This window comes from Macaca fascicularis, chromosome 6 (assembly GCF_037993035.2).
Source record: "Macaca fascicularis isolate 582-1 chromosome 6, T2T-MFA8v1.1".
NCBI lineage: Eukaryota > Metazoa > Chordata > Mammalia > Primates > Cercopithecidae > Macaca > Macaca fascicularis.
The window spans coordinates 58,406,882-58,695,239 of record NC_088380.1 but is presented as its reverse complement, the minus strand read 5'-3'; the positions used below and the strand labels follow the sequence as shown (position 1 = coordinate 58,695,239).

Here is a 288,358-nt window from a genome sequence, read left to right as displayed (position 1 = left end):
TTAACAAACTCACAGCCAATGCTGATTCTGCTGGTCTGTGGGTCACATGCTGCATAGCAAAGATCTTCTGCATCCACATACGCAAATCAACATATGCAGAGGTTTAATGTGTGTGTTTGTTGCTGTTGGTTTTGGTAGAATTGACAGGAAGGGACTAAGGGACACAGCTGGATGACATAATGTGGACTAGGGAGTAACCTGCACAGGATGAACAGAAAAATCCCTAAACTCAGCTAGTTTAAAAGAAAGAGGAGCTCAGATTCAAACATCCATAATACTATTACTCTTGGAAATTGAAAGTAGGGCACTAGACTTCTACATGATGTGGGCTGAGGTGTTGAATTTATTTTATCTAAAGGGGTGAGAAGACCTAGATAACATCTGGGTTACAGAGGTTTTTTTTTTTTTTTTTGGTTTTGTTATTTGTTTTTTGAGACAGAGTTTTACTCTTGTTGCCCAGGCTGGAGTGCAATGGCGTGATCTCGGCTCACTGCAACCTCCGCCTCCCGGGTTCAAGCGATTCTCCTGCCTCAGCCTCCCAAGTAGCTGGGATTACAGGTGCCTGCCACCATGCCTGGCTATTTTTTTATTTTTATTTTTTTTAGTAGAGACAGTGTTTCACCATGTTGGCCAGGCTGGTCTCGAACTCCTGACCTCAGGTTATCCACCCACCTCAGCCTCCCAAAGTGCTGGGATTACAGGCGTGAGCTACTACACCTGGCCCCAGAGATGTTTTTGAACATTATATATGCTCTATGCTTCTCCTTCTCTATCTTGATGACCATGGCATTTTTTTTTCAGTCTGGAATACCATCCTTAGCATCTTTCCTGACTCCTGGCATCGTCCACATGCATGGAGACCCAGCTCAAATGTTCACTTTGCTCTCTCCGCACTTAGAGAAACAAACAACAGTTGTAGGACTCCAGAAGGCATCTCTAAATCTTCCTCATCGTGGTATAGCATGATTCTTTGATTAAAAAAAAAAGAAAGCACTAGATGTAGGAGAAGTTGAAATGGTAAGTAGGCAGGTCATTTTAGTTACTGGTTCTACTTAAAAATAAATTTTTAAGTAGATTTTACTGGTTCTACTTAAAAATAAATTTGCTGAGGGGATTTAAATAGATAAGCCTTAAATATTGAAGTGAAGTCAGGGACTGATTGACATTTACATCCTTACTTCACTCTTAAACAAGATGGTCAGCCCATTAACTTAAAACACTCTTTTGTCGAGAAAGAACTTCTCTTTAACTTATTTCTCTGATGTTAATTTGCTCAATTATTTATAGATATCATGATACACAGTCAGGGACAACATTTGGGTGAATGACTTTGACCTTCTTTGTATTCCTATCAAGGTAACAAGTAAGACTAGGTTCCATACACAATTAGTCCAGCGGTGAATAAAGGCTAGTCACATGTTCAAGGATGTGGGAAAATGGAGTGGGGGTAGGTAGAAGGAATCCTCAACACACAGTAAGAAAGCTAAAAACTTAGCACTGGCTTCAGCAGTGAGACTGTTTGGAAATTTTACTTTGTCTCATGTCCTCCTTCTAAGTCTCCTTTGTGATCAACCATACGACCAAAGAATTTCTCAAATCAGCAAGAGCCCTCATGATTACTTACCCTGGGACCTGATGGAACCCCCCAGAACTGCTACAGCTTCTCTGAGTTTATATAATCTTGAATCCAACACATTTTTGTAACTTCAAGACAGTACCTTTGGTTCCCAGTGATTTTTCTCAACTTGCCATTTTCTTGAAACTTTCCCTGGTGTACCTACAACACTTTACTCTTGTCTGGGCTCAGTTTTATCAGCGTCGCTATTTTTGTTCCATTTATTGCAATAAAGTGAATGTGTCAGTTCCCTGTATTTAAAACAAATTCTACCAAAAGACATCTCTCATTTTCTTAGTGGTCCTATAAGCTAGAATAACCTGCCTTTTCTCTGGGTAATACTATTACGGGAAAACTAAGAATAATTTATTAAAGATCAGAAATAGTTCTTACCCTTCAGAATAAACTGAGGTTCCTCTTGAGTCCAGCCTACCAAAATCAAGCCCAAATGAATTATAGTGTTTTGTTTTTACTCCTTTCTACCTTCCCACAAAGATGCATTTAATTATCAGTCTTTATCAAAGATGTAGTTTCCTTATGCTATCTTTTGCTTTTATAGGTCTTCCTCAAGGACCTGACATGCTAAGGTTACTGTCTGTGCCTCAGATTTCTCTCCTTCTTTTCCATTTCTCCCAAACACCTGCTCTAACACTGATCCAATCTAAAGATCTAGTAAAACAATTCACAATAAGGCATTGATGACTTTGGTCCGGTCAAGAAAGTTTACACCTTCAGGGGTCTTTCATTCATGAAAAACAAATGAACCCATATTAGAATTATCAAGAGACTGGTTACCATTCCTAAAGTCCAAACCAAACCTTCATTCCTCCCATAGCTAAGGGTGGACCTTGGTCCAAATGGCAAGTAAGGATAGCCAGTGTTCATTAGGACACAGAATCTGAAAGGTGTGCATCGGGGCCCCAAGGAGACTGCTCTTCAAAGCAACCAGCATTATTTCTTTAGTTTCAGGTATATAGTAGACTCTCCTGGTTCCCATCCAGATCCCATTTACGTGGTTGCATACCCATTCCTCAGCTATGAAGACTGCTAGCCCCTAATGACTCACAGCAGCCTCCTTCTCTAGAGTTACTCTCAACCTAATGGGAGCTGCTTTACCTTGGACACATTATACCCCCTGAGAATAGGAGGAGGGTCAGGACAAACTCCCTCCATTGAGGAAGTAACAAACCTGTGATTCATCTAGATTCATCTATACTCCAGAATTCCTTATAAATCAAATGAAGCTGGTCTCCAGAGGAGACTATCTTTGTTTGGTTTTACTAAGGCCTTTACTGCTTTTTTTACTCCCTTTCTCCTGAAAGTAATATCTCAATAAATCATTCATAGAAGAATTTCTGTCTCAGGCTCTGCTTCTAGGACACTGGTACTGGGAGCGGTCCTAAGAAAGAAACCCTATAGATGGGATTCTGGAGTTGAATTATTCACTGGCCGTATGGTAGTGCATCCTGGGTTGGTGGAGCCATGATAGTTCCTGGCTAAGATGTTCACCCATGGTGAGCTGGCAGGGGGACACCGACTAATCAAATGTCTCTGGCATTTCAAAGATGTATGGAAAAGAGTGTATGGAAAAGATGTATGGGCCATGGAATTGTTTTGCTTTTCCTAAATGTTGTAGATTTAGAGATCATGATAATCTCAGATCTATTAATTCATAGTTTGATGTAAATATGAGTCAGAGGGCTTTCTTAGGAGCAATTAAAGAAATCCTAATTTCTGTAAATGGAGGGCAGACAAAACTGATGGCTTGAAACAGAACTTAATTGGAAGAGGCAGAAAATTTTGGAGAAACTTGAATTCCCAACCTAGGGAAGTTTCATAAGCCAAAGTTGGAGCTCTGATATGGGAGTGAAAGCCCAAGGTGGGACTATCTGGGTAGATTCACTTGAGCATCTTGAAACCCCAGATTTCCCTGACCTCTCCAGGTCTTTAGAATTGATCACTTTTATTGGAAGATAAAATTCCCTCTTCCCCGTAGAACTCTACATGAAGACCATGTAGAGTTCTCAGAGCAGACAGGAACTTTTTAGGAAAATGCTTGCTTTCCTCAAGAACTGTTCCTACTTCTCCTTTTGCTCACCAGGCCCATAACATGGGTCAAATTTCAGTAAAATTAAACTGGAAAGTGCTAGACTGCTAAAGGAGAAGCAGTTATTAAATACCAAAACAGTGGCTGGACCTAGTTAACACGTACTGACAGGACAAAGGACATAGTGCCTGGGACTCCTGAAGATGCCAGCTGAATGAGGGAGTAAAACTGCAGAAGGAATACAGTACTGAAATGGGGGCACCATTCTGTGACCCAGGATTTAACACTTTGGTAAAGTGCCAACGGGCAGTTTTAATGCTTTACCAGGATGGTGGGAAAGCAATGATGGGAAAGGTTGGGAAAAGTAATGCCCTCCATCAAATGTCAGCAAACTTTCTCTGTAACGGGTCAGGTAACAAATATTTTAGGCTTTGAAGGTCATATGGCCAATATGTAGACAAATGGGTGTGGCCAGTAAATTGTTTCAATAAAACTTTCCTTACCGAAAAAGGAAACCAGCTGGATCTGGCTTAAAGGCTACGGTTTTCCAAACACTGTTCTTCATTAAATGAAGTAAAGCTGCCAAAACTTCTGGGGCAGACTGTGAAGAAAGGTATTAAAAATTTGGAGAAGGGACCATGCTAATTTGGGCTACTAAATAAGGCTGGAAAAGCCACCATTTGAGTCTATTCCTTGAAAGGTCTTGGGGAAAAATCTATCAAAGCAATAAGAAATGTGCTGGTGAAGAAGAACTAGTATCTTTGAGAAGTTTAGAGGTGGCTGTCCTCTGTACACTGGGCCTCAATAGGAGATGCTGTTACAGACATGGGGGTTAGGATCCAGAAATAGCCAGGTAGCTGCACTTAACTAAGAGAAGCAAGGCAATTTTAAGTATCATAATGAGCAGAAGCTTGGAATGGAAGCCAAGAAATGTTCCTAGGGGCAAGATAGATGGGCAGCCAACAATGATGTTACTTAATATGTGTGCACAATCGAATTAGATCATAAATGTATGAGTAGAAAGCAGAGGGCAGCTACCACAATGGAAAGCCACACTTTATTGTCAAGTCTGCATACTGAGGCAATGCTTAGACATAGAATCTGTCAACTGAAAGAGTGGCCAGATATCTACAAAAAACACTCAGCAGCCCCACAAGTCATACAGTAGGGATATACTCAGTCCTTCCCTCTGGGGAAAACTAGGCCCTTTGGAGAGGGACATGCCTTAACAGTTTAAAGACTGATGGATCGGGGTCTGAGCTGATCCTCATACCAAGAGAACAAAAGTCCCTCAATCATCCCCTATTTGACTAGAGGCATATGGGGGCCAGGTAAAAAGATAAAGTCTTGGACCATGTCTATTTCAGTGTGTTTATTGAGGTTAAAGGCTTACCTCCTGGTCATTTCCTCTGTTTTTGAACACATAAACCAAATGAACATACTTGGTAGTAAGCAGAAGTTTCGCATTAGCTCCTCAACCTTTAAATAAAAGTTATTGTAGTCAGAGAAGCCAGGTAGAAGCACCTGAAATGGCTTCCACCTTGGCCAAAAACGTAAGTGAAAACAACATCACTTTTGAAGAGGTTGGAAGACTAAAAATGTATGAGATGCAGGGGGTTGTCATCTTTGTCATATACCCAATTAATTCACTAGTCCTGTTCCTGAAAAAAAACAAAAAAAAACCTGATGGCTATGGCAGGATGATATTGGGCTAAAGAAAACTAATTGCAGTTGTTGTGTCAAACTGGCATCTTCATGAGAGCACAGCAACACTGCCTCCTTATGTAGTATGAAGTGATGAAGCTGACAAATGCATTCTTTTCAATACTCATCAGAAATTATGATCACAACAATTCACACTCACATGAGATAGACAACTGTACATATGTACAGTCTTACCCAAGGGCTATGTTTATTCTCCTATCTGTCACATTATAAACTGAAGATCGCTGAATCATCTGGACTTTCTGTAGAACATTGCACTACTGATCCATGTTATTGATATCTTGTTCATTAGACCTGATGTGCAAGAAGTGGTAAATGTAATGCTCCTGAGGGAAAGAGATAAGTTCTAAAAAAGTTCAAGGGCCTGTCACATTAGTGACCTTTTTGTGTGTTCCAGTCTTATAAGGCATGCTGGAATATCTTCATCCAACGTGAAGAACAGATTGTTGTGCCTTATACTTCCTAACACTAAGAAAGAAGTACATTCCTTGGTAGGCCTCTCTGGGTTATGGAGGAAACATATTCTGTACTTGGGAATACTTCTGTGACCCATTTATTACAAGGTGAAAAGCTGCTAGTTCTGAGTGGATCTCAGAGCAAGAAAGGACTCTGCAGCAAGTCTAGGCTATGGAGCAACCAGTGCTGCCTCTTGGGCAGATCCTATGGTTGTAGAGGTATATCTAGTAGAAAAGTAATGCCTGTTCAACCTGAGAAAGCTGACTGAAAATAAAATTAAAAATATAGAAAGATAAAACACTGCGTGGAGCCCCTGGAAAGTCACAGTAAGAGAACTGTGGCACAGGATTCTGGAGCAAGTTTATGCCGTCTGCCACAGAGTATTACACATCATTTGAAAAACACCCTGGCATGCTATTAGACCCTGGTAGAAGCTGAGCATCTATTCATGTGTTAACAAGCACCCATTCAGCCATGTCTTTCCATTATGAGTTGGATACTATCAGCACTCCAAGTAATAAGTTTGGGCCCAGATAAAATGCTAGTAGTAGATCCAGGATGGGGCTTGAGATAGTTCAGAGAGTGAAAGTAGGCTGCATGAGACTTATTTCCATGTCACATGCTAGTGTTTCACCTTTGCCTCTCTCTCAGCTCATAGCTATGTTCTCTGGGGCTTTCTTTTCAGTGGCTAATGGAAGAGGCAAGAGCCTGAGCTTTGTTCATGAATCCGTCATGTTGGTATGTGGGTATAAGCTAATAATGCACTGCTGCTCTACTACAGTCACATGCAAAGTGACAGTGGTGAGAGAGAACTCTTCAAATGGGCAGCTCTTCAGTGAGTGATCTCTTTTAGTTCCTTTGTTGGAATGGGAAGTGGACTAAGATTAAGATATCCCTAAACCCGTAGGCAATGGTGAATGGCTTAGCTAGTTGAATATACATAAACTCATGGACAGTGGTAAATGGTTTAGTTGGTTGGTCAGGAGCTTGGAAGGAACCAGACTGGAAGGTCAATGATAAGGATGTCTGAGGAAGAGGCATGGGGTTGGACCTATAGAAATATAGAGCACAAAGTATGAGTAACTTGGTGTAACAAAATGTAAGTAACTTTGTCCAGAAGGGGTGCTAAAAAAAAAAAAAAATTGGGCAAGATAGATGTCAGTTTGCCTCTGTTCTCAGCCGTGTCAGGGATTGTGCAATGGGCTTTTGAATGGAGTGGACCTAGTGGCAGAGAGTGAGGCTGTGGGTTCTCTCTTTGTCATGAAGGCTGATCAAATTACTGCTGTTACTAATATCCAGTCTATTGACACCAAGACCAAAGGTGAGTCCCTACTAAGACATCATTTCTCAAGGAGACCAAGCAGCTACCTGGGGGCAAGTTTTTACTTTGGATCCCCTTCTGCCCTAAAGGAACAGTGATTCATTCTGACAAGATTATCTTGTATTCCAGTGAGGGGTCACCTTTTATGCCTTGGCCAGCATCACAATTCAAGGATTCATGAAGTATCTCATATACTAACATGGGAGCTCACATGATGCTTCCTTGAAAAAAGGAGACAGCTTTAGTGGCAGAAGGGTGATGGTGACCACATGACCATGGGATCCACTATTTCTAACACACACTACATCATCCCAAAACCAATGGGATCACCTCTTCTCAGCTGAGATACCAACTTGGAGATGACACTCTGCAAGGATGGGGTGCTATCCTGCAATATGTGGTATGCACATTAAGCCAAAGGTCCTTGGCTGTTCTGTCCCTAATAGGTAGTATATAAAATTTGGAGACCCAAAGGGTGTAAGTAGAAGTGGCTCTACTCGACATCATTCCCATTGACCGCTTGGAGACTTTGTGCTTCTCATTCCCGCAACCATAAGCTTTATTGTTGTGGAAGTCCTGGTTCCTGGGGTGGGAGGGACTCTTCCCCTAGAAGGCACATTAAGAATCTGAATAAACACTTGTTGTGTGGTCATTTTGGGGCTTCTCATGGTAGTAGACCAGCATGCTAAGAAAATAGTTACCTATTAGAGGGTAATTTACCCCAGTCATCAACAGGTTTGGCTGCTGCTATATAATAGAGGTATGGAGAATATTTTTGTCATTAAGTTGATTGTGGCATCTTTTGGTTTTCTCATGTCCACTTTTAGGTGTAAATGCAACCATAGTAAGCCCAGTCTGATAAGGACATAGTCACTAGGGATTCAGACTCCACAGGGATGAGGGCCTACAAAGCAAACCACCTAGACCAACACAAATGCTGGCTGAAGGAAAGGAAATATGCCCTGAGTGGCGGAGGAGGAGACAATGAGTATCAGGTACAACCTTGGAATCAACTGTAGCCCTTGGGACTGTAGTCTAATCTATCAACCTTCATTTTGGAATTCTCCCAGAATGTTTCAGTGGTATAAATCTTGGAGAAGTTGTACCTGGAAGAATGGGAGGTAATGTGAGAATCAAGTGGATCTGAGCAGCATGCAGTGCTGCTCAGTCTACAGTGGTGTTGCTGGTGTCCTCCTCAGATCCACATCAAAGAAAGGTACACTTAACTCCCAGCTGCTGTGAATGCTGGTCACTTGTCTCCTCTGGAGATTGGCTCCCAGCCAAATGGGAGCCCTCTTCCCTGCGAGATGACTCCCTTCCTTGGAAAGCTAATATTGGATACAAAAATATGGCTTCCTTGCCTCAAGATGGTACCAATTCTATGGCACAATTCTTGCTCTGGAGCTCCTCATGGGATCAGGCTGAAGCGAGTCACCAGCTGCAATTATATCTTTGCTTAGCTTCGCCTCTCAACCTGGACTTTTGCAATTAGAGCTACAGGCATTCCATGACACAATATCTTGTTAATAGCCAAAATAAAAGAGAGAGATCATTTGCCTTACTTTGCATTTCTTATACTCCTTCTTCTGATGTCATTTTCTCTGTAAATTCTTGCACAATAATCCTAATCAGTAGCTCTGTTTCCAGGGAAACTGACTTAGGAAAAGGTATTATACAAAGAAAATGTCCATGACTCTTGATGGTTAGTAATTACAAACACAACCAATTACAAAGGATTTTCTAGTAAGGGAAGATGCACACACATACTCACAGACATACATATAAATATACACGTAATATACATTATACATGTGTATATATACATAAACATATAAATATATACCATATATAAATATATATCTGTAATTTATACACATATATCCATCTGTGTGAATATATATATATTTTGTTTTTAAAATTTTAAACATATATTTTATATTATATTCAGAGGGTACATGTGCTTGTTTGTTACATGGGTATATTGCATACTGGTGGGGACTAGGCTTCTAGCGTACCCATTACCCAAATGCAAACATCGTATCTGATAAGTAATTTTTCAACCCTCACTCCCCCCTCACTTTTCCCACTTTTGGTATCCCCAGTGTTTATTATGTCCATGTGCACCTATTATTTAGCCCCACTTACAAATAAGAACAGTGGCACTCAGTTTTCTGTTTATTTCTGAATTAGTTCGCTTAGGATAATGACCTCCAGCTCCATCTATGTTGCTGCAAAGAACATAATTTCATTCTGTTTGTGGCTGCATAGTATTCCACGTTGTATCTGTGCCACATTTTCTTTATCCAGTAAAACATTGATGGACACATAGGTTGGGTCCATGACTTTGCTATTGTGAATAGTGCTGCAATAAGCATACAAGTACATGTATCTTTGTGATATAATGATTTCTTTTCCTTTGGGTAGATACATGGTAGTGAGATTGCTGGGTTGAATGATAGTTCTATTTTTAGTTCTTTGAGAAATTTCCATGTTGTTTTCCACAGAAGTTGAACTAATTTACATTCCCACCAACAATGTATAAGTGTTCCCTTTTCTTCACATCCATGCCAACATCTGTCATTTTTCTGACCTTTTAATAATAGCCATTCTGACTGGTGTAAGATGATGCCTCATTGTGGATTTACTTTGCAGTTCTCTGATGTAAATCACAGATACATTGTATGTTTCAATGAGCAAGTCAACTTCTACCTTTCCGAAATGGTCTACGAATGTCTGCCTTTTAGCAACGAGGAAAAGCCAAAGTTTGAATACTGAGTGATGGGCATGTCTGTTTCAGTGACTTGTAGGCACATGTATCTTCTCTGCGGAAAGGAATGTAGTTGCATGCATGCATGGGAGTGCCTGGCATGAATGCATGACTCAATCACATGTCTTGGAAAAGAACTGGTACATGGCCTACTGAGAAGAGCACAGGTGAAGCAGTTTTTAATTATAAATGTACTTTAGAAAGATCTTATATTAGGCAATATAACACCTTCAAACTAGGCTTGGGTCTAATTTTTTGGACTTGGATGTAAGTGTACTTTTACAATTAGAGATATAGCATTACTAAGAGAATTTATAAATAGCAAAAAGGAGAGAGAGAAGATCATCTGTCCTGTAGATAGAGATGCATGTATACTTTTAAGGTTATGATGACAAGAGAATATACTTAATGACTTGCGAAAAGCAACACTTAAGCAGGAGTAAACAAGATTTATTAGAAGATCACAATATGAAAATTGTCCAGAATAAAAAAAAAAAAAAACACTTTATTTGCATGCTAGAAGCTCTACTGAGGTCACATGTGCAGTTATTGAAATATTCAATAAATGTCAAAGTGAATTTGGTCCAATGTTTTAGTACATTTGGTTTAGTTTCATTAACTATTTATTTTTGAAGTTGGCCTTATCAGCAGTCTCTCGTACACCAAAAATACCAACAGAAAACTTAGAAAATTGATTTTATCTCACTATAAATAATAGTTGTTCAGGCCCTTTTCTATGAATGTGAAGATGTTTTATGTCCCTTGGGGAGATATACCCATCAAGTTACCCAGAGTGAGGAGGACAGTTAAAAATAATGTCTAAAAAAGGGCTAATATGGAGTGGAAATAAGACTAGACTTCAAAGGAGAGAAGGGGCCATGACAGCAGTGTCTGAACATTTGCTCGGGATGGGTGAAAATGTGTGGCATAAATAAGGGGGCTATAGGTTGCGATTTTTACAGATTCTACTCACTAAATAATGCCCTATGAAATTTCTTTCAAGTCTTTGAAATCCTGTTTCTAACAGCGTTCCCTCCAAGTTCAGCTGTATGTAATCACCCTGATATTCCTTCCTACTTGATTATTTCTCACAGACTTAACCAAGAAAATATCATTCTGGAAGACTGCTGTGCCAGGTTTTTCTGTTGCATTGCAGGACAACTCAGATAACCCAGGTCCAGTCCTCTGAGTCATCCAGTATGGGTTGGAGGTTTGGAACCTGGAAAGGTCTGATCTAGGCAAGTAATAAGCTCAAATCAAAAGACTTGCCACACAGGTCTATTGAAGTATCTAAGAGGAAACACACTTCTTCAAACCCCAAATGCTCTTTACATCCAGCAAATCTGTACTGGAAATCTTTCAGTAAGATGATTTCCCATGAAATGTCTGGTACTCTATGTTTCCCATCAGGTCATAAATACCACGAGAACAGCTTTTCCTGCTCCATTTAAGTTTGCCCAGTGCCAGTTTTGGTCTTGTCCCAAAGCCAAAAACATTGGAGACATTGACAGAAAAGAAAGTAATGGACCATATTGGAAGGGCCCAGACAGTTCTGTGCAGATTCTGCTCTAGATGCTGGTGAGTATTCTTACATTTGTAAGCTGATCCTCTCATTCCTCTAGCAAATGAAGAGTTGTATATAGGTGGTGGCTCTGATGGGCATCTAACTGACAGCTGCTACCAGAGTCATCCCTCTGCTGAGAAGCAGCTTTTTCAAGTCAACAAGGTTGGAACACTAATAGAAGAATCCCAATTGGCACATGGAGGTTAGACTTGCAAATCCTTAGTCAAATGTCAATAGACAGCCAAAAAACATACTCGCTGAAAATTTCATTATCTTCTGGAATGTGAGCAACCATTGGGATTGCAGTGTGGGACTTACAGGGATAAAAAGACAAGGCAAGATTGTGAAGGTGGAGCATTGTTCTCAAAGGGGCAAGGATGGTGGGTCTGGGAATGTGGTGGCTGCATACCTCCTCATACTGTGAGGAGGGCTCTGAGTATGGAAAGAGATACATCATTGCTGTGAATCCCCTGCTTTCTAACAAAGTATCCAAATCCAGTTTTGTGGAGATTGGCAACTGTTGGAATTCTTTTTTATTACTTTTATCTTTTTAAGAGTCTTTGAAGTAAATAGAAATGAACTTAGGTGCAAAGGCAGCAAATGTCCTTTAATTGATTAAATTTACCCCTTGTTCATCCACCAGGAATTCCAAGTAAAATGTAAAGTGAGGGCACTTTCTTATTTTTCATATCAAATGAATTCTACTTTTCTCTGTAGCATGTCGGAATTTATTTATTGGTTCAACATTCATTGACTAAGGGCTTACTCTCAGATTCTGTGTGCAACACTTTCTGGGATTACAAATATGAATAATAAATAGATTGTTGCCCTTAGAGCAGGGTTGGCTTCATGGGCATGCAACCTGTGCAGTCACACAGAGCCTATTGCTTAGGGAGTCTGATGCTTGGCTTAATGCTCAGATGTTACTGTCTTGAAATTCTTAGATTTTTGAACAAGGGGCTCTGTATTTTCTTCTTCACCGGGCCTTGCAGATGATGCAGCTGGTCCTACCTCAGTAACGTGTTTGAGAAAAATACATTCCATGAACAATACAATAACGTGTCATACAATGTAATAATTTTTTAAAAATACAGAAAGAAACTGGCAACAAGTGTACAGCAAGCACCATGTTATGAATCCCAGAGAAAGATGTATCTATCTGTGCTTGTGGGAGTTCAAATGTTTTAATTTAGGGTGTGTTATTTTAGTGAGAATTTTAGTAGAAATTTATACTTTATAACTGTTTCCATCTTGCCAAGACAATGCAAAGTTGTATTAGTTCATACTGATTGGGTTAATCTAGCAAAGCCTATAACACGAAAAGACAGAGATTATGATTTGTTGACTAACTTGACTTCTAATTTGTCACAAAATCTTCTTACTTCCCATCGCCTGTCCCACAGAACAAGCTTTTGTATTGGGTAGTGGGGAAAGAATATGATGCAAAGAAGCGTGTGTGTGTGTGTGTGAGCATATGTGTGTGTAAATGTGCACACAAGCATTTCAACTGGGGACATGAAGACATTTGTTCATTAATGGTTTTGCTTTGAGTTGTTAGTGGATTGAGTTGGTAATAAAATAAGTATATCTTAATCATCTCAGGTGACTGGATTATTGATGGGGAAGTACTAGGGGTTAAAAAAAGGTTGAGATTTGGTGCTGATAGAGACAAAACTTTAGGACAGGTAGGGATGAAGATAATGAAAAACTAAAAATAAAATTACTATATAAGCAGTAATACAATAATCCATGTTTTGCATTCTAGTAAGTTTCTTTGGTAAGTTAACAACAATAGTCCTTTGTCTTTTCATCAAATGGGTGGATTTTTTAAAGGAAATAATTGAAATGTCAAAGTTGAGCTTTGGAACACCAAAAGTTTCCATTCTCCTCTAAGATACTTTTTGAAGATGCAGGCATATATGCGGTCTATAAAGAATGTTTTAGTGTATTACACAGGCAATTCTCAAAAATTTTTTTATCATAGGAGTTTCCTTTTCATTTTGCCCAACATCACCCAATGATTCCTTTTTAAAAGTTCAATCCCCTTGTTCTTTATTCCTTCCAAAAAAGAAAAAAAAAAAAAAGAAGAAGAAAAGGAAAATAAAAAAGCAACCAACCCAAATGGAAGGACTTCTATGTCACTTATGAAGGAAGAGTAATACTGCCTTTTATTTTGTTTTCAACTATTTTAAGAAGATAGAGTTTTCACCTGAGCCGTTGTCTACACATCTAGAATTATGTCTGATAAAATAAGGATAGATTGGATTCTGAAAGAATGGCTAGCTGAGAAGGAAAGGCAGAGGCCTTCCTCGATAATAATTTAATGTAATAAAAATGGCGAAGGGGATATTTCAAACCTAGAGACTCAGACGGGAGAAAAGAGATAAAGTCAGACACGTTGAAACAATTCAGTTTGCCTAATGCACATTGAGCTACTCAGTTTAGGTATCATCAAATGCCAAATCCATATTTGCAGGTCCAAGTTAAGTGAGATGTTTGCAGAGATAAAGTTTTGAGGAAGAAATACATTGAAAAAAATGTTTCTGAAAATTCAATATAGATAAATCCTACAGAACATTGTTATCTAACACTAGAGCATGTCAGCATGGATAAATTCTTGGAAAATAAAGCAACATGAATAACTCTTACAGTTTTGCATATCAGAAAGATGACTGATTAAAGTATGTGTTTATTTGAATAGGCCAGGAGCATCTGTCTCAGTTTCATAGATAAGTGTGTGCGTGTTTGCGGTTTTTTTAGAACCAAGATGCCCAGAGGGTGGAGCACACAGCTGTGGCTCTGCTACCTTCATCATTATCACGATCACCACGATAGACAAACAGGCACTGTACATTCTGGGATGCTGAGCCCCACAGTGGGAACCTAATTATCAGCTGCCTGAATGTTTACAATATTTTCAGATGACTGAGGTCGCCCTGTCCAGCCCCAATGCCAACCAAGAAATGAACATTCTTTACCACATTCCTTATCTCCAAAATCTCTAAGGATTCATGGGGTGGTTGTTTCTTCTCATTACTCCCTGTCTCTGCTCTGAATCTTGGCTTATGTGACTGCTGTTCTCCCCGTTCTCCACACCACTTTGCTTCCTTCTGGACACTCACTGCCTGGATTATTTCAACTCCCCAAAGTGCCAACGACATGAGGCTGGGTGTGTAGCAGACTTTTACTTTGAGGATAATTGCTTTGAATTGAATGTTTTTTATCTCCCCCAAACTTATATATAGAAAACCCTAATCTCCAATGTGATGGTTTTTGAAAGTGGAATCTTTGGGAGGTAATAGGTCATGAAGGTGGGGCTCTCAGGCTGGGATTAGTAATGTCCTTATGAGAAGAGACACGAGAGAGCTCACTTCTTCTCTGCTTGTAAGCACCAAGGAAAGACCACGTGAGGACATAACCAGGAAGAAGGTCTTCACCAAAATCCCAACCATCTGGCACCCTAATTTGTACTTTCAGCCTCCAGAACCATGAGAAATAAGTTGTTGTTTGAGCCACCAACTCGTTTGAGCCACTATGGTAATTAGTTACAGCAGCCCAAACTGAGACAGTAGTGGAGTGATTACAGGGTGTCACTGAAGAGACAAAATGCGAAATAGAATGTTAATCATCATGCTCTAACATTCATTAACAAATTTCTATCCTCCCACATTTTTACCATCTATATGCCCTCCTTAAGTTTTGTCTGGCCTTCATCTTCTTGTCTCTGGTCCCAGTCTACCTGCTAGACTCCAGCCCCAAAATTATTGTTATTTTTTTATGCAATATAATTTTGCTTTCTGTACCCTACTCTTAACCTGGCATATTGTTGAGCAAATTTTAAGATAAAAGACTTTTTAATGTGGGTGACTACCATTTTACAGCACAAAATGTTTAAGAATATTTGTTAACCTAAAACAAAAACACATGCCAAAAAAGTAGCAGAAGTTCTGAAATTTTATTTTTTTCTCTTAACTTGATCAAAACCTTAAACAAGATTCCAGATCCATTGTTAGAGCATAAGACACAGAGTATTTTTTCTTCCTTTAGAAGCAGAAATTAAACCCAAATGATCCTTGTAGTCTTAATGATCACACATTCAAACAAATGCAAATTGGGTAAACAAGAAAATCTATTATATGAAAACTTGAAGCAACTGTATATGTCAGACTTTGTTCTTGAGACTTTCACATATATTATCTCCTTAATTTTTACAGCAACCTAGTAGTTAGCTTTTAGTCATCCAGGTTTGCATATTGCTAAGGTATCAGGTGGAATTCAGTTAGAAATATTGAGTAGTGAGTCACTACATTTCAAGTTCGTACTCGGTTTATCAAGTTAATAACTTATAGAATTGTATATACTCTGAAATGATCAGGATTTCAGCAATGGTCTCACACTACCTAAATTCACACAAGGCTGATAAAAAGTCATGTGCCACACGACCTTTTGGTCAATGACAGGGCACATATACGAAGGTGGTCCTATAAGATTATAATAAAGCTGAAAAATTCCTATCACCCAGTGATGTCCTAGCCGTTATTGTAATGTCATAGGGCAATGCATTACCCATGTGTTTGTGATGATGCTGGTGTAAACAAACCCACTGTGCTTCCAGTCCTATAAAACTATAACACATACAGTAACATACAGTATGTAATACTTGGTAATGATAATAAAAAAAATATACCATTGGTTTATGTATTTTCTTTTCTTTTTTTTTTTTTTTGAGACAGAATCTGGCTCTGTCACCCAGACTTGAGTGCAGTGGCACAATCTTGGCTCACTGCAACCTCGGCCTCCCAGGTTCAAGTGATTCTCCCGACTCAGCCTCCCAAGTAGCTGGAGTTACAGGTGTGCACGACTATGCCCGGCTAACTTTTGTATTTTTAGTAGAGATGGGGTTTTACCACTTTTGGCCAGGCTGGTCTTGAACTCCTGACCTCAGGTGGTCCGCCTGCCTCGGCCTCCCAAAATGCGGGGGTTATAGGCAGGACCTACTGCGCCCGGCCTAAACTATACTTTTGATTGTTATTTTAGAGTATACTTTGTCCACTTACTGAAAAAAGAAAAAACAAAGTGAACTGTAAAACAGCCTTAAGCAAGTCCTTCAGGAGGTATCCAGAAGAAGGCATTGTCATAGGAGATGACAGCTCCATGCATGTTATTGCTCCTGAAGACCTTCCAGTGGGGCAAGATGTGGAGGTGGAAGACAGGCATACTGATGACCTGACCCTGTGTAGGCCTTGGCTAATGTGTGTGTTTGTGTCTTTGTTTTTAACAAAGAAGTTTTTTTAAAAAAAGAAAAAAAAAAAAGAAGAAAGATTATAGAGTAAGGATATAAAGAAAGAAAATATTTTTGTACAGTTTTACAACATGAGTTTTAAGCTAAGTATTACTACAAAAGAGTCAAAAAATTTAAAAACTAAAAAGCTTATAAAGTAAAAAAGTTACAATAAGCTAAAAACTTATTATTAAAAAAAGATTTTTGGGGGTAAATTCTGAATTTGTGTAAGTACACTCTATGATGTACACACAATCACGAAATCACCTAACAACATATTTCTCACAATGTATACCCTTTGTTAGGGGACAAATGAATTCAGAATGCCAGCATTTTAATTTATAATATGACACATCAATTCTCGTCGGTGTGCTTGGGCGTTATGTCCTGTCTCCTGGAATCAAGGTATTTGGGAGTCAGACTATTAATCGGAAAGTTTGAGAGTCAAACCATTAATCAGAAATATGTAACTGGAAAATAGAAAATAGGAAGTGGTGTTTGGAGATATTCTATTTAAGTTCAGAAAGCCTTGATAAACTATTACTACCCCAGTGTCTCTTCCAAAAAGACATTTTTTTCTTTAATTCAGGCCCCCCTCTTTTCCTTGAAACACATTTGCTTAAGATCAATTGCTATTACTTATTAATATATAAATTAATGTATGGGACTGAGAAAGAGTCCATTCCTTAGGCTTCCTGGATTACCCCCAAATACTGGTTTATACGCACCACAGAGGAAATGAAAGGCTCAGATTAAATGACCCATCCAGTGTCACATAGTTAGCAGGTGCCATACCTGAGCCCTTAGGTTTTCTTTAAACTTAGTGCTTGTGGCTTCTACTATTCATTGAGAGACAGAGCTGCTGTTTAGAGGCTACAGCATCAAGAGCTCTTCTAGGGGATAAATGAAGTCAACATGTGTGATGGAATTATTAATATGTACTTGGGACACATATCATTGCCGAAAGTGTAAGTGCAGTCTGTGCCCTGCTCCCACTCTTGTCAGAGGGAAAGATTTTTGTCCTTTGCATCAGTTTCTGGGCTCCCCTTTGGGTCAGAGAACCTTAGTAACAGTGAAAGCAGAGGAAAAAGTGAAAGAAAACCAAGTGGCTGAGTTGATTTCCACAACAGCTGAGAGAGTGTGTAGAAGGGAAGGAAGAGAGCAAAAGCTTTATGGGGTTGGTGTCAGGTGCATATTTTGCTGCAAAGAGGAAAATGAGGAGAAGAATAAATGACTATAGAGAAACTTGAATGAGAGATAATTGTAAAGTAGAAGACTAGGAGTTGAAAAATTGTTGCTTTGAGTTGTTAGTTAAATTCTCTTTGCATAACACAAGCAAATAATGGAATTATTTTTCATTACTCATGGTTATTTTACAGGACTGTTTCTTTGAGTGAGGCTCCTTGGCAAGGCTGGTTCACGTGGAGTCTCAGGGCTTATTTACATCCTGGCTGGAGGAAAGACACATCGTTCCTCAAGACTGATTCATTTGAAGTAGAGGTCGGGCTGGCTTCACGGGACTTGCGGCCAGCAGGACTGTGCAAGGCCCATGCTCCAAAGGACCTCATGTTTGTCTATTGCAGTCCTGAAATTCTTAATTATCTTATTTCTGAATTTGCGTTTTATAGGTGAAATATGACATGGAGTTGGGGTGGAGGAACCAGGGAGGCTTGGGCTGGACATACGGGAGGACTGGGTGGGAGGCTGGTGGCAACTGGAGGCAGCTCTGGTGGCCGCTGTTCCAGCACTGGTGAACTCTGGTGCATTCAGCCTGTTGCCTACCCTGATCTAGGGACTGAGCGATTCTGGGTGGAAAGGTTTAAAGATTCTTGAACTCACCTGCCTGCCCTGAGCTAGGCCAGTGGGAAGGGGAGATACGTAACTTGACTTCTCCAAGGGTGGCTGGTGGGACCTGAGATAGCACAGCACATTGTGCCCCATGTCTCAGGACCGGGAGCCCAGCCAGGGCTTGGAAGTGAGGGGTGGGAGTAGGGTGGAGGACGTCTACTCTCTCTAGCAAGTATACCCGTGGCTTAGACTGCTCCAGGCATTGGTTCTGTGTTTTGGGGAGTTCTGTGTTTTGGGGAGTCTCTCTTCTGGCTTCCAACCTTCCTGAGTTTGATATGCATTTTCCCTTTTTGGTCAGCTCAAAGGGCCTGCAGGGTTGAGCCAGTAAATATGAACTGGGTGATTTTGGAGATCTCCTACCAGTTAAATGCTCTTATATTTACGCTTAAAATTGGCATACGACGCAATGTGAAGGTGAATGGTAAAATTTATGCTAATAAGTTAAAATTTTAATTTTTCTTGACTTAGGATAGCATTAGACAGCAAACAAAAAACATGCCAAAGAGAGAGTGATCACTGGGAGAAAGGAAAAAACTAGATATTTTAGTACTTTTAATGGCACCTTTTTCCTGTTTTTTGACTAAGGGGCCTTGGGTCTTCATTTTGCACTGGAACCAACAGATTATGCAGCCAGCCTTAAGCAAGGAAGTTTGTAAGACATAATTGCTGGAAGACTGGAGAGAGCTGGCTGAAATGGTTTCAGGTTTAAGATGGAAATAGAGTCAATGTGCCTTACTACTGGAAATGGTAGGACTCTTTTGGATGGATGAAATGCTGCAGAGCACACGATCCCTGTCAGACTCTGTAGCAGGGCAGATATTAGCTCAAATTCTGACTTTCTACAGTGTATTAGTAAAACTTCGTATTTCCTGAAACTATTCCATCAGCTGTGCCTTGGGGTGTTGCTAGAATACAGGAGCCATTTGAGTATGTTGGTACTCACGGAATTTTCCCAACACCATTACTTCTTTTCCCACCATTACATATTACATAGAATCATGGGCTCTAATTAGGATGGTGTTTGTGGGGTTGTCTGCCAAAACTTGTGTTCCACCTTCCATAATGTAGCATTGTCACTGAAAAGTGGCAGCACAGCTAGGAACTACATCTCTCAGTCCCCTTTGCAGCTAGGTGGGATAATGTAATCTACTATAATTAAGTAAACATAAGGTGTGCTATTTCTATGAAAGGTTTTTTACTAAGTGATTGTCCTTCTTTGCTTTGTCTTTTTTCTTTTGTGAATCGGATGCAGAGGAATTCAAGGTTTAGCGAATGAAAGAGCCACAAGATGTGAGAAACCTCAGTTCCTCAATATATACACGGAAGAAAGCTTCCAGGAGCAGGCTCACTGGGTTTGGTCACATAGTGATCACAGAATAAACTCTTGTGGTAAGCCTCTGAATTTGGGATGTTTTGTTATAACAACTAGATGACCCTCACAGTTTTCACCAAGATCAGTAATCGACTGATTTAAGTGTTTCAAAACATCTTTAAACAAATTCAGTTGACGCTTTTAATTTTATAGATAAGGAAATCAAAGTTTTGGAAGCTCAATTACTGTCTCAGATAAATGCAAACAGCTGGTAGCAGAGCCAAAGATGTATACCTGGGCTCCTGCCTTCTATTCCAGGTCACTTTCTTCTTTGTTGGTGATAAATTTTAAAGGACAAACTTGCTGTGAATATTATTTATGCCATGCTTTTGGAAGTACTATTAGGCAGAGAACTACACAAGCATTTCATTCTTAAAAATCCTAATAGAACTAAGCTGGTCAATATATATTTTTTCATGATGTTATATTGAGTGCTAATTATGTTAATCACAAAATTAACCCCTTTCTTTTAAATGTAACTTTAAAGGGTTTATGAAATTTTAATCCTTTGTTAGGCACATTTAATTTTAAATGGAAATCAGAAGAGAGCTTGTTTCACTTGCCAGCAATTTTCTTTATAGCAAACTTTCTTAGAATGTATTTTTTAAATTCTCCTGAATGAAAAAAATGTTAGTTATGAATGCTATAGTTTAATATTGAATAGAATTTTTTGAGAATGTCAGGAAACGTCTATGAATTCCATCACCAAAGACCCTGCTTCTTCAAACAATAGAATTAGATCAAGGAAGAGAAAAAAAAAAAAAAAAAAGCACAAGAAAAGGAATGTGGAAGTTTTCTTTTTCCATTTGAAAATCAAATGGGAAAGGGTGAAAATAGTCTTGTCCTTGTGGATTTTTGCTAGAAATCGTGATCAAAGAATAACTTTGTAAAAAGAGGATGTAATAACATATTCTAGTACTTGTATAGAAAAAATATTTTGCTTGGGAAATGACGATATGCAGTGAATATTGAGAGTGGTTCTCTTTCTGGAGGAAGGATTAGAAGGTTTTCATCTTATATATTAAGTACTTCTGTAAGAATAGAATCTTAAAAGTTCATAATTGCTTCTACAAACACACAACATTTGATTTAGGCATAGTGACCTGAACTGTACCACACATCATGTCATTTCTGAAAAGTGTTGAAAGAATTCTGAAACTCTCTTTCATCCTGTAGCTAAGGAAATGATAAGACAAAGTTTTAAGGTATAAATGTGTCCATGGGAGAGAATTTAAAAAGTAGTCACATATGGAAGCTTCTGAAAAAACAAAACAAAATGAAACAAAACAAAAAAAATTTGTTAGGATCTCGTTTGTGACATGGGCATATCATTATCCCGTTTATTCAAATCTTCTGGTAATTCAAACTTCCTCATAACTATTTTTATAGTGAACACTGGTTTCACTACAGTTTTAGAATATGGGTGGAAACAGAGACAGGAAGGAGGAGCATGAATAGGGAGAAAAAGTATTCCTCAAAGCAGGGTATAGTCCGTAGAGGAATTTCAGGAGTGTCTCTCTAAGGCACTCCTGTTCTTAATTTTGGTTGAAACCATGCACACCCTTTGATGTATTTCGTCTAGTAATACACACCTTCTTCCTTTCCAACCAGCCATATGAACTTATTTACATCACAAGCTTCTGCCAGAGGCCAGGAAAAAGATGTGTACAGTAATTCCAAACACGGTCAGGAAAGGAAGTGGCTCAGTGGTTTTCTTAAAAGTCAGTGACACCTATCAAATGGCATTAGAAATATTTAGTAAGGACTATTCACAATTGCTTCAAATTGACATGATAGTGCCTGCCTCAAATGAGATTGCACATTACTGGATGATTTTTTAAACATTCATCTGCAGTCATGCAGTCAGCAAGATAGTTTCAACCGCCCAGAAAAAAACAGATGTTAAGTGGTGATTGTGCTTTGAAATAGAAATGAAGTCAAGGATCTTCTATTGCTTTTGAGTAAGTCAAGCTGTCTAAAAGCAAAACAATTTAAATGAAAAACATTCTTTTTATACGGTGGGTTTTTCCTCGTAACTCACACTGTTGTCTGTGCATGCAGTGCTATCTATCTTACATAATTAGGAGAAAATCTTAAAAGCAAACACTGTACACAGAATTGCTAATAAGATCAGTTGTATGATGTTGGGCTCCAACCACTTTGTTATATTATATTGGAAGTAAACTATTGATTATAAAAATAACTATCGTCAGGCACAATGGTGTAAACCTGTAGGCCCAGCTTCTTGGGAGACCAAAGCAGTAAGATCCCTTGAGCCCAGGAGTTCAAGCCCAGCTTGGGCAACATAGCAAGACTCTGTCCCCCTAAAAACAACCTGATTTTAGTTTTAATGTCGCTTCTGATCAATGGCGATTATAAAAAGAAAACTGTATACTGTTAGGCAAGCATAAAGTTATTACCTGTTCAATTTATTCATTAAACAACCATAAACATGCCATTATACCTGAAACATTTCTGGCTCCATATTTTAAAAACAGTCTTTTTAAAATTTATAAAAAGACAATGAGAACACATGGACACAGGGAGGGAAACAACTTACACACTGGGGCCTGTCGCAGGGTTTGCGGGCGACCCAAGCGAGAGCATCAGGACAAATAACTAATGCATGCTGGGCTTAAAACCTAGATGATGGGTTGATAGGTGTAGCAAACGTGTAAACCTATGTAACAAACCTACATGTTCTGCACATGTATCTTGGAACGTCAAGTAAAAAGAAAAATTAATTAAAAGAAAATTTTGGATTCTTAAAATAGTATTGCCCTTTTAAATTTCATCAGTAATGCCTATGTGCTAAATTGAGACATGCTTAGTAGCACTAGGAAGCATTTTGCTGTGAAAGCATTTATTTTTGTCCCATTGTGCTGCATTCTTTTAATAACTCTTAGGGTATAAGACACCAAAAAGCAGGTTGCTCTTGTAACCTGTCCCCTTCAGTATTTCAATCCAGCAGCTTCAAGCGTCTTCATTCACTCTCTCTAGGTGTAGAAATCACCATCAGGCTTTCCTAAGTTTCACTCGGCATTCTTTTCCCAGATGGGGGTTATGATGACATTTCCTTATTGTTTAAGGGCAGCCCAATATCATGATTAATTTGAAAACTAACTACCAAGAATGTAATACTAATGTCTTGTTCTAGCACTGACTATCCAAGAGAGTATGGCCTACTCCTGTATATATGTGTGTGTATGTTTGTATGTATGTATGCATACATCTTGTATGTGTGTATTTGTATCCTTAGAAGAGAAATATAGGTTTACCAAACATACTCATTTTAAAGGACTAGTTAATTTTTAAGTATTAATTAATATATTCCCCACAAATATACAATCTCTGAGATGTAATTTAGTCCAATACTGTTTGGACTAAATTAAATAGCACTGACAGCCAAAATCTTGTTTACAAGTCTGAGACTGTTGCTCAGATGTTTCAAACAATATTGCATATTTTAAAAAATGAATTAGGACACTTTCTTAGAGAATGTATTAATAAGACTTTCTAAAATCTCAAAGCCCAAAACTTAAAATAATCAGCTGAACTTTTCCAAATTCCAGGATTTTTTTGGCATTATGCAGCTAAAATGCTTACCTAGATGTTTTTGTAGAGAACCCATCATCCTATTGTTTGAAGTCAGGTAGGTATGGTCTATATCAACCATGAAAACAAGCATTGGAGGGACCAGAACTTTGCCCAAAGCTCCTAAGTGATCACTGTGTGCTCAAAGGAATCAGGCGATGTGCTTAATGGAAATCAGATGCCTTAGAGACATGAGTTAGACTCTCTTCATCTCCAAAACACGGGAGTTTATGTTTGGAGAAAGCACAAACTACTGTTACCCATAGATACAAGTGTTTTCTTGAATTAGATTCCATTAAAAGGCAAATATATGGTGACATGTATTACCTTTTTCTACCACAGCCTTCCCCTCTTTCTGTCTCTCCATCATCAGATTTCACAGAATATTTTTGCTTCGTTCAGTCTTCCAGATTTCGACAACCAAACATGGTCTGTTTCCTCAAGGCCCAACTCTAGGCTCTTTCAAAGAATGTTAAGTGGACTATTTTATCCATATTATTATATTACCACTTCAGTTAAGGTTGCTGTAGTTTTGTTGAGAATTCTCTCTGTGTCAGCTTCCAGGGAGGTTAAGTAGTAGAACTAAAAAAATACAAAATTTATAGTAAAAATATTTGGGTAGATTTCTGATTTTTCTACCTCATCCTAGGATTCAACCTTTTATTTAGTGTTCTCATCTATAAAGCAGAAACACTTATAATTCCCTCAAAAATAGTGGACACATTTTTGAGTTATCTGCTTAACTTATTACATCCTCATTGTTCTGGAGTTGCCCCCTTACCCACAGGTGAGCCATGGCAATCATTTTTGTGATAGATGGCTCCACACTGCTGGCCAAATACAACAGAACTAGGAAAAGATACCTTTTCAAATTGGGGTGATCAGAGCTACATTCTCCTGGTAATTTGGAATTGAAACTGAGTAACGATAATTCAGCTGGGCTGGTCACTTGATGAGAGGAGAAGTAAATTAGGAAAGTTTGATGGCAAAGTTGGGTACAATGAATCAGGTGCACACAGAAAAGTAGAGTAAAAAACAAGAATACTGACCTTTGTTCTTCCTGGCCTTCCAGGTCCCTGTTCCAGCCTTTCTGGAGGCTGGTTGCCCTTTGGATTTCATGAGATGCTGATGTTGATGATAATGAAATGTCCTCTTTTTCTTAAAGTTTGACATAGGTTTCTGTTATTTGCAGCTGAAATGCTTGACTAAAGCATCATAGATGTGCTGTGAGGATCAATTCATGTAATATTAGGGAGACTTTGAAAATAATATAGAACTATATAATATTACCTATGGTTATTATTAGAAAATGTCCTAATCTAAGTGGGTAAATGTTCAATAGGACAACGCAGTATGTACTCAAAGGTTGATCAGATTCTCAGAAGCTCTTCAGTGTGTCATGGAGATAGGTGTTACTCTATTACCTTAGGTCATTGTTGTTCATCTAGTAATAAAATGAGGAATGAAATTAAATTTAGCCTACAGGTAGAGGAAAGTAGCCGTGGAAAATTGGGGAATGGCCTAATTTAATATTTTTAAGACAAATAATTTGTGTCATCTAAATATTTTTGAAAGTGATTTACAAAAACCCAAGCAATAATAATCTAAGAAAATTAGTAGAGATCCTAAATATTCATATATAAAAATGAATCAATTAACAGAACTGAAATTAGTGGTGCAGAAGGGGAAGCATAATAGTAATTTGTCACACACTCTTTTTATTATTTTGTTTATCTGTGGCATATAAATATGTTTTGAGTCAATGGTTTCCAACCTCAGGGGCACAGATGCCTGGCCTAAAGTCATGGGAGGGCAGAATAGATTTTTTTAAAGGATGCTTAAATCTCTGTATACAGGACACATTACCTATGGATGCAATAAATACTTTATATTATATAAAATAACTAAAATTTATAAATTATTTATATGTGTTACGTAATTTAATTTTTACAACCAGCCTATATATTATCCTCTTGTTATAAGTAAAGTATTTGGGACCTAGAGCGAATTAATAACTTGTTCAATGTCAGACAGGTAGTTAGTGACAGAACAGATTTGCACTCAGTCAACATGACTCCTAAGCTCTTAACCACCATATTGCATTGCTTCCAGCATAAATATTATTAGGTTAGACCACATGATATGGTCATTTTTGTAGGTCAAGAACACTCAAATATTAGCAATTTCTTGATTCCATTTCATTGTGTTTTGACTATTACCTTATTTTAAAATATAATTGAATGTAATGTATTTTAGCAACATGTAATTTCTCATAATTCAGAAATTTAAAATACAACTACTGTCTTATTGATGGTGTTTTAGTCTGGGTTTCCTAAAAATTAGAGCTGGCAACAAAGATGCAGTGCGTCAGCTTCATTGGAAGGTGGAATCCCTCAACAACAATAACAGGGGATAAGGATGAATAAAGCAGGAAGAAAGGCGAGCAAATACTAGATGGCAAATTTCTGAATTGGCTACAGCCTAAAACACACACACACACACGCACACATGCACGCGCACACACACACACACACACACAGCAGGTTCTTCAGGCATACAGGACATCTTCTTGTACATATCATGCCAGAACAGTCCATCAGGAAAATGAAAGCAAAGGAGTTCATCTGCTGGTCTGGTTCCTTCCATTTCCTGGCTCTCACTGATCAAAATCCACCCTTTCCAAGTTGATTTATCTGCATTCTATGGGCAAATTTCACTCTTGTCATCTGAGTCTGGAAGTCGTAGAGAAGCCAGAGCCACCCAAAAGTTCAGTCTGACTGGATCACATCTGTTGTGGGCTCTGAAACAGCAGGTTTGCTGAAGTTAGGCTAAAGCCCAATTCTCACCCCAGAGGATCCTGAGACAACCTGCAGCGTTTGTACATGAGGCCAAGACAGCAACTGCTGGGATACTCCACTGAGCAAGCAGTTGAAGCCCCAGGGCAGGGAAAACCCAGCAAATCTGGGCAAGGTCATAAACTAGACGTGGTACAGGAGAACCTCAATTTCATCTGGAGGTGTAAAGAGTTCCTGATAATTAAAGAAACTGAAAATGAGGAAAACATGGGCTTTTTCTCTTGCTGATAGGTTGACAATTATTATCTGCTTCTTTTCTTGGGTCGATCTTATTATCGGTCATTCACAGGAGGTTCTAATGTCATGCTTAAAAATATCTAAGGGGAAAACCCAAAATACCGGCTAACAAAAATAACCTTAGCCTGCAATCCAGGAAAGATTGATTAAAAATCTTATCTAGTACAAAAAAAAAAAAAAAAAGAAATAAATAAAATCATTTATTTGAGAAAACAAATGATGCTGTGCCTTTTCTTTTCTTTTTCTTTTTTTGTACTAGATAAGATTCTTAATGTCCAGGGTTTATCTCCATTTGAGAAAAGATATTTTCTGTTTTTAAACCCCTCCAGTGATTTTGCCTTTCTCTCTGTTTGGAAAGGCTACATCTTCCACGACACAGTGCCCCAAGCAATGCTGGATGGAATAGATCTGGAGAAGCACTAAACTCCCGGGACAGTATTTGACCACATTTATATTGCTGTTGGATGAGTCTCATTGTAGTATTGGCCAGAAATGACCTTTCATAGTTAATCCTTTTTGAACAGCCCATGGCTCAAGGTGTTAGGATGTCAGCCAACATGAAAGAAATATAATCCTAGAACACAGTGTATTGTTAATTTTTTTCTCTCTTTAGCTAGGTTTTCAGAGGAGGCTAGGGATAAAAAAGTTGAATAGGAGAGGAGGAGACAAAGAGAAGGTGAATAAAAGGCATTTTCCATAATTGCTCATTCTGAGGTTGCCATAGTGAGCAGCCAGCATGACAGCTGCCAATGGCCTGGTCCTGACTGCCCAACCCAACAATATTAGAACAATCCCTGCAGGTGGAGAACAAATGACAAGATGATGTGTTTTTTCTGTCCGGGTAAGGAACTTGCATGTAAATTCAACAGAGCTACTCCCTTTCAGAAACTGCTGCTTGTTCTTTTCTTTTGTAAACAAAACTTTTCCCAGCTGAGACCTGCCCCAGAACGCAGTCATGATGAAAAATGTTTCCATACCTGGAGGCAAGGGGCACTTGGAAACCTCGTTTACTTGGCATGTGCCTTTCAAAACTTGACCAGGCTTCCTAATTTTAAGACTGTCTGTTAACTTTAATTGTAATTCACTGTGGAGCTGGCTATAATTCAATATCTAAAGGGGGCAAAATTCAATAACTAGAAGGTCAAAATACAGTTCCATAAAGAATGGGCAAGTTTGATCAGTTTGGAATCGGCTGAAAATTTTTATCCTATTCTTTCATGACGCTAGATTAGGGTATGTCTTAAAGTTTAGAGCAGTATTTTTTGAGAAGCAATAGGGAAGAAAATGAAATTAATTTCCAATATTTTCTGAAGTGATATGACAAGGTACGGCATGATTTTTTAAGTCTATAATAAAAACTTGGACAATATATTGTCCTTTCCGTAATTTTCTCCTCAGAATTACACTGCTTTTCAGTTCCTCTGTGCCCATTCATTTTGAAACATTAAGAACACGGAAGCAGTAAAAATGTACACAGTTGGAAGAAAAACACTGAAACATCTCGCCACAGTTTATCCACTTGCTCCTGACAAAAACTTAAGTCCTAGACACATCCTGGGTCAAAGACCTAGAGTTTTTCTATAAACCACTAAATCCTATTTCACTCGATTCATTTCTTTTTAATCTTTGGTGCCTGGCCCATGATGGGCAATCTGAAAGAGAAGAGAAAGTACCCTACTCTGTCATGGACCTTGAATCAAGCAGTACACAGACCATTAGTGCCCCTTCCACAGCACATTGTGCCACTCCTCCACCTCTTCAAAGCACTTCACACTTTCCCAGGACTCACTTTATTACAACCCTCTGACATAGTTGGCTTAAGCATTATTTTCCCCATTTTACAGACAAGAAAACTGAAATTCCAAGGGAATACTTGGCTTGCCTAAAGTATACAAGACGTAAGTGGTATGCTGGGACTTAAATATGTAAAAGGTAACACATTTCGGAGTGGGACTCCAGCGATAACAGACACAGATGCTGTTATGAGTCACGGAGGAGGACACAACCACTTAGACAGAGCTGCACACATAAAAACTGGGGGGGGAGGTTAATGGCAGCTGTTTATGAATCCTCCTGAGTGAGCTGTCCCCTTTCCTGAAGCTGGAGCTGCTCAGCTGGTGCTCCAAAGTTCTGGCATATCCATTGCTAAAATGAGTCATGAAAATAAGAACAGAAAATTCAAGTACAGTGTGTGTATGTGCAAGTGTGTGTGTGTGTGTAAGCACACATACATATGCATGTATACATGTATATACACATATATTCAATGTCTATACATTTTTTCCCTTTCAACCATCTACTTTGTGCCAGATATTATGCTAGGTGCTGGGAGTGCAGTGCTGAGCAGTGATAGAATAAATAATAAAAGAAATACGTATATTAAATTCACAATAACATACAATTTTTTTGTCTCTGACAAAAAAGTTTCAAATTTTAATTTTAAAAAATCAAAATGGACAGTCATATACACTGATGAGAATATAAAATGGTAAACTTCCTGAAAAGCATTTTGGTAATCAAAATGCACTGAACACAAAATGTATGTACCAGCAGTTCAACTTTTAGGAGTCTATACTAAAGACATAAGGATGTGCTCAAGGTTTAACTACTAGAAAGTTTAATATAGCATTACTTATGAGAAGACAACTGTGAACCTGAATGTCCAACAATAATAAGAATATGCCTATGTATTGGCTGGGTGTGGTGGCTCATGCCTGTAATCCCAGCACTTTGGAAGGCCAAGGTGGGTGGATCATGAGGTCAGGAGATCGAGACCATCCTGGCTAACACAGTGAAATCCCATCTCTACTAAAAATACAAAAAAAATTAGCCGGGCGTGGTGGCAGGCACCCGTAGTCCCAGCTACTCGGGAGGCTGAGGCAGGAGAATGGCATGAGCCTGGGAGGCGGAGCTTGCAGTGAGCCGAGATCGCATCACTGCACTCTGGCCTGGGCAACAGAGTGAGATTCTGTCTCAAAAAGAAAAAAAAAGAAAGAATATGCCTCTCTTTATATGTATATGTGTGTATATGAGTAATGAAAATGAGAGTTATTACATACGTGCTATGTGTTGGCATGTTCTAAGTACTTTACCTGTATTAATGCACTTAATACTTGCAGCAATTCTATGCAGTAAGAACTATTATTAACCTTACTTTATGGCTGAGTAAACTGCAGCATAGAAAAGTGAAATAATTTGCCCAGAGATAACACAGTAAAGAAGAAGACCAAGATCTGATCCAAACAGCCTGCCTCCATATTGACTCACTTCTCAGTCAATATGCTTACTTCTGATGTGTTCCTAACATGGAATTCTATTCAGCCATGCAATATGATGTCAGAAAAGGATCCAGAAGAACATATTTTAAAGTATTTATTATTGTTCTCTTGATGCGTGAAATTGTGAGAATTCTTCAATTCTCACTTACATTTTCTATTAATTGTTTGACATGTATACAATATTTTTCAAATTATAAATAACATTACATAAAGAAGAAAAGGAGCCAAGAAAAGATTTTGTATTGAAAGAACACCACCACCACCAGCTGGACTGCCGTCTCTGGCTTTCACAGTGACACCCCGCCTTTGGGTATCCACAAGCCAAGAGTAAGACGAGCTTCCTCTTACAAAGCTTGAAGCCTCGTCTAAAATACCCTACATGCTCATATACTTTTGCCAATGCAGACCACACATTTTGTTACAACGTGCACAATAGCATATAAGTGTCCTAAGTAAAACTGAGAGGACAAATGAAAACACTTAATAGTACCCTGCGGAGACAGAGAGAAAGGAGTGTAATTAAAACTTTGGAGATTCACCAGAAGTCCTTATTTTATTGTAATGGACACTAAAGCGGTTCGCTATAGGCCATTGTAACTGAGGTTCCAGCCACAGCACACTGAGAACACGACTGCGAAGCTTTGCTTGTTCCTGTATTTACTGCTTCATTCAACATTGAGAGTGGTAGTAAATATTAATCTCCTTCAGGGTGTCCATGTCATATGGGAATATGGGAATAATAGACAATCTCAAGCAGACACAGGTGAGAGCTCCCGGCCACAAATACACTCAGTCCCTTCAAGACTAGAACCCTCTTAATATGGCTTATTCACCCAATTACCACTTAACTTTAACGTCAGAAAGCAACCTCATGGATTCTAGTGGGTAGAGGCTCCCAAGACTCCAGAGTTCCTTTTTGCCTTTGAAACAGCATATCCAGAATGAGCAAAGCACCAGGGAAATAGAAAAGCTGGATGCCCCCTTGCAAGAGAAATGTGCAAGTCTGAAAAAACAACTGTGTGTACATGGAGCACAAATGTAAACAATTGGGATTGCTTAAAGAGCGCACCAACGTTGGAGCCAGTGTTGTCCATTTTGAGTTTTATTTCATGGTTCATATTATTTTACAATTTTGATGTGAAAAATAAAGTTCAGAGATGATAAGTTGGTTTATTAACAAAATAATGAGTACATGGTAATGTATTTAACATTTTGGTAAGGTGTTAAAAAGTAGGCAAGGGTTCATTTTTACTACTATCTACCCCAACCACTCTCCAATAAAAAATAATAATAATAAAAAAAACTAAAAGGGGAAAATTGGGTTCATCCTGAAGGAATTGGAGCAGAGCTGGTTTGGGCTAAGTGCTACCTTCTGAACCTAATCGCTAGTGAGACCAGGTCTCATTACACAGACATGTGCCAGACAGCTCAAAGTGTGGGTCTGACACTCACTATGTTGCCAATGAAGATTGCCAGTTCTCTATTGATCTCAAAACTAAAAATAGCCAAGCATGACCCTTTCCTAAACTTCTGTGTTTGTTCTATGCCCAAACTTCTGCTTGCAGGATCACAACAATGGTCACTGTGTCAATGCAGAGTTTGACGATTGGCAATCAGTGCTCACTGAAGAATCACTCACTGAGTCTGCCAGCTTTTGTTTTGTCTGCACTGGGGCCACCTCCATGAGCAGGTTCTTCTGTTCATAAGTAGATACATGCTGCAGTTTCATTTGGTTCAGTGGAACAGCAAACATGGAAATTTGGGCAATGCTGTGAAACATTCTGATACACAGGTTGTCTTGCTATTTTTTGAAGATTCAAAATGTTCAACCAAACCTTGAGAAAACCATTACTGTACTGAAGTTTATTAAACAAGTGGTGACAACCCTGAATTAACCAACTTAGAGGCTCATGAAATCTTTGGATGTTAGGCATACTTAGGACTTGCTGAATTCTTTGGGTGTTAGACATACTTTGGCCTTCCTGAAACCTTTGGGTATTAGACATACTTAGGCCTTCCTGAAACCTTTGGGTGTTAGACATACTTAGGCCCATTTTCCTGGAACATGTGACCCAGATTGTGTCCAATAAGTCCATTAATGTAAGGAACAAATGGGTGTCCCAAATCAACTTCAGCAAGGAACGTGAACTTAAGGGACTACCAGAAAGCAACTGGGGCCCCACTTAGTGAAAAAGAGGCAATTAAAGTGACCTTTAAATAAGATAATCCCAAAGCTGGCATGCATATCTTAATACTTCATGGGAGTTGCACTCTAGCAAAGTGCAAATCAGCCTTGGTAATTGCACTGGCCGTATTTCATCTTGTTTTCTACTCTCTTTATCCATACACGTAACATACTTACCAGTGAAGTGTGAAAGGCTGTAGGCTGTAGACAAAGTACAGCTTTCTTGTGATTGATAAAATTGTAACGATTGGTGCTTTGACTTTTCCCTATAACAGATATTATAATGAAAGGCAGAGGAACGTGAGAGTTACGAGCAGTGACACTCCTTTCCTAGGATGTAGGGTACCTGAATACTTTCAACTGAAGGCGTTCACTTAAATGCTATTTTTAAACCACAGGAAAATGAAATGTTTGAGAGTAATCTCATTTGTTAAATAAATTGTGTTATGCAAGGGAGATTAGGTAAAATTAATAGTCATGATCAGGAGACCAGGGAAATTGAAATATAAACTTTAAGTTCTTATAAATTTTAGCAATGTAAATTTAATTAAGAGTTATACTATAAAATTCAGTAACTTTTGAATTTCAGAGATATAAGTAAAAGATTTCCAGTAAAAAGGTATTATAATTTGATATATTGACTATTTCCTTTTAGTAATAAATGTTTTGGATAAAGTCTTTAATAAGAATGTAATAAAAAAAAAGAGAAATTAATCCAAATGAGGTAAAGCTTGATGAATCATATATAAGTATTTTACATTGAGAAATACACATTAAAAACAGATCATTAGGATATGTGTGCTTTTAGATTAATTGACCTAAATTGCTTTGAACTGCTCAAAGGTTAGCAAAATGGAAAGTTTCCTATAAATGCAAACATTTTATAGACATTATATTGCATAGGAACTACTGTAAATATGACAAATATTTTTTAAGATATGAGGCTGGGTGTGGTGGCTCACATCTGTAATCCCAGCACTTTGGGAGGCCAAGGCATTTAGAAATAAGAGAAACTGGCTTCCTGCTCAAAAGGCGAATGACTGTGCATTTAATTGTACCCGAGTGTGTGGATCAGATCATGTTAGTTACAAACACACAGATGCCAAATTCATATATATATATATATACACACACACATTTTGAGACAGAGTTTCACTCTTGTCACCAAGGCTGGAGTGCGATGGTGTGATCTCGGGAGGATCACCTGAGGTCAGGAGTTCGAGACCAGCCTGGCCAATGTGGTGATACCCCATCTCTACTAAAAACACAAAAATTAATTGGGTATGGTAGCGGGTTCCTGTAATCCCAGCTACTCAGGAGGCTAAGGCATGAGCATCACTTGAACTCAGGAGGCAGATGTTGCAGTGAGCCAAGATCACACCATCGCACTCCAGCCTAGGTGACAAGAGTGAAACTCTGTCTCTCTCTCTCTCTCTCTCTCTCTCTCTCTCTCTCTCTATATATATATATATATATATATATATATATATATATATATGAATTTGGCATCTGTGTGTTTGTAACTAACATGATCTGATCCACACACTCGGATACAATTAAGTGCGCAAATAGTCATTTGCCTTTTGAGCAGGAAGCCAGTTTCTCCTATTTCTAAATGCCAGTTGAATAACTGCCATTGGTCCTCACCTCCACGTGCTGTCATTGTTAGGGACTGTTTCTTCATTGATCACCAGAAGCCTGTCCTTTTGTGGTGATGTCACAAGGATGAAGTGCTGTGGGGACCAACATCTCCAGAAGTATCCCAGACTAGCAGGGGCATCACTGCAAGAGGACAAGATTTTTCCTATGGTCTGGTAAATTATAAATGCCACTCCTTTCCTATTTAAAGGTGTCATAGTTTGGGGAAAGAAATTACATAGTTACCTTAGGTTTAAGGTCATTGTACTACTAATTCACATTGAAGTTGTTCCCCCCACCCCCAGTCATACACACTTAAGTAGAGTAGTTTTTCCAGAAAGCTGAAATTAGCTTTTGCTAGTGAATCCCCAGACATAAGGTTTAGCCTGAATCACAAGCTAGATGCCTGCCTTCCTCAGGACAATATTATTTTGGAGACCTCATTGTTGTTCTAGTTCTTACTAATTCTTATGGTCTTAATCCACTCCAATGGGTTTCCCTAACTTAAAGAATCACATTTGGAGACTACATCCTGGAAACCTCTGGATGCATTATGGAAGTGGATCTACTGTTTTCCCCATGATTAACTTCTCATACTAGCTCTCTAACAAGACATAGCAGTTTAGATAAAGTCCCCAAAATTGAGTAATAGCTAATTCCAGGGCAATGGCCATCTTCTTGCTCTATATAGCAGTAACCAAGAGGGTCATCCACTCATGTGATCTTCACAAGACAACAAAATAGCAATTTTTCTCATATAAGACAATATATTCCTCAACAATAAAAAGACAAAACAACCCAATTAAAAATTGGCAAAAGATTTGAACAAACATTTCTCCAAAGAAGATGTACAAAAGGCCAATGAACACATAAAAAGATGCTCTACATCATTGGGTGTTAGGGAAATTCAAATTAAAACCACCATGAGCTAACCTTCACACCCTAACAGTAAGATAGCTATAATCAGACTGGGCATGGTGGCTCATGTCTGTAATCCCAGCACTTTGAGAGGCTGAGGTAGGAAGTTTTCTTGAGCCCAAGAGTACCAGAGCAGTCAGGGCAACATAGTGAGACCTCGTCTCTACAAAATAATAGCCAGGGATGGTGATGTGGTTCCAGTTACCCAGGAGGCTGAGGTGGGAGGATTGCTTAAGCCCAGTGAGTCAAGGCTGTGGTGAGTTGTGATCACACCACTGCACTACAGTCTGGGTGACAGAATGAGACCTTGTCAAAAAATAAAAAATATAAAAGGATAGCTATAATAAAAAAGACAGACAGTACAAGTGTTGATGAAGACATTAAGTAATTGGAATCTCCATACGTTAATAGTGTTGTAAAATGGTGCAACCAGTTTGAAAAATAGTCTGGAAGTTTCTCAAAAAGTTGAAGATAGAGTTACCATATTGAGGGGTGTAGTTGGAGGGACTTCCTGAGCCATTTCAGGGACTTTTGCAAAAGATCCCTGTGACTCAGGGTTTTGAGTTCTTAATCAATCGTGTGAGGGATTCAAAATTAACCATTCCAAGGGAGGATTGAAAAAATAACCACTCTCAATGAACAAAAAGAAAGAAAGGGGAGGGGGTAACACAGGGATATAAGCCCTAGCCACCTGAGCCAGCAATGGCAACCCTTCCAGGTCCCATTCCACCATGTGGAAACTTTCCTTTCATTTTGTTCAATAAACTGCAGTGCGGTTCACTCTCCTGGTCTGTGGACTCTTTTTGAGCTGTAACACTCACCACCAATGTCCGCAGCTTCATTCTTCAAAGTTAGCAAGACCAGGAGCCCATCAAAAAAAACTCCTGACTTATTGTGAGGGCTTGTCCAGGATTTCCAAAGTGGTGAGTAACATTGGACCTCTTTCTTTCTTTCTTTCTTTTTTATTATACTTTAAGTTCTAGGGTACATGTGCACAACGTGAAGGTTTGTTACCTATGTATACATGTGCCATGTTGGTGTGATGCACCCATTAACTTGTCATTTACATTAGGTATTTTATTAGGTATTTTATTCTCTTTGAAACAATTGTGAATGAGAGTTCACTTACGGTTTAGCTCTCTGTTTGTCTGTTATTGGTGTGTAGGAATATTTGTGATTCTTGCACACTGATTTTGTATCCTGAGACTTTGCTGAAGTTGCTATCAGCTTAAGGAGATTTGGGGCTGAGATGATGGGGTTTTCTAAAAATGGATGGAATGATACCATCTCCTCTTTGAATCTCTGGTAGTATTCGGCTGTGAATCCATCTGGTCCTGGACTTTTTTTGGTTGGCAGGCTATTAATTATTGCCTCAGTTTCAGAATTTGTTATTGGTCTATTCAGGGATTCAACTTCCTCCTGGTTTAGTCTTGGGAGGATGTATGTGTCCAGGAATTTATCCATTTCTTCTACATTTTCTAGTTTATTTGCATAGAGGTGTTTATAGTATTCTCTGATGGTAGTTTGTATTTCTGTGGGATCAGTGGTGATATCCCCTTTATCGTTTTTTAATGTGTCTATTTGATTCTTCTCTCTTTTCTTCTTTATTAGTCTTCCTAGCAGTCTATAAATTTTCTTGACCTTTTAAAAAAAAACCAGCTCCTGAATTCATTGTTTTTTTTGTGTCTCTATCTCCTTCAGATGTGCTCTGATCTCAGTTATTTCTTACCTTCTGCTAGCTTTTGAATGTGTTTGCTCTTGCTTCTCTAGTTCTTTTAATTGTGATGTTAGGGTGTCAATTTTAGATCTTTCCTGCTTTCTCTTGTGGGCATTTAGTGCTATAAATTTCCCCCTACACATTGCTTTAAATGTGTCCCAGAGATTCTGGTATGTTGTATCTTTGTTCTCATTGGTTTCAAAGAACATCTTTATTTCTGCCTTCATTTCGTTTTGTCCCCAGTAGTCATTCAGGAGCAGGTTGTTCAGTTTTCATGTAGTTGGGTGGTTTTGAGTGAGTTTCTTAATCCTCAGTTCTAGTTTGATTGCACTGTGATTGGAGAGACAGTTAGTTACAATTTCTGTTCTTTTACATTTGCTGAGAAGTGCTTTACTTCCAACTATGTGGTCAATTTTGGAATAAGTGCGATGTGGTGCTGAGAAGAATGTACATTCAGTTTATTTCGGGGGGAGAGTTCTGTAGATATCTATTAGGTCCACTTGGTGCAGAGCTGAGTTCAAGTCCTGGATATTCTTGTTAACTTTCTGTCTCATTGATCTGTCAAATGTTGACAGTGGAGTGTTAAAATCTCCCATTATTACTGTGTGGGAGTCTAAGTCTCTTTGTAAGTCTCTAAGGGCTTGCTTTTTGAAACTGAGTGCTCCTGTATTGGGTGCATATATATTTAAGATAGTGAGCTCTTCTGGTTGAATTGATCCCTTTACCATTATATAATAGCCTTCTTTGTCTTTTTTGATCTTTTTTGGTTTAAAATCTGTTTTATCAGAAGCTAGGATTGCAACCCCTGCATTTTTTGTTTTCCATTTGCTTGGTAGATCTTCCTCCATCCCTTTATTTTGAGCCTATGTGTGTCTCTTCACGTGAGATGGGTCTCCCGAATACAGCACACTGATGGGTCTTGACTCTGTATCCAATTTGCCAGTCTGTGTCTTTTAATTGGAGCATTTAGCCCATTTACATTTAAGGTTAATATTGTTATGTGTGAATTTGATCCTGTCATTACGATGTTAGCTGGTTATTTTGCTCACTACTTGATGCAGTTTCTTCCTAGCATCGATGGTCTTTACAATTTGGCATGTTTTTGCAGTGGCTGGTACCAGTTGTTCCTTTCCATGTTTAGTGCTTCCTTCAAGAGCTCTTGTAAGGCAAGCCTGGTGGTGACAAAATCTCTCAGCATTTGTTTGTTTGTAAAAGATTTTATTTCTCCTTCACTTATGAAGCTTAGTTTGGCTGGATATGAAATCTGGGTTGAAAATTATTTTCTTTAAGAATGTTGAACATTGGCCCCCACTCTCTTCTAGCTTGTAGAGTTTCTGCCAAGAGATCCGCTCTTAGTCTGATGGGCTTCCCTTTGTGGGTAACCCGACCTTTCCCTCTGGCTGCCATTAACATTTTTTCCTTCATTTCAACTTTGGTGAATCTGACAATTATGTGTCTTGGGTTTGCTCTTCTCGAGGAGTATCTTTGTGGTGTTCTCTGTATTTCCTGAATTTGAATGTTGGCCTGCCTCGCTAGGTTGGGGAAGTTCTCCTGGATAATATCCTGCAGAGTGTTTTCCAACTTGGTTCCATTCTCCCCATCACTTTCAGGTACACTAATCAGATGTAGATTTGGTCTTTTCACATAGTCCCATATATCTTGAAGGGTTTGTTCATTTCTTTTTACACTTTTTTTTCTCCAAACTTCTCTTCTCACTTCATTTCATTCATTTGATCTTCAATCACTGACACTCTTTCTTCCACTTGATCAAATTGGCTACTGAAGCTTGTGCATGCATCACGTAGTTCTCGTGCCATGGTTTTCAGCTGCATCCGGTCATTTAAGGAATTCTCTACACTGTTTATTCTAGCTAGCCATTCTTCCAATCTTTTTTCAAGGTTTTTGGCTTCTTTGCAATGGGTTTCAACATCCTTCTTTAGCTTGGAGAAGTTTGTTAGTACCGATAATCTGAAACCTTCTTCTTTCAACTCGTCAAAGTCATTCTGCGTCCAGCTTTGTTCCATTGCTGGTGAGGAGCTGCATTCCTTTGGAGGAGAAGAGGCTTTCTGATTTTTAGAATTTTCAGCTTTTCTGCTCTGGCTTTTCCCCATCTTTGTGGTTTTATCTACATTTGATCTTTGATGTTGATGATGTACAGATGGGGTTTTGGTGTGGTTGTCCTGTTTGTTGGTTTTCCTTCTAACAGTCAGGACCTTCACCTGCAGGTCTGCTGGAGTTTGCTGGAGGTCTACTCCAAACCCTGTTTGCCTGGGTATCACCAGCAGAGGTTGCAGAACAGCAAATATTGCAGAATGGCAAATGTTACTGTCTGATCCTTCTCTGGAAGCTTTGTCTCAGAGGGGCACCCAGCTGTATGAGGTGTCAGTTGGTCCCCAGTGGGAGGTGTCTCCCACTTAGGCTGCTTGGGGGTCAGGGACCCACTTGAGGAGGCAGTCTGTGCATTCTCAGGTCTCAAACTCCATGCTGGGAGAAGCACTACTCTCTTCAAAGCTGTCAAACAGGGACATTTAAGTGGGCAGAAGTTTCTGCTGCCTTTGTTCAGCTATGCCCTGCCCCCAGAGGTGGAGTCTACAGTGGCAGGCAGGCCTCCTTGAGCTGCAGTGGGCTCCATCCAGTTCAAGCTTCCTGGTCACTTTGTTTACTTACTCAAGCCTTAGCAATGGTGGACGCCCCTCCCCCAGCCTCACTACCACCTTGCAGTTAGATCTCAGACTGCTGTGCTAGCAGTAAGTGAGGTTCCGTGGGCATGGGGACCTCAGATCCAGGCACGGGGTATAATCTCCTGGTGTACCATCTGCTAAGGCCATTGGAAAAGTGCAGTATTAGGGTGGGAGTGTCCTGATTTTCCAGGTACCATCTGTCATGGCTTCCCTTTGCTAGGAAAGGGAATTCCCTGACCCCTTGCACTTCCCAGGTGAGGCGATACCCCACCCTTCTCTGTGGGCTGCACCCACTGTCTGACAAGCCCCAGTGAAATGAACCTGGTACCTCAGTTGGAAATGCAGAAATCACCTGTCTTCTGCATTGCTCACTCTGGGAGCTACAGACTGGAGCTGTTCCTATTTGGCCATCTTGGAACCTCGACATTGGACCTCTTTCACTTGCTACTCTGCTCTATTTTTCTTTAGAATCAGGGGCAAACACTGGACACCTGTTGGCCATTTGAAAGCGACAAGCACATCTGCCAGACTAAAGACACGGGTGTAAGTCTTTCTGGGAAATGGGTCTGTAACAACCCCTGACCCTTCTGAGTTGGGAGTGTTGATTTGCCTGGAACCAGTTCCCACTTTCTCTGCATTTTCTGGATTGAACTGAGGGCCAGCCAAGGGTGGAAAACAGTAGTGCTGAGCTCCCAGTACTACCCAGTCAAGATCATGGTGCTGTGTGAAACCTTTGTTAAGCATCTGCCCAAATGCACTTTACCCACCCTTCTAGACCCATGCCTCCTGGGTCCAAACGTCTGTAGGGAAGACTTTCTTAAGACCCTCTCTTCCAGTATTTTCTCTACCCCGGGACAAAAACCCTCTGGATTAGGAATCTAAAACAATTAGGATGGCAACCCTCAGATCCATATTCCTGGTGTCACATGGCTTATTCTTATGTAGATGGGCAACAATACAAATGTGCAGGGCGTGTTCCCCATATTCAGCAACCAAGACAACACCCAGGACAATATAGTGTGTGCCAATGGTTACTGGAAGGCTTAGGCCATTTATCTTTCTGTCATCCCCACTTCACTGGGAACCATTTCACCTATCGTCTCTCTTGTTTGGGATCAGCAATCCTAACTGTGGAGTTCTTCCACTCGGGGTACTGCTCACACTGTGGGAGTTAAGTAATATAATAGACCATTGACTGGGAGACCAAAAGTCATATTCTTATGATGGAAAGTGGGGACAAAGGCTAGTACATGAGATGCTATTTCAGCCTTGGCCCAACACCCCATTGCCCCCCACCTTAAAATTGCTATGTCTGTGTACAATCTTTAAGTAGTTTATCTTATTGGGGCAGTTTCGTGCTCAGAAATATGCTAACTAGAGCCTCATTAACCACCTAAGAATATGCCTCAGACTTAGAATCCACTCACAGGAACAAAACTGTTTCAGGCACGCTAGTAAGAGGCCAATAAACCCAGCAGCCTGCCCTCATTTTTTGTGGCTAAGAAGGGAGGGGAAAGAGTGCAGTTGAAACTGCTATGTCAGTAAGCACAATTAAAGCTGATAAGCAGGGTTCCATGGGTGATTGTGCACCCTGGAGAAAGGACACTAAAACAGTAGGGGACACCTAGTACCAGTGTCCACGGGGAATGACTAGGAGTGCAGGCATCCCTATGCTCTCCTTTAATATGGGAGACGTTCCCTCCAAAGCAAAGTCACCCCTGAGGTATATTCTGAGTAACTGGAACCAATTTGATCCCAGACATTGAAGAAGAAGTGGTTCATATTTTTCTGCAGCACTACCTGGCCACAATATCCTCTTCCAGGAGGAGAACAATGGCCACCTGAGGGGAGTAGAAGCTATAATATCATCCTGCAACTAGATCTATATTGTAAATGAGAAGGCAAGTGGAGCGAGGTACCATATGTTCAGACATTCTTCTTATTAACAGATAACAAACGATTGTGTAAGACATATAACCTGCACCCGACAGGGAGCCCTCAAAGTCTACTCCCATATCCATGCCACCCGACTTCTCTTTCTCCTACTAATGCTGATCCCTCTCTGGCCTCTATGGCCAAAAAGGGAACAAATAAAAGAGCCTCCAAAGAGCCAAGAGACCCCACTGGCCCTTGGCTCTGTCCTCTTCAGGCTATAGGAGGGGAATTTGGCCCAGCCTGAGTACATGTTCCCTTTTCCTTCTCTGATCTAAAGCAAATTAATGCAGACTTACAAAAGTTCTCAGATGACCCTGATAGATACACAGATGTCCTACAGGATCTGGGATAATCTTTTGAACTTTACAGGAGAGATTTCATGTTATTGCTCGATCAGACCCTAACCTTTAATGAGAACAATTCTGCTTTAACAGCAGCCTGAGAGTTTGGGGTTACCTGGTGCCTCAGTCAAGTAAGTGATAGAAGGGTACCAGAGGAGAGAGAGTGGTTTCTTATGGGACAGCAAGCAGTTCCTAGTATGGATTCCCACTGGGACCCTAACTTGGATCATGGGGACTGGAGCTGCAAGCATTTACTGACCTGTATCCTAGAAGGGTTAAGAACTAGGAAAAAGCCTAATCAATGATGTCTACTATGACTCAAGGGAAGGAAGAAAACCCTCCTGCCTTCCTCAAAAGGCTGAGGGAGGCTTTGAGAAATTATACTCCCCTGTCACCAAATTCCCTTGAAGGCCAGTTAATTTTAAAGGACACATTTATTACTCAGTCAGCTGTAGACATTAGGAAAAACTCCAAAAGTTAGCCTTGTGCCCCAAGCAAAATTTTGAGGCATTATTAAACCTGGCAACTTTGTGTTCTATAATAGGTACCAAGAGGAACAGACCAAAAAGAAAAAGCAGGATAAGAGAAAGGCCGTGACCTTCATCATGGCCTTCAGTCAAACAAACCTTGGTGGTTCAGAAAGGAGAAAAAATGGAACAGGCCAATCACCCACCAAGGCTTGTTATCAGTGCAGTTTACAAGGACACTTTAAAAAAGATTGTCCAATGAGAAACAAGCCACCCCCTCATCCATGTTCACTATGTCAAGGTGATCACTGGAAGCCACACTGCCCCAGAGGATGAAGGTTCTCTGGGCCAGAATCCCCCAACCAGATGATCCAGCAACAGGACTGAGGGTGCCTGGGGCAAGTGCCAGCTCATGTCATCACCCTCACAGAGTCCTGGGTAAGTTTGGCCATCAAGGGCCAGGAAATTGACTTTCTCCTGGACACTGGCATGGCCTTCTCGGTTCTACCCTTCTGCCCTGGATGGTTGTCCTCAAGGTCTGTTACCATCCAAGGGATCCTGGGACAACTTGTAACCAGGTGTTTCTCCCACCCCCTTAGCTGCAACTTGGAAAACTTATTTTCTCTCATGTCGTTCTCGTCATGCCCAAGAATCCCACACCCTTACTGGGGAGGGACATGTTAGTCAAAGCAGGAGCTATCATCTATATGAATACAGGGAACAAAACACCTATCTGTTGTCCCCTACTTGAGGAATAAATCAATCCTGAGGTTTGGGCATTAGAAGAACAATTCGATGGGCAAAGAATGCCTGTCCAGTCCAAATCAAACTAAAAGACCCCATCTCTTTCCCTTACCAAAGACAATACCCCCAAGACCCAAAGCTCAAAAGGGATTACAAGGTATCGTTAAACATTTAAAAGCCAAAGGCCTAGTAAGATGTTGTAACAGCCCCTGTAACACCTCAATTCTAGGGGTACGAAAACCAAATGGTCAATGCAGGTTAGTGCAGGACCTCAGGCTCATTAATGAGGCCATAATTTCTTTACACCCAGCTGTACCTAACCCGTATACATTACTCTCTCAAACACCAGAAGAAGCAGAGTGGTTTACAGTCCTGGATCTTAAAGATTCCTTTTTCTGTATCCCTCTACACCCTGACTCTCAATTCCTGTTTGCCTTTGAGGATCCCTCAGATCAAACAACTCAGCTCACCTGAACAGTCTTGCCCCAAGTATTTAGAGATAGTCCTCACCTGTTTGGCTAAGCATTGGCCCAAGATTTAAGTCACTTCTTGCACCCAGGTACCCTAATTCTTCAATATGTGGATAACTTACTTCTAGCTACCTGTTCAGAGACCCTGTGTCATCAGGCTACCCAAGACCTTTTAAACTTTCTAGCTGACCGAAGTTACAAAGTATCTAAATCAAAGGCCCAACTTTGTTTACAGCAGGTCAAATACCTGGGGCTGTTTTTGGCTAAAGAAACCAGGGCCCTCAGCAAAGAATGTATCCAACCTATACTGGCTTATCCTTGCCCTAAGACATTAAAACAGTTGCGAGATTTCTTGGAATAACCGGTTTTTGCTGACTGTGGATCCCCAGATATGGTGAAATGGCCAGGCCACTTTACATTCTAATTAGGGAGACCCAAAAAGCTAACACCCATTTGATAGAATGGGGATTAGAGGCAGAGGCAGCCTTCAGAACCCTAAAACAGGCCCTAACACAAGCCCCAGTTTTGCATATACGTATGGGACAAAATTTCTCTCTATATGTCACAGAAAGAACGGGACTAGCCATTGGAGTCCTTACCCAGACTAAAGGGACTACCATACAGCCTGTAGCTTATTTGAGTAAAGAAATTGATGTGGTCACAAAGGGTTGGCCTCATTGTCTATGGGTGGGCATTTTAGTATCAGAGGTCATCAAAATAATACAGGAAGAGACCTCACTGTATGGACTACTCACGATGTAAACAGCATGCTAACTGCTAAAGGAGGTTTGTGGCTGTCAGACAATCACGTACTTAGGCACCAGGCCTTATTATTTGAGGGACCAGTGCTTCAGATGTGCACTTGTGCACCTCTTTACTCGGCTACCTTTCTCCCAGAAAACGAAGGACCAATAGAACACGACGGTCAACAGATCATAGCCCAAACTTATGCCGTCCAGGAGGATCTTTTAGAGGTCCCCTTAACCAACCCTGACCTCAACCTATATACTGAGGGAAATTCATTTGTAGAAAGGGGATTATGAAGGGCAGGATATGCCGTAGTTAGTGATAAAGCAGTTACTTGAAAGTGAGCCCCTTCCCCCAAGGACCAGCACCCAGTTAGCAGAACTAGTGAAAGTTACCCAAGCTTTAGAGCTGGGAAAGGGAAAAAGAATAAATGTGTATATAGACAGCAAATATGCTTATCTAGTTACACATGCCCATGCTGCCATATGGAAAGAAAGAGAGTTCCTAATTTCTGGAGGAACACCCAATAAATACCATAAATAAATCATGAAATTATTACAGGCAGTGAAAAAACCCAAGGAAGTGGCAGTCTTACACTGCCAAGGCCATCAAAAAGGAGAAGGAAAGGAAGGAGAAGGAAAGGAAGCAGAAGGAAATTACCAGGCAGAAGCTGAGGCCAAAGTCACCACAAGACAGGATCTTCCATTAGAAACACCTATGGAGGGACCCCTGGTATGGGATAATCTCCTTTGGGAGACCAGGTCCCAGTATCCCGTGCAGAAACAGAATGAGGACTTTCATGGGGACATAGTTTTCTCCCCTTGGGATGGCTAGCTACAGAGGAGGGAAAGGTGCTCATACCCTCAGCTAATCAATGGAAAAATGCTTCATCAAACATTCCATATGGATATTAAGAATAACCATCAAAAGGCCAAATCTCTGTTCACTGGACAAGACCTCCTTAAAGCTCTCCAGCAGATAGTCAAAGCCTGCGAAGTGTACCAAAGGAATAACCCCTTGGTCCATCCTGAAGCCCCTCAGGGAGAACAAAGGACAGGGCACTACCCTGGAGAGGGCTGGCAGTTAGATTTCACTCATATGCCTAAGTCATGGGGACTTCAATACTTATTAGTCTGTGTCGATACCTTCACAAATTGGATTGAAGCCTTCCCCTGTGAGATAGAAAAGTCCCAGAAGGTAATCAAAGCCCTGGTTCCTGAAATAATTCCTAGGTTTGGACTTCCCCTTAGTTTACAAAGTGATAATGGCCCGGCTTTCAGAGATACAGTGACTCAGGGAATTTCCAAGACACTAGGGATAAAATATCACCTTCATCACGTCTGGAGACCACAATCCTCAGGGAAAGTCGAGAAGATGAATGAAACACTCAAAATGCACTTAAGGAAATTAACACAAGAAACTCGCCTCCCATGGACTACCATCTTACCCGTAGAATTATTAAGGGTCTGAAATTCTCCCCACAAGATAGGACTCAGTCCTTATGAAATGCTATATGAACAACATTTTCTCACAAACAACCTCTTCCTTGATCAAGAAACTGCCAACTTAGTCAAGGATATAACTTCTTTGGCTAAGTACCAACAAATCCTTAAGACATTACCTGAGAGACGCCACTGAGAAAAGGGAAAATAATTGTTCCATCTTGGGGATCTAGTATTAGTCAAGTCCTTCCCTTCCGACTCCCCATCCCTAGATCCACTGTGGGAAGGACCATATTCGGTTATCTTCTCCTCTGCAACTGCAGTCAAGGTGGTTGGAGTAGAGTCTTGGATCCATCACACCCGAATCAAACCTTGGATGGCAACCTGAAAAACCTGCGCAATCATCAGCTCAGGAATCTAAGAGTCAGCCAGACAAACCTTCTTACACCTGTGAGCCATTGGAAGACCTACGTATCTTCTTTTGGAAGGAAAAAGCACAGGAAAGTAATTAGTGCTCATAAGCTCTACCTCAGTTCTTGTTTTAAAAACAGAACGTATTCTAATATCCTAAATTTCTCTGCGTTTGCCTAAGTCTTAACCTTTTCCCACTCAATATTTTCCCCTAACTTTGAGGGAATTATAAACATGTCCTCCTGGTTTTCATTTGAAGCACATCCCAGCTGGAGTAACTCATCCTGATGGGTTTGCATGAACCATAATTCCCCCTTATGTACAGCAGTTCCAGCCTCTCAACATAAGGGTGGAAACCTCTGTGACCTTATACATAGGTAACACTTAAAAAGGCCCAGGATTTTTTCATCCTAGTGGTAGGTCCAATTTTCCTGAAATGGCTCAAGCAGCCTTAAAAGCAGCCACCACCATTCTCTGACAATTCACCATATCAGTCATCCCAATCATAGGTTTTATGGGCACAGTAACCTCCTTCTCTTCACCTGCACTCCTTCGTATCTCCTGTCAAGTGTTCCCAGGATCACAAGATGTGGGACATGTGGCTGGCTGCAACTATACACTTGCCTTGGGTTTAGAGTCCAAATATTCTAATTCCTACAGTACCACTACTGGTACTCCCACATTTTGTGGAAATAAACAAGAGCTCCTTGGAGATCCCATTTCAGTCACCTATCCCTTAACATTTACCAACCCGAGCCAAATAATTCCCCCAGCAGAGGCCAAGACAACAAGCAATTACTGATGAGGCAGACTTCCCTTTGTCCAGGATATTCTCCTCCTGGGACTTTGTCCCTCTCTTACAGGTGAAGGGTTAAAACTCCATTGCTCCCTGCTTCCTGTCCCTAGAGCATGAGTTTTTCTTAATGTATTTAGCCCTCGGTTTGCCTTAGAGGAACCCCATAATATATCCTTGTCAAATTCGATTCAGCTCCAACCACTAGGAGTGGCCCATTTGTCCTGAACCGTCAAATCATGGGAATGAGAAATTAATGCAGACCAAGCTCAGCCCTTATTAGATTTTCAGCTCTGGGGTATATAGAACCCTGGCAAGGAGTTTTCTTTGAGTGTGGAAATCCTTCTATGTTTGCCTCCCCACCAACTGGATGGGAACTTGTACTTTAGCCTACACAGTACCTCCTGTGACTTACTCCTTTTCAGAAGAGGCAGTAACTGTGCCCATTCATGCTAAGCTTCAGCCAAGAGCAATCTCGATCCTTCCTCTATTGGCTGGTTTAGGATTTACTACCACCCTATGAACCAGAATCACTGGACTCACAGTGTCCTTAACATCCTCTAAAGAACTAAGAGAAAGTCTAGATGAAATCTCTGTCCAACTTACTCAAATCCAGGACCAAATAGACTCATTAGCAGCTGTGGTTCTCCAGAACCAACAAGCACTAGATCTCCTCACTACTGAAAGGGGAGGGACATACCTTTTTCTGAATGAGGAGAGTTATTTTTATGTCAATAAATCAGGCATAGTCAGATATGGTATTAAACCACTTCAGGATAGAGGCAGCAGACTACATGGTGGGATAACCGAAGCTATCTCATGGTTCTCACAGTGTGTTCTCCCCTGGTTTCTTCCATTTTTAGGTCCCCTCCTTATGATTATTCTAGGAGTAACTTTTGGCCCATGTCTTTTCAATTCCCTCATCTGTTTCATTTCTTCATGAATAGAATCAATGAAACTACAAATGGTACTGCAGATGGAACCTCGGATGCCTTCAACCAGCACCTATTATCAAGGACCCCTAGACTGGCCTGCCAGCCCATACCCAGATGTTGACACCAAAACCACCTCTCATGAGGAAACCTCAGCTGCAGGGTCTCTTCTATGCCCCTATTCAGCAGGAAGCAGTTATAGTGGTCATTGTCCCACACCCCAACAGCAGTTGGGCTCTCCTATTGAGAGGGGGGACTGAGGGGTGGAGTTGGCAGGACTTCCTGGGCTGGTTTGAGGACTTTTGCAAAAGACCCTTGTGACTCAGGGTTTGAGTTCTTAACCATTCAAGTGAAGGATTCAAAATTAACCACTCCGACGGAGGATTGAAAAAAGAACCACTCTCAATGGACAAAAAGAAAGGAAGAAGAGAGGGTAACACAGGAATATAAGCCCTAGCCACCCGAACCAGCAACAGCAACCCTTCTGGGTCCCCTTCCACCATATGGAAGCTTTCCTTTCACTTTGTTCAATAAACTGCACTGCTGCTCACTATCCTGGTCCATGGACTCTTTTTGGACTTTGAACACTCACCACGAAGTGCAGCTTCGTTCTTTGAAGTTAGCAAGACCAGAAACGCATCAGCAGAAAAAACTCCTGACTGAATATGACCCAGCAATTCCATACCTAAGTATATAGCCAAGAGAAATGAATTCATATATCTTCATGGAAACATGTATACAAATGTTCTCAGGTTATTAATAATAGCCACAAAGCAGAAACCATCCAAATGTCCATCAACAATTGAGTGGATAAATAAAATGTGGTATGGCCATACAGCAGAATATTATTCAGCCATAAAAAAAGAATGAAGTACACTTTGCCCTCAAACAACACATGTTTGAACTGTGAGGGTCCACCTGTACACAAATTTTCTTCCACCTCTGACACTCCTGAAATGAGACCAATCCCTCCTCTTGCCCCTTCTCCTCAGACAATATGAAGACAGTAAGGATGAAGAACTTTATGATGACCCATTTCCACTTAATGAATAGTAAATACATTTTCTCTTCCTTGTGATTTTCTTAATAACATTTTCCTTCTTCTAGCTTATTTTATTGTAAGATAAATATATTTTACCAATTGTATTGTGTAATACATTTAACATGCAGTATATTGTTTTTATTGTTTATGATATCAGAAAGACATCTGGTCAACAGCAGGCTATTAGTAATTAAGTTTGGAGAAGTCAAAAGATATACTCAAATTTTTGACAGTGCCAAAGCTCAGTGCCCCTAACTCCTATATTGTTCAAAGGTCAACTGGTCTGATTAATGCCACAATCAGATAAGCCTTGAAAACATTTTGCTAAGTGAAAGAAGACAGACACAAAAGGACAAATATATAATTCCATTTATATGAAATGTTCAGAATACTCAAATCTGTAGAGACAGAAAGTAGATTAGTTGTTTCCAGGGGCTGGGAGCAAAGGAAAAGGGGAGTGACTGCTAATAAGCCTAGTTTTTTTTTTCTTTTTCAGGGTAGTGGGGGCAGGTGATGAAAATGTTCTGAAATTAGTTAGTGGTGATGGCTATGCAGCTTTGCGAATATACTAAAAACCACTGAATTGTACACTGTAACAGGATGTATCTTATGGTTACGTGAATAATATCTCAATTTAAAAATAGATTATGCTGTTTCAAGACATTGAATAGTTTGGTTTTAGCTCGACTAATGAGTTATTGTTAATGATGTTTTGGAAGTGATATTACATCTAGAAATAGAAAATGAGAGAAATATTCTGCATAAGGTAATCTCTTTGGTTTATTGAATGCCCCTTCAATCTGCCCCTCTCCACACCAGATGGATTTTGCATTATATGTCATTACATTAGAAATGTGACTACTTCTTTTCTGATTGGTCTATCCAAGGGATCCGCAAGTAATCCCACTACAGCATGAAGACATTTTACTTTAAAAAATAAAAATAAAAATAAACTTACCAAACAGGTACATCTTTAAGGAGTTTATATTGAATAGTGAAATTCTTGTGATTTAAAATATGATAACATTCACAAAGATTGATTTGCATATGCCTTAAGAAACTTGTGATCAAAAGGTCACCAGTATATTATAATCAGTATTCTGAAAGGATTTGCAAACTACAGCTCTGGGGCAACATCTGGCCTGTAAAGGCACTTTTTGTGGATTTCAGGATATTTTGTAAGCCAAAAAACCTTATAAAAATTCTGAGTTGATGTCTTCTTTAACAAAATTGAAAGACCTGGCAACGCTTCCTCTATTTTATTCCAAGAAAGCAGTGGGCTGGAGGTAAAAAGTGGCTGCTCCTTTTGGATGGGGCTGTCAATTTCTACTTTGCCACAGTCCCTGACATTCTGTGCTGATCACATACTTAGCCCATGTCATACATTTACACCAATTCCTTGATTGTTTAGGCATTTGGGGTTATGACTTCTTTTGAAATTTTGAGGGTGTTAGAACTTTTGGTGTTTTCTAATTCCCCCCACCCATTTTTCTTTTCTTCTTTCCCTCCCTTCCTTCTTTCTTCTGTCCTTTTTTTCTTCCTTCCTTCTTTTCTCTCTTTGTTCCCCTCTCTCTGATTCTCTCTCTTTCTCTTGGTGCATACAAACTTGTGTTTGTCACCCAATTAGCTCAGATTCACAGAACAGTTGGATTTAGGCTCATTAACACCTTTATTCTTTTTTTTTTTTTTTTTTTTAATCAGTATAGCCTGACTTGGAGAATGTGGCCATATAAAAACTCTCCAGCACAGCTTTTCATGCAGATCAGAGAGATTACTTTCTTTCTCTATTATGTTAAAATACTTAAAAGACTTTTATTATACTGGTAGTTCCAAAGACATCTCCATTTCCTGTCCCACTTTAACTAAATTAATCACAGTAATGACTTTGCCTGCCACAATATTCAAGCAGAAGCACGAAGTAGAGACACTGAGAGCTTGGGTGGCCAATAAATTTAGGAAAGTTGGATAATTTTCATAGGGAAGGATGAACTGCCCCTTACTAAGGGCATGCATTTTTTCACGTTGTCTGCTTCTGTAAGACAAAGGAAAGCCCCATAAATGTGAATCTATTATGAGTACATGTTCAGTTCTCCTGGAAGGAGACTCTGGGACTGAGTTTAGTGTGCAGGATATTTACTAAGGACTATGCTGGAATCAACACTTATCCAAGGGACAAGTCAAGTTGTGATGAAGGCCTGAGGAACTTTAAAGCCAGAAAGGTCCTTGAGAGGTATTCCTCATCAGGCCAAAATAGCCAAGCCTTTATGCTCCTGTATCAAGAAGTTGTTATTAGCTGTCAACTGCTCCGGGAATGACATGACCTTGAGTGAGGAGACTTTTTGCAAATGAGACAGTCCTTGAAGAGAATGACAGTTCTAATTGTCTTCTGACAAACCTCAGCTGAGGCTTTGGTTCCTTCATTGAAGGAATCAAACCGTAGCTGAGGCAATGATTTCTTCATTGAAGAGGCATCCAGGTGGTAAATTTTAGTCACCACCACAAATGACATAGAACATAGCTGTCAGTTTCAAGCAATCAATTGATGAATCCATTTGTAGGTGGTTTATAAATGTATTAGTTATTCTCATGCTGTGATAAAGAACTGCCTGAGACTAGGTAGTTTATAAAGGAAAGAGGTTTAATTGACTCATAGTTCCAGACTGCTAGGGAAGCCTCATGAAACTTACAATCATGAAGGCACCTCTTCACAGGGCAGCAGGAGAGAGAATGAGTGCAAGCCGGGGAAATGCCAGATGGTTATAAAGCCACCAGGTCTCGTGAGACTCACTCATTATCACAAAAACAGCATGGGAAAACAGTCTCTATGATCCAATTACCTCCACCTGGTCCTGCCCCTGACATGCGGAGATTATCACGGTGACATTTGGGTGTGAACACAGAGCCAAACCATATCTGTGAATATAGTAGGTATTTAGGTGAAATGGACTTCATTTTATTTTCAATCACTTGATGACTGAATTTTAAGTCTCTTTCTTTCTCTCTTGCTTTTAAACTGGGAATAAAATGTGCAAACCAGTACAAACTGGGATGCCAACAACATACATGTCAACTGTAGGAATCCTATCACCTAAATACCAATACTTATATTAAGGCTGGTGAGAAAAGCAAAATAAAGTCAATAAAAGCTACTTTGGAGGCTGGGTGCAGTGGCACATGCCTGTAATCCCAGCACTTTGGGAGGCTGAGGTGGACGAACTTGAGGTCAAGAGTTTGAGATTAGTCTGGCCAACATGGTAAAACCCCATCTCTACTAAAAATAGAAGAATTAGCTGGACTGGGCACGGTGGCTCATGCCTGTAATCCCAACACTTTGGGAGGCTGAGGCGGGTGGATCACTTGAGCCCAGGAGTTCCACGCCAGCCTGAGCAACATGGCAAAATCCTGTCTCTACGCAAAGTACAAAAATTAGCCTAGCGTGGTGCCTGTAATCCTAGCTACTCAGGATGCTGAGGCAGGAGGATCGCTTGAACTCGGAAGGCAGAGGTTGCAGTGAGCTGAGATCGTGCCACTGCACTCCAGCCTGGATGACAGAGAGAAACCGTGTCTCAAAAAAAAAAAAAAAAAAAAAAAAATTAGTTGGACACGGCAGCAGGTGCCTATAATCCCAGCTACTTGGGAGGCTGAGGCAGGAGAATTGCTTATACCTGGGAGGCAGAGGTTGCAGTGAGCCAAGATCACACCACTGCACTCCAGCCAGGGTGACAGAGCCAGACTCCATCTCAAAAAACAAACCAACAAACAAAAAGCTACTCTGGAAACATTCCTGATCCCCCTCTCAGGAAGCACAAGCTATTCAGGATCTGTCACAAGTATGATACATCTGCTTTAGGTCTTTAGGAACTGAGCCTTTGTGAGTTTGAGTGATAGGACAGGCAATAGCTTTCTTGGATCTGGACTCACTGAAGCACAAAGACTCCATGAGCTGGCTGAGTGATGACTACTCATTTCTTTACTCTTTTTTATCTCTTTCTTCCTCTTTTCGTTCTCTGAGATCCTTCCAACAACATGTCCCAGTATTGCTGTTGCATTTGGATAACTCAAACAATAATTCACAAATTCTGATTTGTATAATTTCCAGTATATATTTTTTAACTTCCTTAGAGAATCCCAAACTAAATAATGTTTTTCCTTTCTGTGCTTCGTTTGAAATGATCTGCATAGAAACGTCTTCAATAGTGATCTTTATGTTTCGAAAATCAAGACATTGTTTTGACTTCAAAATAATCTCAATCTTTGCTTCACAATTACACTTAGTATCTTTGCAAATGTAGAATCTTTTATTAAGGCTTTTCCTTATTTTATTAACCCTAAATATGTATTCATGAATAAACATTACTTTATGTTACACTTTGAAGTACTATTAAACTTTCTAAAATTTTATTTCAAGCATATTTTGAACAGTAGTATGTTCAAAATATATGTAGTCACTTAAAATAGCCCCCAACACAGATTTATAATCAAATTCAAGACTAGCTGAAGCAAAATAAGAACTTGGAATACAAACTTAAGTCAGATTATCTGATTTCATGATTTCTCTGCAGCAAGTTTGCCTCTGAATTATTTTCTTCACTTTGAGGAGTAAGCTCTGATTTTTCTTTATGTTGGCCAAATTATTATCTAAGGGGTCTGGGGAGTGATGCCCTAAAAACCATAAATTCTCATCAGATGGGCTGACCCTGCATATCATGACTTACTTTCCAACCTAACTCTGGCATAACAAGAAACAAAATCAAAATGTTTTACCCCAAAATATATTTCCTTACCATACCTTGAATTTGCCCCACAAAGCCTCTTGTGGGAAAAATCCACATTCTATAGAGAATCCCATTTCCTCCTTGATTTCCTTCCTTCCTTTCCAGACCCAGGGGATAATCATTTTAGAGCCAGGTACCCTTTTAAGTCAGATAAGAAATATTTTACAACCTTCTCTCTCTGAAGTCTACTGTCTGAGAGCTTCCTTGGCACAATAAAATGTATTCCCCACAATCCTTGATCTTAACCTGAACCCTTCCTTTCTATTGATTTCAGGTCTTCAGATAAATCAACCAATTGTCAACCAGAAAATGTTTAAATTTACCTATAGCCTGGAAGCCCTTGATTTGAGTTGTCCCACCTTTCTAAACCAAACCAATGTATTCCTTAAATGTATTTGATTGATGTCTCATGCCTCCCTAAAATGTATAAAACCAAGTTCTACCCCAATCACCTTGGACACATGTTCTCAGGACCTCCTGAGGGTTTGGCTCAGAATAAATCCCTTAAAATGTCTTACAGAATTCGACTCTTTACATCAACAATAATTTGGTGCCCAAACACATGGGGCCTCAGAGAAGACTAAGGACTCACAAGGAGTTGCCCAAACTCGGAGCTAAGGTACCAGCGGGGCCCACTGAAGCCTGTCCAACTTCGAGTTTCTCCTCTGGTGGAACTGGTAAGCCCTCCTGAGCCCTGGACCCCCCTAGTTGATAGTCTTTGATTTATTCTGAGCTGGTTTTCTCCTAGGAAAATGTTTAAGGATCATAATTGAGTTTGGAGATGCATTCTAAAGGGAATTCTCTATTGCTTTTTCTCCTAAAATTTATCTTGATTTGGTTTTTCTGTGTGCATTTGCATGAGGAATGGAACTGTTGCTTTCACAGATAAATGAGAGACTAAGTTTTTCATCTCCAAAGAGAAAGGACATTTGCTCCTCCTGGCTGAAAGGCGCCCCTGGGTGACCAGGAGCCTCGTGGGAGTGTCTGGGGGGTTGATCCCCCACGATGTGCAGCGGCCCTGCAGGGAAATCCCCAACAAGAATTAATTTAAAAACTACTCGTCCAGGAAACGCATATAAGGGCTGATCACCCAGCGTTCTGAGCCCTCTCATAGGTCATAGACCTCTGGAGAGAGAAACTGAGACATGTCAGAGGGTGGAAATGACTCAGTAGTGACACACTGTGGAGTCCTGTCCACAAGGAGCACGCATCCATCCACTCAGAATAACCCCAGGCAACAGCTCAGTTTCTCCTTTTAAGAAAACAAACAAACAAACAAAAAAAGCGGGAAACGATTTAAGAATAAGTACAAAACAAGGAGAATGATCCCCTTTCGGGCACTTCATAGGTTTTATGGCACCTCTACTTGACAAAGTTTATGTAAAATGGAACTAATACAGTCTCTGTGCACGTTTACATTAGGGAAAAAGAGTCCTAGGGTAGACCTGCAAACTATAGAATACCTAGGTTCTATTTTCTCTTCTGCCTGCTGTAAATCTGCTGTAGCTTTTCTACTGAGATAAAAACCACTGTTCGGATCTAACAGTGTTTTTGCAAGTTGGCAAAATTGTATTTATCTCATGGCTAAAGTACTGAAGTAATAGCTATGGGAACTTTGTATTTGTGTGTGTATATGTGTGTATATATTTAAAGGTCTTTATAATAATAGACTTATTTTATGTTCAATTGACAATTGAATCCGTTTTAATATCCCTCTAGCACACTAGACTAATTTTGCTATCTGATGTTTACCTGAGTTGCCTTTAATATGCAAATTAAGACCATTTAGCTGACAACTGCTTAGGGTTAGATTTTTTAAAATAAGAAAAAAAGGTCTTTCAGGGATGCCCTCTCTCACCACTCCTATTCAACATAGTGTTGGAAGTTCTGGCTAGGGCAATCAGGCAAGAGAAAGAAATCAAGGGTATTCAGTTAGGAAAAGAAGAAGTCAAATTGTCCCTGTTTGCAGATGACATGATTGTATATTTAGAAAACCCCATTGCCTCAGCCCAAAATCTCCTTAAGCTGATAAGAAACTCCAGCAAAGTCTCAGGATACAAAATCAATGTGCAAAAATCACAAGATTCTTATACACCAGTAACAGACAAACAGAGAGCCAAATCAGGAATGAACTTCCATTCACAATTGCTTCAAAGAGAATAAAATACCTAGGAATCCAACTTACAAGGGATGTAAAGGACCTCTTCAAGGAGAACTACAAACCACTGCTCAGTGAAATAAAAGAGGACATAAACAAATGGAAGAACATACCATGCGCATGGATAGGAAGAATCAATATTGTGAAAATAGCCATACTGCCCAAAGTAATTAATAGATTCAATGCCATCCCCTTTAAGCTACCAATGACTTTCTTCACAGAATTGGAAAAAACTACTTTAAAGTTCATATGGAGCCAAAAAAGAGCCCGCATCTCCAAGACAATCCTAAGTCAAAAGAACAAAGCTGGAGGCATCACACTACCTGACTTCAAACTATACTACAAGGCTACAGTAACCAAAACAGTATGGTACTGGTACCAAAACAGAGATATAGACCAATGGAACAGAACAGAGTCCTCAGAAATAATACCACACATCTACAGCCATCTGATCTTTGATAAACCTGAGAAAAACAAGAAATGGGGAAAGGATTCCCTATTTAATAAATGGTGCTGGGAAAATTGGCTAGCCATAAGTAGAAAGCTGAAACTGGATCCTTTCCTTACTCCTTATATGAAAATTAATTCAAGATGGATTAGAGACTTAAATGTTAGACCTAATACCCCAAAAACCCTAGAAGAAAATCTAGGTAATACCATTCAGGACGTAGGCATGGGCAAGGACTTCATGTCTAAAACACCAAAAGCAATGGCAACAAAAGCCAAAATTGACAAATGGGATCTAATTAAACTAAAGAGCTTCTGCACAGCAAAAGAAACTACCATCAGAGTGAACAGGCAACCTACAGAATGGGAGAAAATTTTTGCAATCTACTCATCTGACAAAGGGCTAATAGCCAGAACCTACAAAGAACTCAAACAAATTTACAAGAAAAAAACCAAACAACCCCATCAAAAAGTGGGCAAAGGATATGAACAGACATTTCTCAAAAGAGGACATTCATATAGCCAACAGACACATGAAAAAATGCTCATCATCACTGGGCATCAGAGAAATGCAAATCAAAACCACAATGAGATACCATCTCACACCAGTTAGAATGGCAATCATTAAAAAGTCAGGAAACAACAGGTGCTGGAGAGGATGTGGAGAAATAGGAACACTTTTACACTGTTGGTGGGATTATAAACTAGTTCAACCATTATGGAAAACAGTATGGCAATTCCTCAAGGATCTAGAACTAGAAGTACCATATGACCCGCCCATCCCATTACTGGGTATATACCCAAAGGATTATAAGTCATGCTGCTATAAAGACACATGCACACATATGTTTATTGTGGCACTATTCACAATAGCAAAGACTTGGAATCAACCCAAATGTCCATCAGTGACAGACTGGATTAAGAAAATGTGGCACATATACATCATGGAATACTATGCAGCCATCAAAAAGGATGAGTTTGTGTCCTTTGAAGGGACATGGAAGCAGCTGGAAACCATCATTCTCAGCAAACTATCGCAAGAAAAGAAAACCGAACACCGCATGTTCTCACTCATAGGTGGGAACTGAACAATGAGATCACTTGGACTCAGGAAGGGGAACATCACACACCGGGGCCTATCACGGGGAATGGGGGGGAGGGATTGCATTGGGAGTTATACCTGATGTAAATGACGAGTTGATGGGTGCTGACAAGTTGATGGGTGCAGCACACCAACATGGCACAAGTATACATATGTAACAAACCTGCACGTTATGCACATGTACCCTAGAACTTAAAGGATAATAACAATAAGAAATAAATATTAAAAAATGCACAAATACAAAACTAAATAATTGCTTAAAACAAAATTTTATGACAAATAGAGTTATTTTTAATACAAGATATTTAAAAATTTTTAAATGCCATAATCTGTTTTTTTAACATTCTTCAGGTTGGTATCTTAAAAGTGACAAGCTTTCTCTTTTGAAAAGGTCTTGAATGATGACTCTCTCCTTCACCTTTTTTTTTGGCTCCTGTAACTTTACTGATTATCTGCAGTAAGGGAGAAAAATTGTTTCTAAAATCAGGCAAATAAGGTATGTTTTGAACATGTCTTTTATTGTGCATGCCTGTTATATCTCTAACTTTATATGTGTCATGTAGAGGTGATATTTCAATACCTAACTGCATGAAAAACCTCTAATCAATTAACTTACAAAAATGTAAATGCTTTTCAGATTAGTAAAAGCTAGCTCAGATGTTTTTTAATTTACATTACTTTGGTAATCTTTGGTAAAAATTAGTTTGCTAAATTTAATCTCAAAATTGTCCAGTAATTTAAAAACCTTAAAGTCATGTTTAAATGCTTGTTTTCTTTTTCCCACAGAAATTTGGGTTACTAAAAAGTTAAAATAGTAAAAGCATGAAATGTGCCTTTATTAGAATTTTATAAACACAAGGATGTTAATTCTCAAAAATATGTTACTTTTTTTGTTAAGAAACTATTTAAGAGTTGCTTTATAATGAAGAAAATTATACAGATAAAATGAAATAAATTAGAAAAACACAAGCCAGGGCATCAAAAGTTAACTCTGAGCCCTGTGGTTACCAAGAAAATAGTTGATATGGGAGAACAGTAAAACCAAGTAACTATTAAAAACCAAAGGGTGTAATGCAAGGAATTGTTCCATTTTTAGATTGGTATCATTCAGTTTCTTTAAAAATGGTGGATTGTAAAAATAACCACTTTAAGGACCAAATTCTTAATTTTAAATGCCAGAGAACTTAGGAGCTTGCCTGGATTACTGCAGGACCCACAGTTCATTACTGAATGATTACTGAGTATGTGTGATCCAAATGCACAGGGGGTTATTCCTGAGAAAGCTATCAGCCTAGTAGACCAGATAATGCCATTACAAGGTCCACTTGCCTTGAGAAGGGGACTGCCCAACTCTCCCTATAAAATACCAAGTGAAATACCCCAGATGAAGCAGTTAATAAGTTTCATATGCAAGCCATGTTGGACTAGCTTTATGATAACTGGACTATCCTCCCACCAAATAGGTCTATTACCTGGGTCATGGCAAATTTGGGGATTAAGAGGGCCCCTTTTGCATGGGTACCCCTCCCACAGAATCATAGATCTGTTTAAGAAGCCTTATCAATTCTGCTGCCCCTCATGAGTCTTACAGATGCAACTCCCTGATGAGAACCCAAACCCTTTTCACAAGAAAAGGTAAAATTGTCTAGGGCAAAAACAAAAAGGGCTTCCTGGGACCAGAACATAAAAACGTATAGGTTAATAGAAGTATAAAATGTTTAGACACACTTTATGTAAGGTAGCTGTAACCCCCTTTACCTAAATGTCTTATGAAAATGATTACTATATCTAACTGAGGGATGTTTTCCCCTTTCTATTACTATAAAACTGAAGACCTGTCAGTCTGCTCATGTAAATCCTCCACTGCATAGCCTTTTGTGTAACACATTTATCGGGGCTGATGGCAAAAACTATGAGTACTTTTCAATAACACCAACTGAGCTAGATAAGTTCTACTTGATGAGGCATTTACTACCTTGCTATGAAATGTTAACTGAAGCTACCCCTATACTAATGGAAAAAATGTTTCCCAAAGAGTTCCATGATCAAATAAAAAATAGTTTACATAAATCTTGCTACCTAATAAGTAGAGAGCCTTTTTCCTAGGACTAATTGTGAAAAGCTGCTAAATTCTATATGTCTATCTGGTTTGTAAATAACATTTCCAAGGTAAACAAACATCTTGTCTTAAAAGCTGCTGCCGTGGTCAAAGGAGGGTCAGGAAAATCTTTTTTTTTTTTTTTTTAAGTTATTTGGGTAAAGTATGTTTTTGTAAGCGAATTTACCTTTCTGAATTCTCCAAAATTTAGATTGTAATTTTATAACAGTATAGTTGTCTGCATGAGTTCAGTAATAGTTAAAAAAAAAATTGTTTTAAGGGAAAAGCGTGACATTCAATACTAGATTTCAGCCTTAACTTTTTAGGTGCAGATTAATTCATTCTTTCTTGGCTACAATAATCCTCTAGAAGGTACCAGATTATAATTTTTCTGTATATTTGTCATTGGTGCTCTAATGAAATAGGTTTCTTTTTCTGTTCTAACATCTGAATTACTCTTATAACTGTCAAACTATAAATGTTATTTATCTCTCCTTGTTTTACTTCCAAGGAAACCAAAATCACGGTATTCTGAAAACCAGAAATATGAATCTCCCTCATTTGGCATCCCGCTGACCCCAGACCTGTTTCACTGCTAATGCTCTGCAGCCAAAACTCTACAAGCTGCCTCCCTCTAGGCCCAGGTACTATCGTGGAAGAGGTGGGTACATAAGATTGTAAGAGACCGTTTTGAGGGATAAAATTGGGTCAAGATCAAACCCTCCAAATCAAAAAGATGGTAAAAAAAAAAAAAAAAAATGCCTAAACAGCTGGTAAAACAATTTTAGTTGCCTTCTAAACTATTATGTGTCACTTTTGCATCCACCCTAACCATAAATTTTTCTGCTTACTATAAAATTAAAGGGAAATATTTCCTAACAGGATAAAATACCTTGTAACAAAGCCTCCTGGGTATAACACTCCCAATTATGAGTTGTGGAGATAAATCTTTCTATCTATATTTTTTATTTTTCAGAACAATGTTTATGTTGTGTATAGCTAATTGCTGTTAAGTCTAACACAAATGAAGCTTACAGTAGCTCAACACATAAAAGTTAAAAATAAGTTGATCTTGCAACTTCGCCTTTTGGTTTTATTGTCGGCTTTATTGATTGAATTATTTACTTTTTGAGGAATAAACAGTCTTTATTGGACTCAGAGCAAGAGTCCGTGGGTCTTGAGGACCTCTGTATATTTGTCAGTTTTCTTCTCCACGTTCTTTTCGGCTGTTTCCATAGCCTCATGAGCTGTTTCTTTTTCCAGTAGTGGATCTTGGTCTTCTCCTTCCTCTTCTCCTCCAGGGTGGCTGTGACTGTCTGGCACTTCTAACTTGAGGGCAGCAGGAACCACCACCTGTTTTTTCTTGTCATAGGGTGTTGGGATGCTGTCAAACACCTTGAAGGGTCCAGGGAGGCCTGGCCTCCTTGGTCTTGTGAGGCAGCATGCCTCGCAGTCTGCTGGAAGATGAAGCTGGGGACCAGGAAGTGGTGGGGACCAGGAAGTGGTGGGGCCAGGAAGTGGTAGATGTCTCAGGAAGGGTTGCTGTTCATCCCCTTGCAGAGGAAGGCCAGGTACTTCAACTTGTTTCTGTAGACATTGCCAGAAATGTTAATGCCCCTGCAGCATATGACTACCACCTTCCAGCCAGCTTAGCCACCATGGCAGTCAGGAAGCCCAGGAGATGGCTTCAACCACAAAGCTCCAGGCCTTGCCCCTACACCATCTTCAGCAGCCACCTGGGAAAAGAGTTCCCTGTTTTTAGATGAAACAGGGAAGGGTATGGGGCCCCCTCACCCCTGAGGTACCTCTGCCAGATTTCCCTGGAACCCTGTTTGAAAACCACAGATCAATTTCAATCCTCATTGTCCGTATGAGGAAACAGAAGCCAAAATAATAGAAAGAACCAAGATGACCTTGTGCAGAGGGAACAGCAGGATTAGGACTTCCCCCTCCTAATTCTTGGAGTTCTGATATTTCCTGCTCCCTACTCTGCTATGAAGAACAAAGCCAAGGTGTGAAGTTACAGGGGCTGTGCAGGGTCTGACCTCCAGGGCTGTAGGGGACCATTTACCACAAGAAGCCAGTAGCCAGATACGGTGGCTCACACCTGTAATCCCAGCACTTTGGGAGGCCAAAGAAAGTGGAGGACTTGAGCCCAGGAGTTCCAGACCTACTTGAACAACGTGACAAAACCCTCTCCCTACAAAACATACAAAAACAATTAGCTGAGGGTGGTGGCACTTGCCTGCAGTCCCAGCCACTTGGGAGGCTGAGGTAGGAGGCTATAGTGGGCCTTGATTGCACCACTGCACTACAGTCTGGGCAACACAGTGCGATCCCATCTCAAGAAAGAAAAAGAAAAAAAAAAGCCACTAGCCTGGCATTACTCAGCTCAGTCAACAAAACAAAACATTTGTTTGTTTGTTTGTTTTTCTGGAAAAGGAATTACAAACATTTTTCCAAGGGCACATCTAGCATGTCTCCCAGAAATGTACCTGCCTTAGTATCCCTTCCATACCCAGGAACTAGCTGCAGGGCTCTTGTATCGGGTTGAAGCCCAAGAGTGCACCAACAAGCAACGCAAGGTGGTGTGGAGCAACATGCTGTTTTAATGAGGATCTGGGTGCAGGCGGGCTGAGGCCTAAAATGGCATCACCCTCAAATGAGGATGGGGCAGGGGTTTTATAGTCTCCTGTAAACAGGAAGTGTCTCAGTCTGATGTAACTGCTACGCAGTACCCAAATGGAGTCTCTCTTGATCTTCAGGAGTACGTGTCTTCTGGCTAGCTCTCTTCTTGCTTTTGCTATCTTGCTGATGCTTGCTGCTGGCACAAGTGGTCTTACACCTTGGAACTGGGCCTGAGAAGGGAGGAGTTATTCATTCCCTTAAGCTTTCAGGCCCCGGGGAGAATCTTTCATTCCTGTCTATTTGGTTATCGAAAAGGGAAAAGGGATGGCTTTGTCATTACTTTAAATGTGACATAGGAGTGGCGTGGGCACCTTGGAAAAAGATAAACTTAACTTTGGGGTATTCCTGAGAGATAGGTTGGTTTCCATTGTGTCGCTGTAGCAGGAACATCATTTAGATTGTCTGGCAGCTAACTGCAGTTTCAACAAGAATTTTAATGGCTTTTATTATTAGTGGGATAACATAGGTGAGAAACAGGAAGAACCCAGTGATGAAGACTACTGTCCCTACCAGCGTTTTAAATCTTCCTAAATTAGAGAACCACCTTCCTGGAAGATTTGTTGGGTCCAATGCCTTCCAGGTTTGGACTGGTACAGGGGCTACTTTTCTGATGTTTAAAGCAATTTCTAGTACTGCTTTTCTGTTATCGTCTATGTTAAGACAACAATTGGAGATATGAAACTTACCACAGGCCCCACCTTCTTCTGCTAATAAGTAGTCTAGTACCAGCCTGTTTTGATAAATTGTCACATGCATTTGGCTTTGTTATTACACGAGCATTTCCAGGGCTGAGGCGGTTTGGTTGGTGATTATCTCTAGAATCACCGTTAGTCTAATTCTTCTATTTAGCGTATATATGGCAGTTGCAATAACCCCATGAATCATCCTCAGCCCAAGTGGCAACACTGTAATATTCGATGATCTGCTGTGGAGGCCATTCTTCCTATTGCCATCTTTGGCTTCTTTCTGCCTTTAAGGATCCTTTTGTTGTTGTTGTTTAGGTTATTATATACAGGGACTCTGAGGGTGTTGCCTGCTGTTAATGTTTCGGAGGAAGGAGTAACCTTGGGCATGAGCTTGACTCATGTGCGATGGACCCAGTGGGGGAGTTCTTGGACTCTCACTGCAGTTGGCATGCTGAGTATTAGTGTAGGGGCCTGTCCACTTCAGTTGTAGCTTTTTGTGAGGGTCAGGTTGGAAGATAAACACGTCTGTCCTACAAGACAGTTATGTTGAGAGGACAAGGAGGTGTTGACAGGGAGGGGCACAGCCTCATTTGCTGCTTCATGAATGAAAGACCATGTCTGGATTAAGGAGAGGAGGTAACTCCCGAGTGGCTCAGAGTCTGCCAAGGGTGGAGGCCCTAAGACAAAAGTCTGACCATACATGATTTCAAAGGGACTTTAAAAAGAGGGTGATTTTGGTGTTGAGTGGAGTCTCATGAGGGTGAAAGGGAGATTTTTTTTTTTTTGTCCACAACTGGCAGTTTTCTAGAGTGAACTTGCTGAGTTGGGCTTTAAGGACAGTTATTTTTTTCAATTTGCCTGAAGATTGAGGCCTATAGGGTATGTGGAGAACCCATTTTATACCTTAGGATGTAGAGACGCCTTGGGTAATTTGGCTGATGAAGGTGGGCCTGTTATCAGACTGGATGGATGTTGGGAGACCAAAATGGGGAATTATATGCATGATGAGAGATTGTGTGATGACATTTGCACCTTCTGAAGTTGTTGGGAATGCTTCTACCTATCCAGAGAAAGTACAGACAAAGACTAGAAGATAGTGGAGCCATTTATCAGGCCACATGTGAGTGAAGTATACTTGCCAATCTTGCTAGGTACCTGGCCCCAGGCTTGGTGGGTAGGAAAAGGCAGTGGCCGGAGGGAGCCCTTGTGTGAGTGCCAGATAGAGCAGGACTGGGTAATTTCTCAAACACGGCTGGAAAAGTAAGGACAAGTGAGAATATGGTGGAGAAGTTGCAAGAGAGGTTTGTAACCAACATGGAAAGAGTTGAAGCTTTGGAAGTGAGGAAGGCTTTGAGAGTGAGGAAGAATGAAGCACCCTTCCTTGACATGCCATGGTCCTTGCTTTTGAATGTTTTGGGCTTGGAAGTCTTCCTTTTCTTCTGAGGAATAAAGAGGAAAGAACAAGGAAAGGGACAGAAACTGGGCTTGCATGCATTGTAGGACTACTTGTTTGGCTACATGATCTGCTAGCACATTTCCAGCTAATATAGTATTGTCTGGGGTTTGGTGACCCCTGCAATGAATGAAGGCAACTTTCTGTGGGAGCCTGGCAGCTTGAAGTAGTTTGCTGACAAGAGAGCCATTTATGACAGGAGTGTTTTTTGCAGTTAGAAAACCCTGTTCTTTCCAGATGGACAAGTGTGAGTGTACTATGTGGAACACATAACAAGAATTTGAATATATGTTGATCTGTTGTCTGGCTGCTAGAGTTTGAGTGAGGGTGATGAGTTCAGCTTTTTGGGAGGTGGTGCCTAGGAGGAGCAGCTTGGCTTCAATAGTGTTGGGGTGACACTACAGAATAGCCGGCATGCTGGCATCCTTTATGTAGGAAGGAACTGCCATCTACAAACCAAGTAAAGGAGGCACCTGGAAGGGATTGGTCTGTTAGGTTTGGAAAAGGTATGAGAAAGGTTTGAACATTGTTCACACAGAAGCATGTAGGGTCTTTGGCTGTTGTAGCTTCAGGTAAGATTATGGCCGGGTTTAGATGGGAACTGGTTAGCACGGTGATGTGGGGAGTTTCTATGAATAGAGCATATAGTTGGAGGAGCCGTGGGGCAGATGAGACTTAGTACACTGCGGTGAGCTAGCATGTCTTTGATGTTAAGGGTTGACTAAACTGTTAGGTTGGCATGAAGAGATAGTTTTAGGCTTTCAAGGGTGAGGACAGTAGCTGCCGCCAATGCTTGGAGGCAGGCAGGCCATCTGAAGACTGTGACTTTGAATTGTTTGGAGAGGTAGGCAACAACTTGAAGGGTGGATCCCTTAGACTGAGTTAGAACACCTAGTGCATCTCCATGCTGTTCATCAGTATAAAGGGAGGAACGTTTGGCGAGGTCTGGGAGAGTGAGGACAGGCGCTGAGGTGAGAGCCTTCTGCAGTAGATGGAAAGGTTGGGTAATAGTCTGTGCAGGGTTTAAAGGCTCCTGGAGAGGGCCTTTAGTGGCTTGGTATAATGGTTTGGCAAATAGAGCAAAGGAGGGAACCTAGAGTCTAAAATATCCCGCTAGTCCTAGAAAAGAGAGAATTTCTTGTTTAGTCTGTGGAGGCAGGAAGGATTGGAGGAGGGATATGCGGTCAGTTGTGAGCCCTCAGGTTCATGGAGTAAGTGCTAGGCCTAGATAGGTGACTAAAGTGGTGCATATTTGTGCCTTTTAAGGGGAGACCCAGTACCCCCGCTCTGTCAGGAAATTTAAAAGAGAGATAGTATGGGCATTGCAGTCCTTTTGAGAGAGCTACATAGGAGCAGATCATCAACATATTGAAGGAGAGTGGACAGTTTTAGGGATAAGGTACAGAGGTCATGAACAAGGGCCTGTCCAAAAAGGTGGGGGCAGTTTCTAAAACCTTAAGGTAGTATGCACCAGGTGAGCTGACACAAAATGTTGGTGTGGGGTTTTCCCACGTAAAGGCAAAGAGGTTTTGGGAAGCAAGGTGTAAAGGAATTGTGAAAAAAGCATCCTTTAGTTTTAGAACAGAAAAATGGGTGGTGTTAGAGGGAATTGCAGAAAGTAAAGTATATGGGTTAGGATCTCTGGGACATACTGGGAGTATAGCCTGGTTAATGAGCCTGAGGTCCTGGACTAAGGGAGAAGTTCCATCGGGCTTTTTAACAGGTAGAACTGGTGTGTTAAAAGGGGAGCTTGTTGGGCGGAGTAAGTCATTGATGAGGAGGCGAGAAATGATAGACTTTAGGCCTAGAGGAGCTGCTTGGGGGATTGGATACTGCTTCTGTGATAGGAACTGGGTGGGCTCTTTAAGGGTAATGTGGACGGGGGTGTCATGTTCTGTGACTGAGAGTGTAGAAGTATCCCAAACAGTGGGGTGAAGTACAGATAGGGGATGAGGAAAGGTTGCGTGTTTTAGGGTGGGAGGTTGGAGTAGAAGAAAGCTGTAAGTACCAGAGGTGTCTAGGTGGATGCATTGAGTACTATGGGGAATGTGGAAGTAGAGAGTAGTCTGGAGTTTTGAAAGGATGTCTCTGTCTAGGAGTGGAGTTGGGCATGAGGACAGGACTTAAAAGAGTGAGTGAAAGAAAAGGTGTGCAGGGAGTAGAAAAGTGGAGAGGACCTCGGGGTTTGGAGACTGGTCCTTAATTCCCACAACAGAGACTTGGGAGGACTGGGTGGGTCCTGAAAAATTAGATAAAATAGATTAGGTTGCCCCGGTATTAATTCAAAAAACATACGGGCCTACCTGCCACCATCAGGGTTACCCTTGGCTCAAATTAAGAGATGGTAGTTGCTGGGGCATCCATTCCAGGGCACCATCAGTCTTCAGTGGCAAGGCCACTGAGATCTGAGTAGGTTTCGGCCAGCTCAGGAAGGGATGGGTGTGGTCCTTGTGGGGGCTGCTTACAGTCTGACTTCCAGTGGGGTCCTCTGCAGAGGGGGCACAGGCTGGTGGGCTTACCTGGGTTTCAACATTGTTTGGACCAGTGGCCTTCACTGCCACACTTGAAACAGGTGTCAGGTGGAGATGGATTGCTAGGAGGCTTCCGTGTGGAGCTGTGGCCCCATGGCCCTGTGGGGCTCCTGATGACAGAGGCAAGCATTTGAAAATCTGCCTGTTTTTGCCTTTTACTTTCCTCATCATGATTGTTAAAGAATTTGAAGGCTAAATTCAGAAGGTCTCGTTGTGGGATTTGAGGGCCGTCGTGAAGCTTCTGAAGCTGGCATCAAATATCGGATATGGATTGGGAGATGAACCAAAGTTTTAAAAGTGGTTCCTTCTGGGCTAGCTGGGTCTAGGTTGGTGTACTTTCTTATGGCTTCAGTTAAATGAGAGAGAAAAAGGGCTGGGTTTTTGACAGGACATTGGGTGATTTCTGAAAGTTTTTCATAGTTGACTGCTTTATGGGCACCCTTTTTGAGTCCTGCAAGGAGACACACAATCATGTGGCCTCGATGGTGGCATCCAGGGGCTCCATCTTGATAAACTCAGTGGTGGTACTGGTTGGAGACTGCCTCTGCACCAGTAGGTAGGGCAGGAGCTTGGTGATGTATCAGCATGTGCCTGAGCTAGGGTCCAGATAAGGTCCAGGTCTTCTGGGGTGAGGGTGGAAGAGAGCATAACATAGAGATCATGCCAGGTTAGTTCATAAGACTGGGTAAGGTACTGAAACTTTCTAATGTAAGAGGTAGGGTCTTCTGGTAATGAACCAAGTCCTTCGTTAATTTGAGAGCAAGCAGTGAGGGAGAAGGGAACATGAACTCTAACAACACTTTCTGTTTCTGCTACTTCCCAAAGGGGGCACTGCAGCACAGGCACTGAAGTAAGGGTAGAGCATGGGCCAAAGATGGCGCCTGAGTATGGGTGGGAGAGAAGGAAGAACCTGGAAGTCCTTCTTGCTGAGGGTTTGAAGGGGGAAGTAGGGTTGAATGAACAGGCAGTAGAGGATAGATAGAGGGGAAAGGTGGCAGGATGGGTTTATAAGCCTCATGAGAGGGCGGTGTGGGAGAAGAATGGGTACAGGCAATCCTAGAATTGTCCTGAGGAGGGGATGGTGTAGAAAAAAGAAGTGGATACTCCTGCCTGGGAAGATGGCGGCTGGGAAAATGGCTACCAGGAAGACAGCGGCTGAGAAGATAAAGAGGAGGCTGGGGGGTTAAAGAAGATGGTTGAGAAGGAGAGGTAGGGGTTGGGAGGGGTAGGCAGCAGTCTGCTGGATCAATGGAGGAAAAAGAGGTGTGGTCGGGAGGAGGAAGGGGATCTGGGTGGCAAGAATGGAGAAGGATTTGAACAGGTGAGCAAGAATTGCAGAGGTCACATTGTGATCTGAGTGCAAAAAGGCCTGGACAAAAAGGCCTCCCCATTTCTCCAATGATCAGCAATAATTGCTTAAAGCAGTTAAAATTGTAAAGTCGAATGTTCCATTTGCAGGCCATTTGGACCCATTATCCAATTTGTTTTGTGTCCTGACTGAATTGCAAAAAAAGACAAGGCATTTAGGGCAGATATCTTGCCTGAGGCCTAAGGTTTGTAGGTTTTTTTTACCAGGCAGCCTAGAGGGCTGGCCTTTGGAATGGAAGACTGGGAATTTCCCATAACAGAGGGTCAGCTTGGGAGAACAGGGAAAAGGAGACCATCCTGGACAGCCAGAGGGAGACAATAAAAGGAGCAATTGTCACCGCTGCCTTTTTCATTCCCAGAATGGGATCAAATGACTTAGAGGCCTCTCCCTAAAACCAGATGATCAGCGAGTGCCTGGCACCTGCTGGGAGCGTTCTTGGACCAACACTGGATTTTCAAACCAGAGAAACCAAAAGAGGCCATGCGGATTTTTTCCTGTTAACCGGGCTCCCGGGGAAACTTACCAGTAGGCGAGATCAATGACTGATGTGCATGCACAGAGAGACGACTGAGGAGCTTCCTTTGTCTGGCTGCTGTGACCTTCTCTCTGGGGTGGAGGGGTAGGTCCACCGGGGACATGGACTGGAGCCCCTCCTGGGTTTCGGCACCAGACACAAGGCTCTTGTATTGGTTCGAACCCCAAAAGTGCACCAACAAAAACACAAGGCGGTGTAGAGCAACACGCTGTTTTAGTGAGTGCCTGGGTGCAGGCTGGCTGAGGCCTAAAATGGTGTCACCCCCAAATGAGGACGGGGCAGGGGTTTTACAGTCTCCTATAAACAGGAGGTGTCTCAGTCTGATGTAACTGCTATGCCTCTCTCTTGATCTTCAGGGGGTACAAGTCTTCTTGCCAGCTCTCTTCCTGCTTTTGCTATCTTGCTGACACTCACTGCTTGCGCAAGTCGTCTTGCACCTTGGGACTGGGGCTGAAAAGGGGGACTTATTCATTATCTTAAGCTTTCAGGCCCCAGGGAGAACATTTCACTAGCTAGAAGGAGCCTGAAGGAAACCTGGTTTCAGCATAAATATGATGATGGATTTCACAGTGCCACAGTATTGTCAGTTTTTTAAAACTTTACTTAAAATAATAATTTTCAGAAGTAATGAATACCTGTCTACATCCATTCTTATCTGGCCTAGAACAATTAATTGGCTATAAATCTTTTGACCCTTAAGGCCCTCAGTCATACGGAGTCCTGCCAAGAAAAAAAAATGACACCGTAGAATTATATGACCTTTCATGTGACAAAACCTTTTGTCTCCCAAATACCAGTATATGATGCAATACAAAAGTGGGGGTGGGGGAATAGATTTGTCTGCTGTTAACAAGTCTATAATAATTTAGATACCAAGGACCAGGCGTTTCTTGCATTTAATTTACATCTTCCTCAGGATGCTCTACTTATGGAGATAAACTAGCCAGAAAAGAGATTAAATTTATTAAATTATAATTCAATGTTGGTCCCACAATTTCCAAATCAGATTTATCGTAGGGTTCAAATAACCCTTAATAAGGAAGGTAAACACATTTTGGATCTGATCAAAGAATATGATGATGCATTCAGGGTTTTCTTTCTGGCGATGGGGTTGTTAATTGCCCTCTGAGTCCACCTATAACCTTGGATGCCCAAATCTTCACTGTCTTTATGATAGACATTTTCTTGTAAATGTTATGCCAAATACAGCAGAAGGAAAGGCACAATTAAAGACCCAGGTAATGATAGCTCAGAAAATAGATGTGATCCGGCTTTTTTTTTTTTTTTTTTTTTTTTTTTTTTTGGCTAAACCATAAGCCTGACCATTTCACCCCTTAAAGAATTGGCTATTACATCAGGTCAGGCCGTGTCCTTCCCCTAATTTCAAATCGCTAATGCTTCAAACTATTACCGTCAAATCAGAGGACTCCAGGAACAAGGCTTCCTAGCACTGTGGGACCCTGCTAGATGGCCAAATTAGACAACTCTCGGAATGAGCCTTCCTAGCGCTGTAGGATCTGCTGCTGTTTGCTGGCCTGCATGTGCATTCTATGGAATGCCTTTTAACCAAGAGCGGGAACTGAGGACTAAGCTCTGATTTTTTTTTTTTTTTTTTTAAATCTTGCCCAAATTCCTATCTAAGGGGTCTGGGAAGTCATGCCCTACAGGACATAAATTCTTGTCAGATGGGTTTTATTTAACCCTGTATGTGGTGACTTACTTTCCAGTCTGACTCTGGCATAACAAGAAAGAAAATCAAATGTTTTACCCCAAAATATATTTCCTTGCCCTACTTTGAAATTGCCCCTCAAAGTCTCTTGTGGGAAAAAAACACATTCTATAGAGAATCCCTTTCCCCTTTGTTTTCCTTCTTCCTTTCCAGATCCAGCAGATAATCAACTAAGAGACAGGGACCCTTTTAGGTCAGATAAGGAATATTTTACAACCTGCTTTCTCTAAAGCCTGCTATCTGAGAGTTTCCTCTGCACAATAAAACTTATTCCCCACAATCCTGGATCTTAACCTGAACACTTCCTTTCTATTGATTTCAGGTCTTCAGATAAGCTCAACCAATTGTCAACCAGAACATGTTTAAACTTGCCTATAGCCTAGAAGCCCCCACTTAGAATTGTCCCACCTTTCTGAACCAAATCAATGTATTTCTTAGATGTATTTGATTGATATCTTATGTCTCCCTAAAATATAGAAAATCAAGCTGTATGTTGATCACCTTGGGCACATGTTCGCAAGACCTGAGAACTGTGTCATGGGCCATGGTCACTTATATTTGGCTCAGAATCAATCTCTTAAAATATCTTACAGAGTTTGACTCTTTTCATTGACAACTTCAAGTGTGGACTTCATGCGTCTGGTTTTAGTCCCAGTGCCTTCGATATTCAAGAAGAAATTGTCCTCAACATGATAAAGAGTATTTCCTTAAAATACACAGTTTGCATCAACTGACTTATTTGTATTTTTTTACCTCTGCAGTTTAGACTACTTACAAACATTCATTAATCAGCAATCTGTCCTTAGTTCAAGTATTTCATAACTTAAAAACCATAAATTGCTTTGGAGTGTACACTCATCTCTGTGCTTAGAACATTTTGAAATATTGACAACGTATACTTAAAGACGGTTTTGATCGTTATAAACTTAGTTCCATTCATCTAGTTACAATGCATACAGCTATGATAGCCATAAACATATCAATACAAAGAGACTGAAAGGCAATATTGGTTAAATACAGATAAAAATGCCAATGAAGACTTGCACACCAGGAGGACATTTGAGGGTGATTTTTACATGAATCTTTGGCTTGGGCTTCTTAGTGGGCTGGGTTGTAATGGAAGCATGTTGCCCAAGTGGTATGGAAAGCTCTTGAGAGAAGAGCTTAGGAATGGAGACATTAAATGACAAATAGAAATCCTTCACCTATTGAGTTTTATCATGTACAAAAGGCAGCACTTTAAAATGTATGACTTTTATTACATCTACTAAGTAGGAATAACTTATTTATCCACTATATTGCATGACTATATCTGCATCATTCCTCTTTTTTGCATGCAGGGAAATGCCAGAGAAGTAGCAGGAAAGAGGCCTTGGCGTCCATAATCACTCTTCATGGAAGGGAGAAAAGGAGAAAGAGAGGGAAGAGAAAATTCCCAGACAACCATAATTTCTCTACCGTATCACTGAGAAAATACTTTATTTCTAGGAACATTGACATAAAAAGAGAATAAACTCATATGTTGCTGATGACTTGGACTTGGCAAGAAAGCTTACACAGGCTTTTTCTAATCATGTGGTAATATCATGTTAGGTGGCAGATCCTTTAATTGCCTTAATACTTTGTGATCCCAGTGGTTAGATATACTTTGTAGATGTGAGATGCATAAAAACATATTTTGTTATCACACAGCATTTTGAGTTTGCTTTTTCCATAGAACCTGAATGCTTTTATGTCTTCTGTGTCTTAGAGATGAGTAAAAACAAACAAAAAAATCCACTATTTTTATAGTACTTTGTCCTCTGTTCTCTGTTTTACATCTACTTTTTAATAGGTTTTTTTTTTTAACTCTTCAGAAGAGATTTCAAACTTTTCTTCACAAGAGATTTAAAATTAAGACTGCTATTATTTTTTTGAGGCACTTTCTGAAGACCCTTCTCTCCCCACCAGTTTGTGTTTGGTATACTGTAGATGCTGTGAGGATTTAATCAAATTAAAATATGTGCTTCCTGCCAGGGTCAACCACAGCCTCTGAAGATTCTTTGTGCAAATTTGACAAAGGCACCCCTTCCCTGGCAGTTAGAGCTCTGCACAAGAGTATGTAGCCTGGAGAGCAGAGTACAGACTAGATTTCTGGCCCTGCTTAGACATCAGCTGGGTGCTTAACTGGAGGAAAAAAAAAAAGATTTGTAACACTATATGTTTGACATGAGACAGTGGGAAGATCTGATCCAGGTACTCAGGATTCCAGGTGGTAGAGGCTTTCTCACTGTGGCATGATCCCATCTAAAATAGCCTTAGTGAGTGTCAAGCAAGGGGAGAAGAGACAGAGGGGTAAAGAGCCAGCCATGCTTTGGCCTTATACCCACAGATCATTGGCAGGACTAGCCACACAGCCTTGCCTAACTACAAAGGGGCTGACAAATTCAGGAGAGCAAACAGAACATTTTGTGGGCACTATTATCTCTATCAAAGCTACAATCTTTGAAGGATATATTTTTAGATGTTTTTATCCCTAGAGTACTTAAGATAGTGCTCTATACACAGAAACCACTCGAAACATTCATCATATTGAATTCATTAAATTGTTTGACTCGACCCATTTTGCTTTTCTTTTGCATGTTGTTTGCCAACTTTAAAAGGAAACCTGGCTTTTTGAAAGCCTCTTACTTCCCTATTGGATCTATTGTAGAAAGGTGACACATAAAGGGATGTGCATTGATAAATTTCCCTTTGGGACTGTCTAGAAGCTGTGACAGAAAAGAATAAAGTAGAAAAAGAGAAATAAGACCTCTTACCTACCTCGCTGTATCAGAAACAAATGCTTTAAAATAAAACTGAAAACAGAGATGAGGGAAGAGTCAGAACTGGTTCTCACCATGAGATACTGTTACTTATAAACATAGTGAGAGTCTTCTCTTTGCCAAAACATCTGTTTGTTGTTGTGTAGACATGGCCTCTCCGATGTGATCTACATTTAAAAGTATGTTATTACATATTGATCTATGACTAAAGGTTACATGTGGAATCTTGTGAAATTTACTGATGGCTTTATCTCTGGGAGGTAGAGCTTAAAATATTCAAGTAACTCTCAAGCTAAATCTTTGAAGCTGTGGGAAAGGAGCTGAAGTTGGAAACACACATGTGCTGTATCCACATCAGCAGAGATATTTTATGTAAAGTGCAAGAGTATTCACACCTCTAACTGTGAGATAACTCATCTATGCCCACTCTGGATGGCACTGACATGGGAAGTGGAAGGAAATTAGGGAAGAAACAATCTTTGATACTGTTGACAGTCCTTTACCCCTTGGTCTTTGAGTTTCTTTTTTTTTTCTGTGACTTTAGTTCCTTCCTGCTTCTACTCTTCCCTCTCTAACCATTCTATTCCTCTTTTCCTGCCCTGGCTGCTAGACAGTCCTCAAGGAAATGTATCAACATGCATAGCTTTATGTGTCACCTTTGTGCAATAGGTGCAATCTATATTTGCAAGCAATAAATGTAGGACTTCAGTTTCCCAGTGCATAGCATCTAGGAAATTATCAACATAAATTTCAAAAGTTATAGGTCTGGTCTGGCTTTGACATTATCTCTCCTTGGGGTTTGGGGGCAAATTATTTAACCTCCCTGAGCTTTGGTTTCCTTTTATATGAAATAAAAATAATAAATGCATCTTGCTTATACTTGCAGAGCTGTTGTGTGAGTAAAGAGTGAAAATGGTGAGAAAAGACTATTTAATGTATGGCCAGTCCTATAAAAAATACTCGAAATATTACTGAGAAAAAAATCTGAAGCCATAGCCCTGACCACTCTTTCCAGCATCAGTTCTGAATTTCCACCTATTTACTTGGTATCTTAAGTACCTTAACTTCAACATCTTCAGAAGCAAATTCTATCTCCCTATTTCCCATGATATTTACCTTCCCCTCACCCATCTCTCGAGCTTCCTTTATTTGTCCATGTCATCACCACCTATCCATTTTTTTTCTCACCTGGGAGCCTGTCATCTATAACTCATCTCTCTCTACTGAACCCTCATACTTGCCTTATCCAATCAGTTTACAAATCTTGTCGATATTTCCTCTAAAATGCTGCTGAGTCTATACACTATTACGTTCAGATTGCTACCACTCTTCTGTCCTGTTCAGATCCTAACCATTTGTCTTCTTCCTTCAGCCTGTCATCAGCATCTTACCTCCTTCAGCCTGTCAGCAGCATCTTACCTCTATATCAGTGATGATTCATTATGGGAAGAGATCAGTGGCTGTTCCTGGTCCCTTCCCTTTGGCAATGACTGTGGAGAAAAACTGTATATTAGATAGACCCGATACTTTAGTCCCTTCTGATCTGAACATGTGCCTCAGAGTCTATAGTCATAATATATTTCAGTCGACCAAAAAAACAAAAACTCTTAAATAAAAATACAAAGGTATTTTTAAGCTCCTGATACAGGAATTTGGTGCACAATAAGCCTATTCGAAGAGGAAATGGACTAGTATTTTCCCTTTAGTGAAACTAACATTTTATCTGAAACCAAAGAGGGAATAGCTGCAAAACTACAAGACTATATGTGTGTCACTTGCTTCCAAGTTAGTAATGTCAATGAATTACAATGGGATTTTTGTTTACCTAAGTTCAGGCAATGGTCTCTTCATCCTAGATCTTAAGCTGTACCTCCTTGTGCCCTGACATATGTGTTCACTGTGAAAAAATCTTGTGTTTACTTTGTGAGACCAGAAATGAAGATAAAACAAAAAAGTCTCAAAACTCTCTAGTGTGTTTATTATTTCATCTGTGTATCTCCTGAAAAGCCTTGTTTTTCACTCATGATATAAAAACTTTCTAACCAATTAAAGACAACTTCAGGTCTCACACATGCAAACTGAAGAGCTGTGCTTTCTTCACATGTTTCACATTAGATCAATTTTTTTCATCAGTGAGAAACAAAGTGGTAGATTGAGTTCCTAGCAGGGGCTAATCTAGAAATATCAAAGTATTGAGAGATTAATGCAACATCAAGACTCAGAGTCAACAGGGTTTCTTTCACTTCAGAAACACTAATATACCACGATGGAAAATCCCCAGTGACATTCCAAGGAGTGGTGTATCTTTGTATTTCCAAAATGCTAGTTTATCTGCTTTCATTTTGAGTGAATGACTACATAGGCACTGACCTTTTGAGTTTTATCTTACAATACTGATGCTGAGCTAAATAGCCGTTTCAGGGTTAAATTTGTCTTCTTCTTGAGATTGATTCTGTTTTCTGCCAAATAATATTATAAAAATTGGTTGCAGCTTCAAAACTTCCTAGACCATTTATTCATTTACTTTCAAGAAAAGCCTTTCCCCTTCATGAGCAATAAAGAGGTGATAAAAATTAAAAGTAGAGGATATTTGCATAGCTCTTATCCCATGCTAGTCATTGTTCTAAGCCCATTACATATGTTAACTTATTTAATTGTCACATTAACTCTACAAAGTAGATATCATTATTATACCCATTTACCTATGAAGAAAGCAAGGCAGCATAGAGAAATAAAAAGGCATGGCTCCCCATCTTGCATCTCATCTTGTTCAAGCATGAGACTCCAAAGTCCCTCACTCTCACAACTGTTAACTTATTTATTCCTGTTTTTATTAGGAGTTGTCACAGCACACATCATTCATTCAAAAAATATTCTTTTAGCACATACTGTGTACCACACACCAAGTAAACTTAGAGAGCAAAGATAAAGGCATGGTCCCTGAGGAAGAAGATCTCCTAGCCTAGTGAGGGAGACACCAGCCAAAGGACAATTGTATGTGTGAGACCATAGCAAAGGAGCATGCTAATGAGACTCCCAAGCCAGGGATGGAAGCTAGGAAAGAAGGTGGAGTGACCCATGTCCTGAAGGTCAAGTATGAGAAGGCATGTGGCTCAGGGAGCAGAACATGGGGAGTAGGAAGATGTGAAAAGACATCTGAGTAGATTGGTGTGACCGGAGTACAGGCTAAAAAAGAAATTGGGCTTTGGAGTTTCCTTCAGCTTCACTTTTCTACTAATTTGTCAGGTGACTTAGGACACTTACTCTGACCATTCATTTCCTCATCTTTAAATGAGAAATGATAGTTACCCCAAACACTTGTCATGAGGATTAAATGAAATAACGTATGTGTATTAGTTTCCTGTGACTGCTATAAAAATTAACACAAACTCGGTGACTTAATGCAACAGAAATTTATTCTCTTATAGTTCTGAAGACTGGAAGTCTGAAATCAGTATCAGTGGGTTGAATTCAAGATTCCAGGAGAGCTGCACTCCTCTAGACGGTCTGGAGGAGAATCGGTTTCTTGTCTCTTTTGGCTCTTGGTAGCTTCTGGCAGTCCTTGGCTTGTGACTGCATCACTGCAATTTCTGCTTCCATGGCCACATAATCTTCTCATCTTCTTCAGTGTAACACCCTCTGCCTCTCTCTTATGAGGACACCTGTGATTACATCTAGGGCCCACCTGGATAATCTAGGATAGTCTCACCCTCTCCAGATCCATCTACAAGGATCCCTTTTCCATATAAGGAAACATTTTAAGGTTCCAGGAATTAGAACATTTCAGGGTGGTGGGCAATTATTCTGCCTACTACACTACGTAGAGGATCTACGCATATCAGAGGTCCTCAATACATGCTAATTTGCACCTCTCTGTGTTACAGTTGTGCTGGGGCATCAAAGAGCCTTAATCTGAATGGTTAGACTTTATTTCTGCTGGCCTCCCTTCCTATTCCAAAGAAAGGGTTAGACAGCTTTGGTCTTCCAGACAAGCTTGTCAATATAAAAATAAAAAGAACACAAAGATGAATAGCTTTGTGACAATGCAGGAAATAATTTTTGTTTATTTTGCTAATGCAGTCTAAACCATTAAGATTACTGTGTTGAGGTCACAATGGTGGTATATTTCAGAAAGGGTTTCTTTTCCACGATTTATATTCCAGGCATGGCAATGGGCTTTGTGTGCAATTTAGAGTAGTTATCTATTGATCTCATTTTCTCTAAGTGTTACTCATTCTCCTTTGCCCATCAGCATATGGGAAGAATGATCATTGCAAAGGTCAAGTAGCACTTAGGAGCAATTTAAGAGTCAAAGCACGAGGCTATGAGCTTGGGGATATTGCTCAACCTTATACAGACTCATCAACTCTTACATTTATTTTGACAAAGAGACAAATATTTTCATAACTCACTGACCCTAAGTCAAGAGACAAAGTCTCAAGGATTTGAGATAAAATATTTATTGCTCTGAAAAAGTAAAAATTTAAATTCACTTAGAAAATGACTGTTAATGGGCTCTGGTCTACAGCTCTCACTGAGATCAATGCAAAAGGCAGGTGATTTCTGCATTCCCAACTGAGGTACCCAGCTCATCTCACTGGGACTGGTTAGACAGTGGGTGCAGCCCTTGGATGGCGAGCAAAAGCAGAGTGGGGCATTGCCTCACCCAGGAAGCACAAGGGGTTAGGGAACTGTCTCCCCTAGCCAAGGGAAGCCATGAGGGACTGTGCCATGAGGAAACAGTGCACTCCAGCCCAGATACTATGATATTCCCATGGTCTTTGCAACCCACAGAGTGGGAGATTCCCTCAGATGTCTATACCACAAGGGCCCTGGATTTCAAGCACAAAACTAGGTGGCCATTTAGGCAGACATTGAGCTAGCTGCAGGAGGGTTTTTTTCATACCCCAGTGGTGCCTGGAATGCGAGCGAGACAGAGCCATTCACTCCCCTGGAAAGGGGGCTGAACCCAGGGTGCCAAGTCATCTAGCTCAGAGGATCCCAGCCACATGGAGCCCAGCAAGCTAAGATCCACTGGCTTGAAATTCTCGCTGCTAGCACAGCAGTCTGAAGTAGACCTGAGACACTTGAGCTTGGTGGGGGGAGGGGTGTCCACTATTACTGAGGCCTCAATAGGCAGTTTTTCCCTCACAGTGTAAACAAAGCCAATAGGAAGTTTGAACTGGCCAGAGCCCAACATGGCTCCAAAAAACTGCTATAGCCAAACTGCCTCTCTAGATTCCTCCTCTCTGGGTAGGGCATCTCTGAAAGAAAGAAAGAAGCCTCAGTGAGGGGTTTATAGATCAAAACTCTCATCTCCCTGGGAAAAAACACCTAGTAGAAGTGGTGGCTGTGGGTGCAGCTTCAGCAGACTTAAACGTTCCTTCCTGCTGGCTCTGAAGAGAGCAGTGGATCTCCAAGTACAATGCTGAAGCTCTGCTAAGCCTCCACAAGTGGGTCCCTGAACTCCATGCCTCCTGACTGGGAGACACCTCCCAGCAGCGGGGGACAGACACCTGATACAGGAGAGCTCTGGCTGGCATCTGGTGGGTGACCCTCTGGGATGAAGTTTCCAGAGGAAGGAACAGGCAGCAATTTTGGCTGTTCTGCAGCCTCCACTGCAGGGTCTGGAGTGGACCTGTAGCAAACTCCAGCAGACCTGCAGTAGAGGGGCCTGACTATTAGAAAGAAAACTAACAAAGGGAAAGGAACAGCATCAACATCAACAAAAAGAACAACCACACAGAAACCGCATCTGAAGGTCACCAACATCAAAGACCAAAGGTAGATCAATCCACAAAGATGAGGAAAAACTGAAAATTCCAAATACCAGAAGGCCTCTTCTCCTTGAAAGGATCACAACTCCTTGCCAGCAAGGGAATGAAACTGGACAGAGAATGAGTTTGATGAATTGACAGAAGTATGCTTCAGAAGATGGGTAATAACAAACTCCTTTGAGCTAAAAGAGTATGTTCTATCCCAATGCAAGGAAGCTAACAACCTTGAAAAAAAGTTAGAGGAATTGCTAGTTAGAATAACCAGTTTAGAGAGGAGCATAAGTGACCTGATGGAGCTCAAAAGCACAGCACTAGAACTTCATGAAGCATAAACAAGTATCAATAGCCAAATTGACCAAGCAGAAAAAAGAATATTAGAGACCAAAGATCAACTTAATGAAATAAAAGGTGAAGACAAGATTAGAGAAAAATGAATAGAAAGAATGAACAAACCTTAAAATATGGGGCTATGTGAAAAGACCAAATCTGTGTTTGATTGGTGTACCTGAAAGTGACAGAAGAATGGAACCAAGTTGGAAAACAATCTTGAGGATATTATCTAGGAGAACTTTCCCACCTCACAAGACAGGCCATTCAAATTCAGGAAATACAGAGAATACCACAAAGATACTCTTCAAGAAGAGCAACTCCAAGACACATACTCGTCAGATTCACCAAGGTTGAAATGAAAGAACAACTGTTAAGGACAGTTAGAGAGAAAGGTCTGGTTACCCACAAAGGGAAGCCCATCAGACTAACAGTGGATCTCTCTCCAGAAACCCTGCAAGCCGGAAGAGAGTGGGGGTCAATATTCAACATTCTTAAAGAAAAAAATTCTCAACCCAGAATTTCATATCCAACCAAACTAGGCTTCATAAGTGAAAGAGAAATAAAATCCTTTACAGACAAGCAAATGCTGAGAGATTTTGTCACCACCAGTCCTGCCTTGCAAGAGCTTCCGAAGGAAGCACTAAATATAAAAGGGAAAAACTGGTACCAGTCACTGCAAAAACATACCAAACTATAAAGATCATTCACACTATGAAGAAACTGCATCAACTAACAGGTAAAATAACAAGCTAGCATCATGACAGGATCAAATTCACACATAACAATATTAACCTTAAATGTAAATGGACTAAATGTCCCAATTAAAAGACACAGACTGGCAAATTGGAAAAAGAGTCAAGACATATTGGTGTGCTGTATTCAGGAGACCCATCTCACATGCAAAGATGCACACAGGCTCAAAATAAAGGGATGGAAGAATACTTACCAAGTAAATGGAAAACAAAACAAAAACAAGAACAAAGAAAAAATAGGGGTTGCAATCCTAGTCTCTAATAAAACAGACTTTAAACCAACAAAGATCAAAAGAGACAAAGAAGGGCATTACATAATGGTAAAAGGATCAAGGCAACAAGAAGAGCTAATTATCCTAAATATATATACACCCAATACAGCAGTAGCCAGATTTATAAAGCAAGTTCTTAGAGACCTACAAAGAGACTTAGACTTCCACACAATCATAGTGGGAGACTTTAGCACCCCACCATCAATATTAGACAGATCAATGAGACAGAAAATTAACAAGGATGTTCAGGACTTGAACTCAGCTCTGGACCCAGTGAACCTAATAGACATCTACAGAACTCTCCACACCAAATCAACAGAATACACATTTTTCTCAGCACTACATCACACTTATTCTAAAACTGATGATGTAATTGGAAGTAAAACACTCCTTAGCAAATGCAAAAGAATGGAAATCAGAGCAGTCTTTCACAACACAGTGCAATCATATTAGAACTCAGGATTTAAAAACCCACTCAAAACTGCACAACTACATGGAAACTGAACAACCTGCTCCTGAATGACTACTGGGTAAATAACAAAATTAAGGCAGAAATAAAATAAGTTATTTGAAACCAATGAGAACAAAGACTCAACATACCAGAATCTCTGGGACACAGCTAAAGCAGTGTTTAGAGAGAAATTGATGGCCTAAATGCCCACAGGAGAAAGTGGGAAAGATCTAAAATCGACACCCTAACATCACAATTAAAAGAATTAGAGAAGCAAGAACAAGTAAATCCAAAAGCTAGCAGAAGACAAGAAATAACTAAGATCAGAAGTTACTGAGATCAGAAATAACTAAGACAAGAAATAACTAACTGAAGGAGATAGAGACGTGAAAAGCCCTTCAATAAATCAATGAATCCAGGAGCTGGATTTTTGAAAAGAATAACAAAATTAGTAGACCACTAGCCAGACTAATAAAGAAGAAAAGAGAGAAGAATCAAATAGACACATTAAAAAACAATAAAGGGGATATCACCACTGATCCCACAGAAATACAAACTACCATCAGAGAATACTATAAACACCTTTACACAAATAAACTAGAAAATGTAGAAGAAATGGATAAATTCTTGGACACATACATCCTCCCAAGACTAAACTATGAGGAAGTTGAATCCCTGAATAGACCAATAACCAGTTTTGAAATTGAGGCAATAATTAATAGTCTACCAACCAAAAAAAGTCCAGGACCAGATGGATTCACAGCCGAATACTACCAGAGATACAAAGAGGAGCCAGTACCATTTCTTCAGAAACTACTCCAAACAACAGAAAACGAGGGACTCCTCCCTAGCTCATTTTATAAGACCAGCATCATCCTGACACCAAAACCTCACAGAAACACAATGATAACAAACAAATTTCAGGCAAATATCCCTGATGAACAATGATGTGCAAATCCTCAATAAAATACTTGCAAAGCAAATCCAGCAGCACATCAAAAAGCTTAGCCACCATGATCAAGTTGGCTTCTTCCCTGGGCTGCAAGACTGGTTCGATATACACAAATCAATAAATGTAATCCACTATATAAACAGAACCAATGACAAACACCACATGATTATCTTAATAGATGCAGAAAAGGCCTTTGATAAAATTTAACACTGCTTCGTGCTAAAAATTCTCAATAAACTAGGTATTGATGGAACGTATCTCAAAATAATAAGAACTATTTATGACAAACCCACAGCTGGAAAAATTCCCTTTGAAAATTGGCACAAGACAAGGATGACCTCTCTCATAACTCCTATTCAACAGAATATTGAAAGTTCTGGCCAGGGCAATCAGGCAAGAGAAAGAAATAAAGCATATTCAAATAGGAAGAGAGAAAGTCAAATTTTCCCTGTTTGCAGATGACATGATTGTCTATTTAGAAAGCCCCATCATCTCAGCTCAAAATCTCCTTAAGCTGATAAGCAACTTCAGCAAAGTCTCAGGATACAAAATCAATGTGCAAAAATCACAAGCATTCCTCTACACCAATAACAGACAAACAGCTAAATCATGAGTGAATTCCCATTCACAATTGCTACAAAGAGAATAAAATACCTAGGAATCCAACTTATAAGGAATATGAAGGACCTCTTCAAGAACTACAAACCACTGCTCAAGGAAATAAGAGAGGACAGAAAGAAATGAAAAAAACATTCCATGATCATGGATAGGAAGAATCAATGTTATAAAAATGGCCATACTGCCCAAAGTAATTTGTAGATTTAATGCTATACCCATCAAGCTACCATTGACTTTTTTTCACTGAATTAGAAAAAAATACTTTAAATTTCATATGGAACCAAAACAGAGCCTGTATAGCCAAGACAATCCTAAACCAAAAAAAAAAAACAACAAAAAAAAAAACAAAAAACAAACAAACAAACAAAAAACCCAAAAAACCAAAACAAAGCTTGAGGCATCATGCTACCTGATTGCAAACTACACTATAAGGCTGCAATAACCAGAACAGCATGGTACTTGTACCAAAACAGAGATATAGACCAATGGAACAGAACAGAGGCCTCAGATGCCACACATCTACAATCATCCCATCTTTGACACACCTGACAAAAACAACAAATGGGGAAATGATTTCCTATTTAACAAATGGTGTTGGGAAAACTGGCTAGCCATGTGCAGAAAACTGAAACTGGACCCATTCCTCAAACCTTATAGAAAAGTTAACTCAAGATGGATTAAAGACTTAAAAGTAAGATCTAATACCATAAAAACACTAGAAGAAAACCTAGGCAATACCATTCAGGACACAGCCATGGGCAAAGACTTCATGACTAAAACACCAAAAGCAATGGCAATGAAAGTCAAAATAGGCAAATGGGATCTAATTAAACTAAAGAGCTTCTGCACAGCATAAGAAACTATCATCAGAGTGAACAGGCAACCTACAGAATGGGAGAAAACTTTTGCAATCTACCCATCTGACAAGGGGCTAATATCCAGAATCTACAAATAACTTAAACAAATTTACAAGAAAGAAAACAAACAACCCCATCAAAAAGTAGGTGAAGGATATGATCAGACACTTCTCAAAAGAAGACATTTATGCAGCCAACAAACCTGTGAAAACAAGCTCATCATCACTGGCCATTAGAAAAATGCAAATTAAAACCACAATGAGATACCATCTCACACCAGTTAGAATGGTGACCATTAAAAAGTCAGGAAACAACAGATACTGGAGAGGATGTGGAGAAATAGGAACACTTTCACACTGTTTGTGGGAGCGTAAATTAGTTCAACCATTGTGGAAGAAAGTGTGGTGATTCCTCAAGGATCTAGAACAAGAAATACCATTTGACCCAGTAATCTCATTACTGGGTATATACCCAAAGGCTTATAAATCATTCTACTATAAAGACACATGCACACATATGCTTATTGCAGCACTGTTCACAATAGCAAAGACTTGGAACCAGCCCAAATGTCCATCAATGATAGACTGGATAAAGAAATTGTGGCACATGTATACCATGGAATACTATGCAGCCATAAAAAAAGGATGAGTTCATGTCCTTTGCAGGGACAAGGATGAAGCTAGAAACCATTGTTATCAGCAAACTAACACAGGAACAGAAAACCAAGCACCACATGTTGTCACTCATAAGTGGGAGTTGAACAATGAGAACACATCAACACAGGGAGGGGAAAATCACACACCGGAGCCTATCAGGGGTGAGGGGCTAGGGGTGGATAGAGAAATACCTAATATAGATGACGGGTTGATGGGTGCAGCAAACCATCATGGCATGTATATACCTGTGTAACAAACTTGCACATTCTGCACATGTATCCCAGAACTTAAAGTATAATTTAAAAAAGAAAGAAAGAAAGAAATTGGACAAGGGGGCTAATTTCTCACTGCACAAGTGTTCATCCCCTGACTTTATTTAGTCATTTTTCCCCTCAGTGTATGTTATGTTGACTTTGGACTTTATCTGGTAGGCAGGTACCTAGGAGCTATTTAGCTATTTAGCACTTTTCTTTGTTTCTTTGTTTCTTTCTTTCTTTGTTTGTTTGTTTCTTTCTTTCTTTCTCTCTTTTTTTTTTTTTTTTTTTTTTTTAGAAGGAGTCTCTCTCTGTCGCCAGGCTGTAGTGGCGTGACCTCGGCTCACTACAATCTCCACCTCCTGGATTCAAGTGATTCCTCTGCCTCAGCCTCCCTCGCCTGGCTAATTTTTTTATTTTAGTAGAGACGGGGTTTCACCATGTTGACCCTGGATGATCTTGACTTCCTGACCTCATGATCCGTCTGCCTCAGTCTCCCAAAGTGCTAGGATTACAGGCGTGAGCCAAAGGGAACAGTAACACAATCTGGTTTATATCAGAGATGGATCTCTTTGGTGGCAGCATGAAGGAGGGATTCAAGGAAGTAGAGCTTTTAGACATGCAAAGCAACTCAATTCAAGATCAACTACTGCTGAAAATTGCATTGTAGCATGATGGCTAAAGATGTTGGCTCTTTACTTAGATATACGTCCATTCAAATTCTACTTCTGCCATTTATGCAGAATATAAACTTGAGCTAGTCACTTGTCTTCTCTAAGTTTCAGTTTCTTATCTACTAAAACAAAGTAATGACAACAGGGTTCTTATGAAATTTGATTGCAAAGAGATACATGAAGAACTTAGCACAGTGCCTGGTTCATTAACTATAGCTATGATTATTATTATCACGTGGGATGGGTTATTTGTTTCCCTTCCCAGCTCCATGATTATGCCCTTTCTAAAACCACTGTGCTTCCAACATAAGGAAAGAGGGACACATGGATGACCACCCCATCAATTGGTTTGTCTCCCTCTGCAACCCACAATGCTATAAAAGCAGAAGGAATGGCTATGTATTCCTTCCCCTACTTTAATCTTATTCTTCTATATAAAGGCAGTAGACTTGTGATCTAGCTGTCAGATATGGAGTAGCAGCTTACCCACTTTACAGAAGAAACTTCCGACAGAGTCCAGGATATGTGAAAACAATTTAGAAAAATCCACTTTCTGTCCATAGCTTAATTTTAAATGTATTTTCTTGCTAAAGAAATAATCTCAGTCACTTATTCTTTCCTTCACTCATTCATCCTCTCTTGCCCTGGGCCAAAAATCCTAGGTAAAGGAAGAACTGAAGGATGATCATTTAAAAGAGAAATAAAAATACATTCTTAATAAAAAGAAAATGACTGTTAATGGAATAATGAGCAATTGAGTATCTAGAAAGAATAAATGACTAAAGGCATATAGAATGCTGAGGATGTGACCTACTCCTAGTTCCACTGTCTGGCTGACTTGAAATACTTTTACTTTGGCTACTGGGCCTAACTTCCCATGTTTGCGCTTTAACAGTCATGTGTCTTCTTGAAACTGTGCCTTCTAGTATATTTGTCCACTAATATACATGTTGCACTTTGGTAGTCATTTTTATTGCTGCCTTTTTAAGTTTAATCAAATTAGGTCAACAAATATATCCTGGGTACCTTCACCATACTAGAGACAGTAAGGTTGCCTACAAGCAACTTTTAGTCTATCTTAACCTAAGTATCCCTCTGAAAACAGACGCTGAGGGAAGGGCTTGAGAACAGGTGGTTTATTTGGGTAATGGATTTCAAAGAGCAGGAGTGGGGTTTAGGAAGTTAAAACAGGAACTGAAGAAGAGCCAGTCCAGTTAGGAAGTTAAAACAGGAACTGAAGAAGAGCCAATCCAAACTAGCTGGTTTCTGCTGTGGCAACTGGGGCTCTATCTTCCTGGGTATCCACTGAGAAGATGCAGAATATGTCTTGGAATTTCTGGTTCAAGAGACAGTGAAGAGAAATATTTATTCAGTGGCTCCTGCGCCACCTTGGTCAAGGATCTCTCATACTTCAGGATTGGCCCAGGAATCAGAATGGCTGAGTGGGATCCCCAGTGTCAGCAGAAGAGCCCCTGGGGCAGGAAGTGAGAGTTAGTTCATGTTACTGAGGCAAAGCGCTGCCTGTTTATCCCTACACAGGGCCGACTGCTGCACCAGTATCTAGACTGGAAAGATTGGCCATGAGCATGTGAGGTTGGGTACAACACCCAGAATCCACATGGAAAGCTAAGAGCACAAATATAACCAGTAATTTATGACAACTTGGGGCACAATATCACAGGCTGTACAGAAGTTATTGCCAAAGGAGTGAGAGAGACAATGATTATATTTGGGAGTTCAGTGTAGGGTGCTTCAAGACTGGCTATTCAGAAATGCTTAACTGGAAAGGGTGGATTCCAATATTGGACTTGAAGGATGGGTATTGTTGCAGATACCACTTGTGTTTGCTGCTCAGAATTCATTTGCCTTTCTTCTGATAACCAAATCAAGATTAGCCCTAAAGAATGACTCCTCCTCTCAGCCCACAGGTTTTGTCTTCGTTTAGCTTAAGGGTCAAGAACCCATGCAAATTGGGAGTATTGGTGCTGTATTGCATGCTGGGATCAGCATGTGACCCAGTCTCATTAATAAAATGAGACTTTTGTTGAAATGTCTGGGCAAGAGACTTGCTCTTAGCTCCTGGATTTAAAACAAAGAGGATGCAAAGTATAGACTTGCTGAAGTTATCCTGCTTCTTTGAAGTGTAAAGTTGCCCTAGGAGGCGGAGTCAAGAAATGGAAAGAGAGAAGCTAACGCCCAGAGGTGTTTGAGTCTCTGCATCAAACAATATCTGAAGCCAGCAGCTCACTGGACTTTTCAAATATACGAGCCAATAATTTCCTTTTTATGTTTAAGCCCGTTTTGGATGGGTTTTCAGTTGCCTCTGACAGGAAAAACAGCAACAAATCTTGTAACTTATGTAACTTTTAGGCATTTTTTTGTCTCCTGTATAATTTATTCTATTTTTCTTATTTTACTTTTAATGATCTCTGTATTTCTTTCCTTAACTTTTTCACTTAAAAATGAACAAAGACGGAGATAATGACTGTTAACATAAAGAATCAAAATAGGGTAGGATTTGTAAAATCTAACTCAGAAGTTTGTGTGATTATGGTAGACAAATTTTTGTGCATGTCATATATGTAAGATATCATCTTATAGCTTGATTATGTAGCTGAAAAGTATAGTAAAACTATGTATTGCCTTCCCCCAAATGCCCGTACTGGCCTCATTAATTTGTTGTTGACTTTATGTAAAAGCTCTGAAGGTTACAATATAGACCTAGGGTCTAAACCAAACTGTCTCTGAAGGATCTATAGTTCCAAGCAGGACACGAAATAAGTAAATATGAATTTGTAGAAAAGAAAATTTAGCCTAATCGCCAGGAAAATCTTTTAGACAGTGAAGTGGTTACTTACTTATCGTATTTATTGGATTTGCTCAACACTTATTACCTCCTAGGCATAGTTGTGTATCACAAATCTAAAAGGTTGAAAGGCCACATCTGGTAGCAAAGCTCACAGTCTATAGTAAACACAACAAGCAAACTATGGAAGCAAATCGCATTTCAAGCAAAGCCAAGCAGAGAACCAAAGACCTCAGGAAGGAAACTGATAATGGCAATGCTGATAAATGAGCATTAGGACTCTGAGTGGAGGGCAACACATCAACCTCACTTTCACTGTAATTTCAGATTCAGATTATGGGAGAGATGCAGTTACTTTTGTGTTCAGACATTATATTTTCATTAGAGTTATCTAAACATTGTATAAACCCTGGCCTGTTCTACATAATCCTGGCCTTTCGAGTCTGTAACAGACTTTGTTTTTTAATGTGTGATGAGTTATTGGAACCACATGAGCAGCCATTTATGCTGATCACATTTTTAGCCACTGTCTCATGGAAAACATATATTGGGTGGTCATTATTTCTGCCTGAGGTCATAGCAGAAGCAGGGATATTACATTTATTCATTTACAGACTGAAAGTCAAATTGGAAGAAGGGGCTATTATTATCTTGGATCTACAATCTTTGAACAATCTAGTTTGGAAGTTTAAACTGTTTAAACCAATCTCTAGCCATTATTTCCTTACTCATCATAGGTCTTTGCACATACTTAGAGCTCAGTGCATATTTCTCAAGTAAATTAATATCTAAAATGTGATTCTTCTTTCTTTTTTTTTTTTTTTTTTTTGAGACAGAGTCTTGCTCTGTCGCCCAGGCTGGGGTATAGTGGCCGGATCTCAGCTCACTGCAAGCTCCGCCTCCCGGGTTTAGACCATTCTCCTGCCTCAGCCTCCCGAGTAGCTGGGACTACAGGCGCCCGCCACCTCGCCCAGCTAGTTTTTTGTATTTTTTAGTAGAGACGGGGTTTCACCGTGTTAGCCAGGATGGTCTCGATCTCCTGACCTCGTGATCCGCCCGTCTCGGCCTCCCAAAGTGCTGGGATTACAGGCTTGAGCCACCGTGCCTGGCCAGATTCTTCTTTCAATAGTAGAAACTGACATTGTGTCCAAACGTTGAATAACACACTTGTGTTAGTTTGTTCTCGCACTGTTATAAAGAAATATCTGACATTGGGTAATTTGTAAAGAAAAGAGGTTTAATTGGCTAATGGTTTTGCAGGCTATACAGGCTTCTGCTTCTGGGGAGGCCTCAGGAAACTTAAAATCATGATGGAAGGTAAAGAGGAAGCAGGAACATCTTTACTGCCAGATGTGGCCAGAGCAGGAGGAAGGGGTAGGGGTGGCATACACTTTTAAACAACCAGATCTCGTTATAATTCATTCACTATCACAAGAGCAGCATCAAAGAGGAAATTCGCCTCCATGATCCAATCACCTCCCACCAGGCCCCCACCTCCAACACTGGGGATTACAATTTGACATGAAATTTGAATGAGGCCACAAACTCAAACCATATCAACACTTAACTTTTATTTTTTTTAATTAGATGGAAAAGAATCTATTTTAGAGACAATATTTTTAAATTTTCTTCTTCAAACCTGATATAAAGGCACCCAGCACATCTGTAATTATTCCAAAATGAACCAAAAAGTTTTGAGAAAAGATTTCAAAGGGAGAGTAACATCTTTTAAAATAGGAATGGCATACAACATTTGGGATAGAAGTAGAACAAAGTCAGGGAATCAAATAGAATGCCTCCTTCTAACAAAGCAGAGTCATTGCTCTGAACTAATGAGGAGGTGGCTTGGTTAAACAAAAATATTTGGGTTTATTTTAGATTGGTTTAGATTTTCAGAAATACCTTGTTAATGTAGGGAATCATTTTGAAGATAATTTGGATATTTAAAATTGCTCACTGAATGACTTTAAACATTTCTAATGGGAGATTTCACTACATCTGAGACAGGCTTGATTTTGTTAAAACTCCCAAGTTCCATGTTTGGCCACATCAACCTGAGACCATGATTAGAGTTAGAAAAGAGACTCTGTAAAAGATGTCATCTTCCTAATGAACCATAGCTGCAGCTCCCTATGTGTCTCTGGATCACATCTGTTTGCTGACAGAGGTCCAACTGATGTCCTCATTCACTCACACGCAACACCAGTGAGGGTTGCGTGTATTTCTGACAGTACGTGTTGGCCCCAAACACAAGTTGTTCTACTGTCAACCTTGAAGTCCTTATTGTTATGAAAGTGACCTGGCTTCTAGCTACTCAACCCTGTGCATCATCCAATAACTTTCATGTAAATTCCTACCCCTGAAGCTTTACCTTTCACGGTAGTAGAAAAAACAAATACTGTACTACAATTTGATTTGCAGATGTCATGTAAGACTATTTTTTAAGCTGGCTGAAATAATAAAGGTTATCTTTCCAACAAAGCAAGCTAATTTTTTAGAGAGGTTAAAAATCTACTGGTTAAAATTAAAAGTATTTCTTTCTCCAACACACACACACACACACACACACACACACATATATATATATACACACACACACATATATATATATATCTCCACCCTTTCTTTCCCCCCACCACTCCTCACCACTCCTTCATACCTACAAATAGGAATTTTTTTTTTTTTTTATGAGAGGGGTTTCTGGGAAAAAGTGAGATATGGCCTCAGATAATCTGAGCATATTTTATAGAGAAAGGATATAGGAGTGTTTGAATGATGATAAATATAGAATCCTATTCTTATCTTTAAATAAATAGTTGTTTAATGTGTTTTCTTTGTGATCACTGAAAATAAGATTATGCCTTTTCATTTTATGACCAGCATAGATATTTTTCTGCTTCGGTAGCTTTTGTAGTTTTAAAAGTTAGGTTTTTAAAAAGGCTATCAATTCATGACTATACAACTTCAGTTTTATTTAAAGTATATTGCTCCAGAGAAGGAGTGAACACATAATTATTAATTTTTGGTGACCAGTTTGAGCCAAATTTTTCCTTTTCACTCATGAGGAAGAGAATTATCAAGGAATTATCACAGAACTATGCATAGCAAATGTAAACAGAAGTCAAATGGCAGTTTGTGACTGCGGCCAGGTACACTGGTCACACACCAACCTTTGCAAACACATTTATTTATATGGGGAGTAGGGTAGATGGAAGCAACTTTCTTCAACACAGAGTTTTTAAGACAGAAATGATATGCTTCATGACTGGAAAATACATGGAAAAGTAAATTCAGGGCTTAAATTTTGTTAGATGATTGAATACTTTTACTATTTTTGGGATTTCTCTAAAATTGTGAATTTCTTAAGACTACATACCATTTGACTCATCCCTGGAGTATGCAGATTACTTAAGGAATTACAACCCAGGCATTCATTTGGTGTATATTTTTTGAGTACCTATTATGTTCCAGGCACTATGTTAGATGATGGGAATAGAATAGTGAATGAGAGAGGGGGGAAGAGAGACCTCTACCCCAGGTGATGAGGTTGTAATCTGATTCATAAATTTAGAAGGAGGAATCAAGCATATACAACTCAATACCTTCTTCTATTTGGGATCAGGTGACTGTAGAGACCATGTTTTGTGGTCTACCTTTTGTCATGAGGTAATAGGGGTTTTACCTAGAAAGAGACACCTGAAGTTGCTTACCTAATGCCTGGGTAAGTAAGATTCCTAATTCAAGAATGAATATTAGTATGCCCACTTGGTGTCATGCCTAAGATTTCTTTTTCTCCAATCATTTTCATCACCAGGAAAGTTAACACTTTATCTCCCTGACTCCTAAGTCTGTCCCTTACTTGGTGTAAACTTGGGTGAATACGATATAGCCTATTGTTCCTAGGCTACAAACCTGCTACTGTACTGAATACAGTATGTTATTTGTATAGTATGTTACTGCACTGAATACTATAGGCAATTGTAACACAGAAGTATTTGTGCATCTAAATATAGCTGAATATAGAAAAGGTACAGTAAAAATAAGGTAGTAATACTGATTCCTCAAAACACCAAGATCTGCCACTAACTAGCAGGATGACCTGTGGCAAATTACTTAACCTCTGAGTTTCTTTTTGGAAAATAAGGCTAGGAAGTGAGTCCTAAAATCCTGGGCTGCTCAAATATTCTGTGATTTTATGACTGTTTCTAACAGGAACTTTTTAAAATTTTAATTTATTTAAATTATTTTTCACTATAACTTGTTATTGGTTATGCTTAGGATTGTGGTCAAATTTGGGAAAATATTTATCAAGTTTATTTCACCTACAAACTGTTATATATATATACTTGCTTTTTTATTGTATTGCCACAGGCTCTGCCTACAAACAGAAATTCTGACAAATTTCATTTTACATACATTTTCATAAATTCCTTGTGATTTCCTATATAAATAATCAGGTCATTTTGGTATAAAGAAAAGTATTTCCTTTCCTTCCAACCAGTATTCCTTTGCAGACATCCTTGCCTCATTTCCTATCTTAAAAGAAAGCATTTGTTTTTTCATGATTGAGTATGATTTTACAAAGATATTTTGTAGATGTAATTTATCAGCTTGAGGAAGCTTTCTTGTGTTCCTAGTTTGCAGAGAGTCTATCACTGATGTATATTCAATTTAGTCAAATGTTTTCTCTGCATCTAGGGAGATCAATATATGGTTTTCATTGTATATAGTATTGGTAAATGGATATGGTGAATTATGTTGATTGATTTTTAAAAAATTAAACCAACTATATTCCTGGGATAAACCCCACTTTATCACGATGATATAACAGGATTTGGCTTGCTAATATTTTGTTAAAGATTTTCTTGATATACATGAGAGATATTGGTCTGTGGTTTTGGTATCAGAGTAATGATGGCTTCATAAAATGTATTGGAAGGGTTCCCACATCTATGTTCTGAAATATTTTGTGTAAAATTTGTATTGTTTCTTCCTTAAAAGTTTAATGAAATTCATCAATAAGAACGTTTTAAAATATAAATTCAGTTTATTTAAAAGGTATAGGGCTTTTCAGATTATCATCTTTTCTGGAGCAAGCTCTGGAATTTTGTGCCTTCTAGTTAGTTTATCCATTTCATCTAAAGTGTCAAAATTTATTTATATGAAGTGGTAGAAATGTAGAAGGGGGAAAATAGTTTTGCATTATTCTCATAAAGTTTGTAGGATCCATACAAATGACTTCTCTTTCATTCCTGATATTTGTAATTTATAATTTCTGTCTTCTCTGGCTTGAGAGTTTTTTCTTTCTTCCTTTTCAATACAGTTATGCATTGCTTAATGTTGGGGATATGTTCTGAGAAGCATGCTGTTAGGCAATTTTGTCACTGCATGAACATCAGAGAGTGTGAACATCACACAAACCTAGATGGTACAGCCTACTATACACCTAGGCTATGTGGTATAGCCTATTGTTCCTAGGCTACAAATCTGTTACTGTACTGAATACAGTATATTACTGTACAGTACATTATGGTACTGAATACTGTAGGCAATTGTAACACTGTAGTATTTGTGTGTCTAAACATAGCTACATGTAGAAAAGGTACAGTAAAAATAAGGTATAAAGGATTAAAAAGTGATATAGCTGTATAGGGCACTTGCCATGAATGGAGCTTGCAGGACTGGAAGTTGCTCTGGAGGAGTGAGTGAGAGTAGTGAGTGAATGTGATGGCCTGGGACATTACTGTACACTACCACAGATTTCATAAACATTGTACACTTATGCTACACTAAATTTATTTTTTAAATTTCTTCAATAATAAATTAACTTATTGTAAACTTTTGATTTTATAAACTTTTTAATTTTTAAAAATTTTTTGGCTCTTTTTTAATATCATTTAGCTTAAAACACAAACACGTTGTACAGATGTCCACAAGCATTTTCTTTCTTTATATCCCTATTCTATAAGCTTTTCTCTATTTTTTTTTATTATTATACTTTAAGTTCTAGGGTACATGTACACAACATGCAGGTTTGTTACATATGTATACATGTGCCATCTTGGTGTGCTGCACCCATTAACTCGTCATTTACATTAGGTACATCTCCTAATGCTATCCTTCCCCCCTCCCCCCTCACCACAATAGGCCCCGGTGTGTGATGTTCCCCTTCCTGTGTCCAAGTGATCTCATTGTTCAACTCTCACCTATGAGTGAGAACATGTGGTGTTTGGTTTACTATTCTTGTGAAAATTGGTTGAGAATTATGGTTTCCAGCTGCATCCATGTCCCTACAAAGGACACAAACAAACTCATCCTTTTTTATGGTTACATAGTATTCCATGGTATATATGTGCCACATTTTCTTAATCCAGTCTGTCACTTATGGATATTTGGGTTGATTCCAAGTCTTTGCTACTGCGAATAGTACCACAATAAACATACGTGTGCATGTGTCTTCATAGCAGCATGATTTATAACTCTTTGGGTATATACCCAGTAATGGGATGGCTGGATCAAATGGTATTTCTAGTTTTAGATCCTTGAGGAAATGTCAAACTGTTTTACACAATGGTTGAACTAGTTTACAGTCCCACCAACAGTGTAAAAGTGTTCCTATTTCTCTACATCCTCTCTAGCACCTGTTGTTTCCTGACTTTTTAAAGATTGCCATTCTAACTGGTATGAGATGGTATCTCACTGTGGTTTTGATTTGCATTTCTCTGATGGCGAGTGGTGATGAGCATTTTTTCATGTGTCTGTTGGCTGTATGAATGTCTTCTTTTGAGACATGTCTGTTCATATCCTTTGCCCACTTTTTGATGGGGTTGTTTGTTTTTTTCTTGTAAACTTGTTTGGGTTCTTTATAGGTTCTGGATATTCACCCTTTGTCAGATGAGTAGATTGCAAAAATTTTCTCCCATTCTGTAAGTTTCCTGTTCACTCTGATGGTAGTTTCTTTTGTTGTGCAGAAGTGCTTTAGTTTAATTAGATACCATTTGTCAATTTTGGCTTTTGTTGCCATTGCTTTTGATGTTTTAGTGATGAAATCCTTGTCCATGCTTATGTCCTGAATGGTATTACCTAGATTTTCTTCTAGGGTTTTTATGGTATTAGCTCTAACATTTAAGTCTCTAATCCATCTTGAATTAATTTTCGTATAAGGAGCAAGGAAAGGATCCAGTTTCAGCTTTCTACTTATGGCTAGCCAATTTTCCCAGCACCATTTATTAAATAGGGAATCCTTTCCCCATTTCTTGTTTTTGTCAGGTTTGTCAAAGATCAGATGGCTGTAGATGTGTAGTATTATTTCTGAGGACTCTGTTCTGTTCCATTGGTCTATATCTCTGTTTTGGTACCAGTACCATGCTGTTTTGGTTACTGTAGCTTTGTAGTATAGTTTGAAGTCAGGTAACCTGAAGCCTCCAGCTTTGTTCTTTTGACTTAGGATTGTCTTGGCAATGCAGGCTCTTTTTTGGTTCCATATGAAATTTAAAGTCGCTTTTTTCCAATTCTGAGAAGAAAGTCATTGGTAGCTTAAAGGGGATGGCATTGAATCTACAAATTACCTTGGGCAACATGGCCATTTTCACAATATTGATTCTTCCTATCCATGAGCATGGTATGTTCTCCCATTTGTTTGTGTCCTCTTTTATTTCACTGAGCAGTAGTTTGTAGTTCTCCTTGAAGAGGTCCTTCACATCCTTTGTAATTTGAATTTCCAGGTACTTTATTCTCTTTGAAGCAATTGTGAATGGGAGTTCATTCATGATTTGGCTCTCTGTTTGTCTGCTATTGGTGTATAAGAATGCCTGTGATTTTCGCATATTGATTTTGTATCCAGACACTTTGCTGAAGTTGCTTATCAGCTTAAGGAGATTTTGGACTGAGATGATGGGGTTTTCTAAATATACAATCATGTCATCTGCAAACAAGGACAATTTGACTTCTTATTTTCCTAATTGAATGCCCTTTCTTTCTTTCTCTTGCCTGATTGCCCTAGCCAGAACTTCCAACACTATGTTGAATAGGAGTGGTGAGAGAGGGCATCCCTGTCTTGTGCCAGTTTTCAAAGGAAATTTTTCCAGTTTTTGCCCATTCAGTATGATATTGGCTGTGGGTTTGTAATAAATAGCTCTTATTTTGAGATATGATCCATGAATATTGAATTTATTGAGAGTATTTAGCATGAAGGGCTCTTGAATTTTGTCAAAGGCTTTTCTGCATCTGTTGAGATAATCACGTGGTTTTTGTCTTTGGTTCTGTTTATATGCTGGATTATGTTTATTGATTTGCATATGCTGAACCAGCCTTGCATCCCAGGGATGAAGCCCACTTGATTATGGTGGATAAGCTTTTTGATGTGCTGCTGGATCCAGTTTGCCAGTATTTTATTGAGGATTTTGGCATCGATGTTCATCAGGGATATTGGTCTAAAATTTTCTTTTTTTGTTGTGTCTCTGCCAGGCTTTGGTATCAGGATGATGTTGGCCTCATAAAATGAGTTAGGGAGGAGTCCCTCTTTTTCTATTGATTGGAATAATTTCAGAAGGAATAGTACCAACTCCTCCTTGTACCTCTGGTAGAATTCGCCTGTGAATCCATCTGGTAATGGACTTTTTTTGGCTGGTAGGTTATTAATTATTGCCTCAATTTTAGAGCCTGCTATTGGTGTATTTGGGGATTCAACTTCTTCCTGGTTTAGTCTTGGGAGAGTGTTTGTGTCCAAAAATTTATCCATTTCTTCTAGGTTTTCTAGTTTATTTGCATAGAGGTGTTTATAGTATTCTCCGTTGGTAGTTTGTATTTCTGTGGGGTCAGTGGTGATATCCCCTTTATCATTTTTTATTGTGTCTATTTGATTCTTCTCTCTTTTCTTCTTTATTAGTCTTGCTAGCGGTCTGTCGATTTTGTTGATCTTTTCAAAAAACCAGCTCCTGGATTCATTGATTTTTTGAAGGTTTTTTTGTGTCTCTATCTCTTTCAGTTCTGCCCTGATCTTAGTTATTTCTTGCCTTCTGCTAGCTTTTGAACGTGTTTGCTCTTGCTTCTCTAGTTCTTTTAATTGTGATATTAGGGTATCAATTTTAGATCTTTCCTGCTTTCTCTTGTGGGCATTTAGTGCTATAAATTTCCCTCTACACACTGCTTTAAATGTGTCCCAGAGATTCTGGTATGTTGTATATTTGTTCTTATTGGTTTCAAAGAACATCTTTATTTCTGCCTTCATTTTGTTATGTACCCAGTAGTCATTCAGGAGCAGGTTGTTCAGTTTCCATGTAGTTGAGCAGTTTTGATTGAGTTTCTTAGTCCTGAGTTCTAGTTTGATTGCACTGTGGTCTGAGAGACAGTTTGTTATAATTTCTGTTCTGCTGAGGAGTGCTTTACTTCCAACTATGTGGTCAATTTTGGAATAAGTGTGATGTTTTGCAGAAGAATGTATATTCTGTTGATTTGGGACGGAGAGTTCCATAGATGTCTATTAGATTTGCTTGTTGCAGTATGGAGTTCATTACTGGATATCCTTGTTAACTTTCTGTCTCTTTGATCCGTCTAATGTTGACAGTGGGGTGTTAAAGTCTCCCATTGTTATTGTATAGAAGTCTAAGTCTCTTTGTAAGTCTCTAAGGACTTGCTTGATGAATCTGGGTGCTCCTGTATTGGGTGCATATATATTTAGGATAGTTAGCTCTTCTTGTTGAATTGAATCCTTTACATATTGATCCCTTTAACATAATGATGTTTTGGCTTTCTTCGTCTCTTTTGATCTTTGTTGGTTTAAAGTCTGTTTTATCAGAGACTAGGATTGCAACCCCTGGCTTTTTTTTTGTTTTCTGTTTGCTTGGTAGATCTTCCTCCATCCCTTTATTTTGAGTCTATGTGTGTCTCTGCAAGTGAGATGTGTCTCTTGAATACAGCAAACTGATGGGTCTTGACTCTTTATCCAATTCGCCAGTCTGTGTCTTTTAATTGGACTATTTAGTCCATTTACATTTAAGTTTAATATTGCTATGTGTGAAATTGTTTCTATGATATTAGTTGGTTATTTTGCTCATTAGTTGATGCAATTTCTTCCTAGCATTGATGGTCTTTACATTTTGGCATGTTTTTGCAATGGTTGGTACCAGTTGTTCCTTTCCATGTTTAGTGCTTCCTTCAGGATCTCTTTTAGGGTAGGCCTGGTGGTGACAAAATCTCTAAGCATTTGCTTGCCTGTAAAGGATTTTATTTCTCCTTTACTTATGAAGCCTAGTTTGGCTGGATATGAAATTCTAGGTTGAAAATTATTTTCTTTAAGAATGTTGAAAATTGGCCCCCACTCTCTGCTGGCTTGTAGAGTTTCTGGAGAGAGATCCACTGTTAGTCTGATGGGCTTCCCTTTGTGGAAAACCAGACCTTTCTCTCTGGCTGCCCTTAACATTTTTCCTTCATTTCAACTTTGATGAATCTGACAATTATGTGTCTTGGAATTGCTCTTCTCAAGGAGTATCTTTGTGGTGTTCCCTGTATTACCTGAATTTGAAAGTTGGCCTGCCTTACTAGGTTGGGGAAGTTCTCCTGGATAATATCCTGCAGAGTGTTTTCCAACTTGGTTCCATTCTCCCTGTCACTTTCAGGCACATCAATCAGATGTAGATTTGGTCTTATCCCATAATCCCATATTTCTTGGAGGCTTTGTTCATTTCTTTTTATTCTTTTTTCTCTAAACTTCTCTTCTTGCTTCATTTCATTCATTTGATCTTCAATGACTGATACTCTTTCTTCCAGTTGATCGAGTCAGTTACTGAAGCTTGTGCATTTGTCATGTAGTTCTCATGTCATGGTTTTCGTCTCTATCAGTTCGCTTGTGGACTTCTCTGCATTGGTTATTCTAATTATCCATTCTTCCTTTCTTTTTCAAGATTTTTAGTTTCTTTGCTCTGGTTATGTAGTTCCTCCTTTAGCTCTGAGAAGTTGGATTGACTGAAGCCTTCTTCTCTCAACTTGTCAAAGTCATTCTCCGTCCAGCTTTGATCCGTTGCTGGTGATGAGCTGCGTTCCTTTGGAGGGGGAGATGTGCTCTGACTTTTTGAATTTCCAGCTTTTCTGCCCTGCTTTTTCCCCATCTTTGTGGTTTTATCTGCCTTTGGTCTTTGATGATGGTGACGTACTGATGGGGTTTTGGTGTGGGTGTCCTTTCTGTTTGTTAGTTTTCCTTCTAACAGTCAGGACCCTCAGCTGCAGGTCTTTTGGAGTTTGCTTGGGGTCCACTCCAGACCTGTTTGCCTGGGTATCAGCAGCAGAGGCTGCACAAGCTAGAATATTGCTGAACAGCAAGTGTTGCTGTCTGATTCTTGCTCTGGAAGCTTCGTCTCAGAGGTGTACCGAGCTGTGTGTTGTGAGGTGTCAGTCTGCACCTAGTGGGTGATATCTCCCAGTTAGGTTCTCAGGGTCAGGGACCCACTTGAGGAGGCAGTCTGTCCATTCTCAGATCTCAAACTCCGTGCTGGGAGATCCACTGCTCTCTTCAAAGTTGTCAGATAGGGACATTTACATCTGCAGAGGTTTCTGCTGCTTTTTGTTTAGCTATGCCCTGTCCCCAGAGGTGGAGTCTGCAGAGGCAGGCAGGCCTTCTTGAGCTGCAGTGGGATCCACCCAGTTCGAGCTTCCAAGCAACTTTGTTTACCTTCTTAAGCCTCAGCAATGGCAGGCGCCCCTCCCCCAGCCTCACTGCCACCTTGCAGTTAGATCTCAGACTGCTGTGTTAGCAATGAGGGAGGCTCTGTGGGTGTGGGACCCTCCAGGACAGACCTGGGATATAATCTCCTGGTGTGCTGTTTGCTAGGACCCTTGGTAAAGCACAGTATTAGGGTGGGAGTTACCTGATTTTCCAGGTGTTGTGTGTCTCAGTTTCCCTTGGGTAGGAAAAGGAATTCCCTTCCCCCTTGTGCTTCCCAGGTGAGGTGATGCTTCGCCCTGCTTCAGTTCTCGCTGGTTGGCTGCACCTGCTGACCAGCACTGACTATCTGACATGCCCCAGCGAGATGAACCCAGTACCTCAGTTGAAAATGCAGAAATCACCCGTCTTCTGTGTCACTCATGCTGGGAGCTGGAGGCTGGAGCTGTTCCTATTCGACCATCTTGGGTGGCCCCCTGCTTTTCTCTATTTTTTAAATTTTTATTTTTTTATTTATTTTTACTTTTTAAACATTTTTGCTAAAAATGAAGACAAAAACACATTATTTTAACCCTATGTAGGTTCACGATTATCAAGATGTCAGTAGGCAATGGTAATTTTTCAGCTCCATTGTAATCTTATGGGATCACTATCATATATGTCATCTGTCATTGACCAAAATGTCTTTATTCAGCACATGACTGCATTTTAAAGATAATACTCCACTGTCTTTTAGTTTGCATAGTTACTGACAAGAAGTCTGCTGTCATTCTCATTTTGTTTCACTGTATGGAGTGAGTCCTATTTTGGCTGCCTTTAAGGTGCTTTCTTTATTTTTGATTTACAGCAATTTGAGTAAGATGTGTTTAGTTTTATTTTCCTTTGTATGTGTCATCCATGGATTTCCCTTTGTATGTATCATCCACGGATTTCTTTGGGATTCTTGGATCTGTGGTTTGTTTTCTTTCATTAATTTGAGAAAATTCTTCTCTAGAACTAATAAGTGAGTTTAGCAAAGTTAAGACACGATGTTGAAAAGGAAGAGTAAAGTTGGAGGAATCATACTTCCTGGTTTTAAGATATATACAAACCTACAGTAATAAAGCAGTATATTAGAGGAAGAATAGACATATAGATCAATTGAACATAATGGAGTGTCCAGATGCTAAATCAGAATCTGCATTTTAACAAGATTCCCAGGTAATTCCTATTTACATTTCTCTTCTGAGGAGCACTAGGATAGAACAAGAAGAATCAATGGTGTTAATAATGATAGAAATGATCTTATATTAGCTCACATCTCTTAAAATAACCCCACCATTCTCTACCTCCTCGTCCCAAACTTAGGTATTATTATAGATTATTCTCTTTCCTTCACCGCTGCCTCCAATATCACATCACTGGCAAGTCCTGTTGCTTCATACCACTCAAATAAGTCTCAATTCATCCATGTTCCTCTCCCATGGCCACTTTATTGTAAGCTGCCATTTTCTCTTCCCTGAACTACCATGGCCTCTTAATGTCCTTACTTCCTCTCTTCTCCCATAGACAATTTATGAAATTTTCAGAGTGATCTTAATGGAGTTTATGCTCTAGGAAGGAAGACAGAAAGTAAACACATAAGTAAATACATTAAAATCATTATTAATTATGATAAATGAGATGAAGGAAATCAGCACAATGATGTTATAAGCAGAGATGAAGCCATGAGTCTCCTGTAGATGGTAAGTATCTTAATCTGCTCAGGCCATCATAACAAAGCACCATAGAGTCATGGCTTAAACAGCAGATGTCTATTTTCTGCAGGATAGAAGTCCAAGATCAAGGTGCTATCAGGGTAGGTGTCTAGTGAGGCCTCTTTTCTTGGTTTGTAGATGGCCACCTTCTTGCTGTGCTCACACATGGCCTTTCGTCTGTGCTTGTGTGGGAAGGGAGGGAGGGAGGGGAAGACATTTCTCTGATGTCTTCTCCTCCTCCTCCTCCTCCTCTTCTTCTTCCTCTTCCTCCTCCTCTTTCTCCTTCTTCCCCTTCCCCTTCTTTTTCCTCCTCCTCCTCCTTTTTCCTTCCTTCCTTCTTTCCCTCCTTCTTTCCTTCCTTTTCTTTCCTTTTCTCTTTTCTTTCTTTTCTTGTCTTTCTTGTCTTTCTTGTCTGTCTGTCTTTCTTTCTTTCTTTCTCTTTCTTTCTTTCTCTTTCTCTTTCTCTTTCTTCTTCTTTTCTTACTCTGTCTCCCAGGATGCAGTGGTGTGAACACACTTCACTGCAGTCTCACCTTTGTAGACTCAAGGAATCCTCCTACTTTATTCTCCCAAGTAGCTGGGACTATAGGCATGCTTCACCATGTATGCCTAATTTCTTGATTTTTTGATAGAGATGAGGTCTTACCATGTTCATCCCAGGCTGTTATCAAATTCCTGGGTTCAAGCAATCCTTGCACCTTGGCCTCCCAAAGTGCTAGGATTACAGGCATCAGCCACCACACCTGGCCTCTTCATCTTCTTATAAGAAACACCACTCTTATTGGATTGGGGCCCCACCCTTATGACCTCATTCAACTTTAATTATCTTCCTGAAGACCCTACGTCCAAATGCCATCACATTAAGGGTTAGAACCTCAACATAAGAGTTGGGAGTGGGTGGTGGGGAGATACAAGTCAATGTCTAACAAGAAGGTTGGGAAAGCCCCTCTGTCGAGACGGCATCTGAAGTTTGAGGTGGAAACCTTCATGTAAAGAACTAGAAAAAGAGAAACACAGGCAGAGGGAACCCATGGACCAGAGGCAACTTTAACTACTGGAGTTTTGGGTTATCAGGAAAAAAAAAAGAAAAGAAAAAAACAAACAATAAAAAAATTATAAGTCATTCCAGCTATTTTTAGCTTGATCAGAGGTGAGACTTTAATGTCAGACCTATCCTCTTCAGATTTCTACTCAAACACTGCATTTGAAAGTGGCATTCAGACAAGGTCAGAAAGAATACAAAGAGACTAATTACTAACAGGTTGGAATTGCAGCTTTACTTCCAATCCAAAGCTAACACTTCTCACTGAAACCAGTTTGTTTAAAAGCTGCCTGTGCAAGGATGAATTCTTGGGAAGTCTCATCAAGTATTTAGTGGATATATGTCTGCTCCATTGATGGTGATTTGAAAGCATTATCCAATTATAATGAAGAAAACATTTCTCAGAATGTTCTAAAGGTCTCATTGGCTGATGTACAAGGAGATTCTTACTCTCAGTCTTTCTTTCTAAGTCAACTGAAAAATATTTGACATCACGTGTCGGCAAAGTCCTCTTAGGGGTTGCCAATTGCTTTCTGCGGCAGCTTTCCGCTGTTTACCCAAGCAACAAGACCGGCAGATTATTGTTTGAGACATGCTCCAAGGCAGGAGTGGGGAATGTGAAACATTGAAATCCTTCCACTTGTATTCAACCACACCCCGTTTTCATTACCTCCAAGTAGGGAGGTGAACAGAGAACTATTAAATAGAACAATAGGCATGATTTGTGCTTGATTCACTCTTTCCCACCTCAGACAGTGTAATTATCACATGCATCAGAAAGCCCTAGACAAGCACCTTCCCAGTTCAGATGCAAGAAACCGTCCCTTTCATGACAGGCCTTTAGGGACTGAAGTCTTAGCCCAATCTGTTTAGTACTTTTGTGTAAACATCCTTTATAGCAATCATCTGACTGATAATATTTTTAAAAATTATATTAAATCTTTTTATTGTGCATAGTTTGAGAAAAAGAAATGTAAAAAATACATATGTTCTATTACCAACGGATGGGTTATATTCTTGTCTGATGGATTGTATATGTCACACTCCTTTGGTACACTGTATCGTTGGTTGGTTTCCTCAAGTAATGGCCAAGGAAAACTAAAATTTAACTGTCTTTACATTGTATTCAATGTTGATTGTACTTCTATAAATGAAAAATAGGGCCAGGCACAGTGGCTCACGCTTGTAATCCCAACACTTTGGGAGGCCGAGGCGGGTGGATCACCTGAGGTCAGGAGTTCGAGACGAGACTGACCAACATGGTGAAACCCTGTTTCTACTGAAAATACAAAAGTAGCGAGGCATGGTGGTGCATGCCTGTAATCCCAGCTACTCAGAGGCTGAGACAGAAGAATCACTTGAACCTGGGAGGTGGAGGTTGCAGTGAGCCAAGATCATGCCATTGCACTGCACCCTGGGCAACAAGAGTGAAACTCAAAAGGAGAGAGAGAGAGAGAGAAGAACGAAAGAACGAAAGAAAGAAAGAAAGAAAGAAGAAAGAAAAGAAAAAGAGAAGAAAGAGAAGAGAGAAAGAGAGAGAAAGAAAGAAAAAAGAGAAAGAAAAGAAAGAGAAGAAAGAGAGAAAGAAAGAAAAGAAAGAGAAAGAAAGAAAGAAAAAGAAAGAAAGAAAGGAAAGAAAGAAAGAAAGAAAAGAAGAAAGAAAATAAAGAAACTAGATGTGTTGCTCATCTAGTGTTCCGTTATTTAATTTGTACTTGTGGTTTAATTTGCCTTTAACTGGCAAAATTGAAAGAAGCTTTTTAAAAAATCTCTGAAAATCTATTTGATTATAGCTTTTACAATTATAGCAGAGAGATAATCTTATATTTTCCTTCATGTGATATGTAAAAACGCCTACTTACACATGAATGTAAACTTTTAAAATATGAGTATGTATGTTAAAATAATATATATGTTTATTTCCACTCAGCTTCTTTTTAATGAACTGTATTTTTCTATTAAAATCCTTAAGAATCACTTAAGTAATAGTGCGGCAAGTTATCTTAAAACTACCACTGTGGAATAATAGATTTTAAATGATTATTTAGTTGAAATATCTACTTGCTGTAAATGTTTTCAACAAACCTGTATATTCTTCTTGGCTTTCTCCAAGGACTCATTTTGGGATCTTTTTCTGCTTTTGGTTTGTACTAATAATCTTTTTTCTTACAAATAATTCCAAGTTTACTTTAATACAGATGGTATTTGTCTATAGCCAAAAATCCTTTCCAAAATGCACCCTAGCTCAATAAACTAGTTTAAAAAGCATCTTCAATAAAAATAAACAATCAAAACAGAGATTAACAAGAATCAAAACCCCTAAGATCATCATAACTGGCTGTTTTCACTTCACTAGTTCTAGTTTTCTTTTTCTTTATTCTGCAATACAAATGCTATAAGAAACAGAAAATTGATTGCATGACTATATACATGATTTAATGGGACATGGTAACTTGAACGGCTGCCACCTATATTGTATTAAAAACAAGATTTTGCACATGTCTCTAAACTATGCCAGACAAAAATGATGACTGAGTTTAATACAGTTTAGATTACCAAGTATGGGATAGTTTATGCTGAAACCCTAGTCAGTAGGTTGAATAGAGAAGAAAAATTATTTTTCTGAATTCAGAATTTGTCTTTAGATTTTATATTGGCATAAAGTTATTTTTTAAATGCTATCATTGATGCTTGCTATTTGGCAAGGACTGAACTAGATATCAGTGATATAATAGTGAACAAAAAATATATAGACTCTACAAGCATTAATTAAAATAAACACTGGAAAATACTTTAATTTATATTCATTTTTTATCAATTACATGGTCACTGAATTACCTTGATAAGGAAGATTGTTATTAGAATTTAAGAAAATAAAGAGCAAATTTTATTTCAGAAATAATGTGCTGAAGTAACCATGTTAGGTTGTTCTGAACATGTACTGCCACCCAATGGAGATGTGCCCAAATGACACCAGTCATTTGGAGGTTTGGAGACTGCACATTCTTTGGGGGCAGTATTCTTGTGGCAAATCACTCAGCATAGCAGAGTTTTGTCCAGATTGAGCTGGATTGCCCTAGGTGAGGGGGAGGAGATGGGAAGCTTCGGCTAAAAGTATTTCTTTCTCTAATATCAGCAAAAAAGAAAGGCTCATTCAATATCTGATCTGAGATGATTATAGTGAAAAAGTAAAATTGCCTGTGAATAGCTTGTATGACATCAAATAATGCTACTATCTAATAGACTATCAACATGCTAACGATAATTTTTCCACATTACACAGAAATTGCAGTGTGAGGAATTGAGGTTGGGAAACACCACTGAAGTAGACCACAGGTTTTCTGGTCTGCAGGTCTCTAAATTTCAGCTCGAATCCTATGGAGAGTAGTTTGTAAGGCTCTGGACTGCTCCAAAGGAGAAATAGACTAGAGAGTTCCTTGGGGTTCCTTCCTCCCTAATTATTGCACCGTCAGTGTCATCGTTCAAACCTCTGACAAAAATATTTTATACAGAATAATGTAATTCACCTCCAAAGTTCTTAAAATCACTGATATGTTTGATGCAAGTGAGGCTGGCTATAGCCAAAAAGACGTTGAAATGGCCCAGACTTTTTCACATTTTTCTTGACCCAGACCCTGAGGTAGCCGGCATATTGTCCCATGGCAAGTTTTGAAATAAGAAGGTGCCCCAAGGTCAAAGACTTTCTTTGTTTAAGAAATCTAGCATTCAGGAAGAGTTAATTTCCAGCTTAATGAAAATGTGTTACGAAGGCTCTTTATGTTCCAAAGGCCACTTCTGCTTTTCACATAGGCAACATTTACAGAGGGTTTGGGACATTGTATGGCACCCTAGCACATAGGAACCAGTGGAACTTTAGCTGTTAAGAAGGCCTAATTTTAGTAATATCCTCCTGAAATGCTGAAAATTTGTCTAAGGCAGCAATCGCCTTACTGAATTGATCATTTGATAATCCTAACACTCAGGCCTTTAAAGGAAATAATTACCTAGTAATACATCATATAACAATTCAAGTTATATTATGAAATGTGGCAAAAGAAATTAAACTGGTTTAATGAAAAACAACATGGTAAAATTTTTGTATATATTTTTCTAAACAAGTGATTTAAAGCCATGCTTTGTGTAGGCTTTGCAGAGTATTTCCATGTATTGAGTGTCAGAAATGATAAACATCATTTAGTCACTCAACAAATACCTACTCCATATTTACCCTCTTCTCTGTGTTGATGCCTTGCATGTACTGTGTATATAAAGATAAATAAAAAGAGGATCTCTGCCCAGTGAGGGGGAAACACTGCTATGGCTTGGCCAGTATGCTCTGACTTGGGGTGTAGGACAGAAGGCAGTTCAAAATATGAAATCCATCTTACTGGATGGAGGAGTGATGGGTCATTACATCAGTTGATCATCAAGTGAACTAATACGCTGTGGCTATAATGAGAAACCAGTCTTTTCCATTGAAAAATAAGTACTAAATTTTTAACAAAAATTGTGCCAGGGACAGCATCTTCTAGCCAGAATAAAATTGACACAATCAAATCAGATTATTTTAATTACAATACTCTACTAAAATGTTATAAATGTTGCACTATGAAAGATACACAGTGATACTCTAATGACAAATTAAACACATGGGAATGCAATTTCTCTGCTGAATCCTCAATAATAAGTTTGTCTCAAAGGAATTTGCTAGAGGGCTACAGAGGAATGAAGACACTAATCAAGATAAGGATTCTTCTGTCTCTCTTGCAATTTACTGGGATTGAGAATCACTGAAGAAGCGTATGTAAATCTCAACTCTCCTTTTGACTTGCCTGAATCACAAAAGGATCTATCCCATTTCCTATGTATTTTATTCTTGGCCAAATTCTCCAAGTGCAGAAGTCACTTCTGTCTCTCTTAATTCTTACAAGCTCCTTAGGGTACCAGTTAGCAAATTCACTTTTACGTTAATAGCTCTCAAATGACCTGGGAGTTGAAAACCTTCCAAAATTGCCCAACTAACTCCCAAGCACTAATTTATGAGTAGGAAGTCACTGGTTTTGATCTATAGATCAGAAGATGAATGGATTAATAAATATCTTCATAAACTGTTCATATTTTGGATCTTTATTTTCAGGACTAAGGTTAACTTCAATTTGCCTCCTTTTATTCCATTATTCCTAACTTTATCATCCATCATGAATAACATCAACCATACATCCACGGTTTGCAGAACGCTAAGTCTTCCTTCTAGTTTTCTAATCCCTTTTAAGGGAGACATTTTGTTTTCTTTTGACATAATTTATATCTGTTCCTCTCCACTGCAGTAGACTGAGAAAACAAAGTGTTCTGTGGGGGAGAAATATTTAATGTGAAAAGTTTCTATTCTGTGACCTCATCTGGACTTTGTAATTAAGACTGTGTACAATAAAACTTGATTATTTTAGAGGATTAAAAGGAATGATGCTTAGAATTAATTCATTTATGATAAATCAGTGCTTTTGAATGAACAAAAAACACAACTAAGTAATGAAGGTATAGCAGTGGTTCAAAAACCATGTCATATTTCATATGGCTCTTAGTAATATAACAAAAACAGACATTTTGAGCATCTGAGATTTCTTCAGAGTCATCCTCCTTCTCCGCTTCCCACAGGCCTGCTCACATAAATCATCTTCCTCTTTATTTCAATCTTGAGGCTTTTCCTGTATCTTTAAGACCATGCAATGTTTCTTGTTTATCTATTCCTTCCTATGGTCATTGCCCAATGACACCAGGTCCAGCCAACTTTCATCCGCAAGGATCTAGATTTGCCCACAGCTATGTCTCCCAACTGTCCCTGGTTTCGGTTCTCAGTTCTGTTCTCTGTGTCCTCAGCTGCAACTTGTTCCTGGAACTGTTCCCAGTTTTAGGAACTAGCCAGGAGAAGCTGACCCACAAGACAGAGACTTCCTTAACTTTCGACAACTCTCTCTGGACCTGTGGGGCTGTCGTGGTAGGCAGCAGGGGCTTGTCAATCCCCAGCAGTGTTCTTTCATGCTCACATGGGCGTTAGACTTTTTATTCTTCACAATTACCCCATGAAGTAGGTAATCCTTTTATATTAAAGGAAACTGAGGCTTCCAGAAGTGAAATCACATGTCCACAGCAGCACAGCTAGTGAGAGTCAGAGCCAGGATTTGTACTTATATATACCTGACTCCAGCAATCATGCTGCTAATCACTATAGGCCACTGCATCCTAGCCACCCTAACATTGAAACAGTAGCTGTGACATTCAGGATTCCCAGCTAAGACAAGTGAAATGCAATCCAAATGACTATTCCATTATATTTTATTTATTTGAAATTTAAAACTTCCTGAGTTTAACATATGTAAGTACAGTTGAGGGCCAGGTGCTGGTTCAAGTACTTTACACATATTTTCTCATTTAAGTCTCACAATCACTATATAAAAAAGGCAGGCACTGTTATTCTTTGCATTGAAAAAACTTGAAAATAGAGGTGCAGCATTGGAGTTAAATAATTCACCCCAATTTAAGAGATCTGAGAAGAGCTGAGAGTTGAACTAGGTATCTCTTATCCACTGTACTTTCCCAGTTTTGCTAGAATTTCCCTGCTTCCCTTATAAGTGCTTTCTATGAATAGGCATTGCACAAGTGTTACTTATGCATTATGTGCAAGTCTTTATATGTTCCCTGAGAGGTAGTACTATTATCCGCTTTTTACAGCTGAAGAAATCAAGCATAAGAAACTTTCAGTAATAGCTGGGTAGAAAGGAGTAGAACTAGGATTTGAACCTAGATCTGACTGATTTCAAAGTTGATGTTTATAGAAAAATTCAACAAAATAAATAATAGCCCCCAAGTAACTTTGAAAATGACTAGAGAGGAGATTTTTTAACAAAAAATTCCTCCATTTCTCTGGCAAGCTCATTCATTGTATGTTTTGCTTGAGGCCTCTATATTACTTTTGTTCATGAGCAGCATTCTTTGGAAGATACAGTATTTGAATCATAAAAAAATATTTATTGGACTGGATTCTACCAATTGGTCATAGTTAAATAGTTGTGGCATTAGAATTTTATTTTTAACTTCTATTTGAGGGATTAAATTATCCATTTTAATGCTTTGACTCTTAATTGCACATAGATTGACTGTCACAGGCAGACCATTAAAATGTCTGTCACCCACCACCTCCTCCATCTTCCTGGAGTCCAGAAAGCTTTCTATTGTGACTAGCTTCCAATCACCTGAGGCTATCTAATAGTTTTGGCTAATGCAATTCTCCTGGCTTTTCTGGAAGTGCCATCAGTTCATTTTCTGGTGTTAATAGAGTGGTCTCGCACGGTCATTGACCTGATATGCCCCTTGGTCATCTTGTTACAACCTTCTCAGTTTCAAACTCTGCCTTGAAGAATATTTGTAAATATGTAAAGTTCGAATCTCCATACTTGGAAGTGGCAGATCCTGTTTGGGAATGAACAGTACTGTGATTTTTGTTACTTGCTTTTTTTTTCTTTTCTCCCTTAAGGCCAGATTTTGGACAATTTCCCTGTTTCATATTATAATTCCCAGTTGTATCGGCATTCGTGTTTCCAAGTTGAATCTCATTTCATGATTTTCTGCCATATTTCTAGCTTCTCTTTTCCAGGGTGCAATACATCCTCTATCATTACAATTTTTAAACTGCTGCCAATTTAGCACATTTATACTAGCAGGGGACACTATTTACCCCTTACCCTCTAACAGACCACGAATAAAGATATTAAATTAACCTGGTTTAATTCCAATACCATAGAGAACTTATTGGACACTTTCCCCTGTCTGGGGATGGCCATTCATCACTGCATTTGGATGTGGTACTCTGGCGTGCTTTCAGCTCATGTGAGCACTTCCATAAGAATAAATCTTATGGAAGATTCAAGAGAGATTTTTGTTTTGCAGTGTATTAGCTGTGCTATTCAAGGTTGGTTCTATTAGACCTACTGAATATTTCCTTCACACTAATTTTGATAATTCCTTCAAAAGAGGGATTAAGTGTGCCTGGCATTATGCACACTGTATTTTGTTTAGAGTTGCATTATCCCAGATGTTCAGAATCAACAGCTGTGGGCATGTTGAAGGAGAAAAGTAAGATATTCCCCAGCACCCCATTATGTGCATAAATGCTGGAAGTTGATGACTGTGAATATATACATACACACATACATATAAATCTGTCTATATACATTCATAGATATGCTTTGTTGGAATGAGCATATGGTGGTGTGTGATACTGAACTATTCAAGAGAGAAAGCACTAGCCAGACTGTCTAGAGAGACGGCTTCTACTCCAGGCTCTGAGTCTGTATAGCTGCTTGACCCACTTTAATAAAATCCATCTTGTGAAGCCTTATATGTGAAATTTCTAGGTGGGCCAAAATTATCTCTAACGTCTAATGCAGCATCTAAACGTATGACTGCATATCTTTGCTCTTTTAATTTTCAATTTTTTGTATCAGAATAAGCAATATTTTTTTGAGGTCGACAGGGTAAAGTCATGTGTTACATATAACTGTCTTTTTTGCAGCACTAGATTAGGGGATTCAGGCTTCTTTTGTACACACTCAGAAAATGTTCGATTTTGGAACTAAACTATAGAGTAGGAAGAAGGAAGGAGTTGCCAATACAGAACAGAGGACCTGCATCACATACCCTGGGCTGGAAAATTCATCCTTAATTGTGTCTAGAGTTTCTGAATAAAAAAGAAACAGCAACATTCTTGCCTCTGCAGAGCTCCTGCCTTAGAGACTCACAGAGTCGTGGACATTGAAGGAAATCCAAAGGTCATTTAGCTCAGTCTCTCATTTTAGGAGGCCTCAGTTTCTTTAACTTCCAATGCGGGATTCTTTCCTCTGCATGCAATGGTGGAAAGGTCAAGAGTTCATAGCATAGGTGTGGCCCTACCTTCAAATTCCGCTCAGAGGCCAGGAACCTGCCTCACATAGCTAGGTAAGTAAAAGGCACAAAGAGGGGTCTCAGAGACCCTCCACGGCTTGGGGGAGTGGGGAAAAATGACAAGGCCAACCAACTTTTCTCTCCCTACACCCTCTCCAAAACCACAGTCAGGGATTTTGCCCCCTGCCTTTGTCCTTTGTCCTTCTGTTTTTACCAGTTATTAATTCACAATTTAAAGGTAGACAAATGGCCATGACCACCCCTCCTGGTACTGCTTGCAGAGTTTAGAGTTCAGTGCAAACAAAGGTGAGGCAACATGAGAAACTGAGAGGACGTGTTCCCCCAAAGCACAAGAGAGTTGCAAAGTTGTTTATTCACAGAAGCACTAAAACCAAAGAAAAGTATGTGTTTTATTTAATCAAAGGCATGTCATTTGAAAGCCAAGTTTCCCAGGGTAAATTATGTCCATTCCTATTACCAATAAAATGTATCTACCCTTTAATTAAGTCATCTGCAGCACATGAAGTAATGAGACACTGAATATTCCAAAAACATTACAAATGTTTTGTAATCACTGGATCCTAAAAACAGCTCCATAAGCAATCAAATGCACTAAAAAAGAGAAATAATCTTCCATTTTCATAAAAATTTATAACTGCATAGAAAGGTGACTGGGAGAAGAATATTTGTCAAAAGAGTTTACCTCAGGGTTGTATAATTTTGGCTGAGTTTTATTTTCTCTTTAAGCTTTCTGGGTATGGCTTACATAGTCTAAGTAAAATTTATCATTGTAATTTAAAAAAGAAAAAGGTAGTTTTGTTCAGACATATTAATACAGAGCTACCTTTCAAGTATCCATAGAATCTTTAGGCTGGTGGTTTATGGCAAGTGCCTCCATCTCCCCGTCTATTTCAATCTTTCCTTAAACCTCCATTATCTGGTTCCTCTTCAATCCCACTTTGATGGGACTTTCTTATGGATACTACCAATAATTTTCCTTTTTAAATACCCGATGTTATTTTATGTTCCTAAACTTCTGAATTCCTATAGTTCAGAAACCAGCTGGCCATGTATTCCTTGAATATTTCTTCCCATGATTTTCAATTACACTACCATTTCTCTTTCTCCATCCTATGTGAACATTCCTTCTCTGTGCTATCACTGCATGGTAGCTGTATTTTTTTCCTTTCTCTTCACTCTCTTCTTTGGCGAGCCGATTGGCTTCACTGATTCTAACTACTCCAAATGCTACCACATGGAAATTGAGAGTCTGCTGGGTGCCAGACGTTGTGTTCAGATGTGGATTCATCACAGATAAGATACAGCATCCTCAGGGAACTCATAAAATGAAGAGAATATTAAATTATGCAACTCACTAAGTTTAAAGGTAGAATCAAACAGAGAGACGCAATGAAAGAGTATCATTCAGCCTAGAAAGCGGGAAAAGACTTCCTCAAAGCAATGTTCAGTGGTTTCAGACACAGTACAGTGCGAGCCTAGGCACAAAGACATGAGACAGCACAAGGTGCATGGGGACCTGTGAGCAGCCTGATGTCCATGGACAAGCCTGCAAAGAAGGAATGCTGTAATGGTTAATATTGAGTGTCAACTTGATTGGATTGAAGGATGCAAAGTATTGATCCTGGGTGTGTCTGTGAGGGTGTTGCCCAAGGAGATTAACATTTCAGTCAGTGGGCTGGGAGAGGCAGACCCACCCTCAGCCTGGATGGGCACCATCTAATTAGCTGCCAGCATAAAAGCAGGCATGGAAAGAGCAAACTGGCTGAGTCTTCTGTCCTCCATCTTTCTCCCATGCTGATGCTTCCTGCCCTTGAGCCTCAGACTCCAAGTTCTTCAGCTTTTGAACTTTTGGCCTTACATTTGGTTTGCCAGGGTCTCTCGAGCCTTCAGCCACAGACTGAAGGCTGCACTGCTTTTGAGGTTTTGGGACTCGGACTGGCTTCCTGGCTCCTCAGCTTCCAGACAGCCTATTGTGATACTTCATCTTGTGATTGTGTGAGTCAATTCTCCTAACAAACTCCCCTTCACATATTCATCTATTCTATTAGTTCTGTCCCTTTAGAGAACCCTAATACAAATGCCCATAAAGGGCAAACAATGGAGGGCCTTGTAGAATGTGCCAGTGCTATGGACTGAATTGTGTCCCATTCATATGTTGGGGCCCTAAGCCACTAAGTGACGGTGTTTGGAGATGAGACCTTAAAGAAAGCAATTAAGGTTAAATAAATGAGGATAAGGGTAGGGCCCTGATCTGATGGGATTTGTATCCTTAGAAGAAGAGATAGTAGAGAGCTTGCTTGCTCCTGTGCGCTCTCTCTCTCTCTCGCACACGCTCTCTCTCTGCCATGTGAGGACACAAGGAGGAGGTGGCCATCTGCAAGTCAGGAAGACAGTCCTCATCAGAACATGACCATATTGGCATCTGATCTTGTATTTCCAGCCTCCAGAACTGTGAGAAAATTAATTTATGTTGCTTAAGGCACCCAGTCTGTGGTATTTTGTTCTGACAGCCTGAGCTGACTAATCAAGCCAGGCAGTCTGGACTTGATCTTGCAGACCAGGAATTCTCCACAGGCGAAGTACTGCTGTCACGAGCAGTTTGGAAATTTGAGAGAGGGTTGTTGTTGTTGTTTTGGCTGTCACAAAAATTTCCAGGTGCTATTGCCATTTACTGGGTAGAGGTCCATGGTGCTAGATGTCTTTCCCTTCATGGGACATCCTCATGCAAAGAAGAAATGTCCCACCTTGGCCAGACATTTATATAGGTGAAAAACCTGTTTATCATTAACTGGGTCCAGAACAAAACTTTATGTACAAAAATACCAAGTTTGTTTTATAATTTATTATACACTGAAGTTTTCAGGTATATCACCATTCTGTAAATTGAAGGAAAAGTTTTTTGTTTGTTTGTTTGTTTGTTTTTGTAAGTTGAACCTTGTTTAATGTACTAGAAAAGACTTTTTTTTTTTGAGATCTTGCTGTGTCGCACAGGCTGGAGTGCAGTGGCACAATCTCAGCTCACTGCAACCTTCTGCTTCCTGGGTTCAAGCAATTCTCCTGCCTCAGCCTCTTGAGTAGCTGGGATTACAGGCGCCTGCTACCACGCCCAGCTAATTTTTGTATTTTTAGTAGAGATAGAGTTTCACCATGTTGGTCAGGCTGGTTTCAAACTCCTGACCTCATGATCTGCCTGCCTCGGCCTCCCAAAGTGCTGGGATTACAGGCATGAGCCACCACATCCAGCCGGAATGACTATTATTTAAAGAAAAAATGTGTGGAATGTTTTCTGTAAGGTTAGCATACAGTTCTTAATATATCTGTTTTTCAGTTTTTTCCGTTATTGTCAAATACACATAACGTAAACATTACCATCTTAATTTTCAAGTATACATTCAGTAACATTCAATACAGTACATTCACAATGTGGAGCAACCATCATTAACATCTGTCACTAGAACTCTTTTCATCTTGCGAAAATGAAACTCCGTACCCACTAAACTCCTCATTCTCCCTTTCTTTCAGCCTTTAGCAACCACCATTCCACTTTGTTTCTACGATTTTGAGTACTCTAAGTATCTCACATAGGTTAGATCATACAAATTTGTCTTTTTGTAATTGGTATATTTATTTTAGTATAATGTCCTCAACGTTCACCTACATTGTAGCATATGTCAGAAATTTCTTTCTTAAGGCTGAATAATATTCTGTTGTATGTATATATCACATTTTGCTTATCTATTCATCCATCAGTGGACACACGGCTTGGTTCACGTTTTAGCTATTGTGTATAATGCTGCTGTGAACATGGGCATACACACATTCCTTTAAGACCTTGCTTTCAGTGCTTTTGGTATATACCCAAAAGTGAAATTGCTAGATCATATAGTAATTCTATTTTTAATTTTTTGAGGAATCACTATACTGTTTTCCATAGAGGCTCAACTAATTCACATTTTCACCAACAGTGCACAGAGATTCCTATTTCTCCATATCCTTGCCAACATGTGTACATATGTTATTTTCCTTTTTTTTTTTTTTTTTTTGGAGACAGAGTCTTGCTCTGTTTCCCAGGCTGGGGTGCAATGGCATGATCTCTGCTTACTGCAACCACTGCCTCCCAGGTTCAAGCAATTCTCCTGCCTCAGCCTCCTGAGTAGCTGGGATTACAGGTATGCACCACCACGCCCAGCTAATTTTTGCATTTTTAGTAGAGATGAGGTTTCACCATGTTGACCATGCTGGTCTTGAACTCCTGACCTCAGTGATCTGCCTGCCTCGGCCTCCCAAGGTGTGGGATTACAGGCATGAGCCACTGCGCCTGGTCTCTTTTATTTATTTATTTAGTTTTTCAATAGTGGTCTTCCTAATGAGTATGAGGTGGTATCCTATTGTAATTTTGATTTGCATTTCCCCAATGATTGGTAGGATGTTAAGCATCTTTTCATATGCTTATTGGTCAATTGTATATCTTCCTTGGAGAAATGTCCATTAAAAACCTTTGCCCATTTTTGAATTGAGTGTTCTATTGTTCTTCTTGAGTTTTAGGAGTTCATTATATACTCTGGATATTAATCTTTTATAAAATATATAATTTGCAAATATTCTCTCCCATTCTATAGTTGTCTTTTTACTCTGTTGATACTGTCTTTTGATGCACAAAGGGTTTTACTTTTCATGAAATTCAATTGGTCTCTTTTTTCTATTGTTGCCTTTGCCTTTGGTAGTCTTCTCCAAGACATCATTGTCAAATCTATGTCTCAAAGATTTTGCCCTATGTTTCCTTCAATAAGTTTTATAGTTTGGGGTATTATATTTAGATCTTTGATTTGTTTTGATTTAATTTTTGTACATGATGTTAAGTAGCTTTACTCTTTTGTGTGTGGACTGACAGTTTTCCTAGCACCATATGTTGAAAAGACTGTCTTTTCCCATTAAATGGTCTTGTTTTTTTTGTTCAAAATAATTTGATCACATATGCAAGAGTTTATTTCTGGGCTTATTATTTTATTTCATTGGTCTATATATCTGTCTTTATACTAGTACCACCCTGTTTTGATTACTATAGCTTTGTAGTAAGTTTTTGAAATCAGGAAGTGTGAGTCCTCCAGCTTTATTGTTCTTTTTCAAGATTGTTTTGTCTATTCAGCGTCCAGTGAGATTCCATTTGAATTTTAGGGTGGGTTTTTCTATTTCTGCAAACAAAGTCCTTGGGAGTGTGATAGGCATTGCACCGAATCTGTATATTGCTTTGGGTAGTATTGGCATCTTCACAATAAGTCTTCCAATGAGATATGTTTCCATTTATTTATTTGTTTTGCTTTCTCTCTCTCTCCTCTCTCTTTCTTTGTTTTTGAGACAGAGTTTTATTTTGTCACCCGGGCTGGAGTGCAATGGTGCAATCATGGCTCACCACAGCCTCAACTTTCCAGTTCAAGCAATCCTCCTGCTTCAGCCTCTCAAGTAGCTGGGACTGCAGCTGTGGGCCACCACCACACATCTGGCTCATTTTTATTTTTTATGTTTGTCGAGATATGATCTGCCTATGTTGCCCAGCTGGTTTCAAACCCCTAGGCTCAAGTGATCCTCCCACCTTGGCCTCCCAAAGTGCTAGGATAACAAAGGCCACCACACCTGGCCTGTGTCCATTTATTTATGTCTTTATTTCAGCAATATTTTGTAGTTTGCATTTTACAAGTCCTTCACTCCTTGATCAAATTAATTCCTAAGTATTTATGCTATTGTAAATGGAAATTTTATAATTCCCTTTTCATGTCATTCATTATTAGTGTATAGAAATCCAACCAACGTTTACATCTTGACTTTGCACCCTGCCGCTTTGCTAAATTCATTTATCAACTCCAACAAGACTAGATTTGTGTATGAAATCTTTAGGATCATCTGTGATCAAAAATATTTTTTTAATGTCCAAACATTATTTACAATTTCAGAAAATCATGTTGCCACAATAAAACCACTCTTGGTGTTTGTTTTTCCAATATGTGTGCCTCTATCAGTCAGCATATGTAACTGTCACATGCATAATGACTCAACATGCGGGTATAAGAATCTGTTTACTTTATTATGTCTTCTATTGCTTTTGTGTCTAGGCATTTACTAAAGAGAAATATATTATTTTACTATGATACTTTTATTATTTTCATAATCCAGCTAGAAAAAAATTCTAGTATTTCATTTTGTTTTGTTTTATTTTAAATATCTGTAGGCAGATTACACTCATGAATTTTATTTCAGAATAATAAAAAGCACTATTAATAAATATTTTCTATAAAGATGGGAGTATTGAGAACTACTGCTGTAGAATATAGGAAGCTAGTGAAGAATTTTAAGCCAAAGATTTGTCTAAATAAGTTCAGAGTGTTCTTAACATTTTCCTTTCTTCCAAAGAGCTCAGAGGTGGGCAAGACACAAGAGTCCCCGTTTTCACCTTCCTCCCACCCCTGAGTACTGTCACCACAGGAAACCTTTCCAAGATTTCTTTCCATTCTTAATCCAGTGAGAGTCACTGGATTAAGCCTTTAGGCTTGATGGCTAATGGCATATTTTAAACTTAGGGAGAGATCTCCACCCATGTCAATACTACTTTAGACAACCACATCAAAACTCTGCTCCCTGCTACTGCCAATCTCAGAGGAAAATCTTGGTGATCTGAGGAACCTCTGTTGCTTCTCTTGAGGATGTACTTATTTCAGGATAAACCAAGTTCTGGGATCATAGGAGCCAGGAGCATGTGTAGCCAACTTGGTTTTGTGTTTGGCAAGGATAACAAAATAATCAGAGTATCTTTCAGCTACACTAAGTAATTTCCCTGATTCCCAAACTTTTGGGTCAATTCATGGAGTGCCATTCACATTTTTTTTTGTTTGTTTCATTTAATTTTTTAAAGGTGATAAATGGTTTTGCAGACTTGCCTTGTTTAGTATGAGTACACTGTGTGTTGTGGAAGCTGTGATGCATCGCCCAGATTGCCCTTCCGGAAGGATTTATTAAGGATTTATTAAGCATGGCTGCTGGGTGTGCTATTAAAAACAGCCTTCAGCTGTCAGCCTCCTTCAGGGTTTGTTTCAACTGAAGACAGCAGCCTAGTCTAGTGCCATACCTCCTTTCTGGGGTTGCCACCATTCATCACAGGGGAGCTGTAAAGGCCTGCCTAGCTTCTTCTCCCCAACTTAGGACGTATCTAAAGGATTATTCCCTATTCAGAATAAACAAGAGGATCACCCGAGGCTTCTATTGAAATGTATTGCAAATCGACTTCTTTGACTGATCTTGCTCCTTCCCTTTCCTTCCTGCTCTTGATCTCAAGACCACTACCTAATAACATCCTATATGCTAATCTTGGTATCAGAGTCTGCTCCACAGAAACAACAAATCTTAGTAGTTGATGCCAGGAGTACTCTGAGAAAGCAGATGCTGGGATGTAATTTTGGAGCTGGACCCACTATTATTCTGTTGACAATGGGATACATCCTAAAAGAGCTATAGGATTTAGCCAGTGCATGGTGGCATGAACCAGGACAGTATACATTGGTTGGAATTTTTAGGGTATTGATAAAGGAAAGAGTAGAATAAGGTTGGAAAAGGGAGAGGTTATCAATTTGGAATTACATTCTTGGGATACAGTGTTTAACACCCTGGGAATGGTACACACTGGTTACTAGAATGACCCCTAAAAGCATGGGAAAAGTGACGGCTCACTCTAAGTGACAAAATTACCATTGCTGATATCGAACTAAGATATTGAAAGGCTCAGAGAAATGGGCATGTTGGAGTAAATATACTATAAGGCAGAAAGCCCACAAGAAGACTATGTTCCACAGGAAGGAGTGGAGAATGCACTACTAATTTAAGCAAAAGATGAAAATGGAACAAGCACTCAGAAGCCCAGTTGGTGGGGGGCAGAGCAAGAGCGCCAAATAGGAACAGCTCCAGTCTCCAACTCCCAGCGCAAGCAACACAGAAGACCAGTGATTTCTGCATTTTCAACTGAGGTACTGGGTTCATCTCACTAGGGAGTGCCAGACAATCGGTGCTGGTCAGCTGCTGCACCCCAACCAGTGAGAGCTGAAGCAGGGCAAGGCATTGCCTCACCTGGGAAGCGCAAGGGGAAAGGGAATCCTTTTTCCTAGCCAGGGGAACTGAGACACACAACACCTGGAAAATCGGGTAACTCCCACCCCAATACTGCGCTTTAAGCAAACAGGCACACCAGGAGATTATATCTCACACCTGGCTGGGAGGGTCCCACGCCCACAGAGCCTCCCTCATTGCTAGCACAGCAGTCTGCAATCTAACCGCAAGGCAGCAGTGAGACTGGGGGAGGGGCACCCACCATTGCTGAGGCTTAAGTAGGTAAACAAAGCCACTGGGAAGCTCGATCTGGGTGGAGCTCACAGCAGCTCAAGGAAACCTGCCTGTCTCTGTAGACTCCACCTCTGGGGACAGAGCACAGCTAAACAACAACAAAAGCAGCAGAAACCTCTGCAGATGCAAACGACTCTGTCTGACAGCTTTGAAGAGAGCAGTGGATCTCCCAACACGGAGGTTGAGATCTGAGAAGGGACAGACTGCCTGCTTAAGTGGGTCCCTGACCCCTGAGTAGCCTAACTGGGAGACATCCCCCACTAGGGGCAGTCTGACACCCCACACCTCACAGGGTGGAGTACACCCCTGAGAGGAAGCTTCCAAAGCAAGAATCAGACAGGTACGCTCGCTGTTCAGCAATATTCTATCTTCTGCAGCCTCTGCTGCTGACACCCAGGCAAACAAGGTCTGGAGTGGACCACAAGCAATCTCTAACAGACCTACAGCTGAGGGTCCTGACTGTTAGAAGGAAAACTATCAAACAGGAAGAACACCCACACCAAAACCCCATCAGTATGTCACCATCATCATCAAAGACCAGAGGCAGATAAAACCACAAAGATGGGGAAAAAGCAGGGCAGAAAAGCTGGAAATTCAACAAATAAGAGCTCATCTCCCCTGGCAAAGGAACACAGCTCATCGCCAGCAACGGATCAGAGCTTGACGGAGAATGACTATGACGAGATGAGAGAAGAAGGCTTCAGTCCATCAAACTTCTCAGAGCTAAAGGAGGAATTATGTACCCAGCGCAAAGAAACTAAAAATCTTGAAAAAAAAAGTGGAAGAATTGATGGCTAGAGTAATTAATGCAGAGAAGGTCATAAACAAAATGAAAAAGATGAAAACCATGACACAAGAAATACGTGACAAATGCACAAACTTCAGTAACTGACTCGATCAACTGGAAGAAAGAGTATCAGCGTTTGAGGATCAAATGAACGAAATGAAGCGAGAAGAGAAACCAAAAGAAAAAAGAAGAAAAAGAAATGAACAAAGCCTGCAAGAAGTATGGGATTATGTAAAAAGACCAAATCTACGTCTGATTGGGGTGCCTGAAAGTGAGGGGGAAAATGGAACCAAGTTGGAAAACACTCTTCAGGATATCATCCAGGAGAACTTCCCCAACCTAGTAGGGCAGGCCAACATTCAAATCCAGGAAATACAGAGAACGCCACAAAGATACTCCTCAAGAAGAGCAACTCCAAGACACATAATTGTCAGATTCACCAAAGTTGAAATGAAGGAAAAAATCTTAAGGGCAGCCAGAGAGAAAGGTCGGGTTACCCACAAAGGGAAGCCCATCAGACTAACAGCAGATCTCTCAGAAGAAACTCTACAAGCCAGAAGAGAGTGGGGGCCAATATTCAACATTCTTAAAGAAAAGAATTTTCAACCCAGAATTTCATATACAGCCAAACTAAGTTTCTTAAGTGAAGGAGAAATAAAATCCTTTACAGATAAGCAAATGCTTAGAGATTTTGTCACCACTAGGCCTGCCTTACAAGAGACCCTGAAGGAAGCACTAAACATGGAAAGGAACAACCGGTACCAGCCATTGCAAAAATATGCCAAAATGTAAAGACCATCGAGGCTAGGAAGAAACTGCATCAACTAACGAGCAAAATAACCAGTTAATATCATAATGGCAGGATCAAGTTCATACATAACAATCTTAACCTTAAATGTAAATGGACTAAATGCTCCAATTAAAAGACACAGACTGGCAAACTGGATGAAGAGTCAAGACCCATCAGTCTGCTGTATTCAGGAGACCCATCTCACACGCAGAGACATACATAGGCTCAAAATAAAGGGATGGAGGAAGATTTACCAAGCAAATGGAGAACAAAAAAAAGCAGGGGTTGCAATACTAGTCTCTGATAAAACAGATTTTAAACCACCAAAGATCAAAAGAGACAAAGAAGGCCATTACACAATGGTAAAAGGATCAATTCAGCAGGAAGAGCTAACTATCCTAAATATATATGCACCCAATACAGGAGCACCCAGATTCATAAAGCAAGTCCTTAGAGACTTACAAAGAGACTTAGACTCCCATACAATAATAATGGGAGACTTCAACACTCCACTGTCAACATTAGACACATCAACGAGACAGAAAGTTAACAAGGATATCCAGGAATTGAACTCATCTCTGCAGCAAGCAGACCTAATAGACATCTATAGAACTCTCCACCCCAAATCAACAGAATATACATTCTTCTCAGCACCACATCACACTTATTCCAAAATTGGCCACATAATTGGAAGTAAAGCACTCCTCAGCAAATGTACAAGAACAGAACTTATAACAAACTGTCTCTCAGACCACAGTGCAATCAAACTAGAACTCAGGACTAAGAAACTCAATCAAAACGCTCAACTACATGGAAACTGAACAACCTGCTCCTAAATGACTACTGGGTACATAATGAAATGAAGGCAGAAATAAAGATGTTCTTTGAAACCAATGAGAACAAAGATACAACATACCAGAATCTCTGGGACACATTTAAAGCAGTGTGTAGGGGGAAATTTATAGCACTAAATGCCCACAAGAGAAAGCTGGAAAGATCTAAAATTGACACTCTAACATCACAATTAAAAGAACTAGAGAAGCAAGAGCAAACACATTCAAAAGCTAGCAGAAGGCAAGAAATAACTAAGATCAGAGCAGAACTGAAAGAGATAGAGACACAAAAAACCCTCCAAAAAATCAATGAATTCAGGAGTTGGTTTTTTGAAAAGATCAACAAAATTGACAGACTGCTAGCAAGACTAATAAAGAAGAAAAGAGAGAAGAATCAAATTGACGCAATAAAAAATGATAAAGGGGATATCACCACCGACCCCACAGAAATAAAAACTACCATCGGAGAATACTATAAACATCTCTACGCAAATAAACTAGAAAATCTAGAAGAAATGGATAATTTCCTGGACACGTACACTTTTCCAAGACTAAACCAGGAAGAAGTTGAATCCCTGAATAGACCAATAGCAGGCTCTGAAATTGAGGCAATAATTAATAGCCTACCAACCAAAAAAAGTCCAGGACCAGATGGATTCATAGCTGAATTCTACCAGAGGTACAAGGAGGAGCTGGTACCATTCCTTCTGAAACTATTCCAATCAATAGAAAAAGAGGGAATCCTCCCTAACTCATTTTATGAGGCCAACATCATCCTGATACCAATGCCTGGCAGAGACACAACAAAAAAAGAAAATTTTAGACCAATATCCCTGATGAACATCGAAGCAAAAATCCTCAATAAAATACTGGCAAACCGGATTCAACAGCACATCAAAAAACTTATCCACCATGATCAAGTGGGCTTCATCCCTGGGATGCAAGGCTGGTTCAACATTCACAAATCAATAAACATAATCCAGCATATAAACAGAACCAAAGACAAGAACCACATGATTATCTCAATAGATGCAGAAAAGGCTTTTGACAAAATTCAACAGCCCTTCATGCTAAAAACGCTCAATAAATTCGGTATTGATGGAATGTACCTCAAAATAATAAGAGCTATTTATGACAAACCCACAGCCAATATCATACTGAATGGGCAAAACTGGAAAAATTCCCTTTGAGAACTGGCACAAGACAGGGATTCCCCTCTCACCACTCTTATTCAACATAGTGTTGGAAGTTCTGGCTAGGGCAATCAGGCAAGAGAAAGAAATCAAGGGTATTCAGTTAGGAAAAGAAGAAGTCAAATGGTCTCTGTTTGCAGATGACATGATTGTATATTTAGAAAACCCCATTGTCTCAGCCCAAAATCTCCTTAAGCTGATAAGCAACTTCAGCAAAGTCTCAGGATACAAAATTAATGTGCAAAAATCACAAGCATTCTTATACACCAGTGACAGACAAACAGAGAGCCAAATCATGAATGAACTTCCATTCACAATTGCTTCAAAGAGAATGAAATACCTAGGAATCCAACTTACAAGGGATGTAAAGGACCTCTTCAAGGAGAACTACAAACCACTGCTCAGTGAAATAAAAGAGGACACAAACAAATGGAAGAACATACCATGCTCATGGATAGGAAGAATCAATATCGTGAAAATGGCCATACTGCCCAAGGTTATTTATAGATTCAATGCCATCCCCCTCAAGCTACCAATGAGTTTCTTCACAGAATTGGAAAAAAACTGCTTTAAAGTTCATATGGAACCAAAAAAGAGCCCGCATCTCCAAGACAATCCTAAGTCAAAAGAACAAAGCTGGAGGCATCACACTACCTGACTTCAAACTATACTACAAGGCTACAGTAACCAAAAGAGCATGGTACTGGTACCAAAACAGAGAGATAGACCAATGGAACAGAACAGAGTCCTCAGAAATAATACTACACATCTACAGCCATCTGATCTTTGACAAACCTGAGAGAAACAAGAAATGGGGAAAGGATTCCCTATTTAATAAATGGTGCTGGGAAAATTGGCTAGACATAAGTAGAAAGCTGACACTGGATCCTTTCCTTACTCCTTATACGAAAAGTAATTCAAGATGTATTAGAGACTTAAATGTTAGACCTGATACCATAAAAACCCTCGAGGAAAACCTAGATAGTACCATTCAGGACATAGGCATGGACAAAGACTTCATGTCTAAAACACCAAAAGCAACGGCAGCAAAAGCCAAAATTGACAAATGGGATCTCATTAAACTAAAGAGCTTCTGCACAGCAAAAGAAACTATCATCAGAGTGAACAGGCAACCTACAGAATGGGAGAAAATTTTTGCAATCTACTCATCTGACAAAGGGCTAATAGCCAGAACCTACAAAGAACTCAAACAAATTTACAAGAAAAAAACAAACAACCCCATCAAAAAGTGGGCAAAGGATATGAACAGACATGTCTCAAAAGAAGACATTCATACAGCCAACAGACACATGAAAAAATGCTCATCATCACTGGCCATCAGAGAAATGCAAATCAAAACCACAATGAGATACCATCTCACACCAGTTAGAATGGCAATCATTAAAAAGTCAGGAAACAACAGGTGCTGGAGAGGATGTGGAGAAATAGGAACACTTTTACACTGTTGGTGGGATTGTAAACTAGTTCAACCATTATGGAAAACAGTATGGCAATTCCTCAAGGATCTAGAACTAGATGTACCATATGACCCGGCCATCCCATTACTGGGTATATACCCAAAGGATTATAAATCATGCTGCTATAAAGACACATGCACACGTATGTTTATTGCGGCACTATTCACAATAGCAAAGACTTGGAATCAACCCAAATGTCCATCAGTGACAGACTGGATTAAGAAAATGTGGCACATATACACCATGGAATACTATGCAGCCATCAAAAAGGATGAGTTTGTGTCCTTTGTAGGGACATGGATGCAGCTGGAAACCATCATTCTTAGCAAACTATCACAAGAACAGAAAACCAAACACCGCATGTTCTCACTCATAAGTGGGAACTGAACAATGAGATCACTTGGACTCGGGAAGGGGGACATCACACACCGGGGCCTATCATGGGGAGGGGGGAGGGGGGAGGGGGGAGGGATTGCATTGGGAGTTATACCTGACGTAAATGACGAGTTGATGGGTGCTGACAAGTTGAAGGGTGCAGCACAGCAACATGGCAGAAGTATACATATGTAACAAACCTGCACGTTATGCACATGTACCCTAGAACTTAAAGTATAATTTAAAAAAAAAAAAAAAAAAAAGGTAGGACAATGCAAAGTTTAGGGGGTTTTGCTAATGGAAATTTTAATAAATGCATCTTCTTATTGAAATCTCAAGGCAATGGTTGTCGGGTTCTGGGCTGAACGTGTTTCCATTCCACTGGTCAGGCTGTATTACTTTCTTGGGGAAAAATTTAAACAAAGGTCTTTTCACTTAAAGAAAAAATGAAAAAAACCTACTGTTGATGTTCTTTTCTCTTAATGCTCTCATTTTCATTCCATGTAAATAGACTAAAAATCACAAATGACTCATTTTATCAATAATTAACTTTTCATCTAAGTCTCAAACATCATTTTCACGTTAGCCATTTTGTTGTATGCAGTCAGATCATTCAATTTTTGCCTTATAGTTTATCGATTGTAAGTATTCAGCCTTGAAAAAAAAATCACCATGTAGGCAAACATTCGTAACACACTCTTCCATAAAGTTGGCAATGACTTAATTCATGTGGACAGATTCTTGCCCTTTATTATAGTGTCTTTTTCCTCATTAAAGGAAAATAGATATTAAGACTTTGAAAATACATAAACGGTTTCACTCATTGTCATATTTAGGCAAGAATCTGAGTTACTTCCTATTTGACATCCGACCAAAATTTTTCATTTTAAAATTATTTTATTTTACACTAATGACAACTGTATGTATTATATATTTATGGAGTATAATGTGATGTTTTAATATATGTTTTTAAAGAAACCCTCTTAATAGTATTTACCATTTTGCTACCCTAATAAACAAACTGCTACAATTAAAAAAAAAAAAGAAGCCCAGTTGGTGACGTGTCTCCGTAGGTCAGAAGGATGGTAGGAGATACCATCAGAGAACCAGGCTCAACATAAAGTGAATGACAAGACCCTGGGACAACATAGAGCAAGTGGCACCATTTACCAACAGAATCCAAATGGATGCATGATTGTAATGAGTAGCAAGAAGAGAAGAGGAGAGGTACTAAACAGCAGGCAGTTATGGCTACAGTTTAAAAAGCATGGTGTTCCCAACGACAAAAGAAATCAAGGATGGGTAATCAAGAAATTGGACAGTTATTTGATTTTCAGATATGAAGCTGTTCTTAGACCCAGAATACACAGACTGAAGAAAAGGCCAAATTTCTAGAAGGAAGGATTTGCAACAGCATAATAAATGTAGGCAACAATAATTCTATAGTCCTTCCTCCCAAACTCAGCCATTTACTAAAGTAAAGGTACTCGGCGAAAGGAAAATTCAGAGATACTTTGAGAACTTTTGGATGCAAGGTCTGAGTTGACACTGATATCTGGTAACCTGAAGTGCCTTTATGGGCCCTGGCTAGAGGAGGGGCAGGTAGGCCGCAAGTAATAAAGGGAGATATGGCTTCCAGTGGGCTTACTGGATCCACGGACTATCCTTTGGCCATTTCTCTGGTCTCAAATGCATAACTAAAATAAACAAATTGGGCTGGGTGTGGTGGATCACGCCCTTAATACCAGCAGTTTGGGAGGCCAAGGCAGGTGGATCACTGGAGTTCAGGAGTTCAAGACCAGCCTGGCTAACATGGTGAAACCCCATTTCTACTAAAAATACAAAAATTAGCTGGGCGTGGTGGCATGTGCCTGTAATCCCAGCTACTTGGGAGGCTGAGGTGGGAGAATCACTTTAACCTGGGAAGTGGCGGTTGCAGTGAGATGAGATCGTGCCACTGTACTCCAGGCTGAGTGACACAGCAGACTCCACCTCAAAATAAATAAATAAATAAATAAATAAATAAATAAATAAATAAATAAATATTTTAAAATGAACAAATTGGCAGTTGGCAGAAGCCGTACTGGTTCCCTGGCCCATGGAGTAAAAGTGATCGTAGTGAGAAAGGCCAAGTAGAAGCCTCTGAAAGTATAGTCCTTCAAACCAAAAGAGTAAATCGAAAGCAATGTCAAATACGGGGGTTATCACAGAAATCAGTTGTCTCAGTCTGCTTTCTGTTGCTATAGCAGAATTTCATGTTGGGTGATCTATAAGGAAAAGTTTATTTAGTTCATGGTTCTGGAGGCTATGAAGTCCAAGATCAGGGCACCAGCATCTGGTGAGGGGCTTCTAGCTATATCATAACATGGCAGAGGGTATCATATGGTAACAGGACAAGAGTGTGCATGTCAGCTCAAGTCTCTCTTCTTCTTATAAAGCCACCAGTCTCATCATGATGGCCCACCCAGATGACCTTATCTAATTCTAATTACTTTCCAAAGACCAACCTCCATTCAATACATTCTTTTGGGGATTAAGTTTCCAACGCATAAAATCTAGGAAACACACTCAAACCACAGCACCAATGCTACCCCTAAAAGCTTAAAAGATGCAATGGTCATGGTTCCTATCATAAGCCTGCTTAATTCAAGAATCTGATTCCCCCAAAATAAGATATATCCTGGAGGATAACAGTAGACTCCTATGAAACCTGCAAAACAGTAACCCCCATTGAAATTATTGTGCCAGTTATAGTATCTTTACCAGAGCAGATTAACACAAACCCAGGAACAGGTTAAGTTGCCATTGATTTGGTGAATGTATTGTTTTTCATCCCTATCATAAAATAAGTTCAGAATAAATTTGAATTCATTTGGATAAAGCCACAGTTTATATCTTTTGTCTTGTCTCAGGACTAGATAAACACTTCTGCATGGTCCAGAGACCTGGGTTTACTGGATGTCCTGCAGAACATCACATCAATGATATCATGCTAATTGTACCAAATGAGCACAAAGTGGAAGTACATTAGAGATGTTCATAAGATACATGCACTCTGGAGGGAAGGAGATAAAACATATAAAAATTCAGAGACATGCTACTATTTTGGATATCTAATAGTCTGGGGCATGCTGGAACATCCTCTTCAAAACCACAAAATTAATAGACACATAATTGCCTATTTCACCCTCCACCCCCAAAAAGGAATGTCTGGTACACCTCTTTGCATTTTAAAGGTAGAAAACAACTCTTAATAACACAGCTTCAACTAACACATTGAATGAGACCACAGACTGCTAGATTTAAGAGGGGGTCTAGAACAGGAAAAGGCTCTTCATCAGTTCCAAGTTGCAAAGTAAGCAGATCTACTACTCTGATCATATGATCTCTAAGACATTATGTTATTAGAATTATAGCTGGTGGGAAAATACACTGGATTTTATGGCAATCTTGAATGAGGGAATCATCATGTAGATCTTGGATTCTGGAGCAAAGTCATGCCATCTGCAGTGTGAAATTATATACCTTTCACAGACAGCTTCAGGTGTGCAATGGGGCCCTGTTAGAGACAAAGCACCAGTCCATGTCATAAGAACTACTCTCATGAGTATTGTCAAACCCATCAACCCTCTAAAGTCAAGTAGGCACAACACCAATCTTAATATTGTGGTGTCTCCACAATATTAGTATGAGTGGTGCCTCCAAGATAAAGGAAAAGTAGGACCAATAAGAGAAATGCAAGCATCGTAAGCAAGTAGCCCAGATCCCCATGTCATCTACCGCTGTTGCACCTGTGCCTACCTCCGTTTATACCTATGAGGGAATCCCTTATGACCAGGAAATGAAGGAAAATAACAAGCTTAAACTTGGTCAGGTTAGGAATGTGAGTATAAGTCAAACACAGGTGGTGACTACACTACAGCCTCAAGAGAGAAATTTTTATAATGGATAGAGCTTCTAGCAGTAGACCTGGCCATCTAATTTAAGTGGAAAGACAAGTAGCCTGAGGTTAGAATATATGCTTTACACATGGCCATACTTGCAATGCCAGATGGTTTGGTTCAGTCTTCAAGAGCCTGGAAATAAGAAAGTTTTAAGCTTGAGACAAGCAGACATATGGAAGTGGATATAAAGTATCTCATGTTAGTGTCTAGCAGGAAGTATCTCTGACTGAAGAGGCGCTAAGCTATCAGGTAATCAGAGTGACTTGACAGTAGGTATCAGCCAGATTCTGTCATGAGCCACCCCAAGGCTGTCATAACGGACACATGAATGGAGTAGCCATGTTGGTAATGATGAAAGCTATGTAAGAGCCCAATGGCATGAGGTCTCAAGGCTGAACTACTGCTTTTGTTAGCAACAGAGACCATGCTGGATCTCCAATGGATTGTGAGATATTTGGGTCTGGAGCCTAGAGAAGAAAGGTAGATATATTGTATAGACTTGGTACTTACTGATATAGAGTTAGTATGCTTTTGGCATATGAGCAAGGGAAGAAAAGATGACCATGCCTAAGGAATAATAATAACTAAAGAGAAGGCAAAGAAGGAATAGTTCTAAAGGGAGTCTAATAAGATGCAGTTAGATAGGAAAAAAAAAAAAAAAACTGAAGAGTCAGGGGTAGGACAGCTTCATAAGAGAGAGTACAAAAATGCAGTAAGAAGGGGATTTGAAAATATTCATTCATTTTAGCACCAAAGAGCATATTAAAAATTTTATCTAGAGCAATTTCAAAGACTACTAAAGCATGGGGGAGTTAAATATGATTGAGAATTAAAGAAGGCAATATAAAGAGCATAAATTGAATTTTAAAGCATCATACTTGTCTGGGAAAAGAACAGATAAGGTGGTGCATAAAGAAGAAAGTAATGAAGGTTTGAAATAGCTGCCATGGAAAAATGAGAAAGAAAATCAACCATGTGCACAAAGATCATCAAGAAGTGCTGAATGCTGAAGCCAAGTAAAGGTTGAAGTCCCCAAATTTGCATTGGCACTACTAGTCAATATGATTTATGTGCATTTTCTTTGGCAGAGATTGACTTCCAGGGGGACAGAGATGATAGTACACACCATCGGCCTGGCCTAAAAACTGGTATAAAAGTAATGGTTTTCAGAGTAGGTGTAGAGGAAAAAATGGGGCAAGAATGTTCAGGGTCCTGGCAAGTCAGATTATAGTGTGATTCATTATGGTGGAAAGGAAGGAAGGAAAATAATGAGGAAGTGACTGTCTGGGAAGAAAAGTGAGGTTCCAGATGCCTAAGACCAAGGGCTTTGGGAGTTAGAGTGTAAGAGAGATGGAGGGATGAGAGGTTATAGACAGATGTTGATATGCCAGAATTTACACTTTCATAGGTCATTCGGTTCCAGCTGAGGGCAATGCCTACCTTGATGCAATAGTATATAGTGGAGTAGAGCCTTTTATGGATCACCAGTCTGGGTACTCAGTGCTGAAGTGCAGCAAATTTGAAAACTGTTACAACCAAGAAAGACAAGAGATGTTGAATAAGTCTCAGCATAGATACTGATGACACCCAGAGTGATGATAGTAATTGAGCTTTTTAAGCATCCTGGCAGCTAAGGTATAATAGGAAATCCGTCTGGTATTTAGCCCCTACCTTATTAATGAAGGAATCATACATATGTGAAGAGAAGTTGAATTCTAGAAGGAATACATTTGCTGAATAACTTTAAGTCTGACTCAGATGAAGGGGTTGGCATTGCTCCAGGGCAGCACATGAGCTCTGTAACAGACCAAAACAGTACCACTACCTCTCGCTGCTCCAAGACACCAGGAATGTGCTGATCTCCTTTTCTAACTAGTCAAAGTGCAAAATTGCCATTTTTCCTTAAGTCTCCCAAAGACAGCAGTAGCAGTGTGCCAATGGTATGTTAATCAGTGTGACTCCGATGTCACTGGAAGGTCCCATGCTGCTTGAGCCTTCCACATTCCATAGTCTGTGGAATTCAAAGCCTTTTAAAGTGTGTCTAATTCCCAAGTGGTTTTGGTTTCCTCAGCCTCCCTTACCTCTGAGATTTCCTACTCATCACCATTCTCCTATACCATTTCAACCCCAGAGCAAAATTTAGTCCTTCTTGCAGTTTTTACTATTAAGATGACCACAAAATAATTCCTCAAACCATTCTTTCTAAAGACTCAAAACTTATAACTTACATCATGTTATAGATGGAAAATCAAGACATAGCAAGTAGAATGTCTTTCCAAGAGAACCAAGCAATAGCCTTAATAAAGCTTTATTTCATCAACCTTAGAGCTTCATGCTTCTAAACTCTAAAACTGTATCATGGTCATAACGATATCCAAACTTGTCAATATTTCCTTAATCACTTGGTAATTATATTAGTCTATTTTCACACTGCTGATAAAGACATACCTGAGACTGGGTAATTTACAAAGAAAAGGAGGTTTATTGGACTCACAGTTCCACATGACTGGCTGGGAAGGCCTCACAATCATGGTGGAAGGCAAAAGGCACGTCTTAACATGGTGGCAGACAAGAGAGAATGAGAGTCAAGCAAAAAGGGCAACCCCTTATAAAACCATCAGATCTCATGAGACCTATTCACTATCATGAGAACAGTGTGGTGGAAACTGCCCCCATGATTCAATTATCTCCCACCAGTTCCCCCCCACGTGGGAATTATGGGAGCTGCAATTCAAGATGAGATTTGGGTGGGGGACACAGCCAAACCACATCAGTAATGCAAACAAGTACTTCCTTCTCTGTATGCAGGAATTTTGTAAAACTGAAGGAATTTTGTTGAAAAACCAATAGATACAAAAATTTCTACTTCCATACATATAGAATTTTGTTACTAAGAGGACAGTTTGCAAGCCAGACACTTTCAGTCTTCTCTTGTCTGACCTGGGCAAATGGGAGAAGGGTAGACTGATGGTGCTAGATGTTGGCATGATAAAAATTACTCTGGGGCCAAAAGGACTTCACTACATAAGATAATTGTAAGTATTATCCTAAGAGAATTAAGCAGGGGGCAAATGAAAAGCTGTCACAACCTGCTTCTTCCAGTTCTACAGCAGGAATTTTAGGACTTTGTGTTGCAGCAATGCTCCAATACAGTTTGCCTGGTGGCACACCGAGCTTCAAGAACAGTGGGTGTCTCCTCCTATCAAGCAGAATGGATATGCATATAAAGGATGCTATGATGAAGAGTAAATCTGTTAGCCAAGTGCACATTATTTCCAACTCCTGTCCTAACCAGATTCCCCCTAAACTAATCTGTGGTGCTTTTATTAATTTACGTAGGTGGATATTATTTGGCGTATTATGAAACAGTTTATTGTACTTTTTAAACAGTCAATAACACGACATCTGATTCTTTTTAACAAAAAGTTTCTTCCCTTGAATATTTTCATTACTTTTGCCTGTGGATTATAACCAGTTGTTATTTCCATTGAAAAACCCTGCCTTTCTAGTTTCTGTTTCCACATAACTGGAGCCCAGTAGACTTAATTACATTTAAAAATGACTGAAGTTAAGTAGCTGAACTTTGCCTTAGCTTAAAGCTGCAAGTTTAATTGTTCCTTGATATACATTAGCTACTAGTCAATCACTCAGCTGGCTCTGTATCATACTGTAGGAGAGTTTTGGTGTTCACATTTAAAAATAATAATTATAATTGGACTAGGCCCAGAAGGGTACCCAACGGATTCTCAAATCATTGATTTTTGGATTAGGCTTTTACTTTGGCAACATGTGTACAAATAAGCAGAATGACTGAAATTAATTTATTGCATTCAAGAGACATCTGTAATTCTGCAGTTACTTGGTGAGAAAGAATTAAACAATTTCATCTTTGACCATTTCCCTTTTCATTCCAGCTAAACAAACCTCGGCTTGCTAAATTACTCAGATCCTCTCTTCCAGCTGATAGGAAAACAAAGGGCTTCATGAGTGAGGCTTTATATTTATAAATTTTAATTCATATAAAAACACAAGGATCACATTAAAGTGTCATGAAAGGGCAAATTAAATACAAAAGTTTAAAGACAAATTAAAGACTAATGCTTCCCACTTCAAGAGGATCATGGGTGTCTGTGCCAAAGTATTGCAGCACATGTCATGTGAGAGATCAGGAATTGAGCTCATCTCCCTACAGTTCTGAAATATGAAGGCTAGACTACAAGCCACTTCTGAACAACTCATGAATCCCGGGGAGCTAAATTCAATAGGACTTTATTTTGGATTTTTTTTCTCCTTTATTTTCATTTCTTTTTTTTAGAGGAAAACTGTGACTACAGAAATGAGAAAGATGCAACCCATTAAATTGACCTAGTACCCTCTGTCTCATTAGAACACTTTCAGCAAATCTGCAGGGTTGGCTGGTGGATGTATGCATCAGCTTCCTCAAAGTAACCAAAGGCCAGAGGGACTCAGAAAAAAATAAGGATAAATGACGGTCCTGCTCCAACAATTGACCAACTGAATGTTGGTAAGAGGTACTTACCATAGACTCAGAAAGCGGAGACTTGCTAAGGGCAATAAATGTTTTATTCCCAGGTGACTAACTGAGAAAATGTTCTCAGGTCCCAGTTATGTGCTATTGGAAAGCCTAAAGGAAGATAGGAAGGGAGGAGAAAAGAAGAAGATAAACCCAGTTGGTAGAAGAGTGGAGGAGGAGGGGAAGGGGGCCATTTAATAATGATGGTGGTATTGATAGAAATAGCACACAGCTTCAGAAGTCTCAGAGAATGCAGACACTATGGTCCTGATGGGAGTTTTCATCCTCACGTTTTACTGTCATTCGTTTACTCTGGTTGGGGTTGGTGGTGTGAAGATGGAAAGACATTTAAAATTCATTCTTTTCTTTCTACAAAATAAACTTTTTCTGCCTGGTATTGCCTTTAGAGTTTTGTGGAAGTAAATTCAATGGAATAGGTTCTATTTATTTAGTACCTTCTATTTATTTGTCCTTGCAACCCCCACAAGGGGTCTTGCCATCTGGATAAGGAAACTAAATCTCCAAGAACTAAAACTAAACCTCCAAGAAGTTAATAAGTTAAGAGATTTGCTCAAGTCAGACATGTAATAGAAATGTAAAAACTTCCTCTAACCACAAAATTTAAAACCCTGAATATTTAACTCCTCAAAGAAATTATGCTTCGTTAAGTAAAATTCAACATTTAATTATATGAAAATGCCATTTTCTTCCTGATGTGCTTTAAAACTACATGGTTTCTATTCCCTACAGTGCTGTTTTCTAGATGCATTTAAGACTTGGCTGACAGCAAAACGATGTAAAAGACAGACGTAGGGATGGAAAACAAATACTGTGATGTCTATTGGACATTGTTTTGGATAATATCATAATACTTTATTTGTACTTATATTTTACCTTCTGTTTAGCTTACATAGTTAAAAATATGAAGTAACATTGACTTATGGAGGAAAAAAATTATAGCCCATTTAGTTCTAGAAAGGATTCCAAGTGACTTGAATCATAGTTAGCTAAGCATTTCTATACTCCTTCATCTCTCCTAACTAGATTATCTAATCCTCAGGGCCAGAGGCTATCCCAACCATCTTTATTTCTCCGGCAGCACCCAGCAGTTCTTGATGTAGTAGTCAACCAACATTTGTTGAATTCATTTCTACTGAGATGACTTCACAGATGGAGTATCCAAAAAGAAGGGCTTCTACAGAAAAGAACTATATGGATTATCTCTCAAAAGAAATAGAATATTTCAGAATCAAGGCTATATGGAATGATTCTTTAATACTCTTGTGGATTCATGGATGACCCTTTTACATCTTTAAATATCAATAAGACATGTTGAATTTAAACATTCTATATTTTAAATTCCATATTTTATAAATATTTTCTTGGGCCAGAAATGGTCATCATTGTATTCTTACACTATAGTCGATATTATTATTTCTGCCTTCTTAAAAGGGAGCAAAACAGGCCAGTGCACTGAGGAGCAGGCGCATGAGCTGTTTTAATCTCTGGGTTCTTATTTAACCTATCAGTAATTTAGTGGGTGCTATTCGTTGTCTTTAGTTCCTGTTATTTTTACTCCTTTGTTGGCAGCTCGTGTTTATACTTTGAGAAAATAAAAAGGTTACTTCACATACTGGGGTTTTACCTTATTCTCGTATTATTTTTCACTTGCACAGCATAAGTGCAATCAAAAAGATGGCATTTAAAAAGCAATACTAAATTACATATACTTAAAGCTATATTCTCTGTGACAGTGTAAGGCACATAGATAATCAAAAGATAATGATGAATTAAGAGACTATCTTTAGAACTATTATTTGAAGCTGTAGTTCTGCAACTCACTTACTGTGTGACTTTGGACATGTTATATCACCCCTCCAGGTTTCGTTTTGCATCTGAAAAATGAAGAGATTAAAGTAAATGATATATAAGGACCACTGAAACTTTTGCATTCTATAATCAACTGAATGGTATAGATTAGTTCACTACCTCTGTTTTTTCACTATGAGAATCAAGTTATTTGTATTTCTATGGAGTAGATGAATTTAAAATACAGCTTTACCTTTTCTGTTTTTCTTAACTGGAGCCCAAGTGCAGGGTAAATTATGTTAAGATGTTTTGTGCAGTATCGTGAATGCTCTTCCTTCTTCAACCACTTAGGATAGGTCTGGGGAGGGTTCAAGCGATTCTTCTGCCTCAGCCTCCTGAGTAGCTGAGATTACAGGTGGCTGCCACCATGCCCGGCTAATTTTCGTATTTTTATTACAGACGAGTTTCACCATATTGGCCAGGCTAGTTTCGAATTCCTGACCTCAGGCAATCTGCCTGCCTTGGCCTCCCCAAATTTTTCGGATTACAGGCGTGAGCCACCACACCTGGCCCATATTATTTTCTTAATGGGGTAAAGTGTTTCAGAAAAATCACTACTCCCAACCACTATAAATTTTTTATTTTGCTTTCCTAAAACTGTCCGAAAAGGAGAAGAAATACCCAGCATGAATACAACTTTAGGTGAAAGCATGTACCAATCCAAACACAAGTTAACTTAGAAGAAATTCACAGTGAATGTCTAGGCAGGGTCTACTAAAGAGGTTTCCGCTTTTCAGAAGGTTGTTGGGTGGAGAAGCTACCTAGCTACAAATTATACGAGAAGAGGTTGTGAGCCTGCAAATTATATCAAAGACTATTGGTGATATCTTTTCATTATACAGAACAAATTTCCAGCAAGAGAATTATCAGGGTTGATGTCTGGCATCAAGCAAATTAAGATCTAAGCAAAAGAAGAGAAAACTTGTAAGTCCCAACAATAAAATGCTCACCATTTCCCCCTTCTTTATAAGATGAATAATTTAGACATGATTTCTTTTACTTTTTTCTTTACTGAGCTTAATTTTTCTGACTCTTGTACTATGTAATCAATCATATAAGATGGAGTTGAATTGCAAAAGCCATACAGAAATTTATTTTAATAGCTCAGACAACTCAGAGGATCAGAAAGGTATATCTTGAGTTTATAGAGATTCTAGGATAAACTTGGCTTATGCTGTTAGAAATGAATAGCTAACCCTTTATACACACTATTAATGTACACTAACATTTTCATTGAGTTACAAAAATTTTTCTTGGTAGGCACTTGAATACCTGCTTGCTCTAGAATGCTTGCTGTTGCTTCCCTCAGTTAGCAATAAAATAGTTGCTAATCATTAGTAGATGATGCTAATCAACCCTGTAAAATACGTTTTAAATTTACTTGAGTAAATAAATACTGAAAATAAATTTCAATGTGTCTTGCCTGCATTTATACTCACCTTCTCATCTTGAGTCAAAGTGTAAGTACTTAAGTTTAGAATTAGTGTTTGAGTATATGTTTTGTATTAACATTTAGATTTCTAAATAAAAATCTGCAAATAATTTAAATTCAAATGTCTAATAAGTGCATAAAGGAATGTCTGTTGTATCTTGTTAAAAAATAGTTCTGTGATAGTCCTATAATCTGCCCCAATATTATGTACTGCTGGAGAAAGAGGATGCAGATATTATCTAAGATGTTACCTTTCCTGGACACCCTGACTTTGCAGATTTTTATTCTCACATATTACATACAATTCTGGCAGTTTATCCTGGGAAAAAGATTAGGGCCTTTGCAATCTCCCAAAAGCATACAAAGTAAAGACCACTTTTTCTTTTTTTTTTTTTTTTTTTGATAGAGTATCACTCTGCTGCCCAGGCTGGAGTTCAGTGGTACAATCTGCGCTCACTGCAACCACCGCCTCCCAGGTTCAAGCTATTCTCCTACCTCAGCTTCCCTAATAGCTGGGACTACAGGTGTGTGCCACCACGCCCAGCTACTTTTCATATTTTTTTTAGTGGAGATGGGATTTCACCATGTTGGCCAGGTTGGTCTGGAACTCCTGACCTCAAATGACCTGCCCACCTTGGCCTACCAAAGTGTTGGGATAAGAGGGGTGAACCACTGCACCTGGCCAAGACCACATTCTAAACTGTGGTGATAGAGAGATTTATAGCCACTCGAATCTGAAGAGCAGTTTGAATTGATGTGTCATTGATGAGCAGGCTCTTCTTACTCTGAATCTAGCAAGAACTCCATTCTGACTTTGACTTAAAGAGCAGAGGGATGACTTGTGTTTATATTAGAATTTGGATGCTGATAGATAATTACGTGTGCAAAATACTGGAGAATGGTAAATAGAGAAAGATGGGTAGACATTTAAGTAGAGAAAGTCCTAAATAGTTTCCAGAGATTGTTTTTGTAATATTGTTTAAATTAACTACAATGAGAAATAATTATTTTTTTCTCTTTTTCTTTTCTTTTTTTAAACTATTATTACTATTTTAATACATAAAAGTTCTCACAAATGAAAATGGAAAAATTACACTAATAGAAATACTATAAGGAAATGTGTATATGTTATTTTATTTTATTACTATTATTATTTTATTATACTTTACATTCTAGGGTACATGTGCACAATGTGCAGGTTTGTTACATATGTATATATGTGCCATGTTGGTGTGCTGCACCCATTAACTCGTCATTTACATTAGGTATGTCTCCTAATGCTATCCCTCCCCCGTCCCCTCCTCCCCACAATAGGCCCCAGTGTGTGATGTTCCCCTTCCTGTGTCCAAGTGATCTCATTGTTCAATTCCCACCTATGAGTGAGAACATGCGGTGTTTGGTTTTCTGTTCTTGCAATAGTTGGCTGAGAATGATGGTTTCCAGCTGCATCCATGTCCCTACAAAGGACAAAAACTCATCCTTTTTTATGGCTGCATAGTATTCCATGGTGTATATGTGCCACATTTTCTTAATCCAGTCTGTCACTGATGGACATTTGGGTTGGTTCCAAGTCTTTGCTATTGTGAATAGTGCCGCAATTAACATACGTGTGCATGTCTTTACAGCAGCATGATTCATAATCCTTTGGGCATATACCCAGTAATGGGATGGCTGGGTCAAATGGTATTTCTAGTCCTAGATCCTTGAGGAATCGCCATACTGTTTTCCACAATGGTTGAACTAGTTTACAATCCCACCAACAGTGTAAAAGTGTTCCTATTTCTCCACATCCTCTCTAGCACCTGTTGTTTCCTGATTCTTTAATGATTGCCATTCTAACTGCTGTGAGATGGTATCTCATTGTGGTTTTGATTTGCAAGAGAAATAATTATTTTTAAAAACACTTTCTCCCGGCAATCTGTAGTTTTAGATTTTAGTAGAAATCATAGGTGCCTGGGAGTCTCCCAGGCCTCATCGGGGTCAGAGGTTAGGAGAATTTTATACCTGAGTAAATTTGGCAGGAGGTCTGCTCCAGAGATTCTGCTTGTCTGTGCAGAAAATGGCCCAGGTTTGGTTGGTGCTTGTAATACTGTCATTAAATTGAATTTGACTTGTAAGTACTGGTTTCATCTCAGGAATGGCTTTTTCTATTTGTAGTGGTCTTATTGGAGGTACAAAAAAGAAAATCACGATTGAAGGTTATGTTGCATGTATATGCTTTGTATAAATCCTTTATTTCACTTAGAAAAAGTTCAAATGTTCCAGAGACCACAGTTTTTGACTATTGTAGACAGATAAATGATGCTTTGGAACTTCAATAGATAATAAGGAAGTGTTTAGTTTTTCAGGAATAATTGAAAAATGTCCCTCTTATTTACATAAGATGTGGTTATATTAGAGGGCACACTTTGTTTGCTTTCTCCTCACTTTGAGCCAACATGCACATCATTCTGATTCCCTGGAGTTTTTTCTCTCCTTCTGCCAAATTATATCCTATCCTCCTTTCAAAACTATGTGTAGAACACACATCCTTCGGGGGCCCTTCTGCACTGAACCCACCAGCCTCCAGCCACTCTCACAATATTCCTGTTGGGTTTTACTTTTATTTTTTAAGGTTCAATCATTACTTCATTGATTCATTTGACATATCTGCTAACCATATGCTAGGCATAGCTCTAGACACTTGAGATATATTAAGGAACAAAACAAATATTTTTTTCTCAAAGAGCTTATATATATAATGGCCGGGCGCGGTGGCTCAAGCCTGTAATCCCAGCACTTTGGGAGGCCGAGGCGGGCGGATCACAAGGTCAGGAGATCGAGACCACAGTGAAACCCCGTCTCTACTAAAAATACAAAAAATTAGCCGGGCGCGGTGGTGGGCGCCTGTAGTCCCAGCTACTCAGGAGGCTGAGGCAGGAGAATGGCGGGAACCCGGGAGGCGGAGCTTGCAGTGAGCCGAGATCGCGCCACTGCACTCCAGCCTGGGCAACAGCGTGAGACTCCGTCTCAAAAAAAAAAAAAAAAAAAAAAAAAAAAAAAAAAAAAAAAGAGCTTATATTTTAGTAAAGAGAATGTGATGGTTAATTTTATGTGCCACTTTGGGTAGGCCATGGTACACAGATATTTAGTCAAATGCCAGTCTAGATGTTTCTGTGAAGATATTTTTTGGTGGGATGAACATTTAAATCAATAGACTTAGAGTAAAGCAGATGACCTGTCATAATGACAGTGGGCACCTCCAATCAGTTGAAGGCCTTCAGAGAAAAAGACTGAGGCCCCCATGGAAGACGGAATTTTTTCTCCAGACTGCCTTCAGACTTAAGCTGCAACATCAGTTCTTCCTGTGTCTCTGGACTGCCAGTCTGCTTTGCAGAATTTAAACTTGCCAGTCCCCATAATAATGTGAGGTAATTCCTTAAAATAAGTAAACGTGTGTGTATATTTTTTTATATATATATGTAAATAAATATATACAAATACATACACATATAAATATACACATAAAAATAAATGTACATATAAATATATACATATATTAATATGTATATATAAATAAGTAAATATACATATATGCACACATATAGATATTTATCTTATATAAGTGTGTATATATGTGTGTGTATATATACATACAAAAACACACTTATTTAAAATGTGTGTGTGTGTGTGTGTGTGTGTGTATAGTTAGGGCTCTCCAGAGAAATGAAATCAATAGCAATAGGAGGTGTGCATGTGTGTGTGTATATGTATATATATGTGTATACACACACATATATGCACACATATATATACACACATATATACATATACACACATATATACATATACACACACACACATATACGCACACACACACACATACATATCCAATTGCTATTGGTTTTATTTCTCTGGAGAACCCTGACTAATGCAGAGAAACATACAATAAATAATAAATGTAAGAATTAAGTAAATTATATGCTACATTAGAAGATGATGGTTGTGAAAAAAATGAAAAAGTAGAACAAGATAAAGTGAACTGGAATGGCTAGAAATGGGGATCAGACCCTCATTGGGAGGGTGAGATTTGAGAAAAGACTGAAAGATATTGGGAGAGTTAGCCAAGAGGCTATCTAAAGAAAGAGCGTTTAAGGCAGAACCACCACCAGGAACACTTGGCGCAAAGGTCCTCAGGCAGGAGTGTTCCTGGCATGTTCAAAATAGCAAGGAAGCACTGTGGCTGGAATGGAGAGCACAAAGGGCTGATTAACAGGAGATGTGGGCAGAGCAGTAACAAGAAGCCAAATGAATTAGAGCCTTATAGGCCACTGTAAGGTGAGCTGTTTTAAGTTTTGAGCAAAAGAGTGATGTAATTCTGATTAGTGTTTTTTTTTTAAGTCCTTCCTGGCTGCTATGCTGAGGACAGACTTTAGTGGGCAAAGGTAGTAGCAGGGAGATGAGTTAGGAAGATGCGTCCACTAGTTATTGCGGAGTAACACACCACCCCAGATTTTAGTTGTTCAAAGCAAGAATCATTGTTTAGTTCACAATTTTGTGGGAAGTGACAAATTAAGATCGGCTCAGGCAGTTCATTCTACTGGTCTTCTCCACGGCCAGCTGCAGATCAGCTAGGAGGCTTTGCTTTAGGAAGCTGGGTACCATTGGCTTGGAAAATAAGGGTCACCAGGCCATGTGCTTATTCACTCAGTGGCAGCAGAATTTCAAGAGAATGCACAGAGGTGTGCAAGGTTTCTTGGGGCCTAGGCTCAACGCTAGCATGGCATCACTTGAGGCGTGTTTTGTTTTTTTTTTTTCTTTTTTGAGACGGAGTTTTGCTCCTGTTGCCCAGGCTGGAGTGCAATGGCACGATCTCAGCTCACCACAACCTCCGCCTCCCAGGTTCAAGCGATTCTTCTGTCTCAGCCTCCCAAATAGCTGGGATTACATGCATGCGCCACCATGACTCACTAACTTTGTATTTTTAGTAGAGACGGGGTTTCTCCATGTTGGTCAGGCTGGTCTTGAACTTCCAACCTCAGGTGATCCACCTGCCTTGGCCTCCCAAAGTGCTGGGATTATTTGAGGTGTATTCTATTAGTTGAAGCAAGTCATGGGATTTATGCAGGTTGAAGGGTTAGAGGAATAGATTCCATGTCCTGATAGGAGAAGCTATAAAAATCACATTACAAAGGAGTGTAATATAGCAAGGAGAATAACTGAGGCAGTTTATTGGTAAACTATCTCCATCAAGGCCATTTTTGATGCCCTGCTGAGAGACGATGGTAGACCGGGGTGGAAGGTGGAGGGGGTATGACTCGGTCAGAGCCTTTACCCATTTTCAAGGTTGAGGCAACAGAATTTCTTGATGGATAGGTATGGCATGAAAAGGAGAAAAGGAGAGGAGGCAGGGATGGGTCTGAGGTTTTCGGCCTGAGCCCCTAGAATGATGGAGTTGCCGTACCCAGATTAAGGAGAGATTGTATGTGGAACAGATTTCTGAGAGAAGATCAGGAATTGAATTTTGATCATGTTGCTTGACATGTCTGCTAGATACATGAGTAGAAATGTGATATAGGCAGTTTGATATCGAGGGTAAAATTTGAGGGATAGTTTCAGGCTGGAGTCATCAGATTATAGCTGATATTTAAAATGATGGGACCAAACAATATCACTTCAGGCATGACTAAAGATAAAGGAAAGGACCACGAATTGAGACCTGGAAAGAATACACTCATACTAAAGTTAACGCTAATGCTTCAGTGTGCCGGGAGTTCAAGAAGAAGAACCAGAAACGGAGACTGAGAAGGGGCAGCCTTCTCAGTCCACTCTACAGGGAAAAAGTAGACCTAAAGAGTGCAGTGTCTTTAGAGGTCAAGAGAAGAAAGTGAATTGAAGTGCAGGAAATGATTCACTTTGCCACATACTGCTGACAGGCCACATGAGATCATTGCCAGTCAGATCATTTGAGATTTTTGTAAAAACAAACTTTGAGACTTTTTTGTTATTTTGTCTATCAAGAAAACATTTCCATCTTGGTTGTCACAACAGTAATAGTAGTAGTAGTACAGTATTATACTAGTAACAGTATATTAGTAACACTAATAATAGTAGTAACAATAGTTGTGTTGTAATAGTAGTAGCAGCAATGTAATAATAGCAGTAGCAGCAGCAGCAACAATAGTAGAAGCATGCTTAGGCACTGCTCCATGTGCTTTGTATGGATTATCTCTGTGCTTTCTTTGGATTATCTCATTGAACACTCCCAGTAATCCTCTTTTAAATTAATGAGGAAACCGAGGCACAGAAATGTTAACTAATTTTCCCAGAGCCAGTAAGTGATGGATCCATAATTAAAATTCAGACATTCTGATTCCAGGGCCATCCACCTCATTACTCTACCACACTAAGGATGTAGGAACAATGGCCTCCTTTGTGCCATGGTTGCAGCAGATTACATTTTAGGCATCAGATTCTATCATAATTTACTATGAAAGCCAGGCTTCTGATCCTGTAACCATTCTAACATACCTTTTTCTCGTTTATTTACTTAATTATCTACATCTCCATCTGAAACCAATTGGAAGCAGCCTTTACCAATTCTATGGCATAAATGGATCAAGAGTAAGTGATGGGATAGAATAGACTCTTTGCTTCCATCCGTCCTTCTAACACCTGGCATACTCGTGGGACAGAAATGGTAACTTTTATTTCTTTAAAATTTGCAAACCAGACTCCAAATGTGATATGGAAATTTTAACAAACTCTTTCATAATTATCCACGTTTTTAATAGAATTAATGGCGAGTTTCCTAGGTCACTTAAGCATAAACAGAGTCTCAGTTTTTGCACTGCATATAATAAAATGTTATCTTTGAATGAAAACATATTGTAATTGTAGATAGCAAAAAGAATGATTAAAATTTGTTCCCATTCAAATTTGGCCTAAGAGTTACTCATGTTTATTTTATGTTTCTCTAAGGTACAGATGCAATTCCTAGTCATTCTAATAATGGAAATGCTTCAACAAAGTACAAAAACATGCCTTAAGCCATAGATTATTTTAGTTATAGTGGCCATTTAAATCCATTTGGAAGTGATAAATGGGAAATTATAGTGGAATATCCCGGTGGAAATGTCTGCAGCCAGAGAGGTAAGCATCTGTAACATTGGTTCTGTGTTGCCCACCTACAGCAAAGTGTGGTGGGCATAGTGTGATTTCAACCTACTCAAAGACAGAAGACAAAAATTAACACAAATTCATATTCCTACCTTCAAATTCTTCAAATACTATGAATACTTTCAAATTCTGTCCCACCTGGGATATATTTTCAATTGAGATATATATATATATGTGTGTGTGTGTGTGTGTGTGTGTGTGTGTGTGTGTGTACCTTTACTTGACTACTGAATCCCTACAAAAATCTTCACTAGTCTCCATTGTCTAGAATACTTCCTGGACTTTCCTGCTTTAGCAACTTAGCTAATGTTCTTTCCTCCGCTCAAAATTCCTTTTTTTTTTTTTTTTGTATTCCTCCACCAACAGTGACCTCCCTTCTCTGTCTCCAGTCTTGCTGTATAGTCTTCCAAGCCCAGCTTACATTTCATCTCCCCCATGAAAACTTTTCATGATCTGTCTGGAGGTTTCCCAGGTGAATTCCTATGGAACTTGGCTCTGTAGAGCTAAAGATCACACCAACCCCCAGAATATAATTACTGATGAATGTGTCATCTCAACTTTAAATTGTAGTCAACTGAAATTAGATTGATACATTATATTTTCCCCTTAGGGAGGGGTTGGAGTTTGGTATTCAATCATTTTTTTTCCCTGAATGAGTGGATAAATGAACAAAGGACACAGATAATAAGTGTCTAAAGTATAAACTAGGTTAGGAGTAACAGAACTGAGAAGTGGTGAAACAGACAGGACTCCACAGATAGAGTCAAAAGACAGTATTTTATTACTGTAAAGAGGTCATGAAAAGTTTCATTTAGGTACAGGACAACAAAGTGAGGTTTTGGTCAATGCAAGAAATGGAATAACTCTGTGGTCTCAAGTCACATTTTGACTGTAGTGTGTGGTGAGATTTTGTGCATTAGTTGTTTTTTTACATTTCATGGGAACTGGGCACATAATTCTATATATCCTAAAAGTAGAACTGGGCCCATAAAATATTCTAATTAAAAACTGTATTCTTTGTGGGTTTATTCACATGTTTCCTGCATATTATAATCTAATATCCTTGCTTAGAAAAACACATTTTATTGTTTTTGAGTCATATCCCCATCTTGAGTTTATTAAACTTGAATGAAAATAAATTACTCTAAAAACAAGGCTATATTTTCAACATTGGTACTTGAAAAGGCTTTGAAAGTAAACTATATGGTTTGGTGGTGTCCCCACCCAAATCTCATCTTGAATTGTAGTTCCCACAATCCCCACATGTCATGGGAGGGACCTGGTGGGAGGTAATTAAATAATGGAGGCAGTTACCCCCATGTTATTCTTGTGATAGTGAGTGAGTTCTTACAAAAGGTGATGGTTTTATGCAGGGCTTCCCCTCACCCTTCACTCTGTGCTTCTCCTTGCTACTGCCATGTGAAGAAGAATGTGTTTGCTTCCCCTTCCACCATGATTGTAAGTTTCCTGAGGCCTCCCCGATGATGTAGACATGTGAGTCAATTAAACTTCTTTCCTTCATAAATTACGCAGTCTTGGGTATTTCTTCATAGCAGTGTGAGAACAAACTAGTACACTAAATAAAGTTAAAGTTCAAAACATTAAGCAAATTTAAGTCTTACAAATGGTAAGGCTTTGCCCATCTCAAATATAGACATTTATTACAGCAGCATGGTTTTCATTTTTGTCTTTTGGTCTTTTCCATTTGGAGAGGTTTGATCAATGTTATGTTAAATGCCTAACATTAGGTAATAAATTAAGTTACTCATGCTGTGCCTAGCCCCTTCCCACCTACTTCTAGCAGCAAAAGGTAGCTGAGGATAAACAACTCCATGAGGGGAAATTCACTATATATATGTTCAAACAGATATATCCATGTTCTCAAAGAGGGAGAGAGGGGGAAAAAAACTTTCAAAGAAAATATTTCAAATATTTGTCTTTTTCTTCCTATTTTATACATATGTATTACGAAGAAAAAAATGCTCAGCAAATTAAGAAAGCCCACTAGTAATCTGTAAGGACTGCTGTCACTACTAGGTCTTGATGACAGGCAACATTCTGAAGAAATATATCTAAATCATGGACTTTTTTTTTTTTTAAGTTAAGAAATCCAGAAAAGTCATAGGTCCTGATTACAGATTCTGGCACAATTTCAATGACAGTTTTTAAACATAATGTCCTCTTAGTTGTAAACCCACATATGGGTCCTTTATTGGCCAAGTTCAGAGCCAATTTCTTCATGCAAGCCTGGAACCCTATCTATTCCTTTCTGATCTTTCAACAGTTTTCAAGGAGTCGGCCTTCTTTCTTTCCAGAAAGCAATCATCCGTTCTTTCAACTTCATGTCACTAACATTACTCATCATAGTGGAGGAACAGACGAGGGCAATCATATTTTTTTTTTAATTTTGGAAGCAGCCCAAGTTGTAAAAGTCTTTCAAATTTGTTTGTGTAGTTCCCTAGTCTATGACTGTTAATTTTCTCAGATGTTATTGAATGTTTCCTTTGTTTGTTTATTTATTCATTTGCTCTTTCATTCAACAAGTGTTTATCAAGTACCTACTATGTGCCAGGCACTGTTTTGGACTCTGGGGACATATCAGTGGACAAAATCTTAAGAAAGTGTGCATTCTAGAGGGGAGAAATGATTATAAACAAACAAACCAAAAACAAAATCCAATCTACCAAGTAATGATAAGTGATATGAGAAAAATAAGCTGAGTTAGTGGAAAAGAAAGCTGGGTGGGAGGGTTGCTGCTTTGTATTGGATGGTCAGCGAATACTGCTCTGATATTAGTTGTTGAGCAGGACCTGAAAGAAGTGAGAGGTGCGTTATGCAGATATCTGTGAAAAGATCCATTTAGACAGAGGAAACAGGAATTTAAAAAGTCCTGAGTGTGCTTGATGTGTTCAGGGAATGACTAGATCACTGTGGCTGGAGCAGAACGTTCAATATGTTCGAGGATGGAGAAAACGACATCGGATAAAACAGAGTTGGGGCTGGACCTGGGCTTTAGTGTCCACTTTAAGGGCTTAGGTATTTATTCCAAGTGAGATGGGAAGCTATGGAAGAACTTTACGCAGTGAAGTGACATGACCAGATTTAAGTTTTAAAAGGATCACTTTGACTTTTACATTAAAGAACAAACTGTAGGGTTAAGTTCATAAACAGGGAGAACAGTTTTAAATCCATTGCAATAGTGCAAATGCTAGATGAGTTCTTGTTTCAGAAATGCATACATTCAGGCTGGGTCTGGTGGCTCACACCTGTAATCCCAGCACTTTGGGAGGCTGAGGCAGGCAGAACACTTGAGGTTAGGAGTTCAAGACCAGCCTGGTCAACATGGTGAAACCCTGACTCTATCAAAAATATAAAAAATTAGCTGCATGTGGTGGCACATGCCTGTAATCGCAGCTACTTGAGAGGCTGAGGCAGGAGAATTGCTTGAATCCAGGAGGCGGAGGTTGCAGTGAGCCGAGATAGCATCACTGCGTTCCAGCCTGGGAAGCAGAGCGAGACTCTGTCAAAAAAAAAAAAAAAAGAAAGAAGGAAGGAAGGAAGGAAGGAAGGGAAAGAAAGAAAGAAAGAAAGAAAGAAAGAAAGAAAGAAAGAAAGAAAGAAAGAAAGAAAGAAAGAAAGAAAGAAAGAAAGAAAGAAAGAAAGAAAGAAAGAAAGACATTCAGTCCAGTCTGGGTTCGATATTTAACCATGATGCTTACCTCATAGCCAGCTTTTGGGTTTGGCATTTTCTCAGAATCATTTATAACCTTCCCTGATCTCATTTCTGTACATGGACCAATCTCTTCCTAATCCACCTATACCCAAGATAGTCCCTATGAACCATCCTAGGGGAGAAACATTCAAATTTTTGGCTCTCAAAAATTTTTCTTCTTGGCTTCAAATGTTTTGTAGGTAACTTGCATTTGTAACTTTTTCTTTCTTCACCCTTTTAAAACTTTTTTGGTTTTACCTGTAGCATATTCAATCATATGTTACCAGTCAGTTCTGGCTTTAGCCGGAACTCAGTCTCCTTACCTGTTGCCTGAAATGAGTCTTTCTGTACCTGGTACGTGTCCTGTGATGGGCGACATCCTCCTAGTGGCACTAGTGACTCATTTTTTAGAATTCTCTGAATTTTCTGGCTTTCTCTACCCCTTATATCTCCTTAAAAGCTCATATTTCCAGTCTGAGAGATGTCTCTGGTCCAGAACTCCTTTTACAAAGAATAATGATTGACAGGCCTTGAGCCTTAGTTCTATTTTTCAGTTCTGACCACCTTCTCCCATTACTTATGCCAGAGGTTTCTGGCTACATACCAGCCATATTAGCTGACAGTGTGTTCTGTTTAGCCCATACCGTGCTTTTAAGATTGTTTGAATAGTTGCTGACACTTAAAAATGACGAGGTTTATATAAAAACTGATTTTTTTTTCACATCTCTTGAAAAATGGGAAGACTTGGCTAAACCAGGTGTGTATGATTATATGACAACAGCCAACCAGAGCTGAGCAGTCATTTGACAAGGTGCTCTGCAGTTCCCCACAGCCTCAGCCAGCCTGGTGCATGCTCCTCTAAGTTCCCTGCCTGCCGGTCCTTCTAGACATTTAAGTGTGACAATTATGCTTTCCGCTCCCATCCTCCCACATCTCACTATCCTTTCCAGATTATTCTAGGGCCCTCCAATGCCCCTGAAGAATAGGTATTCAGGACAATGAAAGAAATCTTTTAGAATTTTATTTTAAAATAAAAATAACAGCTCCCAACATATGGAAAACAATAAGAGACATAGCTTTCACATAGAAAAGAGTGACCAACTTCTCATATATTTTCAAAATAATAATAAAAATAGATGCTGGTTAGTTGTCCAATTTAGTGCAACCTAGGAAACCACTGAACATAAACTCTGACCTCCCTCTTAGCCTAGCCCTCCCTGACCCCAGTCTCCTCTAGCAAAGCCTTCTGAAATAGGATTTATGAGATGATCAAGAATGCAATGAAACTGTGGACAAAGATACTGACATTAGATTTGCCATGACCACTCATGACAAAGTTTCTATTGGCTTTTGGCCCATTTTCAGATGTCTGTATGATGAGAGATAAATTCTCCAATATCCCATTAGAGTTATTAAGCAGCCTCAATTCAGTGGAGTATACATATATAAAGGTTTTATTTCTTCCAGTCACTGCCTTTAGCCATACCTAATTCATTCTCCATTTCTTGTCACTTAATACCATCTGGGATAGATTCCATAAATTTTCAGTCATGCTGAGACATTAAAACTCTGTTATTTTAAAGCATCAACCTCAAATTTGATTTAAATCTCTTCCCTCCTTTGAATCTTTCTTGTGTGGTTTTTCAGAGGGCTCTGCAGACCCTTTTGCTCCACAGTTTCTTAACCAGGAGATCCAGCTTGAACTCCACCTCTTCCTCCTACCATCATGGAATATGCCCCCACCACATAGCTTCTTGTTACTGCCCTCCCTCAATCCCTGCACTTACTCAAGCAATCACCTTGTGGGTAGGGCAAGATGCCTACAACCTGGCTATCTTCTGACCCAAAGTCAAGTCACTCATCTTTGCCATAAACAGTGGTAGGGCAGATCAGACCCCTCTCCTTCCTAGTGTTCCTCTTTAGGTGCTTCTTCCCCCAACCCAGATTTACGTAGAGACAAATCAGCCAGTTCACGACCTAAGCAGATGTTTAACCAGGACATTCATCCATTCCACTGAGGTTGCAAATCTTGCAGTCCCCCAGCCTCTGAGCTTTTCTGTCTTGCCTTGGTGAGGAGAAGGGAGGTGAATCATCTCTCATTCCAAATCCTACAGATCCTCCAGTTTCTCCATTGAGGCTCGCGCTTTCCTCTGTCCATTCCTTTTTTATAAAGACGAAATTGGGGAATAGTCACATGTGGCAGGCTCAGCTTTGTAGACTCTATGGAAGCTTTGAGGAAGGTCTCATGATTGGCTGCTCTCTTCAGGAAAAATGGGGACTTTACAATTTCACACACATGTTGTTCTGTGTTCGGAGCCTTGATGCCAAGTCTGGAGAAACTGTATTCAACATCTTGTTACACTCTTCTCTTTGGGCTGGCTGAATCAATTGGGGTCTACCAATGAGTGGCAGAAAACTTGACCCAAAATGGCCCCAGCAATGAGGAAGTATGTTGTCACTTAACTAAAAAGCCCAAATGGAAAGATCTGGCTTCAGGCCGTATTGGTTTCTGGCTCAAAGGGCATCTCCTGGTCCCTAGCTCCACTTCATTTCCTCTGGATGAAGAAATAGTAGATGGAAGAGTTGTGGGGTTCTTGTGGAGGCCCCCAAGTTTCACACCATTACAAGTCAGCTTTCCCAGTTGTGCAAACAAAAGTCCTGGAAAACGACTTGGGTTGTGTGCCTGTCCCTGATTGTCTCACAGTGCTCAGTGATAGCTGATGCCACTCTGAGGGCCAGCTGAAGTTTGTAAATAACTTCACTTCATTCCTCCTAACCGCTTATGGTATCCATCAAAGAAGGCCATGGGTTTTCCAGATCCAAATGTGTCCAAACATAAACTGAGGGCATTAGATACATGCTAAGACCTGAGTTGAAGGTATAGGCTTGGTAACATAATGTAGCTATTTATGGGTTTCAGACAGGAATAAAGATTAGTCATTAAAAAGGTAGGCTCTTAGAGTAAGACAGGCCCGGATTCAAATGATTGCTTCACCAGAGCAAGAAACCTTGGATAAGTACTTAACTTCTCTAGAGACTCAGTTTCCCCAACTAGAAAATGGGAGTATTGAGAATACCCAAATCATTGGTTGTTAAAACGATGAAATAAAATATCTGGCACAATTATTATATTTCTTAATATATAACCATATGTTATATAATAAATATAATATAATATAATATATTAATATATGTATTAGTCTGTTCTCGTGCTGCTATGAAGACATACCTGAGATTGGGTAATTTATAAGGAAAAGAGGTTTAATTGACTCACAATTCCAGGTGGCTGGGGAGGCCTCAGTAAACTTACAGTCATGGCAGAAGGGGAAGCAACACATTCTTCTTCACAAGGAAGCAGGAGGGAGAAGTGCCGAGCAAAGAGGGAAAAGCATCTTATGAAACTGTCAGGTCTCGGGAGAACTCACTCAATATCACAAGAACAGTGTGGGGGTAACCTCCCCCATGATTCACCCACCAGATGCCTCCTACAACACGCTGAGATTATAAGAACTACAGTTCAAGATGAGATTTGGATGGGAGCACAGCCAAACCATATATATATGTGTGTGTGTGTGTGTGTGTGTGTGTGTGTGTGTGTATATAATTTATATATATATATGTGTGTATATAATTTATATACATAATTTATATAATAATATAATATATATTAATATATAATGTCTGGCACAAGGAGATGCTCAATAGGTACTATTTTTATTGCTAAGTACTTTCTCTTCTTGGCACACAGAGCAATGCTGTGGAAAACCATGCTAAATTATGAAGGATTTTCCTTGTAGTTTCTAAAAGTGGCCAATTTGATAGTTATTCCAGACAGTAAGCAAATTTTCCTGCCATTTCTCCTATTTTTCTTTGTAAATAGCAAGTGGAGAACCTAGCATGAGAGATGGAGGGTGAAGGAGACTTAAGTATATGAATTGTCTTAAGCACTGATGTGTCTGTGTATATGTGTATATATATACACACACATATGTATCTGCATGTATGTATCCATATATATAGATATGTGTATGTGTATATGTGTACATGCATATATATGTATAGATATGTGTGTGTGAGACTAAGATATTTATGCTGGGATTATGCTAGCAGAGATTCACTGATCATTTCCCAAAAGCAACACACGATACTTTGCAGGCTATGCCAAATTTGAGACGCATATGAATTTAGCAACACTGCAAGACATTGCTGAGGCCTTCTACTCTTAGATATGTTTCCGCAAAAAGAGGAAAATCAAGGCATTTTTGTGGGGTCATTTAAAGCGAAGCAATCTTGCTCAAATTTCATATTTAAGTAAATTGTAAAAATACTGATGACTTAAATTCACTTTTCTAAAATGCGTTTTTAACATTTTTTTTATTTATTTACTTATTTATTTTTTATTTATTTTTTTGAGATGGAGTCTTGCTCTGTCACCCAGGCTGGAGTGCAATGGCATGATTTCAGCTCACCTCCACCTCCTGGGTTCAAGCGATTCTTCTGCCTCAGCCTCCCAAGTAGCTGGGATTACAGGTATGCGCCACCATGCCTTGCTAATTTTTATATATTTAGTAGAGGAGGGGGTTTCACTATGTTGGCCAGGCTGGTCTCAAATGCCTGATCTCAGATGATCCACTTGCTGCGGCCTCCCAAGTGCTGGGATTACAGGTGTGAACCACCGTGCCCAGCCAAAATTTATTTTTTAAAATAAATAATACTAGAATTACACTTGAGAGATTTCTTTTTTATATCAACTAAAAACTGTGACTTTCTGTGATCTAAAATTTTGTTTCTTTGGGAGACAGTAACGATGAAGGTAATCTTCCCAAGTATACTACGTGAATTATGTTGAAATATTTGGTGTTACCATATAAATATAAATGTAACAAGAGCCTTTTATTTCCAAAATGAGCTTCAATTTATTTTAAGAATAAGATATCAACTAGCACCCTCTTGTGGAAATGATTATTTTAGGTACTGGAAAAGAAAATCTTACGCAAGCAGCATGGTGGCACACCTATCATACTCTTGATGACTTCAAATTAATTGTATACTTTTGTTTATACACAAAGTCTAGGATAAGATGCTAACATGCAGCACAATGATGATTGCAGATTTATACTCTTAAGACATTTTTTTCTTAAGTAGATCTTCAGCTATCATCTGATTCAATTAGTCCAAGAATTTTAATTTATATTTCACTTCAAAAGGTTGAACTAGAGAAGTACACAGAAATACAAATAAAAGTATTTTTTACAAGCTTTAATACTGTGGCATCTCCAATCTGTATTTTTTTACCTCTGGCATCTGCCTTGCCGAAAGTTCTCTTGATGCCTTCTCCCCAGGGGATAGGTTCTGACCCAGACCTGAACCAGTTCTGAGCAAATATGAAATCCTCCAGTAATGTCAGCCACCCTGCCTACCTCCAATTTTTATTGATTGATTGTTTTGAGACAGGGTCTTGTTCTGTTCTCCAGGCTGGAGTGCTGTGGCGTGACCATAGCTCACTGCAGCCTCGCGCTCCTGGGCTCAAGCAATCCTCCTGCCTCAACCTCCCAAGCGGCTAGGACTATAGGCATGCTCCATCATGCCCAGGTAATTTTTACTTTTGTGTAGAGATGAGGGTCTCATTATGTTGCCCAGGTTTGTCTCAAACTCCTGGTCTCAAGCCTCCCAAAGTGCTGAGATGACAGGTATCAGCCATCACACACAGCTCACCTCCACCTTCTTAGTGGCTGGTCACCTTTGCTATATGAGAGTATATAAAAAATAACAGTCACACTTGTCTAAGAGTGAAAGTAATTCTTGGGCTTAGAATTCTCTGGTACTCAAGGTATTCAAAGATAGGATGGTTAACTGTTTAGTAGGCAATTGACAGAATGTGTTCAAGTTTAGTTAGTTATTTGGGCTAAATAATCTTCATGGTCCCTTCCAAGGTGACATTCTAAAGCCTTTCTATTTAGTCTAATGGCCAGCCCCACTGAATGAACTATCACCGCCATTTGTTCCTGTTTTATTCCTGAGATGGCCATGAAGATTTTAACGTAGTCCTTGCAACATGGCTCTGTACCTTCCCCTGAAATTATTCTTTCAAGTAAACCATCAGGACCTTCAAAGGGCCATTTAAAGTACTCATTAGGCCAGGCAGGGTGATGCATGCCTGTAATTGCAACACCTTGGGAGGCTGAGGCAGGAGGATCGCTTGAGCTCAGGAGTTTGAGACCAGCCTGGGCAACATAGGGAGATCTTATCTCTACAAAAGAAAAAATAAAAAACATTAGCCAGGTGTGGTGGTGTGCATCTGTGGTCCCAGCTACTTGGGAGGCTGAGGCAGGAGGATCACTTGAGCCCAGGAGGTTGAGGCTGCAGTGATCCATGATCACACCACTACATTTCAGCCTGGATGACAGTTCAAGACCCTGTCTCCAAAAAAAAAAAAAAAAAAAAAGCGGTGGATATTTATCAGGGAAACAGACCGCAATAGTGATATGAGACCCTTTAATCATTAGTTTTAAATAATTATAAATAATCAAGGAATATATAGCTTATCTCCAGCAGAGAATTGTCGTGTATAATTAAGGGTGAGATGCTGATTCATATAGAGAAATGTGTAACATAGAAGGCACAGGGGCACATATTCAAGGGAGACATGGAAGCATCCTGAGATAAAGGACAAGTGTGGGATTTGGGGTGAAACAACCCAATTCAAACCCTGGTTCTGTTTGTTGTTAGATGAATGGCCCTAGGTAAGTATCTGAGACTCCCATATCTGTCAAATAAGAATGATTGTATTTACCTCACAGGGTTGTTGCAAGAATTAAATGGCATAAAAAAACAACGAGAAGCACAGAGCATAATAATCCAAGAAGGCTCTCAAAAACTGCTAGCTTTACTTTTTTGTTTGTTTGTCTTTTTCTTCCCTCCACCTTTATTTTTGTGTGTGTGACAGTCTCATTCTGTTGCCCAGGCTGGAGTGCAGTGTTATGCTCACTGTAGCCTCAAACTCCTAGACTCAAGCCATCCTCGTGACTCAGCCTCCTGAGTAGCTAGGACTATAGGCGTGCACTACCAATCCTGGCTAACATTTAAAATTTTTGGTAGAGATGGGGGTCTCACTGTGTTGCCCAGGTTGCGCTAGCTTTTCTTATGGCCAGAAAGGGTCCTTGATGTTTAAGGATTTAATAGCCAGGGGCTGGGAGTGGGAGGACAAACTAAACAAATATTTCTTATATGAAATTAAACTGTGCTCACTAATTATCCCTGATAAACTTACCTGATGAATCAGGGGATGGGATCTCCATCTTCCCTAACATTTTACAATATTTTTCCAATAATATTTGATTACTGATTGGAGCACATTTTTATCTCTCAGCATTTAGATTCACACAGTGTGAGTGCTCTTAGCTACCTTGGACTCATATATTTGTGTGAGCAGATCTTTGTAAGTTTGACCTCACTAGCCTTTGCATTAAGGACATCTCTGAAAACTGAAAGCAAAAACTTTTAGGAAACAACAGCTTCTCGTCTCTACAGTGAGGAATCCCTGGAAACCTTGGTAGTTGAGCCCTGACTATTCAATAATTCAGTTAACTACAGAATCGGTTAGGTATATAAACTTGGTGATCACAGTTTTGCTAGGAATTCACTTCTGGAGACTTAGTAGCATTCAAAGGATGCATAATTTAAGACATACTATTGAAGGATAGTATTTGTAATTTATTAGCTAAAGTAGTGTCACCATGTGGCAAGTGCAAAAATAGCACATATTCAGACAGTACGTTTTAAAAGTAGCAATTTCTTACTAATTTTTAATTAATTGATTTTGATAATTTGGTTGATTTTAATGAATGTATTTTCATTTTAGTTACCATTGTTCAAAATGTTAGACAAAATTAAGGTTTTACTGTTTTTTATTTGGATGACTTCTAGTACATGTAATTCAAATGTACATAAAAGGCAATAACCCTGTAATTTAATGTTTGTGTTAGGAACTTAATGTTAAAATGGATTCCTGGAGCTAAGTGAAATATGATGAAGGCTGGACTTGGATAATGTTAAATAAGTATTAGATTGCCTTGCTTTGTTTTGCACTCTACTTACAAATTTGATTGATTTCCTGGGTGAAAATAAATAGATAAGGTGCTAGGAGAATTGACTAGCATTAAAAATGTAAAGGTGGGGTTTTATGGGTCATATGGCAGACTGACCACATGCTTATTTAAATAAAATTGAAGAAATGTCAACAGGACATATACACAATGAGAGAGAAGACACACACACACACACATACACACACACACACACACACACACACAGAGACAGAAAGAGAGAAAGAGAATGAGATTTCAGTGGATACCTAGAGGAGGAAAAGCAGCTGGAGGAATGGGATGGAGGGAGCTGGAACACAGTCTAGAGTGTTTAAACAAAGGGCTACAACTGAGGAGGCTCTGGTTATGCCTCTGAAATCTGGAATGTGAGATAAAGCACAAAGGTGTGTGGGTGTGAGAATGCAGAGCAAAATATAGGAGTCAACTGAAGATATATACCTAGAAAAGTTGACCCTAAATTCTCAGCCACTAACCTGTCAGTATGCATACAACTCCAGGCATCCAGACCCTTCGATCCTAAGAAACAAACTGGAATGATCTCTTTGGCTTTTATTTCATATAATGCTTTAGAAAAAAGCCTATCTGGTCACGATGGAGTAACATGGACCAGATTTACCTTTCTGGTTTAAATAGCTAAAAAACTGGACACAATATATGAAACAGTTTGCAGGACACTGACCATCAGAGATTGAAGAACAGTGACTCCTGAGAGATGGAAAACCAATGAGATAGACAATACAATTGGCATAGCTCACTGCTTGGTGAGAATTTCCAGAATGCAGCACAAGAGAGAAACCAGGCAGAAACCAGTGGTTTCCTTGAGTTGAGGAGAAGGAGATTAGAATCTGGGGAAGCCAAGTAAGCTAGACCGCCAGAGAGGAGGTTTGTGAACAGAAGGGGAGCTCTGGAGACCCGCTGAGGGCTCCTTTAAGCGTTCAGCTGAGTCCTGATCAGTACATGTGTGAGGAAACCACTCAAGGCCAGAGAAAGAACCAAGGCAGAGAATCTGGAAAAAAATCCATGGAACTCACAGGTCCAGGATTAGTGCTTGTCCCCAGCAGCTGACTGGGAATCCTCATAATTCACAAGATGTTGGGTAGAGTACTCAGAAGAGTTCTGACACAGTAGTGGGTAAAATTAACCGTGGACTAACACTGGTTTGATCCTGCTAAACAAAATATACAAGTAAATCCCAAAAGAGTTAATTTAGGATTGTTATGTCTTTTTCTTGAATGGGGCCTTTTGTTATAATGTATTAGTAATATCATGCTTTCTCTCTAATACTACATCATACCTTAAAATCTATTTTGTTCGCTGTGAATATAGTCATATTAGCTTTTTGTGGTTAGCGTTTACACCATGTATCTCCATTAATTTACTTTCAATTTACCTGCTGTTTTCCCAAGCTTGATTTCCCTGTGCCAGTGTTTAGAAAAAGTCCTCAAAGAAAAAAGCTAGAATGAATATGAGATTTGCCATGTGTGTTTTCCTTCTCTCAGGGTCTTTAACCCTTGCTATCAGGTGCCTGCCGATGATAGTGGTAGAAGGTATATAATGCCTAGGCAGATGGGGCGCGTCCCAGTGAAACCTGACCTTCAAGCCAGAAACTGTCCCGGGGAAATCCTCCAACTGGATTCAAAACCCACCTTCCCATTTGGCGCACTTTCCTCTGATTGTTCCCCATTCTACACCTATTTTACACACACCTACCCTTTCCTAATTAGTTTTCTACCCTGTCATGCCCATATTTGAATGGTGTCTTCACTCTGACCTTTCTTTGGATACTCACAAACCAATCAGCAGACAGTCCCTATTCTGAGCCCATAAAAAGCCCCAAGCTCCGCCGTATTGGGGAAATTTCCCGTCTTGAGGTAGGAGAACCAACCCCGCATCCCCTCTTTTTGCTGAGAGCTTTCCTTTTGCTTCGTAAATTCGACTCCACTCACTCTTTGATGTCTGTGTGCCTAATTCTTCTGGGTCACGAGACAGGAACCTGGACCTAGATGAGCAAAGGAGCCAAAAATCCTGCATCAAAGACAGTTTTTAATACATCTTGTCACTTCTTACAGTTTTTGTGAAAAGGTAAGCGTGAATCCAGCTACTCCGTCATAACCAGAACTGGCATTGTCCTATCTACTATCTAGCTTCCAACATTTTGCTATTGTTTTCTCTCCTGTCCTCCTCATCCTTGTGGGTTTATGCCTTTTAACATCGTTTTTCACAGGGAGAAAAGGTAAACAGGTGCTCAATCTGCCGTGTTTAATCAGAAATCCTCATCTCTGCTCTGCTGGAGTTTTGCCTGAAATTGCACCTCTGTATACTTGTCTGCTTTCTCCCCTTTCCCTACTTACCTTTCCCACTTCCTTGCCAGTATTTCTGGGGAGCATTTCCTTAATAAATGACTTTGTTTTCTCATTTCAGGTGGTACTTCTGGGGAGCCAGGCCTAAGGTAATTCAGCATACTGTAATATTCACCTCTTAAGTTAAAATGCATTTATAGTCTATAACCATAATTTCTATGTTTATTTAAACTTGGTTGTGTTTGGTTTGCCATTGGTCTTTTTTACAATGGCTTTCACTTTAATTCCTGTTTGATCAGATTTTATTATATGGAAGATTTCATAAGATAGTCCTATGTGTACTGTATTTCCCAAATTATTTCATATTTGCCTGCTGTCTTTATAGCTTAATGAAAAGAGGTCTGAATGTCAGACATTTTAGGCTCAGTTTCTTTCCCTCAGCATTTTGCAGACAATGTTCTGCGCCTTTTGATACTGTGAAGAAATCACAAAGTAGCTCAATTTTCATCCAGGTGTAACTTTTTACATTCTTCCCACATACCCGAAGAAATTTTATTCTTAAAATTCAATAAAGACCCAGAAAGATTTCATCAGGTTTCCAAATTTTATGGGAATACACTGTCCTTTGAATCTGTGATGTAAATTCCTCCTTTATTTATGAAAGTTGTCTTCTATTATAACCTAAAATGTATGTCATATTCCATTGGTTTATTCTTACTCGGGGACACAGATTAACTTTATATTCTGTGGGTTTTATATCTATTCTCCCTTTATCATGTTATCTGTATTTGCTTAACCTATTTTCTTTTTTTCTGTGTTCATTGAAATTGACTCCAGTGTTTCCTCCAGAACTGCAGTTGAATCAATAGCTGCTAGCCATGTGTGACTATTTGAATTTAAATTCATTAAATAAGTTATAAAGTTTAAAATTCAATTCCTTGACTCCACTAACCACACTTTAAGTGTTCAGTAGGCACTTGTGACCACTGCATTGAACAGTGCAGTTACAGAACATCACAATCACTGCAGAAAGTTCTTCTGGACAGTGCTGTTCTCAAGCAATAATGAGTCTCTACAACTTGCGGCATTTTTTTCCTCTTTCTGATTTATTTATTGCTTGCTTCTGTAATCGTATCATATTAGTCCTTAACACTTTCTTATAACCTGTTATTTCTATGTTATGATTTTATCTTATCCTCAAAGTCTTCTTATACAAATTAGTGTCCTTGTAAACTCTTGGGGTGTGAAGTACAGGAGGGAATTTTCCCTTTGGGAGGAGGTTTGCTTTTTACTAGAACATATCCTTTTATCTGTTATTTGCACACTGTCTTTTTCACATTAGTTTTATTTATTTGGGGCTGAAATATATATTTTCCCTCCTTACACTGGTTTATGTTTTTCCCGTTTGTTTCTCTTTTTACTGAAACTTATTTGTCCAAACCTGGTTATCCTGCTGGTAATGTGGCTGAATTCTCCCTTACCTCTTTTCTCTTTTCCTTACTTTATGAACTATACTGCAAGGGCCAGCAAATATGGCTTGTGGGACAAATTGGCCCATCTCCTCTTTTTGCAAATAATTTCACTGAAGCAGGGCTACACTCACTCCTTTGCTCTTTGCCTCTGGCTGCTTTCATGCGCAATAGCAGAGCTGAGTAGTTGTGACAGAGATCACACAGCTTGGGAAGTCTAAATATTTACAGTCTGGCCTTTTACCAAAAATTGTGCTGACCCCTGAAGTGCAGTGAAGAAAGAATTATCTGTAGCCCAAGGGCATGGGGTAGGGTGAGAACAGAGTTGGAAGACATCCTCCATTAGCCAAACTGGGCTGTTTCTCATTTGCAGTTTTGTTAAAGGTCTTCGGCCTGGGTTTACTTAGTGTCTTCGTTGGGGCTGCCATTGTAAAGTACTATAGATCGGTTGGCTTCTAAACAACAGAAAGTTATTTCTCACAGCTCTGGAGACTGGAAGTCTGAGATAAGGGTGCCAGTATGGTTGGGTTCTAGTGAGGGTTCTTCCGAGTTGCCGATGGACAACTTCTTGTAGTATCCTCACATGGAAGACAGTGTGAGCAGGCTCTCTGGGGTCGCATTTATAAGGGCATTAATCCCATTCATAAGGGCTCTACCCTGATGATCTAATTACCTTCAAATACCACCAGGTTGGGGGTTAGGATTTTAACCTGTGTATTTTGGGGGGACACAGACATGCAGTTCACAACACATCACATCACCAGGTATATTCTCTTTCAGTCCAGGGATAAACCTGAGATTCAGATAATCCTCAATCCTTAGTTCAACTTGGACCTCTGAATTCTGCTACTTTTAAGGAGATGTAGCTCAGTTTATACTCTTGCCCTATACTCAGGCATTAATCATTTCTACAATCAGAGCTGAAAGGCTAATAAAAGGTGGGTCTGGCTTCCTCACTGAGCACTGTTAAGATTAGAAGAACGTTACCCGGGCCGTCCACCAAGGACTCTGGGCTCAGGCCCTTTCTTACCTTCACTGCCTCAGTTCTTATTTCTATTTTGATGAAGACTTCCGCTTCACCAACTTCCCTTTGGTGAGATATTGCAGACTTTTTTCCTCAGCTCTCCTTCTTAATACATCTGAAAAGGCAGTGTTGGGAGCTTTCTAGAGCCCACAATATGCTCCTTAAAAGCGGTGGCTCATGCCTGTAATCCCAGCACTTTGGGAGGCTGAGGTGGGCAGATCACCTGAGGTCAGGAGTTCAAGACCAGTCTGGCCAACATGGTGAAACCCTGTCTCTACTAAAATTACAAAAACATTAGCCGGGTGTGGTGGTGCACGCCTGTAATCCCAGCTACTTGGGAGGCTGAGGCAGGAGAATCACTTGAGCCCAGGAGGCAGCTGTGTCAGTGAGCTGAGATCGCACCATTGCATTCCAGCCTGGGTGACAGTGAGATTCCATCTCAAAAAAGAAATAAAGCTTTGTTTTTTATGGTTCAACAACATTTGTGTGGTATATTTTTCTGTTTCTAAAATCTATTTTTGTGCATATCTTAGATTTTTGCAGAAATGAAATTTCAAGATCTGGCTTTCCTCTGGCATCTGAAACTGGGGGATTTGATATATACATTTTAGAAAATGATCAGTGAAGAACATATTTGAAAAAAAGCTTCTGTAGCCATGTTCTTTCATTTTAAGGTGAATGATTTGCAGTTGGAATAACCAACCACAAGGAGGTGTGCTTCTTTTGACCTAAATTTCGTTGAATAAACTAACAAGTACAATACATATGGTTTATTCTGGCTTTTGTTTTTATTTAAAATGACCAATGAATAAAATTATACAACATGGATGTAGCATTTTAAAGTTACCTCCTTCAATTATAAAATTGACTTAACAATATTTTGTACACCTACAAGGTGCAAGGCACACTGCTGGGCTGTTTGTTAACAGCATACTATACTCTATGTCTTCACAAGTCATTTGCACAGAAAGGTGTTTGAAATTCTGTGTGATTTGTTAAAATCAGTAATTCCAGATGGGTTTACTTCAAACAAGTGATACAATGATAGAGGCAGGAGGCAGAGAAATTTTAGGCAGAAAAGGGAGGGTCCCTGACAAAACCCCACCCTCAAGCCAAAAAGCCTGAAACCACAGCCCAAAGTGAGAACTTCTCTCCCTTTTGTCTGCTCAAATGTTGCTTTTTCCTAAACTACTCATGGCCCACCCTGCCCGCCATCCTGTGCTATGAAGACCACAGACTCAGCCAGCAGAGAGGAGAAGCAACTGGACGTGAGGGACTATCGCTGGATGTCAGAGAGAAGTGGCTTGATTTCAGAGGGACATTTTGACGGCGTAACTTTGGAGAAAAATCCAGCCAGAGATGGCAGGACTTCAGGGGAAGATTACCTACCCAGCCCATCCCCTTTTCTGCTCTCCTTCCTGCTGAAAGCCACTTTCACTGGAAATAAAATATCCCACATTTACCATCCTTCAATTCTTTTGTATAACCTCATTTTTCCTGGATGCAGGACAAGAGCTCAGGAGCCATGAGTGCAGATACAAAAGGCTGTGACACTGGCCCTTTACTCTTGCTGGTGGAGGGCAGCTGCCTCATGCAAAAAGGCAAAGGGCCCACTGAGCTGTTTACATTTAAGCCACCTACGGATGGCAGAGCTAAAAGGGCACTGTAACACATCCTCTGAGGCTTTGGGAGTCACAGGCAGCGCCTCAGTCACTGCTGCAGGGCCCTGCACAGAGTTTGCTCCTGCTGGAGCCCAAAAGTGCTCACCCTGACTCCTGCATCCTCTCACCTGCATGCTCCCTCCCATGAGGGGTGGAACACAGTGTGTCCAAGTGAGTGGAGTTTGATCCCACCAGCGCTGAAGCAGCTGGGTTGTTCCAGTGCTGGTGCACTCCAGTCCTCACCCTTGTTCACTTGTGTGCTCCCTCCCGTGAGGAGTTGTGGGCAGCAGGCTGAATAAACAAGGAACCTCTGTCGTGGGTCCCATGAAGGGGTCAGGGAAATATCCTGCTTCAGTAGTCCTTCAAAAAGTAACTACCGCATCATCTATTTTTTAATAAGGAATTTAAATATTAAAATATGTTAATGACATCAGTTCAATGTCTACGGATCTCACACCACATAGTCCAAACTTCCTCAGATAGAAATATTTTCACTGCTCAAAAATTCTGCCACACTGGGAAATAAAGGAGTAGACATGGGCTGAGATTTGAAAATCTATTACCTGTATTTTTTTTTTGGTCATAGAATATGATTATAAACCTCAACTTTATTATTGACTTAAAGAAGGTCACTGAAGCATTTCACGAAGAGTTCCTGATAATGGTCTACCAGATATCTAGGACTAGATACTATTTAGTAGCTGAAAATGATGGCAGAAAATATATGGGCAGCAATAGAAAAAGAATGTGACTAAACATTTTTGGCAATTTGATATAAAATATTTAGATTTTTAAAAAAATCTGTGTAAATGGATGAATAGGTTGGATTTTAGGGAAAAAAATAGGCTCAGTTCAATTAGAGACTGAACGGTAACATAATAAATCAGAATCAATGGTGGCAAGTTTTATATACTATTTTAATAGATAGAAAACAAAACCAAAAAAACCTATTACCTATTGGTGAAACAACTGATGGAACATCTAATAACTTTTAAATCCCTGACGCTGCTTCCTTACAAATTTTAAGTTTGGCCTCAAGGTTTCTCAACACACAGTGAACTGTAACCTAACTGGATGTGTAAACAGGCTGAAACCTACTCTTATACCAATCACAGTGTTGCAGACAATCAAAGGCAGACAACTGTTAAAACCCTCTTCAAGTAAGGTAAACACCAAGCTGTAACCAATCCAGCTGTTTCTGTACCTCATTTTCTTTTCCTATAATTTATTTGCCTTTTTTGTCCATAATTCTTTGATCATGTGGCAGCACTGGAGTCTCTTTAAACCTGTTATGGTTGGGAGAGGGACTCAATTCACAAATTGTTTTTTGCTTATTTTAATTTGTCTAACATTTTTCTTTTGACACAATGAACTCTGATTCTGCCAGTGTTTCTGGGAAAAATTGTTTTCCAGAAAACACAATGAATGTTTTCGATAATTTGCTACTACAAGTACGTCTGGAGTTGGTTCCTTCCGGTGGGTTCTTGGTCTCCCTGACTTCAAGAATGAAGCCTCGGACCTTCACGGTGAGTGTTACAGCTCTTCAAGGTAGCATGGACCCAAAGAGTGAGCAGCAACAAGATTTACTGTGAAGAGTGAAAGAACAAAGCTTATGGAAGGGGACCCCAGTGAGTTGCTGCGGCTGGCTGGGGTGGCCAGCTTTTATTCCCTTATTTGTCCCCACCCACATCCTGCTGATGGGTCCATTTTACAGGGTGCTGATTGGTCCATTTTACAGAGTGCTGATTGGTGTGTTTACAATCCTTTAGCTAGACACAGAGCACTGATTGGTTTGTTTTTACAGAGTGCTGATTGGTGCATTTACAATCCTTTAGCTAGACAGAAAAGTTCTCCAAGTCCTCACTCAACCCAGGAAGTCCAGCTGGCTTCGCCTCTCACAAGCAAAGTTATGCTTCTGATCTTCTAATAGAGCCTTCTGTGAAGGTCTGAGATGCTCCTACATTTCTAGTCTCATGGAATCTCATCTTTTTTAATCTGAAAACAAAATGGAAATGTTTTTGCCTCAACTTGTTTTTTTTCTTAACCAAATAGGATTCCTTATCGTAAAAATAACTGGGAAAACGGTGGCTCCAATTATGTTTTCACAAAAAATTGTAGCTTAAGTGAAATGCAAATGTTCATAAAGTCGTTTTCTTATTACTAAAATAATTTATATACCATTGTGATGATTCACTGATTTAATTAATGAATTCATAGGAAAAATAAAATCAAAGCTTATGGAATAAGCCTGGAATTTTTCGGTATCAGTTTTGATTGCATATCCACAAATTATAGATGAGGCTGGATTTTGTAAAAAAAAAAAAAACAAAAAAAAAACTGTGTCATATCTACAGTGTAATGAATAAACAACGTGAACAGAAACTTCACAGAGAAGTATAGGTGCCCAATGAAAACATGAAAAGATTCACCTCATTAGGAATTAGAAAATAAAAAAATGAAAGCAAGGCAATATTATTGACATACATTTACTTGAAATTATCAACAAAATAACTGGTGAAACTGACAGGATTACAAATTATCAGATTATTGTTTATTTGTAAGAGATAATTGCTCCTAAAATATTTTCTGAAATAAAGATTACGAAAAATATTAAGAAACCTGAATTGATATTTTGTAACTATGTGTTCCCACTTTGGACAGTTTCCATTTTTTAAAATATTCTGATGTCATTTACATTTTATTTTATAATCATAATCCCATAATTGATGTCTTAGTTTTGTTTGAATGGATTAAAATTTCAATGACAGTTTTTTTTTTTTTTTTAGTTTTTCATTTTTCCCATTAATACCTTTATTGTTGAGTTATTTACTTTGATTACTCGTTGCCCAAGAAGGATTTTTAAAAAGCGTTCTTGGGTATTATATTTTTTGATTTTTTGCTGATTTAGGAGAATCATGACCCACTACTTCGCTGTATGTAATATTATGGGGTCACGCTTTTGTTCTCAGCCTTTTTAAGGTACTGCACATTGCCACCTGCTGGCATCAGATGCCACTGAGGAGTGTTAAGGCCACTATCATCATTCCCTGAGTTTTATGCCTGGGTGTGAATATAATTATTTATCCTTGATGTTTAGCAACTTTACCAGGATATAAGTTGGTATTAACTGCTCCTTGTCAATTTTTTCTACCAAGGACTCTCCAGTCTCACTTCTCATCACCTCCTTCTTTGCTGGAGGCACACCTGTCTTGCCAACTACTTGCGCTTCTGTGAACTCATTATGCTTCCTCATATCCCTGTGGCTTGTCAGAGGCAAGTGAAATTTCCTCATGCTCTACTCCCACTCTTGTCATTTATTGCCACTATTCTAGCAGATTTATCTCCAGCATCTTCTCAGTGAGACTTACTAGAGCGCACTCCCAAGGTGACACAACTACTTTCCCCTTCCACCTTTGAAATGATACATATCCTTAGTATTACAGGGAATTATCATTCATATTTAAAACTCTCCTACCCAGGACTGTGAGCTCCAAGGAAAGGGACGTGTAACTTACATCCACTTAATGATGCAAGCAATTTAAAGCCAAGAGTTCTTGTTGGCAAGAATTGGGAAAGTTGGATGGACAGTATACAGACAATTACCGAGCGGCCAGTAAACAGGAAAAGTGATAACAGTTCGAATGTTCGGACCAGGCGGATATTCCAAGTCTTTAAGAAACACTAATCATATATCTATGAAAGAAAAATATCTTGGGCCCCACTAATCATATACCTGTGAAAGAAAAATATCTTGGGCCCCTTCAAACTGGGAATTGCCCAGGGCAAATCTGCCTCCTATTCTATTCAAGTCACCTCGTTTGCTCACCGAGATAGATGCATATTCTGATTGCCTCCTTTGGAAAGACTATCAGAAACTCAAAAGAATACTACCATCTGTGTATTACCTACCTGTGACCTGGAAGTCCCCAGTTGGCGGTGGGGGGGGGGGGGGGGGCTTGCTTTTAGTTGTCTCTGCCTTTCTGGAAGGAACTAATGTACTTTTTACATATTGACTGATGTCTCCTGTCTCCCTAAAATGTATAAAACTAAGCTGCGCTCCGACCACCTTGGGCACATATCCTCAGGACTTCCTTAGTCTGTGTCAAGGGCATGTCCTCAAAGTTGGCAAAATAAACTTTCTAAATTAACTGAGACCTGTCTCAAATTTTCGAGGTTCACATACCGTAGGTAAGTGTCAGAAGCCTACAGGTGAGCGAGCGGAAAAGCATGAAGGCCCCTGCAAGGTTATTAGCTAAGCCTCCATAACGCAGGCGGCAAGTGTCCAAGGGAGTCTGGCCTCTGCTCGCCTACACCACGATCTCCTTCCTGGGGAGGACATACATGGTCAGCCCTTTCTCCATTTCCATACTGATTGCTCGCTTTCACCGCCAAGACCCATCTGAGAAGCAACATTAACCCAAGCGTAGAACAGTCCGCCAGCGTGAAACAGCTAGAGCCAGGCGCGGGGCGGAGCTAGTTGTGCGCATGCTCCGTGAAGGAGTAGGCGGGGGCCGAGCGCCCTCCGGTTGCGCCTGCGCTCCGGCTAGGACCCGCGCCTGCGCCTCTGCGGCTGTAATTTGATCTTGCTGTCCCAGGCGGGATGGTGCCGCTGTGCCAGGTAAGGGTGGCGGGTGTGCGTGAGGGCCTGGGTGCGGAGCCCTCTTCGACGTGTCTCTCCCGCCCTTTCCCTCCATAGACCCAGCCCTGGTCAGTCGGACCTCCCCACTAGCCCCCAACTCACACCCACCCTGGCCGGCATCTTCAGTTTGGGGGCGCCCCCGCCCTAGGGCCCTCCGGACTTTGCTGCTGCTGCTGCCCCAGCAGAAGTCGGGTCCACTCCGAGAACTCCTGTCCGCTCAGGGCAACAAGGACGGGTTCATTCTGAAGGCGCCTCGACCTTTTGTGGCCACCTCTTTCCCAGATTATTCGGTTTGATGAAGCTAAAATTTTAATCTGAAAAGAAATGCACCTCATTTCTGCTTCATCTGTAGATTTCCACATCCTTGATTATTTGCAAACCTGTAATTATTTCGTAAAGAGGAGTTTGCACGGAGTGACAGGTGCCTATTTTACTTCGTCGGATCCCTTACATACCAGGCTGCTGGCACAACTTTGTTCTGGCAAATACTCGGCTGTCCCGGGTTTCAAACCTACTTGCTTCTGTAAATGTCAGATTTACTATGTTGCATAGCTTAATCCTTAGCGTCTGGGGACAGTGTTATGCAGACCGGAATCTAAGGTCATTTGACAATCGCTAGAAACAGGTTTTTCGCTTATTTGTTCATTTATTTTATTTGTGTAACTCATCTCTTGACTCAGACATTTGTTCTTTGCTTACATGTTTATAAAAGGTGCTATACTTTTATGTCAATTAAAGACAGCCTTAACATGTTTTCATAGAAGATAAATACTTAGGATTTTAATGATGGCACACTTAAGTTTATAAAACTAAAAGGCATCCAGAAATTAGTCTGAATTATTTTTAAAACAACAAGTTTTCAGAATTTGAACTTGTAGATATAATGAAATTTTTTTACGGGTTATTTAGTTTTCTTTATAAAATTTATCTTTGATTAAAGCAATACATTTGGAAAATGAGAAAACTACTCAACATTGAGAGAAAAAGAGTATGAGTTGTTATTAAAAGCATTTTCTTTACTTTCAGGTTGAAGTATTGTATTTTGCAAAAAGTGCTGAAATAACAGGAGTTCGTTCAGAGACCATTTCTGTGCCGCAAGAAATAAGAGCGTTGCAGCTGTGGAAGGAGATAGAAACTCGACATCCTGGGTAGTGAAACATTTGTAGAATGCATATGAGTAACACTTAAATATTTTCAAAATGCATAAATGATAAAAGTAAAAATAAGGTTAATTTCAATTTCCGTGCTTAATGTCAAAAAGAATCGTTAGTTGTATTTTTTTGGAACTACTGAAAAACTCTAAATATGCACCGTATTTTAAGAAAGGTTAAAGATATTTTACCCCAAAACACAGTGAACCCCAGAGGGATATGATTATATTCTCTTTAATGATTTACAAAACACTGCACATGTCACTTCTGCAATTTTATAACATTAAATGAATTTGTTACAAATTCAATTAAAAATGTGTGCTTTAAACATTTTGTTCTCCCTCTCTTTAGAGAGCTCAACATAGATATTTCTAAGATTAAAAGAAAAATGAGTTACAACAAATCCTAGATGCTGATGAATTTGAGTTTTTGTAATATTTAATTTTTTTTTCTGGTTCTTGAAAAGCTATAATTTTACTTCTGTCATTCTCACTTCAAGTTCTTTTTGAAACAGAATATAAAAGTGACTTATTTGAGGGTGATTCAGGAATATTCATTGTGTGACTTAAGCTTGTATATTTGTTTAAGCCTAATTCTGTGTAAAAGATACTCCACAATATATGTTTTAAAGGAAACTACTTCATGATTTCATATCTTTTAAGTTGCCCTTACAGTGGCCTGATAATCAATGAAACACAGTGGAATCTCCTGTTCTGCTTTACCTGGAGGGAGACAGCTGGTCTTGTATACATTTTCACTGAGCCTGAAAAGAAAGCTTACCGTTGTTCAGGTATAAAGGAGCAGCTAGTAAAGCTGTGTTGCAGGTGGCTCTATGACCTATGCCATCTTTTCATCTTTCTAAGCAACTTAATCCATATTTGAGTAGGATAATGTGTACAGGCGTAGTTTGTGGGCGGCTATACTTAGGCTTGTACACATGGATAGAAGGACCCTGGAAAGGCCATGTACTGATAGAAGGACCCTGGAAAGGCCATGTACTGATAGAAGGACCCTGGAAAGGCCATGTACTGATAGAAGGACCCTGGAAAGGCCATGTACTGATAGAAGGATCCTGGAAAGGCCATGTACTGATAGAAGGATCCTGGAAAGGCCATGTACTGATAGAAGGACACTGGAAAGGCCATGTACAGAAACTTTTCTTTTGACCTGGTTTGAGTGTTGCCTCCACTCTGGTGGGTCTTTTGTGCATTTTTTTGTTGTTTAATTCCCCAAGGCATACAACATCCAATAAAGAGTTGACAGCAGCAGTTTAACGTATCTTTGTGGTGTATAAGTATGTTCTTTAGTGGATATGTCCTTTCTCCATGTACTATGTGTAAATTTAATTGGTAATTTTACAGGTGATGCTTTATATAATTATATCTAGGTAATATCTCTAATTGCAGCTGAAGAGATTGGAGGTCTATCATAGCATTGATGCTTTGAGTCATACTTTTTTCCCTTTAGATTGGCTGATGTTAGAAATCAGATAATATTTGCTGTTCGTCAAGAATATGTCGAGCTTGGAGATCAGCTCCTCCTGCTTCAACCGGGAGACGAAATTGCCGTTATCCCCCCCATTAGTGGAGGATAGTGCTTTTGAGCCGTCTAGGTATGTGAGATTTGTTTTTCTTAATCAGTTGTGTGGGGAAGGATCATACAGATGATAAAGTGTATGTGGTTTGCTGTTAATGTGTATTCTTTGTAAGTCTCTCTGTACCAAATCTTTATTGATGCGGCAACTCTTCACTGGTGCCAATAAATTTATGAATATCTACCACCATCTCTGCATCAAGTCTATTGTAAGCTGTTTAATTACAATAGACATACCAGTTTGATATGTTTCATTTAACATGGTTTATTGAGATCTTACGTGTCAGGCACAGTGACATATTAATATCCATATTTTGCAGGTGGAAAAACAAATTCAGAGGACTTAAAAACCTTGCCTTTGATCACATAGCTAATCACATAGCTAATAAGTGAAAGAGCCAACTTAAAAAGAATTTATTTAACTTTTAAGTTCAGGAATACATGTGCAGGTTTGTTATATAGGTAAACGTGTATCATGGCGGTTTCTTGTGCAGATTATTTTGTCACCCAGGTATTAAGTCTAGTGCCCATCAGTTATTTTTTCGATCCTCTCCCTCCTCCCCCCCTCCACCCTCAAGTAGGATCCGGTGTCTATGGTTCCCTTCTTTGTGTCCACGTGTACTCAGTATTTATCTCCCACTTGTAAGTGAGAACATTCGGTATTTGGTTTTCTGTTCCTGCATTAGTTGGCTAAGGATAATGGCTTCCTGCTCCGTCCATGTCCCTGCAAAAAACTTGATCTTGTTCTTCCTTATGGCTACATAGTATTCCATGGTGTATATGTACCACATTTTCTTTACCCAGTGTACCATTGATGGGCATTTAGGTTGATTCCATGTCTTTGCTATTGTGAATAGTGCTGCAGTGAACATACGTGTGCATGTGTGTTTATGACAGAACGATTATATTTCTCTGGGCATATATTCAGTAATGGGATTGCTAGGTTGAATGTATTTCAGTCTCTAGGCCACACTGTCTTCCACAATGGTTGAACTAATTTACACTCCCTGCAGCAGTGTATAAGCATTCCTTTTTCTTCACATCCTTGCCAGCATCTGTTATTTTAATAATAGCTCTTCTGACTAGTGTGAGATGGTATCTCGTTGTGGTTTTGATTTGCATTTCTCAAATGATCAGTGATGTTGAGCTTTCTTTTCATATGATTGTCTTCTTTTGAAAAGTTCCTGTTCATGTCTTTTGCCCACTTTTTAATGGGGTTGTTTTTTCTCATAAATTTTAAAAAATTCCTTAGAGATGCTGATGTTAGACCTTTGTCAGACACAGTTTGCAAAATTTTCTCCCATTCTGTACGTTGTCTGTTCACTCTGTTGACAGCTTCCTTTGCTGTGCAGAAGCTCTTTAGTTTAATTAGATCCCATTTGTCAATTTTTGCTTTTGCTGCAATTGCTTTCTGTAAATCTTTGCTGCTTCTTATGTCCAGAATGGTGTTGCCTAGGTTGTCTTCCGGGGTTTTTCTAGTTTTCAGTTTTACATTTAAGTCTTTAATCCATTTTGAGTTAATTTTTGTATATGGTGTAGGGAAAGAGTCCAGTTTTAGTCTTCTGCACATGGCTAGCCAGTTATCCCAGCACCATTTATTGAATAGGGAATCCTTTCCCCATTGCTTGTTTTTGTAGGTTTGTCAAAGATCAGATAGTTGTAGCTGTGGAGCTTTATTTCTGTGTTCTGGGTTCTGTTTCATTTGTCTATGTGTCCTGTTTTGTACCAGTCCCATGCTGTTTTGGTTACTGTAGCCCTGTAGTATAGTTTGAAGTTGGGTAGCGTAATGCCTCCAGCTTTGTTCTTTTTGCTGAGGATTCAAGAGCTTTTCAAGAGACAACATTTGAATTCATATTATTGGACTGTCTCTGTACTTTTTTCCAACCACACTTACTAATACTAGATGATAGCTCTCCTGGCCACGGAGAAATGTAGAAAAATTACACAGCTAGTAATGCCTGAAAAGAAAGCTTACCATTGTCCAGGACTAAAGGAAAATAGGTTTATTGTTATGGCTTCGTTGCAGGTGGCTCTTCTACCCATGCTACCTTGTCATCTTTCTAAACAACTTAGTCCATATTCAAGTCGGATAATGTTCAAGAACATTGTTCAGTATAGTCTGGAGAGATCAGGCGTCTTATAAGTACAGACAGAATAAGGCTTAATTTATTGTCAACTGAAGAACAAATTCAGTAGAAATTAACAGTCATGCCTGAATAAAAACTCTTGGTTAGGAATGAAAGAAGACTTTCTTAATTTGGTAGGATTTTTATTCAAAATCAGGAGTAAGTATCATACTTAATGGCAAAAACTTGGTTCCATTAAAGAAAGGAACAAGTCAAGGATGGCTTTTTATCTTTTTTACCCATTTTTTGCCCACCCTCCTGGAGGGCAGTGCCACAAGAAATGAAGAATCAATCTGTAAAGCAGATTGCCCCTCATGTCGACACTAGGCTTCTTTCTCAGGCCTACTATCTGGACACAGTAGAAGAATCTGTTGTCAGATATGTATCTCAATGCTATTTAGAAACTGTGGTCACCATATCACCACCATGATTTCAGGAGGTGGAATTTGGATTTTTTGAAATTTGGAATTTATTCAGAAAACTATAGGTTGCCATTAAAGGGGTATTGTGGTAATTACAGCTGTTCTTTGAAAAGGTTACGAAGATTACTCAAAAGCATTGTGTGTTACTTTAATGTGTTTGGCAAGACTGGCGTTATGCATTTTTAAAACCTGCCAGCTAGCTTTCAGTAGTCTTGTAAAATCAGAAGTAGTGGGAACTCAGTATGATTTGAAGCTCATAGACCATATTTGTATTACCTATATTTTCTTGCAAGGAAAAGAGGTGGAAGACACTTAGGTGGCTTGTGCAGCAGATGAAAAATCCTGGAATCCAGTGATATATAAAGAATAGTGCTGTTACTGTGGTGGAAAGGAGATAGGAAAAAGAACATTGGCTTAACTAAGACTCCTTGGTTGGAATTTCAGCACCTTGAGTGAGTTCCTTAAATTCTCTGAGCCTTCTTTCTCTCATCTTTCAATTCAGATGAAATCTTACAGGATTAATAATTATATTCCTCATTGCCTGCAAGATTCTGCCTATCTGTTCAGCCTCAGCCTGTCCTGTTCTCTCCGTTCGTTCTAGGTTCTGGAGCACATCACACCCTTTCTTGTCCCAGAGCCTTGGCATTGGCCACTCCCTCTCACTGCCTGGGGGCCTGTGCCCTGGTTTCTTTACAAGACTTCCTCCTTATCTTTCAGGTCGCAAGTTTTCATACAGCCTCTTGAGAGAAATCTCCCCCAGACCCCAGGTTCTGTCTCTGAAGCCTGTTTATTTCCATGAGTTATCCCTATTTGTAATTCTGAGTTTCTCCTGTAATGCTTCGTTTCTCCTATTTGAATGTGAGCACCCTGAGGAAAGGAGCTTGTGCTTCTTTCCCCTGGTTGATACCTAGTGCCTGGCCCTAGTCTCTGGCCCTTAGTATGTAGTAATGTTTGAGGAATTAAATGAGAAATGCATGGCAAAGGGCTTTGCACAATACCTGGTAAATAAGTGTGCAGTTCATTCCCTTATTTCCTCACTTACCTGGGGTTTTGCCAGGTTGTGAAGGGAACCCAGTTCCGGTAGAATCACTGTCACTTCTGTTCTCTCTTTTTTGTTGCATAAAGAAAAAGGCAGCTTTAGGTGTAGTGCTTGGTACCACAGTGGTGAGAGGGGATGGGCATGTAGGTGAAAGTGGCAGTAACCTCCACTGTACCTTGATGGGAGATATGAATAGCAATTACAGAATTTGGAATATATTGGCATTGAGATAGATTATATTTTAGTGATCATGTTAATGATGGATTACTTTTTATGTCATGCCTGATTCATTATGAATATTTATATACATAATTGAGTTTTGCTAATTTTTACGCTTGCTTATTTTTATCATTCAGATCAAATCATGCCTCCTGACACATCTAATGGTCGGGAAAAAAAGGAAAGAAACTTTTTATCTGAGGAATGTGAGCCCCTCAGATAAAACATTAAATTAAGAGGCACTGAAAGGCACTGGAATGAAATGGCAGTCATGTCACTCCCTCTTAAGCTGCATCATTACCTTTTTTTTTTCTTTTTTCCTTTTTTTGAGATGGGGTATCACTCTGTCGCCCAGACTGGAGTGCAATGGCATTATCAATCTCAGCTCACTGCAACCTCCACCTCCCAAGCTCAAGCAATTCTCCTGCCTCAGCCTCCCAAGTAGTTGAGATTATAGACGTATGCCACTACTGCCCGGCTAATTTTTGGAGTTTTTGTAGAGACGGGGTTTCACCATGTTGGCCAGGGTGGTCTCGAACTCCTGACCTCAAATGATCCACCCGCCTCAGCCTCCCAAAGTGGTGGGATTACAGGTGTGAGCCACTGGTCCCTTGAATCCACTTATGAGGGCTGCAGACTAGCTGAAGCTAAGAAACCATAAAATCCATATACTGGACACTCTAATTTATACCCACCCTATAGTTCAACAGTGTACAGCCAACCCGTGATCAACGTTATCTCTGTACGCCTGTGAGAATTCTTGGTGAAACTTTGTATCATTGTATCAGCCCCACTTCTTGTTCCCTTTGCCTTTAAAAACCTGCTTGCAACAAAGGCTGAGAGAATGCTCCCCAAGGGAACTCCCCGAGGTATCTTAGAAGTATCCTGGCCTGCTATCCTTGTCTTGGCTCATGTAAACTCTTTATATTTTGTGCCACAACCTCTTCTTTTTACATCGACATAATGTAGAAAAAAATATAAATTGAAAGAGCCTATAAGTTGTTGAGTGTTTTACCCCTAGGACTTTTGTTAAGGTTTACTAACGTGTTATTTCTAGGAAAGATATAGATGAAGTTGAAGAGAAATCTAAAGACGTTATAAACTTTACTGCTGAGAAACTTTCAGTAGATGAAGTCTCACAGTTGGTGATGTCTCCGCTCTGTGGTGCAGTATCTCTATTTGTAGGTGAGTGTTAATTTTCATTGCATCTATCACTGCACAAGACAATAGAAATTACCATGTGCTTTCCATGTTCAGTGTTAACGGAGGAGTTTGAAATACTGAACTTTAAACCAAGATTACCCATGATGGTGGGTAGACTTTTTTTGTAGTTCTTGTTTTGTTTTAGTAACCTTCAAATTAACCTATATTAAATTACAAGGCATTTTGAAAAGTAGGATAAAAGTCATTGTTAGGAGAAAGAATTCTAGATTTTCCAAAATTGAAGGTAAAAATGTACTTGATAGTCCTGGGAACATAAATGTTTTCCTTTTAAGTATCTGTTAGAAGAGGAATATTGCCTGCTTTGCCAGGTGAGTGTTTTTAATAAGCTTGATTAATCAGTGCTGTTTTATTTCCTTATCATCTTTGTGATTATCTGTTTTATTTTCCTAATCAAATTTTGTTTTTAGAAGATTTCAAAGTAGTTTTAGAAGAATTCGTATGCTGCTTGTTTACTATTAAAAATAATCCTTTTTTATTAACATACTATTTCTTTTGTAGGGAAAAATCTTATTTTAATTGTTTTCTTTTTCTTTCTATTTTTTTTTATTTTTAAAGGGACTACAAGAAATAACTTTGAAGGGAAGAAAGTCATTAGCTTAGAATATGAAGCGTATCTACCCATGGCGAAAAACGAAGTCAAAAAGATTTGTAGTGACATTAGGCAGAAATGGCCAGTCAAACACATAGCAGTGTTCCATAGACTTGGGTATGATTTCCTTTATCAATTTAAAAGTTAAGTATAGTTGTTTTCCATCTTTGTACTAACTCTGATTCTTGAATCTTTCTTAGGAATTCTGTATTACCATGACAGGAACATTCACGTATTATTTTTGGAGGACAATAGGGATGGCTGTTAGTACCTTTAGTGACTGCCTGGTGGGTTTTGATATTGGGAGAGCTCTTGTTGCCTCTGTTACTATAACAAAGTGCACCTATGCCAAGACTTTCAGGCCCTTGGCCTACGGGCCTGTGCTAATGTGTGCTAAAGGCCTTGAGGCCTTTTGAGAGTTGTTTTGTGGTCTGGAGTCTGTTTATATGACAATCTGTGACAGATTCTTTTTGATATAAATGCCTCTGAAAGTCATTAAAGTGGTTTGCCTTTTTGTTCCCCTAAAGAGTTCTTGGCTTTAAAAAGAAGCCAGTAATTGAGACTTTATCTGTTATACTCTATTAGTTACTAGTTTGTTATTAATAACCAGTAGTTTTATTAATGGTTAATATTATCACTCCTATTATTTGATATTTATTATTTTAAATTTTGTATTATACTCATTAGGACATAACTTTGTATCTCTAGGCATTACCTGGCACTGTGCCTTGTTTGTTTGAGTCAGGCGTTTGCTGTATCAGTGAAAGGATTTCCCTTGGTGCCCATCAGAAGTGTTTAGTGGATAGAGTCTAACAAATTAGCTGTAGCATCAGCTTCATCTGCTGCCTCTGCTGAATGCTACTGCGATGAACTACTCTTTTCTAACTGGATGTTTACGTAAAATAGAACTACAGTATAATTCTAAGACTGCATACCTGGATTTTTTTTTTTTTCATCTATCCAGCAGATTTTTTAACACATAGATTCAGAGGTGATAGTGATTTTTTCTCTTCATCTTGTTAAAGCTTGGTTCCAGTGTCAGAAGCAAGCATAATCATTGCTGTGTCCTCAGCCCACAGAGCTGCATCTCTTGAAGCTGTGAGCTATGCCATTGATACTTTAAAAGCCAAGGTGCCCATATGGAAAAAGGTAAGTTAAGAAAATAATACATTTTACTATGTGGGCCTGATTTCTCTCAGGAATTTTTAGATAAAACCCCCCATATTCATGGACTTTTTACTAACTGTAGTATCTTGTTTTCTTTATCTGTGAAATATCTTCTTTCCAAGATTTGTTAAGCATGAAAAATATGTGCCCCAAAGAATGCATGGCACAAAGTAAGCCTCAACAAGTGGTAACAGTGAGAATTCTTGGTCTGGACTGTTGGAGAGGTTAATATATGAAGTTATTTCTCTTGGATTGTAATTCCCTTGAATTAGAGGATCTTTCTGTTGGAGAGTGAGAATAATGCATTAGCTATTTAGGTGGTGGCTAAAATAGAAATTCCTTAAGGTGAAAGAGGCTTTTCCTAGAGGTCCTTTTTAGGGAAAAAAAAAAAAAAAATGGTGAGATATTGCTCCCTGTGAGAAAATGCACAGTGAGTGGGTTTAAAAACAGAAATAGGAACTTCTGGCATGTTTTCTGTCAATAAGGGCAAGTAATTCTCTGGTTAAATAGAGCATTCTGACGGGATGAAAAGGCCCAACTCCCTCGTTTCTCCTCTGGTGTAGTAACATTTAAACAGTGGGATTGTTCTGTGGTTGCACATTCAATGTCTAGAATTGTCTAGAATTGCCTTCAGCATTGTGGCTGTCAGCAGAGCGGAAGAGTTAATGAACAGCTCAGTAGATCAAAAGACCAGAGCAGAGAGCCAAGGCGTTTAAAGGGCACTTCTCCCCTCCTTCTCAGGGGACCTGCCTCAGTCAGTGGTAGAAATAAGCAAGTTAGACTCATAACCAGGGCCTGAGAAATTTGGTGACCATGTTTTCAGAATAAAATTGAAGCCCATTGTTGTAAGAGAATACATAGGGATTAGAGGATAAAATATGTGAAAAGAAACTTAGTGAAGCTCAGATGTATTGTTCCCTTGCTATCAACAAGGCTGACACAATTTTGACGGAACAGGAGGCAGACCCCCAGAGAGGGAGAGGTAGGAAGAGCTGCAAGCCTGAGAGGCAGGGGTAGCTTTCTTTACCAGGGAGGAAAGGGTGCACAGTCAGTGGACAGAAAGTAGATGGGAGCAACCCCAGAAATACAGGTAATGAGCAGGAGTTGGGGCATATTCTTGTTTTCATGCTTTGAGGACTAGCTGGGCTTCGTATTTTGCTTTTGTTTGTCCATAGAGAGTCGGACGAAGTGCAGGAGTTCAGAGAACAGTTGAATTTGAATTCCTCTCCCCACAGAAATGGAATGTGACTAGAGAGTGAGAAGAAAAAGTGATATGTTTTTCTTACCCCTCCTTTCTACAAACTATGTAACTTCTAGTCTGGTTCTAGTCTTGGCCTGTGCTTTGAGATCATCTGTGATATAGGGAAGGGTGGCAGGTAGGTAGAGTGCATACATCACAGAACAACTCATACCAGAGTGCAGCTCAAACTTGTTTAAGAACTTCTGAGAGGTGATCACATAATTTAACAGCTAATGAAGATATTTGGCTTTGGAAAAGCATATTTAGAAATGTTGAAGTAGTAGGTGTGTTTGGAAAGAAAAAAAAATGTTTGAAACTAAAGACCTTCTATGTATCTTCCCCTATGTAACCTTCTATCTTCCCCTATGTAACCTTCTATCTTCCCCTATGTAACCTTCTATCTTCCCCTATGTAACCTTCTATCTTCCCCTATGTAACCTTCTATCTTCCCCTATGTAACCTTGCCCATGATGTCTCTCATCATGACCCCAAATAGATTTAATTGTTTATTTCCTTCTGTGGTTGTACCCTGTTTTGCTATAGCTTCTTGTCTCTTATTTTTGCAGTTGTGTTGAGAGTCCTTAAATGTAGAGAACATGTCCATTCATTTTTCTGCTCTCAGTGCCTTATACAAATGTCTAATGGATTGTTGAAAGAGGAGCCATTGAAATAGATGTGATATTCGTTTGCCTGATTTATTCAAATGTATTTGATATTCATATATTAGAATGGTCTATTTTTAATACCTGTTATGATTTTGTGTTTTAGGAAATTTATGAAGAGTCATCATCTTGGAAAGGAAACAAAGAGTGCTTTTGGGTATCCAACAATTAATCACTTAGCTTTTAGAGCCTGCAATCTTAACTTTGTTAAACTATGATCATTGATCACATTTTGATTTTTTTCTCTCCACATTAGGATAGTTTACTGAAGCACAGTCTCTTATGTTATACTAGTGGGACAAAAGGAGGAAAAAGGAAGCAAGATAAATGGATATATAGGATGAAGGGTTATTTAAAATGGAACTAAAGATAGAAGGAGGACTGTAGGAAAGAAATGGAATAATTTAAAAGTGAGGAAAGATGTCTGTGGTAGACATGTCCTTCCATGACTAATTTCTAATTGTAACTCAAACTCACATTGAGGTATGGGCCCTCCTCAGTGACTTTAACTGACTCAGAAAGATACTCCCCCACCAGCCCCACTTCACCACCGCCGTCCGGGTTCAGGGAGAGTGTTATTATCAAGGATGCATGACAGGAATGTTGGCAGAACTGGAAAGTATTAAAAAATCATTATCAGACAGTCTTGATACATATTTTCAGAAATATATTAAAAATAATAAACTAAAACCGATTTCAAAAGTTTAAAAATAGTATTTTCTTTTTTTAAAAATTGCCTAAAATAGTTCTTACTATGGAGATTTCTGGGATTTTAGAATCTATAATCTTACCAGAAAACTTTGTTTTTATTAGTTGTTAATTTTGTATCAATATACAAATCAGGACAAAATTGTCATAAATACCTGTTATGATTTTGTGTTTTAGGAAATTTACGTGGTTTGTGTTAAAATGTTTAGGTAAACAATGCCCTAATTTTTAGTTGGTTAAGCTTTATAGTATTTTGATAGACTTGTACATATAAGTCCCATATATTTCTTAAAAATTTTTTCCAGCTTTATTGAGGTATACTTGACAAAAATTGTATATATTTAAAGTATACAATATGATGTTTTGATATACATATACATTGTGAGATGATTACCACAATCCAGCTAATTAACATATTCCTCACCTCACGTAGTCCCTTCTTTTGTGTGGTGAGAATATTTAAGATCTACTCTCAGCAAATTTCAAGTAAACATATAGCTCATAAAATAATAAAATACTAGCACAATTTGGGCAGTTGTCGTCATCACAAAATTTGCATTATGCATATTAAGAACAAAAGGTATACTTTCAGACACTTAGATTGAAGGATTTTTTTCTTATGTTTGGGCAAATAAGAAACCTAGTAATCCTATTTGTTATATCTAGTGAAAACATCTTTTACCTAAGGAATCCATTTATTCAACAAATATTTATTGAATGACTATTTTGTGCCAGGCACCCACCCAGTGATCTTTTTCTACCAACCTAAAATACCTCAGGGAACACTCTGCATCTTATCTGTGGCTGGGACCCACAGGACAGCCACACTGACTTTAGGAATCACCTGGTTACATCAGTTGATGCTTATTTCTGGAGAGATTGGTCCAGAAGGATACTGGAAGGGCAGACAAACCCTTCGCCTACTTCCTCTGCCGGGTTTGGGTTGCCTATTTCCTCTGCCGGGTTCGGTTCAGCCTTACCCTCTCAGTTCAGTGTCACTCTGTGCTTGCCATCGAGCTTCAGCCTGTCCCCATTGGAGAGCAGGGGTGGGTGTTGGCTGTTGATTATATCTGAAAGCACATTATCATGGGGTTACTGGGTCACTGTAGATATTTCTAGGATTTTGTACATAGGTTGTTAAATGGATGTTTATTTTGTCATATGCAATGTTGATAGGTATATGTGGATTTCAAGATTTTCTTACTTAAATATTTCTTTAGAAGTTCCGGCCGGGCGCGGTGGCTCAAGCCTGTAATCCCAGCACTTTGGGAGGCCGAGGCGGGTGGATCACGAGGTCAGGAGATCGAGACTATCCTGGCTAACATGGTGAAACCCCGTCTCTACTAAAAATACAAAAAACTAGCCGGGCGTGGTGGCGGGCGCCTGTAGTCTCAGCTACTTGGGAGGCTGAGGCGGGAGAATGGCGTGAACCCGGGAGGTGGAGCTTGCAGTGAGCCAAGATCACGCCACTGCACTCCAGCCTGGGAGACACAGCGAGACTCCGTCTCAAAAAAAAAAAAAAAAAGAAGTTCCTTATGTTTTTAAAGAACATAGAACATTCTTTATATTTTAAAAGAATCATGCCTTCAGTAAGTAGGCTTTATTCTAAGTTTGGAACTGAGACTGTTATGCTTTTAAAGTCTACAATAGAGAGGTTAAGGAGTTAACCTGGGGCATGCCAGAACTGGGATGGAATGGCCTTGAAAGATTTTAGTGCATTGCACTTGACTTAGATAGGATCTTTCCTGACCCTTGCTTACTTAGGAATGGCAGAGTTAATTGGTGCTTCAGGTATTAAGGGGCTACTATCACTCTGATATGTAGCTTTTCCATCTCTGTAACTTGTCTTCAAGTAACTGGAAGAGTAATATATATTAAAAAAATAGCCTTTAATCAGATTGCCTGCAGTGTTTCATGGTCACTTTAAAGCCATGACTTTGCATGATTGCTAGGTAAATTCACTCAAGAAATAGGAAATACAAATTCTTTATGTTTCAAGTATTTTTGAACAAGTGGTAAAATGAAATTGATTTTTATCATGTTTAAATGAAAGTAACAGCAGATATTCAATGAGTGACTTATTTTGTGGATATTTTTGTCCTTTGGATATGATGTATAGAGTCACAATATATTTTCATCTTTTTTGAGAAATTAGTGATTTAGACATCTTACATAGTTACTGAGTACCTGGTACAGTAAAGATCTCTCTTAAGAATGATTTGTGTGATGTAGTTAGGTGGACCATCCAGCAGAGGGCGGTAGAGCCAGGGCCATAGTAAAAGTTACAGTAAAGTTGCGTTTAGCAACTTGAGTCTTAGATTTAATTTTGCATAGAATCAAAAGTTCAGTTTAGTAGCCATTTTCTTTAAAGTCAGGCTGTAGTGGTTCCTAAATGAAAATTAGGCCCTGATTTTGTGTAAGATGATGTCCAATCTTTGACACTTTAAAAATATTAAAAGATGATGATGAGGAAGGAGTTTTTAAAAATGCAATTTGTAGTTTTTAACAAGTGATGTAGAATAAATAAAAGTACTTTTTAAAAAGTAAGTGTACAGTTATTTTCCAGTTAATTCTATGGGACAAAATGATTGCTTTAATACAGGTCTTTTGACAGCATTTCCTAACCTGCTCTGTGAAAAAGAAATAAAATGTAGTGCTCTTTTTCTGTAACATTTTATTTTTTTAAGAGATGGCGGAGGGGGAGTCTCATTATGTTGCTGGCCTTGAACTCCTGGGTTCAAAGGATCCTCCCTGCCTCAGCCTCCCAAGTAGCTGCAATTCCCACACTCAGCTCTCCAAGATTGTATTTGAATGTGAGAGATACAGCAGATGCACTTATTGATGGTTGTGCTGCAGTGGAGCTGCCCTCCTGAGACGGCTCACACAACTGCGATGGGCAGGGAGGCCTGTGAGACAGCACTGCAGACATGAATGGAGATGCTGGTGCATTACTATTTATGGCAGCACACACTCACTTTCCACCCCATCTTTGCATTACTCTGCCATCTGTACAGCGATGGCAGTCTGTGAGCCCAACATGTACTTATTTTATAACTTCAACACATTTATTTCAGCATGCTCTTTAAAAATATTTAAACCCTCCTGCTTACTACTATTTTTTTTTAAAAAAACAACTATGCAGATGACTCTGCTTTTGCATGTTGCAGCAGTTTGGCTGATTTTTTTTTCCCTCTATTCAAAGCACACATTTTATTTCAAGAGGTAAGTTGTGCTTTAGAGCTTTAGAGCAGTGCTTCTCAACTTCAATGCAATATGAATCACTTGGGGATGCTGTAGAACTTCCAATTTGACTTGAATAGTTTTGAGTGGCCCCTGAGATCTGTGTTTTTAACAGGCTTCAGGTAATGCAGCACCGTCTGTCCATGGGCCACACTTTGAGGAACAATGCTTTCTGCTGTCTCAAAACTTTGAAGGCAGTTTAAGAGTCCTACAAAACATCCTGTGGTCACTGCTAGAAACATAGACTGGACAACTATGGCGAATTATAGCCTCAGTCTTCTTAAATTGAGTCTTGGATGTGAGCAAAGTGAATGTATAAGATAAAAATAGTAAAATATATAACTTGTAAAAGTCCAAAGAAAATAACTTTATTTTCCAGACAATTGTAACAATATTCAATAATGTGATATGAAAAGAGTGGCTTACAATTAATGAAACTTTTCTGTTTGTTATACTTGTATATGAGAAAAGCTATTAACTAGTTTATGTTGACAACAATTTAATTTTTGTTTCTCGTAAATCAAATGAATTCTGCAACTTCGTACAAACATGCATTTATTTTTATAGTTTTTGTGGAAAGTAAAGAGGCAAAACACATGTAATCAAAAACATCAAACACATTTGAACAAAGACTTATCTATTATGTATAAAGGAAAATATCCAAGACAATTTCTTTAAAATATACACAATTCTAACATAGTTATGCAATATATACATTCATATTTTGACAATCTGCCAAAATAAACAGGTACTTATGAAACTATATTTACATAATGGCTACAGTTTCAGTCTTTAGAGTTCAAAGAAATAGTTAATATTTTCACTTATTTCACACTTTTCCCCCATGTTTCTCATTCACCTCTAGATTTTAAATTAACTTTTCAAATTGGTTAAAATGGGTGTGCATACACAAAAGGGCATAGTCCTACAAAGTTTTTTATATAATTGTTTTATGTGTGGAAATTAAAATATGAAAGATGGATCAGGGATCTCAGTTTAAGGGATCCTGCCTTCTGTATGATGATGTCTTAATTTTTGAGATTTTCATATATTGGGTTATAGCTATATATCAGGACAGGTAAATACATTATAAAATTATACACTTTATAACAATTTTTAGTATAATCACTTGTGTGACTATAATAAATTGGCTTTATTTTCTTTACTCTTCACATTTTGAAGATAATTTTTGATAACTATTTTACAAAAATAACATTGCTAGCTAGAAAAATTTCTGTCCAGTTAGGAGTTCTTATTTTGCTGCTGACATGAGTGATGCACAATTTTAAATCTCTGTAGTTTCTTCATAAGTTATTTTACTATCTTACTATTTTATAAGCCTTGTGTGGCAGTCAAGTTTTTACCACATTCTGTAGACCTTGTCTGTATACCATTTATGAAATGGAAATTTGAATTTGACATCTTTTATGCCCTCTACTGACTTTTAAAGCAAAAATATTGTTGAATAGGAACACATAGCTTTTATTTAAAAAATGTTTTTTCCCCTGAATTTCTTGTATGAATACTCACCTTTGCTTAAAAGTGCTTGAGAAATACTGCCCCCCAGGAGGCATTTGACAATGTCTGGAGACATTTTTTGATTGTCCTGACTGCAGGGGGAGGATGCTCTGGCATCAAGTAGCTAGAGGCCAGGGATGCTGCTAAACATCATACCTTATAGGGCAGGGCTGCTGTCCTACAAGGTACAGGACATTCCCTGCAAGGAAGAATCACCTGGCCCCAAATGACAGTAGTGCCCAGGTTGAGAGACCCTGCCCTGGTGTGATAAATGGTGCACAGACAAGTGGCTAATGGTTTATAGTAATTCAACTACTCCCTGTAAACAGTGTAAACTAGGCTGATTATCTAAGGCAAGGCTAACCAAAGCTTTCAAGTTCTGTATATGTATGTTTAGTACTTATTTAAGGAAGTACTCATCTAAAGAAGGTGAGACAGAGTAAAATAAAAGGAAGGATGTGCTATAATTCTTTGTATAGCACATTGAAAAGCTAATATTTATATATACAGTACTAACTCTTTTTTTTTTTTTTAAAACGGAGTCTTGCCCTGTCGCCCAGGCTGGAGTGCAGTGGCACGATCTCGGCTCACTGCAGCCTCCGCATCCCAGGTTCAAGTGATTCTCCTGCGTCAGCTTCCCGAGTAGCTGAGATTACAGGCACCTGCCACTACGCCCAGCTAATTTTTGTGTTATTAGCAGAGATGGGGTTTCACTATATTGGCCAGGCTGGTCTCAAACTCCTGACCTCATGATCCACTGGCCTCAGCCTCCCAAAGTGTAGGGATTACAGGTGTGAGCCACTGTTCCCAGCCACAATGTTTTTTTAAATAGTCATTTTTTTGAGACAGGGTCTTGCTATGTTGCTTAGGCTGGACTTGAACTCCTGGAATCAAGCGATCCTCCTGTCTCAGTCTCCCAAGTAGCTGGAGCTGCAGGCACACACCAGCATCACTAGCTGTTAAATATTCTTTATCAAGTTAATGACTAGTTTCTCTAGTCTTTTTTTTTTTTTTTAATAAAATTTTCATTGGAACAAAACAGCGAATTCTCACAGCTGTTAAAAGAATTGGACTCTGGCATACCTAACTAGAGAATACCATGCTATTTTTTCTATAAAACCCTGGCATTTTATGCCTTTTCTTGTTTGTTTTGTGTTGTCAATTACAAAGTAATTCTGTAAACAGTACAGACAGCCCTGGACTGCCAACATAGGGGCTGGGCCAGAGCAGTCAAGGTCGTCCATATGCACATGGGCAGATAACCTGTTTTCCTCTGACATTTTTTTCCAAGTCAAATTCTTGGAAGATTGTCTATTTGTATTATAGAAATCCAGACCATAGACTTTTAAAACTAAAAGCATCACTGCTGAACTCCAGCTCAGTCTTCCCATTTTATAATGAGGACTCTGAAGTTTATAGAGGTCAAGGACTTGTCCAAAGCTTTAGATATGTAGTGTCTGTGCCCTTTTCCTCTAAGTTTCTCCTAGAGAATGTGGGGGCTCAGGAACAGAGAAAATTATGTACGAAAAGTAGAAATGGGTGGTGTTTCTCAAAGTGTGGTCCATCTGCATCCTAGTGACTGGGGTTCCTGTTAAAATGCATATTGCTGGGCCTTATCCCAATCTGACCAAATCATCTCAGGATCTACCTTCTGAACAAACTTGCCTAGGTCAAATTCTTTCTTGTGGAAGTTTAAGTTCTTCAGAAACAAGACAGCCACAGAGGGTGCACCTGCCAATTTGGTGGCTTCCAGTGCCTCATCTGTAACTTCTCATGAAATCCTGAGATGTTTTACTTTACATTGTTTACATCCCCTCACGTTCGTTCCAACATTTAGAAATTCACTCGAGCTTATTTTTCTTACTTGTTTAGCACTAAATGAAAATAGCTTCCTGAAGGTAAGGAGGTTATATACAGTAATTCATGCAAGTGTGTAAATTAAACAGGTGACTTTTCCCAATATCTAATGCACAGCAGCTGTCCTGAAGGAGTGGGAACTTTGGATGAGGGGTAAAGGAGGGGATAACTTCGGACCACTGGAGAGAAAGTCAGGCTGTAGAGGGCTTCTATAATAATGGGACCACCAAGAGGTGGGAGAGTGGTTCAGTAACAGAGGAGGAAGGTTGCCAAAGAAATACTCATCTTTCAGAAATTCACTAGGTTACTGCCAGTCACCCAAACAAGTCCTAAAAGGTAACTGTTGTGCCTCCTAAAAGAGAAAGGAAATGTCCTCCTTTTCCTTCCTCTGGCACAGGATGGGCCTCTAGCAGATGGGATTTTACATAAATGTTATATTCTGGGTTTTAAACAAAATTTTGTGCCTTGGTCTCTATATCGCCCCCTCTCCTAACTTAAATGGACATATAGGAGGTATACTCTAAGCTCAGTTATTCAAGCATGTTTTGATCATTAGAGCAAGATGGGGTGTGGAAGGGGCAGCCGTGCTCTAACAGGAACCAACAACAAGTTTTACCTAGTTTATAAATAAAATTATCACTTAGAAGTATCATCTGTGGCAACTTTGGATGAGCAGCATAAATTGAAAAACAACCTGTGTTTTTGTTAGCATCAATAGTCATTAAAATATACACAAGTGGAAGTACTTACATATCAGGCACTTCCGCTTTTGTTGTTGCTGTTTAAAGACAAGTATTTTAAAGAAAACGGTTTTCTCCCTTAAAATCTGAGAGTATCATATTTTTCTTTAAAAGTTATCATGCTTGGAAGCATTTCATGTTTCTGACAAAATGCGCATTAGAATGTAAACTCTGGGCCAGCCAGTTTAAAGATTACTTTTTTTCCCCATCATATAAAATAAGTCTTTTACCCATTATATCCCTACCCGCTCCCCGCACCTCCCCAACCCCCCACAATATCTTCATGCCAAACTGACCTGCAGTTTTCTCTTAAAATACCAGGTTAGTTTACCTATGACATGATTTAAAAAAAAAAAAAAAGGGATTTAAAAAGAAATCCATTCACGCAAACAGCAAACTCTGGCTGGGATGCTGCCAGTTCCCACTGCAGGTAGGTCTGCTGGTTCAGCTATTGAGTTCTGTGGTCTCGTCAATCTCATCTGGATTTTTGGTCATCTTTTCATATTTTCTTTTGAAGAAGCCGAGCTGTAAAGGTGATGATACAAAAATGTTACCACTCGTAGCTTATTTTGTATGGTGCCTCCGACCGCCTTGGCTGCGCACGTCCTCTGACACACCTCTGGGAATCCCTGAGGCTCTGAAGGGAGGTGTGCAGACTGATGACCTGGTATCTGTCACCCACTAGAAGGAAACATCTATCTAGAGAGCTCAGCTGCATTGCGTAAAGCTACATTTGTCAGCGTCTACTTATTTGAAGCTGAACAAAACATGCAAGGCTCTGGATAAAAGGAAAGTTTAAAAGAAGATAAAATCCTTACTGGTTGTTTTTAATGACATGAGTAAGAAATTGTAAACAAACTTGCATTTCTTTTCTCCTTGTGATAGAGAAGGTACCATATAAAACCTGAGGTTGATGTTTTGTAAGCAAATTCAAGGCTGGCCTTCAGGAGCCCTGTATTTTAAAATATGAAGCTTTTCTTACCTTCCATAAAATTGCAACCAGAGCTAACAGCAAAAGGATTCCAGCAATTATACTTCCTATTATAACTCCTATTGGTACTTCGGCTTTCTCATCAGGTTTCATTATCATCAGGGGAATCTGGAAATGTCAGTTGACAGTTGAGTTATTTTAATACCACAAAAAAAGTGGGGAGATGGTCTAGTCCAATTCTCTCGTTCTGTAAGTGAAGGTCTACAGCTCTAGAAGGTGACATGATTTGCTCATGATGGCGTATCTCAAACACTGGCAGAACAATTTTAGAGAAAATCCTCCTGCAAAGTCCATCCAGCTAAAAAATACAACTTTTCTAGTTTCCCCCCTTTAACTACATCACTGTCTTGTGGCTACTTCATGCCTGAGAATCTCAGATGCTTATTTTACTTATGAAATAGAAATTTCCATTTCTGGCATACATTCAAATCAAGTGAAAGCACCATCAAGTGAAAGCAAACAGCTTTGGGGAGAGGAGTCGAAGAAACTCATTAACCCAACTTGATGGTGATGAAACCACAGCTTTGTATTGGGTCTAAAATACTAGGTTCACTTAAACCTCATTCCAAGTTGATATTGTTGGAAAAGTAGAAATAGTATCTCAAGGGTCAAGTTGACCTTTTCAGTGGGAAAGTTGTCCTTGAGGCTACTTAGGATTCTTTATGTCTGCTTCCTGGCAATCTTTGAGATGCTGTAATGGAATGGCTGCCCTGAGTTTTAACAGTAAAACTGTATATTCAGTTTTTAATTAATTAGGGGAAATTTAATTAATTGGGGAAAGAGTCTCAACCATTCTCTTTAGAAAATATTCCTAAAGAGCTATATGTAGAAGCAACAGAAGGGGATAATATGTGTTTTATTTACTTGATTTAACATTAAATTGCAGTGGCAAATGAGCTGCTTTTTGTCATATAATTTATGGGCTGCACTAAACTTGCAGCTGACCTTGGCGACTGTATTTCTTTTCATTTGTATCTTCAATAACTAAAATATAAGGCTTGATAAATTTATGAATAAAGTGATGATAAATTCATGTAGCTCACTGCTTAATGGCAGTCATAAGCTTTCTTCTCTCTTTTCCACAGCTTTCTAACCCAAGGAACCACAGATCCCTATGGACCCATGACTATAGCATTTTGTGGATCAGATTTTTAAGTGGGCTAGGGATTCAAATAAATATAACAGACACTTAGAACATGTGAAGTTATTATTTAGGTTAGATACCTTATTCAAAAATTTATCCAAATTAATGTTTAGATTAAAAAAATTTTCATAGACACAACTGAGTAATATTAGGCTGGTGCAAAAGTAATTGCAGTCTTTGATATTAAAAATACTTTTTCTTTACTTTTCTTTTTTTTTGAGACAGAGTCTGGCTCTGTCATCCAGGATGGCGTGCAGTGGCGCAATCTCAGCTCACTGCAACCTCTGCCTCGCAGGTTCAAGTGATTCTCCTACCTCAGCCTCCCGAGTAGCTTTGATTACAGGTGTGCACCACCACACTCAGCTAATTTTTGTCTTTTTAGTAGAGACAGGGTTTTACTATGTTGACCAAGCTGGTCTCAAACTCCCAACCTCAGGTGATTCGCCTGCCTCGGCCTCTCAAAGTGTTGGGATTACAGGTTTGAGCCACCGCTCCCAGCCTTTCTTTACTTTTAATGGCAGATACCACAATTACTTTTGCACCTAGTAATTGGTTTCTGTTATTTATTAGTATTGCGCAGAGAAAACCAATAAAAGAAGAATCTAATGGGTTTGTTAAAATTGTTCATTTGAATTTCCGATTAATATATTTAATACTGCTTTCTAAAAACAGTGTTCAGTGGAGTTTCACATATTGTCTGAACACTGTTTTTCTAAAGTGAGCTTTTAAAAAAAATCTATAATACTTCTCCCCGATGCTAAGTTCATAGTATTTTGAATTTGAAGTCCGCATTTCCTTTGGCTCTTTTTCTGATTTTCCAGGCCCTAGTCTCTGAAGAGAGGGTGTGGGCTTTCACTGAGGCTCCTAAACCAGAGGCAGAGAAGTAAGCTCTGTTGTGTGGAATCATTTTTCCCTGGACAAGAGTGGGGCCCCAGTGCTGTGAGCTTCACTCTCAGGCATGGAGTGAGGAGGCCCAGAGTTCATGGGGCCATAACTTTTTGACCAAGTCTGTAGGCTGGAACAGTGGACTGAGGCCAGCTGCCAAGCTGGCCTTGGGGGCAGACTCTTAAACTGGCTTTCAACTCCTAACACAAGCATTGGGAGGAAAATGCTCAGGGCTCTGCCAGCAGATTAGCTGGGCATGGAAATCCTACTATATCTAAACATGGCACATTCTAACCAGAGATTTAGTGCAAAGGAAAATTATCTCATGCCAGCTTGTGGAACAGAGAGCCTTTGTTTTCTGTGAAAGTACATTTCTCTGTAAAAGCTTTTTTTTTTTTTTTTTTTTTTTTTTTTTTTTTTTTAAATCAAGGGGAGCATTTATAGTCCTCCAGAACGTAAGATCTAATGAATGGACATGCCACACAGTATCAGTGTCTAGTTGTAAGGAGAACTATTTTTAAAAACCCTCTAATAAATGCATTATTTATTAAGCATGGTTCAGTACCTTTCTTTAAAAATTATTCAAAATACAATTTATGATTTAAATTAGCATAATTAGGTTTTGTGGCCTAAGCTCCAGACCATTTTGTGTAAGCAGGAGGAGAAAGGAAGAACTGGTACTGCTGGCTTAGTCATGAGAAGAGACACCCTGGAGTCCCAAACAACATAGAGCCCCTTTTGTTGTGCTTCTCACTGGATCACCACTTCTAGGAAAGCCAGCTTTGCTGACATGGGTGGGGGGCATGGAGGAGGGCAAGTATAGCACTGAACTTTTTAAGTAGCACACACCCTCGCCGAAATCTCAACGTAATAAACATCAGATCTTTAAAGTTTTAGTAAGATGTTTCTACATACATGTAGGTGAGAAGAGTGACTACTCCGGGCTTTTAGAAATGGAATGCCTATCACAGACCCTGAGGCTCACAAGGAAGGTGTGATATGCTCACCGTCACAGTGTTATCTTCGATCACGTATATCTCGGGGTTGTAGGTGTTGATTTCTGCAGCTGCCGTTAGCTGTACTGTCTGGAACGTTGACTGGAACATAAAGGAATATGTTTTATCCTAGCAGCAGAAAATGCAGAAAAGCTGGCATGCCTTATGATTTATGTATTTATTTCCTGGTGGAATGTGACAAGAGCAAATAGTTCTGAAGACCTGTCCAGAATCTGTGTGTGTTTAAACCGGTGCTGTGTAACAGGACTGCCCGTCAGAAATACCTAGGGTAATTTTAAGATATGTAGATGCCTGCACCTTGCCACCACAAATCTACTTTTTGGGGTGGGCTCAAGACATGAGTGGGTTAAAATATCTCCCTGAGGAGATCTGAACTTGAGAACTGGATTGAAAAACGAGGATTTAAAAATGAATTTAACTTGGAAGATCATAGTTCAGATTTTTTTAAAAATAAAGTTTATAACATGAGAGAAAATTGTAAACTTGGCATCTTTGTATACTTACCTGAACAAGTCACACAATGGAATGGAAAACCGACATTTAAAAGGGAAGAGAATTTTCCTTCTGGGTACATGTGTGTAAAATAATACTGTTTGAAAGTGCACTTGAATTTGACCACCCATGGCCCTGAACTTTTTGGCTTGTTATATCACATCAGTATAACTTCAGATTTCCTAAGTGTTTCTATCAAAGAACACTTAATTTGGGGCAGGTATGTAGGAAGGATATTTTATGCTGCTGTTACTGGTAACTTCCTAATTCAAAATAACTTTACATTCATTCCTCCATCTAGTTACAGAAAAAGAGCCTAGTTTTCAGCCAGGCACAATGGCTCATATCCATAATCCCAGCACTTTGGGAGGCTGAGGGGGGTAGATTACCTGAGGTCAGGAGTTCAAGACCAGCCTGGTCAATATGGCGCAACCCCGTCTCTACTAAAGAATATAAAAAATTAGCCGGGTGTGATGGTGGGCGCCTGTAATCCCAGAGACTTGGGAGGCTGAGACAGGAGAATCACTTGAACCCGGGAGGCGGAGGCTGCAGTGAGCTGAGATCGAGCCACTGCACTCCAGCCTGGGCAACAGAGCAAGGCTCGTCTAAAAAGAAAAAAAAGAAAAAAGAAAAAAAAAAAAGGTCTATTTTTCAATAGAAACATTATTGATGTGTCTGTTTCACTATTTTCTCTATATTAGGTCTGATGCTGCTGTAAAGTAGAATGCAGTGCTCAGATGTTAGAGCTGCTTTCACATGCTGTGGCTACTAGGACTCAGTTTTTCTGGTTACTAGGGCACATTATTGGACATACTCTATGAGGTAATTTGCTAAACAATATCTGGGAGCCAGAAAGACTGTATTTCCAAAAACTGAGCATTTTATTTCCTTTCCACTGGCTCAGTCTCTGGTTACTGTTAATTTTCTCAAGATAGATGACTGGATCAGAAATTAACCATGCTCACCAGTCTCTTAAACATATTATTGGGGGAAACATTAAGAGTATTGATAATGGTTTAAGTTTAAGAAAAAACCTGGCAGTTAAGTAAATACTGGTTTCATAATCCCCAAAGACTAAAGATGAAAGAATTTTTCTTATAGCATTCTCAAAATAGGCCCTTCTCACAGGCACACAATATCCTACTTATTAACACAGGGTTAATAAGTAGAGGTAGGCATGGCACACACATCTGGAGAGTGAAGGAACGCACCTGCTAGCATTCAAGAAGACTTCTCCTTACAAATGGCAGCAACTCTATCATAAACTTGGAGGCCTGATCAATCACTTTGTAATGAAATTACTTGAAATGTTAAGTTGCCTTGCACTACATCAGAGAAAAGGTAGCAACAAAAGGCAGTGCATCAATGGGTTCAAATACAGGAAATGAAATCCATATTTCAGACTGGACCTCCTAAGTGGTCTGAGAAACATCCACTTTGCTGCTTAAATTGCTGGAAGCAAGGTGAGGATAAACATTTGACTTTTCATGAAGGAGGAAGATATGTAGGACTTGACACCAATCCTTGTATGTCACTTGACATACCTTGACATCTCAAGGGTGTTTCCTTAGTTTAACTACCATAGCCACATTAAAGTGGCATAAATACTACACTTTCTAGGAAGTTTGCTCCCAGAAATAAACTACTGCTTCTGAAGATCGTTGGGAAGGTACTTTAAAAAGTCTCACAGTTAAAATGATGTAGTCTTAAACTCGAGAAAATCCAAATGTGTTTTACAGAGCTGGCATGCATCCATTTTGATGTGCAACAGTCAGTGTTCCTTCCAGTTGGCAAAATTTGCTCTGAAAATATTTGTTCCTCAAATCCAAGGAGCCAAGAACCAATGGAGCAAAACTAAGCACCACACGGCAGCAGCTGGGAAGGTGGTACAACTAACAGCACTCTTCACATCTTAAAGGACCTAGAATTGTCCTGAAGGCTTGAAACAAATGTAACTAACAGGAAAACAAAGTAAAAGCAAGCAAGCCAGAAGAAATATTCAACTCCTCACTTCCCCATTCCCCCAATTCTGCATTTTTTCTAACTTTTACTATTCATTTTTCTTCCATGTCTTTATCCAAGAATATTACTTATATTTGACTCCAGGGATGAGTTTGGAGGGTGCTGAGTTCTCCAGTTTTATAAAACTCTATAGCAGGAAGTGGGTTTATTGAAGAGATCATGAAACGGTAAAAAGAAAAAAAAAATGAGTAGCGTTTGGCTGTAAGCACCTTGGGAACAGATTTATTTGTTAAAAAGAAAAAAAAAAATTTAGTAAGAGCTACAAAGGTCCCCAGGAGGTTTCAGACTAATTTCTGTTTTTCTTCCTCAATTGGAGCTCATGTCAGTAAAAGGAATGCTAGCCACACAAGCAGTCCAATTTAAGGAGGCCTGTCTATCCTTATATTTTTTTCATGCCAGACTGAAATTCTGGCTACCAAAATCCCTGCTGAAAGCAAATATCACTAGAGCAGATTCACAGTTGCCATATGGAAAAACAACAACAACAACAACAACAACAATGACATTGTTTTGGCTTTTTCTTCAAACTTTTCATGGGAATTGAGATGACTTAGAAAATCATGTGCCCACTGGGCTCTTCCATCAGGGAAGGTAAAACAGGAGAGCAGGGTGATGACCTGGCTGTAATACAGGAAGACATATCCGTATGCTAGATTCATCTACTGGGTGGTTTGAGATCAATCATCCAATTAACTGAGAGCTCAAGGAGTGAGACAGAGCACAGGCATTTTGATTTGGGTGTGGCAGAGGAGACTGGGAAGATGGAGAGTGGGGTAAGTCCTAGAGCGGGACAAAGCAGGCTGCCTCTTGTAGCCCAGGGCCTCAGAGATGACCTTGACACCATTCCCATCGATGTGGTAGGTCGCATGGAGTCTGAGAAACAGACCCTTTCACAAGTACCCCAGGCGACTCTGAGGCACTGTGACAAATTGGATGAGCATTGGAAAGGGATGGAAGTGTGCTGCCTTCCAGGGTGAAATGCTCTGGGTGATTTGGCCACTGCAGATGTTAGCCAGAATACTTATTTTGTCAAAGGGGAAGAACTTGTCAGTGCAGCCTTACATTTCATTTCCTTGGTGTTGATAAATCTAACAAATAAAACTTATACTTACTGATGCAAAAGTCCCGTTCCAAATTCTTGTAGTCACATTAACAAAGTATTCTCCTTTCATGTGAAGGTCTTTCAACCAGCAGGTAACATTACTACAGGAAGCAGTTCTGCAGTTCTTATAGTATGGAGTCAAAGGTAAAAGAGAGAGAAAGTTAGTAGGAGTTAAAAATAAATGCTAAAATTTTAAAGATAGATAAAACCCAGTGCTGGGATGCATCTAGGGAAACAGACAATCTCATGAGCTATTAGTAGTTCTAACCCTCCTGCCCTCCTTCAAGGGATTTCGGGACTATATCTCAAAATGTACAAAGTGCACACCCTTTGCCCCATCCATTTCCTGTCTGTATAGACAGCCTCAGGAGATAATCAGCAATGTGTGGAACAAAGTACCCCAAGCCTGTTTATTGCACTACTATTTCTAAGAGTAAAAAGACCTAAAAACCCAACCCCCCCAAACTGTAACTTGTTTATCAACAATGTACTAGTTAAATAATTATTAAACATACACAAAATATACTACAATTTTGTCATTAAACCTAATGATAGACTCCCTAGATTTTAAAAAAAAGTTGACCGAAAGAGGATCAGTGGTTCCAAGGGCTAGTGGGGCGGGTGGAATGAATAAGCAGAGCACCGATGATGTGGAAGGCAGTGAATATACACTGTATGATACTATAGTGGGGGATACATGTCATTTTACATTTGTCAAATTCCACAGCATGGATTTTAACAACACCAAGAGTGAACCCTAATGTAAACTATGGATTTTGGTTGATGATGATACATTAATGTAGTTTCATCGATTGTAACAAGTATACCACTCTGGTGCAGGATTTTGATAGTGGGGGAGGCTGTGCGGGACAGGGGGTATATGAGAAACTTCTGTACTTTCCACTCAATTCTTCCATGAACTTAAAACTGCATTAAAAAATGAAGTGATTAATTGAAAATCTATGAATATTGACCTATGTTCCAGGCCAAAAGGTAGCATGGCCCACCTCCGTTACAGCATGCATTTACCTATTTGTAGATTAATACACATTAAAAGAAACATAATTTTATTCTTCTGGTTTCCTGTTTTCCCCATCCTTCACAAAATAAAACAATTGCAATCAAAGAAAACCAGGAGAATTCCAATACTGTTCATAGGGGAGAGCTGTGGTTTGTTTAGGAGTTATTGCTTACTAAAGGTTTACTTATTTCAATATTTAATATGTGCCAAGCACCATGCCAGATGCTAGACTCATCTCTTTCCCAAAGAAGCAGGCATAGCTTGACAGCAGGAAAACAAAATATTGAAAAACAAAGAAGTGCAGCAGCATATTTCACAGCTAAATAAAAAACAGCAGTAGTATGTGGAAGGGGGATTTAAGGGGCTTCTCCTCTGTAGCACACACCCAGTTCCTTCGCAGCTCTTTGCCTTGTTTCCAAAGGGCACAAGGCATAAACACAATAGCTTCACATGAGTTTTTCTGATGTCATGAAATCTGGAACTTGTATTTTATAAGAAGTGGCATAAGATAATTCCAGTAACCTAGATTTGAACACGTATTAGGTTGGTGCAAAAGTAACTGTGGGTTTCAAAACCGTATTTTGAATATTTTCTAAATATTTTCTAAATCTTGACTCATGTAAGCATCAAAGTCAAAATAAGTAAGCTCTATGATATCAGTTGGTGGGAGAAAAGCAGCATCCTGATCACAGGTGAAATAAATGAATAAGGGGAGCTTTCATACGTTAACTTGTCCTCACCAATTCTTTGGTGTGCCTGAAATTTTCACTTTTGAAAGATACAGAAGATGTTTGTCCTATTTTCAGTGGATTGATATCTGCATTACAACTGATGTCACCAGCCTATAAAAGAAGAACACCTGATCAGACTTCAGAAACAAAACAGTTTATAATGTTCCTTTCAACAGGTTAGGAAATCCTCCTATCACTTGTAGGGGCCTGGGAAGGGCTGTTAGGATTCTTTCAATGCCGCTGACCTGGCCACACTTCATATAATCGTCAGGTAAACATGAAGTATTTAAATGCTCCTGATGTGAACTGATGAGGTGGGCTAGGTTCTTATAGCCCACATATGATGAGGCAAATCTGTAATAGCTAAACACTGTGAATAATTCAGGGTAATTTTCTCTGGAACATTTTAGGATTTTGATTTTCCTGTAGCCCCCTATGCACACTACAGGAATAAAACAACTATTGAATAATACCACTGTTGGACTGAAGATGAGCCAGTGTCAAGGGGTTTGGCTAGAGCTGTGCTTGTCAGCCCAGGATGCGTGCTAGAATCACGGGGTGGATGGAGTGGGGGTGGTTAAAGAAAAACCCTAGTGTAGGAATCTTATCCCTAGAGATTCTGATTTAATTACCTAGGTTAGGTCTGGGCACTCTTATTTAAAAGAGCAAACAGAGAGATTAAAATGAACAGCCAGGGTTGAGTATTACCAGGAGAAAGTCCAGGCTGGCTGCTTGAAGACCAGCTCCTCACTGCAGCTGTGAAGACCTGCTAAGCTTCCCATACAGGTTCAGCCTCTCACTTCCCAGCCTGCACAGGGCCTGTCAAAGTCAGATCTTCACCTGGCCAAAATGGGGTTTTTGGAATAATTTCTGCCACCTGCAATTCCCTAGACTCAAACATTTGTTTTCTTGTAACAATATTCTTCTTCTAATATGAAATTAACTGCTAGTCAGTTGGCACCTGGGCTGCATAGGAGTTACCGTCTGTTTCCCATCCGTAAAATGTCAGACATGATCACCTAATCTCATGGGTTATTTCCATCTTGAAAGTGCATATTTTTTAGGCAATTTTGTATTCTTTACCTTGTCTGTTTGCACCCCAGTTAGGTACATCAGTGGGTTCTTTTCTTTGGTATATTGAGGGATGTGGATGATTACAGTTGCCATGCTTACTGGAACACTTCCTGTTGTTACCTACATAGAGAATAAAATGCGCCGGTACTGCAACAGGATGTACATGATGCCAGGAAATTCACCAGTAACCCCTGTGTTGATGAAGGGCAACTACGAGGTGGTAAGATTGAGTCCAAATGAAAGTGAGCCATCACTTTATAGTCACACTTCAAGTCTCTGTGTCTCACCTCTTAAAACACATTTATGCCTGAGGTTGCATTTTTTTTTGAAATTTCAATCATACTTTGGCGATGACTTTGAGCAGTAGGATATAAGTAACTCCCACATGCTTCGTGTTCCAATAATGGAACAGTAGGCATAAATGGCTCAATGGAAAAAAACTCAACATCTACAATGTTAATGGGTAATTTGTGACTTGCAAGACATGTGGTGTAAATGGTTAAAATGCCATCTGTGGGGTTGGGATGCCAGGGTGTGCTGTCCCAGTCTGCTGCTGATTAGCAGTGTGGCTTGGGCAAGGAACTTGACCTCTCTGTGCTTTTCTTATTCGTAAAATAAAGATGATCAGAAATTCAGCAGGAATGTGCTGGCACAGGGCACTTGTACAGCATCTGTTCTAACTGGTGGGGGTTTCTGTTCTAATTGGCCAGGGCTCATACCCTACTGGTTATTTAAATATTTTAAATAACATCCCTGGAAATAATACCAAGCTCAAAACTGATCTGGGAACTAAATGGGATAACATATGTAAAGCACTTGATACAACGGCTGGTACTTATTACACACTCTATGAATGTTATTACCACTACTTGAATAGATGCCCCATTAAAGAATGTAGTTGCCAAATACCATCCACATTTTATAAATTCTATTATAGTATCTAGATCATAAAGATTCTTCTAAAGATTTTTTTATCACAAAATTGCAGGGTTGCAACCATGTAACAAACTAGTGAGAAATGAACAAAAATAAAATGGTATTGACTTAGGATAGTGGATAAATTCTTTTTACTTTCCAAAGTTTATTTAATTTTATTACATTATAAAATAGTTATTCTTTCACAAATTAAGTTATCTTCATATATCTGGTAGTAATCTTTAGATTAATAATTGCTTTCTAATAGTAAATAGAATTTGGTTCAAAAATATTTTTAGATACTACCTAGTATTGCTGTACAGATTTGTATACAAAAGGAAAATTCAAACAGAAGTGGTCTCTAAGGATAAATTGACATAATAATTATATTCCAAAGACTTTTACCCACAGCAATACCTTTATAGTAATACTCTGTTGGTTAATATTGAACATTTGCCTTCAAAATATATCAATTATCTCTTACCCAAGACACATAACTACGCACAAAGCCCAGTTGTTTACTTGTCTATGATCTAGCCTATCGGTTATCAAAGTATGGCACCTGGACCAGCAGCATAAGCATCACTTGGGAGCTTGTTAGATATGCAAATGTAGAGGCCCACCCCAGACCTACTGAATCTGAAACCCTGGAGATAAAGCCCAGTATCTGTGTTTTCACAATTCCTCCAGGTGATTTTGATGCACACCCAAGTTTGAGAACCACGGATGTATTTCAATTTCTTTTTACTTTTTCCTTTTATTTCCAGACTCATGTTTTTTTTCTTCTCGCTTTCTCCTGGATTTGCCATCCTTATGACAGGCTTACCAACCTTCAGGGAGAAGATGAATTTTGGACCAATATCTTCAAAACTGTGCACGATTGAAGGAACATTCCCATCCGAAGAGATTTCATAAAAATTTATGTTGGTAGATCTGTTGGATGATGTTTGTAAAGCCAAATATTTTAGTTTGCTTTTGTTCTTGAAGGTTAATATTTCTTTTATTTAAGTATCTTATAGTTTAGGTTAAAATAAATTTTACTTTTAGTTACAAAGGCACCAAATCAAAAGAAATGCTTGTTATGGGCTTATGGTCCAATGTATGTTTCTAAGACTAACATAAATTCCTCTCAAAACATATTTCTTTGTGGACTTTCTGCTAAGAGTTTGTGCATTATATGTCTACGAATTGTCAAGTTTCTAAATAAGTACAAAAGCATTACTTTAGAATTGACAGTAGAACTCTTCCCAAGATTACCGTTACATTGACTAGCATGTTAACATAGTAGACAGTCAGTACTTGTTGGTTGAATAAATGGATTTATAAGCCAGGGGTTTTCACCTTGCTGTGGCTCAAATGTAATAACAGGGTATTGAGCACCTTCAGTGTTCATTACTGGATGCCTGTATTATTCATTCTTCCTATCCTTCTTTAGTTGCAAACCAATTCAAATGGTTTAGTCTGAATGGGGTTGGTCAAATCTGTTTCCGCCATTAGTGTAGAGACCACCTTTAAGATGGCTGATCCAGAAGTTTTAGTATTCTGGACCTAAACACACTGGATTGATCTTAACTTCTTTGCTTAAGATTACCAACAAAGTTCTGCAAGCAAAGTGATGATGAGATTAGAGAAACCCTCATAGGACCACTCAGACTAGAATGAAACTGGGGACCTTCCCTCTCCTCACTCATTTATGGGGCTCTGAGGTGGGATTCCAACCAGGGTAGCTTCTTTGGGTTGGGGATTAAGGTATGAGTGGTGATGGTAGGGGTCTGAGAACACTGTGCATATCCTTTCCATTTATTCCCACTGGACAATTTATGTTAATTATAGAATGTTAATTCTATTTCTTAAAAACTTGGAGTGGGCATTTTCTGAAGTAGAATTTTTTTGGGTTTCTGTACTAAAACCTTGTCTTTCCCTCTTTTATGCCTTAATGAATTTTTTCCAAGTCTATAAAAGGAAAATATGTCATAGGGAGACTTGAGTGGATGTATTTGTCAAGGTTATATATGAGAGGAAACAATGATTTGTCAGCCTGACATGGAAAATGGGAAAACTGACTAGGATTTGAAACAGAAAGCTTGGATGTGTGTGCATGAATTATTTCCTATGCCTTCCAGAAGATCTTTGTGTGAGATCCTAAATGGGGCCAATTTCTAAATTAATATGGTCTCTCTTTCATTTTAAAGAGATCTGACACTTTTCCATTTGTTACTTAAGTGTTCCTTAGGCTACTTAAGTGTTGATCAATATATTTATAATAATAGTTATCTATACTCAGGGGGATCCTGCTTCAGAAATAATACTATTATCGTTATTTCTACCCATCTTTTTTTTACAGTATAATTGTACAGTTATACAGTATCAAAGTTGTTGCTAAGAAATACACTAAGTTATTGGGTAGGATTTTTTTCAAAAGTTTGTTAAGATGTTTGTTAAATTTTTTTGCAGCATTGCTTGTGATGGTTAAACCAAACAAAATAAAAATGCAAAACAACCAAATATCTTGTTAATATTGAATTGGTTATATAAATTATGATCCAGTCAGAACTGGAATAAGTTGGATCTGTATGTCCTCATATGAAAACTTTCCAAAGATTATGTAAAATGCAAGGTACAGAAGAGTATTTTAGCATTCCTTTTGGGTAATAAAATGTGTGTGTGTGTATATGTATGTGTGTGTGTGTGTGTGTGTGTGTGTGTGTGTGTGCGTTATATGCATATATCCTGGTAGATAAGCAACCCTGTATCTGGAAGATATTCGGAAAAGTCTTGTTAGTCCCCTGTGGGGAGTGGCACTAGGGAAGGTGGGGAGGGATGATCTCTCACTGTGTATCTTTCTCTAATGTTTGGGTTTTCTCGGTAGTAGGACTAGGAGCCATTTTAGCTTTTGTCCTTTATAATTCTCTACGTTAATGTTTTTGAGGATATATTTTAAAGAACATTAGAATACATTTGAATTCAAGTTGCCATTACAAAAATACATGCCTAATATGATAATTAGTAAAAGTAAAGTCTCATTTCAATCTTACATTTATTTCATTCTTAAATATCTGGAAAAATATTGGCCATTGTAGGACAGTAGAATAATAAAAAGACTGGATTGACAAAAAATATTTAGAAGAAAGGATCAATATAAGAAGGAAAATATTCAGGTAATGTGGTAACATCAATTTGGGTTGGTTGCATTTGTTTCCAATGCCTTATTTTAGCAAGTGGGGATCCTTTGAAGTCTGCAGTTACTGATGACTTTTTCAGAGATGTATTATTTGGACTGTATTTTGCTTCTGCTTGTGCTGTTTGCAACTCACTTGATACAGAAGCATTCTTTTCATCTTTGCTCTTTGGCTCAAGCTCTAGACATCATGACATATTTTCCTTTTTGTTTTTGCTCAGAGAGCTATTGAATGATCTACAGATTCCATGCTCTTAGGGGCTGGGGTGATTGTGGTAGAAATTAGACAAACCTGCTGTCACTGGATTTCTTGGGAAAGTGCTGCAGTGTGCTATTCAGGGGTCATTGATCTGTGCTGGGAAGCTGTCCTAGTGCTTCACCAAGTAGAGAACTCTGGCTCCCAGGCCTGTAGGAGGGCATCACCTGGGCCCATTGCACCTGCACAACTGTGCCCCAGTTTGTCTGCCATGAACTCACCTTATTTCTATGTATGAGTTAAAGTGATATCAATCTATTAGAACCTGTGAAATGTGGATGTCACCCACTTCCCAAGACACCCGTCCCCCTGAACAATTAAAGACAGCTGGTATCAACCAGTAACATTTACACCACTGCTCTCAGGTTTGCTTGCTTTGGGCAGGTAAAAACAGGGAACAAAGCATTTCTTTATGGATGACCTCCTTTGGAAAAAACCTCATTTCCTCCTGGCTGGAAGAAAACCCTAATCTGATACGTTAGGAATTTTTCACTCAGAAACTAGACTTGATCTAGTTTCAATATTTGAATATTCAAACCGTGACTAGATTCAATATTTATTGTGAAACTACTGTGTGTAAAACTTTGTGCTTGGGGCCTCAATGTCCAGGAATGGGGATACCGCTTGAGATCTCATATACAATGGGAAGCAGGCAGTGAGAAGAAAGTGCAGACAATTCTCAGGACCTTTGAGAGTTCTGTTTCAACATTTTGAAAATGTTTGCAGCTACTCAGAGGGCCTGCAATGTGAAGTGTGCCTGTGATGTGTGGCTACAGGGATCTTTCTCTGCCTTTCTGGGCTGTTCTCGTTAGTTTAATAAACCTAATGAGTCACTCAAGGTTTTCCTAGGGACCGATATGTCTGTGGACTTCTGTTTTAGTTGACAAGAATTGTAATTCAAATTCTTCAGTTAAGAATGAGCATACAGAGGACTTATTTAGCCATGAGCCAAAAATCTTCTGATCTAGAGTTGGTGTTAGTGATAACAGGTTACCCACCGCTTCACCTACCTTGTTAAGTGAATTTCAGCATCATACAGGAGAGGAATTTTGAGGTTGACCAAATTATCAGGCTCGTTTTCTTCTTGGCTTTCACTATAGAAAGAAACATTACGAAATTGATTCCCTATTTAATAAATGGTGCTGGGAAAATTGGCTAGCCATAAGTAGAAAGCTGAAACTGGATCCTTTCTTTACTCCTTATACGAAAATTAATTCAAGATAGATTAGAGACTTAAATGTTAGACCTAATACCATAAAAACCCTAGAAGAAAACCTAGGTAGTACCATTCAGGACATAAGCATGGGCAAAGACTTCATGTCTAAAACACCAAAAGCAACGGCAGCAAAAGCCAAAATTGACAAATGGGATCTCATTAAACTAAAGAGCTTCTGCACAGCAAAAGAAACTACCATCAGAGTGAACAGGCAACCTACAGAGTGGGAAAAAATTTTTGCTATCTACTCATCTGACAAAGGGCTAATAGCCAGAACCTACAAAGAACTCAAACAAATTTACAAGAAAAAAACAAACAACCCCATCAAAAAGTGGGCAAAGGATATGAACAGACATTTCTCAAAAGAAGACATTCATACAGCCAACAGACACATGAAAAAATGCTCATCATCACTGGCCATCAGAGAAATGCAAATCAAAACCACAATGAGATACCATCTCACACCAGTTAGAATGGCAATCATTAAAAAGTCAGGAAACAACAGGTGCTGGAGAGGATGTGGAGAAATAGGAACACTTTTACACTGTTGGTGGGATTGTAAACTAGTTCAACCATTATGGAAAACAGTATGGCAATTCCTCAAGGATCTAGAACTAGATGTACCATATGACCCAGCCATCCCATTACTGGGTATATACCCAAAGGATTATAAATCATGCTGCTATAAAGACACATGCACACGTATGTTTATTGTGGCACTATTCACAATAGCAAAGACTTGGAATCAACCCAAATGTCCATCAGTGACAGACTGGATTAAGAAAATGTGGCACATATACACCATGGAATACTATGCAGCCATCAAAAAGCATGAGTTCGTGCCCTTTGTAGGGACATGGATGCAGCTGGAAACCATCATTCTTAGCAAACTATCACAAGAACAGAAAACAAAGCACCGCATATTCTCACTCATAGGTGGGAACTGAACAATGAGATCACTTGGACTCGGGAAGGGGAACATCACACACCAGGGCCTATCATGGGGAGGGGGGAGGGGAGAGGGATAGCATTGGGAGTTATACCTGATGTAAATGACGAGTTGATGGGTGCTGACGAGTTGATGGGTGCAGCACACCAACATGGCACAAGTATACATATGTAACAAACCTGCACGTTATGCACATGTACCCTAGAACTTGTATAATAATAATAATAATAAATAAATTTAAAAAAAAAGAGAAATATAAAGCTATCCATCATTCCATTGATGACTTAATTATGTTTTACCTTAAGGCTTGGAAACTGAGAGATGCCTGATTCTGAAGGTTTTGAAGATTGAAGTCGAAGTTAATAGTAAAGGTCACCTAAAGACAAAATTAAAATTTCTCAGTCTATGATGCTTCATACTCAGGGGTCAATGTGAAAAAAAAAATGCTTCCCATAAAAGTAAACTCACTCAAATTTGATTCTGAATTTTATATACCTTAAGTTTTCCAATTTATAAAATATCTTTATTTGTCCACCTTGTTTCACTATGCTTCACATTAGAATTAGAAAAGCTTGACTTCCAAGTGACACATGTAAGTTATCCAGGTGCATATACCTGTCTGAATTTAGAAGCTATGAGCTGATGTGAAACTTGTTAACAGGGGTTAATAAATGATCTCCATGACTCTGTGTAGAGTGCTTTGACCAATGTCGCTCGACATATTTAGACAAAAAGAACCTTCCATATTGTGTGTACCTTTTGGAATGAATTGCATGGAGAAAATCCCATTTTTATTAATAATTTAAAGAAAACATTCAGATATTGAAAACTTCCCCTAAGTATGCAGCCAGTTATTTTGTGATGCCTATCAAATTATGATAGCAGGATGTTATGTTGGTAAATCAGCGTATGTGCTGAGGAGGGCTTGTATGGACTGGAGGATGAAATGCAAGCTGTACCTGTTGTTCTCTCTTTAAAGCAGGGTAGCCTACATCACAGGCAACAGACTTCTGAGATGCAGCCACCTGGCATGTTACTTCTGTCCCATCAACCTGAACAAGACCAAGGAAACAACAATGATCAATTGGCATATAATATTTGGCTGTGTATGCACACACCTGGTGAAAGAGGTACAGTGACATTTTAGCAGTAAGGTGGGTTCAGACTGAAATAATTTATTATCCCTCAAGACTTGAAATTTTATACTGCCCAGGTGGCTAATATACTATTTTTGCTGCTAGCCCTAAAGATACCTAGGACATCCAACAAACCAAAGAAAAGATTAAATACTGTATTTTTTTCCTCAGAAAAAGATAGTTTTTAGATTTCAGATGCACAAATAGCTTTAATTCAGTATTTTAAAATGCTGGCTTTAGGAATATGTTTTTCTCAATTTATTTGAAGCATTTTCAAGAGAAGAATATATTGGTGTTCGTATTTTAAATAATTTGAAGGGTTTCTGTTGTTGTTGTTGTTTTGTTTCGTTTTGTTTTCTTCAGGTTTTTTTTCCCCCCTTTAAAAGAAGTAGTTGCCACTTGGCACAGGATGTTTAAACAGCAAGGTCAGATTAGGTTTAGAACTCTAAGCCTATTAAGATCACATTAACTTTAAATTAAATGAAATCACTATTTAATCCTTTAATCAAGTAGTTCATTTGGAAAATCTCAGCTTTTCCTTCTCTCCCTTTTTTCTTCATCATTTGGTGGTAGGGGAGGGACCAGGGAGCACTCACGGTCAAGTGTGTTCCTGGTATAACGATCAAGTCAATGTGATTAGCTGGCTTTGCTGATGTGCATCATCTTGGCAGCAGCAGCAACCGTAGTTGCAAAGCTCAGGCTGAGCTTTGGGACTCAAATGTCTCAGAGCAAGTGCACCGCATCTGTGCAGAATGCAGCAGCCTCATCACACTGATGGCTCAAGAAGAGTTATGGGAGTGTCTGGCTACTGCTGCCAAGTCTCAGGATAAGGGAAAAACTGACCCGAGTTGTCAAGCAGAATCTAGATATAGAGCCAGACTATGTTCTCATGCGATTTAACTAGTCGGAAGCCACAAAGTTCAGACTGATCATGCTGAGGGTTAAGGTGCTTCTTTAAACAACTCAGAGGACATAGAGTGATCGATAAGTAGGAAGCATGGTAGAAGTAAGCGCAGGGTCTCATCACATACCGGCAGGGAGAATGATGCAAAAAACAAGTTTTCTGAAAAATCAACAACAATTCCAGTGTTGTATGCACTTTCCCTTTTGTTTTTCAGTGTTACTGAAAATGTTAACCTTTTGTTTTGGTTGCTGACAGTAAAGGGTTGTTCTCTGTTAAAAGCAAAAAGGAGGGAGGAAGCCATTACTGTTAAATAAAAAGGCCAGTATTTTAAAATTTCACTCATTAAAAAACTAAACTCTTTAGACTTACCTAGAATACTGAGAAAATTGCTTTGTAATAAACTATCTTTGCATTAAAATGATACTGACAACAAATAAGTAACTGCGTTTGGATTTTGTTCTTTGTTGCTATTATATTAGAGGGAATGGAACTATTTAAATACAGATAATTTTATATTTCTTATTAATTTACTCTTATGTGGATAGTAGACATTGAAATTTAGTTTTTAAAGGTCTTGTTAGTTATGAATGTTTCTTTTGTAGAAAAACTCTATAAACATTCACTTGAATAAAGTAATCTAATGTGTCTTTTATTTCTACATTTTACAATGAGTTTTAAAGTAAAACTTACTGAGCAGCTGGTATTTGTCGGACATCTAGAACTAGATCAGCAATGCAAAGTCCATCCTCACCACAGTCTTTGTGGAAAGGAATCTACAAAAAAGGAAAAAAAGATCCATACATTTGCTCTTGGGTTGAAAAAGCAAATTACAGAAGAATACATACAGTATTATTCTATTTACAAAAAGTATAAAACCAAACAATGTTCTAGGAATATATAAATGTTTAACAAAATAGTAAAGAAAAGCATTAATAAACACAAAATTCAAGATAATCATTTGCGCAGGGGGAGCTAGATGAAAGTGTCTATGGCGGGGACAGTGATACACAGAGCTTCATATGTATTGGTAATATTTTTTGAGTGGTGAGCACAAGGCATTTACTTTATTTTTATTTATTTCTTCAACAAATATGCGTTGAACACATACAATGGGCCAGGCCCAGGTCTAGGGACTGGAAATACAGCAGTGAACAAGAAAAACAAAAATCCTTACTGTCATGGAACTTAAGTGTTAGTGAACTTTATGCAAATGTAATTGTATTTCATTTAAGAAAATTAAGAATTTACAGGCTGCATCCTAAGTATCCTTCAGACACTATTGTAGTGACTGTGAAACTTTGTTTGCCAGTCTAAATCCAGGAAGTGTAAGCTGCACTTACACTGAAGACCTTGGTAGTCTCAGAATAGGCTTCAAGGGCAGGGCTAGTGCCAGGGTTTTCCAGACTGATGTCCACACGCAAATCCAAAGAGTTGACAACATCAGAGGGCTCCTAAACATACACACACACAAACATACAGGGAGAGACAGAGTCAGTTTATTAGGGCACAGCAGCATTAAAACAAGAAAACGATTACAGATGTGTTTACAATTAAGAGCACAGTCAGCTCTCAATTATGCAGAATATCTTTGTTTTGAATAATCAAGACTCACTTCTTTTCTTCCAACCTAATTCTGCTTTTAGCCTCTCTTCTACTAAGAAACCAAAGGAGACTTGGGTCTAGTAAGAATTTGAAGCAGGGATTCTTAGTTAATGAAGCTCATCAGTTCTTGTCAAGAAAGCACTATGTCTATACAAGTGAAACCCTAACATTTGAATTTGCCTTTTACTCAGAAGCGGTATCTTGGTATTCTTTAGTCCATTCACAGGCAGGACTTACTCTTAACTCTTGGGGGCCTCCCAGAAGTCCTCCCAGAAGGACTTACTCCTTCTGGGGGCTTGTCTACCATGATAGCTCTGGGCTATGAGGAGATGTTTCCTTCGCTGGCTGTGGGCTTAGCAAGTAGGATGTACTTTAACTGGCATTGATATCAAATAGAGAAAGAGGGTTTTTTTTTTTTTTTTTTTACTTTAAAGAAAAACAGCTTGGCTGTCTCCATTTCCTCACTAGGGATTACGAGTATAATCTGATCCACCACTTAGCACAGGATGGGAGAGAAGGGAAAAAAGATTTTTTCCTTTAAAGAATCTATAAAATTATCACCTTAACAACAAAGAAGTCCATGTCTTCACAAACAAGAAACCTTCAAACTGAAAAATTAACTAAACAACTCAACTGATTTTAATTCATTTAACCGTCAATATGTTTTTCTAGTGTTTACACTTAGCATTTCTTGAAGTAAGATCTCTCTGTACCATCCATTTACATGAGAAATAATTGTGGTGCTCCTTAGACCTGCATATTCCTTGGGCCTTCAAACCTAGATTTCTGATGGTAAGAACCCGGAATATACATTTCCCGAAAGTTTCCCTGGCAGTTCCTTTGCTCCTTAAATTCTGAGAACCATATTCTAAGAAAGTACTTAAATATCCTTTTTAAAAAAGTGGTTTCCTGAGTAAATTATCCTTTCAAATGCCATTATGTGGTTTCCAAGGTGGAAATATTCACATCATTTATAAAATAAATTTCTGGTTGGAAGTGTTCTCCTGAAAAGCATTTTTCTTACTTGGGAAATTTTCAAAATCCATGTTAAATACAGTAATTATAGCATACAATTAGAACAAATAATTGTTATCTCATAATCTACTACATGGCATCTATGGTAACTGAAATCTAATAGTAGAAACCACAATTGGACTTATTTTTCAGTAGCTGAACAATAAATAAAATTTTTCCCTGATAGGAAACTATCAAAATAAAATTTATTGCCAATGGAAAGTTCTCTCTGTTAAACATTTAAGAAAACACTGTATCTATGATTTCTTTAAGAATTGTATTTTTAGCCCTTTCATTGCAATTCCGAATGAAATCTGATGCTGCTGACTTATATAATAATAGATTGTGACCATAAGTATTAGCATAAAGTAAATATGCTTCTTATTTATGGAATTACGTAAGAAAGGCATTCATTAGAAGGGCAAACATTTTCTAACTCATAAGCTTCTATTTTAGACTTTTACCACTCATTTGTCTTTAGAAGAAATAAAATGAAAAGGGTTGGTCCTGAGGCCTCACCTGTATATAAATGATGTGCTCGGGGCAACTCTGTGCTTGATTTACTACCATATTCTTCTGCAGGCACCTTTCATTGTTTTCTTTAAATAACCCCCTGGAGGTTACTCTGGATGAAAATCCATCTGCATCAAGTGTGATGTTATATACAATGGCTATGATAAAAAATCATAAAGAAATGTTACTTCAAATCAACTTATAGGAAAAAGCATCTCTACTTTATTGTGTCTTCTTGGACAAAGTATCTTACATCAAGAAAATATGGAAATAGTCTTCGTATTGGTGGCTTGTGAACCATAGCCAGCACCACATACCATTTGTCATTCTAGCTCTGATGTGACGTAGGTGACTGTGCATACAAAGAAATGTGATTCAGAGAAATGTGGCTGGGAGCAGTGGAAAGAAAACTAGACTTGCTGCCAGGAAACCTACTGTGATGAACCTGGGCAAATTGCTCACTCCCACAAGCACGGGCTTCATTACTCATAACGCGGAGACGCAGAATGGAAAGGAACAGTTGCTGAGCACCAGTGATCGGACACATTCTCATATATGCCATACAAGTTTTACAATGAATCTGGAAAGTGAATTTATTATCTTATTTTTCAAATAATGAACTAGAATAAGTGATGTAAAATAATTCACCTAAGTTCACGCAGCTAGTCAGAAGTAAAAGTTGGGTATTTTTGAAATAAGAGCTCATGGTCTTTCTGCTTCTATCCAGTTGTAAGAATTAATTGTTATTGTGAAGATTAACAGAGATACTCTAAGGGAACATGGACAGTGCCTGGCCTATTCTAGATGCTCACATAGGGAAATGCATGCAACACTGCAGCAATAAAGTCTCAATCAGGCAGACTTGGTTTGAATCCTAATTCTGCTGTTTATGAGCTCTGTGACTTGGGGCAATTTACTTACCCTCTTTGAACCTCTGTTTCCTAATACCAACCCATGAAAAAAAATTATGTGATAATAACTGATGTCAGTAGCCAATGTCTAAGCTATCAGAATTATTACCTTCAACTAAAGTCCACTGGCCATATGTCCAAAACTGAGAGAGAACATCTGGTGCCATTCACAGCATCAGCTGTCTTACTGCCTTATTTGGAGTTATTCTATCTTACTTTATTATTTTCAATATTTTAAAGGTTGTATATACTTCCCAAAATATGAATTCTACATGTTACTTTGAAAAAAACTATCATATATGTTGTACAATTTTTCTTGCTCCAATGACTTAACAATGCCAACAAAGATAGATAAAATATTAAAGAATTAAATAAACTAAAAATAAGTTGTGAAGATGATGTAAAGGAAAAACAATGGCAGGGAGGTGAGTGCAGTTAGGACAAAGTTAGTCCATGTTATAATGCTTTTCCTTTTCTTTTTTCAAGCAGCTGTGTAAAAATGACAGATAGCTTTGTAGGCTATGTTATTAATCTTAAACTAGAGTGTGCACCTGATGCAATAAATGATAGAAACCATATGCTTTATAAATTCACTTTCCACAGTAGTGAAGATGGGATTCATGTCTTACATACTATTATTGCCAAGCAATGAAGTGACAAATGAGCTCACAATCATTTCACTTGGCTTGTCAGTGTGGACCTGAAGGCATCAGGAAAAAAGATTTACAGTGAAAGACGCCCAATAGTAAGAAAGGCCAGAAACCCTCGGCAGGCTGTAGATGGGAAGGAAATTCTCTGAAAGTAGAATTTTTGAGTGTGCATCGCCATAAGGGTTGAAGTATAGTCAAAAAGGGAAGATAACGTGAGACACATCTTTGCTTCAGGGCCAGAAGAGCTGACCAGCCCGCTGTTTCTGCCAACTAACATATTTCCCAAGTTAATCTATTAGGCAGACTAGCCACAATGTTTATACAGCAACGGTTTCTGACTTAACTATCATGTGTGCTCAGTTAGATGTGCTACAAGGCAGGTCAAGTGAGATATGCTACTCAAAATTAGGTCAATCTTTGAACACCTGCAGGGAAAACTTCCAAATGGATATGAAAAGTAGGAAAATATGGAAAGCACGTTGAGATTTGAATCTAATTTTGTTTGTGTTCTCACCTTATTTGTATCTTGGTATGAATAATGGCAAATAAACTGCTTCTGTATTTTCAGTTTTAAGGTAATGTATTTGTCACTTAACTGAATTCCTATAGGAGCTACAGGTTCTGAAGTTTAAAGCCAAATTCTGATGGAAGGGGAATGGGGACCCATGAAGCAGCGGTTCATGAAAGAAGGTAGTTTTGAATCAAGTGTTAAATTGCAAGTTATGTATTGAGCATGGTGAGATAACTGGGGCAGGAGAGATGAAGGTGAGATAATGTGCTTAGAAAAAGCTTCGAAGAGGAGGCAGGACCTTTGCCAGGCCTTGAAAGACAACTTGGCCAGCCCAAGAGAAAAGACAATAATTCCTGCTGACACTTGCCCACAACGATTTCCTCACCCTTCCCCATCTAATGAGACATAATTCAGATTTTCATTCATTTCTCTGTATTATTTAGAATATTTAACACACTGGGAAAAGTTATATATTGCTTTTCATGTTTTCTTTCATTATTTCATTTTTATTAATTGCTCAAGAACAGGAAAAATACTTGATACTTTTACTGAACCTGTCCTATATAGATCATGGCATAACCAACATGATATAGTCATCTGAGTGACCGTTCAGCATAATCTGTGTATGCTCAAGGTTTTAAGTATGAGAAGTGGAGGTAAGAGAAACTCAAAGGATGGAAACAGGAGGGCCCTTGGTTATGTCATAGAGATTACAACTTTCTGCAGCAGAACCTTCTAGAGATGTGGAAGGAAGATCTAAACTAACCTTCCATGACTAATGAACCATTCTCAGGCATCTCCAGTGTATGGAAACTTAAGTGTCTGTAACCAAAGACCCTTATTTCTCTTGGCCTACAAACCAAAATATGTTATATTCAGGACTAAAACTCTGTAAGCCAACCAATTTCTATATAGATTATTTCAGATCTACGCACCCACTTGATTGTTTTGCTTAGTAGGTCTGAACTTTGCACTGAAGCAGAGTTTGAGAATTATCTGAGCATTCTTATTGACCAAAGTGATTTTTTCTGGTGTGAATGAAGCTTCTATAGCTATATCAGCAATACTTTGTGACCTAAAAGACATAAAGAGGAACAGATGGATGGATGTTATTACTGAGCACATGTATTATATCCTTTATCAAAGAGGACCCAGTACCAGCATTACTGAATTTTTCTCTCTAAAGCACGTTAGCAGTAGTTTATATTTGAAGGCTCTAAGATGGCAGACAGACATAATTTTTTTTTTTTAATTTGTGATTGCATCACTGACATAATCCACATTTAACATATTTATTTATTTATTTATTTATTATACTTTAAGTTCTGGGATACATGTAGGTACTCTTGATAATGCTACTCTGAAATGATTTTAACCGATTTGTTCAGTAAATATATTTTCTTGTTTTTTAATGTCTTAAATATTATTCTTGAGTTTTATTTTTTCCACATAAAAGCTTCATTCTGCAATAGAAATAATGCACTTCATTCTTTAAAAGCACCAGTGAGATTTGTAAATAGTATCATTAAACTCAGAAATAAAAAACAATCAATGAATATTATTCTATTGTTCAAATATTTGGACTTTAAAGCACATTTTTTGACAGAGACAAATGAATGGAGATTCTTGATTGAATAATCAACTTCTTTCTGATTCTATTCCCTTGCCAGTCCAATATGTTTATTTTTGACCTTGAATCACATGACCTTCATATTGTTCCACCTGAATCTTCAATTCCTATGGAAGTCAATGAGAGGTCAGCTAAACCTAAATAATGGCTTATTGTTTATGACTAATAATTTTAAAATATACTTTTTAGTCACATAGAAGTTACACTTTACTTGTGCTGTCTGAGTTTTCAGTATTCTAAATGCACTCTCATGAGGCTTCCCTTCTGTATGCTGAGATAAGGCTATTTATTGGAAGACAACATTCAGAAATAGCCTGGATACCATTTCCAGAAATTTATGTTTTCTATGCACTGTTTTTACTCACCATATGAGGAGAGAAATGTATTACTAATGGTGAGCAAATATATCTATTTTTCGCACTTGGAAAAACACATTTATTCCTTTGGGCAAACTATGATACATCAATTTCCTATAGTCTTATAGAATGCATGTGGCATTTCTATAATATCAGTACAGACATGTTCTGCTTTCTTAGCAGGTAATTTGTAGTTTGTGTCTGGCTCTTCCTGACTCACCAGAGTTGAACCACTTGTCCAAAGGCACCAATGGACACATCAGTGATGGAATCCCCATTTAAATCTCCATAGCCATCCAAGGACCTCCCAAAGTACTGGAGATGGCTCCTAAAGGCTCCATCGGATCCCAAGATTTTCTAAAAGAGCAAGTTTGACACGAAATTATAGCACACAACAGCTGAACCAGAAAATGGCAGCCTCTGCATTTCATTATTATATTTTCTATGTAGTCATTTTCCAGATTGTAAACACAATCTGGAATAAACATTTGTTTATTTGAATAAACATTCTCTACAAATTCTAAAGATTAGTTTTTTAGTCACGTCTTATTATCTGATCTCTGTATCACTCTTACAGCCACATTTTCATCATGGGGACAGCATACATCTTTAATAAAAATCATAAACCAGTGAAAAGATCAGTGGGCTGGGAGCAAATTGAGGCAAGTTCAGGTACAGGGTTCCATTCCTAGTTCTTTTCCCTCAGGTCTTACTTCAAAATTGACTGCACAGTGAGGCCTCATTAGTCACCCCTTCAACCACCTCATACTCCTATTTTTGAAATTTTATTTCCTATTTTAATTTCATTTGCTTTTAAAAAATTTCCTTTATTACTATCTGGAACGCTTGGTCTTATCTACTTCTTTTTTTTCATTTGTCTCCTCCAATATAATATAAGGCACACAAAGATCAGAATTGTGTCTGTCCTGTTCTTATAGCATCCCCAGAGTCTAGAACAGTGCTTGGCACATAGTGGAGGCTCATTTAACATTTGTTGAGTGAAATAATGAAGTTAGAAAATAAGAGGGATGGATTGCATGGTTTACATGACGCTTTCTACGTCTAATATGGTAAGACCTACAAATACATACGTCTCGGCAGCTCCTGGATTACCTGGGAATACTTCGTGCGGACAGTGCCCTGATGACCATTATAAATGTATACAGCTCCAGAATTCTGATTTTCTAGTGGCGAACCAACAATCACATCGTTAAAGCCATCCATGTTGATGTCTGAAAGAGCTGCAATTGCTGAACCAAATCGAGCATTTTCAATGCCCTCGGGGCCTTCAAGAAATTGGTGCTGACTCAAAATGCCCTTGCAAAGGGGGAACAAAAGGATGATTAAAGCAAACCTTACAACTTGTATAATTAAAATTCAGAGCAGCTGGGTGTGGTGACGCATGCCTGTAATCCCAAAGATTCCAGGGGCTGAGGCAGAAGGACTGCTTGAAGCCAGGTATTTGAGACCTGCTTAAGCAATAGTGAGACCCTGTCTCTACAAAACATTTTTGTAAAAAGTTAGCCAGGAGTGGTGGCACACACCTGTAGTCCTCGCTCTCAGGAGGCTGAAGTGGGAGGATCGGTTGAGCCCAGGAATTAGAGGCTGCAGTGAGCTATGATCCTACCACTGCACTCCAGCCTGGGTGACAGAGCAAGACCCCATCCATTTAAAAAAGTGAAAAACATATGATAAAAAAGAAAATAAATTTCAGAGCAATCGATGACCAAACTAAATTTTTTAATGTTAAAAATGGATAGAATTTTAAACCTGAACTATTTATGATCAGAATTATAAATAAGAATTTCAGGTCATAAATATCTGCTCCTAAACCAAGGTGAAAGGAGACAATTCTCTTTCCTGTAGCTGAACAGCATCAATTTCTTGGTCTCATTTTCCTCTCAATAATACGATCTTCACCTATTTCCAACCTTTTGATTTAAAATTTTTCTGGTGAAAACTACTAATATCTTGATTGAAATTAAAGCAGACACAGAACAAAATAAAACACAATATCTTAATTTAGGCTTTCTGTAAAAATGACCAAATAGTGACATAATTATAATGGTACAGGAAGTAGAAAATGAGATTAATATCTCCATTATTAAAAACACTAAATAATTCTGTGTGAAGGAAAAGACATTTCCTTGTAAAACACAATTTTTTTTCTTAGATTTCATAATAAAGTATGGAAATATTTCATGACTTCACAAGAAAGCAATGTTTCTCAACCATGAAACTGGGTCAGTGTTGATTCTTTCTCCTCTATTATAATCTTACAAAAATTGTTACTGAGTTTGACACGGTATTAAAAGATCTTTTCATTTTCAACAATTAATGACAATTCAGTATATCTCACAAGTAAGAAATATTTAAAGAATGGGGGATTTGTCAGTTTTTCAAACAAGTAAATAGGTCCAGCCTTTGTGGATACTCAATTATACATTCTTTATATGTATAAATGCTTTAGAATTGTTTTAATTAATTACATCTGTTAAGAGGTTAATTTTTACATAAATATCAATACATCGGGTACGACAAAATATCACAACACTTAACCATAATATTTACTACTTTAACATCAGCTTCTCTTTGCCATCCTTTCCCTTCTGTTGTCATATAATTTTCTGTGTCAATCTGTGTCTTTAATGTGGTTTTCTTTTTTTATTTCAAGGAGTTAACTATATTTATATACATGGATTTAGAGAGTTCAGTCTACAAATTGGAAATATTATGCTTTTCCATGTTCACGTATGGTTTTTTTTGTGGAAGGACTTGAAACTTCAAGAGCTGGACACATGCCGAAATGTTACACTAAGCAATGACACTTCCTGACAAACTAATGTAGAAAGCATCTGGGATCACATGGAATTTACAATGTGCCTGGTCCAACTTGTGTTTTTCACTGTCAACTGATAACAAGATAGCATTGCCCTGTTATTTCTGTCTTTATAGAAAAAATTACACGTGATACTAGAGAAATACACAAATGTTTGTGTGTATGCATATTTCAATAAATAATGTACACTTAGAATGGCTTTGTTTGCATGAGACTATATATTCAAAGACCTCTCATGGAAAATGGCAGTACACTATACATTCAACTCTAGTTTTTCCCATTAATGTAATTTTTAAAATCATAACTTAATGGGGACATCCTCAAAAATGATGAAATGTAAACCATACTATCTGTGCAAATTATCATGCAATAATAATAAATTTTCTTTCCAAATGCAGGTTAAATTGTCAATACTAAAGCAAATTAAGCTGTTAGTTTAATGATTTTTTTTTTTTTTTTTACCTTTTTGATAGTAAACAGGTAGACTCTTCCTTCCTCTTTCTTTAGGTCATTCATGTACATTGGTGCACCTACCAAGAGCACATCTGTAATGGTGTCTTTATCCACATCAACTGAACATAGCACGCTACCGAAATAGGAGCCAATCTGGAGCAATAAAACATGTTAACCTTAGAATTCCTAGGATTCACATACTTCTAATATTACACTGAACATTTACTTGCTCATTCAATACACAAAAATTGAGTGTTTACTATTTGCAAAGTGCTAGGAATATGAAGACAGACAGCATAGTCCCTTCCCGCAGGTTCTAATACCATCTAACACCTGGTTCTTAAATCTTAGTGTGCACAAGTATCTCCAAGAAAATGTCTTTGAAATACAGATCCCTGAGACCCATTTCTAGAGATTCTGATGTAATGTCTAGGATGTGATCCAGAACACAGCAATTTAAATTAGCATTCCAGGTGTTTCTGACACCAGGGGGTCAAAGGCATACTTATAAGGCAAACCTTTCGTAGGTATGTGAGGTCTGTCATAGTGAAAGGCAGGAGAGGTAGAGGCAGGGAGAATAAATAATTAAGCTTCTATGGTAAAATAAATTGTAATAGAGGAAAGTTCCAAATGCTGAGTGATCAGAGAGCAGGAGAGTCAGGAAGGCTTAGAAAGTTAAAATATCATTTGAATTGCAAAGTAAGAAGGACATGGAGTTTTCTAGGCGGACGGAAGTGGTGAAGCACATATGATGATGTAAGTGTACAAGGCATGATATGAGACAGGTAAGCAGTTGCTGGATAGATTGGGACAGGAGGACTAGGTGGAGATAAATTAAAATAAGAAAAGCTGAGACTTTGAACATTCACCTCATTCAACAGCATTCAATGCATGCCTATGTGAACACTTTTTAAGGATTTAGAAATGACTAAGAAATGATTCCTTTCATAATACTATCACTGTTATTTTCTAAATTAAAAAGGAACTTCTTTAAAATATCAAAAGAGAGAGAAAAGTATGTGCTAATTTATGGTCACATAAAGTATGCTAATTTATGGTCATGGAAGTCAAGAGCTCAGGTCTTCTTACTCCTAGAAAATCCATAGCAATAGCAGGATCACACTCAATCTAAGAGAAGAGAAATCTTTGTAAGTTTCTCCAGCTCAAAGAAGGAAACCACTTTTTGTTGGCTGTCAGGGATTAGCGATGCTCATTTTAAATGTGTGTCAAGCCCCTGGGTCAAAACTGTTTAGTAAGGAAACAGGAAGCAATCAGCTGACCTTTGCCCTAGCAACAGATCTTTGCTGTAGTGGGCCATAACTGGGATTCATCATAGGGTCTGACTACCAAACTGTCACCCATCAGTTGAAAGTGGCAGAGAAGATAATTGTTTTACTTTTAGAATCTTCGAAACTAAAAGGACATTTTGACAGGTCCAGACGCAGAAATTCAGTCTTTATAATGTTATTTTGCTCCCTTCTTCTGATTATTTCCTCTCCAAATCCTTGTTTCTGGTGTGTGCTTACCTACAAAGCAGTGGTTAGGTGCCTGCCATCACAACTAAATAATGTCCATGCATTATTAATCCAGGGAGTCAAAAACATGAAGGGGATGTAATCAAACAGGACAACCTCTGAGTCCAGAAAGGACTGAGTTTTAATGACGGCTCAATCCATGGACACTGTGTGACCTTAGAAAGCTAGCTAAATTCCCAGGCAGTTGTCAAAAGGGAGGGCTGTCTTCTTGGTATTGTTGTGACGATTTAAGGAATACACTAATAAACTCAGATTACAGAGTAAGCACTCAGGTCATGTTGGTTTCCACTTCTGCTCACCCGACTCCCCACCTGCCCGGTTGCCCATAAAATTAATTTCACCAGCTAAACAGTGAGATTTACCTGGTCACCTCGGTGAGCCTGAATAACTGTGACATTGCCATTCTCATTCACACTGTACAGCACTATCTGGCCGGTATAATTTGCCCGAGGAGCACCAGCAACAAAGTGGGTGCTTTCTCCAGTAGAAATTGCAGCCACAGAGTAACCTAAAACGTAAGGAGCATAAGAGTGATTACCATTGAATATCTGAGCAAAACAAGGTTAAAATAAGTTAGTAAAGGTGACCAGAGATCCTTTTGTGTTAGATGTGATGCAAAGTTTCTAGTGTTCCTGAATACATCACTGAGGACATGTCTTCCTTTTTCTAAGATGAATTACTCCTGTCCTTTGACCCGAAGCACTTCCCTGTGTAGATGGGACTTCTATCTATAAAACTGCCTCTAGATTCCAGGTTGCCCTCATTGGCCACCTGTGAACGTGGCATTCAACAAATATTTCTGGAACGAATGAATAAATGTATTTAAAAGGTAGTGTTGCACAGTAGAAAGAACATAGGTCTTGGAAACAGTCCGAGGTTTGAATTCTGGATTTGCCACTTACTAGGTTGTTGAACTTTAGACAAGTTAATCTTGCTATCTCTCAAAGGCAAAACATCCCTGAAAGACTGGTTGGAAAGATTTAAATGTTTATGTAGACAGACTAGCCAGCTCAGGAACTGTCCCATAGTAAGTCTGCAAAATCAGTGGCTGCTTATTATAAGAACAAGAAGACTAAGAGCTCTAAAACAATATAAGACTATCACTTACTATATTTACTTTTGGGAACTATTTCCATTTTGGAGGAACACAATCATGTTCCAGGAATTACAACCACTTGACCAGTCAGAAGAAACTAGTGAGTATAATACAATACTCCAATAAGTAGTTATGCCTTTAGGCCCGACTGGCAGAGACAACATATATATGTGTAATAAATATGACAATTAGATGACAGACAGTTCAAGGGTTTTGCTGAACTCACTCTGAGATTCAACAAAGAGCTGGTTTAAAGCAAGGGAACTTAAGTTTGCTGAGCCAATTATTACTATGCCTTACCTAAATATGAACTGTGATTTCTGTCCTGCAGAATTTGGTCAAAGGCCTGTTTAGGAAAGATCAAATGGCCATGAGATGTCTTCTGGACAATGGTCCCACTCCAGCCAAAAGCTCCCACTGCACCCAGCATCAGAATATCCTAAAATAATTAAAAAATAAAGATCATTAAAACAAACCACCTTTAAAGCATAAGAATGCAGGGGAGGCAAAACATTGAAATAAATTGTTTAGATTTATTAAAAATGATGAAATATATATGAACATTTATTGACATATCTCTTAATTGTCTTAATATATTTGTGCTAGAGAACAAGCCTTCCCATTGGCTGTGTTATTTTGAACTTTATTTAGTATGACATGTTATACAGACAAACCTTTGTAATAACCTATAGTATAGGACAGGTACATAGCCATCTTCAAATGTCCCGTTCAAAGGCATATATTTGCCAATGGTAAACCCTTATGACCTTTAGAAAGGAGTCAGAAGTGGGCCTCTCACTCCACATATTTATAAGGAAAGCTCACAGCCAGATATGAGACATGCTTGAGAAACAGGAAGTACTGACACAGGAGAAACGGAGATGCTGCTGCTATCCCAGACACATCTTGGGAGGCCCTCTTCCGGCTTGCTCTATTTTCAGCTTTCTTCCTCTCTCTTCCTGACCCCTTCTCAAATGTTCCTGTATATTCACATATTCCATCTATTTGATAATATCACAGCTACAGGAGGCACCTATAGCTGTGATATTCAATCTATTGGAAGGAAAATAACAATTTGTCAGCCCTGTGGGGAGGGCAAAGGAGGAAGCCTACTCTGATTTGACTCGAAACCCAATCTAAACAGTCAAAGCTACAAATCATCACAGAAGGCAGATTTGGTGAGGATGAGATACACTATTTTTAATTTTTTATTCTTCTATCTTAGAACATACCAAAGATATGATGTTGGACTAAAAAATACAAGCCATGAAAAATAGCAAGTAAGAAAAAGATGTGTTCGGCCGGGCGCCGTGGCTCAAGCCTGTAATCCCAGCACTTTGGGAGGCCGAGACGGGCGGATCACGAGGTCAGGAGATCGAGACCATCCTGGCTAACACGGTGAAACCCCGTCTCTACTAAAAAAAAAAAAGTACAAAAAAACTAGCCGGGCGAGGTGGCGGGCGCCTGTAGTCCCAGCTACTCGGGAGGCTGAGGCAGGAGAATGGCGTAAACCCGGTAGGCGGAGCTTGCAGTGAGCAGAGATCCGGCCACTGCACTCCAGCCTGGGTGACAGAGCGAGACTCTGTCTCAAAAAAAAAAAAAAAAAAAAAAGAAAAAGAAAAAGATGTGTTCTACTTTGAAGATAAGAGACCATGAAGTTATGTGAATGACTGTAGTATTGAGGGATTCTGGATTTGGGGTGCATGAAAGGATTTTAGGGTATGTACAAAAACCTCATGGGATTGTGTGCAAAATTCTCCGTGCATAGATTCATTTATATTTTTTTCTAAGGGAAAGATCCATAACTTCTATGAGTATATCTAAGGATTGATGATCGAGAAAAAGTCAGCTCCTTTGATTCTAGACAGAAAACAAGCTGTTCTTGGTCCTCTGACCTGCCGATCAAATCCTCTGACTTCCTATTGTCCCTTAAATATTTCCCAGGATCTCTTTCTCTTTTTCTTTTTTCCTTCCTTTCACTATCTCTCTCATCTCCTGACTCAAATTAGAATCAGGGGCCCAGGAGGTGGATGTTTGTGAGAGATAGAAATGAACTTCCCTGAGCTGAAAAGAGTGTTGTACTCCAATCCCATGTCACATTTTTCCTACCTCCTTATTTTTTCAACTCTTTTCTGTCTGGTCTTAGAAAAAGATACTATGACAACTCAGAATTTGACCATGACAGTGATGACAACAGTGAATGTTTTTAACAAACATTTCCAGTTGTTAAAAATTGATTCAAAGACAATTCCTGCAGGAATAATACCTTAAGTTAATATACTGTCTGTGCCCTGGAGTACTCAAAGACTTTTTTGTATACTATCAGCTTTCCCCCATATAAGATCCCTATGAAACAGGGAAGGGAGGACATTGTTAACCTTCACATTTTAGAGGTAAATCAGCAGCACAAAGAAACTAAATGACCGTGACTAGGAATCAGAAGGGCTGATCCCTAGATGGCTGTCTTCCCACTTAATGTATAAGGTTACTGTGTCTGGTAGTGTTATGCCAAATGACAACATGGCTTGAAGCTATCTGATATACACACATTTTGAGGAGAGTAATCTGCACTGAATCCCACTTGTGACATTTCCATCTGAAAGTTGTCTCCTCCTTGAACGGTACCTGGAACATTCAATTTAAAAAATTTTATTACTGTCAGTAATTTTAAATCAAGTTTTCAAACACATGCAGACATGTATGTATATACATGCCTACAAACACAAACACACACTGTTCCAACACTCACCCCAAAATACAGAGCTTGTGTATTCTGGGAAGAAGAAATTACTAAGAAAGTGTTCTAGCAGGTTATAGAAATAACAATATTTCCAAAGTAGTGTTCATAGTTGGCATTAATCTTAATTGAACACTGATGTATTTAGCAGAATATGCATGATGTTCTTGATACCAAAGGACACTCAACAAAGGGTATAAGGTAAGGTGAAAACTGAGATGATAATTTTTTAAAAACTTGATGATTACTAACTAAGAAACTAACTGAAATTTTAGCTTTGAAATATTGGTACTGATAATGTACACATATCTCAGATGCAGGTGGAATAGCTGGGCAATTGATCTGTAGTGAAGACTGCTGGGAGATAATTGAGTTAGCTATTAGGAATCAGAATTGAAGACTGAGTAGGAGTTTTACCAATTGGGAAGTTTGTTCTGGTTCTGTATATGTGCTTGCCTCTGTCACTGACACTGTAAGATCCAATTGGTACTTATTTTCCATACAGTATGATCAAAATGGTTACATTTCACTAATCTTCACAAAAAGGAAGCTAAATTACTGGACTGACACTTTAACACAGAAAAGAAGACAAACTGTACTGTACAACGTAGTCTTTTTTAGAAGATAAAATAATTTACACAGGATGAGTAGAGATAATTTTTAATAAAATAGAATAATGCTCCCCAAAGTCCATAATAGTAGATAATGCTCAAGATCGTTTCTAGCTAGCTTGTAGATTGCAATTGTTCTCATTCATTCCATTACAAACAAATACAATTATCAGTGTGGATAGCCCAATGATTTTGTGTTATCTCAGAGCACATTGGATTTAAATGGTTATTTAAACAACTTTGAAGCACCATGGGATACTGAAGAAGCAATAAAGCTTTTTGAGTAATTCCAGTGGATAATCAAATCAAAATTTGACTATATGAATGAATAATTTATGCAATACCTTTAGACCCAGATTCTAAGGATGTACCTGATACATAGGTTTCCAATAACATATGATCTTTATTGCAAAGAGTTATTTGGGTTAACCATCAAGAACTAGGATTTGGGTCATGTGTGTGTTTTTTCTTTTAACCCGCTGTGAAGTGTGTGCTAGTTCCCCACACAGTGAGCTCCTGAACATGTGATCTTTCTGCACTAACTAGATTTTCCAAGGCCACCTAAGTAAATTATTTTAGGTCCTATAAATAAAATGTTTCCTCAAAAACTAAACTATTAAAAATATTTGCTGTATTTTTCTAATTTTAAAAATATATATGCTTACTGTAAACATATTCAGGAATTTTAGTACTTACATAACACAGTGTAAAAAGATAAAACTATTTACGATTCTAATAGATATGAATACATCATCCCCCAAAAGTCATAACAATTTATCATTCTATCAACAGTGTATGAGCTTCTTTGCTTCCTGATAATTTCTCCAAGATTAAACATTATTATTCTGTGTCATCTTTTAGGCAAAACATAATGTTGGTTTAATTTATATTTTTTAATACTTACTGAAAGTATTTAGAAATATACTTTGTAAATTGGGAATCTTTTCTTATGTTTATCAGTCATTTGTATTTTATCACTTATAAACTATTCATGTTTTTCATCCATTTTTCTTACTGATTGTAGGAGCTCTTTTTATACAAGGTATACAAGTTAACATTGATAAAGCAAATATGTGATAATAAACAATTATTTAAACAGTTTGAAAGAAAATTCTTGAAAGGAGTTTTTTTTTTTTTTTTTTACCTTCAATGCTGAAAATTTGTTCTCCTAATGTCCCAGCCTTTTCTAGTAGAGCTGCTTCATCAGACACATTGAAAAAGTATCTTTCTGTTGGAATACTAGCGATTGCTTTTATTTCTTTTATTAAATTTTTAGTATCAAGGGCATTTCTGTTTAAGTACCCAAGAACCTTGAAAATAGAGGAAGAGAATGTACAGTCATTATTGCTGTACGTTTTCCCTACGAGTACATTCCAGTCTATTTTGAACACAATAGCCCCTCTGGAGAAGCAAATCAAGCAACATTTCCACAACCCTTTATTTAGTAGACAGGATTGAAAACCATCAAGAAGCAGAGATAGAGTAAGAACTTTCTTTTATATTCAACTATGAACAGCCAATGGGAAAGTGCAGCCTTGAGAAGTGATGCTATAAAGGAAGATTTACCCAATAGCTGCAAGACAAATCAAAAGAAAAGCCACTTACTGCTATACCAAACCTCAGTATATTGTCATGGTTGCATTGATCAATCACAGCTTTCAACATTGAACCATCATGTGATTCACCATCAGTTACAACTACCATTACTTTGGTAGCACTTCGTCGTCCACCAGAAGCTGCTGAATAAGCATATTTTCTGTGGCAGATAAAGTTAAAGACTTGCTATCAAAACACGAAGTTAATATGAGAACCTCTGGTTTAAAATAGAAACATGAAAATAGTTCTTTAAACAGAATATATTGTAACTCCATATTAACTCTAGCAACATATTTAATGTTCCATTTGTAGCTTGTAGAGAAACATATACAAATGTAAGTCTTTCTTGACATTAAAAAAGTGTCTTGTATGTCAGGGCATATGTGTGTATATGTGTGCATGTATTTATCCCAGTATTTCTTAGAATTATTTTCTTCTAAGAAAGTTGAATTAATCAGTACCAATCAATAGAGCAAAGATATTTCTGTTATAAATTGTATGCATTAGGCTTGTGTTTACTTTTTCAATACTTATTTTTTTAAAGTAATAGATATCCACAGTAAAAAAAAAAAAAAATCAGAGTATTTGGAAAGGTATAAACCAAATGTGACACTAAACCCCTCTCCATAGGTAAGCACCATTATCAGTTTCTTGCATTTCCTTCTAGAAAATGTTTTATTTAGATGTAATATAGGTACAAGCATAGTCTACTCCTTAAACTTTTACTCAAATGAAGGCACATTCTTTTTTAAAAATTGTTTTATTTCCATAGGTTTTTTGGGAACAGGTGGTATTTGGTTACACATAAATCAGTACTTTAGTGATGATTTATGAGATTTGCACCCATCACCCGAGCAGAATACACTGAACCCAATTTGTAGTCTTTTATCCCTCACCCCCTTCCCACCATTTCCCCCTGAGTCCCCAGAGTCCACTGTATCATTCTTATGCCTTTGCATCAAATGAGGGCATATTCTAAACAGTTGTTTTTCACTCTGATGGAGACCTTTCCATATCAGCACATATATGAAGGTCTCATTATTTTTTTTAAACGGCTGCATAATATTTTATTTGGAGGACCATATGAAGGAAGACTGATTTATTTAACCGGTTCCCCATTATTGGGTGTTTAGGCCATTTTGAGTTTTACAAGTAAGGCTGTGATAAATATCCCTGTGTATATATCTTGGCATACTTTTTCAAATGGGATAAAATCTTAGCAGTAAAATTACTGGGGCACAGGATACACACGTTTCAAATTTTAAGAGATAATATCAAATACGCTGTCTTTAAAACTGAGAATATCATTTTATTTCCTAAAATGTATTTTGTATTCTATAATGCAGACTATAGAAATGTAGAAAACTTCTGTATTTTTCGGCCAAATTTGAATTACACTATTCACATCAGATCCTTTTTGAGTGTCACATACTCTTTATGACACACTGTAAATTTCATGTATGATTCTAAGGTTTTTGAGGACATAAACTGTGTCTCATTTAGTTTTAATTACCTGCAGTGCTTAAAACAATAAACTGCAACTGTAGGCATTGAATGAAATGAAGTGAATTAAAATATGGCAATATTTACTGAAATAATTTCAGATTATCTTCAATGTTTTAAAGAAGAGACGAGAGAGAGAGAAGAAATATAGAGGCAATTACATTCTAGGAGGGATGAGTAAAAAGTTGGGTGATTCTCCTAGCACTGGGTAGACTAAATCCTGTTAGCTTGGGAAATAGTGGGAAGAGGGAGATAGACAAAGGTGCAAGGGAGAAAACCAAATTTTTGAAAGATGATGAAAGCTAGGCAAGTCCTTCCTCAAGGGACAGTGGCCATTGTCCTGGAGAACAAAGCTCACCAGGGCCCCAGGCTCCAGACAGGGAAATATACTACTCCCACCTTCCCTGCTGAAAACCAGGGCCCATTGCAGTTTCTAACTCCAGGAAGGCCATTTTTCATCTCAACTTCTTTGTCCTTCTAGTCCAGTTTGCTGGATCAGGAAGGGCACTTCACCTAATGGCAGCTGACCTGCTGACTGTCCAGTAGCTTATGAGATGGCCTGGCCCAAAAAACCTTTATTGTCCCTGAATAGAGACAGTAATGATGAACCAAACCAATCATATCTTCTCTTGTGGGGAATCCACTTTGGAGACATTTGGGATTGTCACCAGTTGATGGAAGCAGCAACTGAAATATACACACAGAAGAAGAAGACAGATAAAATAGGAAATACAGAAATAGAAATGACAGGATGTGGCCACTGACCAGATGTGTGATGTAAGGAAGAGTGGAAAGAATAAAGGAAACCAAAGTTTTAGTTCGAATGACTGGGCAAGAGACAGTGGTACAAATCAAAATGGCAAGTTCATGAGGAGTGGCGGGGAAAAGAATAAGGCCAGTGTGGGAGGGATTGAATTTGGTAAGTGAGCGAACACTCCAAATAAAAATATTCAGCATCAGCTAGATGCCAGTGTGAGTTTTGGGAGAGAGTGTAGGGCTGACAACATAGCAATGAGATAACCGACACAGTGTTGCTGCTGATGCCATGACAGTGGATAGAATTCCTACAGGAGAAGGGCAGTAAAGAAGAGAGGGCTCTGTTTAGTGAAGAAAAATAGGAAAAGGAGCTAGTGAAGAGGCAAAAGAATTTGTCAGGAGTTTGAGAAGTGTGTGGTGTCATGGCAACTTGGTTAGGAATAGCAGAGTATGTTCATCATTATCAAATGTTCAGAGGAGCCAGAAAGGATGAGGTTTGAGGTGGGACCACGGGGTTGGGGGATGAAGAGGGTCATGCTTATTTAGTGGCAGAACTGTAGGTTTCAAGGAAGTGGAGGGAGGGAATAGAACTGCTTTTTTCAAAAAGAATTATGGTGGTGAAAAGAAGGAATGCACAAGACAAAGAGTGAGAATAGGTTTAAGGAAAGGCAAGCTTGTTGTTCTCAATAATTTGTTTAACAACTGGAGTGTGTTTAGTATTTTTGTGAAGGTATCTAGTTTGCAGGGACATGGATGAAGCTGGAAACCATCATTCTCAGCAAACAAACACAAGAACAAAAAACCAAACACTGCATGTTCTCACTCATAAGTGGGAGCTGAACAATGAGAACATATTGAACAACGAGAACACAGGGAGGGGAACATCATACTCCGGGGCCTGTTGAGGGGTGGGAGACTATGAGGGGAATAGCATTAGGAGAAATACCTAATGTAGATGACGGGTTGATAGGTGCAGCAAATCACCATGACATGTGTATACCTATGTAATGAACCTGCACATTCTGCACATGTACCCCAGAACTTAAAGTACAATAAAAACATATTATAACATAGAGTGAAGACAAAGGTCAGTGGATCTGAGAAAATAAAGAAATTGAGATAAGAATCAAGAGAGTGCAGTATTGTTATAATTTCATATTTCCCACTGATTGTAATAAGTGTAATAAAATTAAACTCATATGTTTAAGATTCTGTGGCCTTTGTTAATTTACACCAAGTGGTCCATGAGCTCAATTTGTCTGGATCTCTGATGAATCTTAACAAATTATGACAGATTGCCCCATTTCCTACTGTTTTAATCTAAGGTCTTCTCATTTCATTTATTTCATATAAATTCATATAAAAATCATGTAATATCTTATAAATATCCTAAAATCAAACATTTAACTTTCCCAACTGCCTTCTCAAAGTATTCAAGACATAGAATGCTCTTATGTTTTTTTCTTTATTAGTTCTGATTTAAGTGAGGTACCAGGTATATTATTTTTCTTTGTCTTTTCCTTACTTTTTCTTATTTATCACATAAATATAATGTTTTACATTATGAAAACATTGGCCTATTAGCCCCAAAACTTACCTTGCATATTGAATTGCTCCGAATGTGTTTGTGAGGTCCCCACCATGTTGGGATGTCTGGGATGTTGCTACAATCATTTCTTCTTTGGTTTTATATGTGTTCAAGTTAAACACAACTCTTGGATTATTGGCATACTGAATTAACCCCACCTTCAAAAGAGGAGACATTTATTAATGGGCTGTCATTACATTATAAATAATTTCTACTTAACCAATAAAATGAAAATCAAAAGTACATTTAGACATGGGCCAATAGCTTAAAGGCATCACTTCCAACTTTGTTCTTGATAGTTACTTTTCTTTCAATGGAATAATTTCTTCTCGTTAGAGGCCATCAGTGTACAATAGCAGTACTATTGCCAAGAAAGATGATGTCCTACAGTGTATGATTTGATTCCCAAGAGTAATATTTGTAGTTTTTAATACTGCCCTATAATATTTTAATATGGATGACTATTAGAACACTGTTTTTAACAGGAAGATTAAACTTGATTTAAATAAACATTCTAATTACCAGTGGACAGAAGCTCATAGACGAAGAGTAACATGTCATTGAAGGACAGTAACTATGTAATAAATAATTAGAATTGAATACAACAAAAACCAATGTGCTCCTAATCAGTGTAGTCAATTGAGGTCTCTTTATTGTGCTGGATTTCCTCTATTATGGACTTCAGCAACTCTGGCAAGAAGATGCTATATGTGCATGCGGGGCAGGGAGTTTCTGGCTTCCAGAGAAAAATGCCACTGGAAAGCATCTTATTTGAAAGAGCTGAAAAAAAGAATTTCTGAACAAGATGTTTGGGAGCATTCCCTAATCCTAGAGATCAACAAGGTCACACCGTTCTGTTAATGTCTTTGTTTGTAAACATTGAGATCATCTTCTAAGCCAAGGAGATGGGCTTTCCACAACAGGAGTGCAATGAGGGATCAGTGTAAGAGGCTCTCTGAAATACAGGTCAGTATGTAAGGAGGTGGAAGGAGCAAGGACTGGATTTCTGAGTTCCATCTGCTGCGTTTTGCCAAGGGGGCAGTAAGCTAGGCACTGGGAAGATAGTCAGAAATACAATATTCCTGGACCCCTTTCTCTAGGGATGTAAGACTTGAGAGGGAGGAAAGAATAAAAAATAACTGAGAATTTCAGAGTTTAATATGAGAGGAAGATGATAGTAATCCCATGACAGAGCCCCAGGACTTCTGTGTGAAAAAGAAGAAGAAAGATGTAAAGAAATGTGGTAGATTAGGATTTACAGGAAGGTCAAATTTAGGCTGTAAGAAAAGAGACTGAGTTAAACCACTTCTAGAGAGGAATCAGATGCACTGTGGTAGGAAGACACAAAAGAGCAAGACTGTGAATTCTATATAGGAGGCTATTAAATAAAATTAGTCACGTTATGAGGGCAACTCATTTAGAAACAGAAGAAATAAGAAGATACATATGAAAACTTATAAGGGGCTATAAGAGTGGTGCTTTCTGGAAACCAGTGCTATATGTAGTTTTATTTAGCAGAATGTCCTGGAAAATGCCCACAGGGAAATTTCCAAGGCTTCTGTGGGTATTGAGATATTCTTGGTACTGAAAAGCAGTTTCAATGGGGGAAAACATATAACAACATGATAGTGAACAGGAAAGCAGAGAAGCAAATTTCAATAAAGATAGCTGGAAAGCATTTAGGGAAAAATACATCAACAATTTGTATTAGATGTTGGACATTGGAGTATCAGATGCAATCCACGAACATACACTGGTAATGGTGAACTGGTCCAGGTTGACACTGGTTCAGTATACTGCTACAATCAGAATGGCTCAGGAAATGGCAGATTCAATCAGAAAGGAAAAAAAACAAAAAACAAAAACCAAAACCGGAAATTGAACTTTAAAATAATACTATTGAGCTTTAGTTGCCTACTTCAAGAAGACATAAAAGCAAATTAAAGACTTCTTAAAATATAAAGAGCTATATAAAATTATTGAAAAGACCTTTTCTGTAGGCAAAAGGACAAGCTAAACTGGAATATGATAAATAACTATAAAACATTATCATAAATGGTAGAATTATGCTTAGTGACTTATTTATACAAATTTCAGAATTCAATACTTGTTTTACCAGCAAGGAATAAACAAAAGAAATTAATTATTAGTCCAAATGTATATAAAAATACATACTGAATTTTAAAATGTAATGCATGGGTTAGAGGGGAAAGACAGGAAACTAAAGGAAGATTAAAATGTTATATCCCGGCCAGGTGTGGTGGCTCATGCTTCTCATGCTTGTAATCCCAGCACTTTGGGAGGCGGAGGCGGGTGGATTACCTGAAGTCAGGAGTTCCAGACCATCCTGGCCAACATGGTGAAATCCTGTCTCCACTAAAAATACAAAAATTAGCTGGGTGTGGTGACAGGAGCCTGTAATACCAGCTACTCAGGAGGCTGAGGCAAAAGAATTGCTTGGACCCAGGAGGCGGAAGTTGCAGTGAGCCTAAATTGTGCCATTGCACTCTAGCCTGGATGACAAGAAAAAGACTCAGTCTTAAAAAAAAAAAAAAAAAAAAAAAAAAAGTTATATCCCATAACTTTAATCTTCAATGCTTGTGTCAGAAATAGAACTCTAAGGTCAAAAGACCAGTATTGGGCAAAGCCACAGGTAGAATAACCCCAATGTAGTACAAGTTTCAATTAACTTTAAAAATTACCATTAAATGCATTTAAAATGGGGATTCGGCAAATATAAAAATTAAGACTTTATATCTAACAATTTTTTTCAGAAAGAAAGTCATAAGGTAGTTTATGCACTTCTGCTGTCCATACCTGTGTCTTTGTGGGGCCTATATCCAGGCCTTGTACAAATTTTTCCAAAAAATTCTTCACTGCATCCCAAGGATAAATACTATTTGATTCATCACACACAACCACAACATCTATGAGGGAAGGGCACGCTACACAGGAAAAGAGAAAGAAGCAGATTTCCAAAGGTAAGTCACATTTCACAGCCATATAAAAATGAGACTTAAGGAGGGTTTGGGTGCCACTAGTTGATAACCTTTTTCCCCTCTTTTAACTGTAAGGCATTGTTCAGACCATCTGCACATTAATAACTTACGCTGAGCTGCAGGTGAGAAGCTGGCTGAGAGCTGAAAATCAGGACTGATGTCAGAACACACACCCGTTGTGTAATACTGATTCCCACACTGCTGTGCCCACAGAGGACCACATGTCTTCAAAGAAATGAGAAAATAATCAATGGAAACATATGAATAATGCTAACTTCTACCTCTCCATTATGGAGCTCAGAAATCATCTCTACTCTTTTCCAAGATACTAATAATTGTCAACTCAAAATCAAATGAGTCAGTAATGCATTTGGGGCAAGCAGAAGTGATGGAGAAGGCGGCAGATGCTCTGTGCCCAGTGGCAAGCCTTGTGGGAGGAGGAGTGCTGGGACTGTTGGGAGCAGGTGTCAGAGAAGGGAGGAGTCTATGAGGTCTCCCAACAAACTAGATAAAACAGGTGCTTTCCCTCCAGAGGACACCAAGGAGGAGAATGCATGCAAGTTCACTTTTTGTCTCTCAGTTACCTGGGCCTCAGGTGCTTCATCTGTAAAATGAGGAAAACCACACATTCTATCTTTTAATATTGTTGTAAAGATTAAATGGGTCTATAGATATAAAACACTTAGAACAATGCCAGGTAAATAGCAAATGCCATATAATATTGTTAGCTAGCATCATTATCATTGTTCTTGTTGAACATTAGTTTTCTTCAGTTCCTTCCATTCATAGTGCTCAGAAGAAACCATAAACCTAATGGCAATAACTCTTGAAAGAGGGCTTGGGGTCAGGTATAGACATCATGGTGAATGAAGAACTCATGCCTATGTACAGACCACTGTGTTTTCTGCCTGCCCACTGGTGTGAAATAGGCTGCGTTGCCAGATTCCCTAATTTATAAAGGAGCGTTGAGAGGGCAAATTTTGTGTGAAAATTCAGTTCGAAATTACTCCATATGCTAAGCAAACACAAATGAGGTTCACTGACTACCAGTTTCTAACCTTGCCCACTTCCTAATTAACTGCAGTCACTAATTCTGAATGGTACTTGTCTTCTTGCTCACATTATACCTGCTCCAATCCTTAATATCTCCATTAATGCAATCCCAATTCTCTCCTTTTCAGGAGTCCTTGAATGCCAAGAACTCCTGATTAAATCATGATTAAATAACACAGGAAACATTAGATAAATAACTTTAAAATTGAGAGATGAAAAAGGAGACAAGTACAAAAGAGAATCTAAGTTCCTAAAAAAATGCCTACAGAATGTAGCATTATGTAAAGTTGTGAATCAATTATTAAAACTGAACAGAAGAATATGGGCTTGCGTGAAGTAATTGGAAAAATAAAAGGAAACTTATTTGACCCAGTTTAACTGTCAAAGGGGAAGCAGCTTTGGCCATATTTCATGTGCAATGAACAAGGCATAGTTTTCTCCCTATAAAACTGATTTATTTTGCCAATTAATTAGAAGAAAGTCATTATTAATGTCTTTGGTTTGTTTACCAAATAACAGATACCAATCATTGGTTTCTATATCCCCATTCCTAAGTTTTTTAAAATCACTTTGAAAAAGAACTCATGAAGTATTCAAAAATATTTTTTTTTTTGTTTTAAAAGCAATGGAAAACAGCATTAAGAAGTTGAAATTAAAATATGCCAATTGTAAGTGCCAGAACTACATTCCTACTGTAAGCCCAGAACTTAATAAGTTTCAAAAAAATGTGATGATTGTCAGTCTTTTCCACATAATTCTTAAGAGTATCTTATGATTTTGACCTTTTAAGTATGTAAAGGAAACTTCGGGTTTTTTCTTTTTTTCTTTCTCCCCCTCTCTCTCTTTCTGCCTCTCTGTTTGCTACCTGTAATGTTAATTAATCTCTCAAATTCTCTGGCTTTTTAACTTTTATTTTTTACTTTATCTGGAGTTATAGATTAAAAATTTTGAGGCACATTCTGTAATCTCTAAGTATTACTATATTCTTTCTTTACATTTTTGCAACCTTAAAATCAAACAAACAAAAAATTAAAGAAACCTTATTGTAAAGACTTTGGAATATCATAAACCATAAAGATCCCTTGCAATATTCATCTATGCACTGATCTTAACACATATCACAAGCAATACCTAATTCACTTACTGGCAGCACAGTCATCAGAATAGTAATATCCATTAGTAAAAATAGAATGACATTGTTCAAAATTGATTACATTTTTAGAATAATACAGTTATAAAACATAGGATTTTTAAGGAAGCATGCCAATGGTTTAGATAAAACTGATATAAAGTTGAATTACGCTCTCTAAGACATTTTTTTTTTTTCTTTTTTTTGAGTGGCATGATCTTGGCTCGCTGCAACCTTTGCCTCCTGGGTTCCAGTGATTCTCCTGCCTCAGCCTCCCGAGTAGCTGGAATTACAGCTGTGTGCCACCATTCCTGGCTGACTTTTGCATTTTTAGGAGAGATGGGGTTTCATCATGTTGGCCAGGCTGGTCTTGAAATCCTGACCACAGGTAATCCACTTGCCTCAGCCTCCCACATTGCTGGGATTACAGCCATGAGCCACCGTACCCGACCTCTTTAAGACAATTTTAACAGGGTTATACATACATACGCATACCTATGTGAGTCAATGGAAATTTCAAATAAGATTGTGTTTTTATTTGTTTTTAAGCTTCTTTTTTTGGTGTGTGATGTTTTTCCCTTTTTTTATATAGTCAAATCCTTTCAACAATTTGCTATATTTTTTTATTAGCTTTAAACTCAGAAATTTTTCCATCCTTCAGAAAATTTCCATTTTTCTCTATTTTTTTATATTAACTTTCAATTCACTTGACAGTGTATTTGGATATGTAAATATTAATCAATTAATTGTTCCAAAAGCACTTGTTAAATAAGGCGTTCTATTTCACTGATTAGTGATGTCTTTTTACTCTTTTCATAACTAAATGAACGTGAACACTGATATGATATGAGAGACTGTTCCATGCCTCAAATAACACCAGATTACTCAACAATTACAGGAAATGTTTAAAAACCAAAAATACTTTTTAGCTTTGAAACCTACTTTTTAAATTAGCAGTACCTATCTTGACTGATCCTACAGGAAGTAGAAATGAGATTTGGGATTCTGCTGTTATCAACAAATACTCAACACACTTTTCAAGGGCAAAGAATCAGGATTCTTTTTGTTCCCTTTTCTTCAAGACATACAGTAGCAGTGGTTTTGCTGAATATCCTAAAAAGTCTACACATCAACATTATTTTGAATATTCAACATTGGATAGCCAAATAAATAGCATAATTTATCAACAAGCAAGTTCTAAGCATCTAAACCTCCAGATTGGGAGGGATTGTGAGGGAGATCTACATACTTTCTTGAGAGGAATAATGATTTGTAAAGTAAACACTCACGAGAAACCCTCCAGTTCCCATGTTCCTTGTGAGGGTCAAGCCGAGGCTCATGTTGGTTTTCATCTCAGTAACATTTGGAATGCTTGTTGAAGCTTTCAAAGGGAAAACAATTTTTTTAAGTGATTAAATATTCCTCATTTACTTAAAGATATTTTTAAAAAACCAGGCACACCCATGTTTTCATGTAGCATTGAATTTAGTGTCATCAATATAGGTAACCTGAGTTATATAATGAAGTGTGGGGAAATGCAATGCCTTCGGTGATCTGGTAACTCACATTAATGTGTGAGGCTGCAGAGCATAAGGCAGTAAGGAGTGGGCTCTAAAGAGGATATGACTCATAGATGTTTAATTATTATTTTTTTTACAATATTCTGGCCAAACAAAATACATTTGAGGACACCATTTTTTCCTCTTTTGAAAGTCATAGTAGCTCTATCTAATGCCTTTTTTTTTTCTGGGTCAGTAAAAATATCCTTGAAGTGTTATCAAAGAATGCCCTATGATAGAATCTGGCTCAAAGCAACAGCGGGTGAATGTTGAAAGGAAATTAGACTAGCCATATAGTATACTAAATAAATCTCTCCACCTCCTGTCTTCCACTGACCTAGGGCATCAACCACTGTATCCATTCTTGAGTTATGTTTCCAAGCTTAATGGTTTATTTTGCAAAGAGGAGAGAAAGAAATATGGATGGTTTCGGACTTCTGCAAGTAATCATCAAAATTATTGTAAATGTTGATGGAAATCAGTCCATGGTCTGGAGGTAAATGGTCCAGGAGACAGCACATTTTCCACACATCTCGTTAAGTCAAGTTTCCAAACTGTTTTGGAAATTTGGATACAATTGTGCCCCATATTTCTAAAGACATAAGGGCAAAAAAAAAGCTGCCTATATTTCTTTAAGACAGAACAATGATTGTTTTGATGTTATTTTTCAGTTGAGTCTAAGACAAATCACTTGTTTCGCAAGTAAATTTAAACTTACTTTGCAAATTTAGTTTTTCACATGTGGCAGTGGATAGGTCAACAGGACACTTATACACATCTCCCATTCGGTTCTCAGGAAAGCCACTCCAGGGTGAACCAACAAGTAACCTAGAAACAGACTTTTTTTATTAGACACAAAGTGTTAAGTGTAGTTTCTTAAAAATAAAACTGATCACAAACAGTGAAAAACACATTTAAATTTCAATGTGAATAGTTTATATTTGTTCAGCTACGATTTGACCTGCTTCCTTTCTGCTTAGCTGATCAAGAGCTTTGATCAATGTCTGTAATACTGCTGCTTTGCCACACACCCTAGAAGGTCTCTTTAAAGCAATGCCGTCCAATAGAAATATAATGCAAGCCAAGAATATGAGCCACGCATATAATTTCAAATTTTCTAGTAGCCAGCCACATTAAGAACATAAAAAGCCACAGGTGAAATTAATTTTAAAAATATATTTTATTTAACTCAATATATCCAAACTAGCATGCAATTAAAACTAGCATGCAATATCAAAATTAGTAATGAGATATTTGACATTCCTTTTTCCTAAGTCTTTGAACTTCAGTGTAGACTTTATACTTAGAGCACATCTCAATATGGAAAAGTAACGTCTCAAGTGCTCAGTAGTCACATGTGACTCATGGCTACATATTGTTCAGCACAGCTCTAAAGAATGAAACAAAATTAAAATCAAGAACAACAACTAGCCTTTGCTCAGTGCTTTCTATGCCCTGAGCATTTTCATATGTTGACTCATTTAGAGAGCAGATACCTTATCTAAGTGGCTTTATGCTAACTGTCTTTATAAGGGGATACTTAGCAAAAATATAGAACAAATATGTTACGAGCTATCTTTATGTGTAACAACGTGCATATGTCTAGAATACAGGATGAGATTGGTGTTTACATCCTTCCTTTGGTTAGTTTCACTTCCTTCAGAACTTCACCTAGAGACTATGGGTTTTCCTGAAGAAGAACTAACCTGACACTTGGAACCACAGAAGATTGCACAGAAAGAACCCAGGTATCAGTTTGATCTTTAGAAACTGCAGCAGGTTACTCAGCGGCATTCAATTAACATGGAAGCATATTTGCTTCCATTTTTTTTTTTCATGTCAATATTGGGAAGGATTAAAATATCAAAGAAACTAAAATTCTTGAGCCTTCTGTATATATATTTTATAATTATCATTAAACAACATATGCCCCATGTTGAGGTACAGTAGATACAAAAGGATTAAAGCAGACTGCTGTCTTCTAAATCTAGTAAAACTAGATATATGTGACAAGTAAAATAAAAATTCAAATGACCTGGAATATATGATCTAGTTTACCAGTAGAAGAAACATTAAAATGGTCCAAGGCTACAAAAATGGACACCAAAGGATGAAGGTTTTAACCTGAAGTGTTAGCAGACAGAATAGCATGAACAATCAGGGAAAAAGGAAAATACAGATTATTTTGAAAGTTAATAGTTCAGTAATAAGTTCTCTCCTTGTACATCTTATAAAATTATTCTCAAACTAATATAGAGCATTCTAAGATACTTTAATTCAATTAGCCTTAACGTTAGAGTTGAAAGATTTTTTCTTCTTATGAGCTAATAATTTAGCATAATTTACCTTTTAAAATATTACCATAGTTAGGTTTACAATAATACCAGGCAGATGGGTTAAGGCTTTTGAAAAAGATAGAAATTTGAATGTTGAATATTATTAAGTCCCAATAGTCACTTTAATGAAGGGAGGGAACCAGTGCAGAATTGGAACACGTGTTTGAGCATATCTGATGTCTTTCAAATTCATGATAGTGCAGAAGAAATTAGGAACCTTATAGAGCCTGTACTGAGAAAACTGTCTTCCAGAGCCTTGATTTTCTCCATCTGCACAGGTCTTCATTTCGTAGTAGTACTACACAGCATTAACTCTGATTTTGCATGCTGGACATAAAGCGTAAAAAGGAAAGAATCTGACTCTAACTTTCTTCTCTAACCCTGTCTTTTTCTATGTGTCTTCCTAAAACCACATTTCAGTCATATCGGATTTAGCTCCTCCTTCAAATCAGAGTCTCTGTTGCTCCTAAGTCTTCATATGTGCTGTTTTCTGCCTGGCAATGTTTACTCATTAGTTAGATCTCCTGTTTGACACCATTTCTTCTGGGAAGTCCCCTGGCTCTTTTAACTCTGGGTAACCCTAAGTACCTTCATAGCCTCTGACCTTTCTGCATCCCATTTAAAAAATAAAAAGTCATATTGCCCACTAGCTGCCTTCCCACTGACTAAATCCCCTACTAGAGAGGAAAGGTACATAAGGGCTAGGAAATCTGTGCCTGTAGCAATGAATAACCACTCATTGAACAAATGAGTTAAAAAAAAAAACAAAAACAAAAACAAATGAACAAGCAAATGAATGGATGAGTCTACGCCATTATTTTAAAAAGAGTTTCCTGGTTAAGGAAAAGTTAAGAAGTTAAGCAGAAAATCTTTCCTTTTTTTTTTTTTTTTTTTTTTTTTTTGAGATGGAGTCTCGCTCTGTTGCCTAGGCTGGAGTGCAGTGGCAGCATCTCGGTTCACTGCAAGCTCCGCCTCTCAGGTTCAAGCGATTCTCCTGCCTCGGCCTCCCAAGTAGCTAAGACTACAGGCCCACATCACCAAACCTGGCTAATTTTTGTATTTTTAGTAGGGGGTTTTGCCATGTTTGCCAGGCTGGTCTTGAACTCCTAACCTCAGGTGATCCTCCCACCTCAGCCTCTCAAAGAAAATCCTTACTTCTGTTCTTCTGGGGAGCATGTATTTTTGCTTGTTTGGTTCAAGTAAAAGTTAAAAAAAAAATCAACCAAGTTGAGAGAAAAGCATCATACATTCTGTTACTATTGTGTTATTGCATCATCTGTTCCTGACTCAGCCTCTGCATATCTTCTATGCATCAAACTGGCATTTTTTCTCTCAAAGAAAAGCTTACTCTAGAGTAAATGTAGAGAACAAAATAGCACCTTATAGCAAGAAACTATCATAAGAAGTGTGGCTCTGCCCCTTGGCATTCATTAATTAATTCCTATTAATTATAGTAAATTTTTCAACATCTGGTACTATGTGATTATCTAATTTCATCTGCAGAAGAAGCCTGAGATTATCTTTTTCTTTTTTGAGATGGTGTCTTCCTGTGTCACTCAGGCTGGAGTGCAGTGGCGCGATCTTGGCCCACTGCAACCTCCACTTCCTGGGTTCAAGTGATTCTCCTGCCTCAACCTCCATAGCTGGTATTACAGACATGTACCACTACGCCCAGCTATCTTTTGCACTTTTTAAATAGAGATCGCATTTCATCATGTTGGCCAGGCTAATCTGGAACTCCTGACTTCAAGTGATCCGCCCTCCTCAGCCTCCCAAAGCACTGGGATTACAGGTGTGAGCCACTGCGCCCAGTCACTGGGGATGATCTCATCTCCATTTTACTCTATTTCCATTTTACAGATGGAATCACTGAGACACTGAGACACAGATGGATGAGTGACTTGCTCATGTTCCCATGGCTAGTGAAAACCAAGTGCGGAAGCCCAGGTTCTTAACGTTTAGGCTAGTGTCCTTCCTCTTAGCTGCAGGAAGGCCTGGCAGAGGGCTCAGATTGGGAAAATGATCTTAGCAGATGAGGTGGGTTCTAGAACTAGCATGGATTAGAAACCAGACACAGGGAGTCAGGCCACACTTATGTGAAGGGGTGTGTGGCTGTGTGATATATGAAGGGGCTGTAGACTGGACACCAAGCACAGCTGTCCTGTGAGGGCACATCCATACTGTGGGGCCTAGGCTACACTGTTCTCAATGGCAGGTTGGAACAAGGTGTGTTCAGACAACACCAACTGCAAACTCAATGGCAGGTAGGAACAGGGTATGTTCAGACAATGCCAAATGGTAATGCCAAATTCAGGTGATTCTACTATGCACATTTCCAATCATCCTCACCACAGTCCAAGAGAGGCTTGCTGAGAAACAAAAGAGGAGTGTGTCCGATCTAAAATTTAACTGTTTCATTCATCAGAGCCTCCGGTCGCAAAGCTGCAACTACTCGCTGTTTTCTCCCTGAGCAGACTATTTGTTTTTTTTCTATCAACTAAGCACTCCCTGGACACTCTCCCTGTCACCTCCTACTACCTTATCTAAGAATTCAGGATTTGATAACCTTGCAGCTCAGGGGGGGTTATAACATCACGATCACCTCTGTGAAAACTGCAGCTCTTCTAAGTTAATCAGAAAGAAGAGAAAAGTAAGCATCTGTGCAGTTGCGTGCCACTTAACAAGAAAGATGTGAAAGCACTTGAAATTCCCCAAAAGATACATGCAAATACATCTCTGACAGTATTATGCTATCTTAAACTCTTAACACAAGGCAATAGAAAATAGTGGAAAAACAGGCCATTTTGGTAACTCTTGAAGAACAAGGGTTTCTTCATCATATATGACTCATTTCTTAAATATTGTGAACCACATTAGTAAGTAGGCTACAGGTCATGTTGGTGACTACAGAGAAGTCACTAACCTTTGCTTACCTTCTTTACTAGAAACATTTCCAGCAGACTCTCCTCCTCATTCATACCCTAAGGCCTCAGTGAAATCCTAGTTCCTGACAACTCACCCTCATAAGAAGAGGCAATGACATCACCAATGGCTATTCCAAGAAAATTGTGACATTCTTAACTTAATCAGACAGGAAGATGAGGGAGGCTGTTATATTTCTCTACGAAATCTTACATGCAGGAAGAGACACACCACGAGAGACTGTTACCAAGGTGGGAAATAGGATATGTTGGTAAGTATACCTGCTGAAGTATGGCAAAACCTCTTTGAAGTAATGGATTTAATTTAATCCCAACCAGACAAAAGAGTTGCATGAACAGGCGTGTGTGCTGATTCTCAAAACAAAACAAAATCCCAAGATATAAACTTTTCTTTTCCTTCAGTGAAACTGGGAATTATTCCAAGACTACTTTAAATAACACTTACTGTTCAATTATCTTGTGGGAAAGTAGTGATTATGTAGACTTTCAAAACACAGCCAATTTGCCTACCTCCAGTGGAATTCAAAATACTTTGTTTAGTTAGCAAGCAGTATTTATGGTGGTGTAGGTAGGACAGTTTTAAACCCACAATCTAGGGGCTGTTATAAATATCTTCCTTTGGTCTGTGAGTCTGTAAATTCTCCAAGTGTTTTCTTCAATACTCGAGATTTTTACCAGAGATTACTGACAGAGGTACTTAAGATAGTAGGGCAAAACATTTTGTTTTATTCAATTTTATAACAAACGTTTATTGCACTCTTAGGGACTGAAATGATACACAACTCCAGTGGGCACCATTCCTCATATGGTGTGTCCAGGCCTTGTGCAGTATACAATCTGTGAGTCTATACATGGTGGCCAGGCCTATTATGTACCAGACCTCATTCTAGGTACTGAGGATATACTAGTGAATAAATTAGTAAAACAGTTTCTAGCCTGAGGAGCTTACGTTCTAGTGGGAGAAAATAGACAATAAATGTAGTAAGTAAGTAAAACATATAGTGGTAGTGATCAGTGCTTTGGGAGTAAAATAAGCAGGCTGGAGTTAGGAATGTGGGGTGGAGAGCAGTATAATCTTTATTGGAATGGTCAGGGACGGCCTCACTCAGAAGGTAATTTTAAGTAAAAACTTCAAGGAGGTTAAAGAGCAAACTTTAAGACTATAGTGGCAGAATAGTCCAGGCTGCAGGAACAGCAAATGCAAAAACCCTGTGGCTGGAAAAGAATGAGTGAGGGGGTAGCGGAAGGAGGTGGTAGTCCTACTGGTAATGATAGATCACGTAGTGACTTGTATGTAATGATTAATAGAAGGCCTCAGCTTTCCAACTGAGGGAAATGAGAATGCCATTGGAGGGTTTTGAGTACAGCATGATGTGATCTGACATATTTTAGAGAATTTTGAAGGCCACACTGTTGGGAATGATAGTATTGAAGCACAGCTGAGTCAGGTAAAGTACTTAGAAGGCAACTGCAATCATTCAGGCAACAGATGATGGAGTGCTCATACAGGGCTGGCAGAAGGGAAAGTGGTAAGAGGTGGTCTTGTTTTAGATACAGTATGATGGTAGGGGCCGCAGGACTTCTTGAGGAGTTGGTCTTTCAATGAATGAATGAATGAATGAATAACAGTCAAAGACAGCCTAAAGATGTTTGGCTGAGAAACTGAAAAAAACTTGTCACTACCATCAGATTAAAGGGGATGCTGTCAGTAGAGCAAGATTTTGCGATAAGGGGAGCTCAAGAGTTCACTGTGAGATATTTTAAGTTTGAGAGGTCTGTAAGTCATCCAAGGAGATATTTTACTTTGGATTAGAAACTTATTGTAGCTACATGATATCTACATGGACGTACAAATTTTCAAAGTCTATAGTATATAAATGTTGTTTCTTATATTGTTTAGTTCCAGGCCATGGACAACACAAGGTGCTTGGTGAGCTCTAAATGATACCTGCTTTCTGCCGGTAAACGCAAAATGAGTTTGTGATGGAAAGAATTCACCCATGAAGGCTGCCCGTCTCTGGGAAGAAGGAAGACAGGTAAAGACAGTCATTTCATTTTTCAGGTCTTATTTAGAAACACTGCTATTATAAATTTAATAGTTAAATTCTTTGGCATATATTGAAAGGCAATTTTAATATTTAGGCCTCATTATTTTGCCTCAGACTTCTAGGCTTCCACATTGTTTCCTCAATTAGCGGGATGGCTAGACTTTCAACGTCTTTCAGTTTCATGATAAAGAGTCCACCAACTTCACTATTGCTAAAACATTTTAAGCTAACTGTTCTGTCTCATAAAAACTCCAGAAATTAGCTTCGGCACTAGAAGAAATACAATCAATAAAAACTGATTATGTTACTTCTTGTCATCCAACAAGTAGTTTTCTAGAAGTTAAAATCAAAAGCTAAAATATTAACCGTAAAGCCCTGTGATAATACAAATTCCTGTTCTTGGCTATTGAAGGGAAAGAGGGGGATAATTTTAAGACTACCACATTTTGCAAATCAAAGCCCATGGGCAACTAGGTGCTTTGGCAGATGGTTGTTTCATCGATGACAAAAACTAGAATAGCAACATTTGTAAACTGCTTTATAGCTCATAAAGCATTTTTTATGTGCATTATCTCCTTTGATCCTTATAAACACTCTGTGAGTCAAGTGTATAACTATTTATGTTTTCATTTAAAGAAATAGACTTTAAGGGTCTAAGCAAAAGCAACGCCTATATATCTGCACTCCTGCCCTTTTGTTCAAAATCGCTGGTTCTTTTTACCATATTAAGTTCCCTTAGAACTCTTCTAGAGAAGCACTGTTTGCTTTCCCATCATATGGAGCATAGCAAGTTAATAAATAGTTTCCACTTATGCCACTTAGCATTCCCCAGATCCTTCTTTAGATGGAGATAGATGGATGTAAATGTCTTTGACAACCAGATACTAGGAAGGTGTGTGTGTAAGTTCTAATCACCTTTGTAAATGAACTTTATTCCGGAAACAGATATTCACACATTATCACAAAGGAAAGCTTAAAATTATAAGACTTGTTGGTGAGGCATGGAGGATTTTTACAGATCATTAAAGCACCCCAGACATTCTGGAGCAACATATCTGTCCCACGTGAGAGTCACAAACAATAGGTATGTATGTATTCATGTGTTTGTAGGTGCACACACAAACTTGTATCCAGAGTGAAGGAATGAAGAAGTAAATCAGGGGATATTTAAAGTGTCCTTCCTACCATAATTTTGTTTGTTTGTTTGTTTGTTTTTGAGATGGAGTCTCACTCTGTCACCCCGGCTGGAGTGCAGTGACATGATCTCGGCTCACTGCAACCTCTGCCTCTCGGTGGGGGGTTGTCATTGTTGATATGAGACATGCCACTTTGGATACCTGTATTAATAGTGCTGAGGATGGCTTAATTGTACAGCAATAGCATAATAACTATTTATAAAAATTTTAACAATAAGTATTTAAAGTTAAAATAGAAGTGTAAGAATATATTACAGTTGGATTTCTAATGTCTTTACAGAATCAAACACTGGATTAAGTTATGAGTAAAAAATAAAATTGAATGGAAGAAGAAAAGGAATGTATATGTTATAAATTTAAAATAAAAGTAGAGCCAGGCTCAGTGGCTCATGCCTGTAATCCCAGCACTTTGGGAGGCTGAGATGGGATCACTTGAGGCCAGGAGTTTGAGACCAGCCTGGCCAACACGGTGAAATGCCGTGTCTACTAAAATCACAAAAAATTAGCCAGACATGGTGGTGGGCACCTGTAGTCCCTGCAGTCTCAGGAGGCTGAGGGAGGAGAATGGCATGAACCCAGGAGGAGGAGCTTGCAGTGAGCCGAGATCGCCCTACTGCATTCCAGCCTGGGTGACAGTGTGAGACTCCATCTCAAAAAAAAAAAAAAAAAAAAAAAAAATTAGCCGAGTATGGTGGCCTGTGATTCCAGCTATTCAGGAGGCCAAGACATGAGAATCACTTGAACCCGGGAGGCAGAGGTTGCAGTGAGCCAAAATTGAGCCACTGCATTCCAGCCTGGGTGACAGACTGAGACTCTGTCTCAAATAAATAAATAAATAAATTTAATTAAATCAACTAAGATAAAAGCAAACTCTGTGAATAAATGAAGCTGGCATGTTAAATGGCACTGCCAGGACAACCGAAGGCAAGAGACTTTTATCTTTGAAACAGATATAAAGGATGATAATTGGCTAATATTTAAAAGGCTATATCATAAAAGACAAAGACATGATTGTTTTGGAAAGAGGATTGGAATAGCATTCTTGGCCAAGAAGAAGAAGAAATGGACAGAAGCTAATCAATATGCATGGAAGCTAATCCATGCCAGATGATAATTGGTTGAAGGGATAGGAAGAGGTAGGGAGGACCCAGTTTTGTTTTTGAGACGGAGTCTCCCTCTGTCGCCCAGGCTAGACTGCAGTGATGTGATCTCAGCTCGGCCTCCCAGGTTCAAGTGATTCTCCTGCTTTAGCCTCCCAAGGAGCTGGGATTGCAGGTGCCTGCCACCACGCTCAGCTAATTTTTTATAGTTTTGGTAGAGACAGGGTTTCACCATGTTGGCCAGGCTGATCTCAAACTCCTGACCTAAAGTGATCCACCCACCTTGGCCTCCCAAAGTGTTGGGATTACAGACATGAGCCACCGAGCCGGGCCCTGAAGTGCTTTACTTTTATTCCCACACAAGGTGCTCATAACATTCCAGTTTGATAGGGAGGGCATACTTTCTGCTCCAGAGAAGTTGTATGACTTTCCCAAAGTCACCCAGGGGGTGGTGGGGAAGCTGAGGGAAAACCTTTGTGCTCTGGCTCCTGAGTATATTTATACAAGAAATTCCTGTCTATGAGAGGATGAAAAGATGGATGGTGACTATCATCTTTGCCCAGGAAACACTTGATGGTAAAGCCAATGACGCTATAAATTCTGTAACAGAATTTTCCATTCAATATTCTGAAAGTTTCTCTTCCTAAAGTGTATGTTAAAATAAAATTTAAATATTATTTATAAATGCCAGTTACATCCTGTCACTCTCCTTCTTGGATACTTACAAAAATATGTACATTTGGAACGTTTTATCTCATTTTGCATTAGCTTCCCCTATCGTTATTAATCATCAGCTCTGTAATCTTAGGTTAATTACTTAACCTTTCTGAGTCACACTCCTCTCATTTGTAAAGGGGGCAATAATTTTGCAAAGCTCCTAGAGTAATTATGGGTATTACATGTTTGGCAAGGAAAGAGTACTCAATAAATACCAGGTGTTGTTATTACCGAAGTATCAAGTGACATAATCTTTGATGTCTGTTATAGAATTAAACATTTTTTCTTTATTTTTTTAATTTAAAGTTCTCTTATAGGCACATCTATGGATGACAATGTTATATTTATAACACACATAGAGCTTTATTAAAATTTTTCTCAATTAAAAAGTTAAAACTATAAGCTCATATGTAGGTGGATTTTTTTTTCTTTTTTTTGCTATGACACATGTTCTATTTCTCCTCTCTCTTTAAGAAAAAAGAATACACTAGTCCTTGCTAGAATGAGACATTTCTACAACTGGAAATACCCTAATTCCCAGTCAGTCCTCTTCACACAAGTGATTGCAGTTCTCCCTGGTTTTTGAGTCACATAATGAGCTCAGATTTTTCTTGCAACAGGCCTTCAGATTAGACAAACGAAAAGAGTGCATATCACCACAAACTCCAGGAAATGATTTTAAACATATCTCAATCCTTTGTAGATTGTTTGTGATAAGAATTGCATCATCCACATTGGAACATCCTGTGTGTGAAGTAAGGGCTCTGAAGCGGAATGGCCCTCCGCCTACACTGAAAAGAGAACAGACCACAGCCTTACTTACAGCCAGATGGCTGCCCAGGTACTCTGCTTGGGAGGTCAGCTTGCTTTCAAATTATCCCGCTCACCTGAGACTGTTAAAAAGGCTCCAGAATTATCAAAGCCATGTCACCACTGTTTCTAGAGTTGAAGTTCATAGTGCAATGAAAGTCTCATAAATGAAACTAGCAAAAGAGTTAAGATTATTTTGTTAAAATCTGGTAGATCCTGATGTAAATATGCCGATAAATTCTTAGAAACATGGCACACATGAAAGAGCTAAAACTATACTTTAAAAATAACAGAGTATGATTTAAGAATACTCAGACTAGAGGCTTCGGTGGGTTGTTTGAGGGAAAGGCGTGAAGTCAGGACTTAGATAGACAGATTATAAAGGAAGTCAAAGTAAGCAGAGGAAAAGGGTACCAAAATGACAGCTTCAGAATAAGAAGTAAGGGAATAAAGAAAACAAAGGGGTGTGTGTGTGTGTGTGTGTGTGTGTGTGTGCATGCATGCGTGCACATGTGCATGTATTATATGATAAATCCATGGAAAAAGGACTCACAATTTGCAAAGGAATAATTCATGGTCATACCACTTTCTGTGTCCAAAGCTAACTTGATTAGTATCAGAAGGAAAGTCAATGTTTAAACAGTCCTTCCCACATCTGCTACTTCCATAATGCCTATGCAACTGTCATAAATTAAGAGTAGAGAAGGGCACAGGGCCCATTGTCAAAACAAACAGGCAATTCTGGGTTCCAAGTTTCATATGATTTTCCTTGAGCTTAGAGTCGTGAAGACTCCTTGTCCTAACGTGGCCCATTCTAGCACTGTAATGGGATAATCCACTCACCTGGATCCTGGCCACAGCCCTGCCCTCTGTGGCAAGGTACCTTGGCAGGGCTGGGTCATGAGAAAACCTTGTCTCTCTAATGATCCAAGCCTTGGGAAAAGAATATGAGCTCTTAATATTAAGTGATTATAGCTAGTGACACTAAAAGAAAACCAACACCATTAACTGCAAGGGGTTTACATTGAGTGATGTCTTCTGTATTATTCAAAGTTGTCTATTCTGCATAAAAATCTTCCTCACTGACTCTATTCCACACTCCTTAAGGCCAGCAACTATGTTTTGCACTTTCTGTACCTCATGTAGTTCAGAAAATCATGTCCATGGTTTTGCGTCTCTTATTTCTTTGCTTCATAAGACCAGACCAACAAAAGGACCCAGACAGACTTGCCTGGCCAACTTTTGTTGTCTGTCCTTCCTGCTTCTCAATTCCATATGGTTCAGCCCTTCAGGTCAGACAGGTGCTGTCTCTTCGTCTTGCATAGTGGGGTATGCTTGTATCATCTGGTGATTAGGCCTTGAGCCTAAACTCAGTGCTACACCTTGCCAGAAAGCTCTATACTGTTGTTCAAAGCACTGGCCCAGCCAATAATAGAGTGGTGCCTTGCTTCCCAGACCTATTGTCCTGTGTTTATTCATCATTCAGTGATGTCATGAGAAGGTCCAGGCAGCATTTAGAAATGTCCAGTGTCCCTGGTCTTACCAGCACTAAAATCTCACTATAAACTGCAAATATACTTGTCTTTTAACAATGTCTTGGATACTTAGAGGTAATCTTAGATAGAGAAAGGAGATATGGCTGCCTCTCGTGTTCCCAGGACTCTGCCTGGTGGGATCCTCTCAACTCTGTGTCCCTTTTCGTCTTGTTCAACTTCCAACCTGCAGCATGGCCAGTGGTTGAGCCCCTTACAATCCTTGAAAGGCTTATCACCTTCAATAATGTCTATTACTGATGTTGGCTCTTTCTCTTAGATTTACTCTGCCCAGGAAAGCTGTTACTTAAAAGAATCACTTCAAATTCAGTGCCAGATGTCCTCAGTTAGGCCATGTCTATGGACTAGAACAGTGGAGTTCATCTGAAGCTCCCTTTTACTTCATACGTCCTAAGTCAGTCTACTATAGCTCACTTTGTATAGCACTTGGGATGAATCATTTAGAATTAGGACTTCCATTTAGTCATTTAACAAATAATTATTGATCCTTTACTCAGTGCCAGATATCAGTCTGGGTGCTGAGAATGCAGCAGTCAACAAAACAATGTCCCTGAACTCAGAGACAGTGGCAGGAGACAGATAATGAGCATATAAACAAGTATATATCATTTAAGATAGTACTAATTGTTAGAAAATAAATGCACCTGTAAAGCTAGGGTGACTCAGCAGTTGAGTGCTATATAGATAGGGTTGCTCTGAAACGTCTATGAGGAGGAAACATTTGAGCTGAGACCGAAAGATGAAAACTATTTGAGTGATGATCTTAGGGAAGACTCTTCCAGGCAGGAGAAAATAATTTGCAAAAGCTTTGAAACAGCAATGAGTTACGCATGTTCAAGGAACAGACAAAAGACTTAGTCCTTAGAACATAGAAAGCAAAGGAGAAAGTGTAAAAGATGATAATAGGAAAGACAAGCTGACACCCCAGGCTGACACCCAATCACAGAGCATCCTTTAGGGAATTTTAATCTAGGGAATGAGCTGTGGTTTTTGTTTTTTGAGATGGAGTCTCACTCTGTGAGCCAGGCTAGAGTGCAGTTGTATGATCTTGGCTCACTGCAACCTCCACCTCCCAGGTTCAAGCGATTCTCCTGCCTCCGCCTCTGGAGTAGCTGGGATTATAGGTGCCCGCCACCACACCTGGCTGATTTTCGTATTTTTAGCAGAGATGGGGTTTCACCATGTTGATCAGGCTGGTCTTGAAATTCTGGCCTCAAATGATCCGCCTGCCGTGGCCTCCCAAAGTGCTGGGATTACAGATGTGAGCCACTGTTCCTAGCCGAGCCATGTTTTTAACAGTTCACACTGGCTAGAGCAAAGAGAGCAGAATAAAGCTGGCAAGAAGGGAAGCTGAAGGCAGGTGGAGAAGCTGTTGCAGCAGTGCCTGTGGGAGCTGGTGTTGGCTTCTATCAGGGTGGCAGCAGGAGAGACAGTGAGGAATGGCCAGGTATAATTGGTATTTTGGTGATAGGATTAACAGGACTGGCTCATGGATAAGATATAGGGGAGGAGAAAGAAGACAAGCCAAGATTTTTGGCCTCAGTAGCTTGTGCAGAAAATCAGATACTTGTGTTCTCCCAGTTAAGTTTGGTATGTCTACTGGGCATTAAAGTGGAGACATTGAATGAATTGTTTAATATAGCAGTCTGAGGGAAAAAATTAGGGCTGAATATGTAAAACTGTGGGTCACTAGCTACTTCATCTGCTAGATTCCAAGGTCAAAATATACCAACCATATCGTCTTTCTAGCCTCCTCACCACTTTATAATTATCAAAGCATCACTTGATAATTGTTAGACATGCAACTCTCTCGTATCCCAAATGGTTACAGTAATTGCTAATCTTTAGTTTCCAACCAGATGTTCTTATCTTTCCAGATGATTGATAAACTGTCTCTACATGCATTGTTTTCCAAGTCTCCTCACATTAGTTAATACTCATCTCCAGCCTCTTCATCCCCACTGCTTAAAACCCAGCTCACGATTTACATCCTCCAAGACACCTCCTGAGAAATGCTGCCCTCTCAGGGGATGATTTCATTTTGTTTCCTCATCAAATACACAGGCATGCCCCAACATGTGATCCTGAACCTTTCTTTGAATTCAATTGTTTAGAGTATCAAATGGAAGTTCACACAGAAAAAAGGCTTATGAACTATAGTGTTTGGTTTTTTTTTTTTTTTTTTTTTTTTTTGAGACAGGATCTTACTCTGTCACTCAGGCTGGAGTGTAGTGGTGCCAACATAGCTCACTGCAGCCTCAAACTCCTGGGCTCAAGCGATCCTCCCACCTTGGCTTCCTGAGTAGTTGGGACTGCAGGCATGCACCTCCATACTCAGCTGATTTTTAGATTTTTAATAGAGATGAGGTCTCCCTATGTTGCCCAGGTGGTCTCTAACTCCTAGGCTCAAGTGATCCTCCCACCTCAGCCTCCCAGAGTGCTCAGATTACAAGCGTGAGCCACTGCACTTGGCCATACATTACAGTTCTTATTTGATAAGCCAACAACAGCCCATTTACTCATTGAAAAGAGCTCTACAGCATGGAGATTCAGAATCTGAAGTTCCAAGGTGAGTGGGGATAGTATGGAGCCTTCTGCTGCAACAAGGAGATAAAGTCCCCATGGCAGGACCTGTGTCCACAAGTGGGCATTAACTCTGGTAGAATAGGAGCTACAGCTCTTCTTCCCAAATACAACTTTCAAATTACCTCATTTCTCTGGGTTCACTTGCATTATTATTATGGGAACTAGATTTCCATATCCATCAAGGTGGTTGTTTTTCACCTGGGTAGAATGGCCATGGTTTGAAAATGCAACCATCACATAGCATGAAAAGACTGGGGGCACTTTGCGGCAAAAATAAAAGGTGTTAATATGCTAGAGAAAGCCACCTTTGTACATTTTGCATTGATGTTTGTGAGGACCCTTCACCACATGGAGAGGAGAAGGCTAACTTAGAACGAAGCAAGTAGACAAAACCTTGCTAAAGAAAAAATTTAGGGAACAATTCTACCATTTAGAAATGGCCCAGAGATAGCATTAATAACTTGGTGATGATTTACAAAGTTCAATGAATATCAGTTTACGTGATAAGAAATGAAGACAAATCTATCATTCTATCTATCAATCTACCTACTTATGTATTAGATGGTCAAAACTGGTATTATATTGCTTTTGAATATTTAGAGACAATTTTCTATCCAGGTTTTTAAAAATGAATCATTATACCATCCCATTAGTGATCAGTCTGCAGTTGTCAACTCTCAAAGTAAGATTGTTCATTTAAGAATATTTGAGGGCCACCCATTGATAGTACATTTATTAAAGGCACCAATTTGAAAAAGCAATTGAAGTCAAATATGAAATTTATTTTGTGTTTTTATTGAAATCATAAAGAAGAGAATATTCTTACCAGTTGCCTTTTGGATTTATGAACTGCTGCACTGCATAGCCAAACTGTTCACTTGAAGGACCGGAAAATATTTTTGCTTCTGGGAGACCAACATTGTATGCCAAACAACAATTTAAAATGCCTATTAAGAAAAATATGAAACAGCACATATTTACAATTCATAAATATAAGTGTGTCATATAATTCTCGAAGGCCATTTTTAAGAAAACTTGCTTGACCTAATAATTATTACTTATCAACGATTACCCAGAAAAAGTAACTACTGCTTTTTAAGTACTTATTTGGAGGCCTGGCACCAAGCTAAATACTACATATGCATAATTCATTATATTATTAATCTCTTCATGGCAACCCTAGAAGATAGTTACTAATATTATCTTTGTTTTGTAGAGAATTTTGAGGTTCCAGGGGATAAGCATATCTCACAGCTGGAAAGAGGTAAGGATGAAGGCAAAATTTGAACACAAGACTTAAAATCACTAAATTACTTCTAAGTATTCTTAAGTAATTTGAGTTATATTTGTCTTTCCCAAAACAACAAGCCTCTGAGCCACCCAAGGGCAAGGGCTGAAGAGTATCATCTATTTATTCTGAATCACCTTGAATATCTTGACATGGACTCTATATGAAACAGCTGTTGAAAAGGCATTGATGACTACATCAAAGGAGACAGAAAATCACAGCTCGTTGAAAATTGTATCATTTTCTTTCAGAAGGGATCATTCTCATTTTTGAGGATGAAAATGTAGGGATTGGTGTCATATCTTTTCTATTCCAGTGGGAACTGTCAAAAGTGGTTTTGTTTTTGATGCTTCTTTCTGAATGATTAAGAAATGCTAATCATTTCAAAAAACAGAACAAAGACCAAGGCAGATAAAGCCTTGATAGACTTTATTTTTTTTTTAATTCTTATTTCTGATGGAAAGGAAGTGAAGGAAAGGATAAGGTAAATCATGATTCTGTGTCTGGCACTGACAGCATTAATGCTGCCAGTTCATCCTACAGAAAGAAGGTTGTGTGTATATTAATGCTCTCTCTGGAGATGGGAATGTGCCTCATGTTGCTTAAGATCAATATTTACCTTCGCAGACACTGAAGACAGAATGGACTCTTTAAAATTGACATCAAAGTTCTATTAAAATGTGCTGTCACAAAGAAATGTCCTACTTTCTAGGCAGCATTACAAGTGCACAGTGTTTCATATGTCTATTGTTTTAGGCACTAAAAGGTCAGAAGAAAAAGGCTCGCTCTTCCATTGGGCCTCTGCATTTCTGGGAGCAGATTCTGTAGAGTGCTCCAAAAGGATAATGAAGTCAGTGATGAAGCAACAGGGACTTAAAGTAGTTAACGTGCCTCTGTAAGTGCCAAAATCACTCTATCAGGGATTTGTCCACACAAGGAGTTCAGCTCTTTATTTCTTACAAATAATGTGCTGCCATGAAGAGAAATATAAATACTTATTCTGAAATACTCTATAGCAAAATCTACAAAGCTTAACATCTGCAAATTTTCTCCTTAACATCTATTTTTCATATGCACCATTGCTCCTTTTTATTTTTGAATAATAAAAAATGCAAAAGAAAATAACAGCAAATTAAGCAGAGAACCAGAATTGGCATGCAGAATACTGGTGTTTTCAATCAACATTTATCTTCACCCCATTGTGGAGAGCTCAATAAATGGTATTTGAATATGTTATCAATCATCCAACATACTAGCGTGGAGAGATGATGCCAAACTGCTTTCACTTTTAAAATACCTAATGCTGGAAAGGACACATGTGACTGTATATACAACGACCTCATTTTCCCCCATTAATTAGAACTGGGCAGATTATGTAATGGCAGGAAATTATGATGGAGTTCATTTTATCATTTAGCAGTTCAATTTTATCACATATATAGGCATATATGTGTTACTATATATGCATATATGTATATTATTAACTTAGGTCTTGCCATTGAACTGAGAATAAAATCCAATTTCCTCACTGTAGATTCAAAGGTCCTTCATGATCGAGCCCTGGTGTATCTTTCTGACTTCACTTCCCACCACTCTCCTCCTCCATCCCTGTATTCCAGTCACACTCACTTTCCTTCGGTTTTTTGAACACATGTAGCTCAGTCTGCTCATGCGCTTTGCAGCTGCCTGTTCCACTGCCTATAACATCCTCCCCCAACACGGCATGTTGGACTTTGCTCAAATAGGTTTCTGCTCTCCCTCTCCCCTCTATGTAGCAGCAGCAACCTTCTTTATCACCGTATCACTACTGGAGCAATTATCCAAAATTATCTTATATATCCATATTATTTTGTCTGTGCCTACTAAAATGTAAGCTCCTTGAGGAGTCAAACCTTGTTTCTTTTATTCACTCTTACTTTCTCAGCACCTGTGATAATTTTTTTAATAAAATGCATTTTAATTACTATGTGTTCTTCGATAATGATTTGGAATATAAAGAAAACTGGAGGGAAAAATCATTCATAATCTTTTCATTCTACTGTAAGTACAGTTAATTCAGATGTATTTCCTTCCAGTATTTTTCCTCTATTTAAATTATAATGTTTATTCCAAATTGCATCCTACTGTTTCTTAATGCTTATGTCTGCCTATGTCAGAATCATCCTGACTCATTTGCGTGCCACAACAATCCTGTGAAACAGCAAAACCAAGCTATTATTAACAAATTACAAATAAAGAAACTGAAACTCATGAAGGCTAAATGTCTTTCTTGCGCAATGTCACCCACTCTGAGTCTAGGTTTGGCTTATCTCTCAACTTTATTGTCCAGAATTTCTATTAATAAATGATCTGCTCATTTTTACTCACAAAGCATGTCCTTTGTTATCACCATCCCTTCATTTCATTGATACTAAATCTCCTCTTTTCTGCTACTTAAATCTTGCCCTTTATATCCTGCCTCTTTTGATAAATCTGGACAATCTCAAGTCTCTATACTTTTCTCTTAATATGTATTTACAACTCAATTCTCTGTCATCATTTCACACTTGGCATATGATATCTAAATAGCTCATAAAAATTTAATGGAAGTATTCTGTCTAATTCAGCATCTATTTCTTCTTTGCAATCCCAATGCCTGTATCTTCTGATGTCTGTCCTCATAGCTCAACTGAATCATATGGATAATGAGAACCATATTTGGTTCACCTTGTTTCCTTCCCCCAAACCATGCCCATGTGTCTATACATACTTAAAAAATGGACCATTCAACATATGTTTATACAGCTCCTTTGTACCAGGAATTTTTTAAGGTACTGAGGATACTGCAAATAAATAAAACTAAACTCTCCCTGCTCTCTTTGCATTTCCATTATGGTAATTTTACTAAAAAGATGGCATCAAAATGTATAAGTGTTAAAATAAAGAGTGGTGAAAAGAGCCTTGAGCTCAGTATTGAGAAGAGGGTAAATCTAAGTTCAACGGTTTCACAGAGGAGGTAGCAATTAATCTGGATCTTGGAGGACAAGTTGGAATTCACTACATAAAGAGGAAGGCAAAGTTCATCCCAGGCACCAGAAACATCATGTTAAACAGGCCTAGGGTGTGAAAGAGAAGAGTATGGCGATGGTGAAAAGTCTGGCACAGAAAGTCATAGGTTGCTTCATTAATCTATACATTTCTAGTTCTCTATGAGATGCAGTGAGTCTTCAGCTGACTTGGGCTTTGCCAGGAGCCTATTATCACCCACAGTATAAATCTTCCTTCTTTGTCTTCATGTGAATGCCTGGAAATGCAATAATTGCATAGCAAACTCAACATATTTAACAAAGGTGATCTTGTTATACATGTGTTGACTATAACCAGGCCAAACTATTCCAGTAAATCTCACCAAAGCTTACACCAAATACAAACATTTTACCTCATGTAGAGTTAACTAGTTTCCTCTATTTTCACACTATAAAGGAGATAATGTTTCATCCTAGATTATAACAGGCTGATTGCCATTTTAATATCCATAGGTAAACCAGATAATCAAATACAAGTTAACTACTGTAGATTTCTTATTTTTCTTAGAGTCTGAGGCAGGAGGATAGCTTGAATCCAGGAGTGCAAGACCATCCTCGGCAGCACAATGAGACAACATCTCTATAAAAAATAGATAATTAGGTGGGCATGGTGGTGCATGCCTGTAGTTCCAGCTACTTGGGAGGCTGAGATGAGAGTATTGCTTCAGTTGAGGAGGTCCAGACTGCAGTGAGCCATGAAGGCACCACTCCACTGCAGACTGGGTGACAGAGGTTCTGTCTCTAAATCAAATAAACAAAAATTTATAGGATCTCCTTTTCTGAGGATTCCTGACCATCTCTGAAATAATTTTTTTGGAAAAAATTTAATAATTAATTTTAATAAATATGAAATGTATTCTACTTTCTTCTGGGGCCTGATTTTAAGTTATAATTCAAAAGAGAAATATATGATTGGGGATTGAATATAGTTAACCTATTGTGTTCTAAAAATGTAGCGAAGGCTAAGGATGGCAGCTGACACATGTAATCTCAATGGCCGACTGAGACAGGAGGATCATTTGAGCCCAGGAGTTCAAGGCTGCAGTGAACTGTGATTGTGCCACTGTACTTCAACCTGGGCAACAGAGTAAGACCCTGTCTCCAAAAAAAAAAAAAAAGCAGTGAAACTCAGAAAGGAAAAAGTCTTTTAACAACAAGAGCATAAATAATGTATAAAACAAAACACGTTATTTTATATTCAACCACAAAAATTTGGCAAGGGAAGTTTATTGATGTCTATGATATCAGTGTCAGAACTGAAGGATGCATTTTTTTTTAGTAAAGGGTGGCAAAAAAGGGTCTAACTTTTGTGGTCAATGCAAATTTGAGCATATCTATATACACTGAAGGGCCAGGGGTAGGGATGGGTTTTTCATAGAAGGGACTCATTTGCAAAAGGTGCCCAGGGACATACATAGGAAGAAATTCAGGTTAAGAGAAAAGAGTAAAGGCCAAAAGCAAGAGGTGAACTTGGGAAGAGAGGTGTGGTTTTGACATAGCTTCTCAGATTGCAATTTGGCCCATTCCTGAAGATGCATGCTGCACTTCTAGGGGGAACAATGTCTCCATTAAATATTGAATAAAAACATAAGAACTGTAAGGCCTATCTCTAAATGTGAGCACAGAATGTCATTACTTTAAGAAGGTGGAGCACATTTCTCCCATGCCTGAGGGACTGGTCCTCAGTAGCTACAGAAGGATTGACAGGGAAGAGGGCAGAGAATAGTGAGCAACTAGGGCATGCAGAAGGCAGGGGCCATGGTGCAAGTGACCAGGACACAGGGGATACAATTAGGGGCAGCAAAAGTTTCCAGGAGAACCATGCTCTAGAGTCTGGGAGAATGTTCTCTACTCCTGAAGAATGAGAAAACAGTGTTTAGGCACTTAGGCTCTCCGTGTGTGTAAGTAGGTGGTTGGGCCACAGAAGTTCTATTTTGTTAATCACAATTTTGTATTTTATGTCATCTCTCAGTCTTAGGTGGCCTAAGAAAACACACTTTATATATATTAAACAGCTTTAATGATTTCTGGCAATCTAAAATAATTAGTTCTTAATGACCACCATTAAAATTATCTGAATGTCCAAGATTAGGGGAGTGAATATGCAAATAGTAGCATATAAACTAGATGGAGTTGTATCCTGCCATTAAAAAAACAGCAGTTGTGAAGAGGATGAAAGTGCTTAACAAAAATAAAATACAAAATTATATTCAGAATAGAAGAAAAAGGTAAAAATATATGTGAATATTAACAGAGCAAAGAGTACAATTGTGAGTGTAATGTCGCTGCTTTTAAATTTTCCTTTAGTGTATTATAATACACTTGCAACAAATAAGAATCAGGATAAAAAGGCCAGCACAGTGGCTCACGCCTATAATCCCACCACTTTGGGAAGCCAAGGTGGGTGGATCACCTGAGGTCAGAAGTTCGAGACTAGCCTGGCCAACATGGTGAAACCCCGTCTCTATTAAAAATACAAAAAAAAAAAAAAAAAAAAAAAAACTATATTAGCCGGACACATATCTGTAGTCCCAGCATCTCGGGAGGCTGAGGCAGGATAATCACTCGAGCCCAGAGAAGGAGGTTGCAGTGAGCCAAGATCGAGTCACTGTCGTCCAGCCTGGGTGACAGAGTGAAACTCTGTCTCACCAAAATAATAAGAATAAGAATAAGAATCATGATAAAAATAAGGGAGAAAGAAAATTGCTTCTCCTATCCTAGACTAGGACTGTAAGCATGAGCTATTTGATTTCAACCTCATTTGCAGTGTCTAATCTGACTGTCACATGCACAAATACAACATTTATAATATATAAAGGGAAACTCTGGCCCATTGGGTTGCATTTGACTCTGACTTTCATTTGCTAGGCAAGTCCTAAGAATGGGATCCCTACATTTATGCCTATAGACTTAAAAGTGCAATGGTTATAAATGTCTTTCATCTCAGTAACTCAAATGGTCACATAATAACACTTTGAGTCCATGGAACTCTATGTTTGTAATAAGTCTTGTATAAACTTGTTCATGTCTGTATGATAACTTGTGATGTTTTCTCCACGATTCTATGGTTTTTCTCTCTATATTCAAAACTATCCATAATACAAAATTAATGAATTTATGCACACAGTTAATAAATAGATTTTATTTTCCTATTTATTTAATTTTTGTTCACTCAATAAACTTATTGAGTATGATGTGGTAAACACTGTTCTTAGTGCAGGAATGAGAATTACATTAATCCTCTCTTAAGGGAATGTGTTCTAAGTCCCGGCATCCCGCCCCCGCCCCAACCAAGTAGATGCCTAAAACAATAGGTAACACCAAATACTATACAGTATATAGTGTTTTTCTATATATACCTATCTACAATAACATTTAACTTATAAAATTAGACACAATAAGAGATTAAAAACAATAACTAATAATAAATAGAACAATTATAACAATATACCAGCATTACTACTCTTGCACTTTGGGGCCATTATGAAGTAAAATAAGGATGACTTGGCCAGGCATGGTGGCTTATGCCTGTAATCCCAGCACTTTGGGATGCTGAGGTGGGCAGATCACCTGAGGTCAGGAGTTCAAGACCAGCCTGGCCAACCTGGTGAAACCCCATCTCTACTAAAAATGCAAAAATTAGCTAGGAGTGGTGGCACATGCCTATAATCCCAGCTACATGGGAGGGTAAGGCAGGAGAATCGCTTGAACCCAGGAGATGGAGGTTGGAGTGAACTGAGATCGTGCCACTGCACTCCAGCCTGGGTCACAGAGCAAGATTCCATCTCTGAATAAATAAATACATACATAACTAAATAAGGGTGACTCAGACACAGGCCCTGCAATGCCATGACTGTTGATCTGATAACCAAGACGGCTCCTACGTGACTAATGGGCAGGGGCCACAGACAGCATGCCGGACAAAGGGACGATTCACATCCTGGGCAGGATAGAGTGAGATTTTGTCACACTACTCAGAAAGATGCACAATTTAACACTTATGACTTGTTTATTTTTGAAATTTTCCATTTAATATTTTTAGGTCACAGATGACTGTGGGTAACTAATTTATATATTTTGCTCAAGATAAAAAATTAATTAGTTTGCTTATTTATATATGAATTACTTCTTTTATCCTTTGTGGTTCAATAAATCATTGAATCATTTTTAAATGATTCGATTTATTTTAATTTTTTTAAGTATCCTTTATTTTCATTTAAAAAACAAAATGTTTTATTTATTCATTTGACGTTTATTTATTTATCTATTTTGAGATTGGAGTCTCGCTCTGTTACCCAGGCTGGAGCGCAATGGCATGATCTCCGCTCACTGCAACCTCTGCCTTCCGAGTTCGAGTGATTCTTATCTCAGTCTCCTCAGTAGCTGGGATTACAGGTGTGTACCACCACGCCCTGCTAATTTTTGTACTTTTAGTAGAGACAGGGTTTCACCATATTGGTCAAGCTGGTCTCGAATTCCTGACCTCAGGAGACCCAGGCACCTTGGCCTCCCAAAGTGCCGGAATTTACAGGCATGAGCCACCGAGTCCAGCCTAAAAAAACAAAATGTTTTAAAGAATATTTCACTAATTTTAGATATGACCTCTTCAAGAATAAATGTAATTTCTATAAATATTTTATATGCTTTCTATAATCCTCTTTGTGTTATTCAAAAACTATACTAAGACGGAAGCCAAGATGGCTGACTAGAGGCAGCCGGGAGAAACCTCTCCCACCAAGAAACCAGGACATTGGGAAGGATGGCACACACTCTGAACAGGTCTTTGCAAGCGAGGCATTGAGAGTGGATGAGGGAGGACGCGGATGTTGGGCTGAAGGGGGAGAAAGCTAGGCGCCCTACACGGGGTTGCCCTGCACCAGGAATCCTTCCTGGTCCCCAGCAACTTCTGGGGTGAGTTGAACAGAGAGGAGTCACTTGTTCCTACCACGGACTTCCGGCATCCTAGCAGGAGAACTCACGAACCCCACGGACACCTGAGCTGACACAAAGAGAGCTACTTAGAGAGGTGGCAGAGGCAGGACACCAGCCAGCGCGGAGCCCAGAGGGTTTGACAACGGCAGAACATGGCCAAAGACGCCCATCCCTCAAGGCCTGCCGTGCTCCTATAGGAGACTTTAGCTTTAGGGTGACTGTTGGACCTGGACAGAGCAGGGCAGTCTTGCCCGTGGGATGGGGCCAATCCTATCTGAGCATCTCCCCGTCTCCTGGCCTTTCCAGGAGCTCCAACCTGACCACGGCCGCTTGCAGAGCAGCTTCAGATGCCCAACCAGAGTGCTTCCTAGGGCACCTCATCAGAGCTCCTGCACTGACAGAAAATGCCTGGCCATCAGGAGGGCTCCAGCAGAACAGCCCCTACCGAGGCACAATGGTTTACCTGCAGGCTCCCCCAACGGCAGCCTCCCCAACCACAGCCTCTCCCCACCATTTTGCCAGCATGCACTTGCCCATGCCCCACACCCCTCCACTTTCCCCCAAAACTGCTTTGCTGGCCCACACATGCCAGAAGACCTTGTCTCTCCTCCCCTGCCAGTGAATGCTCATCCTACCACACCCCCGGCTGATGTGTGGGCACCCTGCTATCCTGGCATGAATGCACACAGGAATATTGGCAACCTCATCCCCACTGGTGCCCCGCCCCTGCTGTGCTGCTACCACGTACCACCAGCAGGAGCTCATGTAGGAATGCTGCCGCCCTGCTCCTTCTGGAGCCCCAACCCAGCTGACACATGTGCACGCAGCCATGCTGCCACAGCTGCTGTCACATAAAAGTGAGCATAGATCCTGCTGCCACCACCCCAACAAAGAGCTTTGGCTGGCATTCCCCATCAGAGTGTTGTGGACGATATAGACCGTGAACACTTTGGCCCCTCCAGTGCAGCAGATGCCTAACCCTGAGGAACCAGAGAACAAAGCTGGGGGCCCAGTACCAGTTCCTCAGAGTTAGAGTATGCAGCCCAGGAGTGCAGGGCTGAGCCTTTGCTCCCTATAATCTTACAGAGACAATGCCAGTTCGCTAAACACCACAATGAACCCCTCAAAGGGCATCAAAGAAGATAAAAGCAAAAAACAACCCATCCAAAAAGTAGCAATTTCAAAGACTGAAGGAACATCAGCCCACACATGACAAAGAAACAGCCCATGAACTCTGACAACTCATAAAGCCAGAATGTCTCCTTACTTCCAAACAACAGCACTAGTTCCCCAGCAATGGTTCTTAACCAGCCTGAAGTGGCTGAAATGACAGAACTAGAATTCACAATATGAATAGAAATGAAGATCATCAAGGTTCAGGAGAAAGTCAAAACCCAATCCAAGGAATCTCAGGAATACAACGAAATAATACAGGAGCTGAAAGACAAAATGACTATTTCAAGAAATAAATAAATTCATCTGATAGAGCTGAAAAACTCACTTCAAGAATTTCATAATACAATCACAAGTATTAACAGCAGAATATACCAAGCGGATGAAAAAATGTCAGAGCTCAAAGACCAGTTCTCCGAATTAACTCAGACAAAAATAAAGAAAAAAGAATAAAAAAGAATGAACAAAACCTCCAGGAAATATGGGAGTATGTAAAGAGACCAAATCTATGATTCATTGGTATCCCTGAAAGAAAGGGGAAGAAAGACAGCAACTTGGAAAACATATTTGAGGATATCATCCATGAAAATTTCCCCAACCTCATTGCAGAGGACAACCTTTAAATTCAGGAAATGCAGAGAACCCCTGCAAGATACCAGACAAGATGATCATCCCCAAAACACGTAGTCATCAGATTCTCCAAAGCCGAAAATAAAATAAAGAACAAATGTTAAAGGCAGCCAGAAAGAAGAGCTAGGCCACCTATAAAGGGAACCCCATCAGGCTAACAACAAACCTTACAAGCAGAAATACTACAAGCCAGAAGAGATTTGAGGTCTATATTCAGCATTCTTGAACAAAAGCAGTTCCAACCAAGAATTTCATTTCCAGCCAAACTAAGTTTCGTAACTGAAGGAGAAATAAGATCCTTTTCAGATAAGCACATGCTAAGGGAATTAGTTACCACCAGATCTCTCCCTTACAAGAGGTCCTTAGGGGGGTGCTAGATATGGAAAGGAAAGACTGTTAGCAGCTACCACAAAAACACACTTAAGTACATAGACCATTGACACTGTAAAGCAACTACACAATCAAGTCTGTATAACAATCAGCTAACATGATGATAGCATCAAATTCACACAAATCAATGTGAACCTTGAGTATAAATGGGCTGAATGCCCCAATTAAAAGGCACAGAGTGGCAAGTTGGAGAAAGAAGCAAGACCCAACTGTATGCTGTCTTCAAGAGAGCCATCTCACATGTGATGACACCTGTAGACTCAAAGTAAAGAGCTGGAGAAAAATCTACTAAGCAAACAGCGAAGTGAAAAAAGCAGAGGCTGCTATTCTAATTTCAGACAAAATTGACTTTAAACCAACAACAATCAGAAAGGACAAAGAAGGGCATTATATCATGTAAAGGGTTCAATTCAACAAGAAGATCTAACTATCCTAAATATGTATGCACCCAAAATAGGGGCACCCAGATTCATAAAACAAGTCCTTAGAGACCTACAAAGACTTAGATAACCACACAATAATAATGGGCAACTTCAACACCCCACTGACAGTATTAGACAGATCATTGAGGCAGAAAACTAACAAAGATATTTAGGACCTGAATTTGACACTTGACCAAATGGACCTAATAGACATCTAAGAACTTTCTACCCCAAAACAACATAATACACATTCTTCTCATCTGCACAAGGTACATACTCTAACACTGACCACACAATTAGCCATAAAACAATTCTCAGCAAATTAAAAAAATTCAGAAAGTCGTACCAACCACACTCTTGGACAACAGCACAATAAAAACAGAAATCAATATGGAGAAGATTGCTCAAAACCAAATAATTGCATCTAAATTAAACATCCTGCTCCTAAATGATCTTTGGGTAAACAATGAAATTAAGGCAGAAGTCAGGAAATTCTTTGAAACTAATGAAAGCAAAGATAGAACATATGAGAATCTCTGGGACACAGTAAAGCCAATATTAAGTGGAAAGTTGATAGTGTTAAACATACATGTGAGAAAGTTAGAAAGATCTCAAATTAACAACCTAATATCACACCTAAGGGAGCTAGAACAATAAGAACAAGCCAACTCCAAAGCTAGCAGAAGGCAACATATAACCAAAATCAGAGAAGAACTAAATGAAATTGAGGTACAAAAACCCATACAAAAGATCAACAAATTCAGGAATTCAGGAGTTCTTTTTTTTGTTTATTTTCTTTCTTTCTTTTTTTTTTTTTTCTGAAGATAGACTACTAGCTAGACTAAAAACAAAAAGAGAGGCAATTAAAATAAACACAATCAGAAATGACAAAGCAGATATTATCAGCAACCTCACAGAAATACTAAAAACCCTTAGAGTCTATTATGAACACCTCTATGCACACAAACTAGAAAATCTAGAAGAAATAGATGCATTCCTGGAAACATACAACCTCCTAATATTGAACCACAAAGAAATTGAAACTGGATAGATGAATAGTGAGTTTTGGAATTGAATGAGTAAGAAAAAGCTTACCAACCAGAAAAAAGCCCAGGACCTGACGAATTCATAACTGAATTCTACCAGATGTATAAAGAAGAACTGGTACCATTCCTACTAAAACTATTCCAAAAAAATGAGGAGGAGGGACTCTTTCCTAACTCATTCTGTGAAGCCAGAATTATTCTGATACCAAATCCTGGTAGAAACACGATAAAAAAGAAAACTTCAGGCCAACATCCCTGATGAACATAGAAGAAAAATCCTCAATAAAGTACCAGCAAGTCAAATCCAGCAACACATCAAAAAGCTAATCCACCATGATCAAGTAGGTTTTATCCCTCGGATGCAAGGTTGGTGCAACATACGCCAATTAATAAATGTGATTCATCACATAAACAGAACTAAAAACAAAAACCACATGATCATCTGAATAGATGCAGAAAAACCTTTCAATAAAATTCAACATCCTTTCATGTTAAATACCCTCAACAAATTAGGTTCTGAAGAAACATACCTCAAAGTAATAAGAACCACCTGTGACAAACCCACAGCCAATGTCATACTGAATGGGCAAAAGTGGGAAGCATTCTCTTAGAGAACCAGGACAAGACGAGGATGCTGACTCTCACCACTCCTATTTACCATATTACTGGTAGTCATAGCCGAAGCAATCGCACAAGAGAAAGAAATAAAGGCATCCAAATAGAAAGGGAGGAAGTCAAACTATTTGTTTGCAGATGATATGATTCTATACCTAGAAAATGTCATAGTCTCTGCTCAAAGCTCCTAGATTTGATAAGCAACTTCAGCAAAGTTTAAGGATACAAGATTGACATACAAAAATCAGTAGCATTCCTATACATCAATAACGTCCAAGCTGAGGGCCAAAACAAGAAAATAATCCCATTCACAAAATTCACAAAAAGAATAAAATACCTAGGAGTACAGATAACCAGGGAAGTGGAAGATCTCTACAGAGCTCTTCTAAAAGAAATCCTAGATGATACAAACAAATGGAAAAACATTTCATGCTTGTGGCTGGGAAGAATAAATATTGTTAAAATGGCCATACTTCCCAATCCAATTTATAGATTCAATGCCATTACTATCAAACTATTAATGACATTCTTCACAGAATTAGAAAAAAAAACTATATTTAAAATTCATACGGAATCAAAAAGAGCCTGAATAGCAAAAATAAGCAAAAAGAACAAAGTTAGAAGCATCACATTATCCAACTTCAAACTATACTAAAAGGCTACAGTAATGAAAACAACATGGTACTGGCACAAAATGGACACATAGATGAATGTCACAGAATAGAGAGCCCCAGAAATAAAGTTGTACACTTACAACCATCTGATCTTTGACAAAGTTGACAAAAAAAAGAAAGAAATAGGGAAAGGACTGCCCATTTACTAAATGGTGTTGGGATAACTGGCTAGTCATATGCAGAAGATTGATACTGGACCCCTTCCTTACACCATACACAAAAATCAACTCAAGATAGATTTAAGGACTTAAATGCAAAACCTGAAACTATAAAACCCTGGAAGATAATCTAGGAAATACCATTCTGAACATTGGCTTTGGCAAGGATTTCATGATAAAGATGCCAAAAGCAGTTACAATAAAACAAAATTGACAAGTGAGACCTAATTAAACTAAAAAGCTTCTGTACAGCAAAATAAATTATCAACAGAGTAAACAGACAACCTACAGAGTGGGAGAGAGTATTCAAAAACTATGTATCTGAAAAAGGTTTAATATACAGAATCTGTATGGAACTTAAGCAAATTTACAAGCAAAAAACCAAACAACCCCATTAAAAAGTGGGCAAAGGAAATTAACCAATGCTTTCAAAAGAAGACATACATGTGGCCAACAAGTATATGAAAAAATGCTCCACACCATTGATCTTTAGAGAAATACAAGTCAAGGCCACAATGAGATATCATCTCATACCAGTCAGCATGGCTAGCAATAAAAAGTAAAGTAAAAAAAAAAAAAAAAAAAAAAAAACAGATGCTGGTGAGGTTGTAGAGAAAAGGGATCACTTATAAACTGCGGGTAGGAATGTAAATTAGTTCTGCCATTGTGGAAAGCAGTTTAGTGACTTCTTAAAACAGAATTATCATTTGACCCAGCAATCCCATTATTAGGTATATACCCCAAGGACTAAAATTGTTTTACCATAAAGACACATGCATGCCCATGTTCATTGCAGTGCTATTCACAATAGCAAAGACATGGAGTCACCTAAATACCCACCAAGGGTAGACTGGATAAAGAAAATATGGTATATATATATATGGAATATTATGCAGCAATAAAAAAGAATGAGATCATGTTCTTCTCAGCAACATGGATGGAGCCGGAGGCTGTTATCCCAGCAAACTAATGCGGGAACAGAAAACCAAATACCACATTTTCTCACTTATAAGTGGGAGATAAATACTGAGTACACATGGACACAAAGAAGGGAACCATAGACACTGGAGCCTACTTGAGGGTGGAGGGTGGAAGGAGGTTGAGCACTGAAAAACTACCTATCAGGTACTATGCTTATTACCAGGGTGATGAATTTTCTGTACACCAAACCCTCGTGTAACTTAATTTACTTATATAACAAACCTGCACATGTACCCCTGAACCTAAAATAAAAGTTTTTTTTTTTTTTTTTAAAGCTATATTATCTGACAAGACCTTTAGGTAAATGTGACTAACTTAAATAGAGGCAGTATGACCTCCCACTTGAATCCAAGTCTTACTGTTTAAAAATAACAATAGAGAGCAATAAATGCTGATGCTTAAGACAAAATCATTTCTTCCTTCTCCAAAAGTAAAAATAGAAATTAATTTTTTTAACATTCTTTAAAACTTTCCAGTCAATTCAAGTCACCATTTGGATATAATTTTGCTCTCTGGTACCATGAACAGAAAACTAAAGCTATCTCATGTGTATTAGGAACAAACTCATCCTTTTTTATCCAAATAAATCCAAATGCATCCACAAACATTAAAAATTCTTAGCAAGAGTGTGCAGTAGGAGAATAATTTCCCACCTTGTAGAAACTGTTAATCATCATTGAAATTCAAAATACAGTCCTCATCCTGAGGAAATCTCCACTCTAGCGTGTAGTGCAGAATGACAGCTAGGCTGTGCTCAACTTCCTAAGACTATAATGATATTTTATATATAAATAACCCCTTACTGCTCCCAAGGATTTTTTTTTATCACCATGACAATTTCTTTGTACTTAATTTACACAGATTTTGCTAAAATCAATGATGACAAATTTGTTTTCAAATACACTCATTACTTACATTTTAAGTTGGCAGATTCTTCCACTTTGTAACTTTGATGTCTGGATGCATGAGACCATATTCTCAGCCTTGAGGACCTTGTTTCTGTAGCTCTGACTGGTTCTAATTCCAACATCCTTCTGATTCCGGGTTTTCTTGGTCCCATCCTACCTTCCTCCCTTATTATCAATTCCCTCACTCCCCCACTCCCACTCACATATTCACCACCACTACATGGAATCTCTCAAAGTTCTTTTTAAACACTATTACTCTGATGCAATCATTTATTATTTAATGGGGAAAATATTTTATACTTATATTTTAGAGAGAAACTATCTTTGTGTAGAAAAATCCTTGATAAACTGAGGTGCAGAGAAAACTTTTAGGGTATCAGTAATAAAGAGGCAGGGCCACTAAGGAGGAAGCTGAACAGGATTTTGAGGGAAGCAGGAACAATGACAAGAGGGAAAGAAAGGATGACCAGCAACATAGCAGTGTGGTTGGAAACTTGCAGAAACAGGGATGCCTAACACGGTAGTTTAGCCTGTTTGTATTGCTGTAGTTGGCTTGCTTCTGATCTCACCACACCTTGGAAAAAGCTCACTACACACACAAAGGTTATATATGAATGATTTTGTGGGAAAGTTAAGGAAGAAAATTCAACCTTTTAGGCAAAATAAAGGAACAACTAGAGGATTAGTCTGCTGGGAAAGACAGTCCTCTATGGGTCTCTTGACCCTCTGTATGTCTTAATGGATGCATTAGTTTCCTCTGGCTGCTGTAACAAATTACCATAAATGTTGTGGTTTAAAACAGCAGAAGTTTATTCTCTCACAGTTCTGAAGGTCAGAAGTCCAAAATCAAGGTGTAGGCAGGCTCTGCTGCTCTGCTCCCTCTGGAGGCTCCAGAGAAGAATTCATTTCTTGTTTCTTCTAGCTTCTTGGGGCTGTGAGCATTCCTTAACTTGTGTCTGCATCACTCCAATATCTATCTCTGTGGTCACATTGCCTCCTCCCCTTTATGTGTGTCAAATCTCCCTCTGCCTCACTCTTACAAAAACATTTGTCATTGGATTTAGGTCTCACCCAGATAATCCAGGATATTTTCATCTCAAGATCCTTAAATTATATATGTAAAGACCCCTTTTCCAATTACTGGTTCCAGTGATTAAGACATGGACATATCTTTTTGGGAGCCACTATACTCTGTCACCTGGCCCCCCAAAATTTACATTCATGCCACATGCAAAACACATTCATTAAGGTATCTCAACATTTCCAAACGGCTCAACCCATTACAGAATTAACTCTGAGCTCAAAATCTCATCTAAATATTGTCAGCTCAAAAGTCCCAAATTTCATCATCTAAATTTGGTGTGAGTGAGGTGCCAGGCATGATCTGTCCTGGGGCAAAATTTCTCTCCATCTCTAGGCCTGTGAACCTAGAAAATAGGTTATTTGCTTCCAAAATATAATGGTGGGGCAGGCATCTGATAGACATTCCCATTTCAAAAGGCAGCAATGGGAAAGAGTAAAAGGGTCACCAATCTTAAACAAATTTGATACCTAGCAGGAAATTTTCCATTAGATTTCAAGGCCTGAGAATAATCCTCTGTTGCTCGAGCCTCTGTTCTCTGGGCTGTCAACCATAGGCCTCTGGGCTCTCAACAGCTCCTCTGGCCTCTGCCTCTCGATCACCTTCAGTCAAAGATGGCAATGTTTCTGCTGATATAACATTCTTTAAAAAATTTGTAGGTTTCTTATGTAGGTAATGCAGGATTCATGCCACTAAACAAAAGAGCTCTCCCAAGGAAATCTTTCCTGGATAACCTCACTATTTTGATTGCTGCTGAGATATTTGAGAGGATCCAGCAACCACATACCTAATCTGTTCCACAAAAGGATGTCTAGCCACACCCTTTGCTTTCAGAGCATGCTTTTCCAACAATGAAACTCCTAATATGAGTGTTTTCGTTCCAGCTGTTATAACAAAGTACCATAGACTGGGTGGCTTAAAAACAACAGAAATTTATTTCTTAACAGTTCTGGAGATGGAAGTCTAAGATCATTGTGCAGTATGGTCAAGTTCTGGTGAGAGTCTTCTTCCAAGTTTTAGGCTGCTGACTTACTGTTGCATCCTCACAAGGCAGGAAGAGAACTATATTCACATGACCTAATTATGTTCCAAAGACTCCATCTCCAAATGCCATCACACTGGGGATTGTAATTCAACACATGCATTTTGGAGAGACACAAATATTTAGTCCATAGCACTTAGCATATATATATATGAATATATATATTCATATATCATAAGACTTAGCATGCATATATATATATATATATATTTCAATCTGGATAGGCTGAGAATTTGCCAGATCATCAAGTGGTGGTCCTTTAATTTATCTCTTTCCTCTCACAATTTACTGTATCTAGCAGGGAAAAAACAGGTTACACCCTGAATATTTTGCTTGAAAATTTGCTCAGCTAAATATCCAAGCTCTTCACTTAAAAGCTGTGTGCTTTCTGCACAACTATAAGACCCAATTAGGCCAAATTTTCTGCCACTATATAAGGATATTTCCTGCAGTTTCCTACAGCATATTCTTCGTTTCTTTCTGAGCTCTCATCAGAAGTAGCTTGAGCCTTCATGTTATTACCATCAGTCTCCTCAAGGCAATCAACAGAAACCCTCTTTCCAAATAAGGTAATATTCATAGGTTTTGGGGATTAGAATAGAGACATATTTTGGGGAGACCACCATTCAACTCAATACAATGGGCATATCAAGAAAGCAAGGTCCTGACTACTATTTATCTGAGCCATTTCTTAGTGTTATGTTTATGGTGAATAATACTGAGGAGTGAGATAATCTCTTACCCTAGGTCAAAGAGCAGGCTTGCTGACTGCTTGCTATAAAGCAGCAGGTCCACCAAGCTCATTGTTTCTTTCCTGTAGTGCACCCCACTGTGTGCAGATGTCTGTCTAGACACCTTCATATAACACCATGAGACTAGAGTGGGGAAAGGGGAACTGACAGAAGCATGCTCGTGCTTGTGCTACCTACTGTGCTGTGAGTAATGAAGTCCTTCTCTGACTCATGCATGTCATGGCATCTGGCGGCATCCATGAGACAGTATCAGGCTAATGTATTGACTATACCTAGGGTCAAAATCAAATACCACACCTGGCAGAGTGGAGAATAAACACTCTGCAGTCAGGAAGTGAGGGCACAAATGGTAATGAAAATGCACATCTCCTGGGAGTTCAGAGAAATCTTGAGAGGGCATTGCATTTTCTTATAAGAATGGAATAGGTATTTGAATACATCTTATCTCAATTTTAAGAGGCAGAGAGACAGACTGTAGTTCACATCTGGTGACAACATCCTGCTTCATGATTTGTGGCTATTTGTTTTTTACAGTGTGTCCATATATCATATGTTTGACACTTACTTTGTGTTCACATCAAAGAAATACATGAGCGTCACTGCCACGGCCAGAAATAAACTCCTTAAAATACCATTAACCCTAAGGGGGTGTTACAAACTGAATTGTGTCTCTCTCAAAATTCCCGTATTGAAACCCTAACCTCCATTGTGACTGTACTTGGAGACAGAGTGTTTAATGAAGTGATTAAGGTCAAATGCAGTCCTAAGAGTGAAGCCCTAATCCAGTATAACTGGTGTCCCTACAAGAAGAAGTGACACCAGAGATCTTTCTCTCTCAGGACACACATAGGGAAAGGTGATGTGAGGACACAGTCAGAAAGCACCCATCTCTAAGCCGGGAAGAGAGACCTCGGTAGAAACCGACACCAACCCTGAGAGAGCCTTGATCTTGAACTTTTAACCTCCAGAACTGTGAGAAAATATGTCTCTGTTGTTTAAACCACCTAGTCTGTGATATTTTGTTAAGATATCCCGAGCTGACTAATACAAGGAGAAAGTAGATTACACCAGAAAATTCCAAATTACTAGTTTAGGTTTTGAAGATAATTCTGTCCATATATTTGTGCACTGATATAAATATAAGGACAGATATACACTAATTCCAGTTGTATCATTTAAGGTTTATATTTTGTGTGAAAACAATCCAAAATTGTTTTCGTTTTGTTTGGTAACTGCATCAAGTCCTGGAGTACTGTGGCATGTGTTTAGATCATTTGGAGTCCCTTTCACATTTCAAAAATTCAATCTTCAGCCAGGAACATCTCCAAAAGCCCATTGCAATTGCCTCTAATGTCCATTTATAATGAGTTAGTGCTTCCTAACAGCTCAATAGATTCCCTCTTTTCCATAAGATTGCTGGAGGGTGAGCCACCATCTGGTAGACTTGCTGTCTCTCAGTGACTGAGAGGAAGACAGTGAAATACAGAAGAAAGTGTGTTGGCCCAAGAGTTACTAGAAATACCATCTCATGAAGTCACTTTCTACTTCTCCACTTCTTCCTAAATTGCTTCTATGTGAAAGGATAAACTTTCTTCTTTTTCTCTCCCTCTCTCTCCCCCTGTTTCTCTCACTCAAAATAGCATATTTTCTGTGTATTTAGCAAGTCAGTGCCTGTCACCTAACTTGCTCATTAGCAGGATATGTCTCACATATCTTGAGGCAATGTATGGAAAAAACAGATATAACTGAAGTTAGTATTTCTTGTATTATGCCCCTGTTCACAAGCCACTTCTCTACAAAGTTCTGGTTGGGTTCTTTTCTGACCATCCTAGCCTGTACATATCTTTCTTCCAACTCCTTTGATGCTCACTACTGGCAGCTCTTACTGTAGTGTGCTTCCTGGAACTCTAAGTGCCTGATGCACTTATGTACCACGTTTTTTCCTAGTTTGGGGCTCTGCTCTAGATCGCCTCTTCACATGACAGCGATTTTATCAAGTCATATTCTCTAAAGAGAATAAGAGAATTCATTTCTTCTTCTAGCATGCTAAATTGAATTGTTAAAATTATCATTATTCGTAGTTAGGACAAGCTCCTTTTACTTTCACACCTCCCTGTTTGTAACGCCATGCACAGTTTAGGACAGTTTTCTAAGTTTGCATAGGAGCTACAGCATTTCAAGGCACCTCATGCTTTGTTTTACAGTGATTAATCCAGAAACTTTGAATTGATGAAGTCGATTAATGGATTTTTTTTTTTTTATGTTCTTGTTGTTGAAATATGTTGTGTTAGGATAGAAAAGAGACGGTGACTTTAACCTTTTGCATGTTGAATGAAAATACCTGGCACTGTGAAAACAGAGGAAGGGAAGTGCACAGGGAAGGCCCGTGAAACTTCAGCTTCACTTGTTTTATGATAAATATGCCTCTGACCCTAACAGAGAGAGGTTGTGTCTATTTTGTTCACTGATATATTCCCCAGGACTTAGAGTAATGCCTTGCACATGGTCGCGGTTCAATAATAATCACCAAATAAACACTGATTGTTTCACCTTTCCACCTAACAATAAGTTATGAATATAATAGGAGATTAATAAAGAACAGTTTAATTAATAAATCCTCAGAGTTCTAGACTGATTCAAAGGAAAATGCTTGAATGCAGGCTACTGTGCAGGTATATACATCAATGAATTAAAAGACAGTTTAATTTTAAAAATATATACCTATATATACATATGAAAATAATCACACTGTATTTTCTACTTAGAATTTGACAGAACATTTAACTTTTTCAAAAATTTAGCTATAGGAGAACCCTAAAAAGAAGATTGACTATATTATGGGGCGATGGCATGGCAGAAGTATGCTAATACCATTAAGAGATGTACATCTTTTTTTTAAATTTCACAACTGTAAGTTTTCTTTTCTTTTTAAATTTTATTTTAAGTTCTGGGATACATGTGCAGAATGTGCAGGTTTGTTACATAGGTAAACGTGTGCCATGGTGATTTGCTGCACCCATCAACCCATCACCTAGGCATGAAGCCCAGCATGCACTAGCTACTTATCCTGATGCTCTCTCTCCCCCCGCCCCCACTGACAGGCCCCAGTGTGTGTTGTTCCCCTCCCTGTGTCCATGTCTTCTCATTGTTCAGCTGCCACTTACAAGTGAGAACATGCTGTGTTTGGTTTTCTGTTTCTGTGTTAGTTTGTGATGTGCAGCATTTTTTAAGCTGAAAGGTCCATTTACTGAGCAAAGCCAACAGTATATCACAGTGCCTAAGAGCTTGGCCTCTGAGGTTTGAATAGTTCTATGACCTTGAGCGACTTCCTTGTTTTGTATAAGCCATTGCTTTTCCATCTGTAAAATAGATATCATGTATATGTTTATCTCATTGTGGTCAGACAATGCATATAAAACGCTCAATGCAGTGTCTAACAAATGGTAAGTACTTAGTAGATTTTGTTTTTATGATTAGTATCATTATGTGCTACTGAGGGGGGCACACTTCTTGAAAAATTTAATAAGGCGTACAAATGTATTATCCTACCTTCATCTCTCTTTTTTTTTTTTTTTTTTTGACACAGAGTCTCTCTGTGTCGCCCAGGTTGGAGTGCAATGGCATAATCTTGGCTCACTGCAACCTCCACCTCCCAGGTCCCAGGTTCCAGCGATTCTCCTACCTCAGCCTCCTGTTAGCTGGGATTACAGGTGCCCGCTATGATGCTTGGCTAATTTTTGTATTTTTAGTGCAGACGGGGTTTCACCACATTGGCCAGGCTGGTCTCGAACTCCTGACCTCCAGTGATCTGCCCACCTCGGCCTCCCAAAGTGCTAGGATTACAGGCATGAGCCACCGTGCCAGGCCCCCACTTTCATCTCTAACATAAAAAGTGTATCCTAAGCAAATTTATATTTAAGTTTCTGAAAATTGCTGTCTAATGGGTAGGAGGATGACATGTTGCTGCATTTTGCTGAGGCACATGAGAAGCACACCACAAAAGCCAAGAAAATATTATCCATCCATGGACCCTCCAGGAAGTCACACAAACAGGAAGTGGGGTTACTCAGACCCTGACTCTGAACCTAAGCAAATAGACTTCAAACTCTAAAGTGTATCTCATCATCACTCAGAATATGCATGGCAACGGGAAATGATCACAGGTCACATGAGATCTTTTGAACGCATACGTCACCACAGGAAATCTCATTTTCCAAAGGTATTGTCTTCATGTTGAAAGGACAGTAATGCAAGTAGAAAGTCCTCCCCTCCCCCTCCAAAAAAAAACAAAGCAACTAAACTTAGAAGTTGTAGCCCTTTGGAAATGACCACACACTGTGTAAAGATTTAAGTTCTGTAATGTTTGGTTTATGACTCTAGTCCTTAAACAAAACATTAGAGCAAAAGCCAAAAGCACAAAAGGACCCTTACAACTGCTTTTGGAATGTAGTGGCATAACATTTCCCCTGCTTTTATTAAAAAAAGAAAGATGCGATTTTCTTAAAAAGTCCTTGCTTTAAGTGTCAAACTTTACATTCACTAAGGATCTAGGTGCTGCTATTCTGTACAGGTGATACTAGAAATGGAAAGAAGAGCTTCTGGAAAGGGGCTGGCTGCCTCAATCCTCCAGTTCCCCAGGCTTGACACTCTGTGTGGGCATATGATAGGCACTCCACAAAAGTCCCTTAAGAAGGTCCCTTAAATAAATGAGTAATGATAAAAATGAATGCATACCAAGTGTACTGATTTTTTAAAATAATGTTCTATGTGCTTTTACAATCTGCAAAATACTTTTTCACTTATAATCCCCTTTGATTTTCCTAATGACCCAACAAGGTAGGGAATTGTTTGCCTGTGACTTATCTAAAGTCACTCAGAAAAATGATGGGATTTAACTTACTCTCCAGAGTTAGAGTTCTCTTTATGTTGCCATGAACATTGAATGTGCTTAATATATGTTTATTTAGTGCAGTGGTGCTCAACTGATGCAATTTTATCCCTCAGAGGATATTTAGTAATGTCTGGGCATATTTTTGGTTGTCACTCTGGGGCAGCTGGAGTAGTGTATTGCTATTAACGTCTAGTGGGTGGAGGACAGGGCTGCTGATCAATATCCTACAATGTACAGACCAGACACCCCCACCCTACCTTACTACTTCAAAAAAATTACCTGGCCCCAATTGTCAATAATATCCATGCCCAAACACTGGTCTAAACAACAAATGAGGCCTCGCATGGTCTCTTAAAAGCTTGTAATCCCAGCACTTTGGGAGGCTGAGGAGGGCAGATCACTTGAGCTGAGGAGTTCAAGACCAGCCTGGGCAAACATCGTGAGACCCTGTCTCTAAAAAATAAAAAGAAAAAAATAAACAATCAATGGTCTTGTGAGGACCATTAAGTTCATTAACTTACTACTTTGTTTAAAAATATGTCTGGGAATTTTTTGACACTCCTCATCCATAGGTGGAATCTAAGTCTCCTCCCCCTGAATCTAGGTGAGACTTTGTGATTGCTTTGATGAATAGAGGCAGTTATATGTGATTTCTGAGCCAAGGTTACAAAAGCCCATCCATTCTGCTAGTTTCTTTGGGGATGGTTGCCTTTGGTGCCCTACTCACCATGCAAGAAGTCAACTTACTCTGAGGGCACCATGTGGAGAGGCTTGAGGATACCACAGGAAGAGAGAGAGCTGCCTCCCTCTGACAGTATGTGAGAGACTTTGCGTGAGGCTGCCCAGTCAAGCCATTCTCAAAGCTCTGACCCAAGACACCATGAGAGATAATAAATGAGGTTGTGGTTTTATGTCACTAAACTTTGGGGTGACTGGTTACATGTCAAGGGATAACCAGAACAGACTACAGATTGAGTTACTCACAGTCAAGTGCTCTGGCAAACAGAATGTCTTCCCTCTCCCTTAAAGGGTTCTGACCCATGGAAGTGTGGAAATCTTAACTAGAAGATTGCCATTCCTCAAGTGAAAATGGACTGTAATCAGCCTGTGGGGAATAAAAGACAAAGGGCAGTTTGTCAAAGAGATTTTGAGGAGACCCAATGGGTAGCTTAAAATGATGGACAGTATGCTGGCTGGAGTGTTCTGTTCAGGTTGGAGTCCTGGGCTTTAGTCACTTCAAGGTTGGTTATCATAAGAATAAAGCAGGACACTGAACTAGATAATATCTAGAAGTTTCTTCTAGGTCAAAATTCTAGAATACCCTACTCTAAAAATATTTTTTTCAAAAGATAGGCATTTTAAAATCATAACTTGAAAAAATGCACCCTCATGAATAAAAAGAATGGAAATAAATATGGAGCACCACTTTATATCCATCAAACTTCAAGAAGGAAATGAAAATCTAATGTTGGTGAAACTGATAAATTCCACATTACAGATGGCTACACTGTTCCATATGCAACAAGAGCTAAAAAGCACACACACTCTTTGACATGTAATGCCCCTTCTGGAAATGATCCAGAAGTAAAAAGAAAAGAAAAAACTTCTAGTACAATGATGTTTATAGCCACATTATTTACAGTGGGGGGCAAAATATCCCACAGGAAACAACCTAAATATCCAACAATGGGACAAAAGTTAACCATGGCATGGCAGGATGCATTAAAGTTATAAATATAAAACTCACATGGAAAAGTATATACAAAATATATTACGTGAAAAAAGTGCAGTATTCATTGCATCTAAATAGTGAGTATATCTTTGAAAAGATTATGTTCATATAATCACATGTAAATATCAAAAGAAAGAAATATAAATATTTTTTCTGTTGAGTATTTTAGTATGTGTCATTTTTCTCTAAAGATATTTAAATATTCAACTTTATGAAGAAAATTCACAAAATAAAAATATTAATCAAGTTTAGTATTTCAATGGACACATTTACTTCACAGTTAAAGAAAAGGGAGTAATTAATGCGAGTAAATATACAGATATATATTAAAAAGTCAGTTAAATGTATTGGCTAAAAATGTTTTCTATTATAAAATTACATTTTTAGAATACTAACCAATATTGAATATTGCTTTAATCCATTTTGAAAAAAAATCTAATTTTCCATCAGTTAAATGCCATATCAGTAAATAGTATGAGGGGAATTTGGAAAATTAAAAATCAATATTTTTTTAAAAGGGACTCTAAAGCACTACTCTAGATTTTCTCCTTTGGCAATAAAATACTTTGTTGTTTTAACCAACTCTCCCACTGAAGATCACTGAAACATTGGAAGAAATATAAAAAAAGATATTTTAGATGTCTTCTAAAGCATCAGATTGCTAAGAAAATGGGGTGAAGAAGGAAGTTCAGAGAAATGACTCAGGCAGACAGTTGGATCACTTTTTTTTTTTTTTTTTTTTTTTTTAGAAAGGGCCTTGTTCTGTCATCCAGGTTTGCTGCAGCCTTGACCTCTCAGGCTCAAATGATCAAATGATCCTCTTGCCTCAGCCTCCGGCGTAGCTGGGACTACAGGTATGCACCACGATTCCTGGCTAATTTTTAAAATTTTTCTTTTGTAGAAACAGAGTCTCCCTATATTGACCAGTCTAGGTTCAAATTCCTGGCCTCAAACAATCCTCCTGCCTTAGCTTCCCAAAGTGCTGGGGAGTTGAATCACTTTTTGTCTTGCTAGAGGACAGTGAGGAAAGGGATTTGCCAATCCTAAAAAGGATCTGAAAAGTGAAATCCAAGACCTGTCAAAAGTGGGGTATGTGATAATTCATCCCAGGAATACAGTTTACACTCAAAACTACTGCTCCTTACATGACATGTGAACCATAAGTAAAGCAGCCCTTGAATGAATTGTCTGGGTAACCTATAAAAAATCAAGCCCTGAAATTGTATGAAACTATTAGGGAATCCTAGTACCTTCAGGGCACTGATTCAATTAGCAATAATCACACCTCAGATAAACCTCATTGGTCATCACACTGCCACTGCAAAGCTTCTAGGGTATTGTCTCAATAGAAGCAAATGAAAATGCTTTCTTGCTGGGTGTGGTGGCTCACACCTGTAATTCCAGCACTTTGGGAGGCTGAGGTGGGTGGATCACTTGAGGTCAGGAGCTCGAGACCAGCCTGGCCAACCTGGTGAAGCCCCGTCTCTATTAAAACTACAAAAATTAGCTGGGCGTAGTGGTGCACATCTGTATTTCCAGCTACTCAGGAATCTGAAGCAGGAGAATCGCTTGAACCCGGGAGTCGGAGGTTGCAGTGAGCCAAGATGGTATCACTGCACTTCAGCCTGGGCAATAGAGTTGGACTTCGTCAAGAAAAAAAAAAAAAAAAAACAGAAAAGAAAAAAAGAAAATGCTTTCCGTAGAAAAATACCACCCAAGCCTCAAACTATTTTGTCAAATAATTTTTTCTAATATAATGTCTAGCTAAGATAAGCAGGCACCAGAAGAAAGAAGGCAACATAAATGAGAACCAGCGCTAACTTTACAAAAGCTGTGAAGGGGACAAGCTAAACTTAAACATTTTAGCAAAGAAATTTAGAAAAGAACCAAATAGAAACTCATACACTGAGAAATATAATAAACAACATTAAGAACTCAATGAATGTCTTAACTCCAGAATACACACTGTTGAAACAACAATTAGTGAATAGTAATATCGGATAAAAGAAACTAACCAGAATGAAGTGTAGGAAGACATATGGAGGGAAAATACCATAGAGAGAGTAAGAAACATAAAAATTATAGAATAGTCACACTCATGAATATGAATACAAAAATTCTAAACAAAATCCAGCAACCTATAAAAAGAACATGTTGATCAACTTGGGTTCATACTACAAATACCAGGTTTTCATCATATTTTAATATCAATAAATGTACTTTTCCACATTAATAAAGAAGAAAAATTTATGTAATCACCAAAAGATGCAGAAAAATATTTATAAAAGTTAATACTCAATTGTCACTTTAAAAAATCTCTTAGCAATCTAGTGATGAAGGAGAACTGTGTGATAAAAATACTATACTATTTACTGTACAGTAGTGAAAACAAAAGAACTACATCTATGTGTAACATGTAGATTAATCTCACAAATGTAACGTTAAAAAAAGTCAAAAACAAAATAATATGTACTGTATAATTGTGTGTGTATATACTTTAAATCTAGCAAAATTAAGCCTTTGAGTGTAGATGTATATTTAACTAGGAGGAGTATAAATGAAAGCAAGGAAATTATTGCCAAAAAAATAAGGCTAGAGAAATGGATTTGTGATTGGAAAAGAACATGTAGAGGACTTCTGGTATCCTGGAAATCTTTTATTTATTTATTTATTTTTATCTGAGTTGTGGTTACACAACAGTTTAAAAAGTAATGTGTTAAGCTGTGTTGGGAGACCTGCTTCCATGGAGATCTCACACACCTACATATCTGCTGAGTATGCCTCAGATGCAAGACCCTGATGACTCTTTACCATAGCATTTCTCAGGTGTATCTTTGCAGTGCACAGCTTTGAAGAATGAGGTAACATCTCCCTGTGGGACAAAGAACAGGCTTTCTGACTTGCCACAAAACAGCAGATTCACCAAGCTCAGTGTTCCTTTTCTGTAATGCAACCTACTGCATGTTTAGGCATCTATCTGGGCCCTCTGTGTTGCCCCTCTGTGTCTTGGTGGGCAAAGGGTATCAACACAAATATGCTGATCAAGTTGCTTGCTGTGCAATGAGTAATAAAGACCTTTGTCTCTGACCCAGAAGTTTCATGTCTTGTGTCAGTGTCTGTGAAATAGTAACAAACAAAATTACTAATTCTAAGTAGAGTAAAATGAAACCCAAGCCCTAAAAAGTTGTACATTTACCTTTTATGCATTTGTCTCCATGTATCTTACATTTTACAATAAATAAAGGTTTTTAAATTTACTGTATTTGAATTTTGATTTTTTCTTTCTTTTCTAATACATCATTTTCTGAGTGCTTACTATAAGCTAGGCTCCTGAAATACAATGATAAGTAGGACAGAAGGTAATCTTAAAGAATGTGTATTCAGTGGGAGGGAGAGTCAAGCTGAAGATGAATTATAGTGTTGTTTTATGAGAACAGAAAAGGAGAACAGAAAAGGGATTGGGGAAAAAAATGATATCTGTACTGTCCTAGTACTTTCATTAATCTTGTTGCTTGTCAACAGAGCTATCCTAGTTAGACATGTCATGAAAAAGGAAAAACATTTTAAAAGCAAACAAAGTCTGTCAAAGAAGTGAAAACAAATTTATCAACTAAAGGAATATTTTAGCAAATTCAGATATACTTACAAATAGAATTATTTTTGCATATACTAATTGGAAAGAAGTAGAAATTTCTCAGCTTGGCTTTCATTCAGAAAGTGTGTCTTTAATCCCGTTACAGTAGCTGTCATACATGGTTCATAGATTCTTCACTCATTGAATAAAATAGTGCCAAGAACCCTTGATACAAGTGAAGATGATATGGGCCTGTCTTCTCAACTTGCAGTCTGTAGGAGCTATAGCCGAGTTCTGATGGGTTACTGAAATAGAATGTAACATTGTTGTGGAAGGGTCCAAGTGAGGAGTGATATCTAAATTAGATGAGAAGATTGGTAGGGTTCCTAGGGTACATGAACCTCATTGAAATTAAGATTTGAATGATGCATAGAATAGAGGTTGGGGCTAACAAAAGAGAGGACATGAACAAAAGCAGGAGCTCATGAGACTTTGCCTTTTTTTTTTTCCTTTTTTTTTCTTTTTTTAAGACAGTCTGGCTCTGTCACCGGGGCTGAAGTGCAGTGGCACCAATCTTGGCTCACTGCAACCTCCGCCTCCCAGGTTCAAGCAATTCTCCTGCCTCAGCCTCTCAAGTAGCTGGGATTACAGGAACCCACCACCAAGCCTGGTTAATTTTTTGGTATTTTTAGTAGAGACGGGGTTTTACCTTGTTGGCCAGGCTGGTCTAGAACTCCTGACCTCAGCCTCTCAGGCTGAGGTGAGCTGCTCGCTTCAGCCTCCCAAAGTGCTGGGATTACAGGCATGAGCCATTGCATTCGGTCTGGGACTTCACTTTTAAAAATAGCTAAGGTGATAGCTCACTTGAACCATAGCAAAAAAAAAAAAAAAATAGTAAAATGACACTAATATATTAAAGGCTGATTATTTGAGTAGCAAAAATTAAACGCTGTGTAATAAAAAGGCTTTCTTAATTACCATGACTACTTACATAAATTTTTAATCATTTTTCAATGTGGCATTAGATTTTTTCCTTAGGGCTATTTATTACATTTTTATACTGAAAAGATAATAAAGATCACATAAAAGTGCTCCACTTTCTAAGGCTAGGTTTTTCCTTCCCCTTCTCCACCCAGGGAACAATGTTAATAAAAACATAGAAAACTAAGCTAACTATTTTGAAATATCTATTTTTCTGCACCAGCATTCAGAATATGGTTTAGAAGAGGTTATAAAATCCAGGATGGTTTGGGGTCTCTATTCTACCAAGCACCCAAGAAGCTGTTGGCTAAAGGACCTGAAGGCAACTGGTAAACAATTTGGAATAGAGTTGTCTGACTGAACTGACCCGAAGCCAGCTTGTGTTCAGTCTGCATTTCTACATGGTATCCATGGAAATGAGATCAGGCCTGCACAAAGACAAACAAAGGCCACCTTCAAATGAATCCCGGAGAATGACAACTGCCAATGTTCAAGGCATCCATCGGCGCGATAGCTTTGCTCATGCCTTTCAAAACACAATGAAGTAATCTCTTACACTGACAATACAGTGATTCTTTTATTTCCATTGCTCTGTTTTATTTCCATTTTTTTGAACACTTTTATTTCCATTGCTCTGTTTAAACATTAACTTCATTTTTATACAGAAAGCCTTTCAGTGGTCAGGAGTTATATACGGCTTCTGTAGCAAAAACTGTCTCTAGACTCTTTAAACGAATACATGGAAGAATTGCAGTCACCTTTTCAGAACAAGACAATAATGCAGGCATCTTTGCTGACAGAATTGCAAAGTTTCTGTTACCTATTTGGGCAACAGAACAGACGAGTCTCTCAAAGGAAGTAAAATATATTTGAAAATCATTAACTGTCCCAACAGCCTATGGAGCTGAAAGCATTAGCCAAATATGCAGTTCAAGTTTATACTGGTTCTAAAATGTAAATTACGTGTTCAAGAGTTAGCAGGCATAGACTGGATAAAACACTTGAATATAAGCACTTTAATTATGACTAACAAAATTAAGAATAGACATCAACTTCTGTTCTAATTTATGATTCAATGAAAATGTTTTAAAATGCTTTGAAAACAACACTAAGTTACAGGGCAAAAAGCTTTCACATTTTACTAGCAAAATCTTTCAGAGCCAACACTATTTCTCTGTGATATACGAGACTGTTATTTCTAATAGGATTATTTTGGGGATCTTTATTAAACTAGATAGAAAAAAGGAATTGAAAGCTTAACTGGAGAAACATAAATCTATATTTCTAAAAGAACTCGTTTGGTTTTTAGGAAATCTGACTAAAGCACTGATATTAATTCTGCCACTGGAATTGGAGTGTTATATATTACATGCCCTAAAAGCAGCTTATTAATCATAACTACAGTAGTGTGAAAAGTATGTTTGAAACCAAAATGTATAAATGGGCTCATCAATCTAAGCAGCCACCCTGGAGGATAAGAGGTACCTTTTTCCATACCTCTGCTTTCTTTCCCTCTTTGCATACCTGGATCAACTTCACCTTTCCCTGATTAATTAATATCCTCTCTATTTCATAGCCCAGAGTCTGCTTTGCCTACCTTCCCATGATCACCTGTAGCTTCTAAGCAGGGGCTCTTTTCTGCCAGAGCTGCTACTGGTGCTGGACACCTAACTTTCTTCCTCTCCTTTCTCTCTGATAATATCTTTTGTATAGTCATCGAAGTTCCTCCCCTTCCCTCAGTTTCTCTTGTGCAATGAATCTCTGCCACATACATATACCTCAATGCAATTTTAAAACATTGCAAGTGTACCATGCAGCACCATAAGTAACAGAAATAAAAAATCTTATAATAATTTTTATGCAAGCATTGCCCATGTTTGTTTAAAGGCAGCTGCTCCCATTTTACCTCTCTTGCTACTCTCTCCTCCCTTTTACTATCATACCAAATTTTGTCACACTCTCTACATTTCCTCATCTTCCATTTACTCCTCAGGCCACTGTTCTGATTTCTCTTTTTTCACTCCATGTAGACTGCCCTTCAAGACTGTCAACTTGCTTGACTTCTGTGAAGAGGTGGACCCTATTCACTACCTCTTCTTTCTCCAAATATTTGTGTGCTATCCCAGTTCTTGCAGTTGTCCTTCTACTTCTCCAGCTGTTCCTACTCTCTCCCTTCACATATCCTCTTCCTCATCTGACCCTCTAAAGCAGTTCCTTGAGCCATGGCCAAAGCTCTCTTCCAGTCTCTTTGCCTGACTCATCTTGTTAACGTCATGTCTTCAATTATTCTCTAGGTGCCAATGAATCTTAAATCCCTATCCCCATCTTACTTTCCTGCCTGTTCCTAACACCACTACATTGGCTAATTAGACATATACATCCAGGTGTACATCCAGGTGTCTCAAACTCAATCTGTTGACCTGAACTGATCTTTTTCCTCCAACTTGCTCTCCTTCAGCATTGCTTATCTCAGCGAATGGCACATCAACTGACTTGTCCATATCAGAAACCTAAGCATCAGCCTTATCTTCTCCCTGTCTCTCCACCTCCATAGTAAATCAATCATCAAATCCTGTTCATTCTTCTTCTTTAATGCCTTTCCAATAAATCCTCCAATCTCTTTCCCTACTGCCACTATCTGAGTTTTTACCACCATCATCTCACAACTGGCCTCTTAACCTAAAATTAAACCCAAACATATTCTTTCCTAAATGATCCTGGTGCCTTCCACCTGGCCTCCATCCAATCCGCTCTCCTCATCTGATCATGTCACTCCCCTGCTCAAGGCCCTTCAAGACCTTTCTATTGTCTTCAGGATAAAACCCCTGCTCTATATCATGATTTACAAGACCCTTCAAGGCCTGGTGGCTGCAATTCAGCTTTCACTCCCTGGGAACAACTTGAATACCACATTGTGGGCATAACAACCTTCTGTTTTCATTGCGTCAATATCCTATTCAAGATCCTAAACACCTGCCCCAAGAACTAGGAGATGAGTCGTATTGCTAGTTATGTTGCTTGCTTTTCTAGTATCACTTACATCCATTTTAAGAGGTAGAAACTGTACTCCAGGATCTCTGAGGTTCTTCATGGAAGATCTAAATTGTAATGATTCTTACCTGTTTCCATGAAGACATCTCAGGAGGCTGGACACTTCACTGCATCACAATGATATCTCTCCATCCTCTGAATTCAACATGTTATCTCTACCACTCATTAATTGTGAACACATGACATCTATTATGCTATGGAAACTCATGTTACAGCCCTCTAAGTTATAGAAAATGATATAACCAAGTTTTAAATTATATGAAAATTTTAAAGACACCACGACATACTATAGTCTTAAATTCCAATAATTCAGAAGTGAAAAGACAACATCAAAGTCCATTTCTTTCCACAAGGCTAACTCCAATATACTGGCTTTATCCTTAAGCTAGTTGACATCACAGTTGCAAGATGGCTGTAGTTTTATCAAAGTTCACATATAAACTTGACAATATTTTCTTTAACAAATATCTCTCTTAGGAATGAAAATTCCTTTCCCATAAGTTACCCAGCAGATCTCATTGGCCAACCTTGCATTACATGCCCATGACTAAATCAGACACAGCCCAGATGTCTGGGACCAGTCTAATCACCCTTCAGCGTCACCTCAATTTTTTAGCTATGCAGAAGAGAATGGTAACTCAATAAATGAACTTCTGCTAGAAAGGAAGGTGGCAAGGGGCTGAAATTGGTTAAGTATGCTTCAGGGCTGAGACAATTTTCTTTCCCCATGTTTGGATTTGTTTCCAAATAAACTCCAACCTCTTTCAGCCATGTTTCAAGTTTTCTCTGATTCCACCTTGAGTCTAACAAACAGCCTTACATAAAGTAGATACCTTATAAGAATATGATCAAGCATTAGTTTTACAAAATTCACCATAGCCAGATCAATAAAGCCTCTATGGATCACCTGAAGGGGCATAGGAATCACTGTCATACATAGAGTCTATTGTCTCATGATTTGCAATGCCAGGATTCTCCCCTGTAGGGAGCCATTCTTCTGTATGTTCTGCTGGTAAATGATTGGTCACTGTAACAACTGGAAAAAAGAACTCTACCCACCTTCCATTTCTTTCACTTGCCATTCAGAGCCGTGATGTTTCATGGTTTCTCTTCTTTTACGCTGTGCTAAATCTTTTAGTAATATCCCAAGCTGAGCAGGGTTGGTAGTCAAGACTTCTGGCTTTAGTAGTAGAATTTATATGATGCCTGGACACTTTTGGCCCCAAATATTTTCCCCATTCTTCCTGAAGTTCTTGAATTTATACACACTGACTGAACATGTGTCTTTATTTTGCTGAATGTCTAAAATTCCACCATGAGAAGCTCATCTCTTTACATTAACAAGATTCTACATTTTAATATCTCCAGGGCTGTCAGCATATGAAGACAGGGAGTAGTCATCATCCACTTTGGAAGGAATTAATTTAACTGACACGGCCACTCACAGCCACTGACTCTTGGTGTTGAAATCTACCTGCCTTGGTGTTCATCCCACAAGGTGGTATGGGGTGGATAACACTGGAATTTTAATTTTAGGAAAGTGGGGAGGCAGTGATTATATTTAAGCAATCACTTCCAAACCAGACTGAACATCAGAAGTATATGAGCCATTGTAAACACTGAATCCTGAACCCCAGTCCATAAATTTAAGTCAAACAGTGGCTCAGGACCTAGTATTAAGAGAGCAAAGCTTAGCTGAGGTTGGGAAGGTATAGCAGCTAAGCCATAGGGGAGCAAAGTCACTTTATCAGAGGGTGGCCTAAGTCCATTAAGGGGCTGAGGATGAGACCAGAGAGGTGGTTTAGGGTGGGACCCAGCAAAGGTAGGTTACCTCAAGTTTTCTTTTTGTTGCAAAAGTAAAACTTATCTACTTTATGGTTTTTCTTGGTATTGTCTCTTCTAGCATTGGATAACGGTCAGTTGCAAAGAGACGAGTGAAAAGGGGTGAAAGCAACAATGCAATGAAGGCAAAGGGAGTATTTGGAAAATATTTTCACACTAAATATGGTATGATCAGGTGTAGTCATAACAAAGAATGGTGTATATAGATGGCTTTAGAGTGTGTACATGTGTGGGTATGTGTGTGTGTTGTGTGTGTGAATGTACATTTGTGTTCAGGAAAAGGTACGGTAAAGAAAAGATTGGATAGGCAGAATGTACCTTTTTATGACATGCCAAGAAATTTGCACTTTACCCTACCTGAGATGGGGAGCCACTAACATTTGAAACAAAGCAGTAATTGGATACATATAAGTGTCTTAGAAAGATATCATTGGTGAAAATGGAGAGAATGGGTTGGAGAGATAAGAAAAGAAAATCCAGCTTAAAAGTTACATACAGACATAAGATGAGGGACTGACTAGGTGGCAGGAGTTGCATGGATGGGAGGAGAGCCAAGAGAATTTGGAGAGTAGCTGTGAGGTTGAAAACATGGGGACAAATTTCTGGCTTTCATGTTTGTGTGATAATAATACTGCCATTAAACAATGGTAGTCAATGGAGGAGAAAATTTTGGAGGACGCGTATTAAATTCAGTTTCATAAATGTTGAATCTGGCTTATTTACAGACTATCTAGATGGAGAAATTTGGTGGCTGATGGAAATACTGATCTGGAACTCAGAAGGAGAGTCTGGTTGGAGATAGTGACTTGTGCAGGGAATGGGCCCAGAGACAATCTGTAGAATGAAGAGGAGGATTCAGGATGAAACTCCGCAAACACCAACAAGGAAAGAGCCTGTGAAGGAGATGAAGGGAGAGCAGCGGGGAAAGAAGGAGAAAAACAGGAAGGAAACAGAAGCCAGAAGTACAGGGTGTTTCAGGAGGAAATTAAATATCAAAAGAAATTTTTTTTTACAATGAGAAAAATTAGAATATTTACAGACTGAGGGTAAGTTACATCAAGGAGAGAATTTGAAGACGTGCACTGAAGAGGGATGAGTGCTGGGGCAGGGTTTCAGGGGTAGTAAGAAAAGATGCGGTCTAGAACTTGGGTGGAAGGACTATCCTTGACCTGTGAACATATTGGAGAAAATACATGATGGCCTCATTTCAAAATGACATTTGCCTTCTCCTAAGGGCCTATATTTAGTTTATAGGTTATCTAGGCCTCTTATGTTCTCTCTTTTTCATCCTCAAACTGCCCATTTACCATTTTCATGATATTAAGCACTTAGAAATGAGCAATGAAAGGTGATAAATATGGGACTAAACTATGAGTACAGTTTCTTCTTAAAGCACCTATGAAAAGGTTTCTGGAAAGCAAATTTGAATGTAAGTGTTAAAATAAGATTTGAAGGTGATATGTTTTTAAAGTGGTTTGCAATATGCTACAGAGGATGCAAGACATCTAAACACATATGTGTTTTGTACATATTAACAGGTATATGCATGTATATTATGTATATACAATTGTTTATGCATTTATATTATGCATATATAATTGCATATTGTGTACTCAAGGAACAGGTTTTCTCTTAATTTAAGATCATCATAATAAAGCTCTGTTACAGATATAGCTTTTAAATTTGAATTTTTGTATGTGATCATATTATGCAATTGTATATGCATATAATTTTATAATAGCTATATGTGTGTGTAGTGATAGTGAATGAGACATTTTATACAGATAGAGTAATGCCATACACAATTTTAGACTCTGCTGAGCTAGAGATTTCAGTTATTCATGTTAGCCTGGGATACTCATGGTATCAGAAAACGATGCTGCTTCTCCAGGAACCTCAAGTGATATCACAAATGAGAGAGCTTTCTGATGATGATCTTAAATTAAGAGAAAACCTGTTCCTTGAGTATACAAATGATTGGAGCAGGAGGAAGGAACAAATGGACAAAACTTTTACAGATGTTATTTTAGATCATCTCTGCTTGCTTGCCCTGAGGTGTCCTTATTAACTCCAGGTCAAGTCTCTGTTCCTGACTTCATGCCTTGCAGTGCTACATTCCATTAAAGTGTTTCTCACTGCTCTTTACATAACAAGTCTCAACACATCAAAGATAAGAAAATGACGTTATGTTTCCATAGCTTATTTTAATACTAGGTAATTATAGAGAGATGAAAACTTGGGTTTATATTTCTATTAGCTCTAGAAAGGTTGTATTCCAGAGACTCACTTTCAATGTCAAGTACAACTTTACCTGAAACCGGTAGATTAGGGTTGATGGCCCCTCAAAACAACTCAAGTGGTTCCCTGAGAAAGTATCTGAAGCACCCAAAACAGGTGAGACAGAAAACCTAAGATGCCCATTCTCTGCTGGGGCTGGGGACAGTGGTGTTATTTCTCTCTTATCTCTGACCTGGAGAAAATGCCACCAGGTTGACGTGGACTAGGATTCATTCCTCCACAATCTAGAATAGCAAGTGGCTAAACGTCAGTCTCAAAGGAGGACAGCTTAGGAAATATTTATCTTCTTTGCAAAAAAAAAAAAAAAAAAAAAAAAAAAAAAAAAAAACACCACACACACACACACTTTAAAATCAGAGACAACTTTTTGTTTTGTTTTGTTTTGATCGCTGTTCAAACTACAATATACACATGTGATTCCTTCTCCGTCCAAATAAACTAAAGTTCTTACATTTGAGCACACTCTAGCTCTGCCTGCCTAATGGTCAGGGAAAAAGTGCTCACGTATTCGCGATGGTCTCACAAAAGCTCCCCATCCCAGCCTTATTTCCTCCTCTTAGTGTAAAAGAACTCAGGAGGTGGGCGGGCCCCAATGCCACAGCACTACAGTTAGAGCGGTTGCTCCGGCTTATTCTCTCATTGCGGCATCTAGGATCCAGAAATGGAAAGAACTTTTGCTAGCCTAAGTTTACATTCGCCGAATAGGCAATGTTACAACAATAGGAGGAAGGCAGAAGGAAAGGAAGAATTTCCTTCTGCCAAGTATTTAAGTGGCGATTGGTTTATTCCAAGTCCCTCCTGGAAGAAAAACAGCGCTTCGTCCTCAAGTAAGAAATAGAGGCATTATTCACATCCTTGGTTTGAATAATAAGCCTTTTGGGGCTCGGAGGCTTCTGCAAAGTCAGCAAGCACTGCTCTGGGGAGCTGCAGGCCGCCGTCAGCACTGGATTCCGGGTTTCCCCAGTCCCTGGCAGGCGAGGCACCTGTCTGAGCCAGGGGAAGTTGGGCTGCAGGACTCGCGGTCTTCAGGACACCCGCGGATCTCCACAATGTCCATGCCCGAGTGCGTGCGTGCGTGTGTGTGTGTGTGTGTGTACCTAAAACAAAGCACTCACTGAGATGACTTTGGAGGGTGCTTAACAGACAAGGCGAGTCACGCCTAACGGGGACGCAAGGCCTGGGAGAGCAGGAAGGGGAGTAAGAAGTATCTCTTTCCAAGCAGATCCTGGTGGCTGGGAGCCCGAGTCCACGTGGAATCCGTGGGGACACACACGGAGTTTGCTCCCTAGTTCCGCCCAATCCCTCCCGCGAGCCCCAGGGAGCCGCGCGGGTCCCTCCTGCAGCAGATGCAGAGCGAAATCCCGGCTTACCTTGACTGAGCGCTAACACCAGCAGCAGCGGCAGCGGCGAGGACCCTGTCCGTCCTGGTCCCATCCTGGGTCTGTCCGGGGGACCGTAGTTGCACTGGGTTTGCAGAGGTTTACAGAGGATACCCTTGACCGAGGGATACGAGAACCTGCACACTCTAGAAGCTGTCCAGAGGGCTTCTCTCCCTCGCCTGGTGAGAGCAGGGAAAAGTTGCTGGGCAGCTCTTGGAGCGCGGAGGGCCCGCCCCGGCCCGCCCCTCCTGATTCCGCAAACACCGGATCTTCCCTGGCCGCGCCCCGCCCCACCCCGGCCCTGAGGCTCCGCGGGCCCGCGGGCTGCACCTCTGCTGGTCCACACCCGGGGCACCGCACCTTGGCTCCAGTACAGCGGCCCAGCCCCGACAGCCTGGAGGCGGTGGGGATGGGGATGGCGCCCTGGCAGGCTTTCCTGCCCTGGACGGACGGGTGGGCACATCCGACGGGGGAGCGCCCGCCCTGGCACTACCCCGCCCCTGCAGCCTGTCGCCAACCCGCAGGAGATGCCCCAGTCCCCGGGAGAACCTGGCCCCTCCGCAGCCCTTGGCAGCGCCCGGGTCCTGGCAGCGGGTGCCGAGGGCACCAGCCCTAAACCACAGTTCCTAGGGGCTGCGCGGTGCGTCTCTTTCTCTCTCTTTCCTAAGTGGGTGGAGAAAGGGACAAAAATAAGCACAGAATGACCAGGTTAGAAACTAACTC

At 38.9% G+C, this 288,358-nt stretch overlaps 2 protein-coding genes, 2 long non-coding RNA genes and 2 pseudogenes across 8 annotated transcripts; 1 reads left to right on the top strand and 5 right to left on the bottom strand.

The window, feature by feature from the left end:
- Positions 1-60,158: 60,158 nt before the first annotated feature.
- LOC123573885 (large ribosomal subunit protein uL13 pseudogene) lies at positions 60,159-60,726 on the bottom strand (annotated as a pseudogene).
- Positions 60,727-66,148: 5,422 nt separating this feature from the next.
- LOC123574154 (transcription factor NF-E4 pseudogene) lies at positions 66,149-73,929 on the bottom strand (annotated as a pseudogene).
- An 86,811-nt stretch (positions 73,930-160,740) lies between these two features.
- LOC135971288 (uncharacterized) lies at positions 160,741-166,078 on the bottom strand. Its single transcript, XR_010587370.1, has 2 exons — positions 165,819-166,078; positions 160,741-162,020 (listed from the first exon to the last, which is right to left on the bottom strand). It is a non-coding gene; the product is annotated as an uncharacterized lncRNA (long non-coding RNA).
- A 98-nt stretch (positions 166,079-166,176) lies between these two features.
- MOCS2 (molybdenum cofactor synthesis 2) lies at positions 166,177-178,417 on the top strand. Of its 2 annotated transcripts, XM_065546246.1 has the most exons (8): positions 166,177-166,253; positions 167,301-167,422; positions 168,088-168,215; positions 168,893-169,037; positions 173,882-174,009; positions 174,604-174,754; positions 175,663-175,786; positions 177,813-178,417. In XM_065546246.1, exons 4-8 carry the CDS (start codon positions 168,940-168,942, stop codon positions 177,876-177,878), a joined length of 567 nt encoding a protein of 188 aa, XP_065402318.1. In that variant the 5' UTR covers positions 166,177-166,253; positions 167,301-167,422; positions 168,088-168,215; positions 168,893-168,939; the 3' UTR covers positions 177,879-178,417. The 2 variants fall into 2 exon arrangements, with proteins under 2 accessions (XP_065402318.1, XP_065402317.1); XM_065546245.1 differs by lacking the exon at positions 168,088-168,215.
- On the bottom strand, positions 175,361-178,419 carry LOC141406994 (uncharacterized). The gene is made up of 2 exons (XR_012413657.1): positions 177,505-178,419; positions 175,361-177,416 (listed from the first exon to the last, which is right to left on the bottom strand). It is a non-coding gene; the product is annotated as an uncharacterized lncRNA (long non-coding RNA).
- A 3,581-nt stretch (positions 178,420-182,000) lies between these two features.
- Positions 182,001-287,816, bottom strand: ITGA2 (integrin subunit alpha 2). Of its 4 annotated transcripts, XM_065546244.2 has the most exons (31): positions 287,627-287,816; positions 273,763-273,883; positions 249,557-249,677; positions 234,161-234,270; positions 233,173-233,264; positions 229,812-229,926; positions 229,520-229,647; positions 226,712-226,860; positions 222,865-223,015; positions 222,404-222,569; positions 220,460-220,536; positions 218,212-218,350; positions 217,178-217,323; positions 215,290-215,433; positions 213,102-213,305; positions 212,209-212,345; positions 210,938-211,077; positions 207,937-208,088; positions 206,142-206,252; positions 205,492-205,574; positions 204,929-205,070; positions 203,721-203,813; positions 203,061-203,137; positions 201,607-201,690; positions 197,993-198,095; positions 196,257-196,367; positions 195,183-195,284; positions 193,432-193,545; positions 189,797-189,886; positions 186,752-186,868; positions 184,820-186,294 (listed from the first exon to the last, which is right to left on the bottom strand). In XM_065546244.2, exons 2-31 carry the CDS (start codon positions 273,818-273,820, stop codon positions 186,214-186,216), a joined length of 3,537 nt encoding a protein of 1,178 aa, XP_065402316.1. In that variant the 5' UTR covers positions 273,821-273,883; positions 287,627-287,816; the 3' UTR covers positions 184,820-186,213. The 4 variants fall into 4 exon arrangements, 3 of the variants coding, with proteins under 3 accessions (XP_005556934.1, XP_045249635.1, XP_065402316.1); XM_005556877.5 differs by lacking the exon at positions 273,763-273,883 and having other exon boundaries at positions 182,001-186,294; XR_010587369.2 differs by lacking the exons at positions 197,993-198,095; positions 273,763-273,883 and having other exon boundaries at positions 182,001-186,294.
- Between the last annotated feature and the right edge of the window lie 542 nt (positions 287,817-288,358).

Excerpts from the sequence above, each read along its gene's own strand:
- MOCS2 (XM_065546245.1), top strand. The coding sequence starts at position 168,940 with ATGTCGAGCTTGGAGATCAGCTCCTCCTGCTTCAACCGGGAGACGAAA. Across the intron at positions 169,038-173,881 it reads AGTGCTTTTGAGCCGTCTAG|GAAAGATATAGATGAAGTTG; the intron begins GTATGTGAGATT and ends TGTTATTTCTAG. Across the intron at positions 175,787-177,812 it reads AGGTGCCCATATGGAAAAAG|GAAATTTATGAAGAGTCATC; the intron begins GTAAGTTAAGAA and ends TTTGTGTTTTAG.
- ITGA2 (XM_005556877.5), bottom strand. The coding sequence starts at position 287,690 with ATGGGACCAGGACGGACAGGGTCCTCGCCGCTGCCGCTGCTGCTGGTG. Across the intron at positions 205,575-206,141 it reads AGACTACCAAGGTCTTCAGT|ATTCCTTTCCACAAAGACTG; the intron begins GTAAGTGCAGCT and ends CCTTTTTTGTAG. Across the intron at positions 186,295-186,751 it reads TGGTTGCAATTTTATGGAAG|CTCGGCTTCTTCAAAAGAAA; the intron begins GTAAGAAAAGCT and ends TCACCTTTACAG.